Source organism: Talpa europaea (assembly GCF_964194135.1).
Source record: "Talpa europaea genome assembly, chromosome: 1".
In the NCBI taxonomy this organism is placed as follows: Eukaryota; Metazoa; Chordata; class Mammalia; order Eulipotyphla; family Talpidae; genus Talpa; species Talpa europaea.
Window position 1 is genome coordinate 32783127 of NC_140073.1, and position 288358 is coordinate 33071484.

The 288358-nt window shown below is 42.5% G+C and overlaps 4 protein-coding genes and 1 pseudogene across 10 annotated transcripts; 2 read left to right on the forward strand and 3 right to left on the reverse strand.

Moving 5' to 3' along the window:
- Nucleotides 1-77931: 77931 nt before the first annotated feature.
- On the reverse strand, nucleotides 77932-125071 carry TRIM66 (tripartite motif containing 66; the record flags this gene model as incomplete). The annotated part of the gene is made up of 20 exons (XM_084231526.1): nucleotides 77932-77991; nucleotides 78705-78923; nucleotides 79335-79487; nucleotides 79872-79946; nucleotides 80249-80375; nucleotides 80851-81140; nucleotides 81455-81629; nucleotides 82058-82118; nucleotides 83207-83396; nucleotides 83555-84076; nucleotides 94167-94328; nucleotides 95948-96852; nucleotides 98706-98823; nucleotides 103566-103712; nucleotides 104262-104376; nucleotides 104488-104604; nucleotides 104890-105022; nucleotides 105884-106031; nucleotides 107423-107526; nucleotides 124849-125071. 20 exons carry the CDS (start codon nucleotides 125069-125071, stop codon nucleotides 77932-77934), a joined length of 4044 nt encoding a protein of 1347 aa, XP_084087652.1.
- An 8617-nt stretch (nucleotides 125072-133688) lies between these two features.
- On the forward strand, nucleotides 133689-137294 carry RPL27A (ribosomal protein L27a; the record flags this gene model as incomplete). The annotated part of the gene is given in 7 exon segments (XM_084238348.1): nucleotides 133689-133727; nucleotides 134254-134418; nucleotides 134753-134839; nucleotides 135203-135278; nucleotides 135810-135823; nucleotides 135826-135984; nucleotides 137131-137294. Coding segments are annotated over 7 exon segments (669 nt in total). The 3' UTR covers nucleotides 137260-137294.
- A 7526-nt stretch (nucleotides 137295-144820) lies between these two features.
- On the reverse strand, nucleotides 144821-192689 carry DENND2B (DENN domain containing 2B; the record flags this gene model as incomplete). 6 transcript variants are annotated; one of them, XM_084240649.1, is made up of 19 exons in its annotated part: nucleotides 144821-144855; nucleotides 145445-145531; nucleotides 146657-146896; nucleotides 147584-147695; nucleotides 149162-149203; nucleotides 149508-149685; nucleotides 153398-153546; nucleotides 157567-157707; nucleotides 158275-158352; nucleotides 161006-161075; nucleotides 161287-161396; nucleotides 161977-162161; nucleotides 163080-163124; nucleotides 163762-163858; nucleotides 164755-164970; nucleotides 166461-166612; nucleotides 174477-174613; nucleotides 177900-179159; nucleotides 192610-192689. In XM_084240649.1, 19 exons carry the CDS (start codon nucleotides 192687-192689, stop codon nucleotides 144821-144823), a joined length of 3414 nt encoding a protein of 1137 aa, XP_084096775.1. The 6 variants fall into 6 exon arrangements, with proteins under 6 accessions (XP_084096775.1, XP_084096774.1, XP_084096777.1 ...); XM_084240648.1 differs by having other exon boundaries at nucleotides 166461-166628; nucleotides 174412-174613; XM_084240651.1 differs by lacking the exon at nucleotides 177900-179159.
- Nucleotides 192690-205212: 12523 nt separating this feature from the next.
- LOC311174239 (large ribosomal subunit protein uL23-like) lies at nucleotides 205213-205645 on the reverse strand (annotated as a pseudogene). The gene has a single exon. The product of its transcript is annotated as a large ribosomal subunit protein uL23-like (transcript).
- A 71653-nt stretch (nucleotides 205646-277298) lies between these two features.
- On the forward strand, nucleotides 277299-278151 carry LOC311169208 (large ribosomal subunit protein eL24-like; the record flags this gene model as incomplete). Its single annotated transcript, XM_084230983.1, has 1 exon — nucleotides 277299-278151. One exon carries the CDS (start codon nucleotides 277299-277301, stop codon nucleotides 277770-277772), a length of 474 nt encoding a protein of 157 aa, XP_084087109.1. The 3' UTR covers nucleotides 277773-278151.
- Nucleotides 278152-288358: the final 10207 nt, after the last annotated feature.

Sequence of the window (288358 nt, forward strand, 5' to 3'; positions counted from 1 at the left end):
GAGCTTCCATATGATCCAGCAATTCCACTCCTAGGTATTTACCCAAAGGACACAGAAACATTAATTCCAAAGAGCACCTGTACCCCTATGCTTATAGCAGCACTATTTACAATAGCTAAGCTTTGGAAACAACCCAAATGCCCGAAAACAGATGACTGGATCAAGAAGATGTGGTACATATACACAATGGAATATTATTCAGCAATCAAAAAAGATAAACACATGCAATTTGCAGCAACATGGATAGAGCTGAAAGGGATCATGCTCAGCAAAATAAGCCAGAAAGAAATAGAAAAATACCGGATGGTCTCACTCATAGCAGGAATCTAGAAAACCTAAATAAGGGACCAGGATAAAGAATAACTATACGAAAGAAAAAATCAAAATCAACAAACAACTATGAACCGGGGAAGGGGGGGGAGTGGGGAAAGAAGGGATTGGGGTCAAAATAAGGGGGTTGCAATTGTATGGGGAATATAAAAATATAAATAAATAAAATAAAATCCTCCATTCCCCAGCTTTTCCTATAGCATATGGCCATGTCACTCACAGAATGCAAGAAAAGCTGTACTTAAAAGAAAACTTATATTCTTAAACTTTCATCATATATAGATTTTGAATCATAAAACTTAACGTAAATCATCTATAATGTTATAAACCAATGTTTCCTCAATAAAATTTATTTTAAAATAGCAGAAAATGAATAAAAATATACTACACGAGCTGTCAGAACAAAAAGACAGAAAAACATGATAAAGAAACAAAATTTAAGATAAAAATAACAAAGAAATGGAAGTTTTGTTGAATTTTCCCTTAAGGTTTCAAATAAACTGTCCTCCTCTACATCTTAGATTTCATCTTACCTTACTCCCATGCTCTAGACACACCTGCCTAGTTGCTGCTTCTCTAATATGTCAAGCATATTCCCTTTCTCATGGCTTTGCCCATCTGCTTCCTGTGTCTAGGACAGACATTTGGTGGTTTCTGCTCTCTCACTCCTTGGTGGTTTCTGCTCCTTTGAGAGACCTTTTCTAATAACATCATGTGAAACAGCAGGCACAGTCATTCTGCCCCTCGCCTTGTTTTATCTGTATTCATAGCACTTAATTTACTCAGAAAGTTCTACAGCAGAGTTCTTTCCTACTTTTAGGGAACAGGCTTTTTCACATAAACTGTTTCAGAGCAATGAAAAGCCATTTAGTTTATTGTACTCCATTAGAATAGCCAAACAGTGTTCTCAAAAGGAAGTTCCACAAGCCAATCTCATTTGTGAATATATGCAAAATATCCTAAATGTTGTACTTGCATTTGCTTCAGATAATGTGTACAGCATATTCTAAGATTATTAGATTGAAATAATACACAAATCAGTCCAATAACTATGACCTTTCATTAAAGTGGTAGGAAAAGAATTACCCCGCTGTGATTAACATCCATAATAGTGAGCATTGGAAAAGGAATATAGAAAGTACCCTCCAGATAGGCAGAAGAAAAAGAGATTTCAACTGATGCAGCTAAACATCACACACACATACTCTCATACCCAAGTTTGACCTTGTATTCACAGCATATGTAGCAAGACAAAAAAAATTCAGAATGTACCTGCATATACTTTGTAAAATGATTTCACTTCAGCCCTTGAAAGAAAAATGCTTTGCATTTCAGGTTAAATATAAAACCTGTAACCATCAATGACTCAGAGCACTGGAGTAGATCTTCAAATAATAGCTTTTTGTTTAGTAAAAACAATGCTTTCTCTCTGCAGGTATAGAAAAGTCTCGTGTCAGATGTGTAAGAAATTTTATGCATGCATTAAGAATGTAGATTTTATATTACTTTTTATAAGAAACCAAAAGAAGTGGTCATAACATAAAGGTTTATATAAACTGCAGCCAAGTTCCTTTGTCATAAACATACTTCTAAAAGCATACTTATCACATTCTCCAACCTTTACTACATATACATAGATCCACAAATTTTCAACAAAATCTTTAAATATTAAATTTCCTATTATTAAGATGGATATTTTGATGGATCTAAAAACAGTTCTTTTTCTTAGCTCTGTTCAGAAAGCATTTCCTTTAATTTTTGTATCAATTTCTCAGGAAATCATGTTATCATAAAATCACTGACACTGACATACACTTCTCGGTATTTTCTTGCTCCAGATTCTGATTTATCAGTCGCCCTGGAATTATTTGGGAGCTATATTCAGAAAGCATAGGAGTTCCTATTACTCACCGAGGAGTTTCATTTCTGCTCTCCAATCTACCAACCACTACATTTGCCAAAGTAATGTTCCACTTTCTTACCACAGCAATTCTAAAACAATAAGTCGAATAGCTGCATGCAAAAATTTCTTGATAAGAATTAGATTTCAAATTTAATTTCTTTTTGGCTGGCTGAATTCTAATTATTTTAGCTTAAAAAGCAAAATAGAACAAACGTTTACTCACAATTCTTTCTCCTTTATGAATTGATCTGAAAGATCTCTTACTAAAATAAATCTACCATCTAGCAGGCTAAGTGATATCATTCATATTTTAGAGGCATGAAGTTAATCAAGTATTACAAACCTAACCTATCTTTACAAAAATGTACTTCTTCATCTATAGTATCATGGTATTATGTTTAAACAGGACTTTACATATTTAAAAAAATGTATTAGAAAACCAAAAATCCAACAAGCTCCTGCATATTACCATAGTATCTCTTTGTGCCTCCGAAGACTGGCTTTACATAAGTATTTGATATAATGCAAATAAGTTCAAATCATATCAGCATTTAACTAATGTGTGAGCTTTTCTTTGGATAAGGGTTTTTTGTTATACTTTTAGAACTAAGACATGTCAATGAAACAACTCTGAAAAAACTCTGATACAGAAAATATCTGAGCTTTATTTAAGCATAAAAAGGTCTCTTACATATTGGCCCTACCAGATGTACTTACAGCAATTTCCTCAAGAAAATGAACACAAGAATGGTTTTATGAGATATAACCAGCTACAATTTGCTTCCCCAAAAGTAAGTTTTCAGTTTTCTTTGCCAAGACTGTGTCTATATGGAATCTAAACAGTCAATTCAGTCAAAAATGTGTTCTATTCAAGTGAAGAAAAAATCTTATGGGTTGTCAGACATTAATGCAGACCAAGCTGGATGACTGGATATTCACTTTCAACTTGTGTTCATAACATGCTTACAGAACCTAAAGAAGGGCCAAATGAGCTCTCTAAATCATAGTGGTGTATTTTACCGGAGCACAGCACTTGTTTACTGTTCCCATTAAGGGCATGATTAATAAATATGTCTGTGTTATGTTACCAGAGGACTTAGAGCATCTTTAAAAATTGACATTGTTTCAGAGATCTGAACAAATGTTTAATGGCTAATGTGCTATTATTCCTTTTTTTTCTATTTTAATTTGCATACTATTCCTTACCGATTAAATCATAATCTGGAGAAATAGTCTTAAATGTGGTCCCCCTGCTGACAGTTTAAAGGTAAGAAGAGATTTTACTCAGAAAATTTTTCTTAATGAGACTGTAAAAAACCAAGAGACCATCTCCCTGCTTCTTTCCTGTTATTAGGAAAGAAGCAACCTGAAGTCAGTAATTTCAATGCCAGCACAAGTTCATCCTTATACACAATAGACACTCAATGAAAATTTCTGAGTGTTGATTTTGAGGGAAAGAGCCTGGAATCACAAATCACTGAGGCAGAAACATAGGCAGATAAAGAGGAAAATTCATCAAAGAAAAAATGGGGTTCTATGAAGGAGGAATATCACAAAGGTAATGTGAGGGCTCTCTTCATCAATATGAAAAGAATTAGGCATAAGGAGTTAGATTTCTGTGATTCAAAGACAGAGTGCATACCAATTTCAATCTATTATAAAGGACTTCCTAACATTTAGAATTATCAAAGGTAAAAGGAAAGAAGACAATCTCAGATATTATAAGTATTCAAGTAGAAGTTGGAAGGTCAGTTGGAAGAAAATCATAGAAGGTACTTAAGCATAAACTAGAAAGTCTTGAGGTTCCTTTTAGTCCTAAAATTCTATGAAGATAAATCACTCCTTCTAATTATAAACTGAGGCATAAGACATTTAAAGGAACTGAAGAGCAGTTGGAACCTCACCTCCACATAGTGGTTTCAGTATTATAATGGAGATCATATTGTCCTACCACACACCACGTCATTCCCCAAATTCACCTCAGTGAATCTGAATTTCCCTTATAGTCAAGCAGCACTATTAGAATTTACCTTGAGGGATGGGACAGTAGTGACAAAGAGGAAGGGATGAGATAGAAATTTGGATGAGGATGAGGCATGGTGATCCTGGTTAGAAAAAGTGAAATAAAGATCAGAAGAAAACACATGGTCCATTTGTCAGTTATCTCAGAAGTTTTCTTGCTGGTGGCAAGCTGTCATCACAGAAGAGCTGAGTGAGATCATTTCTGATGTTGCAGCTCTGGATTAACAAAAAACAAGTTTCATAGTCAGACAAGAGATAAAGAAGGAAAACAGAATGAGCTGGTTTGGGCTTCAGCTTATGGTTGTCCTTGCCAGAAGAAATTACTGGTCCATTTTCTAAATTACTAAACACAGCAAAGTATTTGTAAATTATCTTACAATAAATAATTTTTAAGTTATCTTATTATAATAAGAAAAAAAGAGATATTATTTAAAAAAGAAATAAGACTTTCTTCCCACTCATAAAATCAGAGAATAATAGTTGAAGAGTGAGCAAATGGGCACATGTGCTAAAACAGCCAAAGCATACAACTTTGCCAACACACTCAGAAGACTAGAACTACTTTGTGGGTTGGGGCACAAATGCTCAGCTGTGCTCCATGTGAGAAGCTTAAAACAAAAGACTGCTCTTGCACTCAGGAATTGTTTTTCCCCCAGCTTTACCTAGGTATAATTGAAAAATAAAATTGTAAGATATTTAGAGTGTATAACATGACAATTTAACATGGTATACAATGTGAAAGAAATCTCTCCATCAGGTTAATGAAACCATCATCACCTCACATATAGGATATAAGCTTTCAGTTATAAGATGAATATTGTCTGAGGATATAATGTAAAACATGATGATTACAGATGATAACACTGTAGTATAATTGAAATTTTCTAAGACAGTAGAACATAAATGTTCTCATCACAAAATAAAAACATAAATGTATACTCAGAAATATTAATTCAATAAAGGTGAATTTGATGGCAAATTTGAGAGGTTTGATGGCTTTACTAAGTATCAATTAATCATTTTGCATTAACAAAATATAATAATAAAAAGTTGTTTGGTCAGAGTACCTCTACTGGGAGCCAAATATTCCTAGGAGTACTAAATGAGAGGAATTTTTCAAAGCCATCAACTTTTCATGAAATCAGTTAGCTAAGGAAATATGAGATACAATGCTCCAGTCCAGGTGTTTCATACAACATGAACATTGAGAACATGTTCAAATATTGGATGCATAAATTAGATGTCCAGACAAATTCCTCTTGTGGTCAGATCTCGGCAAACTTGACAACTCCAAATAGTCTATAATAAGACACCAACAACAGATTCCATGGTCTCTGTTTTCAAGTTTCTATAGAAGTAATATTATTTTAATAAAATAGAAAACTACAGAAACTACTTCTCTAAACTGTGAACTCCTCTAGCACAGGAACTATGTTCTGATGACCTCAAAATCTTGCATCCAGTAAAAGGCCTCAATTAAACAAGGATTATTGTTTGAAAGTCATTCATTGATTCACAAAAATAGTGTTTATAAATATAAAATGCATTTATAAATATAAAATGTTGCCTAGTGTAAGAGAACCAGTAAATCTGTCTTACAAACAAAATCATGAAGTCTCCTAGCTAAGAAAAACTACACTCCAATCCAATCCTCACTGAATCTTGAAGCTCTCATTCTAGAGCCAAATACCAATCCCTACACCAAGCCTGACCCAAGACAAACATTCAGAATTTCCTCCTGCATCCAGAAGTTTCCCTGTCAGACAAGATGTTATAGCTGCATTCCCATATTTATGTTCTACTCAAGAATTCAGGAGTCTAGAAGGATATAAACACATAAACTATTTATCTAGGTGCTAGACTATACTGTAAAACCCAAAGGATTCTTACTGGTGGAAACTAGTCCTCAATATACAGGTCTTGATAGTAATAAACATCATTACTAAGATGTTCATGTTCAACAAAAGATCACTATTTTTTTTAAAGATTTATTTATTTATATATAGAAGATCCAGGGTACAGACCAGATGCGCGGGAAGGTGAGAGGGATTCACCAGAGACAGAGCGGGGAACAGAACAGGCAGACTGATGAAACACACTGCTGAGGGGAGCAGCGGGCGAGACAGGAGAGGTCTGCAGCGCCATGTGGGACCCTCACCGGCCGGCCGGGATAGAACCCGCGCTGCAGAGGCTGTGGACAGTTTCACAGCATGGCGCTCAACCACCTGCATCACCAGGGGAGGCCCAAAAGATCACTATTTTTGCCAGATGACAACTAGCACAAGCTTGTTTGTTTTACTTGCTAATAAAATACATGTCATAGTCAAGAACAAAAAAAAAATGTATGAGACATACATTAACCTTCTCAGGTTCCCTAGCCAAACCACCCCAAGTAAGGACAAGCTGTTTTCTTTACTTCTAGTGATGAGCATTATCTGCAGCACACAAATCCCAGACTTATATCCAGAATAAAAAACATTCAGGATGTCATATCTCAGGAACCAGTATGGTATGACTTAATTTCAAACAGAAAAGATGATAGGGGAAATAAGACCTAAGAGGCACTTAATGGCAAGGGTTCTTGTAAGCCTGGTCAAGAAGTATATTCAGAGAGCAACAGTGAGTAAAGCAAAGAGCACAAAAGGTCCAAGTAGAAGAGGCCAATTGAAAATCTAATCATCTAATAGTTTATGCAAGTACCCAGCAAACATTTTCTGACTCACATACCAAGGACTGCATTGAGATCTGGGGATAAAGACATTATCAAGATATGGATGTTACTAGTAATGATTATGCTACAGATAATGATAGGTATGTACAAAGTGCAAAATAGGAAGAAACTAGAGAAATAACACAATCTAGTGTAAAACAAAATTTTAGGAGAGACAGATTCAAATTTCACCTATTTTTAAATTTAATATATGTATTATTTTACATCATTGTTCATTTTGGTATAATGCTTGATTTTTCCCCTCAGGTAGAATCCTCACAAAATTCCCACCACCAAATCACCCATGAACCATCACCATAGTCTCGTGCACTCTTCCCTTCCTTATTAAGATCCATCTCTCTTGCCCTCCACTGCTGTATATCTTGGATTTATAGTATGCCTGCTAGTTTTGTCTTTTTTTTTCCCAAATTAAATCTTAATCACTTATAGCTCATTCCCCCATATCTAAAGTACTGATAATAGTAGTAACTATATAATATGATTAGGGTGAGGCCTAACTAGATGACCATTGTTAAATGTGTAATACTTTGCCTGCCTGGTAATGATTAAAAAACATTATTATTCACATGCTGAAGGAAAGGTCACAGAATATTTCATGGGACAGATGATACTCAAACTAAGATTTAAAGAAGAGTTGGAGTTCACCTGGTGTACATGTCAAGAAAAGGCTCTCCAAACAGACATGCAAGGACCCAGCACCTATGGCTCTAGAGGAGAAGAAAATGCTTCCAGTTGAAGGAAAGAACAATGGAAAGAAAAGCTCGGTCTGGGTTAAGAGAGGGAGGAAGCACTTCCAAAAAAGATCAGGGTGAAAAAAGAATACCTTCACTGAAGAAAAGTGGTTTCATCCAGCACAAGAGAAGGATGGGGTAGAGTGGACATGAGGTTCTTACTCTGAAAGTCTTGCCAGGAAGAAAGGGGAGCTGCCGTGAAATTATCTTAGGTGGGCACTTTCAATCCCTGACACTAATGAGACATGGATTTGGAGTAAACAGAAAGCAGGCAGCAAACTTCTACTTAACTCACTCTTCCAACAAGCACTGGAAGCGCAAGGCAGGGGTGGGGCAGGACAGGGCATGCATGCATGCTGAAAATACAAACTGTAAAGTTCAAAGGTATGAAGAACAGGCTCCAGCCTGGACAATCAATTCTAATCTACTGCTGCATGAACAAATTATAATTTAGTGACAAATTTCCTAGAGTCAATGTTTCAGTGTGGCAGAATATATGACATATTTCTAATTAGTTCCAACAACAACAACAAGTGAAAAGAAGCTTTTCACTTCACTTTCACAATAAAATAGTAAGGTGTTTATTTTATGCACAAACACAATCAGTCTCTCACATGCATAGTGCTCTCTCTCTCTCTCTCTCTCTCTCACACACACACACACACACACACACACACACACACCCCTCCCTAATTCAAATTCTGCACTACTGCCAATAAAACTGCACCAGTTCCATGAAACAAACCACAAGGGGTATAAAGACACCAAACTTCTAAATAATTATGAGCATTAAAATCTCAAAAAGTATCCTTAGATGATGATTTCCTTTTACAATGGGTTTAATATCCACATAGAGAAAATTTTAAGTGAAATATGACTGTCTTTGGTAAGCAGAAAAAATCCGCGCTTTACTGTTAGACCAAAGTTCAAATTCCTCATGAGTGACCTAACCTAATAGGTCTCAGCTTCCTCATATACAAATATATATCGATGATGTCTATGTACCTACATGGAAGAATTTTTTTTAAGGCATATCCACATGGAAGAATTTTTTAAGAGTAGTATATAATGTATGTAAAGGCCGGATACCCTGTAAGCTCTTTATAAATTGAGATTTTTATTATTCTTATTATGAAACCCTTGGGTTCCAAGATACAAATTGCCATCTAATTAGATCATAGCTAGCTTAGAATACAATGTTATAGGAGTTTGCTTGAAACATTCAACTGAGTTGTAGAGGGAATGGCTTGCTGGACTAGACAACAAGCAACTTATATGTTAAATTCAGAAGGCAATAGGTACTCAAATATCACATTTATTAGAATTTTATTGTTAAAGCATGCAATGCTGAGTATAAAGGAGAACATTTTTGCCTGCCCAAGAAACCATAGTCTCTTAAAATATTACTAGTCAATATTACAACTTAACAACTGATCAAGACGAATAATATGTAAGTTGTTAGATTTTCAGAGAAAGGAGGCATCTGTTTCCACAGATTTATTTACTTGGTGAGTTTCTGAAACCTTGCAATGGAACTGTAAAAACAATGTGATTAAAATCGATAGAGCACATCATTTGCTGATACTGCCGTCCAAGAAAAGGCAATAAGAGCCTTAGGCATGTTATTACTAGATTACACAATTTCACTGACAGGGGCAAGATTTTTAAAGGCAGCAAAGAATCTTAAGAATCAAGAGGATTTCTTTTTGGGAGTCAGGGATTTTTCTCTTCAATTAAAATAAAAATATCATGTCCCTTTTTATGATGAAGATTAAAAATGTTCTCTGTAACATTTAAAAAAATATTAATATTAAATTTTCCTGTTTCCTAAAATAAATATAGATTAATATGCCTGACTAAAATTATACTGAAAGCTACTTTTTAATACTCTATCCAACCATTATTCATTTAACAAATACTAGAACAGTTCAGGGAATAGTGATTGTAAGATTGTTATTTCTCTAAAGTCTGCGCAGAAAACATGAAAAGGTAAAAAAATATGAGTTTTCAAGCCTCTTTGGCAAAAATGATCAATGGCTCTCTTTTCATATCTTCGTGGTGAAATGACAAACTTTTAAAAAGACCTCTAAATTCCAAGAATGTGATATAGCAAAGTATGCCTTTTAATCAAATAGCAAAAGTTAGTCATGTAGATAAACTCATTTGATAAAAACTGATAATAAAACTGAACCTAAAATCAGCAAGACTTTTACCCTACTTGGATGTTCCACTACACCACAGACAGAAAATTGTAAAAGTTTTTAATTGTTCTATAGTGAAAATTCCAGATTAGAAACATATTTATGTAACCTGGGAAAGCTGATTGAATCAACTATGAGGTTTTATGCTTATGATGGAAAAAAACATGTTGACTAGAAAAAAATGAGATGATTTTAATAATGAATCCCAATAAGAAATACCAAGCTAGATTCATAGAAATAAAAAAATTGATCCAAGATTAGGCTTACATTCACTAGCTTTTACCAAGTGAAAAGGAATGTCTATGAAGGAATACCCAGGTCTTCAGACTTATGTCAGGCAAAGATAATTTTAAAAAGAAAATCTATAAAATATCTATTTTCTTATCACTGATATATATATATTTATTTACATACAAATATAATAGTTTTATATTCTAAATGGATAATTATTGAAATAGCCTAATTAACTGAGTAACATAATTTTCTTTAGTTTTTCCCTCTAAGTTTTCATACTGGAGAATGAGAAGTAATATCTACAGAGCAGCAATGAGGGTATTTAATAAAGGAAAGACAAGTCAAATTCTCAAAATTTCAATGAGGAAGACAACTGCAAGGTTGTGCTTAAAAATTAAGCTGTGTGGGATATAAGGTGCTGCCCTCTGAATTAGAATGGAAAACAGCTCCAGTTATTTAGGCACTACCAACCTGAAGTGTGAGATAGCGATACAGAGCCCCTCAACTACCTGCTATTTACTCCTTCCTTTATAGTGTTACTTCAGGGTGGAGAGAAGTGGATAAAGCAACTCCATAAAATTCATGAAGACTTTCAACAAGTATACATAGATATTCTACAGTGAAAGAACTACAGCAGAAGTGTTTCTTCTAGTTCACTTCAATTTAAGTCTCCGGACTCTTTGAGAAGTCAGTGTGCTATATCCATTTAAGAACATCTGTCAAGCAAAGACATTCAAGTATTGCAAATTAATAAGGGTCATAAGGACAAACAAAGCAGTCTTTAAACTCATATTACACCATAAACAGAAAGGAGAGTTAATACCACAACATACAGCACCACCTGTTGGAAAAGTGAAAGTTCTGAAACCTTAGGACACTTGAAAAACAGCAACCTAGAAAGCTTGAAAATAACGAGAGGGAAAAATATAACACATAGTGTCTTGAGTCTGCAAGGAAGTATTTCACCACAGAGGGAGAACAAATCTCTAGGAGCCAACTACAGAAGAAAGTTCTTTACTTTATATGAGACACAGAGTTCAAATTTTAATGATAAAGAAATTCAAAGAAATGGAAGAAAACACAGCTAAACTGACTGAATATAAACAAGAAAACTCAGGAGGAAAAAACAATGAATGCCCTGAGAAATAAAACTAATTAACAGAAGATAGAAATGAAGCTTCAAATAAAATAATGGAGATGCAGGTTATAGAAAGATCAATAGAAAACAAAAAATTCTGGAGAAAGTTATGGAAGTAGAATAGATCAAATGGAAGATTGAATCAGTGACCTCAACGATGGCAATGCACAAAGAACCTAGGTAAAAGAAGATAAATAAGAAGAAAAATTGAGAACTTTTAGAATTATCCAATTCCATTAGGAAAGGCAACATAAGAATAACGGGTATCCCAAAGGGGAAGAGAGAGAGAGAAATAAAGAGAGAACTTAGTTAAAGAAATAATAGAGGAAAACTCTTCTATAAATAGTAAACGGTGGTATAAGTTGACTAGACATTTGATGGTGGGCATGGTGTTATATACATAGTTGCTGAGGTGAGAAAGTACACAAGTCCATGAAGCTTAAAGAGCACCTGGTCATCTAACTGTAATGAAGACAAAGGAAGGTCCTGGGACAAAAATAGGACAGGCCTCAAGAACAAAAATTTACAGAATTTTGCTGAATCCAGGAGATGGTAAACAAGAGATTAAAAACCTGAAGATTCTAGACCCGGACATCTGCTGCCATAAATTTACCATCTCGTTATTTTATTTTACCACTTCTAAGCTATCTTTCCACAGTTTATCAAGTTAACTACTGTGGGAAGATAAAGGAGCTGCAGACCAAGAAAAAAAGAGTAACAAAGCTTGACACCAGACAAGTTCGGACTGGACCTATGGTCACAAAACCTCCATAAAATATTTGCCTTGGAGAGAGCCACAGCCCTGAAATCACCAAGCTGCAGTTGACTGGTGCTCACAACGAGCAACAGTAAATAGACTCTGTCCAAGTTCACTCTGCTTAGATCCAAGGATAATGAACATAAATCCATGTCCTGATAGGATGTCAATTTTTCAGAAATGAAAACCACAGTGACATTTCACCCCACCATGGTTAAAATGACTGTCATGAAAAAGTCAAGAAAGAGTGAATGTGTTGGTAAGGATAAGAAGAAAAAGGAACCCTCAGCACTGTTGGTTTAGCCATTATGGGAAACATAATGGAGGTTCCTTAAAAAATTAAAAATAGAAATACTATATAATCCAGTAATCCCACTTCTGTGTATTTACCACAATAATATAAAAACACCACTTTAAAAAAACATACGTACCCCATGTTTATTGCAGAACTATTCACTATAGCCATGATACGGAAATAGCCCATGCTTCTAGTGACAGATGGATGGATTAAGATTTACTGTATACATACAAAGGAATACTGTTCAACCATAAAAAAGGATAAAATCTTACCATTTGCTACTGGATGGTCTCACTCATAGCAGGAATCTAGAAAACTTAAATAAGGGACCAGGAAAAAGAATAACTATAAGAAAGAAAATATCAAAATCAACAAACAACTATGAACCAGAGACACTCTATGGGGGTGGGGGGCAGGGAAAGGAGGGTTTCGCGTCAAAATAAGGGGGTTGTAATTGTATGGGGAATATAAAAATAAAATTTAAATTAAAAAAAAAGAAATCCTACCATTTGCAACAACATGGGTGGATTTTGAGGGGACTTTGCTAAGTCAAATAAGTAAGAAGGAGAAAAACAAATACCACATAATTCCACTCATTTATGTAATATAAACAAAAAGAAAGCAATAGAACAATAAAACAAAACAAATCCTTAGATCTGACCATACAATGGTGGTTACCAGCAGGGATACCAGGAGGCGGGTATTAGGTAGGAGACAATTGGTTGGTGGTAGATGCTGACTAAACATCTGATGGTGGATATGGCATTGTATATACACTTGCTGAGGTGTGAAAGTATACACCTGAAACCTGTAAAGTATTGTAAAGTAAGGTTACCTCAATAAAAAGAAAAAAATTGCAGAAATGTTTTAAAAGTTCCACAGCAAAAAAAAATTGAAGTCTTGAGAAAATAGTTAATTTTCTAGCAAAACCATAAATTCCCAAACATGACCCAAGAAGAAGTAAAAAGTTTGAATAGATCAAATACACAGAAGAAATGGGAGAAATAACTAAAAATCAGCCATTAAATAAATGCATAGGGTAGTTTCACAGCCCAGTTCTATATAAATGCCATGTTATTTAAACTATTGACTCTCAAGATTTGGTGAGCATAAGAATCACCTTGCCAGGTAGTAAACAAGAATTCTGGACCCCATTCCCAGAGATTTTTATTTTGCAGGTCTAGATTGTAGAATGAGGCTTTGCATTTCTAGTAAGCATATAGGTGATACTGGTACCATTTGTTCACAAAATACAGAGTAGCAGTGATTTATTTTTATTAAAAGTTTTTTCTTACATTGTTGTAGTCCCCATAGGTCTCCCACCACCATATTACCTGTGAACCATTACCATATCCCCTTGTGTTCTTCCCTCCCGTTTTGATCCTTCCTCCTTTGCTATATGCCTCAGATTTATGAACAGATTGCTAGTTTTGACTTGTTTTTGACCTATTGTTTGGTTTCTCTATTCATGTAAGTGATACCATCTAATATTTGTCTTTTTTTCCTTCTGACTTACTTAGGCTAGCATAATCCTTCCCAGCTTGATCCACGTTGCCACAAATGTCATGAGTTTGTCTTTTTGGTTGGATCACTGAGTAATATACCACTGTGTAAACATACCACAGCTTTTTGATCCATTTGTCTATTTTGGGACATTTGGTTTATTTCCATATCTTGGCTATTGTAAATAGTGCTGCAATAAATGTAGGAGTGTTATGAATTAGTATTTTTGTGTCCTTTGGGTAGATTCCTAGGAGTGGAATTGCTATATCATATGATAGATCTATTTTCAGTGTTCTGAGGGACCTCCACACAGCTTTCCATAGTGGTTAAGTTTACATTCCCACCAGCAATGTGAAAGGGTTCCCCTATCTCCATATTCTTTCCAGAATTTGTTTCCATTTTTTTAATGTGGGCCATTTTCCCTGGAGTGAGGTGGTATCTCATTGCAGTTTTAATTTGCATTTCCCTGATAATTAGTGATGCTGAACATTTTTTCATAAGCCCATTGGCCATTTGCATTTCCTCTTTGGAGAAGTGTCTTTTTAGTTCTTTTACCCATTGTTTGGTTGGGTTGTTTGCTTTGTTTTTGTTGAGTCGTATAAGTTCTCTGTAGATCTTTGGTATTAGTTCCTTATCTGTCATATGGTATGCAAATATTTTCTCCCACTCAATAGGATGTCTATTTGTTTTGATTATTGTCTCTTTTGTAAATAGCAGTGATTTAAACCAGAGATTAGCAAATCTGGCTTGGGCAAATTTGACCTGCTACCTATTATAAAAGTTTTATTGTAATACAGTCATACACATTCTTTTATATATTACCTATATCTGCCTTGCCTTCAAAAAACAATGGCAGATGGGCCTTCCCAGGTGGCACAGGCAGTTGAGCGCCACACTGTGAAGCTGTCTACAGTCTCTGCAGCGCCGGTTTGATCCCTGCCGGCCGGAGAGGGTCCCACATGGCGCGGCAGACCTCTCCTGTCGTGCCTGTTGCTCCCCTCAAAGTGTATTTCATCAGTCTGCCTGTTCTGCTCCCCGCTCTATCTCTGGTGGATCCTCTCATCCTCCCATGCATCTGGCCTGTACCCTAGTTCTTGTATAAATGAATCAATAAATCTTTTTAAAAAAATGGCAGAAATGAGTAAGTATAACAGAGACAGTATGACCCACAAAGCCTAAAACACATACCATCTGGCCCTTACCAAAAATGTTTGCCAACCCTTGCCTAAACCAATGTGTTATTCTGCTTCACACATTTCCCCTTTCCCAAACTTTAGCAGACTTTTGGTATATTCTGCTAATTTGAATGGGTAAAATACAAATAAATGACAATTAGCTATCATTTCACATGCTATCTGCACTCAGTTAGCAATGACCTGGATGACTTTGTTGAAGAGAATGTGAAACTGTGAGAAAGGGGTATGATCAATTAGAGATGTGTATCATGGGCACTGAAATAGTGCATCATGTATGGTGTCTATTTGCTAAGTCTGACTATAAAACACACAAAATATAAGGATCTTCTCCAAAAACTGCCAGATAACTACAACAAAATATGGATGTGATGCACACATTTTTAACTATGCCATTAACAATGTATCAGATTTTATTCCAACTGCTGTGGAAGTTATTATAATAACATGCAAATATTTCACCTTCATAAAAAACTGAAGAAAATAAAATCATTTTGTGGTTTTATCAGAGTGTAATACAGACCAATTTTGTCACATCTGTATATAAAATTTCTGAGATTGATGTCTGTTCTTGAAAGAATACTAACAATGTTTCAAATGCTATGAATCCATATTTTATCTGTTGAAAACATACCCATTATAATGACATCTTTCAAAAATCATAACTCTCAACTTTTGGGATAATCTTTACATATTAACACCATTTTCCCATGATGTTACTTCCAAAGTAATGACCCAGAACATACCAACAACAAAAATGATCCTTGCAGATTTGCATATTTACCTTATTATTTAAAAGGAAAAAAATATATCTGCTGTTCTAAGCAAAAGAAAAACTGCATAAGAAAATATATGAATATTTTCTGTTTGAGGCAAAAGAAAAATTGCATATGAAAATTTCCACTGTGGGCAAGAAACAGTTAAACACCAAACCCCAGTGAAGCAGGAAATAAGGAACAGGGCTGCCTCAAAGCCCAAGGATGACAGTATAGACCTAAGTAGAGAGTAAAGGTCCTGAAAGAGTGAGGCAAGAGTCAGTGAGGCAACCCAGACATGGAATTGTTCTCATCATTGTACTGTTCCTCACGTTACCAAAGCCTGGCACATGGGAAGATCTCAGTAAGTATTTGTGGAAGGCAGAATAGAAAGCATGCAAGAAGAAAGGGCGGGAAGGCAGAAGTTTCCACAACAAAGCTGGGGCTGTGTTCTAATTACCGGCTGGGGAAGGTGACATGATACTTCTCCACTGGAAAGGAAGAGGGCTGCGGACTCAGCCAGCTGTTGCTAAGGGAGTGGTGTGCTAAGGTCCTTGCACAGGAGCAGCTCAGCAAAGGATACAACACTCCTGACATATCAGAAGCAAGTTGTCTCCCCCAGTTCTTTGGGCACTGACTCTAAAGGCAACTATATGCCCAGGAAAAATAAAGATCCTCTAGACTTTTAACCTTGATGTGTAAGGTGAAGTTTTATTTATTATACGGTTTCTCTGGTCTACTTAACCTGTATTAACAGTACTTAGCGAGAGGAAGGGCAGAATATCTGTGGTGCAGTTGATAATATCTGTCCAGGCCTGCTGGGTGAAATGTATCAGCAAAGCAAGATAATTCCAAATTTATCTAGCAGTCAAGGTTTTAGGAACTAGGGCGTCCATGTTTATGCCTTAAAACTATAAACCCCCTGAAAATGCATACCAAAATATATGTATGAGTTTTTTTCTTTTTTTTTTAATAATAAATTTTATTTTTATATTCCCCATACAATTGCAACCCCCCCCATTCTTAAAAGAAATTTCAATACTTTCATCATAGTGCCAGAAAGGGCCACAATCTACCATATGTCCCCCAGGAATATGAAGAACCATAAATGTAGTGATTTATCAGCTCTAGATCATTTGTGGGCCACCACATTCTGTAACTAAATAGACTATAACACTTATTATAAAGGTATTGTTACTTCAAATTAGATGTATGTGTGGATCAGCAAGGGTGGTGTGTGGAGAGAAGGCTGGAGGGAGGAAGGGGAAAGATGAGGAGAGACACAGAGAGGGATAAATTTGTTCATACCAAGGTCATGGTCAAAATGTTTGAAAGGCACTGATCTGAGCCCTGCAAATGATTATATACAACTTCACACCATAGCAAATCATCATCCATCGAAAACAATTAGGTGATATGTGGTTCCAGTTCTGAACCATTCTGAACCATCCAGTGCTGATACATTTCACCCAGCAGGCCCGGACAGATAATCAACTGCTCTGCAGATATTCTACCCTTCCTCTTGCTAAGTACTGTTAATACAGGGTAAGCAGACCAGAGAAACCATGTAACAAATGAAACTCTATCTTACACATCAAGGTTAAAACAATTAGGTGATATGTGGTTCTACTGTTTTGTGTAACACATGATCCATCCAAAATGAAACTGCTACTATTTAAAGAACTGCAGTCTGCAATAGTCAGAAATAAAAGTCTATCTCTGCAAAGTCCTATTGATATTAAGGAGACCAGGAACTAGGAAGAGGTTGTTTTAAAAGGCCCCTGCACACTGTTGGGTGTCTCTAAGAACATGTAAAGGGCCGAATACATAAAAGCTAAAAGCTAAGATGAATGTTTCTAAATATACTAATGATATAACTAGTGGCATAAAAGTTTAAGAGTTGTCCAGAATACGTTCTCCCTTTGATGTTCAGCCATAACAACATCAGATCTATCCAGGATTTTACTACTGATTGATAAGGAACATGAGGATACAGAAAATGTAACCTTATATTGCTATCAAGTCCAGTCCTCCAGGGGCTTCATGGTAATCCCTGGACACTGTTGGATCTCAAAAATTATTCTCTCTGCAGAATTAATGGATATCTCTTGTACTGGTCTGATTGGGCCATGAATAATCATTTGGGAGACAGTATGTCAGTGAATAAGGTGAAAGACTAAGCCAGCTAACTAACATGGAAATGAAAAACTGAAATGGAGACTTACCACAACCAAACTCTAGCAAAACCAGGTTACATCTTGCAAATAGGCAGGAATCTTTTCACCATTAGCCTAAAGCAATGAAGAACTTATAAAACATCAATATCAACAAGGATAAACTACCCTGCATTGGGAGTGCAATAGAGAGCAAAAGATTTGGAAGATCTAACTGCAATTTCTTGCTCATGTTAAAAAATGCCCCCTAGAAACTCATGAAATAATTATTTGGCATTAACATACTCTTATGATTTATTTGGCATTTTACTAACATGAATATGTGCAAAGAAATTCAGTGAGGTTACGCTATCCCCTTAATAGCTAACTCATAACTAAAGTAATACACAGAGGCTAATATAAATTTAAAGCTTCTATAGATTAATAAGGAACATTTGACATATCATTCTTCAGTGAGCCACAAACAACAGAAAAGATTATATGATCAATTTACGTTCTAAACATTTTACAATGGAAAATAGACAAAGCAATTAAGGGCCCCAAAAGAGCTCAATTTCATTATTATACCTTTAAGATATAAATTGGATTAAATTATAACTATTATTTGACAAATATGTACATTTTTCAATGAGCACATTATTCTAAAACTGACCTAATTTACTAATGAAAGAACAAGAAGCTTTTCATCTCTCCTTTTCCATAGAGGATTTTTTAAAATAGTTTTTGGCTTCTTGACTCCGTAATATAATACAGTTTTACATTTCCTGCTTTATCTGCTGAAGTAAGATAACTCTAGCTATTGTCCAGGTAGATTTTCATTCCACCCAGACCATACAGTTTCATACAAAGTAAATTTCCTAACCTCAGAGAACTTAACAACTATTCCTAATGTGACCTTATTTAGACAATGCCAAGAAAGAATCCTATGAAAGAAATTCTGCTTATGTACATTATGAACAACAACTTGCTAAATAACTTTTTTAAAGCAACTCCAGTGCACTAAGTATGATCCATGCATATCTTCATTTGATTGTATATTTTTAAATAATATATAACTATATGGTCTCAAAGCAATTGCTATTTTAGTTTTCATTTGTTTCAAATGTTTCACAACTTAAGTTTGTGATATTGTAAACCTCTCCAGGAGACTTAAATAGTATTAAAATGCTGCTTTCAATTTAAAGGGCAAAATATCTGGAAAATTAAGGTCACAAAGTTAGAGAATCTAATGGAGTATGGATTTCTGCTTGAAGTACTTCAACCAGAAACCTCAGCAATCTTAAATCTGTCTCTCCTGGATATAATAAGTTTTAAAGCTTTGAATGAATTTTCAGAATGTTTCACATCACTTATAACTTCAGAAAAGGATGCGGCACAGAAACAAAGAGAATATTTGAAATTTTTATACAGTACCAATATGTTACAGAACCTTTAAAACAAAAGAGAAATAGGGTTATTCTTGAAAGAGGAAAAATAACAAGCATTAGAAGCTTTCTTTGTAAGAATTTGTTCTTAAGTACAAAGTAACTTTTCAGAAGATCAAGAAATAGTAGATTCTTTGATCCAAGAGACCATAAATGCTATAGAGTTGCGACAAATCAACTATTAATTTGTAAATGTAAGGTGCTTTTAAAATGTTCATCTAAAATACTGTTTCTCAAAAAAAAAAATCAAATACTTGGGAATAAACCTAACAAAAGAGGTAAAGGACCTATACAAAGAAAACTATAAAACACTGTTAAAAGAAATAGAAGACACAAAGAAATGGAAAGACATCCCCTGCTCAGGGGTTGAAAGAATTAACATTATAAAAATGGCCATCCTACCAAAAGCAATTTACAGATTCAATGCTATTCCAATAAAAATTTGAATGACATTCTTCAAAGAAATAGAACAATTATTGATGAAATTCATATGGAATCACCAAAAACCCCGAATAGCCAAAGCTCTACTGAAAAAAAAAAGGAAATGGAGGCATCACACTCCCAGACTTCAAACTATACTACAAAGCCATAATCATCAAAACTGCATGGTATTGGAACAAGAACATACATACAGACCAATGGAATCGAATAGAAAATCCAGAAATAAACCCACAGATTTATGGTCAACTAATCTTTGACAAAGGAGCAAAGACTATGCATTGGAGCAAAGAAAGTTTGTTCAATAAATGGTGCTGGGAAAACTGGGTCGCTACATGCAAAAGAATGAAGCTTGACCACTACCTCACACCATACACAAAAATCAACTCAAAATGGATTAAAGAACTAGACATAAGACCTGAAACCATAAAATACATAGAAGGAAATATAGGCGAAACACTACGGGATTTGCACATCAAAGACATCTTTACAGACACATCACCCAAAGCAGTGATAGTGAAGGCAAAGATAAACAGCTGGGACTACATCAAATTAAAGAGCTCTGCACAGCAAAAGAGACAATAACAAAAACAAAGAGAAACCCCACCAACTGGGAGAACATTTTTGCACCCAACACTAATGATAAAGGACTGATCACAAAAATCTGCAAAGAGCTGATGAGACTCAGCAACAACAAAGAAAATAATCCAGTCAAAAACTGGGCAGAAGAACTAAAAAGAAACTTCTCTGAAGAGGAAATGCAAATGGCCAACAGACATATGAAAAAATGTTCAACATCACTTGTAATCAGGGAAATGCAAATCAAAACTACCATGAGATACCATCTCACACTAGTGAGAATGGCACATATTAAAAAAACTAGCAACAACAAATGTTGGTGAGGGTGTGGAGAAAAAGGAACTCTTCTGCACTGTTGGTGGGAGTGCAAACTGGTCCAACCACTATGGAGAGCTGTGTGGAGATTTCTGGACCTACTAAACATAGAGCTTCCATATGATCCAGCAATTCCACTCCTAGGTATTTACCCAAAGGACACAGAAACATCAACTCCAAAGAACACCTGCACCCCTATGTTTATAGCAGCACTATTTACAATAGCTAAGCTTTGGAAACAGCCCAAATGCCCAAAAATAGATGACTGGATCAAGAAGATGTGGTACATATACACCATGGAATATTACTCAGCATTCAAAAAAGATAAACACATGCAATTTGCAGCAACATGGATGGCGTTGGAAGGGATCATGCTCAGCGAAATAAGCCAAAAAGAAAAATACCGGATGGTCTCACTCATAGCAGGAATCTAGAAAACTTAAATAAGGGACCAGGAAAATGAATATAAGAAAGTGAAAATCAAAATCAACAAAAAACTATGAACCAGAGATACTTTTTGGGGGGTGGGGGGCGGGAGGGGAGGGATTGGGGTCAGAATGGGGCATTTGCAATTGTATGGGGGAATATAAAAATAAAATTTATTATTTAAAAAAAATAAAAAATAAAAAAAAATAAAATGTTCATCTAAAATACTGTTTCTCAAAAAAAAATCAAATACTTGGGAATAAACCTAACAAAAGAGGTAAAGGACCTATACAAAGAAAACTATAAAACACTGTTAAAAGAAATAGAAGACACAAAGAAATGGAAAGACATCCCCTGCTCATGGGTTAAAAGAATTAACATTATTAAAATGGCCATCCTACCAAAAGCAATTTACAGATTCAATGCTATTCCAATAAAAATTTGAATGACATTCTTCAAAGAAATAGAACAATTATTGATGAAATTCATATGGAATCACCAAAAATCCCAAATAGCCAAAGCTCTCCTGAAAAAAAAATAAAAAAGAAGGGAATGGAGGCATCACATTCCCAGATTTCAAACTATACTAAAAAGCCATAATAATCAAAACTGCATGGTATTGGAACAAGAACAGACACACGGACCAATGGGACCGAAAAGAAAATCCAGAAATAAACCCACAGATTTATGGTCAACTAATCTTTGACAAAGGAGCAAAGAAAGTTTGTTCAATAAATGGTGCTGGGAAAACTGGGTTGCTACATGCAAAAGAATGAAGCTTGACTACTACCTCACACCATGCACAAAAACCAACTCAAAATGGATTAAAGAACTAGACATAAGGCCTGAAACCATAAAATATATAGAAGGAAATACAGGTGAAACATTACATGACATGCACCTCAAAGACATCTTTACAGACACATCACCCAAAGCAGTGATAGTGAAGGCAAAGATAAACAGCTGGGACTACATCAAATTAAAGGGCTTCTGCACAGCAAAAGAGACAATAACCAAAACAAAGAGAAACCCCACCGACTGGGAGAACATTTTTGCACACAACACTAATGATAAAGGACTGATCGCAACAATCTACAAAGAGCAGATGAGACTCAAAAAAAAAGAAAAAAGAAAGAAAAGAATCCAGTCAAAAAATGGGCAGAAGAGCTAAAAAGAAACTTCTCCAAAGAGGAAATGCAAATGGCCAACAGACATATGAAAAAATGTTCAACATCGCTTGTAATCAGGGAAATGCAAATCAAAATTACAATGAGATACCATCTTACACCAGTGAGAATGGCACATATTAAAAAAACTAGCAACAACAAATGTTGGCAAGGATGTGGAGAAAAAGGAACTCTCCTGCACTGCTGGTGGGAGTGCAAAATGGTCCAACCACTATGGAAAGCTGTGCAGAGATTCCTCAACCTACTAAAGATAGAGCTTCCATATGATCCAGCAACTCCACTCCTAGGTATTTACCCAAAGGACAGAGAAACATTAATTCAAAAGGACACCTGCACCCCTATGTTTATAGCAGTACTATTTACAATAGCTAAGCTATGGCAACAACCCAAATGCCAAAAAATAGAGGACTGGATCAAGGAGATGTGGTACATATGCACAATGGAATTTTACTCCACAATCAAAAAAGATAAACTCATGCAATTTGCAGCAACATGGATGGAGCTGGAAGGGATCATGCTCAGCAAAATAAGCCAGAAAGAAAAAAATATATACCGGATGGTCTCATTCATAGCAGGAATTTAGAAAACCTAAATAAGAGACCAGGAAAAAGACTAATTGCAATAAAGTAAAAATCAAAATCAACAAGCGACTAATGACCAGAGACACTACACTGGGAGGCGCAGGGAGGAGAAGAGGGATTAGGGGTGGGAATTGTATGGGGAATATAACCAAAATGAAAATGCATACATTATGCAAAAATGAAAAATGATGTAAGAATTACATAAAATAATTTATTAAAAAATAAATAAAAATAAAATACTGTTTCTCAACTACAGATAATTTTGCCTGTAATATCACACTTGGCAATGTCTTAAGACATTTCTAGTTGGACAACTGGGAAAATGCCATTGGCAACTAGAGGGTAGCAGCCAAGGATGCTGCACAATTCATAGGATAGCATCACAACAAAGATATATCCAGCTCCAAATGTCAATAGTGCCAAGGCTGAAAAACCCTGATCTAAAGCAATAGCAAGTACATGATCAAATGTACTCAAAAAATGAATATTTGCTGAATGAATAAATATTAATAAGAAAAATTATTTAGTTTCTACTTTGTGTGGCTTCTATTACCTTCATCAATATGATGCTGCCTCATACAGATTCTATTTCTATTTTCCAAGATTGTGATGTAATCACTTACCATATCCCCAAATATGACCAAATGAAAATCATATACTCATCAAGGACCTTGCCCTGTGATAGGGTTGCCAGGAATCCAAAAGAGGAACACTTCATTGACCATTTAATTGTTGATCAAGTTAGCAGAGCAATAAATTTTCAAATGCCTTTAGCAATGAGAAGCTCAAAAATGTATTCTTAACTATACTAAATAAAACATTATTGTTATTGAGATATAATTGATAGCATATTAGTTTCAGGTATACAACATAATGATTTAATATTTGTATATATAACAAAATGACCACCACAATCTATCTCCACACATATTACCAAAAAAAATATTTTATCTTGCAATGAAGACTTTTAAGATCTATTAGTAATTTTCGAATATGCAACACAGTACTATTAATGATAGTCCCTATGCTGTACACTACATCCCCAGGACTAACTCATTACTGGAAAAATAACTATTATTTTATTTTGCTAAATTTGTTGATAAAACAAGATATTTCAAATTTATAAATCAATATTAAATACTGAAACAGTCTTTAGAAAGCACTCATCATGTGAACACTATAACTAGAAAAGGTTGCAAGGACTACATGAGTGTCCTACATAGTAACTTACAACTTCCAGTTTAAAACAATCTTACAGAAGTTTTTATAACTTTAATGTTCCCAATTTAATCTAATAAGAAAACTGCCACCAGAGTTGAAGTCAGATTTAAATGTTTTTTTAATTCAGATATATATGTATTTCTGTTTCCTAGCTAGAGATTAATTTTATTAACAAGAATGATTATTGACTCGAAAAGAAAGAATTAAAGATAACTTTTGTTTTTTCCTTATACCTTTCTAAATTAAAATTTTTACTATATACATCATAGTTTTGCAAGAAAAGTAAATGATATGTTCTAAGGAAAAGTATCTCTGATAATTCACATATACATATTGCTTTATTTTGAATAATATGTTATTCCAGGGTTAAAATTTTAAAGCAAAAAAGCTGATTATAAAGATATGGAACCTCTAAATAATCTCTCTTTAAAGAGTCTACTACTTATATTAAGGGGAAAAGTGAATATAACTGAAAGAGACTTGTAAAGAAATACTTGTAGCCAAAACAATAAAGCTAAATGAATTACAAATACTAAATCAATCATAAATATTTACACACTACTCTGCAACTCTACAGTGCTTTAGTTGTCCTAGGAGACAAATGTTCCTATGAGAAATATATCACTGTCCTGTATATTTAAATGTTGCCTGAGATGTTATTTCAATTAAAAAAACACTAAGAATTACAGCAACTAAACCTTTGACATGGTTCTATAGTATTAAACTGAAGAGCAATCTAAGAGCTGTTCAAATGTTTACTCAGACAAAAGTGAAGGGCACAACTTCTCAAAGGGAAATGGGTCTTAACAAAAACTTAGAAAGAGTAAGTTGCCTACCAGAGGTAGAGATCCCAATAGACCAATGAATATGGAATCCTAAGTGGGATTATCCCAAACTTATCTAAAGTCACATGCACTTGGAAAACTAAAAACAACCACAATAAGTATATGACCTAGACATGCTTTCATATCTATTTGTCCCCACTGGTAGAAACCACCAGAGAGAGTGTTCATTTGTTCTTTTCATTCTTTTTTACAGCTAAATGAGAATGCATATTTTCAAAAGAGGAATAAATGGAAACGACAGCACCACTTATGAATCCAAAATAATCTCTGTGAATAAGTGTCACTGAAACGCACAAAAGGAGATATAAATGCCCCAAGAAAGTAGAAACCCTTTGTAAAATAACCTAAATTTAGGATTACTAATATTACAATGGATTTTTGTTTATGCAGTCCCTTAGTGCATTTGTGTAGAGATCACTAACTACATTTTAAGGGTAATCTAGCAACCAAGATTTAATTTATATATTCTTTCCCCAATTTCTATTTAGACCCTACCACATGCTGGGGACTGTGTAGCATAGTGAGAGAAGCAAAGACCTACCCAGGATAGGAATTGGCCTCAAGATGCTTATGTCTTATTGGTGAAATAAGACATACCTAGAAATAACTTCAAAAAAAAAAAAAATGAATGGTGAAGTGCCTAAAGAACAATAAGAAAGTATCAGAAGATGTCAGAACAAGAAGTGACTTCTAGCTGGGAAGATCAGAGAAGTCATTAAAATTAGATAACATTTGAGACAGGCCTGGGACTATACATGGAATTCAGACAATCTTAGGAGGAAGTAAACTGATTATAAGGGAAGAAAAACAATGTAAGTGAGAAAGCATCCACGCTCATCCACAAACTCTGTTGCCTAACAGAGAGTACTGTAAAAAGAGAAGTAATTAAAGATGAAGTAGAATATTGAAACTACCTCCAGTTTGGAAGGGCATGACCACAAGGCTGAGAAGTCTAGATTTTATTGGGTAATTGGGGAGCTGGTAAAGATTTCTGAGCAGGAAAAAGCATCATCAAAGTTGTGCTTTAGAAAGATCAATCTAGCAGTAATTGAAGTAACTGAACATCAATCAAATGCAGATGATATAGCACAGTGAGTATAATGTAAGCCTGCAGGAATTCAGGAATTCATTTATAAAAATGTAATTTATATGCATCTTTTCAGTAACACAGCTCTATAAACTGTCTTGCTCATAGACTAGTACCTAATTATATAAGCATCTAAAAAGGTCATAAGTACTATAAAATGATATCACAAAACCTCTTGCCTCTGCCTGGAAATCCTTCTACCCCTTTCTCTTCCGGTAAACTCCTTATCCAGTAGGTCTCAGCTTAAATGTCACTTCCTCAGAAAGGCCTTTTTTTAATCACTTATCCAAATTAGGTCTCCCTGTTTCTTCTCTTTCAGAGGAACTTGTACTTTTTCTTCATAGCACTTGTCATAATTTATAGTTATATCTTTGGATCACTAATTGATTAAAGTCTATCTCTTTCACCATACTGTGAGAAGAAGGACTACTTTATTTTTGCTATCATTACAGTCTCCAGTGCTTAAAATAGCACGGCACACAGTAGGCACTTAATAAGCATTTGTTTTATGAAGAATGAATGAATGAAGGGCCTCCCCGTTGGCGCAGCGGTTGAGCGCTGGGTTGCGAAGCTGCCCGCAGCCTCTGCAGCGCCGGTTCGATCCCCGGCTGCTCCCCGGCCACTGGAGGAGGGTCCCACATGGCGCGCAGACCTCTCCTGCCGCCCGCTGCTCCCCTCAGCAGTGTACTTCGGTCCTTCTGCCTGCTCTGCTCCCTGCTCTGGCTCTGGTGAATTCTCTCACCCTCCCGCGCTTCTGACTGTACCCAGTGCTTGTATAAATAAATAAATAAACGAATAAATAAATAAATAAATAAATCTTTAAAAAAAAAAAAAGAATGAATGAATGAAGAAGAGATTTTAAGGTCACCACTGTAATGCACCTCCTTCCTAAATGTACTACTGACAAATATTTTCAAGGAGAAAATTAAAAGAAAATATTAAAGTTCAACTTAGAGCTAAACTATCTCCTAAAATCAGAAAAGTCTATGTTTCCACAAATAAAGCCTTAGAGCCAATATTCAAGCCAAAATATCCCTCCTTCTCACATTTTTACAGAAATAATTTACAATGCAACTGCTATGTAAACTGAAATAAAGAACAGAAGCTGAGAACAGGGTAAGCATTATAAGTTAAATATAAAAAGGCGATTATGCATTTGTTCTAACTTCTTATTTCATGCATATCACATTAGAACCTCAAAAAGAACTTCAATATTCAACATGGAAGACTTTACATAACCTAAACCATCACTGAAGTAGACAAAACCTCAAAGAGAGATTGCTAAGCCAGACAAAGAAACACACTGCATGATTTCATATGTGATATACCGAGAAAACAAACAGGTAAACTACATAAAACAAAAATAAACTTTTGGACCATAAGACCAATTAGTGGCATGAAGAGGGGGAAGGGAGGTGGGTAAATTGGGACAAAGGGGACAATTGTATGGTGAAGAACAGAATTGAGCTTGAAGAGGTGAACTTAATATAGTATATAGACTTGTTGATTTTTAATGATGCACATCTGAGCTTATATAATGTTATAATGCAATATTTCTTTTTTTTTTAAATAGAGGCATGTTTTATTTATTTATTTATTTGCTTGTTCGTTTGTTTTTGTTTATACATGCACTGGGTACAGTCAGAAGCGCGGGAGGGTGAGAGAATTCACCAGAGCCAGAGCAGGGAGCAGAACAGGCAGAAGGACCGAAGTACACTGCTGAGGGGAGCAGCGGGCAGCAGGGAGGTCTGCGTGCCATGTGGGACCCTCCTCCGGTGGCCGGGGAGCAGCCGGGAATCGAACCGGCACTGCAGAGGCTGCGGGCAGTTTCGCAACCCAGCCCTCAACCGCTGCGCCACCATGGAGGCCCGCAATATTTCTTTAATAAAATATTAAAGGTAAAAAAATTCAAAAGATAAAAATTATATCTATCACAGACATACAGTAATTTTACCCAAAAATCATATGAAAACATATTTTACTAAACTTATGCTATGGAGGAATTAATACTCATTAAACCAATATGTTACTTCAGTTTAAAAAGAAAAACATGGTTAAGCTTCTTCACAAATTCATTTCCAAATAATAAATTCATGCCTCTCAATCACATGCTACTTGAAGGCATACTTCATGCAATGGACTTGGTGCAATGTTTTCTTTGGTTAATAACAGACATATAGAAGATCAGCAATGCAATGACCCTTCAGTCATAAAGGACTGGAGGAGTCCAAACGAGTTCAACATGTGGCATTTGGAACCTTATTATAAGATGCGACCCTTTGCAAAAATTAATTTAGAAAAATCACCTAATTTATGAAGTTGGAAGACCTAAACTACTACTTGTAAGGAACTAGAGAAGAGGGCATAGCCCTAGAAATGTTGCGCTGAGTTGGTACAATGGAGTACCTACAACAAAGAAAATACGATTTCCATCATTCATTTATGTTTGGCAACTAAATTTTGATGTTTGGCAACTAAATTTTGAAAATCAGATACATTACATAAGTATAAAATGAAATGAAAAAAAGGTCAGCATAGATTTGTTCAAGAAGGTAGTCAATTTTGTAATAAGGTGATACCTCCACTACTAAAATTTATTATATCTGGTTAAAAAAAAAAGTGCAATAGAAAATGTAAGTCCTATGGGGAAAATGGAGTTAGAGGCACAATACTCAAAAACCTTGTCAGTCAGTCAGTCAGTCAGCCACACACACACACACACACACACACACACACACCCGATACCACAGTTTTACTTATCTGAAATGGCTAGGAAACACTTTCAGCATAAATGAATTTCTCATTTGCTGATATACAATTTTGTCATCAAGAAACACCAGGTAAACAAAACAACTACACAGTTGAACCATATAGGAGTGCATACGACACATACACATACTGGGACATCTACCAGCTACTTCTCTTTACTGCATGTTATGAGCTACATGCACACCCACAGCTGGTGTTACATCTTTCCCTGTGACTTCAGATCACCTTCTTTTCACTACTTAACAATTGACTACAGGCTACAGCCTTTCAGCTGCTCAGTGCACAAGTACAATTCAGGTCTTTTTCAGGGTTAAGTTCCCAAATTTACATACTTTCTAGCCAATTTCTTTAACATTGCAACAGCCAATGCTAATAGATACTGAAATCATCTTTGGTCTCATGTCTTGAACTCAATGGAATCACATAATTGTGAAGGATCACAGACTTTCTAATATAAAAAAATCAGAATTTCTAAATGAATTTGTAGTCCAGAGCATCTCCATACTCTACCTCAGAGTCAACCAACTTTAATGGTTGTAACATTCTAGACATTTTCAATGGATATATGTAAGAAAATCATTACATATTATTTTGTAGTAAAGTATATTTTATTTTATTTTATTTATTTATTTATTTGTTTGTTTGTTTTGTTTTGTTTATACATGCACTGGGTATAGTCAGAAGCGCGGGATGGTGAGAGAATTCACCAGAGCCAGAGCGGGGAGCAGAGCAGGCAGAAGGACCGAAGTACACTGCTGAGGGGAGCAGCAGGCGGCAGGAGAGGTCTGTGCGCCATGTGGGACCCTCCTCTGGTGGCCGGGGAGCAGCCGGGGATCGAACCGGCACCGCAGAGGCCACGGGCAGCTTCGCAACCCAGCGCTCAACCGCTGCGCCACCGGGGAGGCCCAGTAAAGTATATTTTATATATAACTTAATTTTTCTCCTAAATATTTAAAGCCTAAGCATTTTACATTGTCAGTACATACATTTATGACTTTTTTGTTATAATGGCTATCTGATAGTCCAAGATATATAAACACCTTAAATTATTTAACAAACTCACATCAATAATCAAGTAAATTCTTTCCAAATTGTTATTCTAAGTGATACCGTAGACAACATTCTTTTATATATATTTTCGTATCCTATGATAAATACATTTGTAGGATATAGTCTTAAAAGCAGCACTGCAGAGATAAAATGTATAAGCATTGATAAATTTGATAAATGTCAAATTACCTTCCAGAAAGGATATGAAAATGCCTATTATGCCACACCCTTTCCATCATTTGATATTTTAAAACTTTTTAATCTTTGTCACTTTGGTAAATAAAAATGGCATTTCACTTTAATTTCTACCTCTTTAATTATATGTGAGACTAAGTGTTTTCTCAAATTTTTATTGTTTTTATTTTTCTGTAAAATGTTTATATTGATTTACCCATTTTCATAGTGGGTTACTCATCTTTTCTTGTTGACTTATCAGTGATCCCTGAATATTAACAATATCAATCCTTCTTCTGTCAAATATATTGCAATTATTCTTCCCCACTTGGGTATTTGTTCATTGATTATTATCATGGTGATTTTGCCACACAAAGCATTTACTTTTCATGAAGTCAGATTATTAATCTTTTCCTTTGTTGCCTGTGGGTCTACGGTTTTGCTTAGAAAGACCGTCTCTGTCCTGAAATTATAAAATTATCTTCCTATGTTTCTCCTTAAAATAATAATAATAAATAATAACAGGTATTTTTTTTTTTTAGTGCTTACTCTTTACCAGGCATTGTTTTAAGCACTTTACCTACATTATTGCATTTAATCCTCCTAACAACCTTCATGGGTAGGTAACATTATTGCCTCATGATACAAAGATTCTCTGACTTCAGATGAGATTTAAACTGATCTGAGATTACAAAACGGCATGTAGCAGAGGCACAATTTCAACTCAGACAAATAAATTCATCAATTTCTGATTCTCCATTAGAAAAAAAATGAGAAGTTCACATACTTGTACCTACTTCTCCCACATCTATCTTTCCCATCTTATATTGGTTATATAATTACTTTTTCCATTGTTAGCCTTACAGCTTTTTACATTTTCTTCTATTAAATGCATAGATGTTAAGTGTAATAAATGCATAATTATTCAGAATTGACTTAGTTCTATATTCAAATAGATTTCATACGCTCTGCCAAACCTTTCATATATCTTCTTCTCCATTCTCAAGTTCTTCTTCCTTATTCATTACCTAGATAACTATTTTATTCATAAGGCTTTTTTTTTCAATAACTAGGTACATTCTTGAATGTCTGAGAATATTGTGGGTTACCTTTATACATAAACTATAGTTTGAATAGGTATCAAATTTGCCCATATATACCCCACAAATGTTCTAGAATATTACTCCACTGTCCCCTGGTTTTGACCACATCACCATGATGTCCAAGCCAGTCTGATTTTCCATCTTTGAGGTGACTTGTTTTTTGGCCTCAATGCCTATAAAATTCCTTTTTTAATTTTGAAGCACACTAGCTTTACTATTTTATACTTAGTTGGTACTGTTCATTTTGTTTCAGTTTTACCTAGAATTGTATGACATTTTATATGATGTTTTGATCTACGGGTTACAAAATTCCTTAATATGAAGACTGTTTCACCATATATATTTGAATTGTTTCTATTTGTCATTATCAGGTACACCAATAATGTATATGTTGTATCTTCTCTACCTATCTTTATTACCTATAGTACATCAGATAGAACATTTAGTTGCAAGACTATGGCAAAAGCCCAACTTGAACAAGCTTAAATAAAATGAATTTACTGGAAGAACTCTAGAAAATAACTCTAGAAAATGCATAAAGATCAGCTGGGCCTCAGAGATAATTAGAACCATAGACTTGATCTCCACCACCAATACCAGTGTTTATCTTAACCTGGATAAACCTTTCCTTTTTTACTGTTTTATTTCTACTTCTAGAGGATGATTTTGTTCTTACCATCATAGAAAGACCAACTTCTCCACAAGGCAGGGAATATGGTTACCAACAGTGCCAAAGCTTCACATCCCATGATTCTCATCACTAATTCCTATTTTTTTATTTTTTGTTGAGGTAACATTGATTTACATCTTTGATTGTGTTTTGGAGGTATGGGATCTCTCCCTTCACACCACACCACATCTATCACTAAAGCACCCAAAAGTCCTCCACCATAGTCCACAAAGCCCACTTCCTACTTTGTTCTCCTTCCACCTCTTCCCGCTCTGATTGCCCCAGTTCTATAGTCATATTTATAGGGTTTCTTATAGGTTTGACTTTATCTCACCCTTTGCTTTGTTTCTCATACTCCACATACAAATGACACCATCTGATATGTCTTTTTCTTTCTGACTTATTTCATTTAGCATAATCCCCTTCAGTTCCATCCGTGCTATCACAAATGGCTAGAGTTTATCTTTACTAATAGCTGAGTAGTATTCCAATTTTTTTTAAATCCTATTTTCCTTTCAATTTATTTGTGTGGATATTAATGTATTTTTCTAGAATTTACTTCCCAAAATAATCTGAAATGTACTTCATTTATATGCTTAGACTAAAACAGTTTAGCCAAATATGATTTGCAAATTTATTTCTTATTATTTCCTGCTCATTTGATTTTGGTCAATTTCTGCAAAGCTCATTTTTTCCACTCTCCCCCCTTACTTTGCTGTAAGTTAGAAGTGAAGTATAAGAAGATATTGTTCCCTTAGATGGTCCTCTCCCTCTATTCTGAGATATGGAACTGGCTTACTTGGGAATTTTCCAGTTTTTCATATGGCCTAACCAAACTACTAAACTGAAAAGAATGGGGCACTCAGGTACCTCCACTTTCAGTGAAATTCACACTTCATTTACAATTTAGAGAAGTTTGTAGCAGCTGTTAGTATTCTCTCTTGATTTAATTTATATTTCAACCTATATCCTAGATACCAGTCCATAACTTGGAACTAAGCCATTTCAGTTTCATGGACTTTTGTTTGTTTTTCATTCTATTAATATTTCTTGAGTTTTAGTTCCATGACAGGGAATATATATATAGTTAACATGCCTTTACCTTTCTAAATAGCTTCCGAATGTTTAGAAGTAACAGTTGCTATTAAAATTCTACCTTGGAAAACTGAGAATCCACTCACTCAAATATGCATGAAATGTAAACTACATGCAAGGCACTTTGAGAAGCACTAAAGATACATAATGAAGAAGACAAAAAATATTTCTACCCATTTGGAGCTTATGTCATAATAGGGAAGACAGACTTTTAACAAATAATTGCAAGGATAACAGATCAATCAGTGAGTAAAAGGGTAGTTGTTAAAGCAGAGATTAGAGTGCCCAAGAGATATGGATTAAATTATTTCAGCTAGAAAATCTCTGAGTTGATTTACAATATGGGGAGAGGCAAAAGTCTCCTTGAAACTAATTTCCTTTATTTTATAAAGTATCACTTAAATTCCTTCCCCTAGTGACAATTTGAAAATGAATAAGTAGCCTCTATATGGATATAACAAAGTGTTCTGTGGGTATGCAATCAAAAAATTACTGTCCTTTTTCTAGGAATACAAAGTCCTTAGGCTTTCTGGGAGTATTCTTTGGAACTCAAAGCTAGGGAAACATTTTGGAATAAACCTGATATGGCTCTGCCAAAATCTTCCAGCAAGAAGGGATACAAATGTTATCAAAAGAGTGCTTGGTAGTTAGAAGCTGTCTGAATTGGTGAACCAAGCTCAAATCAGTCCAGTAATTTATGGAGGAAGGGAAACTCTAGCCTAGCCATAACCACCATAAAACAAGAGGAACATATAAATATAAACTGAAGATACATCTGTGCCTTGTACAAGTCATCATTATACAATAGATAATTTACCCTCCTTGAACTGTACAGGACCAGTCTTCAATGGCAGCAGTCTTTTTTGGCAACAGCAATATTCTAATAACCAGATTTCCAGTTTGCTCTCGACCTACTGCATGAAACTGACAATCCTTTGGACCACCTCCCCGCCCCGCAAGTTCTTAAACACCAAAGTAAAAGGAAAACCTCAAAGGGCTATTCTGAACTCTGGCAATAAAAGAATATAGAAAATAATGTAGTTGATTTGATAATTAAAAAAGATATAACAACCTTTGGATTTATCTGAAAGAACGGCACTTAGAAATCTGAAGGACAATAAGTAGTTAGCTAGGGAAAGCAAAGAATGTATTCCAAAGTGATCCAGGAAGAAACTTGGAAGATTAGAGGAAATCATGAGGGCCCAGAAAGCTGGACTGTAAAGAGTTCTAGGCTTTTGTCAGTCAAAACTGGTGTCGCAGGCAAGGGGCCATTTGCTATAGTGTCCTGTAATCTATGCTAAAGATTTGAGGTTTATCCTAAGAGTAAAAATGCAAAGTAATAAATAAATTTTAAGAATCACATGATCATACTTGTATTTGTAAAATAAGACTTTAGTTGTAGGATGTAAAAGGTGTGAAAATGAGTAGGAAAGCCACTTTGGAAGCTACCTGAGGAAGAATGGATGGGTGCAGGTACAAGCAGGTTTATAGATTTGGTTATAGGGAATTCCCTTCCCTATGTCTTCCTTCCCTACGAAGTAGCAAGTAGGAGAGAACTGACAATGGGCATTCATGGATTAAAAACAAAGATGAATATATTCAATCCCAAAATCTCAGAAGGAAGTGGGCACTATGGCCTTACAGAATTCTTCTAAGATTTAAAAGGGAATTCTGACACCTGTAGATTCACAGTCACATTTTACTGCTAGGGTAAGAATGATATATTATTTTACCAAAAATAAATAAAAGTTTTACCCAGGAGATTAAAAGTTATATAAAGAGAAGACTTTTCCATTTGTTTGCCCTTGTACAGCATGTGGATGTACTCCCCCTAAGTATCATCTTCAAGCAACTTCAGATGAAAAAAGTGAGAGAACTTGGAAAATACTTTTTTGCAGTTGACCATAGGTAGACCCTGACTAGACCACAAAAAAAGAGGGCCTTATTAAAAGTATTCTTAGCTGATGGCCCTTGCACCATTAACCAGTCACTTAGGTCAAAAAACAAAAGATAAATGCTATTCCCCAGGTCTAGTGCCACCATCAACATGGAGGAAATGATGAAAGCCTGAGATTATAGGGGAAATTCAGCAATGGGTGCCTTTGGGAGAAGAAAGCTGACATTCTGTCCTCATCCCTTCAAAAACATATCCCAAGCAGAAAGAGATCCAGGATCAAAGCTATCTTTAAAGGACTAAAAGGTCTTAGAAGCACTGCTGCCTGCAGGTGTAAAAATAAAGTGACAAAAGTATACTGACAGACCAAATTAGTGATCCCTAAACTTCCTTTTAGATGGGCCCACTACTCTTCCTATTAAGACTCTCGAAAGTCCTTGAGAGGGCACCTCCAGGAGTGTCATTTATGAAAACCCAAACCAACAGAGAGAACACCTACTAAGATAATTAGTGGATTTTAGGAGAGGAGAAAAAAAAAAACAACAAAGTAGTAAGAAGTTCAAGAGATAGATTCACCATCATCAGATCACTGCCACATAGAGAATATAAGTCTTCACTATGATTTATAGGCAAAGGTTAAGAAACTTCACATTTTTAACAAATACATCACCACCCCCACCTCCACAGAAGTGATAACCCTCCACTTTTGTTGTAATTGGGGCTTACCTGTGGGGTTAATTTCCCATAGGATATAAGCGCATACAATACTTACACTGCAGGCAGCATAAAACTGGGGCAGAAAAGAAATATTTTCTACATCAGGAAGCAGAGTTTTATATCTGCAGTCACAAAACTCTGGGTTCAAATCTCAGTTCTGTATTTACAAGCTATATAATCTCAGGCAAGTTATTGTAACTCTTTAAACCTCAGTCATCTTGCCAGGAAAAGAGGATTAGAATCTGTCTCACAAGATTATTATAAGGAAAAAAATCAGGTTATATATAATATTTTTGTATTTTTTTCTGTGTGTGTGTGTGTACAAAGATCTTGCACATTATCAGGCATGTAATAGGAACATAATAAGAGAAAGATACTATTAGAATTAGAAATCATAAACTTTCATGTTCATTTGCTTTTCTCCTCTGCTCTGAATTATTCTCAGGGTCATAGTGCAACTTAAATATCCAGAATCCCAATAGGTTATCTGTTTCTGCCTACCTGTCTATATCTACAGAACTCTCTTATTCCACATTCTACCAACAATCCCCTGGATTTAACTTATTACCCATCCAGACCTACAAACTCTGCTGACTCACCCCTCCTGTATGACTTGCCTCCCTGGTCTGGCCTCTTCTGCATGTTGACATTCATTTCCAGTGTGACAAATCTGAAGTCAAGTCAGATTGTTTCCATTAGTGTGAAGGCTGCCTAAAAGGCTTTATTCAACCTACAATAGCCAGAACCATTACTTACATATAACTAACACCCTTGGTCAACTAATAAACTACTCTGTACTTAGGATCATGCTAGACTATCCCAAAAATAATATTTGATCCTTCCAAAATATTACTTCTTTTGCAACCACAGAAGTTTCCTTAAAATATTGCTCCTAAATGAAGACTCATGATTTCTGCATCTTATTTCAATGCCTTGTTATTTCTAAAACTTGAAAGCTAAGAAATAAAACTTTTAGGATGCTTTTTAAAAAATATTAGATTTATATCACCTTAAAGTTTCCAGAGTATCTATTAGTGAACACTAAATAATTATACTTTTTTTTCATTATTCTAAGAGTACAGTCTAATTCCTTGATTGAATTAAATGAATCACAAAGAGAACTTTGGAGTACTAGTACCCCAAAATTGGCTTAATGTTTAATATGTGCTCAGATTAGAGATAATAAAGTAAGGTCAAGGTCAACTAGCCTTTTCTGTGCCAGATATCATTTCACAGTAATCTTTGATTAAATTTTGCAAATACAACTTATTGAACCAATACTGGGTCTTCTAAAAGTCATATGTGCTTTTACTACATAAAGATTGATTATGTCTTTGATTATGTTTCTAATTCAAAAATTATTCTGCTACCCAAGTCTCTTCCGTGGCATAGTTCTTTAACATAGTACACTCAAAAATTTGAATTTCCAAGAACAGAAAGCATATAATACTTACATTGCAAGGTGATAGACTGACCTCTAGTGAAAATTAAAGAAATTACTGAATGAGCTTCTTGGAGAGGTCTTTAACATAGAGTAAGAACTTTCTAACTTATGGCATTGCTAAAATAATGTTTAAAACACTGATGATAATATTTACTTGGAATTTCTTATTCAAGTTAGGCAGAATAGAATGGGATTAAGCACAAACACTCTGGTTCACAGTTCCGCTCTGTCACTTTCAAGCTGTGTGGTATTAGTCTCAGTTTCCCCACCTGTAAGATGGGGAAAATATCACCTATCTCAAAGGGTTCACAGGAAGACCAAATGAGTCACGGAATGAAAAGTATCTAAAACACTGTGTTACATAGTTCAAGACTATCCAATTATTGGTCATTATTTGTAGCTGGAAGACATTATGGTTGGAGGCAAATCATAATTTAGAGAACCGGAAGAAAAGCAAAAGAGCCCTGGCAGGAATACATTTCTGTAGGGATTCAACTATAATAAAACAATATAACAACAATTCAGTTAGCCCTCCCATTTCCACAAATATATGAGTTATGCCTGTATACAACAGCACAATGGGGGAAATCAGAAGCAAGTGAAATATACCTGGGTAACATGTTGTGGGAAATATCAGGACATCTTTTTGTATCCCAATATGAACAGATAAGAACACCAGATACTATCTTTTAAACCAAAATCAAACTCATAGCTCCAGGCCCCCTGGATCTATCAAGCTTTAAAACTATAGATGGCCACAGCACATACAATGAGCATCTTGCTATGCACTGTATCATCATCAGTCTCAGACTGTGAATCACTTTGAATCACACATGGAACAATTTTTTACAGTTGAGTTATTCTTTGATTGGACTTATATTAGAGAATTCTAAACTTTTAAGAATAATATTACACTGCTTCTAGAGCAATATATCTGATCAATGACGAAAAGATGCTTCCCTACAAAGCTGATAATATAATCTCCTCTTTTCCTAAGGAAAGCTCATATCAGCAATTATTTTCAGCTGCCAGAAATGCACATAAAATTGAAAAATGATCTATAATTCCAAGGTACTTCTTTACTACAAAATAATTGTCATCTAGTGCAAAATGGCTTGTTTTTCTCATAAAAATAATATGATCACTAATAAAATGAATTTAGTTCTCAGTTCTTTCCATCACTATCCTTAGCAGCCCTAATTCAGTTCAGTTAATTCACATTTTTTATTCTATGAACACTCCAAGTTGAAATTAAAAGTTGCAATTCAGTTATTTAATTCAAACATGAACCTATTAAAATGTCATAAAAGTTACTTTAAGATCTTATTCATAGCATTTACATGCATTTACTACAAGCGATTAAAAAGGACCAATTTATATAACTAGAATCATAAATTACAGATAATGTTTTATACATGTGAGACTACAACTCAGAAATAATTACAAAATGAATACTGAAATATGGTTAGGTAAATTTTAGAAAACATCAAATGTAATGTAATGTAATTCTCTTTGTAATTTAAAGTCACTAAGAAATGTAACCATTAAAACATATATTTCAAGATAATAGCAAAAACATACACTGATATAAATTTTTGGAAAACTTTAATTTATTTGAAAATATAAAAGCATTCACTTCTCAGCCTTTTGGCTAAGATCAAGTGTGGAAATATAAAAGCAATAAAGCTACTTTATTACAGTATCTGATACTTCATTCAGTACAGTGCCATAAAAACAGTTCCTGATTATTTCCCTAAAACCTGTTTAGAAAATCAATGTAACAGAAGGAAGATCAATTCTGATACTACAGCGGAAAAAGCTCATTCTTTTACATATCCTTTGTAGACAGATATTGTCAACCTGCTGTTGCCTTCTTGTACTAAATCAACCCTTAATTTCTTAAGAGTGAAGCAATAACAACTCAGTTCTATTACAAAACACTAAAATGGATAAGGCAACTATGTTTCCAGGAAAAACCTGGAAAATTATTTTATTAGTATAGGCTTTCATGTTAGAAATTAATAATATGGAAATTCAAAAAGAAATAACCCCATTCTCCTAGGGAATATTTTTTTCAAGAAGGAGCACACAATGACTTCTAAGAAACACCACAAGTTTTGAATTTACCAAGATCTGTGCTATGAATCTTAGCTTTGTTGTATATTTTATAGAAATTGGCAAACTGATTCTACGATGTATTTGTAAAAGCAAATGTTTCAGAAAACAAAAATAATCTTGAAAAAGAAAAAAGTTGGAGACTCACAGTACCTGGTTCCAAGACTTCCTATAAAGCTACAGCAATCAAGACACTATACTATTGCAGTAAGGATAAACAAATCGATGGAAGGGAGCGGAGATCAACTGAATTTCAACCAAGGTGGGGAAGTAATTCAACAAATTCAAAAAGTCTTTACAACAGGTGGTACTGAAACAACAGCATATCCATACAAAAAAAAAAAAAAAAGAAATTAAATGTCAGCTCCTATCTTTCACACGTACAAACATTAACGTGAAATAAATCATAAATATAAATATAAAAGCTGAATCTAAAAAGGATTTAGAAGGAAATATAGAATATCTTCATGACTTTCAGATAAGTTAAAAGATTTCTTAAAAAGAATACAGAAAGCATTAACCATAAAAGAAAATTTGATATGCTAGACTTCATCAAATTTAAAACTTTAGTTCCTCAAAAAGCACTATTAAAAAACTGAATATGCAAGCCATTGGCTGAAGAAAATATTCATATTACACATACTTAACAAATGACTTGTACCTTGATGTAAGGATCTCCTACAGCTCAAGAATAAAAAGACAATCTGTCACAAAAATGGGGAACAGAGTTAGCACCTTATAAAGGATATGAGTGGTCAGTAAGTAAGTGGTTGCCAGAGTTATGTGTTGGGGGATCATAGCAATCCCTTCCTTCAAGCCTGCCCCTTGGCCTCAGAGTTTCTTACAGTCTCATGCCCACTTCTAATCTAGGTTATTTTTAAACACTAGATGCAGTGCTGTGCATAAACTGCAACTGATATGGAGTCACAGGGTGGAAATTTCTCTCCTTTGGTCCTCAGCACAAAGTCCTATTCTGGGTTGTGAGCACCACTGCTGGCAGATGCTCAAGCTCTAGTTTGCTCAAACATGTCTTTGGGGACAGGTGTGGCAGATGTTTTAGATATCTCAGTCTGATAGAGGGAATGGTAGGTATTCTAGATGTCTCAGCCTGGGCTTCAAATAGTAGCCTCTTTTCTAAGGAGGTCCAGGTGCTCAACTCACAGTGCGGTTGGTCTGTGTTAAGAGTATCAGACTCAAGCCAGTAGTTCTTGGCCTCTGGTCTCACCTCTGCAGCCCTCCAGAAATATACCCTCCATCCTAGTTACTCATGCATGGATCCCTATGCAGTGCTGAGTCTTAGGTGCTCCAGTGGTATGTAAATTTGAGTCAATAGATATAGAGGGTTCTGAACACCAGCTGCCCATTTCTGGACACCAGCAACCCCCTCTTGTGGGTTGTGCTGCCCTGTTACCATTCCTAAAGGTTTTCCTACCCCTTTCCATCAAACTGATGCTCCTGTTACGTGCTATGGTAGTCAGTTTTTCCCTCGTGGTTTTTTTGTTTTTGTTTTTACAGCAGTTTTGTTGTGGTATCTGGAGAAGGTGAGCCTTGGCAGCTTCAGTCTGCTCCACCTTGCCAGACTCTGTCCTCTCTGTGTTATTTCTTTCAATTGCCTATAAGACTACAGCTATTTTAAAATAAAAATGTTGATACAAGATAAATTTCAGATACTTATTTATAAAGCATCAGAATGTTGCAAAGAAATAACTTTCAACAAATATCAACTTAGGCAGTCCTCATCAAAAAGAGAAAAATAGACTTTGAGGTTCATAGATTGAAAAATTTTAAAACATGTATTCTTTCATGTAAAAGGCATCCGTAATTTCAAACTATGACCTAATTGTTAATGTTTCAATGTTCAAACTTGGACTCAGGAAACAAACATACTTTTAAAGGAAGCAAGCCAAATACACTAAGTATATAGAGGCAAAAAGAATTTCCATATGTAGTTTGTAATTAAACCATATTAATAATATGTTCTTTGGAAAGAAATACATTTTTGAAACTAGAAATCAAAGATGGTAGTTTAATTTTAAAGTAGACCTGTTTTCCAAGTTTCACACTATAAAAACTATTTACATTCTTTTTAAAGTAAAAAGAAAATTACAATGGAAAACTCAAATACTCCTAGAATCTCATTTTTCGAAAAGAATTCTCATGCCATTTTGACAAATTTATGAGAAACAACCCAAATAGAATGTATTATGCATTAAAATTTAAATAAGCAACATTTTTTTTACAAACCACTGTGATCCATTCCCACTCCTTGATTAACAATAAGTGACCATGAACAAAGGGCAAACTGATGTAGCATTACCTGAAACTGTTTAATCAGAGAAGTATGATTCCATGAGTGGACTGATAATAGCTCCTACTGCACTGCTGAGCATGCAGTGTTTCTGAGCAAGCTATCTAACATTTGCACCTCAGTCTTCTGAGCTGTAAAACGAGAATCGTTATCTGCCAACCAGTATGCAGGGATGCTGAAGCTTAATATAAGACATCACATCTAAGCTTCTACAACCCAAAGATTCCAGCAGTGCTTGCTCAAGCAAAACTTGTAAAAGTACTAAAGGAAACCCCAAACTCTTGCTTTCCATTTTGTATCCAAATTCTTGAAGGAACATCATTCTATTACCACTAGAACATTAAAAAGCTAATGCCTGACTCAGTAACAGTAACTTTGTAAAAATAGTTGGCTTAATAGTGTTTTATAAGTGATATCAGATTAAATGTAAATGTAAGCATTTCATAAGAATGTTGCAATTCATTAAAAAAACAGTAATAAGTTATATGTATAAATCAGATCCTAAAAATGTATTAATTCCTAATTTGTGTTTTCCTTCTTCAACAAAGGGAATGTACAGAACATACAAAATGAGAAGGAAAGATGCAAACAGACAATGCAAGGGAAAGAGGACATAGCTGTTTCAAGCTAGCTAAAAAACTGATGCTAGAAAGTTGCAAATTTAATAACCTGTGAGGTTAACTTTGAAAATTTGTGGCAAAAAGTTTCAGTAATGTTCAAAACTTGGACAGTGATGGGTAAGTATTATACAATGAGACTACTTGATCATTCCACCTTTATAAGCTAAGCAACACAGGTCATAAACTGTGGAAAGCCTACGTGTCAATTAGCAAATCCCAATCTAATCAACTATAGAAAATCAGATGTGAATGGATAGGAAGACTCAGAATAAAATATGGGGATACAGAAGCCCTGAAATATATCAGTACAGTTAGTAGATAGCACTGTAATATGACTACCAAAATATGGTAATATCACTCTTTTACAATTATGTTCCAAAGAAATACAAATAAACTAAGAATTACATTTAAAAAGATTTAAATTTTAATTATTTTTTATTTAGGTATGTTGGTTTACAACACTATATAGGGGTACAGGTTCACACCTCTTTAGATGTATGTTACCACACCACGTCAACCACCAAAGTACCAATAAACCTCTACCATAGTACACTGGGCCCTCTTCCAGGCTTGTTCCCCTCTGACAGCCTCAATTCTGCAGTCAGATTTCTAGGGTTTACTTTGTTTTAGTTTTGTCTGTTTCTTTATAGTCCATATATAAGTGAAATCATCTGGTATTTGTCTACCTCCTCCTGATTTATTTCACTTAGCATAATCCCCTCTAGTTCCATCCATGTTGTCACAATGGAAGATTTTGTCTTTTTTTTACAGCTGAGTAGTATTCCATCATGTATATATAACTTTTTTCATTAATTAAAGTCACTTTAGTCAGCATTCTATATAGATTCTCGAGCTATTAACCAAGAAATAGAAAATAGTCAAAAGAAAAATCAAACAAAGATATTCCAAGAATTGTATAAAATACTAGAACAAATTAAACTCAGTTTTGACTCAAATTTCAAAAACTTAGATGACTTTTCACAAACTAAATTTATTATTTACTATCTATGCAAAGTACTACAGAGTTACTGGGAGAATTAAATCAAAGAAAATATATAAATAATTTAGCACAGGGACTAGAAATTATTACTTAACGTTCTCTTTTGAAGGTACTGTAGATCTGGAAATCACAAAGTTATAGTAATCACCTATCTCTTTCTTCTTATTCTCAATGAATGAATTTTGCTAATTCCTCTCTTTCCATCCAACCAAATCTGTCCATTTTATAGTCACTAGATTGGCCCAGCAACAGTGTTTGAATTTCATGAGGAGGCAATTAGGAACCACTGCACATTTGCTATAGGGTCTTACATCAAATTAAGTCTTTTAGTTCAACCCTCATTGCTACTCTACATAGACACATCTACATAGTCTCAACTAAATACCAAATGCCACTAATCTCTATTTGTATTCCTACTTCACCATTTACAAAGTATTTTCAAACACTTTAGCTGAGTTCCTGGAATAAGAATCTCAGAAATAGAAAGTCCATTAAAGGACATTTTAATTTTTCAGTAACTATGAGGCAAGCAGAGAAGATATTTTTATTCCTCTTTTAAAGATGAACATTTTTAACTGATGGGCTAACTAGAAATATGAATTTAAATTGTTTAAAAGTACTGAAATAAATAAATGAAATGAAAGCCAAAAAGAGGAGTAAGTTGACAAAGGCAATGTTCTTTATAAGAAAAAAAAGTGCCCATATTTTATTTCTTATTTCACTGCTCATTTTGCCCACATTCTTACCAGCAAGTGTCCATTCTTGCCAGGAAATCAACAAGCACATTGTTCTCCCTTACCTAGAAAAGTCTTACCTATGTAAACAAAATTCACAAAAGCAATCCTGGATCTGGTCGGCCTGGATCTACAGTCACTACCATAGTCGTTAGCACTTTATCATAGGTTCTCAGCTATCATCTGCTATTCTTTCATATTGGAATTATCTCCCCAAACTGTAAGTAACCTGGGAACAAGTTGGTCTAGTCAAAGATGCACAGTAATCACCACCTCCCACCCCTGTGCTCCAGGTAACTTGATAACTCAGATACCCAGGCTCCAGCAACCAAAGAGATCTGTTGCATCCTGCATCTCTCATGGATGTCTCATCTGCATCTCTCATCTCATAGAGATGAGCCATATGTCTCATCTCCAACCAATCCTTAATCTAGGTCCCCTCTCACAGAAAGCCTCAAATTTGGCCAATTTCCTCAGCAACCTTTCTGCAACTGATGTGTACAATGCCATACAACTTTCTTCTTCACATCTCATCATATTTATGTATGCATGTTCATGTGTCTTTTGACATCGGTCATACTGTCTTTCTATCAGCTTGAACATGAAGTGATAAGAACAGTGCTCTACTTCTGAACTGTTCCACAGAAATAACAAAATAAAAGTATACTATTGCATACAGTAAATCTTACTAATTTATTGCCTGAAAAGGATTTATGTCTTTTCAAAACACCATCAACATTTTTTCTATTTTCATTTTTCTCTTTTTCAAAGAACTATTCATTCATCTCTGAAATGACTATCTTCTTTTCATGTTTGTGAACATGCACATGCCTACAATTTTAACTGCAAAAGATACAGTAATATCCCATGAAGCAAATTATTCCTAAATTAGCATTTACTTCCTAAATGTAAATAGATTGTGGAAGCTTCTGGTTTTACAAATGAATAGTTCTACAAACAATTTTGTTATTCCATATACTAATAAAAATGCCTGGTCTGTGTAAGTTATACAATAAGGGCTCTCAGCTCTGTATATTCAATCTGGATTCTCTCCTAAGCCTTCAGACCCATATACCAACTGCATACTGAGCATTATCTACAAAGATGAAGCACAAGCACCTCAGAGTCAACATGTTTACTACAATATTAACTATCTTGCCTTGCTCTTTCACCCTCAATCCTTGCCTGAACTTGCTCATTCAGATAATATGTCAAATTTCTCTAAGTTAATATGAATTAATAATAGAAATAACGACTACTCAGCTCATCCTATTGGCATTCTACAAATAAGCTTATAAGGTAAGCTCTATATATTCTGTTTGACATGCAGAGGCAATAAAAGACAGGGTAGGCAGGCAAAAATGAGAAGAGAAGGGGGGGGAAAGCTGTTTCAATTCCTAGCTAGGTATCTTAAGAAACTACCACCATGATTGAAATATTTCAGAAATGGTTGGCCATGGCCATTATTATTAACAAGTAATATTTTGAAAAAGATACATGAGGATGTTTTACTATTAAGGAAGGGAAGAAAAGCACTAGATATTCTCATAAAAATTGTGTATTTCACTTAGACATGTGACCCTAAAATGTACAGGCATAAAGTGATAAATTCATTTATTTACAATGAATTTGAGTATCAGATACCCAAATATTTTTTAAATCATTATTTCAACTTTATATATCATTATTTATATTGCACAGTATTCACGGTGAAGTCAGAAGAAAAGTTATCCTATGGAAGGTTTGTTTTTAGCAGAATCTGTTTATTCTCTAAAACTGTCAAGCATTCACCTCACTCCCCAATAAACTTAAGAACGTTTCTAATAACAGTGATCTAAGCTGCATTAACAGTTCAGGGAAGAGTGATGTAATCTGCTATGACCACATATAAAAGTTTAATTACTTTTTTAAAAGTATAATACTTTTAAATAAAAATTATTAAAAATTCTAAAATTCCTATAAAACTTGCATCTTTCTCACCAGGTAAATTTTCCCAACATCATGGCTTTCTATTTCACAATACCAAATCAAGGCTTTAATAACACCCATATTGGGCTTAGGGTCATCCTAGAAAATTGACTTCTCTGATGATTTAGGAAAAGAAGCCCAACACTTAGAGCATTACCACGTCAGAAGAAGTCTATTCTGAGAGAAAACACTCTGTCTCTGGAGTATGAGCCCATTCCAGAGAGAAGATATGTAACTTTCCCCATTTTATTAATTTATTGGCATGATAACTACATCAATATAAAAGCATTTCATCCACAATGAGCAAAGTGTTTAAAAGCTAAATGCACTAAATCTTGCATGGGATCTGTAAGTATTTTTTGAACTCTTTGTGGTTTGCACTTAATGCTTTATTTCAAAATCAGATTTAATCATTTCATAAAACTAGTAGTTCTTCAGGAAGATGGATTTCATTTTACTTCTATATCTATTATCCCAGGTTAGAATTGCAATCAATTGCGATGCTATTTGAAACCACTAATACTGTTCTCAACAATTCAATTAGTAAAATGAGTCTGCAAACACAATTTCCCAAAATGACTATAGTGCTATTCTTAAATATGTAATTGAATGTTCATACTATTTTATTTATAGATCTTTCTCAAATGTTCTAACAATAAAAAATCACCAGTTTTTAATTCCTACTTACATAAAGGCTCTTTGTTGACTTTCTCTTAAAGACAACAAAATACAAAGGTATATTTTGTTTTAAAATCAATTTGATAAATAAATGTTCAAAGTAATAAACATTTTCTAATGAATTTCAGATGCCTCTATATTATAGTTTGATATCATTTTATAAAAAAAGTACAGAAAATGAAACTATGAAAGTATAACTCAATTATATAAAACATGCTAAATTACAGAAAACACAGCAGAGTGTTCTTTGGTTTGACTCTATCACAAGTATGTTTCCTAGTGAATAAATGTTGGCATATGTATGGTATATGTATATGTCTGTCTGTGTGTGTATTTATAGTATGAGTATGTCTGTATGTATTTATATATAAGTACAAACGGAATATATCCACTGTGAATTAGGTACAAAAAATTCATATCAGGCAGTTTTTACCCAGTACATCACAGTCTTCTGGACTATGATAGTTCAGGAATATAAAATCAATCCTACATCACTAAAGCAAAACCTAGAACGGAGAAGTAGACACATCATGATACCAGGTGTGGAGAGGCAATTACAAAATCCAGGAGTCGGAAAGAACATCAAGTGATACTTAGTACAGCATGGAATTCTGTCATAGAAGACCTGATAGAGGCTGACAAGGAAACTACTAGAAGTTTTCCAATGACAGGGATCCCATTCTTCACTTTCCCTATGAAGCTCATTTCATTTGACACCAATGGCAGAATGTTCCTCCTCATAGTGAGCCAAAATTAGCTCCCTACAAATTTCTACCCTTACAGATATGCCTGGCCCTTCTTTAATTAGCATCTCTCTTCTAGATATGAAGAAAACGGGTCATATTCCTTAGAGGTTAGCCATCCTTTCTACATGCCAATACCCTCAGTTGTCCTTCTTCCCATTTGAAGAGGCTTCATTCTCCCAGGTCTTTCACCCTCCTCCAGATGCAATTCAGGTTGCCATTATCATTACTTAAAAATGACACTTAGAACTAAAAGTCATACTCCACAAGTTATTGCCAACATTTGTTCCATAGGAAACATACTTGTGAGTCAAACCAAAGAACACTCTGCTTCTTAGGAAGCAAGTCTTGACATGTACTATGAGAATGACTAGATAAACAGAAATATAAATTTATGCGATCCAAAGAGGATGATGAGAAAAATGGGTGTAAGGTAAAGAAAAATGTCAGGCTTTTCTGCCCTCCCCCATCAGGATAGATGACGGAATCCTGCGGTCCTGAACGCATGCCTGATGGCGGGCACCTGGAATAGGGTGTGGGCCTAGGTAGATGGGATTCACCTGGGCTGAGACTGTGCTTTTTTAAGGGCGGCATCACAGGGACGCCAGCAGAAGCCAAAGAGAAGCCGAGAGAGAAGCAAAGAAGCAGAAGCAGAAGCAGAGAACGCTAGAGAGCCCAGAGAGAGTGTGGATTTGCTGAGGGCTGGGAGGACTGCCAGCCTCCTGACCCCCCAGCACTCCTGCCTGAGTGTACCTGGTGATCCCAATAAAAGCCTGCAAAACCACTGAGGACTCTGACTCCTCCTTTACCCGGTCTGCTGGATCAGAAAACCTGCACCGTGGCCATTCCTGCCCCTACAATGGGGTAAAGTTGTTCATTCTGAAATTAACCACACTATATGCTAGTTTACAACCTAAATTATCAGAGATATCAGTAGTGCTAATATTGTATGACCAAATCTTTCTGAGTTTGCAATAAGCATAGGTATATAAAAAGTATTCAGAGCCTTTAAAATAAATTACTTTTAATCTCATCTAAAGAATCAAATAAAATCAAAATACTAGCTGTAATTAAGACTGTTTAGTTTCCCTGGAGATTATACCAGACATGTTAAGGATTCTTGGAAACATTTGATACAATTAAGGAAATCCTATTGAAAAAAATTAGTCTGTAAAACAGATAATATGGAGCTAAGGAATAGCTTATTAATAACGCATTCAATTCTGGGTATAATAAATATAGCTATTACAATTTCAATTCACTAATGGCTGAGCTCAAAAAGCTAAAATTCTGCCACTCAATCTGCTTCACGAATCCAGATCTAATCGGTATAGTACTGCCTGCCACATTTACTGAGTCACAGAATTATTTTAGGCTAAGGGGAATTTATATGGAAAACACACACACACAAAGCTAGTAAGAAGCAGGGCCAGAATTCGAGACCAAAATCTGGCCTCTTGTCCACTAGAACCCTTCAATCCCTTCCCACCTCTAGCTAATCTTATTCTCAAGATCAGTTTCTTAAATAATTTATAATATAGGGACAATCTCAGGACAAAGTCCTACATACATGACCCACGGAAATTCAGACATGTTCTTTCATGTCTCAAGGGCCACCATACTGAGTGTTGAGGATAAGATAAATGACCAAATACTTGGAAGATGGCTACCCCAACTGTAGGGTAAGGTAAAAAAGTATCAGACTTTTCTGCCCTCCCGCCATTAGGATTGATGATGGATCTGTGGTCCTGAATGCATGCCTGATGGTGGGCACCTGGAATAGGGTGTGGGCATATGTAAGTGGGTACACCTGGGCTGAGAGACTGGGCCGATAAGGGCGGTGTCATGGGGATGCCAGCAAAACAGCAGAACGAAAAAGCAAAAGACACCAGAACAAGAGAGAGCGCAAAGGACACGAGAGAAGGCCGGAGAGCCCAGAAAGAGTGAAGACTTGCTGGGGGCTGGGAGGCCTGCCTAGCCCCCTGCTTGCCATGTACCTGGTAAATCCCAATAAAAGCCTGCAAAAGCCACTGAGGGCTCTAGAACTCTTCTCCTTCACCTGTCTGCTTGAATCCTAGAGATCCCGCTCTATGCCATCCTGCCACTCCACCAACCAAAACTCAGACTAATGAACTGCTAAACTACCCCTCAACCCTGAACAATCTCAATCCTGAAACTGAACAGCTAATTCAGTATTCTGATCAAGGCAAATCAAGAGAAACCAAGAGGCACATCCCTGGAGCAAAGTCAGTCAGTGATGATGGGCACTCAGAAGAAAGGTTATGATTATGCTAGTATCAGAAGCACCTGTGGACAGCTGTCCCTTCTGCAACAGCTATCTCCACTGCATCTCCACTGGTCAACCTGATGGGTTTTTCCTGTTACTGTTACAGGAGACAACCTTCCAGAGAAAATATACAGCCACAGATCAAGCTCTCCATGAGTTATGGGGTCATAGCCCAAAACAAAGTAAACAGGCAGGTAACCTAGGATCAAATTAGAGTGGCAGGATGCCAAATGAAGAGAATCAGGAAGGCACAAGCCCCAATTAGCAGATGTCTGGGGAAAATGTTAAGACAAAAGAAAAAGAACAAGAACATTATTTTTTAAAGCTAGTCTTAGAATAATCAAATCAATGTAAATGTTAATTTTTAACCACATTGTACGTTGTCTTCTCCATCAAAACTGACCTTACATCTCAGTCCATCTAAACAGGCTCTTGTGAGTGGGGCACTGCTAGTTTTCTACTGTCTCCAATTATTCCCCAGATACCAATTTTCTTAAAGGCCTACACCTTTTCCCAACTCCTTTAGGCTGGCTGTTCATTCTGCTTCATCTTCCCGTCCCCCTTTGCTCATCCTTCCCTGACTTGCCCAAGCTGATTTGACATATTCTCCCTCCAGCTCCCATACTATCGATCTGTAATGACTCTTAAATCCTTTCCTCCCATAAGATATTAAAATTTCTTGGTTTGCTTCCCTTCACAACAGACTGTGAGCTCACAAAGATTGTATCTTTGTATTCCAGGAACCTATCATAGTAATTTGATAAGTGGCTCGTAATTTCGTAAGTGAATGAGTCAAGTGAGATGAGGATGAATGACGTGAAAACCATACATCATGTATGTGGATCATGTCCTCCACTGATTTTTATGACATATACAGAAAATAGTGGCTGAAACACAGTAAGTGATCAGTAAAATGTACTGTGTAACTCAAGCATGCAAACATGGAAGGAACTTTGAAAGATTCACCTAAATATTATGTTCATGAGTATAAAGGTCCCTTGCAACAGAATTTTTTGAAGATGCTTTTGTACTAATTTCCCAGAAAATGTGACTGGGAGTAAAGGGAAACTAACATTTATCAAGAGGCTACAAATTTGTAAGACACTTTACATATGATATTTGACTTGACTTTCATCATAATCCTGGGAAACTGGGATTATAAACCCTGTTTTATGGAGAAAGAAACTGAAGGTAAGTATATAAAACTGAAATCTGACACCCCCTACCCCAAGTACTAGACTTTTCCCGCATTTACACATTTGAAATGTAGGGGGAGGACAAGGCTCCCTTCCCTATCATTTCACCCCCATGAAGAGGAATTCTGAAGCCAGCTGAGGATGAACTGGTAATGACTAATTACTCCAGAGGGAGAATCCCTGGAACTTTCAATGGCAGATCCAAGGAGACAAAGCTCTGTCTTCCTTCGATGATGACCCCCGGGGTACCTCTTTGTGGAAAGGATCGCAATGTTTTTCCTGGAAAGAAAATTTTAGAGCCTCCCCAGGTCTGAAAGAAGTAACTTTTCTTCCACTTTTCCCTTTCTGCAAATGGTGAAGTGGGAATGAGGTTAGGATGCAGAGAAAACATGGCAAGGAAGCCACCTCATGGGTCCACTTAGAGGCCTTAAGTCTGAGGATGAAGCAGCCCTAAAGCTTACATCCACTACACTATAGTAGACCAAGCTGGGAGCCTACATGGAAATTGGGAGCCCGCATCCTTAGGAGTAATACAGATGTTGTTTGCCTTCCCCTGTGTAAGATGGTGGCATCTAATGGAGGTGACAAGGAATAAGCCAAATTTTATTTTTCCAAAATATGGTTCATAAGTTGACTCAAACAATACTTTGAAAACAATAATGGTGCTGGACAACTGGATACCCACATGTAAAAGAATAAATTTGATAACTATCTCACAACATTTACAAAAATTAACACAAAATACATCAAAGGCCTCAATGTAAGAACTACAAAACTTTTAGAAAATGTAAAGGTCAATCTTCATGAACTTAATTAGACATTAGCTTTTAAGATCTGACATCCAAAGCCAAGTAACCAAAGAAAAAATAGATATAATAGACTTCAAAAATTAAAAGTCTTTGTTTCTCCGAGGACAAGAAAGCAAAAAGACAGCCTACAGAATGGGAGAAATATTTGCAAATCAGGTATCTGATAAGAGTCTAGTGTCCGGAATATATAAAGAACTCGTACAACATTGAAAAGACAACCCAAATAAATATTAAAAAATATTTAAATAGATATTTCTCCAAAGATGATATGAAAATAGCCAGTAATCACATGAAAAGATGCTCAACATTATAAGTCACCAGAAAAATGCAAATCAAAACTATAATGAGGTACCACTTCACACATACTAGGATGTGTACAGTCAATAAAAGTGTTGATGACACTGGGGAGAAATGGAGTCCTCATGCATTGATAGTGGGAATGTCAAATGCAGTTACTTTGGAAAACAATTTGGCAGTTCTTCAAAAAGTTAAACATAGAGTTACTATATGACCAGAAATTCCACTCCTACTTAAAAATTCAAGAGAAATGAGAACATATGTTCACACAAAAAAAAAAACTGTATGCAAATATTCATAGCAGCATTATTCATAATAGCCCCCCAAAATGGAAACAACCCAAACAGCCACTCACAGATGAATGAATAAACAAAATATGGTAGATTAATCCCACAATGTTTATTTAGTGATAAAAAGGAATGAAGTACTGATACATAGTACAATAGAAATGATCCCTGAAAATAGCATAAGTGAAAAGAACTCAAATGCAAATGGTCTCATGCTGTATAATTCCATTTATATAAAATGTTCATAATAAGCAAATCTATACAGAGATAAAACAAGACTAGTGGGGCCTCCCTGGTGGCACAAAAGGTTAAGACACAGGGCATCCCCGGTGGCACAGCAGGTTGAGCGCTGCGCTGTGAAGCTGTCTGCAGCCTCTGCAGCAAGTGTTCGATTCTCGGCCAGCCAGGAAGATTCCCATATGGCGTGGCAGACCTCTCCTGTCTTGCCCACTGCTCCCCTCAGCAGTGTCTTCAGTCCATCTGCCAGTTCTGCTCCCCACTCTCTCTGGTGAATTTTATCACCCTCCCATGCCTCTGACCTGTACCCCAGTTCTTCTATAAATAAATAAATCTTAAAAAAAAAAAAAAGGTTAAGACACAGCACTGTGATGCTGTCCACAGCCACTGCAGCACAAGTTCAATCCCTGGCTGGGAGGTGACCTACATGGTGCAGCAGACCTCTCCTGTCTTGCCCACTGCTTCCCTCAGCAGTGTATTTCAATAGATCAACCTGTTCTGCTCCCCACTCTCTTTCTGGTGAATCTTCACACCCTCCACACCTCTGGTGTGTACCCCAGTTCTTGTATGCATAAAAAAATAAAACTTAAAAAAAAAAAAACACAGCACTAGTATTTGCCAGTGGCTGGGGTGGGGAGAACAGGTAATGACTATAAATGGATATGGGGTTTCTTTCTGGGATGATGAGACATTCTAGAATTAGTGGTAATGGTTGCAAAACTTTGAGATATACTAAAAACTTAAACCATACACTTTAAAAGGGTAAATTTTATGTTATGTTAATTATACCTCAATTTAAAAAAAAGTGAGATGCAAGTATAAAAGGGACCTATGTATTCACATTATAACATATGTGTACCATCAAGGAGATACAACAGAAAAGCAATTAACTTGAAAATCACTGCTGGACATTGGTGTTGATTTTCACAATAACAAATATGAAAAGTATTGAATTCTATTGCCAAAAACTGAACACCACCATAAAAAAAAAAAAGATTGAGGAAAAATTAATTTGATTTCCATGAAAAACATCCAAAGATAAATATTTGCTTTCTTCCTGATACCTCAGCTACTTGGAATCTGAGCTCCCTAGAGCAGATATAAGAGCCTCTATGTTAGATATGCTAACAGCAAACAGACTTGAAAGAATTCAAGTATAAGAACCTGAGCCTCAGACGCTGCTGCCTCTGGTAAATAGTAAATGGATTCTCTCCCAGCCAGCTCTGTGGGCAGGTGATCATTCTACCGTGATAACAACAAAGTAACAGAGTAGAACTTTCAATTACCAGCATCTCAACCTTAGAGAGGAGATGAACATTTTCTATAAGGCTTTTATTAGATTCCCTGAATGAATATGTGTGAGTCCAAATGACCAGTTTTCCAAATAAGCACAGCTCATGTTAAGAATATGTAATCACAGGCAAATTCTTTATATAGACAATGTAAAAATGAAAAAGTAACACAATGTCTGTGCCTGGCACATCCTATATACCCAATAAATAGTTAATAATGTTTACTAAATAATTTTGATTAAAAAATAAGGCACATGGTAATAACTATTTCTGATTCAACTTATCTTCATCAATAGAAAGCAGTTTTTTTTCCTTGCTTTATTCCTATTCTAATACCACATCCTCATTGATATTCAAACTGGCAAATAAATTATTATTAATAAAGATAATTAGTCCATTATAAGTAGAAAGAACATTGTGACTAATTATAAAACTGCCCTTCACCTTATAAACCTTTCTGAAATAACACACCTTCTGGCCAATAAAATTTGAAAGAATTTGTTTGGTGACTAATTTCTCATGAACCCTATGATTTTAGTTAATAAACTAAGAAAGAATTTATTAGCACAGTTTAACAATAAGTTGTCCACTTTTCACACGTTGGATCCCAAGGACAGATCCAATCAAAACACAATCTTCTCAGTGATCTCTATTAAGGTTCAGCAGCAAGGGAGATTTCCTTCTAAATCATACTATTTTCAATGCCCAGAAGGTTAGCAATTAACTTTACATTTTCCTTTTTTAAAGCTTTTTTTAAAAACAAAGAAATAAATTCTCAAACAAATGGGGGTGCCTGAAATACTATAGAGTCATCAGATGGATGAAACAAGTAGGAAGTATCATCAGAGATGCCATCTTCTCTTTCAGGAGACTCATAAAAGCCTCCAGGGAGAAGACTCTACAAGTGCTCAATGTGGATAGAAACCATCAGGACAAATTTTCCTCAACCTCCCTTATAGGAGCATAAGTTCTTTTCCTATCTTCAAGGAGACATGAAGTTGACTTGAGTATCACCTTTTGTACCATCATCTTCTAAGCTTTTTATTAGAAATCACAAAACTCTCTTTTACTTACTTTCCTTAACACTTTATTTGCTGACATCACAAAAGATTTTTATAGATTATGTAGATCGTTAGCTGGTCTCTGCATGGAAAGCATTTTCTAAATATAAAAGCAATGAATCAAAAAGAAAAGATTAAAGGTAGACAACATAAAACTGACCTGATTGCTATAAATCAAAAGGCATCTTAAATTAAATTAAAAAACAGTTGTGGGGGGCCTCCCTGATGGCACAAGAGGTTAAGCACAGCACTGTGACGCTATCTGCAACCTCTGCAGCAAGAGTTCGATCCCAGGCCAGCCAGGGAGCTACCCACATGGTGCAGCAGTCCTCTCCTGTCTCGCCCGCTGCTCCCCTCTGCCTCTGGTGAATCCTCTCACCCCACACACCTCTGGCCTGTACCCCCGTTCTTGCATGCATAAATAAAACTTTTAAAAAAAGCAGTTGTGGGGGAAATGCCCCCATATGACAAGTAAGGTTTAATAGAGAATACAAATCAGTATCAGGCCAAGAGCCCCCAGTATTTCCCTCCTCATCCATACAAGAAATTGCAAATTCCCTACAAAATAGAGGGTACAGTTTCATGTTTGAGAATCTCTCTACCTCTCATAATCTGCTTTGATCCTTTGCCTCCTACCTGAATGCCCTCTTTCTTCTAAGCCCTGTAAGACTGAAGACTCAGATAAACAGCAAAATCAGCCTAGGCCTGATTCCAGATTTTCCCCAAGTCCCAGTCTCTGAAACATTGCTTTCTCTTTCCCCGGAGGCTTGCAGGCAAGTAACAACTCGCCCCAGGCTCCAGGGATACCTTAGCCAACCAACCAACCAAAGCCCAGTATACTGGCTCCTACCTGGGCTGGGGGAGACAGAAATCCAACAATTAAACTATTAATAAAAAAAACAAACCTGAGACTCCAATATAAAAATAAGTAAAGAATGTGTATAAGTAATTTGCAAAAAAAAAAAAACCTAATATCAAACAAGAATGCTTTTTTAATTCAAGTAACACTGGTTTACAACATTACATACAATTTAGAGGTACGGGATCACACTTCAGGTGTATGTTACCACACTACACCCACCACCAACGCGCCCGGAGTTCTCTGCCAAAGTCCATTGTGCCCTGTTCCCAGCTTGCACCTCCCCCTCCCATGGTAGCCTCAAAGTCAGATTTCTAGGGTTTGTTATTGGTTTGGTTTTATCTCACCTTTTTTTTTATATTCCACATGTGATACCATTAGGTATTTGTCTTTCTCTTTCTTACTGCTCTTAGCATAATCCCTTCCAGTCCCAACCATGTTGTTGCAAATGATGAAACTGCGTCTTTTTTTAGAACTGAGTAGTACTGCTGTGTGTGTATGAGAGTGTATCTGTGTGTGTGTATGAACCTTAGCCTCCTACCAAAATCATACTCAGTAATGTAAATGAATATTACCTTAATAAAAAAAATAAGGAAAAACATTCTCTAAATATGATTTTTAAAAAGTCTTGGTATGGATGTAAAGGTATATAATCATCCAATTTATAGGACTACACTGAAGAGTTGTATCTTTACCTATGAGCAATGAGAAATAATTAGGGATTTGGGGGTTAAGGGAGGGGAAGATGGCTCTAATCATAATCAAAAGATTACCCTAGCTGCGGTAGAAATAATAATAAAGGATGGGGGAATATCTTTAGACCAGCTAGGAGGCTACTACAGAAGACCAGGCAGGAGATAATGGTAACTTGGTCTAGGGAGATAGTGGTGGGGACAGAAAGATTTGAGAGTAGTTTGAAGATAAAATAAATAAAACTTGATGACTTAAATAGTGCCAGGGAGTGCCAGGTGTCAAGTTTGAATCCAAGATTTCTTGCTTGGAAACCAGATGGATGGATCATGGTATGACTCCTTGAGATAGAAACACTAGAGATTTACATGGTGTTGAAATTTAAGTGTGAGACATCTGCATAATTTGAAAAAATGGCACAGAGGAATGCATAAAGCAAGGAGAGAAAGACAAGGGCCAAATCTTGGTGTGTGGTTTTTTTTTTTTCCATTCACAGAACCTTCCTCCAGTGTGTGACTATACTATTTCTGGCTGGCTATTGGAGTTATATGGTGGTCAGACAAAACAAAACAAAAAAATACCCCACACCTCCTTAGCTACAGCATGCAAATATCCCTTAACATCAACTCTCAAGTGCTTTACATTGTTCAACAAGCAGTTTCACATACAGGCTCCTTCAAGCCTACAACATTGTCGGTAATTATAACCTGCATTTACAGATGAGGAAACTGCGGTAGGGTGCGAAAATGACCTGTCCACGTACCCAGGAAGTCACACTGTCGCCTGTGTGCATCTGTAGCCCGACTCCCTTCATTTTGTAGCTTAAAAATCTCTTAGAATGGAAAAGTTCTCCCTTCTCTCTCACCACCTGATTTACTCTTCCAACAGCATTCATCTCTAACAACTCTGTGCCTCTCCCTGGTTGACAACACCAGGCCAAGCACCTGCCGACCCCGGGCTGTTAACACAAAAGGAACAGCGCCGAAGAGGATGAACACTAACTCGGGAGCCTATACTGCCCTACAGATGAAGCCCCTCACATCCCCACCTGTTGTAGAGCAACCCCGATACAAAATGGGGTGCCTGACTGTGGGTCCTCACCCGCACTTAAAAGGACTTATCAATGCTCTACTGCAGGCACACGCGAAAGGTTAATAAAAGGTTTATTTACAAGGGAAGGGGAAATGAGGAAATGTACAGCTCTGGGAGAAAAGTGGGAGACAAAGTTTTAAATGAGTCCTACCCGATCCACCGATCAGGAATCCCAAATGGCGCTCTGAGAGCTGGCCGCCAGCCAGGAGCCCTGAAGCCAGGAGGCCGCGACAGCCAGCCCCCCCCACCAAGGCCCACGTGTTTGGTTTTTATATCCAACCTGGCTGCTTAACTCCACCCTCAGGTCCCAGCCACCTTCCCTTTGGTGGTGATGGGATTTGTCTTTCCCAATGTCTTGATGGCTTTGGTCTGGGGTGGGGGTGGGGTCCACAAAGCCTGCATGGGATTAGCTGAGGACATCATTTCTCCCTAACACACCCACCCCCAAATAATTCCGAGACCACCACCATGCCCCATCCAAAGACTCAGCTGCTTTTAGAGTATCAACTCCGCCCTCTCCCTCGGCAGCCGCTGCCAACAATAAACTCTGTGCAAACAGTCCCCTGGGTGGGAGCTTGGCTTTCTGGGCAGTGAGCAAAGACCCCCGTTGGGTCCGTTAGGCGATCGCTGTGTGCAAGGGACTGTATGACATTCTGTAAGAAAGAGCTACCCTACAATGAGGTCCGACTAAGTGCCAGTGGCTAGGACAAGAGAGGGGCAGGGGGTGCGGAGAATAATTACGACTTCAAAACCTTTAAGAATGTTACTTTTCCTAAATCACACTTACCCTATGTTCGCTTTAAATTTTCAAACAGCTTCACTTCTCAAGATGGGGTGGAAGTGAGCAGGTGTAGGAGAACCGGCGGCGCAGCCAGGGAAGGGGGTCACCCCGCACTGCGGACCCGGGGAAAATGGGGGTCACGACCGCTCGGCCCGGGGAGACGCCAGGAGCGGGGGGGGCAGGCCTCGGCCCGGTCCCTCCGCGGCTCGGGGCCGCCAGCTGACCCGGCAGCGGGAGCCCCGGAGGCCCGTTTGCCCTCGCGCTGCCATAGCAACGCGCTGCCTCCCGCGGGGCCCGCCCTGCGCCGCGACGCCCGCGGCTACTCACCCCGGCTGCCGGCCCGCCCGCCCCCCACGGGCGCGCACCTTCGCGGGGGCCGCCGCCCGGCGCGGGTTCCCGCACCTGGAGAAACTTTGCGCTGGCGGAGCCGCCGCGGCCTGGAGAACGGGGGCCGCGCGGGGACAAACGCGCCGACCCGCGCCCCGGGCGTCCGGGCTGGGAGGAGGCGTCCGCCGGCCTCGGGCGCGCGCAGAGGCTTCTGTCTGAGCAGCTGGTCTTCAGGGCCCACCTGAGAAGCCTGTTTCGGGGACAGAGAAGTAGTCACATGTTACACGAAATTAGAAGTTTAAAACAGTATTTTCGTGGGACTGAGATGAGAGCCGGGCCAATATTCTCACTCAGGGCCGAGGCCTCATTGCCCAGCCCGCTGAAGCTGGGGCTGCAAGCCTTGCACTGGAGTGAGTGCCAAGCTAGCCAAAAAAAGGCTGGGAAATGAATTTATATCCGTGATGGGAGGAGGCCCGGGGTGGAGGGTGTGTGTCCCCACAGAGAGGCCAAGAAATCATCTGACAGGTCAAATGACAACTCTCAGGAATATGTTTTAGCCACAAACCTCTGCGGAGCCATCCAATGCATAACCCCTGCAACAGAGGCTGGAATACAGACTCCAGCTGTATGCTAATTTATTTCTTGACCTGAACAAGGAATGGCACATGGGTCTTGCTCTGTAGCAGCTGTAGGGAAGAATTTCCACTCTCCTAATACTAACCTAATTTCAGGCAGATGTACTCTAAAATGTACTTGATTGGTAGCTGATAACTTGATAAAGCAGTTTCATTGATTTTATTGCTTAAAAGTAGAGCTACATTTGGCTACTCATTCATCTTGTTCATCAGAAAATTCACAATGGCCATCATGAGCAACTGGTGACTTCAGTTTTGCAAATTTTCCAGGCTCAAATAATCCATACCACGTCGTGTCCTGTAAAACTTTGGAATCACAACCAGATTTTGTTCTGGAGAAGTACAGAATTATTGTTTAAATGGGGTCTGGAATAACGTGCAAGGCTTTTCTCTCTTCCTCTTTCCCCTGACTCTGCTCCTATCCAAGCATGAATTTAATGTCACAATGTCCAACAAAAGGAGATAAACTCTACCATCTGCTTCATTGGACTGTGACATATGGATCTGCCTTTAATCGGAAACTATGAAGGCTTAAGTTCCAGGTCCTTATGAACAAATAACTTTGAACTGTTCTCTTCTTAGTGTCTAAGAAAAGCCTGGTTGAAAATCATTGTAGTTATGGAGAATTGTTTGAACAGCATGCAGATGACCCCATCCTCTGTCTATCCTCTGGGTCAGTGAGTCTGAATCTTGACTACATATCACAGACTTCTCAGGGGAGCTCTGCTTCTTTTGCTTTATTTTGTGTTAAATATAGATTCACAGGTTACATTTCCAGAAATTCTGATTGAGTCCATGAAACCATGTTCAAAAGGTCTTCAAGTAGATTTGATACAAAGTCAGGCTGGGGAACCACTGGATTATATCGTATCCTAAATTTAACCAGACTCAAAAAGCAGTGTGTTTGTACCACTTCACCCTTGCAAAATTGCCTGAACCATAAGGTTTTGTCCTATGCCATCTGTTTATCTTAAGAGACACTGTTAAAGAAAAAAACACATACTCACGCCACCTCTGCATTTACTAGAGGGATTAGTATTTAAATGATGTTTATTACCTCCCTATAAGCAGAATCATACCAGATTACCCAGCCCATACGTTTTTCAAACTTTTGGGACCATGATCACCAAAAAGAATATATTTTACATTATGACCTAGTATATGTGTATTTACACATTTAAGAACTAAAACAAATTCTATAAACTATTACTCATAAACTTACTCCATAAACTATTACATGCTATGCATGCTGATATTTTTAAATATCTTTTTAATGGTGGTTTCCACCCATAAAATGATTTCTTGATCCCTATATGAGTTGTAAGTTGCACTTGAAAAACAGCAATATAACTAGCTGTCCCTTTCTGGAAACTAATCCACGATCTTTAGACAATGTAACTAGGCTACCCAGTCACAGTCAGTTGCTCCAATATAGATACCAGACTCAATCTGAGCCAATCACATCCCTTTCCCAGAAATTTGAAATTAAGACTGCGAGACTTGAGTTTTTCTCTAGGTAGCTAATGTGGAGACATAGAAAACTGTAAGAGAAAATCAGGAGCTGTCCACTGATGCTTCGCCAACATGTGACCTGGAGAAATGCAAAACACCAGACTGCAGGAAAAATGAAAATAGGAAGAATGAAAGACTCAGAGAGCAGAAACAAAAAGAATTCTGACAGTTTTCCATTCCCTTACCAAAGCATTTCCTGAAATGAGCTGAATCCTCAGCTTTGAAGTCCATGGGCTATTTTCAAATCTATCAAAAAGATCCTTTTTCACTTAAGTTAGTTCGAATGACTGAATTTCTGTTACTGCACATAAAATGATCTAATTATATTGGTTTTATAAGGATGTTGCAACAAATTACTACAAACTTGATGGCTTAAACAATACAAATACATTATCCTGCAGTTCTGTGTCAGAAGTCTGACACAGGACTCACTGGACTTAAATCATTGTCTACAGGGGTGGTTTCTTTCTTCAGGTTCTAGGGGAGAATCTGTTTCCTAGCCTTTCCCAGCTTCTGCAGGCTATTTACATTCCTTGGCTCATAGCTCTTTTCCTCTAACTTTAGAGGCAGCGACATTGCATCTTTCTGTACTTCTGAGATCCCATCTCTCTCTTATTGTAACTAAAAAGGTTCTCAACTTTTAAGGACCCATTTGATTAGATTAGACCCATCCAGAAAACCTGGGATATATTCCCCATCTTAAAGTTCTTTACTTAATCACATCTGCAACGTGCTTTTTGCATATAAGTTGACATATTCATGGGTACCCAAGATTAGGAGGTAGACATCTATGGCGGGGAGGGGCTACCCCACTGAATAAAGTCACTCTATGCCCCTTATAGGAAGGTCCATGCAAAATGTAACCTGAGTGCCAGGGGGAAAAAAAAAAAATTCCCCTTGAAAAACTGAGATCCCTTTTCCTTGTGACAAAAGTATACCATGAGGGCCTCCCCTGGTGGCGCAGTGGTTGAGCGCTGGGCTGCGAAGCTGTCAGCAGCCTCTGCAGTGCAGGTCCGATCCCTGGCCACCACCGGGCAAGGGTGCCACATGGCGCGACAGACCTCTCCTGCCGCCCGCTGCTCCCCTCAGCAGTGTACTTTGTCAGTCTGCCTGCTCTGCTCTCCCCTCTGGCTCTGGTGAATTCTCTCACCCTCCCATGCTTCTGACCGTACCCAGTGCTTGTATAAATAAATAAATAAATCTTTAAAAAAAAAAAAAAAGTATACCATGAACTAGTCACATTTTCCTCTTCACATTGCTTCCATGAAGAACAGAACCAAATTTGCAGCTTCTTCAGTAATGTGTTGAACTCTGGCTTGCATAGTATCATTACAACTTTCACTAGTTCTCTCATTTTTCTCTCACTTCTACTTTAATCTTTTTGTATTAATTTCATTGTTTTAACTGTATTGTTTTGAGCTGCTTGTTATTTCCTCTTCCTATATGGCTCTGCCACCAACCTCCACAAGTCTGGCTCCTTTTCAACATTCAGCTCTCAGCTGGCTTGCCACCTCCTCAGAGAAGCCTTCCATGATTTGCCTATCTAAACCATCTGTCTAAAATAGTTCTATCCCACAGTCTATCACATTACTCTCCTTTGCTATATTACAGCATTTAAGAGCATCTAAAGCAATCTCATTTATTTTATTTCTTCCCTCACCAGGGATTAACTTCCAAGACAGTAGGAACCCAGACTCTTTTTTTATTGCTTGTTACCCAAACCTGGGACAGTTCTTGGCACCTAGCAGCTATTTAATAACAGTTGTAGCATTAGTTAATTAAGGAAAGACTGGGAGAAAGGAAGAGAGACAGGAAAGATAGAAGAAAGAAGAAAGGGACTTTACAGAACATGATAACATAGAGATGGATAGACAGTAGGTAAATAGACTGACAAATAGACAATACTCATTTCTAGCATGTAAATGTCACTAACAGTCATAGAGATGTTCAGAGAAATCACACAAGGAAGTAAAACACAATTCTCTAAAATATGTACATAAAGGCACTGGATTTTCCTGAGGAACCCTGGATGTAAATATCTTAGACAAAATATTTTTAAAGTTTTCAAGTGGCTCAAAGCAGTTACATTAAATATTATAGCTAGTTACCACAGCTGAAGTCACCAGTTGTCACTGAGATAGTGTTTGCAACACCATGGCCACTAACATGACAAACTCTGGACACTGCCAAGGGAATTCAATCTATTCCAGGGGCTGCTCTTGTTCTATTCCTACAATTATTAATGTCACCATTGGCAACAAGTGTTATATGTTATTTACTTAAACACTCTATGGTAACTTCTTTGTTACAATGCGGTATCAAATTGCTTGACATTGAAGATCAGAAATGAAGTTTGTCCATATAACAAAATATAGTAGCAATTATTACAGTTTGTTCCAGGCTTTGTTGATCCTGTGAGTAAAAATACCATGTTTGGGGCCTCCCTGGTGGTGCAGGGGTTAAAGCCTCAGCGCTACCAAGCTATGGCCACTGCTGCATGAGTTTGATCCTCAGGCCAGGGAGCTAACCCACATGGTGTAGCAGACCTCTCCTGTCTCACCTGTTCCCCTCAGCAGTGCATTTCAGTAAATCCTCCTGTTCTGCTCCCCACTCTGTCTCTAGTGATTCCTCTCACACACACCCCACCTCTGGCCTACACCCTAGTTCTTGTATGCATAAATAAATAAAATAAATCTTTTTTTAAAAAAATAGCATGTTTAGTGGGGATAGGATAGACTTCAGTTTTCTTAAGCAGTTAATTTTTACATTAGTTATAATTTATCCCTGTTATTTAAAAGACTCTACATCACTAAGAACAAAAACACATAAATATGCTATTCAACAAAGTAAATTTAGAGGTGTTTGAATCATGTGCTACATTAAGATCTCTTACATAAAGGGAATGTCTTTGAAAATTATATACTGCAAAATGTAATGTATTCCTAATGAGGACTTTTGGTTATTGGTAGACTCTACCAATTTATACAAGTTTTTCTACTTTTCTCTTCTTCTACCTTGACAAAAGTAAAACTATCTTATCCTAACAGTTCAAAAGGAAATAAACATTTGACAATTAACTCAGTTTGTCTGATCAACTATGGACGTCTGACTCAGCCTCCTAATAGGCTAAGACTAATTACAGTTGAGGTTAGTGCACATGAAAACAAAAATCAACAGTTTCATGTATCTGAACACTTGACATCTTAAAATGGCATACTTTCCAAATTGATATATGAATCAATGCAAGCCTCACCAAAATTTTAGCTGCCTTTTTTTAGAAATTGACCATCTGTTCTTAAAGTTCATATGCAAATGCAAGAAACTCAGAAAAGACAAAACAATCTTAAGAAAAACATCTTAAACAAAAGTTAAATCAAAATCGATCAAAAATCTAAATGTAAGAACTAAAACTATAAAACTCTTAGAAAAAATATATATAAATTGAATTTCATAAAAATTAAAACTTTTGTGTTTCAAAGGGCACTATCAAGAAAATGAAAAGACAACTCACAAAATGGAAGAAAATATTTGCAAGCCTTATACCTGATAAGAATCTAGTATCTAAAATAAAATATATTTTAAAATCCTACAACTCAAAAGTTAAAACTGGTCAGAATATAAAATAGTACAATCACTTTGGAAAACAGTCTAGTAGTTCAAGAAACAGAGTTATACCATTACAGGGTGCATACTCAGGAGAACTAAAATCACATATCCACAAAGAACTTATACATGAATGTTCACAGAAGCATTATTCATAATAGTCAAAAAATGATGGAGAGAGAGAAAGAGAAAGAAAGAGAGTAAGAGACAGAGAGAGACAGAGAGAAAGAGATTGTATACCCATACAATGGAATTGTATTTGGCTACAAAAAGAAATGAATACTGATAAATTCTACATCATGGATGATACTTGAAAACCTTATGTTAAATAAAAAAAGCCAGATTCAAAACACCATATATTGAATAAATCCATTTATATGAAATGTCCAGAATATATAAAGTACATTAGTAGTTGCCAGGGACTGGAAGGAGCAGGGGATAGAGTTATACTGCTTAGAGATATGGAATTTCAAATTACACGATGGTTATGATTGTACCACCTTGTGACTATACTAAAAAACACTGAATTGCATGCTTTAAAAGGGTGAATTTTATGGCATATGGATGCCATAAATCTCAATTTAAAAAAAAAACAAAAACTAAATAATGCTTTGTATTTCATGGATTCTTAAAACCACATTTTTTCACTTTTTAGAACATTTTTGAAGCTGAGGTGTCTTATAATTGACTACATATTACTATTGTTTCAGCCAAGGTCCTGACATATGGTATAAAAACATTGTTGACACCTTCCTGAAGGACCTAGAAAGTACCAGCATCTTTGTGTCTTAGATATCATAAAATACAAGTAATACTAAGTCACTGTCCCATATGCTTTATGTATTTTAACTTATTCAGTCCTCACAACAGTAGATAGTGTTACTATCCCACTTTCTGAAACAGAAGTACAGTGTGCTGGGGCTACCTGTCCAAGACCACAAACCTGGCACATGTGAGACCCATCATGATTATTTGGGCCCAGAGTCTGCTCCTAACCATTAAGCATCACTGCTTCTCTTACCTGGGACATGCTGTGCATGTGAGTCAGTCATTAATCTCAGTCACCAAGGTTCCCAGATGCAAAGTTGACCAAGAGAATAACTGAAACCAATAGTTTCTCTTGCAATGGTTTAGTGATAAAAAAAAAATTCATTTGAAAGTTTGATGGGCTCATGCACACACTTTTTGGCTATATCTAAGGAATTTCACAACCCAGAACTTCACCTGTCAAGGCAGGTAAGAGTAATTTCATTGTTTGACTTACAGGAAGTAAAAGGAACTAAGCCTTAGGTCAGTTTCCCCAGTTCCCCCCAGAAAATCACTGCAGAAATTGGCCTCCTTTTCCTATGAGGAGGACTAGATGACAGGCAGCTCCCAGCATGGGGATGGGAGGATGGAGTCCCTTTTATTTATGTGTGAAGGTATGGAGTCAGGGGAAACACCACCAGAAGTCATCCCAGGAAGAAATGCAGACACACAGTAGTGCCATATGTCCATCTCCCTATGACCTGACATCCAATTTTACTGATTTAATGCAAAGTAAATCATTGGAAGATTGAAAGGACTCCTAAGAATTCAGGGGTATCTACACCCCAGAGATTGTGTCACTTCCAAGAAATGGAAAGGATAGCTAAGCCCTTCCAATCCCTCATACCACCAAGGCTCTTGCCACACCCAACTCAGTAGAACCCCTCAGTCACCAAATGCCTCTCCAGTATGGCTGGGGAAACCTAAACTGAGTCTGACTGCTTCCAACAAGCTGACTCTAGAGATATCCCCAGCTATTGGAGGCCACAATGGGTGGAGCCTAGGCTCAGAGCTCTCCACACCCTCTCTATAGACCCTAACACAGGCTTCAGCAGCATTTTTTAGTCATGGACAACAGCAGGTCCACTCCCTCCAGCCTGGGTCTTAGCCTCAGAGGCCAGAGCCAAACACAATTCTTTCAAAAGAGAAATGACTGAAGCAAACAGGACAGCAGAAGATAAGCATAAATAAGGCAGGACACCAGCTCTGAAGAGAAGTGGCAGAGAAAGTACCTGAAATGATCATCATTTCATTTACATTTTTCCCTAAATTTCTATTTGGAAATAATTTCAAACTCACAGAAAAGTTGCAAAAAAAAAAAATGGTGAAAAGAATGTCCATATATTCTTAGTACATTCATCTATTAACATTTTACCCCATTTGCTTTATTTATGTCTCTCAATGGATACATATACATGTATATATATATATTTATAAATATAAATACATATACCTGTGTACATATACTTATAAATATAAATATATACATAATTTAAATATAGATAACAAATATTTTTAATATTTAAATGAGAAAAAATATAGTTTTTTTCTGTACCATTTGAGGATCAGTCACACACACTATATGGCCCCTTACTCTGACATGCTCCAGTGCAAATTCCCCCCAAATGAGGATATTCTAGTTTATAATCTCAGTACAAATTATCAACTATAGAATATTTAACTTTGTTACAGTAATGTAATCTTTATCCACATCCCAACTTTGTCTGTTGACCCAATAATGATTTTTATAGCATCTCCCCTGACACCTACCCATAGGTATTACATTTAGATGCCATGTCTCTTTAACCTCTTTTAATCTGAAACATTTCATAACTTTTGTCTTTGGTGACATGAACTTTAAAAAAAAAAAAATCCACTCACTCTTTCCCCTGACCTTAACATTTCCCATTTTTGTTTTGCATAGTGTTTCTCCATGATTATAGATTACCTAGTTAGGCTGTAATATTATATAGGTGATGTGTTTGTTCTTTATATGTCATATAAAGTCATATAAAGGAAATTTATCACCCATCCCACGTTGGTAAGCTATTTTGAGTGTTGTCTGATTTCTCCATGGTACAATTACTGTCTATTTTTCCTACCTCACAACCACAGGTCAGTAAAGAGACAATTTAAGACTGTGCAAAGATCCCTCTCCTTATCCAAATGTCTCCCTAGAGTTAGCCCTTACTACTCTTTTCTGACTTTTCCCCGAGAACTAAATGAGTGCTGCTGGTGCCATCTGTGGGGCTGACTGCACACTGCAACAAGGAGAATGAACTGTGGACTGGTTCTCACTCCTGTCACTTTTCTGGTGCCCACAAGCTATTTCAGTCTTAGACATTTGAAAGAAGAGCCTCTAGTGACCTGAGTAACAAGCCTGAGTTCCATTTATGATGTCTCCACTAACTCTATGAGGATCCTGGGACAAATTCCTCCCATTCTCAAGACTTCAGAGAGCCAATAACAGGGATGTCAGATGACAAAGACCTGACTTTTCATTCTACAAATATTTGTTGAACAATTGTAGACACTGTTCTGGGATCTGAGCATGGTTTCTGTTCTCAGGGAGCTTACACAAAATGGGGGGTGGCCCAGAAAATAAGCAAGAAGGCAAGTGAAAGTAGTAAGTGTTCTAATGACAAGAAGGCAAGATAGTGAGTGGGAATATCTAGGGTCCACATTAGACTAGGTAGTTAGGAAAAGCTCTCTGTAGAGGGGGTTGAGCTAAGGCATAAAGATGGTATCTGAAATACACTCTGATGAAAGTTTATATGTGTGTGTGTGTACTTACAGGTATTTGTACACATAAAAAAGTAGTGACTTTTAACACAAAGTTTGGAGAAATGACAAGTTACCCATAATGCTACCACTCTAATATATATAACCACTTGTACCATTTTAAGATATTTTTATTTTATATGTAATTGTTTTTTTTTTAATTTAGCATCATATCATAGGTATTTTCCATGTTATTCTAGATGTAAACATTGCATACCTCATATTCCATTTGTGAAAATTATTTGCCCCATCCCCCCCATCTACCCTTCATCTAGATCTATCAACTGTTAACTTTTTGCTACATTTGACTTACCTCTTTTTAAGAGGTTGAGTTAGTTGCAGGCATCATGACTCTTCATACCTGAATACTTTATCAAGTATTACCCGAGAACAAGGCTGTTCTCCCTCTAAATACAACTCAAATTATCATGCTCAAGAAATTCAATATTAATACAAGCCATCAGCCCATATTATAATTTTCCACCATCCCGCCCTCCACCAGTCTCAATGTCTTTCACAACTGGGCTTATTCTTTGATCTAGTATACAAACACCGTCAAGGGCCAGATATGTTATTCAGTTGTTCTTTTCTGAAAGCTTCTTAAACAGGAAGTTTTGTCTTAAAATTAACTGATAGAATTCCAGTGCTCAGACTTGAAACTTTAGGCTATTCTAATTGCTAGTGAAAATCAGCCCAGTTTAACTACCACTAAAACTAAACAATCTTATCCTCCCATTCAGTGTAAGGATTGCATGATATTTTATAAAAACAGAAAACAGGATTGTTCGACTTGTCTTAGAAATGTTATTCATGCAAAACATCATTTAAGGGGCCTGTGCTTCAGAGTGCTATGTGCTATAAAATGCAATCTAATCTGCAAATCTGCTTGGTTGTCTTAATCATTATTCCTTTTTTTGATTATTATTTAAACTGACGCCTCAAATACTTGAGAGGTTTCTCACGTAAGAACAACTTTGACATTTCCTTTCTGCATCTCATACTCTTTGGTTCCTAATTCAAACACTGAGAGTCCTTGCCTCATTTAAGATATGCTCTATGGAGTCCTTAAAGGACATTTAAAATTGCATCCTACTAATTACTTTGCCATCTTCTCTAGACTTGTCATTGTTTCTAATATACCATCTTTACTCATCTTGGTCACACCTTAAAAAATAACAAAATTAAAATTAAAAGAATAATAAATTCTTAATCAAATATAGTCAGTATTTAACTTTTCCCTATTGTCTCAGGATATTTTGTTTGCTTAAACCAGGATACAAATAAAGTTCCATACTTTGCAGTTGGTTTATATGCTTTTGAAATCACTAATCTATAGGTTTTCCTTCATCAAATTTCTCTTCCACTGTAATCTATTTGTTGAAAAAACAAATTTGCCCTATGGATTCTCACACACTGGATTTTGCCGATTGTATCCTGTGATGTCATTTAAGCTGGTCCTCTGGCTCTGCATTTCCTGTCAGTTGGGAGCTACATCTGCAAATTGGTAATTAGATCTAGACACGTGATTAGATTCAGATTCAATTTGTTTTGAAATACCTCACAGGCAATGTTATGTTCTTCAATTAGGAGACATGTAATTTTGCATGTCTCCCTTATTGTGATATGGGTGGCCATGAATGGTCATTGCTGAGATTCATTTATTCGTTCGTGGTTCAAAAATGGTGATGTTTAAAATTTATTAATCCTTTTTCAATTATTCGTTCAATACTTTTGAAAGAGACACTGCCCTCCATCAAATATTTAATACTTTTTCCGATATGAAAAAGTTTTAATAAATTTTAAAATCACAGAGGCACTGCCCTGGAACAGCATTTGCCATGAAGTGACTTTGTCAGTGGGCCAAACCGCACCAGGGACTCACTGAAGCAAATAAGGGCCGGAGCCTTAGATAAGGACAACTCTTTGCATCTGCACCAGGCCTTTGCCCTCAGGCTGGAGCAGGGCTGAGGTTGTGGTATTCATGTCTTCAAGCAGGAAAAATCCTTACTTTCCCCATGAAAACTGAACATGCAGAGCTGGAAGCGAGGGGTACAGAAACTTCCAGGAAACTTAAGAACATCCTCTCAGTGCAGTGGGCTACTAAAGCTCTGTTTTTGGTAGAGTATAGGCTCAGCTGCTATAACCAAACAAACCAAAAAACAGAAAACAAAATCACAAAATAAAGGGGTTAAAAAGAATAAAAATACATTTCTCCTTTGTAATAGCCCAAGAGGTAAGCAGGCAGTTCAAGTGACTCTGCCCCATGAGGTTGTCAAAGAACCTAGGTTCTTTCTAACTTCCTGTTTCATGATTCTCAAAGACATGACCTTCATATGTATGATTAAAATAGCTTATCTGCATTCCTATCTGGAGGAAGGGTATAAACAAAAGAGTAGAAGACAAGAAATTTCATTTAAAACCCATATCCAGACAGATAAAACCACACTAAAACCTTTGAAATCTGCCCTTAGAACTGAGCCTTTGGTAGTGGTGTAGAAACATATATTTGAAGAAGTGTGGGCCTATATCCCTAAAACATATAGTGTTATAAACCATTACCTCAATAAAAATAATTTAAGTTAAAAATATAAAAAGTAAATTAACATTTGTATCCTAGAAATTGTACACATCATTGCTTCTCAAAATAGACTGACTAGAATTTATTCCTAAGACAATCGCCAGCTGCTGAGGAGGCTGGTGAAGGTAAGGAAGGGGGTTATTACCAACAGTGAGAAAGTGGATACTGGCAACCATTAACAGTCTCTGCTACCACTAGAAAGTAGCCTCTGGGGGCTGCACCCTCTCAATTCCCCAACCAAATCCAGTGAAGCCTCTAGGGGTGGGGTGTTTCTATAGGACGAGATCCTCACCCCCAAAGCACCAGCCAGGGTCCGTGGATAAGGAATCTTCCCAGAATGCAGACATTCTTATTCTAGGAAGCCATATAATACACATCAAACATTATCCTGTACTTTATAGTGTGTAATACAGGTTTTATTGCAAAATTTTGAAATTTTTTAAATACTTTTATAATATTTTGCTAGGAGTAACTCATTCAATTTACAATTGACTCAAGTTTCTTAGTAATATATGTAGAATTTCTTGTGAAATAAAAAAACTACAAATTTTCAAGTGTAATAAAATTTTTATGAAATTGCTATAAAATTAATAATGAGTCTAACATAATAGCATAGTTTTGGGACTTTTAGTTAAATACTTATTTATTTACATTTTGCCAATTTTTTTCTTCTCAAATTTTATTGTATTGCTAATCATTTACATAACTATTATTTTGGGAATACCACTTCTAACTTTATTTTTTTTTCAGGACTTATTTTTATAGGTCCTTGGATACTCTGCCTAAATCTAGTGAATAAAACAGTCCTTAGGCCACATGTACATGAATATGAGACTTGCTACAGACCTGCCTGCCAGGCCAGTGGGCTTGCTCTAGCAAGTTGCCATGGAATCGGAGGATTGGGCAGTAGGAAGGCCGTATGTTCATTAGACCTAGAGAAGGATAGCACTAATAAAGTTAGTGAGGATAAAATACAACAGAAAGCACAGAGTAGGCATGGGGAAAGTTTCAGATACTTCAGTCTGGAAAGGGGTACAGAGGTCAGAAGATTTCCAGGTTTAATCACAAGCATGAAAAGTGATGATCATCTTCCCCTGAAACACAAACTTCTTGACTTGCCTGATACCACTTTCCCCTGGTTTCCTTCCCTCCTCCCTAGCTGCTAAGATAAGGAATATTTGAAGAACTGGGACATTGGGACAGTCAGGGAATGACTATCATGTCCGGTGACATTAAGACACTCAAGTGGAGGTGTCCCACAGTCCATAGGATATGTGGCTCTGGAGCTCTGAGAGTGGGTCCAAATCTTTATTAGTTTTGCCAATATTTCTTATCGGTTCAGGGGCTTAGTTAAAAGTAAACCAATTATGGCCATTGTAAGCAGAAAATGAGTTTATTAACGCTTTCTTAGGCAGTTCACAGAATTGATAGGAAGACCAGAGAATTAAACTAAGAGCTAATCATTGTGTTAAAGAAAATACTGCTGCCTTCACACACTAAGTGCTTCAGCTTGTTTTGCTGCCATGGCACCATGGAAACCTTTGCAACCAACACTGTCACCAGAGAGAAGTCTCTATGGTTCCTCCTCCTCCTTTCCTTTCTCCCTCCCTCCCTCCCTCCCTTTCTTCCTTCCACCACTGGACCTGAATCCAGACCACAAAGGATAGTAGGAAGTCAAGATTTTAATATTTTTAGTTTCTCTAATGAGGAGTGAACTGTGCTGCCTGAGGTAGGGCATTCTCCTCAAATAGGAAAGAGATTCAAATTTTATGTAGTCAAAATGAAGAACAAATGGTCATTATGCTGTCTTTGCCTGACTAGAAACCACTGGGCAAAGAGGAGAGTTAAGGCTAGGTAACTGGGGAGTAGCACTACAAAAAGGACATTCCTGCTGTGTTTAGGGCCTGGAAGTAGGCATTTTCCCTAAACCTGCCTTCATACTTGTTGCCTGAATATACTGTGTTCATGCAGTAATAAATAGAGAGCTGAGTTCTTCCCTAGAGAGAAAGTTTCCCAAGACAATTCTACCCCACCTTGTCTTCTAATGATGTTGTAGTTCCAGGGCAAGAAGACCATGAAGTAGTTCAATCATCTTCACTGAAAAAAATGCAAGGACACAATTATTGGTAAAGAAAAGTGCTATTTTTAATTTGTTCTTGAATGTGTAGGTCCTTTTAAAATCAATGACACCTCCCCTTACAACATTCCTCCCTCATGACCCTAACTGCATTGGATCCAATGGCACTCCTAGAAAAGGCCTGGGAGGAACTCACCCCAGATATCCAAGAAGGGGTACAACTTGAGGAATGGGCACATGGCTCACAAAGCAGCACCAGCCACTGCAGAATTTCCTCAAAGCAGCTCAGTTTGGCCTGTGAGTCCCTTTGCCCTGTGTTGGCCAAGATGCCCCCTGCTGTGTCTTACCCCCAGAATTCCCTTGTTCCCTGTGTGGCCTGAGCTTTACAGTTAGAATCACTGTTTTCAACCCCCATCCCCAACTTTATATATGGGAAAACTGTATCCAAGGTCACACAGCTCATAATGAGTAAAGCCAAAATGTAGGTGCTCAGCATCTCAAGTCACATATTGTTCTACTATACCTTCCTACTTCCAAGAAAAACAGCGACATCTGCCCTAGGAACAATTGGAGCAAACAGGCTGTGACAATCAGTATAGATGGGAAAGGCCTGGCTAAAGGGGGCCAGGCTGATCCTAGCTGAGCCCTAAAAAAAGTGATGAATCACAGCACTTCCCAGTTTTCCCTCCATCAGAATGTTATCAGCAGCAGACATCCAGTCCTGCCAAGAGTCTCCTGGCTAGCAGCACTAAACTATGCATAGAAACGTTTTACCAGGATTCCAAGCTCCTACTGACTGTGGCAGGTCTAACAGGTATGAGGATCATGATGATGCGCTGCCCACCAGCCTAGTAATCCTTCTTGCCAAACCACTACTTCATAAGACCCAACCCAATCTCTTGGCCTGGTTTAAATGGGTTCTCTTATCAAACATGGCTAAAATCTTTCTTGGTGCTGCACTGAAAGGGGAAAGACAGAGGGGAATGGGCCCCAGAGACTGTCCCCCAAGCAGAGCTCATAAACATGCTTGGCATGAGAACTCAGTCCAGGAGAGAAACAGACTCAAGCAAGCAGGCAGACACAGGGAGTGGAGAGCAGGAGCAGCCATGCTCCTCCCTGCCTATCAACTCTGAAGAGGAGGGACTGTAGAAAGCATCAGGTATCTCCTCCCATCAAGGTTTTAAGGAGGGCTCAGGCATGTGGCTGAAAGGTAAGAGGCTAATCCAGAGACTATAGCATCATAAACACCAAGTGAGGCAGGTGTTTCAGAGAGGAAGTGGCAGATGGTATGTGAGATACTATGGAGAGTTCAAGAGAGTTGAGGGCTGAAAGGTATCCATTTGTTTTGGCAACTGGGTGAGCACTAGTATCTTTTTTAAAAACAAACTATGGAGAGTTGAGTGGTCACTGAAAAGACTCCATGAAAAAGATTTTAAAAGAAACTTGGCTGACAAGGAAAAAGTGAAAGGGGTAACTGATTCTAAGAAGTTTTGCTTAATCTTGGGGAGAATTTTGCTTGTTTGTAGGCTATGTAGAGGTAACCAATGGAAAGAGATGTTGAAGACCCTGGAAAGTGGGAGCAGCAGGGTAAATGATGGAGTAAACTCTTGGAAGACATATATTAGGATTCAAGACAAAGAGCACCAAATAGAAGCAAGGAGGAGGAAGAAGAGGATATACACAGAGAGAGATGGGAAGGGGAGAGGAGTGAGCAGACAGGAAGCTCTTGCTTCACGGACTCTCTTCTTTGAAGTAGACAATGAGGACTGTCATTTACTAAGAGCAATGGTAAAGGACATGGATGGAAAGCAGAGGAACAAGCCAAAGATACAAAAATCAATACTGAGTGCCCAACTGAGACTGTAAACTATCAATTTGTGAGGCTTAGCAGCTCAGGTAGAAGGAGGACAAAATAGGTTGATATAGAATATGGAGAAAGATGGACAGTTTCAGCAAAAGTTGGGGGGCACGAAAAAGTTCAGATTGCTGAAGAAAAGGTACGATGAGCCTTAGGTTCAGACTGGGGAGAGGCAGGGGTCCAGAAGGCTATAAGACTGGCAGAAGAGAAATAACTTAAGTCATGGAAATGGACTAAAGGAACAGGGCAATTTAGGTAAATAGTGAAGGAAGAGGAAGAGAAAGCACAGGGGATGATGCAGAAGAAGCAAAGTCTCAGTCCAGGAGTTCTCAACATGGAATGAAAGGGGGAGCAGAACAGAGGCCAAAAACAAAAAAGGAGGGGCCTGTGTCTGAAGGGTAAGGCAAAGACATGTCACCAGAAATGAATACCGGGAGCCAGAGTCTTCTGGGGTTGCTGGCAGGGCCTGTGACAGAGCAGGGCCTATAGTTGTCTGGCGGTTGCCACTCAAGGAGGGGGTGCCTGCTGAGCCAGGTAGGATGTGTAGTTGGCATTGCTAGAGTTACAGAAGGGCAAGTCTTCCTATGTTCTGGAAGAGTGCTCTGCAAGTCCACCCACACCAGTTTTTGTACTAAATTCCTTTTGCATCAGCTGAAGCCACTCCACTCTTGTGCTTCTCAGCACAACCTTGAAAAGCCCAACTTCTCCTCTAGATGGCATTTGTACCACAAGAATCCAGAACTCATTGCATTTCCATTTCCTGACTTTGTCAAGGGCCAGAGGTCTTAATTTCAAAATGGGGTCATTATGGGAATAAGTTAAAAGCAGATTCAGCTCAAATATTAGCAAACAGCCACTGAAGTCAGTCATTCAGCTAATAGCCTTTTTGTGTTCATTTCTAAAAAGACATGTTGTATTTTCTGCATGCAAAGACAAAACAAAATCACCTAAAACATTGGTGCTAAGTACACAGGAAAAACCAGGGAGAGAGTGGTGCTGTGGAGTAACCAGAAAAGGAATGGTGTGGTGGGCCAGGGCCTCACACCGGTATAGACAAGACACTCGACCTCCCGGCCCTCCCTGGTCAGGTGCCTGAAAGGAGCCTTTCAGCATGCATGGGCTGTGTTGGGAAGGGAATATGTGACCTCCCACCACATTACTAGGGTCTCCTAGTCCAGCAGGCTGATCCTTGAGCTCAGCAGGCTAAACCCACACTGGGAGCTTCAGGGACAGAAGGGAAGCCAAGCATTTAATCAGGTTTTTCTGCTTCATATTTGTGGTCTCCAGCTAGTTCTAGGGAAGGATCTCAATCAAACTTGAGGCTGTCATAGCTCTCAATTGGCGTCCCAAAACAAAGCACCATGAAGCACACTCAGAGAGGTGGGAATGTGGGCCACATGAAGGAAAGATGACTAAGAGCAGTAATTTAAGCAAAGTAATTGCAGAGAGAATGCTGCTAAGTCAACTAAAATATGAAAAAGATTCAAATATCAAAAGGGAGGTGGCCAGCACCCAAATCAGAAAGTCATGTGAGCCCCAAAGAGCAGAGGGCTAAACCAAAAATTGCTTGGCTACTGGAGTATTAAAGGCTTAGTTACCCCAAACTAGAAGACAGAATTATGGAAGCCCATCTCTTTGATGGTAGCTTGAAGTGTACTCATGAAAGGATGGCCAGTAAATAGACACTTCCAAACAATTTGTTTTGAAGTAAAGAACATCTCACAGCCCTGGTGGAGAAGGAAATGAACAGGGTCATTGTTTGCAAGGAGAGAAGAAATGTTTTCTGTTCAATATTTTCCCATTAACAAAGGTCCTACAAATAAGAATTTCCTCAAACCGCATCTCTTAGCAAAATAAAGCCATGATCTAAGACTCCCCTGAAATCAGCCAAGCCATGACAGGGCCAGGGCAAGCTGTGTCTCTGGGCCAGGCCACTGAGTACCAGATCCACAGCTCCACCATATCAACAACAGGTTCCTTCATAACTAAGCCCTTGCTGGGGAGGTGGCCTGCCCTGCCCAGCATCTGCCTGTGCCTCTTCCTCACAGACACTCTGTATGGACCAAAAAGATCTGAGATGTAGCCTCGGGCTCCCATGCCCATGGCTTCCAGAACACTTTATCTGTGCTCAAGAAGTCAAGTCCTGAGGTTGCTTTAGGGTCACCAAAGGACACTGGCTTCTCGCTTCTCAGCCTTCCCCTTCTTCCCCTAAACAGAAATTCTCCAATGAATGCTTAGGTGTGGCTCCTTCTGGTCCCTCTGACCTTCTCCAACCTCCAACAAAAAAAAGGGCTGCTGGGCCTCCCCGGTGGCGCAGCGGTTGAGCGCTGGGTTGCGAAGCTGCCCGCAGCCTCTGCGGCGCCGGTTCAATCCCCGGTTGCTCCCCGGCCTCCCGAAGAGGGTCCCACATGGCACGCAGACCTCTCCAGCCGCCCGCTGCTCCCCTCAGCAGTGTACTTCGGTCCTTCTGCCTGCTCTGCTCCCTGCTCTGGCTCTGGTGAATTCTCTCACCCTCCCACGCTTCTGACTATACCCAGTGCATGTATAAACAAAACAAACAAACAAACAAACAAATAAATAAATAAAAAACATGCCTCTATAAAAAAAAAAAAAAAAGGGCTGCCAGTAGAGCTTTTTCTAGGCTGAAGACAGTCTAGGAGCAGGTGAATCAGAAAACTTACTTCTGATCTTTGGCTCTGTGAATGAGGAAAGGTTGAGAACTAGGATCTGTAAGCAAGAGGAGAGGCCCACAGAGGGAGCTGGTTGTAGGTCAGTCTCCTTGCCCAGAGAACTCTGTACCTAAAGCAGATAGCAGCTGCCTCAGTTTTCCCAAGGAGAACTCAGGATCTAAATATCTGAATGAAGATAATGAAGGGGTAGCCACCAACAGTCACTTTTAGGAAGGCGGGTTCTGACATCAAAGAAGAGCTATTAGTCCAAAATAAGTGGCACAAATGACAGGTTCCAAAGTCGACATCTTCTTAAGCCTGTCAGTGAAATCTGAGTCTGCAGATGTAAGTAGTCTCTGCACAGCCACCCTACCCAGTCAAGAACGCCATAGCATTCCCAGCAGCCCTTTCCCAGCAGCCATCTGGTCAACATCAGGAAAGGGGGCATGAAAAACAAATACCCTGAAAACCGTTAGAACCCGAATAGGCACCAATGAGACCTATGGCCTCTAGAAGCCTCCAATACCCTGCCCAGGGCAGATGCCTCTATCACGGCAGGCCAAGCAAAGGCAAATAGTGACAATCTTTGGCTGTGCTGGGCTAGGGATTACAGGCCTGCCATATGTCAGAACCTCTCTCCCTTCTTTTACCCTCTTCTGGGCCCTGAAAGAATTCAGATATATACATTGCTCCTGTGCACACTGAAAGGTGAGAAAAATCTGCTTTCCTCAGCAGAACAAATTCACCAAGGTCCCCCCAAGTCTGACCAGGCTTGGTCTTGTCAAGTGGACCCTACACATTAGATGATTCTGAAAGAGGGATACCTCCCTCTTTGCTGTTTATTACTGATATCTTCTCTGTAGTGGATGCACTCTGGCTCCTGAAAAAATGCTGTAAGATGCAAATGGCAAAGAAGAGCACTACACAGCTCGACAAGACTTGTCTGACATCCACGATCTGAGGAGAATGAGCTGAAAAGTGGGGAGGAGTGGTCAACAGGTTGGGGTACAGCTGCCAGAGCATTCCATCTCCTTCCATCCTTCAGACCTGGGAGATGCTGTTGGCTAGGCGGAATGACATTCTTTTTGCTTTTTCATTCTCCTGAAAAAAAAAAAGAAATCGGAATTTGAATGGCCACATATAGGATTTATTCATGTGCAAAGGCTAAGTGTCCCTGGAGATTGGGATTCCCTGGAGTCAAAGTGTTATTCTACCCCAGGAATGCAATAGCAAAATTCACTGACACCACCAAACAGTGTCATAAACAACTGTGGGTGGCTGGTCATGTCCCAGTACACAGTAGGCAGGCAATACAGTTTGGTGGAATTAAATAGTATTGAATGACATCTCAGGTTTGCACTGAGGGGACCAACCAAAAGGTCAGAGGATCTTGCGAACAATACCTCTCCTTCCTACACAAATACCAAGGGGCTGAAAAGATCTCTTCCTTCCCTCCAAACCCAGGTTGAGATCAGACACTGAGGCCTGGAAATTCTCTACCTATGGACATCACAATGTAGAACAATCAGCACTGAGCTGGGAGTCGGGATACCTGGTTTCTCACCCTGGTTCTGCTAATTTGCTTGGTGACCCTGGGCTGGGAGATCCATGTCTCTGAGTTTCCAGCCTCCATGGTAAATGGAGTTGATGAGTCCCATGCTGCCTGCCTTCCTCTTAGGCTAAAGAGTTGGAAGTGAGGGTTCAATGTCACCACTCTCTTGTGCCACCTGACCAGCTTCACATTAGGTGCCCCCTGCCTGCCCAATCACCCACCCACCCTCCTGCTTGCCTGCCATCTGGCAGCAACTCTTTACCATATGTCGCCGCCTCCTCTTGGGTTGAATGCCTTCCTGCACGTAAGTGGGCCACGGGAAGCCCTGGGGAGTGGAACACCCACTCTCACTAGACACTTCCTCGGAGTCTGAGTCCTCCTGCCTTGGCTGAGCAAACAGTTTTTCCGGGTAGATCTCTTTCAACCAGCCCTCAAAGAATACTTCCAGGCAGCGGCCAGCCTCTGCAACCTCTGAGTCGGGCTGAAGGGGAGGAGAGCAGTGATGATCCGGCCCGTTTCTACTAGCCCATCTCCTCTATGTCCCTGAAGAGCTATACAGACAGCATGAAGTCTGGCTGGGTCTCCAGCTTGCCTGGAACCAGACATTTTCTCAAGACTTGGGATAACCAGTTTGGTATCAGCTCTTCTTATCAGAAATAACCTGACAAGTACCCACAGATAACCAGTTTCTAGCCCCGCCCCCCCAACCATCTTCCTCCTGAGTCCATACTAAGGTTCCAGTATGGAGGACACTTTTAACTACTGCAGTAGGACCTAAGAGATCAGCTCCAGATCCTCATGGTAGCCAAGGACCAAACCTGACACCCCATCCAACCATGAAAATCTTGGGGTCACTGGGAAATAGGGGAGAGGGAAAACAGGCAAGACATACATAATTGAACTTAGCACAGTTCCAAAACATGAGGCGCACATCTGACACCACCTCCTCTGGTGTGGTATAGTGAGCTGGGTCCTTCTTCTGCAGCTTCCTCCGGATTATAGACAGGTCCATAGGCCTCTTAATAATCTGGTAGTAATGCCGGGCCTGGGGGGAGCAGAAAAGGAGGCGGCGGCAAAGCAGGAATAGAGAAGTGAAGATAGAGATAAGAAGGAAGAAGAGGTGGAGGATGAGTTAGAATAGAAGTGAAAGAATAGAAGAGAAAGGCAGCAAGAATGAAAGTGTGGCAAAGTAAAGAGAAAAGGAAAGGAGTAATGTTTTACTTGTCAAGTCAGGTCTAAGCAGCAGCAGTTGGCCAAGGCACTGAAAGGGAGATGACCCCCAAGGAATGGGGCCATCCACAGATTAGTCACATTTCTCTAGTAGTCATGTTCTGAGCCCACCCTGGGTACAACCATGACCTGCTGAGTGACCTTGAGCCCTCTGAGCAGAAAGCGCCATAGCAGGCAGAAACAGTGAAGCCATGCTTACCAGAGGGCTGACAGGTTCATGGAAGGGCAGGCTGAGGCTATTGCAGCACAAGGACAGGACCAGCTTCTCACACTTCTATAGAAATCAGAATTGGCAGCAGTTACTCTATTCCAGCTCTACTTCAACAAGAATAAAGATAGTGACCCTGAAAACTCTGAGAGGTTTGCTCTGTCCCACAGGGTAAGAGCCACCAAGCCAGAGGAAAAGAGCTCACAGTAGAAAAAAATCATAACAAACCCCACAAAGGCCAAAGTCCCAGGCATAGCTCAAGAGAGGTACTAGAAGAGGTACCTCATCCCCTCAGAAAGGCTTTAGCCCCTATAAGCACAGGGTGGCTACCCAGGCAGGGATCCTTGTTTCCAGAGACCCATCCCTACCTTCTGGTCATATATGCTCAGGCCAGGAGGGGCCCGCACCCCAGGCTGGTTATAGCGGGCATTCTCGCAGTCATACTCCATCTCGGGCTGTGTCAGGCTGCGGCACAAGGTACACACCCAATCTCCCCTGCAGGGGCAAGTGAGGCCACGTAAGACCACAATGCATTTCCCAGAGCCCCTTCCATAGTCCCTCTGCCCAAGACAGGTGTGGAAGGTGGTGGTATAGAAAGCTGAGTCCTAGCTTGGCCCCATAGGGAATGACTTCCTAGCCATAAGCTTCAAGGAAATTCAGTAACTCACAATTTAGTGAATCCAGGAAAACAGGAGTTGGGAAGAGGTTGGAATGGGAGTACAGGGAGAAATCTTTGTGGGAGAGGAAACTGGGAAAAGAAGGGAAGGGAAGTCATCCAAATTTCAAAAATCTACCTGTTCATGTACAAAAGGCACACAGATGTAGGACCACTAACGTCACACACCTGCAGTTCAGGCAGCCCAACAAAGGGAGGAAGCCCATCCAAGGGACCTCTGTGGGCCTGGCCCAGAATAGCTTCCCTGGAAGAACATCCTGCTAGCCACGTGATGCCCCGCTTGGAAGGACTTACCCTGGGAAGCTGAGCAATGCTGGCAAGTGGCAGGAAAGGTGGTACACTTTGGGGCAACGATCACAGCACAGCAACTCTCCCCCATTGAGGCACACAGCACAGAAATCCTCATTTTCTATTGGTACCGGGGGTCCCTTCTTGGGTCCAGGGGTTCGAGGAATGAGTCTGTGTTCCTCAGGGCCTGTTCCCTCCACCTCTGGGAGCCGCTGTCCAGCCAGAGAAGTGACAGTGACCTTTCTTCCCCCTAGACTTGGGGTCTGGGAGGCATCTGTGATGTTGTCCTGGCTGACCTTGAAGAAAAAAGTGAGTCTGAGCCAGAGCATAGCACCAACAAGTTTTCAAGGGGAGTGGGGTAGGGACTGACAAGCCCAGAGCATCAACTTACTCCAGGACCCCAAGTCAGTCAAGCCCCATGAATTCTGGGAGAGCCCATGCCTATGGTGCATCTCACAGGTCCCTTGCAACAGGGGACAAAGTCCTACCAATTGGCAGCCCCACTCTGAGACTCAAGATAAGGCAGAGTCAGACTCGTGCTGGTAGCAGAGACAAAGGAGAGCTCTGAGGCTGGGCCTAGGTTCACAGGCAAGGAACAGCAAAGTGGTACCTTAATGGACATGCTGGAGGACTCAGTGCCACATTCGATGATCAACAGGAAGCTCCCATCCTGATCATTCTTCTGTGGCTTCAACTTGAACACAGGCATCTCTCCCGAAGAGGCAGCACAGATCTTGAGTCTCTCCAGTCGCACATAGGGAATCTTGGGCTCACTGTTGATGGGTCTGCAGTAAGACAACACCTCTGGGTCTTGGTAGAACCTTCTGTGGCCCCAACCTCTGAGTCAAGCTCAATCATGACCCCACAACTGAATTGCAGCCCAAGATCTCAGTCCAACCCACTACAGACTCATGTTCTGTCCTTCCACCCAGTTCTGCTGGGCCCTTCAGGCCTTGCTCCAAGAAGGGAATCCTTGCAGAGGGTGGGACTCAAACAGAGCATGTGCCTTGTGGTACAGGAGCCTGGATATCCTCCCACAACCAGTTCAGATACCTAACCACATAGACCCTACTTGAGGTTCTGGGGTTGAAGAAGACAGTTGCAGGAAAACTTGCTCCTCACTAAGTCATCAAGGATGCTTACTTCCTGTGCCAACCTCTCAGGTCATGAAGTTGGGGGTTAGTAGAGGGAGGGTGGACCAAGAATCTGTTACCTGATACGCTGGTTCTCCTTTGTATCTATCTCTAGGGCTCCATGTTCAAATTTGTCATACTCTAAGGCAAAAGACAAATAAATACTGTGACACATTTATAACAATACATATCCATTCATATCTACTGTTGTTGTTCACACCGTCCATTCATATCTACTGCTCACACCTCTGTCTACACACCTGTCACACCATTGTTACCCACATTGTAATCATTCACAGTGATGACAATCCTGCATGGCCCTTCTACCTGAGAGGAGAAAAAGGCCACCCTCTGTTAAAAAGATAAACACAGATAACCACACAGAATCTCACATAAGTGCTGGGTTAGACACAGAGAAGCCAGATTCTCACTTTTGAAATAAGCTCAGAAATCACCTATTCCCCATACATCCATGTTACCTGCTCTCAGAAGTCATTCCATTCAGCCTCTGCCTTTTTAGCCAAGTACTGGAATTCTAACACTGCCTGAGAAACACTGCCAGCTCATACTCTATAGGTAAGAGGCTCCCAGCAAGGCCTGCCCTGAGTAGTGCAGTCTGCATGGATGGGCAGGATGCAGCAGTGGGGTGAAAGGAGGAAACTAGCAGATTGCCCATTCAGCATCAGGCACTGTCCGAGGTACTTTTCAAGGGCAAACAAGGCCCCAAAATTTCAACAGCCTAAAATGCAGGATTAATTAGTATTAATTAATCTTTGTATTAATTAGCCTTTGTCCTGGTCCCTTATTTAGGTTTTCTAAATTCCTGCTATGAGTGAGACCATCCGGTATTTTTCTTTTTCTTTCTGACTTATTTTGCTGAGCATGATTCCTTCTAGCTCCATCTATGTTGTTGCAAACTGCATGTGTTTATCTTTTTTTGAGCAATAAAGTATTTTTATTTAAGATGTTACATTGTTTTTTTAGACATGTGCTCTTGTTTACTGAAAAGACTATGGTATGCTATAAACCTAAATTTTATATGCACTGGGAACCAAAAATTTGTATGAATTGCTTTAATGCAATATTAGCTTTGCTGCAGTGGTCTGGAACACAACCTCATTATCTCAGTAAGAGGCCTGTCAGCTGGCCTCCATCTCACCTGCAAGTGCTGAGTCCCTTGCTCCATTTTGTGGACAGTATGAAAGGCCAGCTGCTTACTGGAGTCTCACCTTTTGGGTTCCGGTACTGCTGTAGAGCCATGGATGTGTTGACTGCTGGGACCAGTGTAGGTTTTTTCACAGAGAGGTTAATTGGCTCTTCTAGTTCTGAGGGAATAGCTAAGTCCTTGGAAGCATTCAGTCCAGTTGTAGGAACTTGTCCCAAAGAGTCACTGAAGTGGGTGGAATCCTCACTTTCCATCTTTTAAAAGTGAAAGACAAACAAGAATAAAAGAAATCAGGCATGTTTGCCACTACAGGTTAGAGAGCTTAGATAAGCTAAGACCAGGATAACTTTAGGGGCCATCCTTCTGCCTAGTGATGAGCAGAGGAAGTGTAATGCATTTGCCTGGGACTTACCTTACACAGAGTATTCCCCAGGGAGGGGTCAGCACCATCCCTGGGGCATAGACTCCCTGAAGCTCGGCCAGACCCAGGACTGCTGCTGGATCCAGTTTCCGGCTGTGTATCAGAAGTTGGAGGCAAGCTCTTCAGAGGACAGAGTGCCAGAGTTGGCACAGTCTGGGTGGGACCAGACATTAGGTTGGGTCCAGCCTGAGAGTGATCACTTGCCAGGCTTGTGATGGACTGCGCAGAATCACTCAGTAGGTTGGGCATGGACTGGGGTATACTACGCACAAGGCTAGGTATGGTCTGCAGGTGACTGGCTGTCAGGCTAGGCAAGGCCTGGTTTTGACCACTTGTCAAGCTGGACACAGCTGGGGGAGGCCCACTCAGCAGGCTTGGTACCACCTGTGGGGGGCTAGGTGTCAGGCTGCTCACGCTCTGGATCTGTGGTTCCAGTGTTCTTGCCAGCCTGGTAGATGACAGCTCCATCTCCAGTGTGTTGGAAAAGCCCATGATGCTCACCGAAGTAGAGTGCTGTGGGAACAAAGACAAGAGCAGAGTCAGGCTGCAACTGGGAACAGTGGGAAGGGAAGGAGAGATGCTGCCATAAGACTCTTATGCTAGATTTCACTCTGGCCTCAAAATCTAGTAGCCTCAGGGAACTCTGGCAGCACAGGAGGTATGATTTCCATTCCCCATACAAGGAGGTCAGTAGCCTATGACAGAGACACAGGCTAAGGACACTGGGGTGTGTGTGAGTGTAGAGAGAGAGCAAGAGACACAACCTACCACTCAACCTGAGATGTGCATGTATGTGCACTAGCATGTACACACACACACACACAGAGGCATAGCTCTCACTCCCAGTCCCTTATTTAAGGATCAGACTGTGGGACTGCCCTCCAACTTCACATTTCCGTCTGATTAAATCACTAGTAGCTTCTTTTCCCTTAAGGGGATCCTATGGATAACTGCTGTTGCTGATATATTTAAAATGGGAGAAAGTGTGGAAGGCTCAAACTCTTGACATTTCTTCAGTTCCTAAAACGGGACAAGCTCTCACTCCAATTCTTACCCCTTCAGAGAGACTGCTTGTTCTGCATGGAATATTCTCCTACTTCTGTACCTATTCCTCTTATCCTTCTGAATTCAGTTCACTTGTGAATTTTTTGCTCTAGGCTAGATCAGGCACCCCATTATGCCCCCATAACTCCTTGCACTTTATTCTCACAGCACAATCTTTGATACTATAAGATTAACATCTATTTCCACTACTAAATTATAAGCGCCATTAGAGTTATGATTTTGCCTGTTTTGTTTACATTGTATTCCTAGACCCATGAGTCTGGCTGAATAAATGAATTAATGAGCTATTTTTAAAATTTAAAAACAGTAATGTGTTACTGTTCATTTTACAAATCTTAAGCCAAATGAATAGCAGTTTAGTTCTACTAACAGCTGAGTTTGAGTCTCTTTCAAAAATAATGAGTATCAAATAGCTAAAATTTACTGAGAATTTACAAATCAACCTGCTAAGTGTTTTAGTATGCACTTCCTCATTTAATCCTCATAACAAACATTAAAGGGTTGCAATGGTTAAAAGGAATCTATGTAAACATTTGTGGTTACATGGCTGCTGCTGTTGCTATAATTGTTATTATTGTTGTTATGACCCTAGGAAGACATCTGAAGTTATTTTATGTTACTGAAAAGATAACTTTGTGGATTTCCATTTCCTTTTATTTGTGCTCCCATATGGAAATTAGTTGATTTTTGTATGTTGACTTTGTTTATCCAGAGTCCTTGTTAGTCATGTTGGCATTTTCTGTGCACACAGATCATGTCATCTATGAATAGTAAGTTTTATTCCTTACTTTCCTTATATTTTTCTTATCTTACTCCATCAGCTAAGACCTCCAGTATGAGATTGAATAGGAGTAGTGATAGCCATCCTAGTCCCATTCCTAAACTCATGGGGATCCTGCCAATATTTCACCACTAAATATGATATCACTAAATATGGTATTTGATGAAGAACTGTTGTAGACTTAGAATTCAGAGCTCTGGCAGGAAAGCCATACTCATAATTCTGGCCTGTCTGCCTCTGTCTTTCTCTGCTCACCCCTTCCCCTAGCTTGCCTATACTCTGTTCTTCAACCTCTGTATCCTTTCCATGCCTGCTTTCTCTCTCTAAATCTCTCCTCTACTTAGTATTTTCATTTTTTCTTGCCCAATCTTTTTATTATTTAACTACTTTAGTAAAGCTTATATTTTCTATTCTCAATCCTAAATTTTAGAAGCAGATGGACTAAATATCCTTTTTTCTCCCCACAGAAAAGTTAACATTTGTATTGTTCCTTGTTAGTTCAATGGTTGTCAATGAAAAGGCTTCAGTTTGCTTTCTAGCCTAAGTCCCAAGATAAAAAAGGTTGAAGTGGGCCTCCCCTGGTGGGGCAGGCGGTTGAGCGCAGTGCTGTGAAGCTGTCCGCAGCCTCTGCAGTGCTGGTTCGATCCCGGCTGGCCGGTGAGGGTCCCACATGGCATGGCAGACCTCTCCTGTCTCGCCCACTGCTCCCCTCGGCAGTGCATTTCGTCAGTCTGCCGGTTCTGTTCCCTGCTCTGTCTCTGGTGAATCCTCTCACCCTCCCATGCATCTGGCCTGTACCTCGGTTCTTGTATAAATAAAAATAAATAAATAAAAAGTCATTAAAAAAAAAAAAGGTTGAAGAGAAGAGAGAATGGAAGGAAATGCTCAAACCAGATTGGGTAAACTAGGCATGTTATCCAGCTCAAGGCAAGAAAACACAGGTAACCTCAAACATACCCTGGTCTGCAACCTCTGTGTCCCCTTGTTATGCTGGTTATGTACTATATGGTAGCCTTCTAGTATTTTGTATTTCCTTATGTATGGATAAGAATATCCAAAGATTATCGTATTCCTTTTTGTAATAATATATGATCACCTAATTCTGGATTCTTTCACCTTTTCTCCATTTGACATTCAGAGCTAATGCAATTCTGGTATTCATCTCTATTGATGACATAGATGGATCCCAATGAACTCCCTGTGCTAAGTATTAAGAGTTCCAAAATCCATCTGGCACTGGTCCAATGGTTAGGTGCTATACATTACAAGATAGGCCCAAGATTAAAGTCCCACAGACAAAACTTTCCAGGTTTGGTGTAGAGCTCACACTTGTAGGACATCAACTCCCCTGCCCTGATTACTTACTAATATCATGAAATGTGAGTTAATATAATGACAGAGGAAAGGAGGGCATGCAGACTGAGCAATGCAAGAGATACATAAGTTCTGCCATAGTATATGTTGCCCTGGGCCTCCTAGGCCTGCTCCTATAACACCCAAGAGACAGTCCAAGGTCAGTAACATGCCTTAGGATACTATAGACTAAACTGATTTCTTTCATGCCTTTATCTTCAGCCAACCTCAAGGAGACCAAAGCTATTAGAAGTGGGATGAAGCTCTGGTAGTAGCCAAAACTATTAGAAGTGGGATGAAGCTCTGGTAGTGCAAACTTCATGGGGGAGATCTGAGAAGGGACTCAGAGAAAGTGCTATGAGGAAGCCAGCCCAAGCTGATTTCTACAGGATATATAAACACAATGGCATTTCTGGAATTTATGTGTGCTGGGTGTTAGTTATTTATGATACTTCATATTCATTTCTAGAGTGAAGAACTATAAAATGTCAAAAATAAAGTACTTATTTCATGTACATGAAGAAAGAGTGGAATGGAAAACCTCCATTCTACTCTGTGGCCACCGCCACAAGGTGAGTAGGAGCAAGAAGGCCAATTTTCAGGGCCAGGAAGGCAGGCTAACTTTCTTGGGCCAGGAAAGAAGTAAAGGACTTCTCAAGTGATATCTAGGGTTGCAAAAGGTTTGGATATGTGGTCACATCTTGACATAGGATGCCTCACATACTGGAGGAGCTCATCCATTGGTAGAGGTGATGCCACCAACCTGCTCTAGCATTCAGGATTGTTCTGAGGCCAAATGAGAAAAGGTGAGAGTTTATGGCCATCTATAAAGTCTGAATGCAGCAATCACTCACACTTTCACACTCTACACTGTCAGCTATAGAATGGACATCATGACTATCTTCACGTACAAAATCTTCAGGTTTCATGAGGGAAAAGATGTATATTTTGAGGTGTGCAAGTGGAAAACTATTTTCTATTTCAGGGTACATAAGAAGTCAAAATGCCAAAAACATTCACTCTAATAATCAGTTGAAGTCATCCTTCGGTTATGAGGAGAGACTGCCCTAGGTCCCTCATTAGCCTCGCCTAACTTGCCCATCATTCAAACTTACCTTCTTTCAAACTGTGTTTTCCTTTTCCTGTCCCTTTCCTCTTTTTTGCTTCTTGCTTCTTTTAGTCTCCTAATTTGTTTGCCACTTATCTGAATTATCTTAGCTAGAACCTATAAACTCTACTTATCTGAATCTGCCTCAACAACTTGTCTGACCTGTTGCCTCCCCAATTGTCTATAAAACCTCTTCTACTAGTCACCTATGCAATCTTTCTCAAATCCAACCTGTCTCCTGCTTGACCTGTGTTCTGTTTCCTGCTGCCCTCTCTCTCCCCAGCCTCACTGGCTATATCTTTTTCCAGAGTTCAATGTGCTTACATTATTATTCTAATGATTGCCATGTGATGTTATCCAAACTTAAAGAAAACATTGTTCATTTTAACAGGAAGGGAAATTGAGACACAGAGTGATTATCCAGATTTCCCAAACTCATCTAGACCCAAGACTAGGAATCTGAGCCCAGAATTTGCTGGATGCTCTTGATTTTGTGCCAATAGCTAGAAAACTAGTGTCCTAGTAAGATGTGATTGAGAAGTCAATAAACAGACACTTAGTGCACATGCCCTGAGTTTAATATAAATTTCAGGTTCTTACATAAGCATAATGTTGCTGGGGATAAAGTAGCACAGATATTCCACAGAAATTAATTTTCAAGATATCTGAAACATACCTCTTTCAATAACAAAGTGTAATTGCCTTAAAAGTATAATTTGAATGGGAGTACTCTAAAACACTTTACACACTACCCTATCTTATTAACAGAGTATGTGGAGCCATTTCTTAGAGATGAAGAAATGAATTGCTGGAGTGGGTTGTTATCCAGTGATGTTTTAGAAAACTTCTCAGAATGCAGAGCTTACTTGCCCTTTCACTGAACAACCTCATACGGTGGCACTTTTCCAGATGTTTCTTGCCTTCTTCCTTCTTGTTTGTAGCTGCGAGTACAGGAATTGCAACTCCCTGCTTCTAATCTTCTTTCCCAGGTTCCATAATGCAGAAAAATTAAAAATTTCCAAAGAAATCTAAACTTGTTAGAGCAAGAACTCTGACTAGATACCTGTGTGTGGACTTATAGTTTCATATAGAGTATAATGTGTGAGGTTTGTGACATCTGTTTTTGTTGTTGCTCTGATGTTCTACCTACTCGCTTCTGATTTCAGGGTTTGTTTGTTTTTTTCCCAGTAGTTAAAATTGGAAAGACTGACCATCAAGTAAATTTGCAGGATGATAAAGGAACAATGACTTGCAAAAACAGTAAAGTCATGTGAAGGAAGCAGATAAGGAAACAAGGATAAATATAAACAGACTTGTGAATTAAATCTTGGAATATTTGAGTGCTTCAACTTCAGATTAGGTAGACTGGCTTAATAGTAGTAGATCTTGAAACAATTGAACCAGATCGTTGAGGAAGGAACTAAATTTACTAGCAAGTGATTTCACAAGTTGATTTTTAATAGTGAAGTTATTACTCTTATTAAGAAATGAGTGCTTCTTCAACTCAGTGAAAAACTTTTAGAAATTAATGTTACTCCTGTGGATACAATGATGCTGATATATGCTAACTCACCAGAGTCAAATGGGGAAATACTATTGATGATAAAGAGAGGACTGATGAATGTTCCATAGCTTGATGATCCAGAGAAGATAGAAAAACAAAAGGCAGATCCCCAGAGTCTAAGGTAGAAGGAAAGAAGTGGATTCCTATAAGTCTAAAATAAAGTCAAATATGTGGAACCCTCAAGACTCAGGACTTAAAGACTTGGGAGATTTAGGCCAAGGGCATTTTGGCCAGGCCAGAGTAAGCAGTTAAGCCTAGGAGCAAGGACCCATTTTCTCTTGGACCAGGAGACCTGAACAAAGATCTTGGGTGCTGGTATGTGAATGAAATCAAGCTAAAACTAAGGAGACAGGTTTTCTAAAGGGTGTGAATTCAAGAAGTCAGAACTGGGAGTGTTTGACTTGATTCCTGAGAAGGAATTCCTGGCTCTCTGTACCGTTCTGCATGTGCTGACCAAGATACAGACTGTGCCCTAAGAAAGTGTCACCAGGCCCTGGATCCATTCCAAGCAAAAGCTACTGTCAGGCCAGGCTATGAGGAAGAGATTGCTTCCATGTTAGAATCCATGTGCCGATCCATAGCAGTGGATTTGGAGACTATGAAAGCGAGATGCCTAGTGTTTCCTCATTTATGCCAAGGTGTAGAGTTGAAGCAAGTCACTTCCTATCTCTGGAATTTAGTTTCTTCCTCCACAGGTTACTATAAATCTCACTGTGTTGTAAGAATCAACCTAAGAGCTCTGGCATCAAAATGTCTTGATAATGGCATAAATGATATTCATCTGAGTCATTTCCCTTTATTCTTCTGTTTTGCTCTTAATAATCTGGACCACAGGAATGCCCACTGTGCATTAGGTTATACTGAAACACATTCCAGTTCTTCTCAAGCCATGAGCAGCCTACTGGTGGCCTCAAAGACTTCTGTTGAAGATCTGGGGCCACATTACAAGTGAAAGACAGGTGCATTTTTTCAGGTTAATTGAGAATCAGATAAGGGTCTCTGATGCCTATAGCCTTGATTCCATGAGAGCTTTGAGGGAAGGAGTGCATCTGGTTTTCAGCAGTTGTCTAGTTCAGAGGTATAAAACAAAGCCATCAAACTGTCTTCCAGTTTCACTTAGGATTTAAAGGGGCTCTCTGTTATAGAGGTGTAGCCACCGTCTTTCTTCAGAGTGACTGAATCCAGATTAGGAAGCTTAAGCAATAGCTAGAGCCAGGCAAATGTCAAAATTCATACAAAAACATCCTGCTGGATGCAGGGAAGGTGGTGGGATGAATTGCTCCAGAGATTCAGAGCTCATGCCACAATAAAACCCATTCTAGAGGTTTACATCTATTTTCAGCACAATCTGTTTTAATCATCTCTGCATTTAGTATCAACTCCCAGGTCCTGTGCACAGCTGCTCTGCTGTGACAAAAGTCCTCTTTGTGGCGATATAAAGTCTGTGAGCAGCTCAGAGCATGAATAAGTCCCTGTGGAACACAGAGAGGTGCCTGGTGCCACAGGTTCCTTGGTCTGTAGACTTCAGGTAGACTTCTGACCTTCCTGGCACTCAAAGGACAGTATAGGCTGAGAAGGGGGTTGGAGGCTAAAACACCTTTACCAGATGAAGGTAACCAAGATCAAGCTAGGCTAAGTTCTAAGACCTCTCCCCAGCAAGACCTCAGCTCACTTCAAAGATTTAAACACAGGAAATCCATCAGGTAAGAGGCCAAATAGAGTCCTGCATCTCCCACTGCAGTGCACAAAGTGGCAATTTAACCTAGTCATTGGATACAGGGTTGAGTTAGGAGCCTGTGCTCCGGTTCTAACATTGCCAGTAGTCGGCTGTATAACTCACTCAGGTGGGTCACTTAACCTTTCTGTGTCTCAGTTTCCACATCTTTCAAAGGGGAATAAGAAAGTAGCTTCCTCAAAGTATTGCTAGGATAAACAAAGAGATAAAATGGAATAATCCATGTAAAAAACAATGGGAAAAAAGCAGAAAATGCTATACAAAGTATTATCATTCAATGACAAGATGCTCAAAATGTTGTCTGGTATCCTTTGGCCATACACCCTGCCCAATCACAGCTTCAAGACAACAAATTCTATCAAAAAGAAAGTACTTTTTGATAGTACTCTTATTTCAGTATCTTTGTGTATAACTAGTATCTCTTCAGTCAAGTAGATGCAGTTTCCTTTGGGCCACAATGGCAACCTTGGGACTCCTTTTTCTGGGAGTCCAAGTCATGAAGAAACCTATAAAACATCTGAAAAATATCAAGGCAGCACCAGCCAAACCCCTGCATAAACCAGGTTAGTAAGAGCCAGGGACAGCTCAAAATGTGCAGTTATAGTTGCCAGGACTTTTACTAGTCCCACTGCTCACCTACAGCCACACAGGAAGACAGCATCCCCTTGCTGCTCAGAGAGCCTTGTGGGCCCCCACAGACAGACTCCACATATTTACAAGCAGCTTGCCTACTTTCCTCTGCTCTGTGTAAGGAAGCAGAGCTGAGACTCGAAACATACTGCAGATTTTCTGCACAGTTTCTGCTCCCACTTGGGCACTGGCAATTCCAGAGCTTCCTTCTGAACAACCAACATATAGAGCTAGCTGCCCTCTGGTCATCTAATGTAGCTTTCACAGGAGAATATTAACAGTTCAAAACCTAACTTTTTCCTCCCCTACAAATAAGCTCTTCTTCCCATGCTCTCATGAATGACAAGACAGTGAGCCTGTGTCAAGCTCCTTACTTCCCACCCCATTATCTGAGTCCAAAAGCTACATTATTTGATCATCGAAGTTCTTGCTTCTTCTTTATTCCCACTGTTAATTCCATTCATCTGTTCCTATTATTCCTTTGTATTATTTTCATCTCCCTTACTGTAGTTAAAGTCACCTTTCTAAAATTTAACTCAAACCATGTCCCTTCTAACAAGAATTCCTTCATTTACTCCTCATAACTCCCAAGACTCAATCCTAACTCCACAGCATAATTTAAAAGGCCGTCCAGCCTCTCTGGTTTCAATAACTCTTACTCCCCTGTTCATCTTAAGTACAAAATCAAATTATCTAATACTTTCTCAGTGTCCCAGGCTTTCCTCTCACTTCTGGATCTTCCTCCTTGCCATTTCCTCTGACTATTCATAATAGCCTTTTCCCCAACTAGCCTAACTGCTCCTCCTTCAAAATTCAGCTGAAAATCCTGTCCTCTAGGAAGTTTTCTTCCAGGTAAGGTGCATCTAACTACCCCCAATGACCATCATGTGGCACTTTATTATACTTTATTGTTATTGTTTGTTTAAATGACTACCTCTCCCACTAGACTATAGCTGCAATGTGAGAATACCTTATTCACCAATGTGGGTCTGGCACCTGGCAGAATTTGGCACATACTAGGAAATTAATATATATATTTTGAACATTGATGGCTGCATGGCTAGATGGCTAGGTGGATGGGTGGTTGGATGGATGGATGGATGGATGGATGGATGGATGGGTGGATGGATGGATGACTAGTTCAACTATAAGATGTTAAACCCCTAAGCTCCACAAAAGGCCTCTTCACAGCACCTCTGGCCTCTAGACCAAACCATTTTCATCAGAGTAGGATAGACTGGGCACAGACAAAAAGCCACTAATATCAAAGGCCTGCCCAGACTTCAGGAGTCACCAGAAATTTCCAAGGTAACATTAATTTTTTGACATCCATTATTCTTCTAAACTCTCAATTATAGATGAGAAAGACTGATCCAAGACATATACGGCAAAGGTGCTGTGGAGGGAAATGTGGTCAGGGGAAGGAACACAGAACAATTAAAGAAGCAGTGTTTTTAGGACCAGAGGCATGCTTCAGGCTAGGAGGATACAGAATAGCTAAAAGGATTTAGAGTACAGGGGTGAGTGGATGCACCAAGAAGACTGAGGCCACCAGGCCAGAAAAGGCAATACACAAAGTAGAACAAGGCTGAGGGACACAGGGAGGGCTGGCACAGTACTGAGGTTCCCGTTAGGAGGATGACAGGGGTGGGGCAGTTGATGAGTTGTGGGTCTCTAGGTTATTGCCAGAGTAAGTCCACACTTTCAGCTAGCAGGTAAATGGGTGGACAGGAAGGCCTCCAATAGTTTCTCTTCAAAAGATCCCTAGATGCTCAGCTACCTCTGCAAGACATCCCTGTGACCACTCACCCAACAAATTCCACTGATGCAAATTCTAAGGTCAACTAACTTTGGGTGGGGGGGGGCACATAAATTATTTCCCCCATTTTCATAGCATAGAAGAAAAAGTTCAGGCTTAGACTTTGACAGACTTCATTTCAAATAAACCTCAGTCCATCTATCTACTAGTCACAGAGGCCTGGAGGTCAATTTCCCTAGCTATGAAGTAGGGATGACCACCTCACAGATGTGTTGAGAGGGTTAAAGTAGATAATGCTTATAAAGTACCATGCACAGGATCAGGCACAGAGTAAGTGCTCAATAAACGGACTTTTCTCTCCCTCTCTCCTTCTACCAAAATGAAGGCCACTTAGTTACATTTTAAGTGAGTATGTGGGAATGGAAGTGGGAGTGGAGGACGCCTATATTGCTGACTCATTAGGACAGAAGGCACGAATCAGGGCTATGTAACATCCAGGGATGGAACAGGGACACTCCTCCCCCCGCCCAGTCATCCTCATCCAGGTCCCTGGGGTCTTGGCTGGAAGCGGGTCCTGTGTGGTCAGGGAAAGCAGGTTCCGTTAATACCTTTCTCACCACATTTGGAGAGGAGTGCTGGATGGTGCTGTCCAGTGGGGGGACACTGTGAGGGGTTTCTTCCCCAGAGGCCTGAGGTAAGATAGCAGCGGTATTCTTATCAAGAGGGAGAGCTGGCTTTGGGCCTTCAGGTGCTGGAGGTTCATCTGTAACCTGGAGAAAAAAATAAGAATTTGCGTGGAGTTCACCGCAGAGAGTAGCAGCAGCAGTAGTAAGAGCTAATGCCCCCCTGTACTGCCCATTATCACCACCCTCACATGGGGAACTGCTTAAAAAGTTTTCAGTAAGAAAGGTAAATCTTATGTTAAACTCTTCTTACAAATACATGCTAATATGACAGTGTGAGAACAGAAACCAAACTGAGAATTCTGAGTTGTGTCATTTTCAGTTTAGCAACATAACAGTTTTCACTTAATGCAGTGTGTGATCTCCATGAACCCTAGACCCTCTGTCAACATGGGGATTATTCCATAGCCCTCAAAGGAACTGAGTCTCAAAGGAAGACATCTGAAGAATCATCTGATCAGTGCTAAAGCATTAATGTGAGGCCTTCCATTTTGTAATGAAGTAAAAGTCCATACAGCAGTTTTGAAAATAAAAATGTGATTATAGATTTAAAGGAGACACCACTGTGGGAAGGGGAAGGGGCTAGAACAAGCAGCTCTGATTAAAAAAGAAAAATAAGAGTTAAGAACGAAAGTGTGGAATGAAACAAAGGCCCTAGAGGTACAAAGTGCACCTCTTCTATTGGTTTTTCACTGAGAAAAGAGGAGCAGCATTCATTATTCCCTAGGGATGGAACAAGACCTCTTCTGTGGCATTAGAGTCAGCAGATCTGATCCAAGACTTGACTCTACCGTTCCATGATTTATGATCTCTAGGCAAACTGCTTGCCCTCTCTGACCCTTCACCTATAAAATATGGGTGGTGATGCCTACCTAACAATTCTGTACATAGAGGAAGTGATACAATGTATATAAAACATTCCTAGTTTAGTAGGTTTCAAATAAATTTTAAGCCTGTATCTGTATGGTATTATAAACCTCCTGATCACTAGCATTTAGTGCTCCCCTTCTTAAATTTCCCCCACCACACACATGCCCCCTGCCTGGGATTCTTTTTTTTTTAAAGATTTATTTATTTATGCATACAAGAGCTGGTGTACAGACCAGAGGTGCAGGGGTGAGAGGATTCACCAGAGACAGAGCAGGGAACAGAACAGGCAGACTGACTGAAATACACTGCTGAGGGGAGCAGCGGGTGAGTCAGGAGAGGTCTGCTTCGCCATGTGGGTTGCTCCCTGGCTGGGCAGGGATGGAACTCATGCTGCAGAGGCTGCGGATTGCTTCATAGTGTGGTGCTTAACCTCTTGCACCACCAGGGAGGTTGCCTGGGATTCTTAAGTTCATCAGGGGAAGGAGAGAGGTTACAAAGATAAAAGACAGACCCCCTTCTGACTTGGCATCTGTAGGAGCACAGCACAGCTCAGAAGGTTCCATTCATGCATAAGGGCCGTTGTCACCCAGGAGGAAAGTGCTAAGCCAGGACACTGGAGATGATTAAGCTCAGATCTATGTTGAGAGCAGGTACTATGTTTTCTAAAGCTTTCCTGAGATGATTAGTGGCACACAGGGAATTCTTGAAATATAAGGGCTGAGCTCAAGGTCACCCTGCGGTAAAGAGACTTTCCTGTGCCTCCCTGTGACTGGGGAGGTTTGTTTCCTGAGCAACCCTAGGACAGGATGCATGCCCCAAGCCACCCTGAGGCTCACCTGCACAGTGTCCTCCTGGCTCTGGGACTGGACAGGTGCTGGCTGCCTTACAATGTAGTTGATCTGCCCCACGATGGTTTGCTGAAGATGCTGAGGAGATTTGGTCTGACTCAGTTGTAGGCTGGGCTGTTGAGCCTGGAGGAGAAGCTCCAGGTCCTTCTGCATTTCCTCCAGTTCAAACTTGTGATGCATTATGTCCACATTCTGGGAACAGGCCGGCCCGGGAGGGCTCTCATGCTGACCAGAAGCCAGATGTTGGGATGGAGGTAGAGGTGGTGGTGGCTGCTGCTGGGGTGGAGGGGGTGGAGGTGGTGGAGGTGGCAGCTGCTGCTGTGGGTGCTGCTGAAAGTGACCGAGTTTCAGCTTCTGGTGGTGGCCAAACTGGACTTGGATTGAGGGTGTCTGTAAGGTGGGCTGGGCATGGGTTCCTTGTTGAACATCCTGTGGGGGGACGATGCATACTGGCTGGGAAGTCAGTGGCTGCCCCAGCCTTTGGGATGTGCTCTCCGGCTCCACAGGGGGCTGGGTTTCCAGCCACGGCTGCAGCAGCTTTGGTGGATGAGGATTGCAGGCCAGCTCTTTCTCCCTAGGCAGCAGGGCAGAGCATTGCAGTGGCCCCAGCTGTTGGGGCACAATCTCAGAGGGCTGCCTAAAGCTGTGGGCTGGGTGCATGCCTGGCGTGGGGACCTGGCCTTTGAGGGAGGGTGAGACTGGGGAACAGTGGGAGCAACACACAGAAGAGGAACACAGTGCTGAAGGCTGGAACTTATGTGAGGGGTGGGTAAGAGTCTCCTGCTGAGCCACTGGGGACTGGTGGCTTTGATAAAAGGATGACGGTCCCTGTAAGCTTCCATAAGCAGGTGTATCTGCCCGGGACTGTTGTCCACCTTCAGTAGTTATGCAGCCTGGAAATTCAGAATAGAGAGTGTTTCCACAGGGAATCTACAGTTGTGCCCCACCTTCCTACCTCTTGTTGCTGGGACCATTATTCAACAAATCTGTCCCAGGCACAGTGATTAAGAAATTCAACTCATGATCTACAAGGTTCAGTCTAGAATGGTGCTAGAAATGATCTGTATGCACCTGTTTGGGGAGCCTGAGCATCTGAGAAATCAACCAGTTTTTCCCAGATCTCTTGATCCATTAGAGAAATCATGGACTCCCTCCAAGAGTACCCACTCTTTCAACAGAATAGTTCAAAAGAGACTTGTACCCAAAAAATCAACATTGGGGAGGAGGAGGGAGTATGCTGGAAAGCAGCAAAGGAGGGACAGTCATCAGGGGCAAATGAGCAAGTCTCCAAACAAAGATCTGGGGAACTGTGTGTTGGGCAAGTAGGACGGAAGAGAGTGGGTAATACCAGGACAGCGCTAGGCAACAGCACCACCCTCAGAGGCCTCTAGACCCTCCTGCATGATCACCACCCTCAGTGCATGATCACTGTTGCTAGGTTAACAGCTCCTGCAGCTCATTGTTTTTGATGAAGCTTCCTTAGGGAAAGAGTGAGTTGCTTAAAGGGGATAGGTATGTTTTATTTACCTTTGGTCCCTTAAGAGCCCAGTGCGGGGACTGACCCAGAAAGGTACCCACCCAAGGCCTGCTAAATTAAGTCAAAGGTGAGAGAAAAGAAAAAAAAGCCTAGATGTCATCCACTACTCTTTCAAATTCAAAAAACTTCCATTGAGATGAAGTGAAAGGCAGCAGCTGGCCATTAGTTTAACAAACCTATCATTAGATTGTCAACACAGGCACAACTTCAAGTCACCTACATTCTGCTTAAAGACTGAATGCCAGCAAATTATCTCAACAGGGAAGAAAAATGCACAAGGTCATGAATTATCTGCTTACATCTCACCTTCAAAGGTGTGTGTGTGTGTAGGGTAAATGAGATGGTCAGGTTTGTTTAACGCCACTGGCCTTTGTGGCTATAACCTGTGGCCCTAAATGCAGGAGGCACTTGGGAGAGTAGGCACAGGGCACGGGTGCTTCATTGTGAACACCTGGAGTATGGTGTGCACATGCATGAGTAAGCACACCTGGGCATGGAGCCTGAGGCAATAAGGGTGGCATCATTCAGAAACAGGGATGGCTATGGTGGAACAGCTACAAGAGGAAGAGACCAAGAGAGAACACCAGAGAGAGCCCAAAGAGAAAAGTGTACATATTTGCTGAGAGCTGGGAGGCCTACCAGCCTCTCAGTGCCCTGGCCTCTCTGCCTTGCCAATCTGTGGGTTTGCCCCACAACAATTGGCGTAGAAAGAGCATTAAACCCTGAAAAAGGCACTGAGGGCTCAGGGATTCTCTTTATCCATCTGCCCGAATTGATAATTTGCCCAGTGCCTTTCTGGCACAACAGTGTGTCACATTCTCCTCCCTCCTCTCTCTCCCTACCTATTGCTGAGATACCTGTTTGTGTCCCTGGTGCCCACACAGGTATATCCTTGCATGATCTCAGACATAGCACCCTGGAGAACAGGGCTGCTATCTTGTCTCTTCTCCAGCAGTCCTTGTATTGACACTGCTATTTAAGCTTCTCTCTCTCTCTCTCTCTCTCTCTCTCTCTCTCTCTCTCTCTCTCTCTCTCTCTCTCTCTCTCTCTCTCTCACAGAGTTTGCTGAATGACTTGATGATCACTGGCAGTTTCAGGGAGTGCTTTCTCTTGGGCATATGCTGACCTAGCCATTAATTAAGGCAGATGCTCTGTATTTGTTCTTTGCAACTAGGTAAAAGCCCACAGGGTAGGTAGGCCCTCACTCACCAAGAGAAGCCAGCTGCTTGGTCCAGAAGTTAGGCTCCCACGTGAACCTGATACTCCAAGGGGAGCCAGGATCTGTATTACAATTTGTCTCCAGCAATCGCTGCATCTGAAACACAATCTGACAAGACCAGAGATCACTTGGGGGAGGGGCAAACCTTGCACCCGAATGACAATGCCCTCTCCCTCACTCTTTGGACAGGTTGGAGGGGTCACAGCCATGGCTCTTCAGGCTCTGATCTTCCCTCATATTCTCATTTCCTTGTGCCTTTCTATCTGCATTTCCCCTTAATGATTGTCCCACTGCAGATCCCCCTTCCTTTTATTGAGGTTTTAGAACCCTTTTCTCTTGCAGGTGTCAAATGATTTGTAATTGTCCCTTAGGATATTATTTGACTGGCAACCCACTCAAGAGTACTCCATTCATTCTACCATGGCTTTGATTTATGAGCCTAATGGGGCAGGCATTCTCTGAGCTTCTCATTGATGACTTCCACCCACATGTAAAAACTCTTCCATCATAACCAACTGTCTTCTCCTTCTCTCATTCCTTTCATCTATTTCCTATCAGCAATTTTCCCATTTACCTAGCTAGGACTTCGGCAAGTTTCCAATTTACTCTGCCATCATTTAGTTTACTAATGTCCCAAACAACACATTGGTCTCTTACTTCCTTGATCTCTGTCAGGTCAATCACCACCTCTTTTCTCAGTTCAGTCACCACATGCAGACCCTTTTAATCATCTGGAACTGTTCTACCTATGAGACTTTAAACTACAATGACCTACCCCCTGATCAGAACTAGCTCTTGCTCTTTCTGAGTGGTTCTGTGCTGAACTGTCCAAATCCTGCTCCATCAGTCCATTGGGTTGTCCTAGTTCCCATCATTTTTAGTAACAATATCACTAGTTCCTAATTCCCTTTCCATCACTGTAGGGTAAGGAAAAATGCCAGGCTTTTCTGCCCTCCCGCCATCAGGATAGATGATGGATCCTTGCGGTCCTGAATGCATGCCTGATGGCGGGCACCTGGAATAGGGTGTGGGCATAGGTAGATGGAATTCACCTGGGCTAAGACTGTTTTTAAGGGCGGCGTCACAGGGACGCCAGCAGCAGCAGAAGCTGAAAGAGAAGACAAGAGAGAAGCAAAGAAGCAGAAGCAGAGAACGCCAGTGAGCCCAGATAGAATGAAGACTTGCTGGGGGCTGGGAGGCCTGCCAGCCTCCCGGCCCCCCAGCACCCCTGCCTGCCATGTACCTGGTAATCACAATAAAAGCCTGCAAAACCACTGAGGACTCTGACTCCTCCTTTACCCGGACTGCAAGGGATCAGAAAACCTGCACTGTGTCCATTCCTGATCCTTACAATCACCAATGCCAGACCTTAGGTCAATCCAGCCCAGGACAGTTGTCCTCCCAAAGTCACATTATCTGGGGTCACTTCAGTGATCATTAAATTCAGTGGCACCCTGTAAGGGGCGGACTGGCCACAGTGCAGGTTTTCTGATCCCATGCAGACCGGGTAAAGGAGGAGTCAGAGTCCTCAGTAGTTTTGCAGGTCTTTTATTGGGGTTCAGCGGGTATATGGCAGGCAGGGGTGCTGGCTGGGGGGCTGGGAGGCTGGCAGGCCTCCCAGCCCCCAGCAAGTCTTCACTCTATCTGGGCTCTCTAGCGTTCTCTGCTTCTGCTTCGGCTTCTCCTTCAGGTTCTGCTACTGGTGCTGCTGCTGCTGCTACTGGCGTCCCCCCATGACGCCGCCCTTAAAAGCACAGTCTTAGCTCAGCTGAATCCCATCTACCTATGCCCACACCCTATTCCAGGTGCCCGCCATCAGGCATGCATTCAGGCAAGGATCCATCATCTATCCTGATGGCGGAAGGGCAGAAAAGCCTGATATTTTCTTTACCCTACAGTCCACCCCCTCAGGGTTTTCTGCCATATAATCCATGTATATACAATTTTTTAAGCAAACATAAACAGTGCAGCCATGGCCCACAAAAGCAAATACATCACAACAAAATACAACAGAACACAAATAAGTCCAGGCAGGGCACCAACCTAGTGCAAAAGACAATTATTGGTACCAGCAGATAAGCCACCAAATCTGCTGCCGAAGGCACTGCTCATACAAGGGAGGGGAATCACTCACGGCATCTACTATATCACACCAGGAGCCGTCAGGCTTCCTGGCCTTCTCTGGCTGTAGTCTCAGCTACAAGGCACACACAGCATCCACCCCCAGGATGCACTAGCTCTGGGATTGGCAATTTTATTCTGTTGGGGGTAATCGCCAACCCTCAGGGTTTCTGTCTGCAGTCGCTCCAACACTCGGCCTTCACAGCCACCCATGCTACTCACAGACCCCTGCACTCAAGCCAACCCACTGCACAAGCACATGGGTTGGGGATCAAAACTCTACATTTGGCTTGGGCTCCACCCAAGCCACGTTCCCCACCCGTCCCCCAAGGACAGGTTCCTCAGCTCCTCACCCTCACTCAAGAATGAGCAGGGCATCACCCACAGGTGATTTTACGAGACTCACAGTTCTTCAGCATACCCAGGCTGGTTAGCAGCCGCTTAGGGCTTCTCAACTTAGCATCAGTACCAGCTTTTGCCTTCTTAGTTGGCTTTTCTCCTCCACCTGGCTGCTGGGCATACACAGGCTGCTTTTGGCCATCTAGGCCCACTGGCCAACCCCAGATTCTCAAAAAAAAACATAACCTGCCAAGGTCCTCGCCTTCTGGCGGGATTGTCAGTCCAAGTTCATCAGTTCATCAGTCCATCAGTCCAAGTCCATTGGCCTCTCCCTGCTTCAGCAACGGCCTGCTGCCTCAGGGGTCATTGACTGGTCCTTTCCGGTGTCGTTGCCTGGTCCTCTTGGGCGTCTCCTCCATGCGAGGTCTCGTCCCACAGCTCCGGACCATATCCACCTTCTGTGCCGCCATGGCGCCTCCAGCGTCATCACAGGCAAACAGTCTGTTCTCCTTAGTCCCTCCAGGTCTTCGGAGGGCTCCAATACCCGTCTGCATGGATCTTGCCGACTTACGCCAATTGTAGAGCAGGACTGGCCACAGTGCAGGTTTTCTGATCCCATGCAGACCGGGTAAAGGAGGAGTCAGAGTCCTCAGTAGTTTTGCAGGTCTTTTATTGGGGTTCAGCGGGTATATGGCAGGCAGGGGTGCTGACTGGAGGGCTGGGAGGCTGGCAGGCCTCCCAGCCCCCAGCAAGTCTTCACTCTATCTGGGCTCTCTAGAGTTCTCTGCTTCTGCTTCGGCTTCTCCTTCAGGTTCTGCTGCTGCTGCTGCTGCTGCTGCTAGTGGCGTCCCCCCATGACGCCGCCCTTAAAAGCACAGTCTTAGCTCAGCTGAATCCCATCTACCTATGCCCACACCCTATTCCAGGTGCCCGCCATCAGGCATGCATTCAGGCAAGGATCCATCATCTATCCTGATGGCGGAAGGGCAGAAAAGCCTGATATTTTCTTTACCCTACACACCCCCAGTCCTTTCTTGTCACTTCTTTTGACTTTCCTCTTTCACTGTATTCAATGACTATGAATAAAAGCTTCACTTCTCCCCTCAGTGCCACTTACCCAAAGTCTAACCCTCTTACTATCAGCTCCTACTTCACATAGGCCAAAAAGAGACCATAAAGGGCAAACTCTCAGGGATTTGCATCCCTCCTACCTCTGAACTTAACTACATTATAATAATAACTTCCCTCTTCTCCCATCTCAGAGAAAGGGAGTGCCTCTTACATTTAAGATGAACTGGTTTACTCTAGATCTCACTCTTCCTGACTTCTCAGTATTCTCACTCCTCCACCCATTTCTTCCATCTCCAACCTCTTCTCTCAAATAAGCATGTGCTAGTGTTTTCCAAATTTTTAAAAATCAGTGTCACTCCAGCTCTGTCTCCTTCTCAAATTAACTTATTTCTCTTCATGTCTGTCTCTATTTCCTCACCTCCCAGCCTCGGTGTCCCCATTCTAACTTTCGAACCTTCTACTTTACTGGAATTTCTTTCAAAATATCACCAGTGATGTCCTGCTTCCCAGATCTTAAGACCTCCCTCCACCACTCACATTCTTTTACTTATGCAGCAATGCTAAGACTGGCCACTTGTAATCTCAAACTCTTTGTTAGCTTCCGTGCAACACATGGTCCTATTTCTGACTTCTAGCTTTTGGTTCTCACTCTCCTTCACTCATCCTCTTCCTCTTTCTATACTGAAAATGGCAGTATTTCCCTGGGTTCCAGGCTTGTTCTTCCTTCATACACTCTTCTAAGGCGATACCACTGATATCCCAGTGACTACCACACCTCTATCTCCAACCCTGGACTTTTTTTCTGAATTGCAGAGCCACCTATCAAAACAGATTTTGGATATCTCCCAGTGGACTTTGTGTGCCTTGGTGGTGACACACACCTGAGGAGGTGTGAATCCATGTGTATATAGTGTTGTAAACCAATGTTACCTCAATAAAAGAAAAAAAAATTAAACAAGTAGATGCCCTGCAGTCACCTTAGATTGAACCTATCCAAAAAATTCCACCAACTTCTTTCAAAATCCTTGCCCCTTCTCCAGGGCATCAGCATCCTCAACATCATCCCCAACTCCAGCTTTTCCTTAGTCCCCACTTAAACCCAGAAAGCTTTCTATGTGATGATGAGCACACAGCTAGTATCCAGGATCATGTCTGAATCCATTACTTATGACAAAAAGCTACAAAATTTCCCAGCTGAGTTGCCTGGAGGAAGCAGGGCAATTTTAGCACCTGGGTCCTTTGCACTGTGGGACTTGCTAAAAGATGGTATCCACTTACTAATGCAAAAGCAGTGATTGAGGATTAGGAGTTGTTCTTACCAGCTCTTTGCTGAAAAGGAAAGGGATGCTAGTTTTGCTGCACACAGCCCAGTTGATGAAATTCTGCACATGCTCAAACTGACGATTGAGAACCATGATACTCTGTAACTGCTGCTCCAGTTTCCGCTTTCTCTCATTTGTAATGCCCTGGGTAGGGAGACAAGGTAGAGTCCAAGGTCCTATCTGTGGACTTTAACCCATCTGCTTGGCAAGGATAGTGACCTGGTCTGTATCAAAGTGAACACTGATGGAATGAAATGAGACTGTAACCTTGAGAGGACAGCAGGACTGCTACCATAGGCTGCTGACAGACAGAGAAGGGAGGGACAGAAAGTGAGGTAGATTTCTGTAGGAATGGATGATGAATGAATGTCTACATCTCTTTGAAATAACTGGATGAAAGCTGTCTCAAGAATCTCTACCAAGGCTATAAGACTGTGTAGTCCAGGAAGGCAGCTGCCTTAGAGTCGGAACATTGATGGGGGTTTTTAACCGATTTTCCAGCCCTTAATTAGCCACCCTCCCAAATTTAGACTGGATATTTTGAGATGTAGGGAGCAACAGAGAGTTATGGAAACTGCACATCTGAATTCCGGTCCAGGCAGCTCTGAACCATAGGGCTAGTGTAGTAGGTGCCTGGTTTCTGACCAAGGAGAGCAGTAAACCCATTCATCTGGTCCACTTGCCCAAGCATACCTCTAACTCCTCTATGAGTCCATTCGCCTGTTTGTTCAGCTCATTCATCAGAACCATCTTGGCCATTTTGATCTGATTTTCCACCTTTCTGTGCTGATGCTTCACTTCAAAGATCCTGGAAGAAGATGGGACAGCGGCTAGTGAACCCTTCCCTACAGGCCTAGAAGGGCCAGGCTGGAAGAGAGCAAAGCATTTCCAGCGCTGGCAAGGGGCTAGCCTGTGCTACCTGTCCTCAATTTGCTTTGCAGATGTCTGCAGACTGGATTTCTTATGTGCCACCTGGGTAGTCACACTTTCCAGAAGCATCCTCTGGTTTTGCAAAACTTCTTCAAGATGTCTGCACCTAGAGGGAGTGACAGAGAAAAGGCTGAGAAGGACTGAGTCTCTTTCTAAGCACTTCAGGCCCATGTAGACTGGGACTGTAGAGAAGGAAAGTCAAAGGTACCACAGGCTCTTGGCCTATCAGGATTTCTCTAGAAAAGCTTCACAACAGGAGTAGAGAAAAACTTCAGCCCAGAAGCTGCAGGTTGGCTTTGGCAAGCAGATGATTTGGGTCTACTGGGAGGCCAGAGCTCTCATGGGTAGGGAGTCCAGAGCCCTCCCAAGGCCCTCCTGAGTGTCACCCTACCTGTGTTCTTTGTGTTCCACCATGAGGCAGCTATGGCAGGTGAGCACATCACAGGTCTCACAGAACAGCTTGAGCACTTCCTGTGTGTGTAGAGGACAGTACAAGGCGAAGTCCCCAGAGCCACCATTCACTCCTGCTAGAGAAGATGAAGAAGTGGCTGCTCTTGCTCACGAAGACCTCTCAGTTAAGCTTTGTTGAGCATCCCTGAGCTTTCAATGAACACAGGGGAGGTAACAGAGCTTAGAGGAAAGGTAGGGCAAAATGGGAGTGGCCTCTCTGAGCCACTGAGGTTCCAGGAGCACAGGGAGGATCACAGGCTTGGCCTGGATAGATCTGCCCAGATGCCCAGGAATATTGGACCATCAAGCCCCAGGCATCCCATCACCTGCCAGAGGCTGACAAAGGCACTTCCTACTGTTGCATATGGATCTCCTGTAGAATAGTAAATCCTCTAAAATTCAATCTACACCTCTACATTAATCAGGATTCTGTTATGATGGGACTGAAACCAGCTACCCAGCCTTGCCAGACTCTACACTAAATCACACAGATCATGCACTCTCATTCCTATGGCCATAACAAAGGTAAAAGGGCTCCCAGTTCAAGGGCTTTGGGAAAAGATTTTCAAGAAGACTGCCATTTAAAACTGGTGACAATGGATGACAAATATGCATGCCCTAATCCAGGATTTTCAGTTAACCAAGTAAATAGGAGCAAAGCATCACAACTTTAAATATATGTGAAAGGTAGGGAACTCAGCTAGATTCCATGGTAATTAAAAACTCTTCCTCCATGTACCATCTCACATACACTCTTCCACTTCCACCCCCAATGGGGAGAGCCTAGAGTGAACTTAACTGTGACTGTGACTCTAGCACAGGGTCTGAGACCACCCCCAGCAGGAAAAAAAGTTCAGAAAACTATTCTCCAATGATTTTAGGATTCTGCACTCCTTAAAGGCATGTGAGCTGCTGTAGAGAGGGGGCAGTGATACCTGGAGATCCCTTCTGGGTCCGGGGAAAGAGCGGGCCCCCGGGGGCAGGGCCATGCCGGTGCTCCTCTGTGCAGGAACTGCACAACCAGCGGTTGCAGTAGGTACAGAGGATGTGTGCTGCCCTCTTCTCCTTGCACTCAGAGCAGTTCTGGAAGCAGAGAGTTCTGGAGTTATTGACAATATCCTCATTTGGGTCTGTCTGAATGAGCAGGAGACACTATAGGACATGAGTCCTGTAGGGCTGTCCCTCTACTATTCTGGAGTCAATTCTGGAGAGCTGCCTAGGAGTGACGGGGTGGGGGGGAGGTTTGGAAGGGAAGCACTCTTTATGACTAAAAGGCCTCAGGGGTTATTCAGATAAGTCCACTGATAAAGCTGAGGATACTCACATGAATAAGGCAAAGATATGCATGGAAGAATATACTTGGAAGAACTGGAGGGAGGCAGACAGTCAATGGATAATGCTGTGACAAAGGAAGTATACTAAGTGCCAAGGAAGGAGCAGGAGGTTTCCAGGTCCTTCCAGGGCATTTGAGTTGGATGGTGAATGACAAGTAGAAGTTCATCAGGCGGACAAAGGAGGAAAATGGGAAAGCACAAGCAAGAGCAGAATGTTGAATGTGCCTATAGAGAGGAGGGAGCTGCGGCTTCAGGAGTTCACAGAAAGTGATGACATGCAGCCTGGAAAGAGCAAGCACAGGTCAACTCTCAGAGTTGTTTCTACTACTGGGGCTTAAGGGTCTAAGGGTTCCTAGTCCTCTCCCAGTTCAAAATGTTCATTCATTTGAATAGCAAATACCTTGCAGGATTGATACTGAAACATCTGGAGGAGATACAGAAAACATTAGCCTATCTATGTCCGAATAATATAATCCACCAAAGTGATGTGGATTTTGATGGCTTTGTCCTCAGACTGTCTTCTGATAAATCCATGGTGGGAAAAAAAAATGATGAGAAAAACAAGTTTTACTAATTAAACTATGAATTCCTTGAGGGTAAAGGAGATGGGTGTCTATCTCCATAGCAACCAACATAGACTCTGGCACATGTCAGACATTTAATAAAAATTAAATACAGGTAAAGAAACTGCAAATGAAATAACAGTATGAATACTTTTGTCAGGAGAGGAACCGAAGGGGTAACAGTAAGTGATGGGAAAGTTCAAAAAACCAGGAAAAAAGTAATAGTTGTTAAATATAGGCAAGATCGATGAACCTGGTTTAATCTACCTGGTGTATGAGTTACAGCTCAGTAGGCCAAAAAAAAGGAAATAAAAGCTCAGTACTTACCTTTTTTAAGTAAGAGCTGTAAAGAGGGGAAAAGCACCACATTTTGTTTTCCCCAATTCAAACACTTTGATTCTCTTCTTGATAGAAAAATGAATGGGTGGGAGGGTGGGTGGATGGGTGGGTGGATAGACAAACTGACAGAGGAGTAACAAGTCAGGGGGAGTGATGGGTGGATAGAAAGATTTATGGACAGGGGCGGGGGCATCAATTTCTTAAAGGATCAGCTGTTTCTTTATTTGTCCTGACTTACCCTGGCCATCTTGGATTGAGCAGTAGACAAACACTTTAGAAAAACATGTTCAGTTACATCCCTGGTAAGGTATACTCGGTTACACCCAGGACAGATGATGAGCGCTGGGGGATGGAAAGAAAGCAGAGTCAGAGAAACATGGCCAATTACAAGAAACACAAGGCCTAGACACTAGGTATTCCAACACATAGTACCAAGGTACGTGCCAATACCACTTTATGCCCAAATGAGCGCTATGTGATGCCACAGTGTGCACTTACCATCTATAGTCTCTGGACATGACCATCCCCTTCTGTCTTCACCTGGCCCTATCATCCTCCCCTCCCCACAAGCCATGCTACTACAGGCCCAACCCTGTGCAGGTTCTGATAATTAAGGACCTTTCTGTTGCTCCTATTCTTGATTTTACAGCCCTGAAGGGTCAGCTTCCATTACTGGCTGAGTTCCAGAGGGTCAGTTTAGCCTGTGGCACAGTGCCAGACATTATGATTACCACATAGCAGAATTACTTTTAAGATCTCAAAGCTAAAGCTTCAAGAAGGCTCTATCCAGAGAAAGGCAAGACTCTGCCTGCTCATCTAGAAGGTATTTTTCTCTTTATATAGCCATTATCTCTCAATCTACTCCTGGGGCTCAAAGATCTTTTATCGAACCTTCTCTACCTGGTCCACGTTGGGTACACTACATACACGTATGTTTCACTTGAAAATATCTTCTCTTATCCTCATTCCCAGAGGAGATATATGAGACTGCCACCTGGAAATTACAGTTCTTTTCAAGCCACCCCAAGAACAGCTAGCCTGGGATGGGTGCTGGAGCCCAGGGATGAGGAGCAACGGAAGAGAGGCTGGCAATGACAGTGAATGAAGCAGGACCACCACAGTCTCCTCTGCTTCACCTCATCAAAATGATACAATGATAGTTGCTCTGGATTTGCAGTCAAACACCAATGGACACGCACGGGCAGTTGACCGGACGCTGAATTCGCAACCACAGGTCCGTCTCCTTCGGGAGAGGACAATCCTTGGCGTCTAGGCTGAAGCCACGTGCCTGTGGCCAAGGGGCTGGCCCTTCTCACTGCTGCTTCCCTGGAAAGGAGACGCTTCCAGGAGGGACTGGTACAGTCCTCTCCAAGGCCCCTCGGATACATCAATCTCACTTACCTCCTCTGTGACCCATTTTTTGGTATGTAAAACAAAGTGAAAGTAAGTGTTGCTGTGAGGATTCACTGAGGTAATACTTCAGAAAGCACATGACTATTGATTCTCAAGTCAAAAGATTCCTCAAATCCCAGTTATGATAAAGCAGCCTCAATTATCAACCCTCCTTGGTGATGAAAGTCAGATAATCTAAGTGTTACATTGAAAAATGATCACACATTCTTCCCTTCCATGTATCCATGCCCTTTCAATGCTAACCATTGAAAGGTGGAGTCTATTCTTCACACGTGGAAGTCAGGTTGGCCTTATCTATCACCTGCTTTGGCCAACAGAACAACAAAAGTGACAATGAACAAGTCCTGAGCCCAGACCTCAAGTGACTTTGTATGATTCTGCTCTGACTATCAGAACTCAAAGGCTGGCGTGTGAACAACTCCAAGTTAGCTTGCTGAAAAATGAGACCATGTAGAGAGAGAAGCTTCTTTTGTCTCAGGTGTCCCACCATAAACCAGTGAGCCCCACTGACCCACCAGCTGCACAGACACAGGCATGAGCATAGCCAAGATTAGCCCAGCCTGGCTAGCCCAGAGCAGCACCCAGAGTGAATCCCAAGCCAAACTGCAGACCTGTAGACTCATACACTAGAGTTAAGTTGTTGTTTTAACCATTAAGTGTGGAGTAGTTTATTATGCCATAAAAGCTAACTCATATATGCTTGAAAAATCAAAATCATACAAAATAATAGTTCAATACTCTTCCTTCTCTGACCTCCTCTGAAAAAAAACTTCCCTCTGCCTTTGTGAGCAATGTTCTTTAATGACAGAGCTAGATCTAGAATCTCCTAGATGTACCCCTGCCTGTTAAGAATAATGGCCAGAGGTGGAGAAGGATGCTCTCTTCTCTACAGGTAAAGCCATCCAGGAAAATCAGGTGACTGTCCCTCCTTTCCACTTGGCTTCATTATCTACTCCTAGGACTGAAATGCTGCTCTAATTATTGAAAATAATTTCCATAAGGCTTTTGACTCCCTGGTACCAGATGTCCAAACATTAGTCATAATAACATGGTCTTATTAGCATAATAAATAATTAAAGAGATCAGACAAGGTCTCATCACACACCCTCTACTCCTTCAAGGCCATAAAGGTCAAAAATTCTCAGCTTGGTATTCAAGATCCTCCCCAAGTTGGCCTTATCTCTCCGGTCTCATCTCTAGCTTCATATATCATACATCCTATATGTCCTTTGTCATGCCAAATAACTCTGCTATCTCCTAAATACATCGAACTTTTGCATAACTCTGTGCTTATAAAAATGCCATCCCCTCTCCCCAAAATATTTTTTTGTTCTCCTTTTAAAATAAACTCCCATTTCGTACTTTCAAGCCTATTCAAATGTTCCACATTTGAGAAGCAGGGTTAATTTCCCTCAGAATGGCTTAATTATTCCCTCTTCTGGGTTCCCACAGCACCCTCAATGTCCTTCTAATAGAATACATATTACACTGCATTTTAACTATACAGTCATATGTTGCACACAAAAACAATCCACATTTGCTGCTAAAGAAAATCGCACTAGAGGATTTTTTGAAGATTGGACAAGTTTGGGGATGGGATATTTCTTGTGCATTTTTTGCACTCACAGCCATGGAAAGAAGTAAGAAGACATCTGGGGGTTTTCAGAGTGATGGGGAAGCCAGCCCAGGATGTTAAAGGAATTATGAGTAATCTGCAGCAGAGGTATGGTGCTTCAAAAAGGCTATGAACTAGGAGAAGTGGGTTCCAGAACCAGGACTGGAACTATGTGTGTAACCTTAGGTAAGTCACCCTCTTTCTCTGAATCTCACTTCCTATATCCTTTAAATGAAGGAACTAGGAAGAGCAGGGGAATAGGGAAGAGCACTTTTCCTCTACCCACTGCAGTCAGTCTTAGAGATAATCCCTGGGCAAGATGGAAGGGACCGACAGTCAAACAGCAACCTGAATACTCCCTTGTGAGGAAGTCAGGGAACAGGTGGCTGAGGGGAGGCCTGGATTTAACAGCTCATCTCATCTGAAGAGGGGCTGCTGCAACAGGCAACAGAGATGGAGAGCTTTGGCACGTCCCAGGGAGGCTGTGGGGCCCAGAGTGGACACAGAGGACAGGTGCTCTCTTTTAGTCATAATACTTTTTTTTTTTTTAAGATTTATTCATTTATGCATACAAGAGCTGGGGCACAGGCCAGAGATGGGGGCAGGGGGGTGGTGGTGAGAGGATCAACCAGAGACAGAGTGGGGAACAGAACAGAGAGACTGACTGAAATACACTGCTGAGGGGAGCAGTGGGCGAGAGAGGAGAGGTCTGCCTCGCCATGTGGGTTTCTCCCTGGCCAGCCGGGGATCGAACTCGTGCTGCAGAGGCTGCAGACTGCCTCACAGTGCAGTGCTCAACTCCCTGCGCCACCAGGGAGGCCCTCATAATACTTTTGTCCAGAAATTTGTGTCTTACCTTCAAAAGGTCCCTAGCCACCGTCAGGCTTGAACTTTTTTTAAGAGGTGTCCCCTTTTTCAGTGTGGATACAAAACAAAGTCTTAATTTAGACAATTGGAATACACAAACTCTTAGGGCTACAGATGTATGTAAAACCACTGACCATCTACTTATAATATTTAACATTAACTTGGTTATGAACACATAATTAAATCACATATTACACAAAATTATTGAAATACATTTTTTCCCTATTTGAATTAATCAAGCTTTCATTTCAGCTTTTATTTCAGATACCAAGACATCAATTCTGAGAAATAGTTAGCCAAGACCCAAAGCCACACAACCATTCCCTGAAGAAGCGAGGCTTCTATTTCCAGAACGAAGAAGTCACAGGCACCAGAGGTGCTCCTGGAGACCTGAGGGCCCAGAAGAGGAGCTCTGAAAGCTGAGCATGTTCAGTCCATCTGTCACAAGAGTGAGTACTTTTGGTCCCCAGGAGGTGTGGGACAAATTATTCTTTTACCACCAGTCCCTGAACCAGACACCTTACATGTGCTATCTCATTTAATCATCAAGCCACCTCTGAAAGGTACCATCCCCATTTCACAGGTGCAGAAACTGAAGTTCAAAGATTGTACAAAGCAACGGCAGAACTATTATTGGAACACAAGTCTGTCTGCCTCTAAAATCCAGTCCTTTCTACTATGCTATGCTTCTAATTCAAGTGTCTATAACAAAGTAATTTTCCTCTAATTAACTAGATAATTTGATTATAAGAAAATATTCTATGATAATGATCAGACTCTAATGGTGGCCTGCTCTGGAATCCAGTAGGAGTTGGAAGCCAATCCTACCTGTGCTTAAAGTTTTAAGAAATGAGATCTTTGAGAAAGGGAAGTGAAATGGAGCTTTTTGGCCTGAAGGAAAAAAATCTGGGGGCAGTGGTTCTCATATTTTTTAACATTTTAATCATATGGGATGCTTCTAAATATTCTGATGTTTAGTCCATATCCCATTATCAATTAAATCAGAATTTCAGGAAGAGGAATCTAGGCACCAGTGTTTTTTTTTTTTTTTAATTCCCCAGGTGATTACAACGTACAACCAAGTTTGAGGACCACCCTTAGAGGGGAACCCCTTACCCCCGTGGCCAAGCTTCATAGCTCTGTTCCCTGTATCAGGCTGCTGAGGTTTGCCCAGTCTGCTGGGCCCCACAGCTTCCCCGAGATCTGCTTGCAACATGCCATGATTCTCCATCTCTGCTTTTTTCAGACAAGATGAGCTGTTAAATCCAGGCCTCCCCTCAGCCACCTGTCCCCTGACTTGCTGACAAGAGTGATAGTGAGGTTGTCTTTGATACTGCAGGCTCACCCAGTTTTAAAGATGCTAAGAAGTTAAGATACTATGAAGTTAAGCATATCACTGTGATGTATTTTCCCTCTAATACAACAAAGGACAACTACCCAACAGACAGAATAGTATCCTGATCCCTAGGTACAGTGGGGAATGGTGGTGAGCTGGAGATACATTTTTCCTCCCCTAACTCCCCACTCTACAGAAGAACCCATGAACAGGCTTAGGGTGCAGCCTGAGCTTTGGTACCATGATGACTGCTTCTGGGGCCTAGAAAGTGTGTGAGGCCATGACTCAGTAAGGTAGCAAGAAAGGGGGTCAAGACTAGGTAGTCCACCCTTTAGTCCACATAAATAGCAGCACCCACACAACCTGATTACTAGGAGGCTGGTGTGGGAGAGAAATCCGAAGACCACCCTCTGAAAGCTGGAAGTGGGTCAGGTTGCCCCCATAAAGGGACACATACACTCAGGCACATAAGCAACCCTCTGAGGGTTAAAAAGCCCTTCTTTCTAGCTCCTGTTTGTGAAACTCTATAGCTGACACCCAAGCTCTAACTCCAAGAGAGCAGAGGCATCCTCCGAAGCAGCCTGATGCTCCTCTACCAGTTCTCACCTGTAAACCAAAGCTGGACAGACCTGGCTCACACATTAGCTTTTCAACTGTTCATCTAGCCAATTTTCTCACCATACAAATGGTTACATGGCAACCCAGAGAGACAGAGAGAGACAGAGAGACAGAGAGGGACTTAGGTCAAAACCTCAGAGCCCTGTGGTACTTTGAACCACTCAGCAATCCCAATTACCTCTGCAGTCAAAGTAAGACAGTCTATCTCCTTATGTTTCTGTCAGTCACTAAGCAAGAAGAAATCCTTTTGGCAGGCTGGCCATCCTCACTAACCATTCCTGCCCTCCCACCCAAGAGCAGCCACCATGAGCATGGGGCATCAGCTAAGAATCCCACCACACAGTCCCTAAAGCCTTACTCTAGTTCAGACCCCACAGCAGCACCTCCTTCAAGAAACATGTTGCACCATCTCCCCCAGATGCCCAGCTCCTGCTAGAAAGAGATTTCCATCCTAAAGTGACTGTGGCTCCTGCCCCTGGCTGCCAGCAGGCTTACCTGTGGCCCCTGCTGCCCTGTGATTAGAGCAACACCTGGGAGAGAAGTCAGAAGAGCGACAGGTGAGACCACCACAGGTCCCAGAGGATGGTGCTTATCAAGCACCCAGGAACACCCACCCTGCACACTGCAGCTGCAGGGCCTCTGCCTTGGGGAGCTGGGTACTGGGTGGGGTTGGGGGAGCAGCCTAGATCCTCTCCTCCTCTCTCTGATGCATCCTCAGCCAGGGATGCATTTCTCCAGCTCACCTGAGATGCTCCTGTAAGAAAGGGCTTGGTTGACTCCTCCTGTTCCTGTTTATCTCGAAGCTCTGCAGCAATTTTCCCAAACTGAACAGCAAGAGGGAGACCTCAAAGAGGCGACTCTCTTCCTAGCTGCATCTCCTTCCTAATCCTCTGGGTGCCTCGGAATAGAAGCTCAGAAGGAAGAAAACGAGATTTTCAACTTTCAGGAACTAGCTCTGTCGCCCTCTGCACAGCTCAGGAGGCCATCACTCTCAGCTTTTTAGGACTCGATCCAAAAATCCTTCAGCCCTCCATGTTCCCCAAAATGACAGTGCTCATGTGTGGCTGGAACCTGCCCCGATCCGGCAGCTCATTTAAATAGAGCTCATCACAACAACAGTGTTGGTGGAGAAGTGAGTAGCTGCAGGGCCCTGGGGACCCCCTGTTTATACGTAGGAAGAATGATGCAATCTGGGTATCAAAATAGCAATCCAGAATGGAATAACAGGCTCACGCAGCAGCGGTGCCTGCACAGCCAGAGCTCAAGTTGACACACTCTGTCAGCCCCACACTGCTGCAGCACGCAGATGCCAGGCACACACTCTCACCGCATCATTTTAAAAATCAGCAGGAGCCCAAGACATCCCTCTATGCCCCCAGCACTGACGGAAGGTGTGGGGGTGGGGTGGGGGAGGGCTTTCAACAGACATTAAAATCTCTCTCCTACACACTCACCTGCTCCTGCCACTTCACCTGAAGTCCTTATCCTGTGACGTCATAGTCAGTTGCCATAGTGACCAATTGTCCGTCACAAGCAGAGGATTAAGACTTCAGATGGAGAAGACACACATTTACGATGCACAAAGGTCCTGGGAGGTGTCCCTTGGCAGCTAACTCTGTTCCTCAGGGAGATACAGTCGCAGACAAGAGGGGAGAAAAAAGGAAAAGAAAAACAGGGTCGTGATGGAGGAAAAACATTAGGATGGGGCATGACTACAAGTACCAGATAAATGCAGGAGCACAGAGCACGGCATAAAGGGGGAGTGGCAGGGAACAAGCTTGGAAAGATTGGCAGGAGAGTAAGCTCCCAAAGGGCCCTGAGTGCTAAGCAAAGGAGCTTGACCTTTATGCTAAATGCAAAGGCAGCCCCCACAAAACTCTGGAGAATGACAGAGCTGGACTTATCTTGATGGACTAGAGGTAGGGGGATCAGGGTGGAGGTTTGTCTAGTTGAGCATTAATGGAATCCTGAATGAAGGTAGAAATGGAAAAGGGACAGGAGAGATGTTTCAAAAAGAACCAGTGGGATATGACCAAAATGATGTTGGGGGTAGTGGTAGTATGTGAAGAAAAAGAAGCAAATAGGGGTCTCCCTGGTGGCACAGGGGTTAAAGGCTCAGCACTATCAAGCTATCACCAACCACTGTGGCATGAGTTTGATCCCCGGTCACAGAACTAACCCACATGGTGCAACAGACCTCTTCTGTCTCACCTGTTGATCCCCTCAGCAGTGTATTTCAGTACATCTACCTATTCTGCTCCCACTCTGTCTCTGATGAATCCTCTCACCCCTCTCACCCTTCCCAAACACATACCTTTGGCCTAACCCAGTTCTTGTATGCATAAATAAATAAAAATAAATCTAAAAAAAAGGCAAATAAGATCAAGCCTCAACCTGCCTTGCCTGGACCACTTCCCCAAATTTGGAGGGTTTGTTACAGGTCCTAAGTCTACCAAATCCAAACCTCTGGAGTATGGGTGTGGGATCAGGAATCAGTATTTTTAGCAGGTTTCCCAGAACGACTTTTTAAAAATACAAAATTGATCATATTCCACTGGCCAAAATCTTCAATGATTCTCACTGTCCTATGGAATAGTCTAAATTGATCGAGACCATTCAGTTTGGTACTAAATTTCTCTTCCAGGTCTCATCTCCCAATTCTCTCATTCAAGCAATCCTTTATCCCAGTCTCCTGTTCCCACTGCCTTTTTTTATCCATGTACCTCGTCCTAACACTATTCCCTACCTGTGATTCCTTTCCATATTTTTCTGGCTTCTGCATAGTTATTTCTAATTGGTAATCCCTACCCATCCTGCCGTCCCAATCAAATCTACCCAATTTCTCCAGACAGAGTCTAAACTATAGCCCACCTGCTTTTGGAAATAAAGTTTTACTGGAACACAGTCATGCCCCTTCATTTCCATAGTATCTATAGTGGCTTTCATGCTGCAATGATAGAACAGTTATGACAGAATCTATATGACAGGCAAAGTCCAAAATATTTACTGTCTCTCTCATTACAAGAAACATTTGCTGATTCCAAGTCTAAAGCAATAGCTACTTAAATTGTCCTAGCTTCGCCCTTTGAAGTTCAGTTCTGGTAATGGGTGTCCTGCTTGTTCCCAAGTCAACCCCGATCTGAATACTGTAGTTTTCACAACTGGATCACATTTGAGCAGTTTGAGTAGGATATTGCTAACAAGAAAAGGTCATTTCAGGAAGAAGGAAAATCATAAACAGAGAACTACTGAAGTCAAAATGTGAGGTTTCTTGGGGGAACACTGGTAAGGCCAGCACATGTAGAGGAATAGGAGATGTGGCTCTAAAATTAGTTTGGGGCCAGACTGGGAAGAACCTTGAAGACCAGGCTACTTCTTTTCTGAACTGCAACTAATTGGGAGTCTTTAGTTGGCAAAAATGCAGGCCCAGAATAAAGAAGTGATTAGGGTTGATGCTAGACGTTTTGGGAAGATAACTCACAGAGGCAATAGGTGAAGTAAGGTATGGCAGGAGTACCCAGGGACTATAGGGCAAGGCCAGGCAGCACCTAAGCCAGGAATCAGAATCTGGTCATGAGAGCCAGGTGATCAGCTGAGGCTGGGGATGGACAGTCCATGATCTTCAGAACCCATGCTCAGGAGTCAGCCCATTATGAAACAAACTTACTGTGGCAAGAAATTACCCACAGTGGTACGAGGAAGGTATAGGTAGGATGAGAACAGGCTCACATCATCTGATAGAATGGCACCTCTATCCCTCTTCACTTCAAACCTCAAGAGTCAATTTATGGACTGATGTACTGACACTCTCCATGCAAAACCAGTGTCCTCATTTCCAATGGTGGGGGAACCAAAGACAGCACACTGTGGGAGGTTTGCAGTTCCTACTGGCCCTCAAGTTCAGGCAAGTCCTGGATTGGCAGGGAAGGAAGCTAGATTTCTTTCTTTTTTTTTCTTCTTTGGCTCTGTAAGTAGCCGCTTATAAGACATTCAGCAGGATTCTAGACTTTTCTGGACTTCTAATGCCCTATTTATGCAATGAGGGCTTAGAGATAAGGGTCTTTCCTACTGCTGGTCTCCACAACAGTCAACTATCGCTGGCCTCATGTGAATGAGAGAGTTCCAGCAGACAAGAGGCCCAGACCAGGGCCATCAATAACAACTACCTCTAACTCCCTCTCAGCAAATTTGTTCTAGCTATAACCTTCCAAGTAACACTGGCAGCAGCAAGCACATCCCCCCAAACACAAGCTGCCTCCCTCCCATTCCCAGGGGAATTGCTCTCCCAGTAACAGGTACTGTTCTGAGGTGCCAGCGCTACTCCCAGGGCCCTAGAGAGCCAATTAAGGTGAGGAAACTGTTCATGAACCAAAAAGCCATCCTGATGATAGGGCTCCGAAGCTCTAGCTTCTGCACCTGCTGCACACCCAGCTCATCCCAGCTCAGCAGGTCCACCCTCCACCTGGGAGACTTGGCCCACTGCCCACCACAGACCCCACAAGGCTGGACACACTCACTGTTCAGCACCTGAAACGAGCAAACAGCAGTCACCTCACCTGCCAGACTCCTGAAGCTGAGATCCCACCCACTGCCTCCCACTCTCACCCCAGGCTATTAGAGCCCCTCCAGCTGAGGTGCTCATTAAGATAGGAGTCATTTCCCTCTCTGACTCTGAGGTTGTAGCATCTTGCATCAGTGCCCTCTCTTTGGATCTTCCCAAAGCCCCAAGGCCTGCCCACTGAGGGACAGAGATTACTCCCCCTTTCAGCATTTGTAGTTTATAGGGAATAATCTGTCACCTGTCACTAGTTTCAAAAAGCATGAGGTTTCGTGTATACTTGGTGTTCTTAGAGCTCTTCAAGTCCAGCCCTGAAAGCCAAAGAAGACCCAGTATCGCCCAATTAGTCAGGGTAAGACCTAGTTCCAGGCGTTATGACTTCTAGACCACGGTTCTACCCACATTTCTACTGCATCATCCACACTGATGATGAGAAAAGCAAGATGCTAAACACGTAGATTCTGGAATTTAAATCTTAGGATCAAGGTCTTCCAGCCAGAATTTGTTTCCTAGTAGATTTGAAGAAAAATAATAATGTTCCTCTTATTTACATGGGAAAGGATATATCCTACTAATTGCCTTTCTCCCCTAAAACAACAAATAGAACCATAAGAGACCTAAGAATTTGGAAGACAAATCCAGCACATGGTAAATGTCACTTTCAGGCATGCCAGCTTCCTTCAAAGCTTGCTACATTTATTTATTTATAAATGTTGGGACTCAATGCCCAACTTTCCAGATAGAATTTGCCCTGAGACCATTTTAATTAGGCTTAAAATCAAATAGTCCCAAGCAGATATTCTCATTAGTTGAAAATAAGAATTGGCTGCTTGACATTTCCAATACCCACCTTTTCTGTACAAAGCCTGCAGCTCCAGTCATCCTACTGCCTGGCTACACCATGGAGTATGCAGTACACCACTGTCTTTGTTCTGGTCCCCATCATAAGCTTTTGAACTCCTTGCCCAGCTGGCATCCGCAGAGTCTGAGACCTGATGCACACCCATTTCCCAGTGTGCTAGATTTGCAAGAGTCTCATCTTGCCTGAGACTGCATTAATTAAGAATTGCACCTGATGGCCCTGGCTGCAGGATTGGTTCTTTTCTCAGAAATTCTTTATGGAGTTTCCCCACCAGTTCAGTAATTCCAGGTGCGCATGGAAACGGTCCTTGAGCAAAGTGCCGTAATGCAAGTCCATAAGCTTTGATGACATGAGAACTTGAATTTAACTTAACCTGACACTTAGTAGTTGCTAAGTCTTAGATATTACAAAATTACAACCCCCAGATTTCTCATCTGTAAAATGGGAATAAAACCTACTTTACAGGGTTATTGTGAAGTTTAGAGACGATACAGGCCTAGCACAGTGTATGCCAACCAGTAGGTGCTTGATAAATGTGTTTGTACCTCTGACCTGAGGAATGGAAATGGGAAGCATCACAAGTGAAAAAAGCCTTCCTTCCAAGCAAGAGTTATGGGAGATCTTTGTGGATTTACTGATTTAATCTTTTTCTCACTAAATATTCACAAAGGCCACCCCTCACCCCATCCTTTATCTGGCTATGTGCTAGGCTGTGAGGTTATAGAAAATAAAGGCACAGCCCAGTTGAGTGGGATGTCCATCTCAGCTGCTCCCCTCAGTTCTGAGTCCCAGTGCTAGAATTCAGGCCTAGGGAGGCTCAATGGAGGGGTTAAAGTCAGCTGGACAGAACCTGAGCCCAGGCACAGCCTCTCTTCCTTTCAACACAACTGCTCATCTCTTCCCCAGCCATGAAGAGAAATAGATTTTTTTCATGGGCTTACCCCCATGCAATGTGGTCCCATCTGGTTGGAGGCATTGAAGCTAGGGACCCATATATCCTTCAACCTTTACCCATCTCACCTGCCAACTCTCTACCTGCTCCCACATTTCACTTTCAGAAAACCCAGACTGGCAGAAAGAGAATAAGCCTTTTAGTAAATCTGTGTTCCTACTCTGTCGGATAAAGTAGCAGTGCAAAAAGCTCATCCTGAAGAACCATACTCCCAAAGCATCACTTCTCAAAGTATAGACCAGAAATCTAAGTTCAGGTATTGGGAAACTCACTAGATACTTCAGAGATAAGTGACAGCTCTACTTTTCAGCAGACAACTCATTTTGGGGCCCTTCTTATAGTCCTTCATAAAACCTTCCGTGAGCAGGTAATATCCACCAGTCTGGGTACATGGAGAAACTTTCCAGAGCTATTGATCCTTCATCCAAATTTTAAACCATCTTCTCTTTGTCTCCTTACTATTCTGTATTTTTATGATATATTTATTGACCAGTCCTTCAATCAAATATGAGTTCCTCAAAGGCAAGGGCCCTGTCTTTCCATCCCTGCACCCTAAATACCACAAGGCCTGACATATAGTCAGTAAATACCTGTGAAGGCTCAGTCACACAAACCAACAAGTACCACACACCATCACTGAGTAGTAGAGGAAATTTATTGCACTCTTCATCCATAAACGCAAAAGTGGAAGATAACAATGGCCTAGCCAAATCTTCAGACACACCTAAAGAATACGATGCCACCTTTTCAAGAAATTGCCTCCTAGGTTCCAAATCAAAAATATTTGAGAGGTGTTGGTGGTATAGTGATGAGCACAGCTGCCTTCCAAATCAAACACGTTTTGCCTTCAGGAAAAAAAACAGATTTTTGTTTGATTTAGAACTCAATTTGATGAGTTCTAAAATAATATTTTTCCACATTTCTTAATCTCTTGGCTATAATACAAAATGCTTCTTTGTGTATGCTTTCATCTAATTTTCATAACAATCCTGTAAGTTAATCACTACTATCATCATTTCCATTTTACAGGCAAGAAATGTCTGTAAACTTCGCAAGCTATATCTAAACAATATTGTCTCTCTGTGTGTGTGTGTGCATGTGCATGTACATGTGTGTGTGAGTGTGTGTGTGTGTTTGAAATGCTTACTTTTTCAAATGTGGGCTCAGATAAGTAAAGTCAAAATAAAACTGAGTTTTAATATGAAACTCATTGTTAACTCCAAGTTAAAATCAGAAATATTCAAGAAATTCAGCATCAAGGAGAATAGCTTTAATCCTCTTTTTAGTGATCAAAGTCACCACTGTTAACCCGTTTTTGACTTGAATGAGTTATACTTATAAGTGGCCCCTCTAAAATAAATTAGGTCCTGGTGGTTACTGGGAATATGCTTACACGATTGTGTTCCACCTGATCCACTTTCTCTGTGTGTGCATGCTTTCATGTAATTTTTATAACAATTCTATGAATTAATCACTATTATCATCATGCCCATTTTATAGGCAAAAAATATCTGTAAATTTGCCCAAGCTACACAATTATTGTCTCTGTGTGTGTTTGAGTTTTGGTAAACAAAACCAAATCCTTATTCAATTTCTCATACTTAGCAATTGCCTCTCAGTTTTATAATATTTTAATTAGAGGTTCAAGTGTAAATAACATTATTTGAGTACAGGTATTCAATTTTTGCTTTTTTATTCTGCTTCTCTTCTGCTAAATGTATACCATTAGTAAGAGGCAGGCAGATGAGGACACATACTTAGATGCCCAGGTATATTTATACCAAAGCGCACGCTTTCATCCTTACTTATACTCAGAATAACTTGGCAACAAACACTGATTCTAATTGTCATTAGCATGAATTTTGTTTTCTGACTCTAGAGTCAAGCAAGTCTTGAGGCATGGTTAAATTAATTCATGTTTAAAATCTTAAGTGAGATAAAGACCTAACTATAAAACTCTTAGAAGAAAGCTTAAGGGGAAAGCTTCATGACAATGGATTTTCCAAAGATGCTAATATTGGAATCCTTGTGCACTGTTGGTGGGAATATAAAATAGTGTAGCCACTGGGACCTCCCCAGTGGCGGAGCAGGTTGAGCGCAGCGCTGTGAAGCTGTCTGCAGCCTCTGCAGCACCAATTCAATTCCCAGCTGGTCAGGGAGATGCCCATAAGGCACGGCAGACCTCTCCTGTCTTGCCTGTTACTACCCTCAGCAGTGTATTTCAGTTGGTCTACCTATTCTGTTCCCCGCTCTGTCCTGGTGAATTATCTCACCCTCCCGCACCTCTGACCTGTACCCCAGCTCTTGTATAAATAAAATAAATCTTTAAGAAACAAAATAGGGCCTCCGTGGTGGCACAAGGGGTTAAGACGCAATCTATAAAGCTGTCCACAACCTCTGCAGCACAAGTTTGACCCCTGACAGGCCAGGGAGCACCCACATGGCGCAGCAGACCTCTCCTGACTCTCCCGCTGCTCCCCTCAGCAGTGTACTTCTGTCAATCTGCCTGTTCTGTTCCCCACTGTCTCTGGTGAATCCTCTCACCCCCCAACACACACTTCTGGCCTGTACCCCAGCTCTTGTATGCATAAATAAATAAATCTTTAAAAAAAAAAAAGTGTAACCACTGTGGAAATCAGGATAGCAGTTTCTCAAGAAATTAAGAATACAATTGCCATATGATCGAGCAATACCACTTCTAACTATACACCCAAAAGAATTGAAATCAAGGACTCAAACAGATATTTGTACACCCAGCAGCATATGTACATAGCAGCACTATTTGTGATAACCAAAAGGTAGAAGCAAAGATACCAAATGTTATATCAAAAGAAAAAAAAAGTTGGACTTATCAAAATTTTAAATTCTTTTGCATAAAAGAAGCCTCCCAACAGAATGAAAATGCAATTTAAGGATTAGGAGAAAATATTTCCAAATTATATATCTGATATGCATCTAGTATCCAAAATATATAAAGCACTTCTACCAAAAAAACCCAAAAATAACCTGACTAAAAATGTGCAAAACTGACACTCTATAACATTAAACACAAATCCCCAGTCCTCCTTCCCTTCAACTCCTTAACAATAACCATTCTACTTTTTTTTAAAATATGTATTTATTTATGCATACAAGAGCTGGGGTACAGGGCAGAGGCACTGTTGGGGTGGGGGGTGAGAGGATTCACCAGAGACAGAGTGAGGAACAGAACAGGCAGACTAACTGAAACACACTGCTGAGGGGAGCAGCGGGTGAGACAGGAGAGGTCTGCTTCGCCATGTGGGTTGCTCCCTGGCTGGGCGGGGATGGAACTCATGCTGCAGAGGCTGCGGATTGCTTCATAGTGCTGTTCTTAACCCCTTGCGCCACCAGGGAGGTCCCCCATTCTACTTTCTATCTCTATGAATTTGACCACTCCGGGTAATTCACGTAAGTGGAATCATAGAATATTTGTCCTTTTGTGACTGGCTTATTTCATTTAGTATTATATTCTCAAGATTTATTCATATTGTAGCAGATGCCAGAATTTCCTTATTAAGGCTAAGTAACACTCAATTGTATGTATATACTGCATTTTGTTTATCCATTCACTTGTTGAGGGACACTTGTGTTGCTTCCACCTTTAGGTTATTGAAAATAATGCTACTAACTCCCAGAAGTGGAATTGTTGGATGATAAAGCAATTGAATTTTCAAGAGCTACCACACTGATTTCCACAGTGACTACACCATTTTATAGTTCTACCAACAGTGTACAAGGACAATGATTTCTTCACCACATCCTTACCAACAGTTGATACTTTCTGTGTTGTTGATTTTTAATAGGTGTGTGATATGAGGTGATATCTCATTGTGGGTTTAATGTGTATTTCCTGATAGTTAATGATATTGAACATATTTTCATGTGCTTATTGTGCATTTTGTATCTTGTTTAGAGAAATGTGTATTCAAGTCCTTTGTCCACTTTTAATTGGGTTGTTTATTTTGTATTGTTTGCATTGTGGGAGTTCTTTATATATTCTGGATATTAATTCAATAGTGCTAGAACTTTCAAGACATGTTTTAAGATTCACAATACTTAAAAATTTAAGTTACTATATTTTCGAGAGTTCTTTAAGTTCTTTAAATTCTTATTTGCTAGGCAACTGACTACTCAAAAAAAATAAAATAGGGCCTCCCCGGTGGCGCAGCGGTTGAGCACTGGGTTGCGAAGCTGCCCGCAGCCTCTGCAGCGCCGGTTCGATCCCCGGCTGCTCCCCGGCCACCAGAGGAGGGTCCCACATGGCGCGCAGACCTCTCTTGTGGCCCGCTGCTCCCCTCAGCAGTGTACTTCAGTTCTTCTGCCTGCTCTGCTCCCTGCTCTGGCTCTGGTGAATTCTCTCACCCTCCCGCGCTTCTGACTGTACCCAGTGCTTGTATAAATAAATAAAATAAATCTTTAAAAATAAATAAATAAAATACATTTAATTTATAAAAGTGAATATTAACTAAGTTTATAAATATGTTCAAATATTAACAAAAGATCTTTTAATAGATGCTGGATTTATAAATAGAATAAGATTTGTAAATTCCAATGAAAAGCTTAAGGAAGAATCAAGTTTAAGCTACATTTAAAATTCAGATATTAATTTTAAAAATCAAACTAGACCATCTCTTTTCTGTGCTCCAAACTCTCAAAAGAGACTCAGAGGGCCTAGGTAACTTGCCCAAGTGTTAGCTCAAAATGCAGTTCTAAAGCCCACTCTTAGCCACAGTGCCTCAAAGAGAGCCTAGACCTGCACTACAAATCACTTTGAAAATACTGCAAAGAACAAAACAAAAGCAATATTTCTAAACGCTGCCAATTTATTTGACTTTCTCATGCTACAAGTTCATTTGATAGATACTCACTGCCCCTCTGTTACAAGCCCTTTGCTAGACCACTGAAATGAAGGAACATGGTTCCTGTCTCCAAGGACTTCACAGTTCTCAATAAGATTGTTTCCTAGGAAACCTGACATTCAGGAGCAAGACACAGGCTCCTCTCTGCTGAGCACCACTTTAGATGTGTATGGTTGAATAATCAGTGTGATTCTGTTCATAATCTATCCATTCCTGACCAACCCTAGGAGCCCAGCTATTTTCTGCCCGCCTCGGAAGTTGTATGAACACCCTCTCCATCTGGGGAATCAGTCAAACCTTGAATCAAAACCTTCCCAAGTTTCCTAGCCTGCCACCAATTTACGGAAATCCCAACATGAAACATTCCAGTTTACAAAACAGATATATTAGGCATCAAGAGGATTTGCTTTGTCTCACAGATTCCCCAAAGAGTTGCTTTCAACAATGGAGTGTCCCTCAGGCATTTAAATTCTGATTCTTTCTACACCTGAAATTCAGTTACTAGGAAACGGGAAAAGACCTGTATGTAGGAGGAGGTGAACCTGTGGTGCTCTTCTACTCACCATTAGGGGCAGTCCCATGAGCCTTGGCACCCTGCCTGAGCTCCTGGCTCAAGCCCTGGAAACAGTTCTTACAGAGTAAATGCTGGCAGGGGAGGAGCCAAGCACCCAAATTTTGCAGGTCCTTTCGGCACAATGAGCAGGTCAGTACCACAGCTTTCATCTGTCCACTTCTAGGGCAGTGTTTCTGGCCAACTGGTGGCAGCCCCATCAAGCTCACGCCCATATTCATGCCTATACCCGGTGCTGGGGGCGGGCTCAGGACCAGGGCTTTTCCACAGATATCCTCAGGTGTGAAGCAGCGTGTAGAGCGAGCTAGCTCCATCCCCTGCAAATGAAGCATAAAGCAGAGTGATTCACTTCTTTGGTAGGGAGGGAAGTTCCTGGACAGGCCAGAGAAGACTCAGAGACCAAGGCCTCAAAACTCTAGACCATTTTTTCTCTCCAGAACTGATGGTTCACGTCCAGCAGCAGGACACAGCCTCACCCCTTTCACTGAGGCCCACGAGAGTCCAGTATCTCTGCTGTGAAAAATGAAGCCTGGAGGCATCAGTTAGGTTGTATGTTTCTTACTGGGTTTGTTTGCCTTCAGTAGTGTCCCCGACTATCTGGGTTTCTCTTTATTAGTGGAAAAGTTTGATCCAAGATTTTCTTTTAGCAAAGGACAGGGGTTTATTAAAAACACATATGCCAAGTGCTTCGTATTCTTTATTCAGTCATCACAAATCACCCTTGAAGACAGGGAATATGATACTTATGTAAATTAAACAAAACCTTGAGGAACAGGCCTAGTAACTGAGGCTCAGAGAGGCTGGGTAATTGTACAAAGACAGATGGTAATTGCAGAGCTTGAATTCAAATCCAGGTCAATCTGAGTTCAGATTCCATAGTCACTGAAATGTTTCTCAGTCTGTGGTCCACACACATATTTTCATGAGTCCTCTCCCAATAATTTTTTTTTAATTAGTGCGTCACTCTGATAAGAGTTTTTTTATAGTATTAATAGTCTGTATTATATTCACCATAATATTTTAGAGGCAGTTTAATAAGCATAGGATCTAGTTCAAATCAAGCTGTATCTCAGGCTCATGAGAAGAAAAAGGGACAGACTTAGCATGTAAGTGATACATTCTCACCACATGATGTCTAAAGGACATTTTGGCACATGATTGTGAGTGTTTCACAACACTTGTAGTAAATGGAGGAGGTGGAGAAATTGGTCCATCATCATTGTGGCTTAAATTTGTCAAATTCAGCCACAACAAAGAGCGCCACATTTAAGCCATCATGCAAATAGTTTAACAACATGTCATCTGCACATGAAATATTATTAATTTGCTGATTTTGATTTTGTAGTTCTGTTTTAATTTATAAATTGCATTTGATTTTGTACCCATAAGAGCAAAAGGACTATACCTAAGCGTTATATTTTTACTTATTTAAGAAACAAAATGAAAATCTCAATTCAAATCTGGTGTCTTGTAATTATGCAAATTTGAAAGAACTTTTATATCAATTCAAAGTCTTTGGGAACCAACCCCACTGAAAAGGAATGGTGATGGGGCTAGGAAAAGCTGGGCTTAGGGGTCCAGCAAATAACACTAAACAAAATAACAGATGAACTTTTTACCTCTATCTCATCCTGGGGCTCTATGGGCAGTTATTTCCTGGAGAACAGATATCATAACAACCTCCATAAAAGTGAAGATAGTCTCTATTACAAGATTTAAGTGTGGCTGACTTTATTTCATCAGACTTCAAGAACATCTAACTTTTTGGTCTTGGAACCTCATTATATTTTTTAATCACTGAGCACTCCAAAGAAATTTTGTTTGTATGTGTGATATGTACTGCTATGTACCATCTTACAAATTAAAACAGATAATTTTAAAATATTAATTCATTTTAAAAAATGATAAAGCTAATACATGTCAACATAAATAACATACTTCTCTAGGAAGAAATTAACTCCATTAATGTCTGGCTTAATTGAAGATACCTGAGCTCCCATACCTACTTATGCAAATAATTTGCTATCTGTTGTCTGTTTCAAAGTATCAAAGAAAATCCAGCCTCACATAGCTATACACTTGGAAAAGACAGGAATATTTTAATCACCTTATCAGATAATTATGGAAATTTTTCTTTGATAATTTCAAAATTATAGTTTCTTAAAGAGTAGTTGTAATGTGGAATCTGAAATTATCTCAATGAACTTTCCCTACCCTGATACATTATAACCCACTGCTCTGTTTTTTACTTTGAACTGCTCTTTTATCTAGGCATAATTTTATAACACCAACCATTGGTCATTTGGAAAATACTGGTTCAATGACTTTTGTAATATTTTAAATAGTGATGGATGCATTTCATTACATAATAAAAAAAAATCATATTTTTTAAAGTCACCCCTAATCTCATCAGAAAAGTCTTTTAACTATTAGTAAGTTGTCAAACTCAGGGAGGCAGCCATAATTTTACCAGAATTCTAATTTTTAATTAAGCTAAAAAGTTACCATTGGCAACAAATCATCAGTTTTTCCCTTGAAGTGACAGGCTCATTTCATTTTTGAGAAAATATCTGCCAAATTCTGAACTCTGGCTAACCACAGTTTGTCTGTCAGTTATCCTTTCAAGTAAAAATGGAGTTTTACCAAAAAAAAAAAAAAAAAAAAAACTAGTTCAGTTTGCAACTTAAATAATAGCACAAATGAAGTTCCCCACTTTGATATGCAAGCAGGAGTGCCTTTTGCTTCCTGCCAATATCTTCACTTCAAATATTAAGAAATGTATATTCAGGGCCTCCCCGGTGGCGCAGCGGTTGAGCACTGGGTTGCAAAGCTGCCCGCAGGCTCTACGGCGCCGGTTCAATCCCCGGCTGCTCCCCGGCCACCAGAGGAGGGTCCCACATGGCGCGCAGACCTCTCCTGCTGCCCACTGCTCCCCGCAGCAGTGTACTTCGGTCCTTCTGCCTGCTCTGCTCCCCGCTCTGGCTCTGGTGAATTCTCTCACCCTCCCGCGCTTCTGACTGTACCCAGTGCATGCATAAACAAAACAAACAAACAAACAAATAAATAAATAACATGCCTCTATAAAAAAAATTAAAAAAAAAAGAAATGTATATTCAAAGTTTGAAATTTAATAAAATTTTTACCGCTTTTCATCATGAACATTCTTAAGTGAAACTGACTTTTTTTTCCTTCTTTTTTCTTTCCATGTCTTTTCTTTCTACAGCTAATGTCTAGCATTGAAAAATACAATAACTTGCACCCTCAGTGTTACACACCATTGCTTTGGCATCATCGGTGCAAATGACAAGCTAGTGGAAAGGGTGAAGAACATCTTTTTATTATGAAAATTATTTTGACCTTGTAGACCCCCTAAAAGGACCTCACACTTCACACAATCCTGGGAATTCAGATTGGCTTCCTAATACTAGTGGGAGAGAATTCACTACACAGTGTAAGAATATAAATAAATATTTCATTTCTCACTTAGAAAACAACTGAAATAGGGCCTCCCTGGTGGTGCAGTCAATTGAGCGCAGTGCTGTGAAGCTGTCCGCAGCCTCTGCAGTGCGGGTTAGATCCCGCCCAGCCGGAGAGATACCCACATGGCATGGCAGACCTCTCCTGCCTTGCCCACTATTCCCCTCAGCAATGTATTTCAGTTAGTCTGTCTGTTCTGTTCCTGGCTCTGTCTCTGGTGAATCCTCTTACCCTCCTGCACATCTGGCCTGTACCGGGTTCTTGTACACATGAATAAATAAATCTTTAAAAAAAAAACAAAAACCTGACATATCTCTACAAGGGTCAAAGGTTAAATCAAAGGCACAGCTAAGCAATGAGTCTCTGATCTGAGGATACAGGGGGAAAGTCAAATACCCCTATTCTATTCCCTCCCTCCTGTTGCTTGTCATGATAACTTAGCTCTTGCCTCGCCATATGATCTCCCTTTCCTGGGAAAGTGGAGAGGGCTGAATTTAGCAGGATGTTCTTTAGCCAAAGGTAGCAAGCTCAAATACTTACGGTAGCCTAGCAATCTATATAATAGTGAACCTTTCCACCTAGAAAATGTAGATCTACTGTTGCCAAATCTTAGTTTTCAAAACACCAGAAATCCAAATTTTTATTTAAATTTTTAAATGTTGGCAACTAATTAAATTTCAAAACAACAGAAGACATCCTGAGTCCAACAAAATGTACCAGCAGCCACCACTTTGTGAGAAACCAGAATCAAATGAAGCATCAAGTGAAAATTTGAAAAGAAGGGAAACTTCCTCAGAAATGACCACTTTTTGACATTTCACATCGAAGTCTCAAAGAAAGAAAATACAGGGACTTTTTAGCCTTGCCAAGTAATGACAGAACAAGTCATTCCATGCCACATGGGGAGCAAAACTTTCAAAGACTCTCCCCACAGACAACACATAACAAGTTATCATCGAAATAGTACTCAGTTTAGAGAGAAAATGAACAGATTAATTTAGGGAGCTAATGAGAGATCACCCAATCTCTGCTAGACTCTGTTAAAGGGGATAAATTATTTTTTTAGTTGTTTACTCTCTGTTTTAGACACAGTCCTAGGACAGGACTTTGTCTTTATAAAGATTTGTAAAATGAACGAATGAATCTTATTTCTTCATTACACAGACCAAAGAAGGAAGATTCAAAGAACCTGGGTTATTTTTTCAATATCATTCAGCCAGTAAAAAAAAATTGAAGTAGCACATGAACCCAAGGGTGTGTTGTTCTCTTCACTAATTTTATCATCTGAAGTTAAATTAAAACATAAGGATTTTTTTTTTTTTTTGAGGTGCAAGTATCTTCTGCCGAGGGACTCAACAGGTCTTTATTTATTCATTTTTAGCAAGCAGAGAAATTACATCGTCATGTGCAAAGCAGAAACAATCAGTGTATTCTTTTCCTATGGATTACTGGCTCCTACAGGACTCAGCTAGATGGTAGCCTTCAAGGTTAATGGATAAAAAACTAAACCTTATACTAAAACTTATTATTTCTGTCTAGACAAATACCTAAGACAGTCACCTCTCATTTTTGCTCTATAGGGTAAACTGCCCTCAAAGATCCTAGAATTCCTCTTTTTACATTTTGCTGTTCTGAGTTTAACGACATCAGGTTTTCCATCCAAACTTCCAACTGAGTCTCTAGGAATATACCTGCTAGGCAGTACAATGAGATTTTTAAAAATCTTTTCAACAGAGAAAGGAAAGACTGCTAGAAATTCCTAAACCTCAAGTTATATTGCTTTTGCTGAAGAAAACTCTGTGGTCCTAGGGATCTTATCTCCAGATGACTTATGGCCACAAAAAACAAACAAGAACAAAAAAAAACCCAGTGCCTAGTGAAGCTGAAATATAGTTGGAAACTATACATGCTGCTGGTGCATAGAGTAGTGCAATGCATTTGAAAAAATATATAGCAATATAAAATGAATTATAAAAATGTTCATACCCTATACTCCAGCAATTTCACTCCTGGGAATTGATCCTAGACAAATTATACAACAGAAGAAGAAAAAAAACTACATACCCATACACAATTCTTCACTGCATCACTATGTCTAATAGCAAAGAACCTAGTAAGAATAAAAAGATGAAAACAAAATATACAAGAAAATGACTTAGTAAATTACAGTAGAAGCGGAAGATAAATTTCTCTTCAACTGTTAAAAATAACAATCATGAAGACTGGGTATAGAAAAATGTCATGGTATCAAATGAAAAGCAGAATACAAAAGGATTTGCATACTAAGATCAGTTTTGCAGACAGCTATGTCTCCATGTAGACAAGGACTGAAAGGTGATATTCAGAAATGAAATTAGTATTGTAGGGTGTTATGATTTGAGATGTTTGTTCTTATAGTTTTTCAAAAGTTCTTTACTATTGTACTATCTTTTCTATTACCTATATATTTTTTAATTCTTTCTGAAATAAACTTGAATTTCTGAGTTTTCTTTTAATTTTCACTTAGGAAAAAACAGAAACGCCAGCTCTTTCCATCTTAAATTAACTATCCTCTACTTGAAAAAGGAAAGCAGCATATTTCCAAACGTCCAAAGTTAAAGATGCTCAGCAAGAAAACAAAGCTGGGTCAGCCATACTGTGTGGCTGTCTCAAGGACTGCAGAGGGACTCAGGAACCCAGAGAGGAAAGGAAGAAAGCGAGGCAATGAGGGCCCTCTTCAGGGTGGCCCCGTGGAGCAAGGTTTGGGGTAGCAAAAAAAGTCAGCATCATATTTACCTGCCTCACCAGGCTACTGCTTGGCATCACCCTACTTCTGCTCATTTCACAGGTATCTCTGAGGACCTGACTCTCCAGGAAACCCAGCTCCTGAGATGTCACAAGGCTATGCTTTACTTCAGAAGGGATGTCACAGAGAAGGTGGTCTCTTAGGGATCATGCCCAAGGCCATGTCCTGTGTGCCTGGCAGGAATTCATTTAATGTCTGGCTGTTATTTAACTCTGCTGATATAGAACTCAGCTTTGTGTGCTCTCTCTGAGCTGGTTGACCTAGGGTAACTGACCCACCCTGATCAACCTGACATGACCCTTATGCTGAAGTCATACAACTGCCTTAGGGAGGAGAAGCATCTGAATAAAAGAAAACTAGAACCAGACAACTGCCTAGAGCACTCCCTCCACCCTGGAGATCAGACCACCAATGAGAAGAATGTTAGATAATCACAGAACCCAATACAGAGTACTGGTCCACTCAGGGAGACCTCCCATTCAGCCATGTGGCCTGAGGGGCAGGAAGTAGAACCCCTCTTACCAAGGAAAGTGGCAAAATGATCCAGAACAATGTCCCATCACCCAGAACCATACCTTACCCTCTGGACAGTCTTGGTCCTTGCTACAGGCCATATTTAGAGGACACCTGAGGGTTAGCTTCCATTCCCAAAACTCTGCTCAGCTTACCTTCATTATAGAACATCTTCCCAAGGGTTGTTTCCAGGTAGTTCAGCTCATCCCTTTACACATGCTGGCCAGTTTTGATGTCAAATAGATGAGTACTTCTTCTTAGACCTTGTTCCCTACTCACAAGGCCCTGTTTCTGCTGATGACAGGCAGTAGGTGGTTAAGGACTGAAGAAGTGATGAAGACCATAATGCTGTGAGGTCAGAGAGGGAGTAGTCACTGAGGTAAAAGAAGGGATGTGGAGACAGAAGACTCAAGACTAGGCCCAGGCTCTGTATCTTAGCAGTTCTGTAGCCAATGTCAAGTCAGTCAACTTTCTGTGCCTCAATTTTCTCATTCATAAAGCAGGGTTGGTAGTGTTGACTTCTCAAGCAGATACATTTTGTAAACTTCAAGGTGTATTTGGCTATAATCATGTGGACTGTGGTGTTCTAGGAAGCAGACTATAAAGTGGATCTTTAAAGATCAAGAAAGATTCAGGATCTGGGCAGAAAGAGGTTGGGCCTTACAGGCAAGTGAAATGGCACAAGTCCAGGCAAAAAGGCAAAAGGGCTGTACTAAATTTGGCTGCCGTAGAAAGCTTTTGTAGGCGACAAGTTGAGGTAAGGATGGAGAGGTAAGTGTACTGTATTCTGTTGGCAATATGGAGCTACTGAGCTTTTTGGATGGTGGAAGAATGAAAGTCAAATTTTGGGAAGGTTAACCTGGCAAAGCTATAAAGGATGGAGGAAATGGAAGAGTGTTAGAATGCAAACAGGGTGTTGAATTTCGCAGGCGAAGGACTAAAGGAAAGCAACAACACTAGGGCTTAAAAATAGGAAGCAGTTCTGAAAGACAGATATAGAACAAAAGGATAAAGTGATAGTGTACTAGAGAAAAAGAAGATTTAGCGTTGATTTTCAGATCTTCCTGACATCACTATCCAGATAGATAATGGTACCACTCTCTAAGATACAGAATAAAAGAGAAAGCACCAGTAAGCAGGGAAGCTTGAGGTCTTAGGATATGTTTATCCATTTTGTCTGTAGAAAGTCTGAGATAGTAAATGGAAATTAAGTGATTGTGTGTAGAGCTCAGTAGAGATGTGAACTGAAGCCAATCAAGAGAATTTCACCCAAGAAGATAATATACCATGAAAAATTAAGAGGAGCAGGGACAGGAGACTGAAGAACACTTTTAAATGGTGGACAAAATCAGAAGAACCTGAAAAGAACTAGAAGTGGCCAAAAAGGTAGGAGGAAACCAAGAGTTCTCTGGGGGAAAAAAAATTCAAAGGGTGTAAAATACAACAAAGAGAACAAGCACTAAGAGGAATGGGAAGTTCAAAGTTGCTATCTGCTTCACTGATGACCGCGGTTAAGAGCAATTACATTGAAGTGGCAGGGCTGAAAGCTAGATTGCAGAAGATTCAGCAAAGAATGAGAAGGGAGCAAATGGACAGGATTTGTAGACCAGTCCTTTGGGAAGCTAGACTACTAAGGAAAGAGCCAGGATAGTAGAAAGAGACAGAGAGAATTGAAGATTTTCTAGCCAAAAGATATTTTAGCGGAAGGGAGTAAGGCAGAGAAAATAAAACATACACGGAGTAAATGAAGGCCTGGGGGCTGGAACAATGGTGGCGACTTAACAGGAAGATGCCTCACACTATTATGATTAGAGTGAGCTGAGTAGGTGCCTTCAAACAGTCATTTGTGAATATATAGTACATGCCAGGAACTGGGACTGCGTGGATTAAATAAAAAAAAAAAAAAAAATCCTCGAGCCTGTCATTCGGTTTAGTGGGGAAGATCAGTGTGGATCAACAATTGTAATAGAGCTGTGCGCTGCATTCTGTGGCGGGCCAAATTAGGGGAGTGAGCAAAGAAGACTGAAGGGATCAGAAGTTTCCCAGGAGAAGCCTGCATGGGGCCCGGGCTGAGCAGGGGTTCTCCGGTGCAGGAGGTAAGGGATACCAGGTTCAGGCGAAAATTAAAATGTGGCGGTTCCAGAATTTACAGGATCTAGATACAAAAGAACCATAAAGTCGCCAGGTTTGTAGATCCCGACGATTAGCAGGTCAAACTGAGGACCCCTCGGAAGGCAGCAGGCGGGCAAAGAAGGGACAGTGGGTGAGCAGCTCCCCCTCAAAAGGAAACAGTGACCCCAGCGGGCACGGGGAGGGTGGCCGAGCGCCCCGCGGCCCCACACTGGCCACCCTGGCCGGCGCAGTCAGTGACGCCACCGCCAGGGCCAAGCGGACCACTGAGAACGCAGCGGGGCGCGCGGGGTCGCTCAGGCCGGGCGTCTGACTAGCTGAGAGCGACGGCGGCCTCGGGGGGGGCCCTGGGCCTCGGAGAGGAAAGGGACCCGGCCCACCTGGGCCTGCGGCGCGCACAACAGCGCTCCAAGCCTCGAGCTTGGCCACAAGACCGAACGCGCCGAGAAGAGCCCTCAGTCGCCACACGCGCCGGCAGGGCCCAACCCGCAGGCAGGGGAAGCGGTAGGCCGACCGCCGGCCCGACTGGCGGAACGAGAGAGGCTCCGCCCCAGGCCCGGCCTCCCGACCGGAAGTGAGGCCTTGGCTCCGCCTCCGCCCTCGGGATCTCGCGAGAGTCTCGCGAGTCCTCCCTCTTTCGTGTGCGCCGCCAACATGGTAGGTGATTCTTTGGGGGCCTCTACTCGCGTTGCAGCCCAGCTCTCTACCCCGACCGTGGCCGGGTCTCCAGATCGCGTGCGACTGGCCGCCAGGAGGAGGGGCGGCATGCACCCAGGGCGGGGAGGGGATCGCGTGTTCGGCCCGCGGTTCGGATCTTTTGGGCCACGCGGACCGGGGCGCCCGGGTCCCGCCCTGATGAGGCTGCTCGGCCCCAGCTTTGCGCCACCGGGCGGATCCTTGGCTCAGCCTTCAGGTCTCCCACCGGCTGGCAAGCTTCACCGCCTGCCCAACTGCCCTTGCGCTTTTTCACCAAGCACCCTTTTCCACGCAGCCATCCAGACTGAGGAAGACCCGGAAACTTCGGGGCCACGTGAGCCACGGCCACGGCCGCATCGGTAAGTGCAGGCTGCCCATCGTGGTCGGCCGCGTGCTTAGCTGGTCAGAAAGTATGTATTTTAGAAGAGGCTTAGGAAAGGCTTTGTGCGGTTCACTCGGATTCAATTTGACCGTCTACTTTTGACTGTTTATTGAGAGTCATCGAGGGCTCCAATTAGAATTTCACATCAGTTGGGCGGTGGGGGGCGGGCGAAGGCCGGCACAGTGCCTGGAGAGTGCATGATTGTACTGTAATGTGGAACACTGCAGAGAGCTGTTTAACCGATTCTTCGGGGACTAGCAATGCTAGAAAGAGGTATTGTTGACAGGGAACAGCTTAAGTAAATGCTTATGCAAGAAGTAGTATCGAGAAGGCTGTGTTAACCATGTAGCTCTGTTTCTGCAGGAAAGCACCGGAAGCACCCTGGAGGCCGAGGTAATGCTGGTGGCCTGCATCATCACAGGATCAACTTTGACAAATAGTGAGTGCTTTTTGGACTACTTTTTATTTACACTGATGGCTGAACAGGGACAGAGGGCCGACTCAGAACATCCTCTAAGAGATGCACATCTACCATTCACAAACCTTGCCTATTGCTGACTCACTAATGTAAACTGAGAAGTTGTCGAGGCTAGAGTCACGCTTGGGTATCACCTATTGCCTTAGTGTGCTAGAGCCCTCGAAAAATAACTGCTGACCTTATTCACTGACTGTAGCCCTTGTGGTATAGTCAGTCACCAGGTTGGTGACATGATTGTGATTGACCTATGCAAGTGTTAGGTTCACTGATGTTCACAAATTTAGGAGATGGTCTTTTAACTATTGTGTAGGACACTGTTATAGGACTGTGTAGAATTTGATAGTCATCAGTGGCTTTTTAAAAGATTTGTTTTACTCGACAAATGGAGTGCCTGTACCAATGAATATCTTGTGTTAATGCCAGCGATGGACTATAATCAGTGTAGGTTGATTGGAGTGAGATTATTATGAAAGTGGTGCCTTCTCTTCCCAGTCACCCAGGTTACTTTGGGAAAGTTGGTATGAGGCATTACCACTTAAAGAGGAATCAGAGCTTCTGCCCAACTGTCAACCTTGATAAACTGTGGACCTTGGTCACTGAGCAGACTCGGGTAAATGCTGCCAAAAATAAGACCGGAGCTGCTCCCATCATTGATGTGGTGCGAGCGGTGAGTAAATTTGAGTTTTTTATTTTATAGAGGTTCTCGCTTCTCAAAACTAAATTGCCAGATCTCCCACCTTACATCTATACCTATTTACCTAGTAGGCAGTTGCACCTTTTGGTAGAATTGGGGCGGGGGGAGGCACACGGGTTGCATGATTGGATTATGATTCAAGGAAAAATACTTGAAGAATAATACTGTACATGCCAGTAACCCCAAAAAAGAATCGTGTCTTACTTGAAATTGAGTTTCTTGCATCAGCCTTTACCTCCCATGAGTATGGATGTAGTCCGTTTTTAAATCCCCTTCCCCAGCCAGCTTAGCATTCCTTGAGCAATTTTGGGACATTGCTGGGAATCTGATTTTCTTTCTTTCCTTTCCTTCCTTTCCTCCCTTCCTTCCCTCCCTTCCTTCCTTTTCTTCCTTCCTTCCTTTTCTTCCTTCCTTCCTTTTCTTCCTTCCTTCCTTTTCTTCCTTTCCTTCCTTTCCTTCCCTCCCTTCCTTCCTTCCCTCCCTTCCTTCCTTTTCCTCCTCCCTTCCTTTTCTTCCTTCCTTCCTTTTCTTTCCTTCCTTTTCTTCCTTTCCTTCCCTTCCTTCCTTCCTTTCTTTGCTTGCTTTCTTTTCCTTTCTTTCCTTCCTTTTCTTCCTTTCCTCCCTTCCTTCCTTCCCTCCCTTCCTTTTCTTCCTTCCTTCCTTTTCTTCCTTCCGTCCTTTTCTTTCTTTCCTTTCCTTTCCTCCCCTCCCCTCCCCTCCCTTCCCTCCCTTTCTTCCTTCCTTCCCTTTCTTCCTTCCTTCCTTTTCTTCCTTCCTTCCTTTTCTTTCTTTCCTTCCTTTCCTCTCTCTCTCTCTCTCTCTCTCTCTCTTTTTCTCTCTTTCTTTCTTTCCTTTTCTTTGCTTATCAGAAGGTAACTAAGTAGGGGAAATGGGATTTGAGCTCTTGCCCGAGACTAGAGTCACATCCTGACATCTCTTGTCCTGGTGTGCTAGAGTTCTCGGAGAGAATCTGCTGGTCTTGATTCACTGGCAAGGGCAATCAATGCCCTTGTTAGTGCCCAGGTCAGAAACATGACCTTCCCCTGGATGGGGAAGGTTGATAGGCTTATCCACAGGAGGTTGATAACTGTTGTGACATAACCCTTTTCTCTGTTCTAGGGCTACTACAAAGTTCTGGGAAAGGGAAAGCTTCCAAAGCAGCCTGTGATCGTCAAGGCCAAATTCTTCAGTAGAAGAGCTGAGGAGAAGATTAAGGGTGTGGGAGGGGCCTGTGTCTTGGTAGCTTGAAGCCACTTGGAGGAAGGTTCATTAAATGCTATGAGTGCTTTTCTCTTTTGGTCTAAATGTAGGTTTATTGTCCGGGTTCCCCCCTCTCCCCCAACACACACACACACACACACACACACACACAAGAAATCTACCTGGTGAGTTACAAGGGCTTAGACTCTTGCTTGGTCTCAAAAAGTGTGGGAGAAATACTACTAACATTTAGAGGCCTTGGCCAACAACTACCTGACTGGGATCTTTTATTTATAAGTAAGAAATTATAACTAGTTTTTTTGTATCTTACAGTTGAAGGGCCTATTATGTATTGCATACTCTGAATTTATAGTGAGTAGGAGAATGTGCCTTTAACTGTTGTCCCATGGGCTTCTAGAGTTGACAGACTGATCCAAATTGAGGTGTCATGTCCCTGTCTCCCCACCTCCCTTAAGCCCTAAACCATTCAAGTCACAAACCAAAATTGTTGGATTTTATGGGTCTCTATGTGAATACATTGTAAAAACTTTTTCTTCTGGTTTGAAATGTATCTAGTGAAGAAATTTGGGAAATCCTAAAGACAACACTAGAATCGGGGTTCTCTGTAGTTTGTTTCTCCTGCAAAACGTTGATGATTAACACTTGTATACAACACAGATTTCAATAGTTTTCCCAAGATTTTGTAGGTTTGGTTTTTTTGGGGGGTTTTTTTGGTGCCAGAATAAAACAGTCTAGTACTCTTACCAAAGAAATAGTTAAGATGGTACTTAAAATTACTGCTAGGTTTAATTTGATGATGGAGGGTTGAGTTTCCTTGGTACTCTCAGATTATACATGGGCTGGGAACCATGACTTTCTACGGAACTAATCCAGACAACCTTCAGAAGTTCTTGGGGAGGCTATAAGGAAGCATAGGGGAGCAAACAATTGAACAGTAATGGGGGAGTTTGGTAGTGTTAGGAAGATTTTGGACAAACATGTCTAGATTGTTAGGATTTGCATCTTCCATAATGGTGATGGTTAAAATATTTTCACTTATGGGAATTAAAACACGAAATCTCGTAGGTCCACAACAGGTGGTCAGTGGGCTCAATTATATTCAGATTCCTATTAGACACTGAAGATACAGAACTGTATAAATACTAGTATCTTGAGATTCAGACTGGGTGTGAAATTTAGATCCTAATTGAACTCTTTAGACATAGTCCAATTTTTTCATCTTGCAAATTGTCCTCATTCATATTTAGGGAAAGGTACCTACTTGAAGGATGATGTATAGATTAAAAGTGAAATGAAAAACATTTATTAAACTCTTGTTCTAGACTCCTAGTAACTGTTAGTAAATGGCAAGTACTATGGCAGCAGACAGTCAACCTCCCCAGTGTGATTCAGTCCATGGAAATGTGGCCTGAGGAGAACAAAGGGCAAACATGGGTTTAGGATCAGTTTGGAAATGTAAACAACTGGGTAGGTATTACATGAAGTGGATCTGGGCAAGACTATTAGCCCCCTGGGAGGCTATAGTTTAAGGACTGGATTATGATGGAAGGGAGAAGACCACATCATGAAAATGGGAAAAGGTAGGGTTCAAAACATAATGGACAGGGCCTCCCCATTGCGCAGTGGGTTGAGCACAGTGCTGCGAAGCTGTCTGCAGCCTTGCAGTGCAGGTTTGATTCCTGGCAGGCCAGGGAGATTCCCACATGGTGGGGCAGACTTCTGTCTCACCCACTGCTCCCCTCAGCAGTGCTTTTGGTCAGTCTGCCTATTCTGTTTGTTCCCCACTCTGTCTCTGGTGAATCCTCTCACCCTCCTGCGCCTCTGGCCTGTACCCCAGCTATTGTATGAATAGAAAAAAAAAATCTTAAAAAAAACCAACATAATGGGCAGTATGTGGTGACTTATTTAGGGTGTTGATAGCAAAGTGGTTAATACTGAACTGATGGGGTAAGATAGATGAAAAATTCACTCTTGGTCCCCTGTTGTCACATGACTAACCAGAAAGATGATACAGGATTGGATGGGACAATGGTCCTCTAAATACTATATGGAGGCACAGAAAAAGGATATACTAAATGTGGAAGTCACTACTATGGCCATTCTAAACAGAGAATCCCGGCGCCCCTCCGGAGGCATGCGATCCTGCCTCCTGGGCTAGGAGAGGCAGCTACAGAACTGCTGAACTGCCTTACTCAGCCAGCTAACAGGCAGGTGCTCAGATTCCTCCGCTGGCAGTAGCACCGTTCAAAGCAGCTGGTGAGAAACAACATTCATGTCCCAAATGGAGGACACAGACCTAGAGTAACAACTTGGCTTGTTTTGTGTTAACAAACCACGTTTGGATTTTATATTTGAGAGAAAGGTGCCAATGCTGAGATAAAAGTTAATGCATAGAAAATGCCATTAAGGAGACTGCCAAGCTTAGACTCCTATTCCTTAGGACTATTCTGTCACTGTCTTTAGTGACTGCACAGAGTTGATGACGTTCTTCCATATAATTACTGGCCTAATTAAATGTGCTTTAAATATATTTCAATCCAGTACTTATAGAAAATATTTGCAAAAGTGATTTTCATTGTCAAAATCGGTTAAATGACATTAAATTTTTTTATTTAGAAATTAATCCTATTTGGTGGCTAATTACCCTAAGTGCAGTCAGTTCCTGGGATGGGAACAACCGAAAGGTGGGCACCGTCAGCGGGCGAAGAGCGGCGTCTACCTACCCTAGAAGACGGAGGGGCGCCGGGATCCCAGCGGAGCTCGCAGCGCCGCAGAGGCCACACAGCCAATCCTCGCTCCCTTTGCTCTGCATCTGAGAGCTGCTTCCGGACTGGGAGAGGTTTTGGTTCCGGGGTCACGTCACCGCCACTTCCCCACCCACACGACCCGGAAGCATGTCGGCGGGCCCCTCCCCTCGACCCGCAGTTTGCAGCGCAGGGCGGGACCAGCGGGCGTTGTTCCTTGCGAGGCGGGAGGTTTAAGGGGCCCCTTCGGAGCAGATGGCTCCACCGCTCCAGATCAGGCTTCGGCAGCGGTAAAAACTAGAGGAGTGGTCTGTGTGCACTTTTCTAGATGGAAATTTCCAAATCTCAGAATTAATTGACTTTGCTTCAGTTGCCTTGAAGATAATGAGCACAACTATGTTCCGGCTGTCTTGGGCTGAAAAACAATACTGGTGCACACATGTGAATGTTTCGGAAGAACATAAAACAGGAAGGGATTTCCTGATGAGTTCAGAGAGTTTTAAGTGCGGAGTACCTTCATATTAAAAGGTAAAAGGCAATATAACTGGACAAAACGACCACCTTTTTAAAAACGCCAAAAACCTGTCAGTACTGCAAAGTAATAATATTCTTTTGTTCTAGAGTTTTCACCATCTTTTAAATTACACCCACCAAATATAAGTAAATTTAAGATGTTTTGGAGTGCACAACCACAATTAGGCTCTAGAAACTAATTTTGTGTATCACCCCTTTTAAGAATAAAGGTTAAAGTGTTTGTGTCTCTACAGCCAAATTTACTTTCATTCCCACTTTTTTAAAATGCCCTTTTATGAATGCTTACAGTACGTCTTTTTGGGTACAAGCTAGGTTATAAGTACATTTTAAACAGAAATTTAAACTCAGTTGGGATTATAATTAGAACGGTTTTCTTGGGGTCCTACATTCCACAAACAATCCCAGTGTGAACCACAGTTGGAAATAAGGCTTTCCAAAGGCACACCTTCAGAATAGTCCCTAAATGAAGATGTTTATAAGGAAATTCCTCATATTAATGCAAGTTTATCATTATCAGGGTACAGTTACTTACTGAAAAGAACATTTAGCTATAATGGAGCATCTGCCCTGCTCTAAAAGTTATAGGAGAAACCCCAGGGCCTTTCTTAACTGGGAGCTGACACCATAGACACTGGAACTTCTGGTAGAGGACACAGCACTGGAGTCCACTGTGGCTGCCTCTGCCGCTGAACGCCAGTGAACTTACTGGGAAGAGGGAGGCTTTCACTCAGACACATAGTACATCCTTGTGAATAAGACCCCCTTACCCTGTGCGCTGGACTCGACAGTCAATGACGGGTAAGATCCGGGGCAGACTAAAGAAGGCACTGGCCAGCCTCATGTCTGTGACTCCTGACGACCTAAGACAGGTGCAGTCCCTGAGGGGCTTCATCATGAAAATCTTTGGCATTCAATTCAGGCAAATGTCTAAATGGCTGTAAGCCCAATCTAGGCAATAAGCCCGCAGTAAAAAAACCTCTCCTTTGCTTGTAAATAAGGCTGCTAAGAGCATTGCCTACAAACAAGCCTGATGGAATTACCTACAAAGCAGTTTTAACCATTAACCAGTTAGTCATTGTTCCTGAATAAGAAGCAACTTAGCAACCTGTCTGTAATTATACTATTTTCTTACCTACCTGACTTTTTCTATATATGTAAAAAATCAGTTTCAGGAAATGTGTTGTAACCACATATGCTTAGCAACTTCTAAATCATTAGCTAGAAAATTGTATTCTATGCCTAGGTAACAAGAAACATTGTTATGCTGGGAAAATAAATTTTGTGTGACCTAATGCCTTTTGAAAATGTATAAATATGCGTAATGATTTGAGCAAATTACATTCAGATTTCACTCTTGAAGTGTGTCTGTCTGTCATTTATGCATTGAATCCTTGACCATCTTGCACGAGTTTCACATCCCTGGGACGGCCTTGCCAGTCTACCGCTGCGCTGGTCTGCGGCAGTCCACAAAGCCTGTATGGAATTAGCTTTAGGACATCCTTTTCCCCCAAACACACTGAGCACTTGTCCCAGAATTGTCTACAAGGCACTTTTTGAGAACTTTAGTTCTCATTGGTGGCAATGCCATCCTCTAGGGGAGCGTTTTGGAAATGCATTGTGACATTTTTTGTCACAATCATGGAGAGAAAGTATGCAGGGGTGCTGGATGACCTGCAAAGTATCAGTTGATTCAAAGAAAAATCAAGTTTAGAACATAACTCAATTTTATGCATAATCAAGTTTGGGGTTTTTATTTGTTTTTGCAGGTTTCATGTACTTCTTAGTTTTCCAGGATTTCAACTACTATTTAAATCACAAGTTCATACTATGTTTTGTTCAGAATATTACCAAAGGCAATGCATGTCAGAAAACTTCGACCAAGTAAGTGATCTATTTAGTAGAATTGGAGTTGCTAATACAATGTACTTTTATCTGCATGTGTAGCTTTGCATTCATAGCAATTCTATGTATAGGTAAAAATATCATACTTCTTTGTATATCTTCTAGGACAGTCATACTCAAGCCTTGATATATTTATATACATGTTATTTCATAGCAAAATACTTTCCTTTTATTTCCTTTTATATTACAATCAAGATGTGTTTAGATAGGTTATATGATCTGAATTTCACTTCAGGATAGTGAAGGAGGAAGTCACTTTATTTGTTATGGAAATAATGTTGTATCTCCTGGGTTGAGAATTGTAGGTTTAGGGATCCAGAAATCATATGAAAAGAGAACTAGGAAAGATGCCTAAACACTTTTTGTCAACCCCAAACCAAGACCCCTGGACATACCCTTTTTACCTTACCCGTAGGACTTCTGTGCCTTGCCTATATGCAGTCACTGTATGGGCTCTATGTTTTAAAGATACTTAGAAGTTCCAAATTTTATCTAAAAAAAAAAAACAACAGCAACTATATAGCCTATGATCTGATCACATCTCAGGGTTCTTTGGAGCTACATTTAAAAAGGCAGTGGGAAAGGAAAGGAGAAAGAAATAGTATCTTATTATTTTATTATTTAGGAATCAGTCATGAAGCTCAGGCTAGGTTAACAGTGATGAACTCTGGAAGTAACTACACTCACCCTGAACTTTCTAGTTATAACCATTGTCTTCTCTACCTCGACTAAAAAATCTAGACTCATGAGGCCTCAATACCTGCTCTCCTATTACTGAAGTCTCCTATGTAGGAGACTTTTTCAGAAGAGAAGGTAACTTTGTCCTACCGTAAGACAAACTATCTACTTTGTTTTATGCTGATAGCAACCACAAACCATAGATAGTTTGGGACCTGCCTGGGCCTCAGTGGAGATGGAGAGAGGAGGAAAGAGAGCTCAGTATGGGACCATTGCCTATTTAAGTAGGCTTAGGTGGAAAGACAGAAAAACCTTACCCCATAGTTTAAATGCTGCCAGACCCAAAGTCAATACCAAGGAAAAGAGTTCCAATGTCCAGGCTCATCTTGAGAATTTTCAAGGTCTTTGCAAAGGCCTCAGGTGGTGAAAACACTAAGCCACCCATGTTCCCCACTCTGCTTCTCTGATTGCTCTTCCTTGGAACATAGAACTTTCTGTACGCATACCCAGGGCTCCAACCAAAAGCACTTCACAGAGTGACATGGACGAGCCACAGGCAATGGGCCAGGGCTGGGAGCAAGCCCCAGATTGGCTATAGCTGGAGTTCACTTCACCAATGTCAGCATACCCACTGATATCTAAAGGGCTTCATACTGAACAGGAAAATGTTACCTTTTATCCCAGTAAAGGAACCAAAGGGGAGAGAGATTTCTTTTCATCAGTGCAGTGCAAACACTTAGAGTCTCAACAGTTAGTCACTAGAAGGGGAATGTCCTCTCTATAGGTAGAAATATTTACTAACACCTAACTCACAGCACTCAGGCCAAAGAACTTAATTTCAGGGGAGGTCAGTGACCAACACTAAACCCTTAATCAAATATTCAAATCCTTGCAAGACAGCATTTCATTCCTGATTGGCCACTGTTTCAGACCACTGAAATGGAAGTCTCAGCCTACTAGATAATGAAACCAAGAAACACAAGGGGCTCTGGGCCCAAACAACTGTACACTGTTTATTGAGAACACCTGTAGATGGAAGGAAGGAGGGATGCCCTGTACCGCATCATGGCCACCACTGACTGGGAGCCAGGCCCGGAGAGCACTTAGAAAGCTGGGGGTGGGCTTCCCAGGATTCACTGACCATCTCAAAGGTGGGAGGGATAAGAGAAGACCAGGCCCAAGAGCCTGGCACCATGCTGCAAATGGGGACTGATTGACCTTTGCCTTTCAGAAGCAGAGGTTTAGGGGAAGGGGATAACTAGAAAAAAATAGAAACTCTAAGATTAAAAAAAAAAAATAGTCCTCCTGTACATAGCAAGACAACATTTGCTCTCCAGGGCCCAAGACTGGCAGCAGGGGCCTCAGGCAGGCAGGCCAGAAGCCTTCAGGGGAAGATCAGTGGTTTGGCTGAGACAGTCAGCTGCACATAATTGGCCAGTCACCAGCACCCAGCAAAACTTCATCCAAGCTCAGGCAGGGCAGGAAAGCCCCTTGGGAAGATACAAATATTTACCAGATTCTCTTTGCTTGTTACAAAAACAGATATGAAAGCTTACAGCAGGTTATTTACAAACAGTATCCCAGAATATCATGAAGGCAGAAGTGGGCTGGCTTGGAGGGTGGAGTCTGTGGGGGCAGAGAAGCCACAGCAGCCCAGTGGGTCCCAGGCTGGGCCCCTCCCCAGGATCCAGGCTCTGCAAGGCACTGAATTCTCTTACTGGGAAAGGGACTTAATTCTTCTTGTGGAGGAATTTCATTTTGTTGCCTGTGGGTCAGAGAAGGCAAAAGTGAGAATTTCTGCTTCAGTATCATCTCTTCCAACAAGTCTTAAACCTTTCAATGGAAAACAATGAATTCAAAAGACTGGATTTCAGCTGTGATAGATCGGATCCAAGGTGGTAACATTCTAATTAAGGCACTGCTATTAATCAGCTCTGGACAAGCCATCTAACTTTTCTGTCTCAATTTCCCTTTAAACTGAGATATGCTATGATCTATGATCTAGCTGCTGAGTTCCTTGGAGAGTGGAGGTTTGCACTGCTACTTTTGTAGACTCTATTTGGTCTAGAGAAAAGTTCATTGGGCCTAATGGCCCTCATATTGACCCAGGAAGGTGTGCACCCTGACTTATGTGAGAATCTGTGGGTTTTCTTAGTCCTGGAGTTTGCTAAATACTGTGTTAAATGCTCCTGGCACGCTGGCAGGGCACCTTCTCTTGACTAAGGGATTGTTTCCTATTCTGCCTACAGTCCCAATATAAATACCCTCTGGCACTGATTTTGAGTGGTTTGTGGTATAGATCCTTCAGACCCTTCTTGCTGAGCATCTGTCTCATCAGTCACAAGGCTACTTACCCAAACCCCGGAGAAACTTATTCATTCCACTCTGCTCAGTGTCTGGGAGTTCCTCTAAATACTGCTCTACTCGCTGCTCAAAGAGACCTGGTAAGAGGAGAAAAAGGAACAAGGAAGAGAACAGTTATTGGAGGAAGAGAAGGGGAGGCTGATTGGAGAAGCACCCCTGGACACAGATCCCAAAATGGGAGAAACCAAGGACCTGCAATTATAATTTATAGGAGCAGCTACTTGGAATTCAGACTTGCTTGCCAAAAATGTCATTAATGACATCACACTGGCATTCACTCCTATAGCAAGAAGGCCCTCATATCAACACTCACCTCCTAGTGCACGTTCTTGAACTACTTTATGGTGAAGGTGCCATTCCTTTCAGAGCTGTCCCCTGAATGGACACCTTCTCTAGTTCCTTTTAGACCACTCCACCATGTTCCAAAAATATTCATTAGACTAAAAGGACAGTATTAATATACAGAAGAAATAATAACTCTGAGCTTAGACTGAAAGATCTTGATAAGATAAAACAGAGTAAATTGAGCTGTTGCAAAAAAAAGAACTAAGGTGACCTGCTCTGACTGCCACAACCTAAGAACTAGCTCAATTCTCTTCAAATCATCCATGGGTTCTCAGAACCCCCTAAATTGCTCCTTCTCTTTTCCACAGAAGGTCATCTGAGGAGGGGAACAGCCACCAGTGTCAAACTGCTCTTTGATGGAGATGAGCCCCACTCTCCAGCTACATGGTTCGAGGCTGTGCACAGCCTTGAGAAGGCATTTACTGGGTGGAGAGGAGAAAAGAATTCCCTTGGAAGTTTCTACTAGGAGGCCTGGTTCTAGCTGACACCCAAGGGCTGCCATCACAGTGCCTAGCTACTTAGTCTTGATAGTAGTAGAGAGGTTCTAGAGAAGAGGACCTGGGGCCTCCCTGGTGGCACGGGGGGTTGAATGCAGCACTGTGAGGCTGTCCATGGCCTTTGCAGTGCGAGTTCAATTCTGGGCCAGCTGGGGAGCAACCCACCTGGAGCAGCAGACCTCTCCTGCCTCACCCACTGCTCCTCTCGGCAGTGTATTTCAGTAGATTTGCCTGTTCTGCTCCCCGCTCTCTGGTGAATCTTCTTACCTCCCGCAACTCTGGCCTGTACCCCACTTCTTAAAAAAAAAAGCTTAAAGGAGAGGACCCATTATCCTCAACCCCAAGCTCTTCTGGGCTTACCCTTTGCCCGACACTTTCTTAGCTCCCTGTCTTGGATGAAGCCAGCAAACATCTGAGATTCCATAAAAACCTCAAGAAAACGGCGGATGCTCTTGGAGGCCACAGACTTGCGGAAGGCCTCTCGCTGAAAGGCCCTCTCCCCTTTCTCACTCTGGGTCAGGAAGAGGGAGTAGTGTCCAACAGTCTCCACAAAGAACCGGATAAACACCTCCGACACCAGCCCATTGAGGGTATTACATTCTGGAACAGAAAAGAACATCTCTGAGGTTTGAGTCAAACCTGCAACCTGCAATCTCCAGATGATGTCATCTCTCTCTCCCCAACAAAGCTACCAGCCAGAACCACTTGTCTATTCTTGAGACTTTATATCTTGTGCTCATGGGCTAGTTACAAGCCCATGAGCAGGGAGGTCAGAAATTGTATTTTGAATATGGTAGTTTGCAAATACTTGCTGGATGAATGAGAGTGGCGAGCAGAGACCAGAGTGCCACACTCCCCCACACCCCTCACTCTGTGCTTCTTCTGGCTTCCCAGAAAAAGGAAATTTCCTCCTGTTCCTGCAATGGCTCCAGGCAAGGTCTGAGAGGGGTATAGTTTTCTGTCAGCTAGACATGAGTCTTTCTGTTTTCCTTCACAAATCTCCTGAGACAGAAGACTCAGAGGGAAGAGGGTAGTTTTACAGCTTGGGCCATGCTAGAAGCAGCCTGTGTTTGCATCTGGACTCCCTTTGACAGAATGCCATAATAGTTCTCTTCCCTCAGAGCCAATAAACCCCTAGCCCCCTAAATCCCACTGGACTGGAGTTCGAATTATCTAGAATAGTGATACCAAGGTCCAAGATATCAGCCAGCAAGGATCTGGGGAACAGACCCAGAGCAGAGGAAGTCTGGTACGAGAGCTGACTCAGCCCTGGAAAGCCTCACTCACCATCATCGGAGTCACTGTCAGAGTCCTGGGAGATCAGTTCATTCTTCCTCTCTAGAGCCTGCTCCAGAGCTGCCTGTAATTTCCTAGGTAATAATGTGTCTTCATCATCCATCTACAGAAGAAAAATACATGACAGTAATCCTAGCTGACACTCACTGAGCACTCACTCTGCCAGGCACTGCTCAAAGAACTTAAATCTAGGGCCTCCCCTGGTGGCGCAGCGGTTGAGCGCTGGGCTGCAAAGCTGCCCACAGCCTCTGCAGCTCTAGTTTGATCCCTGGCCACCGGCAAGGGTCCCACGTGGCTTGCAGACCTCTCCTGCCATGCCTGCTGCTCCCCTCAATAGTGTATTTTGTCAATCTGCCTGTTCTGTTCCCTGCTCTGGCTCTGGTGAATTCTCTCACCCTCCCGCACTTCTGACTATACCCAGTACTTTTATAAATAAATAAATAAATCTTAAAAAAAAAAACTTAAATCTATAAGCTCACTTAATTCTCCCAGATACTAGTTAACTGTGATTGCTATGATCAACTTCACTTTCAATGAGAAACTGAGGCACAGAGAAAGGTTAAGAAACAAGGGGCCTCCCTGTGGCACAAGGGGTTAAGATGCAACCTATGAAGCTATCTGCAGCCACTGCAGCACGAGTTCGATCCCTGGCTAGGGAGATACCCACATGGTACAGCAGACCTCTCCTGACTCGCCCATTGCTCCCCTCAGCAGTGTATTTAAGTAGATCTGCCTGCTCTGCTCCCCACTTTGTCTCTGGTGAATCCTCTCCCTCTACCACCGCACCTCTGGCCTGTGCCCCAGTTCTCATATGCATAAATAAATAAATCTTTTTTTAAAAAAGAAACTTGTTGAAGGTCACACAGATTAAAAGTGATAGAGCCAACGTACTCACTGTCCAGGAAAGGCTAAGGGTTGCTACCCAGCACCTGACGAAGTCTCCCCAAAGCCTCCATCTTCAACTCAAGGTGGGAAGCACCTCGATTCAGGGCAGGGAAACTGTGGCCCAGCCTGTCTCAGACTGAGGGTAGGCTATCATTTTGGCTTAGTGTCCCTACCTTGATTACTTATAACTGACTAGATTCCCGGAGGGCACAGCCTTGAATCATCCTTCTGGAGAGCCAAGAGGACTGCTCCTGACTAGCAAAGGCTTTTCCAAGCTGACAACAATTGCAAACCTTTATATTCCACAGCATTCTCTACATCATGTGTGACCCCTCAGCAACACTTCAAGGCAGGTGTTATTACCATGCCTGTTTTAGAGACGAGAACTCTGGCTCAGAGAAGCTTGAAGGCCTTTCCAAGATCATGTGGCTCAAAGGTAACAGAGCCCAGAGGTCAGGTCTTCAGACTTCCAGTCCCTCACACTCCCACACTGCCTTCCAGAAGCTGACAATGCCAATCAAAAAGGCAGATCCTGCTAAGATCAAGGTTTTCAGATTTTCTGTCCTCACTCAAGTTTATTCTGTATCTATGAAGCCCAGAGAGCTTAACCAATGGGCTGTGAAAGCTGAACACTGTAACAGTGTTGGGCGTCCTGGTAGACCATGTTCTGCATCCTGCTCTTACCTGTCGGATGAATCGGTCCGATCCCAGATTCACCATCAGTGCCTGAGAAAAGGAGTTGTTAGCAGCCATGATTCAGGATATGTGTCCCTGAAATGCCCTGGCCAGGCCTCCAGACCTCCCAGATTCCCAGGGTCAGTTAGCAGAAATAACTTCAGCCTGGGATAGGCCCCCCAAGGAGGTCTAGAGAGCTGGTTAGAGAGGTCCAGGGGCCACCTGGAAATCCCAGAGGCCGTTCTCCCTTTCCCCTCTTCCATCCCTCCCCCTTGGCCATTCCATTCTGGGGTTCCAGTCCCTCCTATCCCTTTCTACCTCCACCTCCCAGCAGCTGTCTCCCCAGGTGGCTTACCTCCTCCACAGGCAGCTCCTTCAGTTTGGGGAGGGAGCTGGAGAGCAGGCCAACCAGAAAAGGAGTAGGACAGCAGACAATGTCAATCATGGAGGCCGGGAGGACAGGAATGAAGGTATGCTGCCAGGAGAAGGGGTAGAGCAAGGCCACCACCGCATGGGAGCAGCTGGATAGGGTACTGGTGACAGACAGACAAAACACCTGAGCCCTGGCCCAGCACCTTCGGAGAATAGTCAGTAAAGCCTGCCTGGGAGCTCTGGACATCCTTCAATGTTAAAAAACCTCCCAGTCCAACAAAAATGCTAATGGAGCTCAGATCAGACCCTACAGATCTGAGGCTGGTAAAGCCCCCACGCTGCCATGGCTCAGAGACTCAAGACACTGAAATACCGTTTTTGGTGAGGCTACCTAGAAACAGCCATAAAGGTATGTAGCAACACTTGAACACACCAAGGACTCACAAACACATCCCCAAGGGCCACTCAAATACACAGGCAGTCCTGAATTGTGGGAGTATCCATTCAGGCCAGGAAGTACAAAAAGTTAGCTGAGCAAGAGTTCAGCATAATTTCAGTGCATGTAAGAGAGAGGTGGAAGGCCCTAGAGGCCATCTTATCGATTCCACACTTTACAGCTGGGGCGACTGCTACCCAAGGGTCTGTTTGGTTTTAAGTAGCAGACCTGGGGCAAGACCAGTTTTCCTGTTTCCCACCCTCTATCCATTCCCTCCTCTCCTGAACTAGAAAAGTGGTCTGACTGAGGAGGGGACAGAGAAGGGGAAGAGACTGATGGGATTCTTACCAGGCTAAAGAGGAGGCCCACCCTCTCCCATCTTTCCTCTTAGGCTCCCAAAAATTCAGTGGGCTCATCCCTCTCTTGGCCTGGAGGGGGCTCCAGGCCTCCAGACCCAGAAGCACTGCAGAGCTGGCTGTTCAAGCAGATGACCAATGAGGGGACAGGGAGGACAGTCCCCTGGGTGCTAGCGAGGAGATAAAGAAGTGGGCGCACCCTTCTCGTGCATGTTGAGGACCAGTGTGGGCACCAGTAAACACAGGGGACATGCCGGCCTGAATTATGCCCACCCATCAGAAGGAAGGTCCAAGGCTGTCCCTTAGGCACCACGTTAAGGATGAGGAAGATAGAGGCTCACAGTCAAGTTCATGTTCAAGGCTGACTTAACCACCCTGTACCTCTACATCTCTTGGAACTACCTATTAGCCATAAAAGAGCTTGACTTGATTGACTCCAAGGAAGATTCTCAACCTTTTAGGACTAACATGACAGAATCAAACCCTATCTGACCCCTTTTTCTAGAAGGACCTCTCTGCAGACTCACAACTGTTTTGTCAGTCAGTGCCTAGCTTGGCTATCTTCCTACCCTAAGGACACCTAAAACACTACTGGGTCTTGAGGCACAACAGGGGTCCTGATCCAGACAGCTCTTCCCTAGGGCAGCGGCTCCCTGAACCACCAGGCAACCCATCTGAAAAATATCTGGAAAAGGACTGTCTCAGGGTGGAGGGACACATTGATCTCCAATAAGTCTGGAGCTTGGGAGGCACAGGGCTGATGACTGCGAGCTAGTGTACCCCCTTTCCAATACACGGACCTCAGAAGTAGGTCAGGGGATGGGATAAAAAGGACCAATGGAAGACCTTCTGGCTAAACTGACTGCGCACTGTGCCTAGTCCAAGCCTGTTTGCCACCACTGGGCTGCTGTCCCGCCCTCCGCTAGTAGGAGAGACTCCAAGTAGGAAGGTATCTTGCCTACCACCCAGGACCATCAAAACTTGAGTGCTGACCCAGACCAGGAACGGGGCTCTGGGGTATTTGCCTCCCAGAAAGGTCCTGGTATGTGTTCAGGGGCAGCTGCAGTCACAGGAAACAATAGCTGTATTCAGAGCCCTAAAGGAAAGCTGGGCTAAGGGTGGGAGTGGCAAAGGGGGTGGGGTAGGTGGGTGGGAGTGAAACTGTCAGGGAAAGAAACCTCAAGGTCCAGGCTCTGTTAGGGACACCAAGGTTTGGCCAGACTAAAGCATCACAACTGCAGCCGGGGGCTTTGCTGGTGGACGCTGAAAATGGCTAGCAAGAGGCAGCAACAGGCAGGGCCTGGGGAGCTACCTCACTTGGCTAATTCTACCTGAGGGGCTCTGTCCCTTCATGAGGGCCTGAGGGGCCAATGACATACACAGAAGTGTGGGGTACAGAAACTATGATGGCAGGTAAAAGGCAGCTCTCATTTGTAAATCTGGCACTCTGGAAAAGTTAGCAGTGTTGGTTGGTTTTTCTTTCTTCTCCCTTCTCCTGGGCAAAGGATGAGCCTGGCTCCTCCCCGAGCACCTGGTGAGGGCATTTGGGAGTCTACTTCTCTTGTTCTCCTCCTGACTCCCTCAAACATACGAAAAGATCCTGGATTTATAGGGACACAAACCAGAGGGTTTTGAGCCCCTTGTGTCAGCTCCTGGCATATGATCTGGCACGCAGCAGGTACGTGTTTAAGGACTGAATTACTTCCACCACTCTGAAAAAAACACTGCTTTCCGTGAGGGAACTTCGACCAAAATAAAATATATAATGTGCTGCCAAGACCTCATCTTCTCCCAGCAGGTATATGCCCCCACATATACTGCTTGTTATGGTCTGAATGTTCGTGTTACCTGAAGTTCATGTTGAAACCTAACTCCCAAATACAATGGTATTAGGAAGTGAGCGTTTGGGGAGGTGCTTGAGTCATGAGGGTGGAGAGGCTTCATGAGTGGGATTAGTGTTTTTCTAGACTAGACCCCATGGAGAGCTCTCGCTTCCACCATGTGAGGAAAATCAAGAAGGCACTGGCTAAGAACCAGAAAGCCGGCTCTCACCAGAATGTAGCTCTGCTGGCACCTTAATCTTGGACCTCCAGCCTCTAGGGCTGTGAGAAATAAATTTCCATTGTTCATAAGCACCCCCCAGTCTGTGTTTTTTGTAATAGCAGTCCAAATGGATAAGACACTCCTTTTCTTAAACCTTGGTTGCCTACAACAGTCAGGCTTCTACCAGAATGCCTCAGATCTGGTGGCACTTCTGCCACACACCCCCTTCCCTCATGGCCACAACCAGATCTTGGCATCTGGCACTCCTCTACCTCTACAGTCATCACTGCAACATTTCAGATCAGGACTTGTGATCCATCAGGCCCAATTCTTATTCCTCCTAAATTTTCCTATCTCCTTGATACCTCCAGTCCCTTGAGCCTGTCTTGCCTTTGCTAGCTGACTAGCCAACCTTCACCCACACTCCTCGCCCTCCACAAATCCCCAAGCACCCAGCCCTGGACGCTTTTCCAGGTAATACCTTCAACTGGCCCCTAGCTGGCTGGCTTAGCGCTCCTTATGCTACCTCTACTTTGTATCCTTGCTTGGTATACCTCTACTGGGTATCCTTCACAGTGGCTCTTCCTAGAGTTCATCATGCTCCTCAAACTCAGCATCCTACAAAGATGGCCTTGCCTCCCCCTCGAAGAAATGCAGCCATCAGTCAGAAATCTCTTTCATGTCTTCTTACCTTTTTCCATTTAAATCTATCTGCACCGGCACAGTCTTGGCTGTTACAAAAGATGTGGCCATCTTGTACCCTCAGGCCAAGTCCTCCATTGGGTTTCAATTCTGCTCAATTGTGCATGCTCCCCAGCACTGATCCCTCAACCACCTACTCTCCCTGGGTTTGCTAACTCTTCCCCTATCCATTTGATCTTTATCTCACCACATACACCCACAATGCATGCACGCACCCATACACACACCCCACATATTAATACCAGAGCAGCTGGCACGTTTTCAGGCTCATGAATATGTGGAAAAATTAATGGCTATACCTCCCCCTCTTCTTCACTTTGCCCTACTGGGCCTTACCTGAGCTTATCTGCCACGAAAATGACCCGGCGCTCCAGGAGCAGTGAGGCAAAGATTCGGATGAGCTGACGCACACTGAGGCAGGTAAAAAGGCACTCAAAGTCCACATGCTCCAGCCGGGAATCCATGGGCCGCCGCAGCTCTAACACCTGCAGGACAGCAGTGGAGAAAGTGGGCAGAAGTAGGCCAGGTGGGTGCATGGGGCAGGTGCTGGTTTGTTCTCTCACCCTCTCTTTTCCAGGGTGATTCTAATCTACCCAACTCTGCAATAAGACCAGTTCCTTCCTCCCCTCAGGCCACAGTCTGTGGACCAGTGGGTTAGCTGCGATAGTGAGGAGGCACCAGAAGGAGGGATTGGAGGGGCCAGGCTTCAGGCATTTAGGAGGGAGAAGGAGAGCTGACTGCTCGTACAGATAAAGACAATACAGGAACCACACAGCTCTATCTGTAAGGTCCTCCCATCCCCTCTTGCCCATCTTCCCACATGAACGTCTTGGCTCTCACATTGACCAGACCCCACACTGATTCCTGCTTTCGAAGTCTTAGGAAGAGCGACGTCTCTGCATCTGGTCTCACCCATCTCTGAAAGGCAATGCCAGCATCCTTGTCGCCATATCCCCTCCCTTTCCTGCTAGAAAGAATTTCCTTCCAGAGGCTGTCCTGCCATCCTGGCCTCTATATCTGTCTAATCGCTATGCCAGGGACAAGGAAAACACAAGGGAGGTCTGGCTACCCACAGCTTTGCCAGGAAGCAGGACTCTCCTTATCAGGGTCTGGCCGAGCTCTCTTCCCTTTGAAAGGATTGCAAGGTCACTCCCAAGGCCAGTGTTATTGCCTGAGGACAGTCATGGGGGTAGAAGGAACAACTGACCTAGCAGTGAGTGCTGGAGGGATTGCTGATGCACAGGCCATGCCAAAGCAGCCGCCACTGGGCACTGCCTTGTCTTCCCCTTGGCCCCTCAGTGTCTCAGGGCAGCATGGATGTGCAGGTCTCCTGAGAGTGAGGGTGAAAAACTAATTCTCTGGTTACAGCCCTGACATCAGAACCCATTCTTTTCCAGGGGCTTTTACCCCATTATCTTATTTGCTCCTTAGGGTCTAAGCAAAGAAGTTCTAAATTCTGAACTCAGTATCCATCCCTTTGGGCCCCAGAGGGTGAATGGGTACACAATGGACACAAGCTGCCCTAAAGATCTGTTTATACTGTTTCTTCCACCAGATGGTGGTGGAAGATCCTTTTGGTGATCTCCCAAAAGGCCCAGTGATTAGCTCCATGCTAGGCACACCCAAAATGCTCAGGGAATGCAGCTGCAGGAATGCCACCAGCAATTACTCCAGAGGTCTCTGAACCACTGTCCTTGCCTCCAGTGTAGAAGTCACAGTGATGTGATGCTCCCCCCGCCCTCCCCTCCCTAGCCTGGGTGTTGTCCAACAGGCTCTGCTCCTTAAGTGCTCAGACGCAATCCTGCTACCCTGAGGGTCTGGGAGCTTTCCAGGGAGGGAGAACTCATATAGACAGCTCAAATGACCCAGGTCTCTTTTCATTCATGCCTGTCTTCAAGGACATCGGTCCAGTGGGGCTGAATGAGACTGAACAATCAGCCTGTGAGTGTGAGTCGGCTGTCCAGCACAGAGGAAAGGTGCGATTAACATCTACATAAGGGCTAAGAGACAAGGAGGGGTCAGGGCAGCAGCTCAGAGCACAAGATGCTTAACTAGGATTGCTCAAGGAGAGAAGAAGGAGGTGTCTCTTCTAGGCAAGAGGAAGCAGGGGTTGGGAGCAGTAAGCAATTCAAGTCAGAATAATAAAGAGTGGGGATGTGGCAGGGTCACATCCTGAAAAACTCCCAAGCATGCCTTGGGCTCTCAGGGCAGGATCAGCACAGCTGCCCCTAGACCTCGCACAAAGCCAAAAGTGCTCCCAAACATGCGCGGGGAAAAGACAGGCTGAGAGAAAGGCCTTAAATGCAAACCACTAACCAGCAAACCAAAGTGTTTCTCTAGTCGGTCCCTCTCCCAACCTCTGCAACAACTCATTTACGTCTTCTTCCTTCTCCTAGAACCCAATACCCACCCTCACTCTCAGAGGATGACCTTCTTTTCTAAACCGAAGCCCTAAGGTAAGAAGCTACAAGCTCCCACCCTCCCTGCCCAAGGAAGTTCCCTTCTCTCCTAACAAAAGCCAATCCCCCCACCCACCCTGTGATCCCACCGCTGGGCCCTGTCAGTAACAGTCTGCCTACCCCCTTCCTCTTCTGCTGTCCTCTCTCCTTCCACTGCTGGATCATTCCCACCACCAGCCAAAGAATCCTCTTCCAACAATCTCCCCGGGCCCAGCACTGCCTTTCCACTACTGCCCCCTTTCCTCTCTTTTCAGTCAAGACTCTTGGACAGATGTATATACAGGTTATTTTCACTTTCACTGCTCAGCTCACTCCACTCAGGCTTCTGAGCACCCCAGTTCCCACTCTTCAGAAACCCACCTCTTCCTGACCTGTTAGTTCTATCTGACTCACCCATCACTCCTTCCTTGCTCAAGACCTCCCTTTCCCAGCTTCCGCACCTGCCCACTCCGGGTGTTCCCCACGTCTTCTCAGTCTTTAGGGCTGCTGCTCCTCCACTGCAGCCTCTCAGTGTCAGAGCCCCTGAGACTGAGTAGGACCGAGTACTGGGCTCTCTCTTCTTCTCTAGCTACACTCCTTGCTATGAAATACCTTCCCTTGGGAATCTCCCAGGGATCTCAGATGGCCAAAATAGAACTCTTCCTTTTCTTCCTCACAATCTGCTCCTCCTTCAGGTGCTCCCCACTCAGTATATGGCTTCTGCTCGAGCCAGAAAGCTAGGAGTTAGCCTTAAAAATCCCCTACTCTAGGGCCTCCCCGGTGGCGCAGTGGTTGAGCGCTGGGTTGCGAAGCTGCCCGCAGCCTCTGCAGCGCCGGTTCGATTCCCGGCTGCTCCCCGGCCACCAGAGGAGGGTCCCACATGGTGCGCAGACCTCTCCTGCCGCCCGCTGCTCCCCTCAGCAGTGTACTTCGGTCCTTCTGCCTGCTCTGCTCCCTGCTCTGGCTCTGGTGAATTCTCTCACCCTCCCGCGCTTCTGACTGTACCCAGTGCATGTATAAAAACGAAACAAACAAACAAACAAATAAATAAATAAAACATGCCTCTATAAAAGAAAAAAAAAAAATTAAAAAAAAAAAAATCCCCTACTCTAAAATAAATCCATTCACTTCTGTCTTTTCTATCACACGTGAATCTAAGCCACTCTCATCTCTCACCTCTGTTACTGCAGCAGTACCCCAGTTTCACTACAATCCTTTATCTACATAGCAGCCACAGTGAGCTTTTAAAAATATCTGTGATATTATCAAAATTCTGCCTTTGATAAAATCCAAAACCCTTCCCTTGTCCTAGCCGGCAGCACTGTGATTTGGTTCTCACCTGCCTATCTGCCTCTGCTCACCACTCTTTCAACCATCTTGGTTTTTTTTTTCATTTCTGGACAAGTACACACATATCCCCAACTTCTCCCCTTGAACAGGCTGTTTGTTCTCCCCGGAATAACGTTTTCCCATCCACATCCTTCTCTTTCAGACTCCCTCGCCCACTTCCTTGAGTTGACTCTACACACCTTTGGACCCTAATAAATGTCATTTCCCCAGAAGAGGCCTTCCCTGCCCTGAATCTAAAGCAAATCCCCGCTACACATTCTCACAGGATCCTGTGCTTTCATTTGGCACTTAACACATTTAGGCATTATCTATTTATATGTAAAAATATTTCTCTAATATTAGTCTCTCCCACTAGGCTATGAACTCCACAAGGGCAGAGTCTTGCCTCCTTTCACTTAATGACTCTACCCCAGATCTGGCATGACCCCTGGCTGTGAGAGAGTACACATGCAGTCAATGTTTGATGAATGAATAAAAGGAGGCAGGCAGAGTGCAGTGTAGTCCAAACAGGTCGAAGAAGGCCCCTGGGAGTTACAGGGTTGGGCAACAATCACAGTTCTGTCACTCACTTTATCAGTCCCGATTGCTTATCTGTACAAACATGGTGAACAAAGAAGGGGTCATGTTCTGCACCCCCTGAGACTGCAAACTTGGCTAGGCAGGTGCTACTCCAGCCCCAGCCTGGAGTCTGAGAGAAGGGGCAGCAGAAATCCTTACCTCGTTGCCAGCACCTGGCAGGAATGTCTTCACTTTGATGGTCTTTCCCGGGGCAGGGAAGGGCGACTCCATGAGACTTCTCATGAAGGGATAGACCAGTGCAGCGGAGATCCCGCGCCGGCGCTCCACCTCATCTAGGACCTGTGCCAAGAGCCAGCAACCAAAAGAGGAAGGGTGTCAGGGAGCTGCCCCTCTGCCCCTCTGAGCAGAGAAGAGGGCAACCTGGCATCTGATCAGTCTGGGCTAAAAGTTGGAGGATGGGAGGACTTTCTCAGCAGTGTCTTTATTCCCTTCCACTTCCCTTGGCACTAGTCCTTGCCTCAGTCCCCAAGAGCAGAGGATATACCACTTCAGTGGGGTCCCTGGATAACTGGCTTTTGTAAGTGGTCTGCATCCCCAAGGACTCTTGCTCTGCCCACAGCCCAGGGTGGGTTGCATATTAACAGACAGTGCTGGCACAAGTGCTAGGGAGATGCCAGCTGGCTGGTGGGGAGCCAGGTTTGGGAGTAAGGAGGGAGTCAGAGAGCTGGCTTGCATTTGCACGTGCGCGCCCTCTCTCTCTCTCTCTCTCTCTCTCTCTCTCTCTCACACACACACACACACACATACACACACACAGGTGGTTTTCTCATCTAAGCTCACTGCAGATACTCCTATGGGAGCTGTCAGCTGGGGGAAGGGGGAGGAAGTAAGCCAGAGCCCTCTTACCTTGGAAAACAAGCCGAAGCAGCCAAGGCGGCTGATGACACAGTATACCTCTGGCAGCCGCGGCCCTTTCCCACTTGGCTGGGTCAGCATGACAGGGAAAGAGACAGACACAGAGAATGCACAATTACTCTATCTGGCTCCTTTTCTTGGGAACTGAGGACTAAAACTGCTCTTCTAATGGAAGAAGACTCCAAGACTCTTCCAAACCTCTATTCAGACACCAGTCCCCCCACCCCCCAAAGAATGGCTGCCACCCTGCCGGGCCTCTGCATGGCCTTCCAGCCCAAGGTACCAGGCTCCTGCCAGGCTGTACACAGGCGCCATCCTTCCTCCCAAGAGGACACTGATAGCAAAGGATGAGGCAGTTTGGCAGAGGGTATGGGGTGATTTGTGGGTTTACATCTCTAAGATGGGACACTGGGGGACACAATGGTAATGAGAAGACCTTGCAGCTTCTGGCCCCAACAGGCGACACACTACAAAATATTCCTTTTCTCAGCTGCTCTTTTCTCCTTCCCTTGATCTATCCCCATTCTAGGAAAGCAAACTGAAAATAGATAAGGGGAGCAAACTACTATTTATCAAATATTTACTCTACCTGAGTCTCAGCTTGGTACTGTACAAACTTGCAAAACAGGCCTTACCATCCCCATTTTATAGATGAGTAAACTATGTTGAAAAATAATAAGCCACTGTCCAAGGTCATGTATCTAGAGGTCATGGAGCCAGGAGCCAGGAGTCTGATTTGCTGTCTTACCTCTAAAGTATACTGCATTGAGACAGGAAGAAAAAGGGACACAAGGATGGGGAGAGAAGTATGCTAAACTAAAGGACAAAGGGGAAAAGGGATTTCAAAGGTAGACAACTGGAAGAGTTTCCCGGGCCTAAAACCCCAGAATTCAGGCAGGGAATTCACAGGAGCCTTCTAGGGCCTGAGGTTGGCAGGGATCTGGCTGTCTCTAGACTCAGTGGTCAAAGTGCCTGGCATGGCTGTGTGGGGAGGGAACACAGCAGCAGGTGTTGGCCCCTCATGCAGGCTGCTAAGCAAATACAGATGGGGCTATTTCAGTCTCCAAACCTGCTGGCCACACGTCACAGAACTAAAGGGAAGGCAGAATCTGTTTTTGTCCATATTAGGCCTGAAACTCACTCCTCTCTCTGTCCCTCTCCCCCGCCTTGCCTAAAGCCCCAAGTGATTAAATCAAGTATGTGGGCTTTGGGTTAGAATCATTGTGTCCAATCTGCAGGAATGCCGAGCGAGTGCCAGCCCCCTTGGCAGGGACCCAGCCCAGGCCCTCTCTGAGCAGGCCAGGACAAACACACTCTTCCCTGGGGGCAGCAGGCCCACTGCAAGGGAGCAGCTCTGCTCCACTATGCCCCTGCAAAGGCAGCCTTTGGAACACTCCCTCCAAGTTCAGATGAACTTGGGGCATGCTAGCTTCTGCCTAGTTCCCTACCTGGCATCTGCACTGCTCCACATTCCCTTATCCCCACTCACTGGGCATTCTCTGTCCCAATAGCTCTTCTCCTCAAACTACCCTTTGGGGTGATCCTAGAGTATCATCTTGGAGTACTTTAGTCTTGGTGCTAAAGGACTTGGAGTCATCCTGGCTTTGTCCCTCACTGGCTGTGTGACCTTGGGAAAGTCATTCCACCTCTGAGACTTAGTTTCCTAATTTATAGAACAGATATAATAATACTATAAGGGCTATTTTTGAGAATTACAGAAAATAACATACTTATAGCATCTAGCCTGGAACACAATACACCCTAATAAACAGTTTATTCATTTTGTCCTTCCCTCTGTTTAAAGTCTCACTTCCTCTAGTCAAAGTTCCTTGAGGATAGATGTCTAACTCATCGTTAGTTGTCTTTAGCATACTGTGTAATCCTCAGTAAGTGTAGGGTGTTCTTGAATGAATAAATGAAAGAATGAATGGTCCAGAATCCTTCAATTGGGGTCCCCACTATACCTTCTCCTAGGATCTCCTTCATCTGTCCCTAGTCTGGTATTTAGTGAGTCCTCCTCTCACTAAGGTCTGGAAACCCCCAAACATTGTCAATCATCCAAGCCAACAGCATACCTAGTGAGGTCCAGGAGAGGGTACAATTGGAACCAGGCTCTCTTTGCTTTTACTTCAATTCATTTCCCTCTCAGGACTAAAAGGCAAGGAGATGGGGAAGGAAGGGCTGGCTGCTTACTTTACAATGTTTCCTTTCCCCTGAGTTCATAGAAGTCTTTCCCACAAGCCCACAGACAGCACTTTACTGTCCCTCCTCATCCACCAGCCCTATCAGATGATGGACAGGGCTCTGCCCCATATCAGGCTGGCCAGGTATAGAGGTGAGGGGCATTATCCTCCACCCCAAGGTGAGGCACATCCACATACTGCTGGGTGGAATGATCCTGTAATGTGGGATCAGCAATCAAGAGTCCCAAGTCCGAGGAAAACTAATGAAAAGAAAAAGCACAGGAAAGCTAGAAATATGACAGCAAAGTAGAAGGTGTCTTTCCCCTTATTGCAGATAATTTTAGACTCTAGCGACCAGTCAGAGGGGACATTTGACTCCTGCTACCCCAGGGGTGCCTCATCTAAGAGTGAGTGAGTGAGTGAGTGTGTGTTCGTGACCTTAGGGACTATACAAGAGAGTAAAGATAGGATTTCATACAAGCTAAAGTTACAGAAGGACACAAACACCCAGCCCCTGAGGATGAAATGGCCCTACTCACCAATAAGCGCCTGCAGTAGCCAAAGCGTCTGCTGCCATCTTCCCCAGTCAGCATAAAAGAAAAAGTTTCACTAGAACAGGGAGAGGTCTAGTATCAGGGAATATCAGAGGACCCAGGAAACAGCCCCCAAGAAGGGGGACTGCCACCCCTGGGTGAGGGACCAGGATACTATAGGAGAAGAGGCTGGGACCAGGGTGGGCCCCCTTCAGTTGCCCCCTGCAGTAGGGATGAATGAGGCTATGCCCCCTTCCTCCCTCCAGGCAAATTAGGCCAAGCCTCACCTGCTATACTCTGATACAGGGAGCCAGTCCTTGGCATCAGGGAAGCAAAACTGGGGGATAGCCTTGAGTCTTTCCTCTGCTTCCCGCATCTGCTTGGTGGGTCGATCCAGCTGCAGGAAAGAAGAATATGGAGATAAAGATACACAGGAAAATTCAGGGAACCTAGGGGTGGTGAGGGGTGGCTAGAAGCATCTCTTCCCCTAAGAGTCCTAGATGGCATCCTACTAACTGGCATGGTTCTCAGCAACCCTATTCCCATTCCTAATCCTTACAGAGACGTCTGGGTCTGTGTTGAGTCATCACTTATTCACTATTACGCCAAGCAAGCACTTTTTATGTGGCACCTGACAATGTGCCACACTGGGCTACGAATGCAAAATAAAGTGGACAAGGTCCCTGTCCCTGCACATTCTGGTCAGCAGAATGATAATCAACAGCAAAATTTCATAGAAAATACACAGAGTGATGTGACAGAGAGAAGTAGGTAGGGAGAGGGGCTCTCTGAACCCTCATTGCCCTGATCCTCTGAATAAGCACTGGTCTGACCTCAAGCCCACTCTTCCCTCCTGGCTATAGGAGGCCATGTTCCAGCTGTTGCCGTCGGGCAAGTCGCTATTGCAGGAGCAGGATCACACCTCTGAGCCAGGCAGAGGAGAGGGTTAGTGCAGGTGGGGTAAGAAATGGCCTCACCTTGGGAAATTGGTAGGAGACTTCAGGGAGGTAGGTGTTTCGAGATGGCTTCTTCTTGAGGGACACCACCACAAAGTACTCAAACAGCTCCCGTTCCTGCCACTCGAGCAACTCCAACTCCAATGTCCGATAGCTGGGAGCACGCTTCAGCATGGACTGGATATGGACTAGGCGCTGCGTGTGGGCTGAAGGCAGGTTGCACATCAGGGGACAGGCAGACCTGGCCCTCACAAACCCTACCTTAGTCCCCTCCACCCCAGACTCAGGGTACATGGGCCCAGTGTGACACCTTGCCCAGCTGGGCTTGGGGAGAAGACGCAGGAGCAAGGTGTCTACAAAGACTCTTCCCAGACCCAGGAAACTACTGGTCTAGGCATTCTGGAACCTCTGGAGGCTGAGCTGGGGCCAGTAGGGATGCTTAAGCTAGGCCAGCCACCCACTCCCTATCCCTATGCCAACAGGACTAGAAGATACAAATATCCATAAAGCCTTCAATCCGGGTCCCTATTAGCATCCTTGGATTTGGACCCTTTGTCTCTGACCTCAGGCCCAAAGCACACTTGCCCACTTGCCTGGGGAACCAGGAAAGAAGAGACAGAGGGAGCTGGCTCCCACATACTTTAACAATCCAACAAGGTCTAAGCCTGGTTTCCCAATGTGAAACCAGAACCTTGGATCCTCCTCTCTGAGGCTAGGGGACATGAGTGGCCCCAGGGCCTCCAGAAGACCAGGTTCCTCAGACTATGACACATTTCTTGCAACCAGAAAAGGCACTTGTAATCTTCTAAACCCATGTCTGACACTCCAGATTCAAAACATCTACCAGGTAAATCTAATTCTCATGGATAATGGCTTGGGAGAGTATGGGCAGGGTCACCAGCCTTAAATTTGGGCAAAGCAGATGCCTAAATTTTACCTCTCAGGGCTCAGCTTCTATGATGGCAGGGAAGGATTTTCTATAGCTACTTGCCCCGATGGCCTGCCTGCTGCCTCCCCAAAGCAGGCCATCTGGATGCATTGGAATTATACATGCAGAGGAAGGAAAGGCTGATTCCCAAAAGCCAGGGCTGGGAAAGGGTTCCATGCAGGGAGCCATGTCTCACCTTTGAACCTGTCATCAGAGTCGCTCTCACTCTCACTGTTCTCATCTGGAAAAGCACAGGAGAGTATGCTTACTAAGCCACTGCCCCTCAGCAAATGTTTTCTACCCCAACCTCCCCCACTCCCCCCCCACATACACCTCTTCTCATGAGGAATGGATGTGCAGCTAGCGTAGCCTGGGCTCCTGTGGGTAACATGGCCAGGCGATGAGTGGCCTGAAGCCAGAGTCCCTCAGAGCTCAGACTAGGTGCTAATCAATACCCATACCCCTGTCCCTGCAGTCCTGATCTAAGAGAAGCAATGGCCCAAGTTCAAGGCTGAGCCAGTAGAGAGCCCTCCAGGTCTGGAACATAAGGGTCTTGCCCCCAGGAGGCCAAGGTTGAAATAGGACAAAGACCACAGAGCTCAGCGAGCCTGGCCATTCCTTCAGCCAGAAGCAGATTCCCACACCCACCTCCCTACTCAAGGCCTCTTAGGCCAAAGCCTGCAGTACCCCTCTCAGGGCTTTCTCTCTCGGCCCTACCCTCCTATGTGGCAACTTCTTGGCAAGGTTCCATTCTCCCAGAAGGCAGGAAGATCTACAATTGGCCCACAGAGGGTAAACTGAGGCCAATATGTGCTTCTCCTCATTCTTATTACCCAAGGGCTGTAGATACCTGAACCAGCTCAGGCATCAAGGCCTACCTCTCAGTGATGCTGTCTCAATGCTGGACATAGACAGCTTTTTTAACCTCTTCTTTCCCCTCTTGGCATTGTAGATGGAGTTAATTCTTTGGACAAGCTAGGTGAGAAAAGCAGGGAGGGTGAGAAAACCTGAACGCCAGCTGCCTCTTCTTCCAAGGAGGCTGATTAGAAGCCCACCCAACCCCTTGCAGATGTGAGCTGCATGCCCTCCCTGCACTGGGCCTAGTGCTGGTCTCCCTGCTGTACTGACCCTAAGTGCAGACTCGCTGGCCATGTCTGGTAGCTCGCAGAGTCCCCTAATTGGTCTGCCCCAAGACAAGGACATTAAACTTAGCTCCCAAGAGGAAGGAACAGTGATCAAACAAGACAGGATGGGAGCTCCTGAGTCCCAGGAGTCACTGAACCCACAGAGACAAAGAGCTTCTCATATGCAATAACAGGAACAAAGATTCTAGCCTTTCCCCTCTGGGCTACAGCTTGGGGCCCTGACAGGAAGAAGCTAAATTCCCAATATACCCAAGCATTGTTTGCAGGCTAAAAATACCTTTTGGCTAAATCCTGCTGCTTTGGGCTGGGGATTTGGGCCCAGCTGTCTACGTGTCCTAATCATTGCTGATAACTCTCAATTCTGAGAGTTATAGAAGGAAAGACCCAGATTTGAGCCTGAGATTCTGACAGCCTGGAAATGTTTACATGTGCAGCATGGAGACCACAAAATTCAGATACACTACACTAATTCAGAGCCCCCTAAGGACTGGTTTCCATCCACCTGGCCACATGGTATGTTCCCTAGGGTCAGAGGCTAGCCTGTCCTTCCCCTAACATCTGTGTACCATCAATCACATCCTGTATCTTTACTGATTTTAAAAAAAGGGGACTTAACCATATGGAAAAGGGAAGCCAGTGCATGGACCCAGAATTCGTTCAAGAATTGAGGGAGCAGCCCCATATCGGGGAAGGGAGGAAGGCTACAGAAGAGGCAGAAGAGGTTACCTTGGGAATGCGGCGGGCCCTGCGGCTGGACAGCAGTTCACTCGTGGTGCTGAGGCTGTCCTCGTTGAGGCTGGAGGGGGAAGACGGCAGGCTCAGCTGAGCCAGCAGCAGCATGTCGTCATGGCTGTGCCTCTTGGGTAAGCGTGGCAGCCGGTGGCTCTTCCTTTCTGACCAGTTACCACCGCGCAGGGACTGGCTGCTGGGTTTCAGGGAGAGCTGGCATGGGGAAGAGGATGTGGGAGAGGGCTCGCCACAGATGCCTGGCCAGTACCCGTGAGCCAGACCAGGACACAGAAGCTACAGACTGGCATCCCTGCCTCCCCCCAAGCCTCCCTGGAATTTCCATCCACCAGGGTTTTCTCTTTTTAAGACCTTAGCTGCTAATCTGCAGATCAGATACTTGCTTACCCAGAGGAAGCTAAACTACTTCTGCCAGGGAAAAAAAAGGAAGGAGAGGTTAAGAAAACTGCTCTCATCTGAGTGAAAAGGCAAAGCAGGAATTTGGGGGATACCTCCAGTAAACTGGGACAAGGCTTAGACTTTGTTCATTACTGACAGGGCTAATGAAGCCAGTCATCCCCCTCAGTCCCTGATCCTGTCCTAAAAGGTATCTCTAGCAGAAGCTGTAATCTACATTACAGTCTGTTCTGCTAGATGACCATGGCAGCCTGGCCCTACTCAGTTCTTCCAGGAGAACACTGGGCTCTGGGCTCTGAACACCATAGTCTGGGCAAGGCAGGCCTCACGGCCAGGTCCAGCCCACCCCCTCATTTAGAGTGATGTTCTTCAGCACAGGATATCTTACTCAGTGGATCCTGCTCTCTAATACAAAGCCAGGTACCCCAGCAAACTCAACATTACCTCTCATCACTCTTCAGCAAGCCCTCCTTCCTCCCCATTCCCCAGTTTCCCTCCCTGCTCAGTTTAGCAATACAGATCCAGTGGGTACTTGTTTGAACACAGCACATTCAAGAGAGAAACTATAAAAACAATCACATCATTCCAAAGCCAAATAAATAAATTTTATATTTTCTAGCCAATGTTATCAAATACCCAGGTCCCTCCAATTAGTGAGAATTAGAGTTGCCTGGGTAGGTCAAAGAAAGCATCTCCATTCACCTGTCTCTGTCCACCCTGGACAAGGCCAGAGTAAGTTTAAATCAAAGGGTCTCCTTTACCTTCTCATCTTTCTTCTCATTCTACCTTTTATCAGTTCATTCCTCAAAGATTCACTCTTATTCCCTGCAACAGGAGTGGCTCCAGGTCTTGAGACGCCTGTCTTGCTCTTCAAGTCTAGTTCGTGGGCCATACCTGGCCCCTCAAATGCTAGTACTAAGATCATTTCTGCCTGAGCTGCAGAATACCAAGACTCCAACCAGGGCCCTGTCTTCTTGTTTCTCACAAAAGGGGACAAAGAGTAAGTTAAGCCAGGAGACTACAGGGGCTCCTGGCTTAGTTTGGCTGCTCAGAGCTCAGACAGTGAAGGGAAGAAGGTAGGACAGGTAACCCTAAGAGCATGACTCAATTGTCCATAAGGGTTTGAAATGGCAGAAATCTCTGAGTGCAGAGCTCTTTCCCGAGGTCACCTCTGTGCCAAGCACTAGCGAGGGAAAAGGCCTGAATGGAAGCAGGCCAAGCCATGGTACAGCAGGTCCCACTGTGGCCTGAGGGCTGCCCCTGCAGGCCCAGGGCAGAGCTGCCGTTACCTGAGTGGGTGGGTTGTTGTACTTCCTATCCTGAGGACTCCACATTCTGTGCAAAGAGTCCAAGGAGTTCTCAGACAGTTGCTGGGATTTTCGAGCTGCTCTTCGGCTCTTTAAGTCCACATCCTCATATGGATTCTCCTTGGGCAGATCTCCTGCAGAGGAGGAAAAGTTAGAGAAGGGGGAGAAGAGAAAAAGGAAACACACGCACTCACACACACATACAAATAAACAGGCAGAATTCCTGTGAACCAAAGAGAATGGCTTCTGCCTGGCCCCTTCAGCTCATGAGTCATGCAGCTGCCCGTCTGCAGTGGGGAGGCTGCAAACAGATCCTGGCTCCAAGGCCAGAAGCTAAACCCCCCACCCCCAGTTCAGCTCAGCCTTGTCGGGCCTCTGCTTTATACATTCAGGGATTGCACAAGGCTGGCTCAGCCACCCCTGCCTGTGCCCAGACAGAGGACAAAGCCAACACCAGGCGTCTTTCCTTGGCTCCAATCCCTCTGCTGCTGAAGTCTTAGAGATATACAGTTTAAGGTAGAAAAGCTTTCAGAGGTCAGATGGCTGTCCTTTTACTGACTGCTTCCAGAGGGCCCACTTCTGGGGGAGGGGCATGGAGGAACTACAGACTCCAGGGAGTAGGGTTTTACCAGGCTACCCAGCAGCAGAACAGTGATGAGCAAGCAGCGAGTGCTCAGTAATTATTTGTTTAATGAACCTCTGTACTCTACTGTCAGTCTCTATTCCTCCCCCTTTGGAATAAACTCCTGTTGTGATACAGGAGGCGTGTGAAAGGCTTGAAAGGAGACTAAGCCAAAGGGCTAGGGTGGGGGTGGTTTGTGATCCTAATTTCTAAAATGCCTGGCAGAAGGCACTGTATTGGCACTAACAGAAAATCTCAGAAAGTCCAAACACGATCCCTGTCCTTGAAGCACAACACCTTTCTATAAGCCATATGTTCCTGCCCCTTCCTTCCCCTACAACTCATACCTAGACTTTTCTAAAAGACAGTAATATCTTGAGCCATGTCAGTCCTGGCTCAATGCTGCAGCAGAATCACAGTACTGACAAGGTATGTGGGGACAGTGAGTGAATACAGCCCTCTGCTTTTTCTCTGTCTTTCCATAGCCTCCCCTCCATTGCAATGCTGCTATGTAGGATGTGGGAGCGCAATACTCAAAAAACAAAACTTTGCTGGAGGTGAGAGCAGAGCTTGCTTCAGCTTCTCCCTGTTCAGCATCAGGAGTGAACCTGGTGACCCTTAAGGCCCCAACTGTCGCTCAGCTACCTCCTCACACCCCAGAGCAGTTCAGAGGCCACTTCCCAAAGAGCTAAAGGACTAGAAACAAAGGCCGCTGGGAGTGCAAGCTTTCCTAGGATGGGACACAGGAGAAAGTCAACCCTGATATGATTATTCATTTCTCCATTTCCAAAGCCAATACTGCCCCAAATTGTGGTATCTACTTACAACCATCCTGAAAGACCACAATGAATTTAGGAAGTGCCTTTATAGAGGTGTGGGAGGAGGGGGTGGGGAGAAGTGTGAAGGGAGGATTTCAGTGGCAGCTAATTAGCCTGCCCAGGGAGCAATACAATCTCTGGAAACTTATGAGTCAATGATGGGTCCAGAAAAGATTTGGGACTGGATTAAGTAATTCTCAACCCAAGCAGAATCCCCAGCAATTGAGCAGACCTTTTCCTGTAACACAGTCATGCTATGAAAAGGACTTGTCTCCATTCCAGAGGCCTGACTAAGCAGAGCTGGCCCAGCGGCCCTGCTTCCAGAAGCCAAGTATCCAACCTGCCATTCCTACATGTTTTCTCCCTCCTACCCCAGGGAGGGCACTTAGGGAGAAGTCAGAACAGACTCTGTACTTTTCTTGGCCTTACCACTAAAGATCCTGTAGGTTGTGGTGGGGAGATCGAGGACTGGAAAATGCCAGGACACCATCATCCTGATCCTGTGAAACAGGATCAGAGTCCCTGTGCAGATGGGGGCGAAGAACATTTATTCCAAGCTCATCAAATCCAAACTTCCTCGGACTAGATGATCTGCCAGAGTTCGTATCATCATCGCTCAGCCTACAGAATGACCTTGTCTCAACTCCTTTACATCAGATTCTCCAAACTACTGACATTTGGGGCTGGATAACCCTTGTGGTGGTAGACTGCCTTGTGAAGGATGTTTAGCAGAAACCTGAACTCAATCCACTAGATGATGATAGCACCCCTCGATTGTGACAACAAAAAATGTCTCCAGATACTGTCAAATGTCCCCTGAGCAGATGGATTGACAGATAGATAAAACTGCCACCCCCTAACCCCTCCACCCCCACCAATATAAAAAACACTGCTTCCCAATAACTTCCGAGAACCAGGACATGAGTCCCAAAGCAAACCCTCTTTTCTTCCATCCTTCCCAACTTCCTTCTCTTGTTTTTTTTTTAAGATTTATTTTATTTATTTATGCATACAAGAGCTGGGGTGTAGCCTAGAGGTACAGGGGCAGGGGGTGAGAGGATTCACCAGAGAGAGAGTGGGGAGCAGAACAGGCAGATCTACTGAAATACACTGCTGAGGGGAACAGTGGGTGATACAGGAAAAGTCTGCTGTGCCATGTGAGTAGCTCCCTGGCCAGGGATCGAACTCATTGCTGCAGTGGCTGCGGGTAGCTTCATAGTGCTGAAACTTAACTCCTTGCACCATCAAGAAGGCCCCCTTCTCTTCTCTTTGATACAAAATTCAAAGCTCCAACACTTGTTTATGTCCAAAGTAAAAATTACAGTTGAGGCAAGAAGGGAGAGGAATGAACTGATGAAAGAGAAAAAGCTAATAAGAAAGGAGGACAAGGAACTTAAAAACATAAAAGGAAAGGAAATTCTCCTTGGAAAATGACAGAACACTACACCCCGGGGGAGGACACAGGCCACTGTAAGTGGGAAGAGTGGGAAAGGAGAAGGCGCCGTCTCCCTGCCCATGTCTGAGCAGCTTCTAAGTCTTCTTAGGGTCTCAGGAATTACACTGAAATCAGAATCGTAAGAGAACACACCGAAAACCACTGGACTATAATTCTAACTGGGTGGACTTTTTGGTATGTGAATTATAATCTCAATAAAGATGTTTTTAGGGCCTCCCCTGGTGGCGCAGCGGTTGAGCGCTGGGCTGCGAGGCTGCCCGCAGCCTCTGCAGTGCCAGTTCGTTCCCCGGCCGCCGGCAAGGGTCCCACAAAAAAAAAAAAAAAAAAAAAAAAAAAAAAAGGTGTTTTTAAAGACTGCCAGAAAAAAACAAAAACAAAAAACCCAAAGCTCCAAGAAACAAAAGTAGGAAAGAGAGACTCAGGGAGCAGTGTCCTAGCTCCTCAGTGACAAACTGGGAGAAAAGAGCTGGGGCACCAGGCTCTCTTGATGACTATCACCCCCAGGAACCGCATTTCAGGAGCGCCACAAATGCCTGCTCCTTCTGCCCAGCTCTAACACCAGTCTCTTCCCCAGCAGTTTTTATCATTCTCTGATATAACCGGGCCACTAATTGTTTCTCCAGAAAATGACTGCTAGCCCTGGCCCTACCTCTGCGACCCCAACATTAGCTCTACTCCCTCACAGCTCTAGTTCACCTGCCACTCCCATCTTCCTAAACAGTTCCTGGCTACCCTTTCTGACCCATCTCACAGAGATACCTCCAATCATCTCTCCAGGTGGTAAGGGTGCCCAGGGGATGGGATGCGTGGAAGCTAAGCAGGCCCTGAGTCCCAGAACCACTAAACTGAACCAGTTGGAAGTAAATACGTACCAAGGCAATAGCTCAAATTTGAGCTGGCAAATAGGGCTCAGAACTTCCTCAGGGAGAGCAAAACTAAAGCAAAGTTAGAGAAACCAGGACTGAGTGGAGAAATGTGAAAATTTCACAGGGGCATGGATGGAGAGACAAGTAGCCAGCCAGACAGCCAGACTTTCACCTGCATTCCTCCAACACAGTGTCCTGAAAGGCAGGCCATGCTGCCCTTGGCGAGAAGAGGTGGGCCCTCCTCCCTGGAGGCCTGGCCTGAGCAGCCCATCTCATCAAGCCCAGCTGGGGAAGCCAGAGGTCTCAACCCTTCCCAGCTTTGCTGATGAGATAAGGGACAAGGGCATGGCCAAGAATTTTTGATTTGCACTCTTTTAAAGGGGTTTGCCAACTCCCAAACTTGTCACACTTCCTCTTGAAGGAAAAACCCCACCACACCCAGTCCTGCCCCCACTTGTCCCCCCCCTACCCGCCCATCTCCCCATGTCCCCAGCTCCCTGGGTCAATAACCACAAGTGCCAAACCCTCCTCCCCCAAATCCCCAGCACACACAACTGGAAGAACCAGTTGGGGAATGAGGAGTATGTGTATGTGCGCAGGCACTGAGAATTTCTCCTAACAGAATCCTAGGCATCCTGGACAACACCTAGGGCTAGGGTCCTGGGCCTGCAGCTTTCCTTTCTAATCTTCCCTGGCTCCAACCAGAGCTTTCTCCTAGTTCTCAGCCTTTTCCCTCACAGGATAAGGGGCTGACTCTCCCCACAATGCAGAGCACACCCACTTGATGGGAGGTGTAAGGCACCAGCTGTTCCCCACCTTCTCTGCCTGGACACCATTTCCCACTAGCCAGCACCAGTCCCTGGGCTGCACCCCTTGACTGCAGCCTCTGTGCTGTAGGTGCCCCCTGCTTATGAGGAAGCAGAGAGGGCAGAGGCTCAGAAAGCTCTGCAGTAAAGCTGACTGGCCCTGTCCCCAGCATCCCACTCAAGTTCCTGGAAACTCTCTCTCAGCTCGAGTTAGCTGATGGGAGTGGGAATTTCTGCAGGAATGCAGCCCAGGCTCCTTGGTCAGGCGCCGAGGACACTCCACATAACTCCCTAACAAGCTGCTTCCTTGGGTGCATTTTTAAGTGTCAGACTCAGAATGCAAATGATTGTAAGGCTATGTAGAATCACATCTTTCAGGGGCAGATGTCAAACTGAACAGACAAAACTTAACAGCCCCACGAAGCAGCAAGGTAGTCACTTTATGTTTGAACACTTCCATTGTGAATTAGCATGATACACCTCAGCCTGTTGTGAAGTATCCCACTCCAGTTCCCGGAGAGTCCTGACTGATATGGATGGGAGACCAGCAAACTCACCAAGGCCCCTCTTTCAAGTTTACGGCTTACAGAGAAGACATGTTAGTCTCTGGGTCAACTGGCCCTTAACCTCTAATAGACCAGAAACTCCATTCCAGCAGGCTGTGGCCAAAATGGAGATTCACCATGAATTCTCTCTGCCTCCAACCCTCCACCCCCACCCTAGCCCCATTTACCACACCCAAAACAAAGTCCCCTCTGTCCCTATGCAAGCGAGCCAGCATAAAAGCTGGATAATCTAAATGGAGCCAGAAGTAGTGACCTTAAGCTCATAGAGGACATGCTAAGAATAAGAGAAAGAAGACTCCTGGGAAGTCAGAGGCACCAGTCAATGCAATGCAAAAAAGCAAAATTGACATTTGAGTTCAGCAACAAGGGCCCCCATGAAGTTGGGGTGGGGCGAAGAAGGAGGTCCAAAATTCTTGGGCCTGTCTCAGGGAAGGAAAAAGGGATAAATCAGCCAGACTCTAAAAGAAAAGAGTATCTCCCTTGTATTTTCCTTATGTCTCCCTGGTCAGGTCTAGAAACTTAGACCCAGACTGCTATGGGGATACAGAAGAAGAAAATGTGCAATGAACCTACCAGATGCTGACACTGGCCCTCACCCCTAAGGCTGAAGTAAAACCCAGGTGCTGGGTCACATCCCTGGCCTCCCCTAACACCCTCCCCCATTTCTCTTCCTCCTATACAATGCTCCAAAGATTCAGAAACTAAGCCAGCAGGCTAAGGAACACACCGACACTCCAATCTTAGCTCCCACCAGCTCCCACCCTTAGCTTTGGCTCATCCAAATAAGAAACATCCAAACTGTTCCCATACTTTCCTGCCTCCTCACTCAACATCCCAAAGTGGCAGTAAGTTCCCTCTACTAAGAAGGCTGACATTCAGACACACTTATTCTCTCTTCCTCTTCTCTCTAACCTTAACTAAGGTTGAGGAGAGTGCTCTAAAATCCAACCTGCATCCAGAGGTTGCTTCTAAACAACCCCAAACAGAGTCCTGAAATCGTGGGCAGTGAAAATGGTTAAAGCTGTCCCTTTGTCTTTTTTCAGTTTAGCTGATACAAGAACATTCCCCTACCTGGAATCCTTGGGCAGCACAGAAGGGCTGCCAAAGCCTTCTCAGAGAAGACAGCAGAGTGGGGGAAGGAGAGCAGAAACCACAGCCTTCTCTGCCTACTGCAGCAGCCACAATGGGTGCCCCCAATGGCCCTGGGCCCAGTGACACATTACAATTTCTTCCAAATGACAGAAACAGGAATGTACTCTGCAACAGGGGTGAAGAGAGGCAGGGTTTGTGCCTCTGATCTCCATAGTTCTTGACCTCAACTCCAGATGACCGATTGATAAAAAGCTAACTTTTTTCCAGTGGAAAGGGAAAGGCCTTCCTCCCCAAACACTTTTGCTGGCCTAGGCATCTCATTCCACACCATTTTCCTGTTCTGACCTAATTCTGAATGGCTACATTCTAGACACTCCATCCCAGGGAAAAGCAGGGCCTGTGTGGACCCAAGCACTGCTGCTGCTGCCCCAGCCATTGTTTAAGGAGAAATTGATCAAACTGATGGTTCAGAGGGAACAGACGGCCTTTTCTTCCTAAGATTCCACTGTCTTAGGAGGACCTGGAGGACTCTCCACTAGGGCCACTTTCCTCTCTGATGTGCCAACTGTCTTCTAGACTCTGGCCTAAGACAGAGAGAGACAGAGGGAAGTCTGAGACAGCTGAGAGAGGAGCAAGCCCAAATACATGACTGCTCTCCTCTCTCCTCTTCAGCGACATACATTTTACTTTGGAAGAACTGAAGGCCCACTGATGTGAGGCCAGAATTACATGAAAGCCAAAAATAAACCCAACTTGGTTTAGAACACTGTTTTTTGTGTTGACGGTCAAACTCAATTTTGCCAACACCAAGTCCTCCCACTTGTTGGAAGAACATAATTCCCCGTGGTGTCTTACATTTCTGTCCTTCTGAGCAAGAGGAATGAACAATTCCAGACCATATTTTTGAAGATACTTATATAGCAAACATCCTGGGAAGACAGAGATCACATCTCCCTCTGAGTAGGGCAGACAGACGTTTCCTGACCAGTAACAAGATAATGTCTTCTCGTTGTGCAGAGTTTGGGCAGGTTTGCCCGCAGCCCCTTGAAATGATTGGGGTTTCCTAAACTTGGGGTTCCTAGCTGAGACACAGACCCATTCTGTGTGCAGCCTCCACCTAGGTCTTCTCTCCAGTGCCCTGTGGGACATGGCAGCAAGGGGAACCCCTGTGAACACGGAGCTCATGCTGCCTGCTGTGTTGTGAGTAAAGTCCTTTGTTTGTGATCCAAGAGTCTTGTGTCTTCTGCCAGCATCTGTGAAACTGGGGCAGGCTAAACTTGTTAGCTTGCAAGCAGAGAAAAAAAAATCTCAGCTGTGTTCATAGTTTTTGAAGGGGAGGGCAGGGGAAATATATATTAAAGACCAGGCACTGTTCCAGGAACCATAATATTTTGTCTCATTTAATCCTAAAAATCTTTAGAAATATTGTTATTATTGTTGTTACTATCAGCACATTATTATCATCATTTTATAAGAGAAAAAATGGAGGCCTTAGAAAAGTAACTGATTTGCCTAAGAACATAGCTTGGCACTCCCAAGCCTTATGAACAAAGAAGGGGACTAGTGATGCAGTTTTCCCCTTTTTGTGGCTTTAGTTCAGTCAAGGTTTTAGTCTCTTAGTTGCTCAGTCTTTGCGAAGGTGCTTCCTCTGATGCCCACTTCCTTGAGTTCTGCCCACGGTGAATGAGATGGAACCTGGGAGAGTACCTCCTGTTCCTGACCTTCTGCAGCCCCCAGAGATGAGGCAGTCTGCCACTCTTGCCAGTGCTTACCCACAATATCTTCATAGGCATTCTCTTCTAAAGTGCTTTTGGATCCAAACTTGGGCTGGTTCTCAGTACCATTCTCAGTGGGAGAAGAGGGGTACAGGGACTGGAGACTGGATGCATCCTCAAACTCAAAGGATTTTCTGTGGGTAACAAAAGTAACAGTCATTCCAGTGAACTAGAGTCCTGCTACCTTAGTGGGGAATGGCCACAGTAAAGACCAGAGATCCTCCTTACCTCGCCTACACAGCAAAGCACACTTACCACACTTACCATCCAAATGAAGAGCTAGCAGGTCTGAAAGGCCCAGCCTGGGTGTCCCAAATGCCACAGGGTGCTATGAGGCTATGGCAAATGGTTTACATGTGTTATCAGCATTATCTTTACGGTGCTGCTCTTGTATTCTGTGCTATTTTACAGATGAGGAGACAGAGGTGCAGAGAGATGAAGAGGCAGAGACAAGGACTTGCCCACGCTGTCTGACTTCCAGGTCTGAGCAACTGACTTGAGCCTCTAAGGCCTGGAGAATGTCCTCCTCAAGAAGAAGCTGCCATTGCCATAGGGACTGAGCACCTGACCTGCCTTCACATCTGCCTCCCAGTAAGGGCCCCTGCTACTGCACTGAGCAGGTTGTGAGTGCTCAACATTGGACAGGAGATGCCCAGGACTATTTAGGGAAGCATTAAGTGGTGGGCAGTTTGTTGAAAAAGGAAGGGTCTGAGCCCTCAAAACAAATCACACCACTTCTGAGGTAGGACTTGGATAATTGGCAGCAAGAGCTACTCCCAAGACTTCAGTTCCTTTCCATCTCTCAAATAACATTCCCTTCTACTACACAATATCAAAACTGCAGCTGGTTAGCAACTCAGACACCCTGAGCCCACAGTCCTCTCTGCTCCTCTCCTTCATTAGGGAGGTACTTTCTTCCTCTAAGATGTGACCTCAGCTAAGTCCTCTTCCTCTCCAAGGCAGGTCCCAGCAGGTGCCTGGAGTAGGAGAAAGGGACTGATGGAATCCCTCCTCTCACCCATCAAACCTCCAGCCACTCTTGGGTAACACTGGACCTTTCATCAAAGAAGTCTTTCCTCTCATTTAATGAACTGCTACAGAAAAACGTCAAGGACTAAAAGTGTCCTAAAGGCCACATTTTGTTCTCAGCTTCTCTATGGCACCTGACACAACTCAACACTCTACCCTGGCCAACTGCCTTCGCCTCAATGACATATCCAATCCTTGTTTTCAACTGCCTCCCTGGCATTTACTTCTCAGGTTGGTGTGAGGGATTTCCCTTTTCCCACATGCTTTTTAAATGCCAGAGTCTCTCAAAGTTGCCTTCAGGACTCTTTCTCACTCTGCACTTTCTGGGAGGCAAATATTGATGGGCCCTCACCATATCTACCATTTCTACCTGATGACTCCCAAATCTCTGTCTTTGGTGCAGACATCTGACATGGGTAAACAGTCAATGGCTGAGTGCAGTGGTTGCAGGATGTTGGTCTGAGACCTAATCTTCAAATGTACACAGTGCAGCCAACACATGACCCCAGGAGTTCCCAAGTCAGCAAATAAGACACAAAATATGTTCAGCCAAATTATCTATGAAAACCCTTAGGAAGGTGTCACATCAAGGACCAACACTGTCTTTCCATTAAAATTAATACAGTTTTTCCCTCAGATTTTTAAAACATTTCTTTCTGGGGGTTGAATACCAGAAGAAATATTTGCCTTAATTTTTAAAAGAAAAAAAAAAGGCATATTAAATATAAGAGTCACACCTGGCACAACAGATAGAAACTTACCCTTTGATCTTCTCCAGGTGAACATGCTCACTATGTGAAAAGGCAAATGAAACAGCCTGTACCTTCTGAACTGTTTATCTTTTTGGCGAACAGCACAGATTTGTACTTGCCAAGGCAATTCTTACATGAAGCAACTCCCCCACATATAGCAGGAATGTGGCTCCATACTGTATACAAGTGTAATGTGGGTGGGAGTATGTGCAACACCTTCAGATTCATGGGCTCTCCTCCAGCTCCTACTTTTCACCTACTGTCTCTGCTGTTCCAAATTTAGCTCTGCAACTCCCTCTTTCAGGAGGCTTCCCTCTTCCTCAGCCTAAAGTTTCCCCACAGACGTCTCTCCGTCTGGATCTTGGTGTACAACAAGGCATCTGTGATTTATTTGTGCCTCTTTCTCCTGCACTAGACCATGAGCTCCTTGAATGGAAGAACCATGTCTTATTTGCCTCTGTTTCCCCTGGAGCAGCACAAGGCTTGGTGCATAGCAGGCTCCAGATGGGTATTTACAAAAATGGATGAGTAAGGACAAAGCAAACACTCTTGGCAAGCTGCAACAGAACGAAAGTCAGTGAGCAAGTTGGGGTAGGCCCAAACATGGGACTACCCTTAGCAGCCAAGGGCTCTTCTGGCCCACGTGTGTGAACCTTTGTGATTCCACCCTCCCTGCACATGGCAGCAGTTTCTGAATGAGATGGGATCTGCTGGATGAAGCCCTAAGTATGGAGACTGATTAAAGAATCCCTGGAAGTAAAACCAACCTGAAAGCCCATCTGAATTTGAGATAGAATAGAAAGGCAGGGTGAGGTAGAAGGAAAGGCCTTCCAGAAGAGTGGCTCCCAGCCAGCCTCAATTCAGAAAACAAGATGCCTGTCAACTTTCACCAACTGCAGCAGTTCCAGCTCCAAAGACACCGGGATGGCCAGTGGGGTAACTGTGAGGGTGGCCCAGGTCTTCAGCATCAGGAATACTAAGCCTGACCAAGAAACCAATGTGATTCTCATAACAGGTCAGTGCTGGACATGGCCAAGAAGTAGGTGAAATATTCTTTCACCCCTTTCCCACCAGTCTCCTCTTTCCACACAAACCCAGGGTCTGTGGCCAAGTGATGGCCAGGTGGCCCTCAGGAAAAAGGAAATCATGTTAAATGTATTGGTACCACTGTGTTAATGATATTATGCAGAAACCTGATAATGCTTCTCTTGAAGAAATAAGTTTCTAATGCTGGCATTTCAGGTTGTCGTAAGGCCAAGATTCTACTGATCCTTAAGGGATTGTCTATTCTATCTAAAAGTAAAGTGGGTCTATCCTTCCCATGAAGGACTGATCAAGTTCCCACAGGGTGCTCAATGAAGCCTGCCTCTACCCATGAAGGTCCAACCCAGTCAACATGTTCAGTACACAGCATTTGGGACACAAATGCTCACCATCCCAGCCATGTTTAAGAATCCTAATCCTGTAATAGCACAATAACCTCACCTTCATCTAACTCATGTTACCACCTAGTAAGTGTTCAGTGCTTCAGAGCTGGGAAAGCAGTACGGTGTGAGCCACAACTACAACCTGCTGTTTCACCCTCCACTGAAGAAAGCCACTGTGCCTGGCTACAAAACACTGGTGGGACATGTGTTACCTGCTCTGAGACTTGCGGTGACCACGCATGTCCTTCTTGGGTCTCCGGGTGACTGGTGGGGCTGGGGTGGAGGGCAGAGGGGGTGGAGCAGCAGGTGTGGGTGAAGGAGGTAGACCATTGCTTGGCTTACTCTTGGGGTTCTTGTCAGCCTCATATTCAAAGGTGCGCTTGGGTTTGGGGACAGGGTTCACAGCGGGATCAGGGGAGCCCTTTGATGGCAGCAGCTGAGAGTTAGGGCTACTTCCAGGGGTCCCAGGCTTGGTAGAGCCACTGTTTTCCCTCTCTGGGGGTGGGCCTGCCTCCCCCCCAACTCCAGCCACTCCTATCGCCCGGCTGCCAGCGCTCACACCCGCAGCCCCTGTCAGTTCCTCCAAGGTGCCCAAGGTCCCAGGCTTCCTTCTCCCTCGGTCCACACTGTAGCAGCTACTGGGGAGTTGGGGGAGTCCCCGGCCTGGCTGCTCCTTCAGGGCCTGTTCGATTTTCTGGATCCGACTCAGCACGGCTGAGCTCTCTTTCCTGCTGCCATGCCCTCTGAGGAAGGCGCTGGGCTCACTCCGGCTTGGCCGTTTCTCCAGCCGGTACAAAGAGTCCCGGACAGGGAGTGCCTCTCCCTCTTCCTCGGTCTCAGGGTAGGAACACTCAGAGAAGGTCCTGCTCATCCTCCGGGGGCCCTTGAAATCAAAGGTTTTTTCTGAGCCGCAGGGGGACGGCACCACACTAGGACAGCCCACGCTGGGGCAGCCCTCACTGACTGCCCACTCGCCCCCGGAGCCCTCCCATTTCTCCCCACACATGCTCATCCTGGGTGGAGCCTCTCGGCGACCTTCCCATGCTGAAATCTTCTCCCGGATGCCCAGGCTATGGGCACGGGTACCAGCGCGGCTCAGAAAGACGCTCCGTGGGCCAGCTGCTGGTCCCAGGAATGGAGTGCTCTGGGCAAGGGGGAGGCAAGCAGCTACTCCCTCTACATTCTGGGCTGCCCCTTGGACGTTCTCCTTCTGGTCCTCTTTCTTGCACGCTGAAGGGCTTCCGTCCAAATAACTGAAGCCGGTGGACTTGAGGGGACAGATGGGTGGTGAAGTGCCTGGGGAGGCAGCTTGAGGATTTGGGGGTAAAGGCTCACAGGGGTGCCAGTCTTTGAGGAGCAGTCGGGAGCTGGAGCGGCTTGGGTACCTGCAGGCTGACGTTTCACTGTCACTGAGTGGGTAGATGGGACTCCTCGGTGGGGAGAGAACTGGAGGTGGAGAGACTGACTGAGACCTAGGAGAAAACAGAAAAAAAAAAGGAGGAGACGAGAAAATGGCAGTGAGTGCCCTGAAAAACAGAGACATCGTTTTTATTCTTAGAGAGCTCAGTATCACTTCTTGTAGGACCCTCCAGTTAAAAGTACTCTATTCAAGTGGTGCACCCCCAAAGCTGTCCTCAAGGAAAGAAACAACTCCTTATCCACAGCAGGTCAGATTCAGTGGACCTCGCTACCAGTCCACCCCAGAGACCCGGCTGCTCCTCAAGAACTGCTCTGTCTGGAACAGAAGTCAGTTCTGTGACAGGCTAGAGCATCCAAAGAGCTTACAACTGCCAACTAGAGAACATATGACCTGTGGTTTAACAAAAGGCTCTCGGGAGGTGGGAGGGAGCATATATTTGTAGCATTTGCCAAGTTCCATGGTATAAATATTCCCATTATGGCTGATTTCAAGCTACCAATGTGATGTCATTGAATATGGAGTTGGGAGGAAATACTACAATGATCAGCTCTCATGAGCTCAGACAAAAGCAGCTGCAGCAGGGCCTCCCTGGTAGCACAAGGGGTTAAGACACAACCTATGGGGCCTCCCCGGTGGCGCAGTGGTTGAGCGCTGGGTTGCGAAGCTGCCTGCAACCTCTGCCGCGCCAGTTCGATCCCCGGCTGCTCCCCGGCCACTGGAGGAGGGTCCCACATGGCGCGCAGACCTCTCCTGCTGCCCGCTGCTCCCCTCAGCAGTGTACCTCGGTCCTTCTGCCTGCTCTGCTCCCCGCTCTGACTCTGGTGAATTCTCTCACCCTCCCGTGCTTCTGACTGTACCCAGTGCTTGTATGTATAAATAAATAAATAAATCTAAAAAAAAAAAAAAAAAAAGACACAACCTATGAAGCTATCAGCAGCCACTGCAGTACGAATTTGATCCCCAGCCAGGGAAAAGATCCACACGGCGCAGCAGACTTCTCCCGACTCGTCCACTGCTCCCCTCAGCAGTGTTTCAGTCGGTCTGCCTATTTTGTTCCCCACTCTGGCTCTAGTGAATCCTCTCACTCTTCAGACCTCTGGCCTGTACCCCAGTTCTTGTATGCATTAATGGATAAAATCTTTAAAAAAAAAAAAAAAAAAGCAGCTACAGCAACCACCGCAACCAACTTCTGAAGTAGTCCCCAAAATACCCTTTAGCCCTCTTATCTATCTTAACAAGTCCCTATCTCCCCTAAGACTTACACTGCCAGGCACAAGATACTGCTCCTCAGATTGGGTCTCAATCAGAATTTGGATCTCTGAAGGTCTCACAAGGATCAGAATGATCCCTTCAAGAAAGAGTCCTTTCCACTCTCTCAATGCAGAGGCTAATGGGGAGGGGGAACAACTCCTTCAGCAGCTCTACCTCCAACAGTGGCCTCTCATCAAAGAAGTCCTAGCCAATTATGAGCCTTAGCAAATAACTGATTCCAGCATGCTTTGGGTTCTAAATATATATACATATACATATTGGGTTGTCGGAAAAGTCATGACACATTTTTTTGTTTGAAAAACACAAAAAATACATCATGACTTTTCCAACAACCCAATATATATATAGATATCTATATATCTATATCTATATATACTCATTTAATCTACAAAAACTCTTTAAGGTTATTATTGTTTGTTATTATCCTCATTTTACAAATGAAAAACACTGAGATATAGCAAAGTTACATATCTCATCCAAGGTCACTCTGCTATAAGTGGTGGAGCCAGGACATGCATTGACACTACACTGTGCTGCCTCTCTAAAGAGGAAGCAGTGATCTCCACCATCTTTGCAAACCACCTAGGTGTCCCAGACATAACTCTGCAGAACCCCCTTTTCACACACACAATACTGGACACAGCCCTGTCTCCAATGTTGCATTTGTAAGTACCAAGAGAGCTCCTGGTCTTCCCTACTAGACCATAACTCATCTCAGGTTGACAGATACACACTCAGTACCTGGAAAATGCTCAGGGAACACTGAACAAACAAAGGAGGGGAAAGGTCAAAGTGAGCTTATTGAAGAGAACCATAAGCATAATTCTTCTTAGTACACTTTTCTAGTGCCTACTATCACTCTCAGATTCTTAACAGTTTTAGTTCAGAAACAATTGGGTTTTGCCAACACTGCATGCTACAAAGGCCTCGCTGACCCTAATGCCATGGCCCTCAAAACTGGGCGGTCCAGCCTCACAGGTTCCAGAGTGCCATGCCATCCAAGGAAGGCAGCCAGCTGCCCCTGAGCCAGGCTTCTGTCACTGCTTGCTCACACACACAACATTGGAGCTCCAGTGACTCAGGGATTGGCTGACAATTCCCTGTTGGGTCATAGCCTCTGGCTGCCCCCGACCAACAGGAAACCTCTACATGCTTAAGTTGTTTTTAAAAGGGCAAGTCAAACAAGAACCATCCCACATGTACATGGGCACAGATGAGAGAAATCCGGTGCCCAGCCAAGCTGGTGACCAAAGAGTCTCTGCTCAGCGAGGAAGTATGAAGTGAATAAACCTCAGTGCTCCCTAGAGTAGACAGCAGCAAGGCAATGCACCAGGCTTGCGCCTGGGAGATCCCAGCTACTCACAAAAGCATTTATTTCACCAAATCATGGATGCAAAAGGTCATCTGTCCAGTTCAGTAAGCCAAAGAATGTCTAAGCTATACAAAGAATTCTATGTTTCATTTCTTCTTCGTTGGAGGTAGGGCAAGATGACCATATCTTTGTTTATTCATTCAACAAATACTTAGTGAGCACCTATTATGTGCTGACAGGTACTCTAGGTGCTAGATACAAGGATTAACAATAGAGACAAAAATCCATGTCCTCATGAAGCTTAAATTGTAGAAGATTGCAGGCACCCAATGAACAGGCACCTTGGAAATAAAGCTAGTGCTACCTAGTGCTATAGCCCCAACAGTCAGTTTCCATCAGTCTTTGCTCCCAAGCTGATCCCAGGAGGATCTATTACCTAGAGAACAGAGAGACTTAAGAAGGAACACAATGGGGGCTAGCAGTTAAGATACGTGGTTCTTTGTTACAGAGTTTATACAGTAGGTGGCAACTCCTTTGACTAGATAGGAGAGAGTACTCTTGGGCTTCAGTTTCATTCTCTAGGTGTTTTCCAGTTCCTCAAACTGAGATTGGGACTAAACATCCACCTGTTTGACAAGGAGGAAATATGGCCAAGAGAATGGCAGTGCCAGGACCCAGGCATTCTGAAGAAGCCAACCATCTGAGCAAAGCCTTATTTTGGGTCTGGCATCCCACTAGGCCACTGACAGGCTCCAACTTCCCAAGACAGCTCCTTGCCAACCTTCCCTGAATGCTGGACATGGAAACAAAGCAGCCACCTATTGCCCAAGCCACAGTGAGTTAGCTTGAGACATACCTTGGCTCTTCCACCAATATTTATTGAGCTCTAAATATTTTAGGTATTAATGATCAGCAGATAACTAAAAACAAAGTGTCTCTAGACAGGTAACATTCTGGTGGCAGGAGACAGTATGGCTTTATTTGTTTAGAGTTAACAAATAAATCAACTCTGAGAGGGCTCTGGGGCGAATGAAGAATAGAACAGGGTAAAGGGAGAGACATTAATAGTGAGGGCGATCAGTGAAGGCCTCTCAGCCAGGGGGATATGAGAACATAACCTTATAGAAGTAAGCTGTTTATTTTTTTTAAAAAGATTTATTTTTATTTATTTATGCATACAAGAACTGGGGTGTAGGCCAGAGGTGCAGCGGGTAAGAGGATTCACCAGAGACAGAGTAGGGAGCAGAACAGGCAGATCTACTGAAATACATTGCTAAGGGGAGCAGCAGGTGAGACAGGAGAGGTCTGCTGCACCATGTGGGTCACCTCCCTGGCTGGGGACAGAACTCAGGCCACAGTGGCTGGCGACAGCTTGATAGCACTGAGATGTTTTTAACCCTGCACCACCAGAGAGGCCAAGCAGTTGATTTTTTGAGGGGAGAAATATTCCAGGCAGAAGGGGCAGTTGGTCAAAGGCTTGAGATACAGACTTACTATATTCTGGGAGCAACAAGGAGGCCAGTGTGGCCAGAGCAGAGTATGTAGATGAGGCATAGACAGGAGATTAGTCAGAGAGGCACCAGAGGCCACATCACAGAGGACCCAGTGGACCAATAATAAGACTGACTCATGGAGAGAAAGGAAGCTCTCAAAGGGGTGTGAGCAACAAATGACAGGATTTGATTTCCTATCAAAAAAATGAAGCATGCAAGTACGGCAGCAGGGAGATCATTGAAAGGTCAACAATCCAGGCATAAGATTATGACCATTCAGATTAGCATGGTAGCAGCAGAGTTGGATCTGAGAGCTGTGCCAATTGGATTTGCAGTTGGACTGAATGAAAGGTATGAAAGACAAAGAGAAGTCAAGACTGTCATCAAGGGCTTTGGCTTTTGCCTGAGCACCTGGTAAAATGGATTTAGGCTAATAAATTTCAATTTTGGAATCATCATTGTTTTATGAATATTATTTAAAACTATCTGACTAAATGAGATCATCTAAGGAGTCAAATGTAGCTAGAGACTGAGGCCTGGGGCACTCCTGTGTTTCAAGGTCAGGTAGAGGAAGGAAAACTAGCAAAACAGGCAATGGCAACTGACTGAGAAGAGAGTAGAGTGAGGAAGGAAGAATACAGAGCAATGCCCTGAGACCTTAGAGAAACAGGGAGCAATCAACAGAGTCAAATCTGTTAACTATCGAGTAAGAGAAAGGCTTGAGAAATGATGGCTAAACTTGGCAACATAGAGGTCACTGTGACCTTGAGAACAGAGATTTCACTGGAGAGGTAGGAAGGGAAGCCTGACTGGGAGGAATTCAAGAAAATGGTAAGAGAGGATAGAGACAAGGAGTTCAGGCAAGTCTTTCAAAAGTTTTTCCTAAAAGGAAAACAAGGAAATGAGGTGGTAGTCAGAGGAGACTATGGGGTAATAGGAAGCTTTTGTTGGCTATTTTGAGCCAGGAAATCTTACAGCATGCTTGCATGATGACTGGAATGATCCAAGAGGGAAGAAGAAATTGTCCAGGTAGGATAAGTGGGGTTAAGTACAGGAGCGTTGTTCTCGAGTACGCAATCAAGGGGAAGAGGGTCAGTCCACTGCCTATCTAGAAGACTTGAGGAACCCCTTTTGCTCCCATTCAGCTGGGCTGAGTGTCTTCTCACACAGTCTCCCCCTATGATGTTCTGAGCTTCTTTCACCGCTGGCTTTTACTTCTACATGTATTTCCAACTCATCCCACAGAGAGAAAAGGCCCAGTTTTGTTCTTTTCTTTCCCCCTCCTTCAAGCATCTGGATCCAACTCTCTCTCCAAACACACTGTCATCAAGAACTACTTGATGACGAGGTCCTATCAATTCTACTTCCTTCGCATCTCTTAGATCTATCCCCCTCCCTGCAATGCCCACTGCTGCTGCTACTGCTACTTCCCTGGTTCAGACCTTATCTTTCTCCAGGACTATCAAAACAGTCTCTTAACTTGTCTTTCTGAGTGTAGTCTTTTTTTTTTTAATAATAAATTTTATTTTTATATTCCCCATACAATTGCAACCCCCCATTCTGACCCCAATCCCTCCCCTCCCACCCCCGCCCCCCTAAAAGTGTCTCTGGTTCATAGTTTTTTGTTGATTTTGATTTTCACTTTCTTATAGTTATTCATTTTCCTGGTCCCTTATTTAAGTTTTCTAGATTCCTGCTATGAGTGAGACCATCCGGTATTTTTCTTTTTCTTTTTGGCTTATTTCGCTGAGCATGATCCCTTCCAGCGCCATCCATGTTGCTGCAAATTGCATGTGTTTATCTTTTTTGAATGCTGAGTAATATTCCATGGTATATATGTACCACATCTTCTTGATCCAGTCATCTATTTTTGGGCATTTGGGTTGTTTCCAAAGCTTAGCTATTGTAAACAGTGCTGCTATAAACATAGGGGTGCAGGTGCTCTTTGGAATTGATGTTTCTGTGTCCTTTGGGTAAATACCTAGGAGTGGAATTGCTGGATCATATGGAAGCTCTATGTTTAGTAGGTCCAAAAATCACACACAGCTGTGTGTGAGTGTAGTCTTAATCTGGGTCCAGCCTACCCTCTCATCTTCTGACTTCTTTCTAAAATGCAAAATTAATCGTGCTTCATAGTGCAAATCCAGGGCCTCCCTAGTGGTGTAAGGGGTGAAGTCTCAGCACTTTGACGCTATCTGCAGTCTCTGCAGCATAAGTTCAATCCCTGGCCAGCCAGGGAGGTGACCCACATGGCAGAGCAGACCTCTCCTGTCTCGCCCGCAGCTCCCCTCAGCAGTGTATTTCAGTCAGACTGCCTGCTCTGCTCCCTTCTCTGTGTCTGGTGAATCCTCTCACCCTTGCACGTCTGGCCTGTCCCCCAGCTCTTGTATGCATAAATAAATCTTTTTTAATAATAAACTAAAAAAAAAAGAAAGTGCAAATTCGTTGACATGGTTGACAAGGTACCTCCCAAATCTGGTCCCTACCTATATCTTTTGTCATCTCATACTGTTTTTCTCTATGAAATCCTGTACCCTAACCTTGGCCACATCCAGCTCCCTGCTTTTCACACCTCTCAGCCTTCTCACATTATGTTTCCTTTCACCCCGCCTTCACCCATCTGAGGATGACCTATTTTTAGTGCCTGTACTTTCCCAGAAAATGTATGATGGTAGCATAATGCTTTATTGAAGCCATAGTCCCTTCTAGATTCTAAGTGGTCTACCTGAAGGTGGTGACAGTGTCTTGTTAATCTTGATATCCTTTGCTCTTTGCAGTGCCTCTAGAACACAGTAAGAATTAATGTATTTGTGTTGAATGACTAAATGAATGAATAAAACAGAAATGCTTAAAACCTAGGTCTCCTGTCCAGGGCATTGTCCATGGACTTTCTTGTCTCCCTCTTTGAGCCACATGACTTGAAGAACAAAAAGTGGTGCACAGGGCACTTTACATGACCCAACATGGTTGTCAGTCCCCACAACACTCTCCCACCAGGCAAAAATCACATATTAGACCAAAAGTCTAAGGACCTGGGTTCTTCTTAGTCCCAGTTCCATCATGTCCTAGGTGTGCTCATGGGAAGTCACCCAAATGCTCAGAGTTTTAGGTTCTTTATCTATAAAGCTGGGGGAAATACCTGCTGTGAGTATCCTCACATACTAGCTGTGTGAATAAGATGATGCCAGTTTGTAAAGGTGTTTGAACACCATCAACAGTTCCAAGAAGGTAGAGGAAATACAAGAGACGAGTAAACACAAAGCAGTCAAAAAACACCAAAAACTTTGTTCTTACCATCTCTCCCTCTATTCTAAAATCCCAGAGCTTGCCCCTGGGGAGGCAGATCACTGTGAAACTGGGCACTTGTGCCATTGCCCTGTCAGCAAGCAGCCAGCTCTGCTGCTCAGCACGGGTATGGATGCCAACACTGCAGCATCTGACCGGCCAAAACCAACATCTACAGGAGAGGGAGTAAGATAAACAGATTAAAAAGGAGAAACAGAAAAAGAAAGGGGGAGAGTGCAAAGGAATTTTAAAAGAAACAGGATCATAAACATTCAGACACAGGGACAAATATGTAAGACGAGTGAGTAGGACCAAAAGAGTACACACTAAGGTATGGAAAGAGAAAACAAAAAGAAAGAATATGCACACATGCTCGCACACACAGACATATAGAAAGTGAGTTAAAGTGCAAGATAACTGCTTTACCCTCTGGTATTGTTCAGAACATGACCCAATCCTTGAGTTACTGACCTGGTTCATTCTCCAGTAACACAGCAGGAAGCATTTGAGGCCAAAAGATTCCCTGTATATTGTCAAGTGTACCTAGGGACTTTGGGGGAGGGTATCTTTAGTTCCATGACGACAAGACAGTTTTGATCTCAGCATGTTCTCACTACAGGGCTTCTCACAGTATCATATCAGGAAGAAGAACAAGTTAGGGCCCATTGGAGAACATTCCTGGGAGTCCAGGAAATGACCCCAGATGTACCAAGATGGGCTATGGGTGTGTGAAGTGAGACTACCTGAAAGTTAAGGTTATACAAGCCCAGCTTCCAAAATGCTCCTGTCCCTGCTAAGCAGGTGTCCAGCCTGCTGTGAGACTGTGACTTGTAACAAGAAACATATTTGGGCTTCTTGCCATTACTGGCACATAGCTCCTAAAACCCTTGGAATTTTCTAAGAGATGAAAGTTATTAAGGTGTCTTCTTTTTTATACTAATTGGGTTGATTTTAGAAAGTCCCTAAGGAAAGGGGCTGGTAGCCTAAGAAATGAAAGCATGTGATTAGAGGATTAGAACTTTCAGTCCCACCCTCCCAACTATGAAAGGCTGGAGGCTGGACCAATCACCAAAGGCCAATGATTTAATCAATCCTGTCGATGTGATGAGGCCTCCATGAAAACCCAAAAGAAAGGAGTTGTCTGGGTTGGAGAATACTTGGAGATTTGGGGACATTGCGACACGTGCCTTATGGATCTCTTCCATCCGTTACATCTTAAAGTTATGTTCTTTCATCATAAGCTAGTAACTGGGAAGATGTTTCTTTGAATTCTGTGAGTTGTTTTAGAAAATTAACTGAATCCAAAGGGGACAGAAGTCACAGGAACTTGACTATAGCCAGTCGGTCAAAATTACAAGTAACAACCTAGACTTGTAACTGATGTCTGAGGCCCAAGGAGAGGGTTATTGGAGCCCTCAATCTGTAGCAATTTAGTCAGAAGTACAAGGAACAATAGGAATGGAGGAGCCATCATCTAAAACTGCCCTTAACCTTGGAATCTGATGCTATCTCCTGGTAGGTGATGTCACAGCTAAGTTAAATCGTAGATCACCCAGCTAGTTTCCAGAGAATTGCTTCGTGGTATAGGGGAACTCCCCTCTGCACTTTGGAAGTGAGTCCAAGAACCCAAAATACCTGCTTTCAAATGAAATTAACTGGGAGTTTAGGCATTCCTCATTCTAGAGTTGCTCAACTAAGGTGGACCCTTGTTGGCTCAGTGGGCATCAGCATCCCCTCCACCTCCCGACATTCACAGTGACTGCCCAAGCTCAGAAGATGCTTTCACTGTACTCCCTCAAGGCCATACTTGGAATACGCAAGAGGAGCAAAGAGAGGATGTTGCCTGAGTCCAGAAATTTGTTCCCAGTTACTTGGCTCAGTCCAGTAACTTCTGCTGACATCCCATTCTGGGGTAATCCTGATAAAAAGCCAAAGGACTCAAAACTTGGCCTTTCTGCTCCTAAAAAGCAGAAATGGTCTCAAATGGTTGGGATTCCCCCAGCAGAGTCCCAGGTAGCTTCAGCCTCCACATGAGGCTACACCTAGGCTGCCATCTACAGAGACTCTTGATGTCAATCATAGTTCGTCAGGGTAAGTAGAATGGTGGCCAGGGTAAGTAGAATGGCAGAGTAGAATGATCAAATCAGAAACTGAGTCACCTTCTCTCCTCCACAAAACACATCTATGAATCTCTGAAAGCCACCCCTGTCTGCCTTGCAGCTAATTTCTAGGGAAATACAAAGACTTTTAAGCAAATCCTTGGGGTTTGAGGGGCAACCCCAAATTCAATGGGTATAGTCAATGGGTATAGAAGATTTACAATATAGAAGTCCCCTCTGAGGCAGATAAAAAATGATACTTGATGGAAATATCCCCAATGCCCCAGTCCAGTAAAATGGAGCTGCAGAATAAACAGAAACAGGCACTATGCAAAGTCAAGAGAGAGAGAAATCTAGTTCCAAAAAATCAAGCCAAAATACTTGTAGTAGTCTTAAAATATGTTCCCCAAATTCTCTGACATAGTTTCCATCAAAATAATCCATTCTCTTGAATGTGGACATGGTGACTGGTTGACTAACAGAATACAAAGGAAATGAATCTAAGTCCTTTTCAGTCCCAGATCTCAAGAAACCAGCAGCTTCTACTTCCTGCCTCCCATGCTGTCGGTGTTCCCCAACTAAGGTCCCAGCTGACTGTCAGCTTCAGCTGTCAGACATACAAGTGAGCAAGCCTTCAGATGACTCCAGCCCCAACCACTGAGTCACCCCCAACTTTCGAGTAACCCCAACTGATGCTGCAAGGAACAGAGACAAGTTTTCCCTGCTGGATCCTACTCAAATTGCAATCTGTGAACAAAATAAATGACTGTTATTGTTTTAAGCCACAAGTTTAGAGTCATTTATTACACAGCAACAAATAAGCTGAGCAATACTGATGACATCATGTTTGGATTCTGGGAAGTATTTCAGGTGGTGGGACTAAGGCCATGGGTGAGACAGGCTCTGCAACACTATCTTTTACCCAAAGCACTACTCTCAGCAGATTTTTATTCTCTTCAAGTTCTTACTCTCTTCCTGAAATCTAAGCACAGGGTTTGTCTCTGTAACCACATTAGCAGTGGGACCCCAAGACCTCTCGAGAGTTTACCCTATCACAAACCAAGACCTTCCTTTGCACAGAACCTACAACTCAGAGTTGGAATTATAGTTCCATTATGAATTGCTACATGGGCTTTAGCTTCCTTACATATAACATCAAGTGACTCAGTCAAATGAATCCCAAGATGTCTTCCAACTCTAACTTTCCAATAGAATATGTGCTAGTCCTCTAGAGAATTTCAGATCCACCTAAACATCTACCTTATGCGGCTCTACAGAAGTCAATTTGGAGGTGCAAGTTGAAGGTTCTAAGAATGACTACAGAGGGGAGGGGAATCTTTTCTAGCTGAGTGGTCAAGAAAAGTACTGGGAGAGAAGAAGCATTTGCCAACTGGGGGTGGATAAAGGCCCAGTTTCTCAAAGTCTTAGCACCCCTGCCCTCCCGAACCAAAGTTCTGGTCATATCAGGGCATCTCCTCCCACTTGGACTCCTAGGCTAGCAATGATGAAAACTCTCAGGTGACTGCCAAATATCTACTGAAAAGTCAGAATAAGAAATGTAGGTGCCATGGTCATTAATCCCAGTTTTAAAATCCTTGGAGAAAGAGACTGGGTCATCCCTCTTTGTTCTCCACTGTCCTCCGCAGGACCAGGTACTTAGGAGGCCAGTATTCCGAGCTCACTGACAGCAACTTCCCAAATTAACTGGTGATTTACTACCCTACTCAGCCAAAGAATATTCTTAGATGTGGTTAGGGATGAAGGCAGTCAGAGTAAGCACCACATGACAATATCTAAATAGTACCTTCAGTCTGGTGGCACGCTCTGAGAGAACAGCATCTGCAGGCACATAGGAGCCCATGACTCCCTACCAAAAGCCAGGTTCCCAGGAGAGAAGAGAGTAAAGTGAGAATGTGGCAGGAAAGAGGCTGGATATGAGAGGCTGGAGAAATGACTTTTTTTTTCAGATTTATTTATTTATGTATACAAGAGCTGGGGTACAGGCCAGAGATGCGGGGGGTGAGAGGACTCATCAGAAATGCTTTTTTTTGAGGCACAGGAGAGGCTCAGATACTTACAAACACCCATCCTGTTATAGTGACATGCATGCTTGGAACCCAAGGGAAGAACAACCTCTGAAAATATTTAAAACTTGTAGGTAAGTGTTCCAAATAGAAATAGAGGTACCAGCCAGCAGTCCTAATTCTGCTTTGTTATTTGATGTTACTAATGCATCTCCCGCTGCATAGAGAAAGTGAGAAGAAAACAAAAATATTTAAAGGGATTGAGTACTGATGGGTATAGTGATTTTCAATTCAGGTTTAAGTAAGTTATTTCTTTGAAATTAAGGATGAAACTATGCAGTCACATATAATGCTTGTTTTACCATTACAGTGTCACATTTTTAAAAAAAGAAACCTAAATTGGTTCCCAGAAGCAGATAACAAGAAACAAAGACTCTAAGATCTAGACCAGTTTCTGCCTTGGCCACCAACATGCCCCCGAAGACTGAAGTTTTCCACCTGTTTTACCCAAGAGTTATTGCTTCCTACCATTCCCAATTTCACCCACTTCAGGGAAGCAGGTATGCAAGCAACTCTAGCCCAGGTTGGAAGAGATGTGTAGGCACAGGGCAGGGGAGTACTCTTATTGTTCTTGCTACCACAGAGAGGATATTTAACTTTTTGGTCTAAATTCCAAGCTCTTACATTAAAAAACATCAGATTCTACCAATCTCTGTTTAATTGGCAAAGTCCATTCAGACCATTTCTCCTAGGACTAACCCGTGGTGTACAGAACCCCTGCTTCATTTACTCCAGTCACTCCCAGAGACTATATCCTGCATCCATCCTTTCCACCATTATTGGACTCCAGCTGTCAATGAACCAAATGTCTACCATACCTCTAGCCAGAACTGAGGGTGGCACATTCCACTGGACACAGCTTGGCACTGCATGGCCCAGACAACCAGGAAGGAATGAGTCCTACCCCAAGCTAAGCTGAGCATCCTTCCCAAAGCTATTCACTCTAGTGGCTTATGTCCCAAAAGTAAAATTTGTCCACTAGGGATTCAGCAAATGGGGCCATGAAAGGCATGTGGCTTTAATAAAAGAGCTTGGAGGTTCTTCTAGGGCATCCAGCCTTTATCAAGGCATAAGAAGCTTTGGTGAGAGCACTGTACATCTATCTGCCAGTTCTAGAAGCTTTTATCTAGAGGGAGCTAACATTAGTTGAGTAGCTTCATGCCAGCCACTATGCTAAACATTGACATATTATCTCATTTAATCCTCACAGCAACTCTGTGAGATAAGTACTATTCTTATTTTATAGATGAGTAACCAAGAAAACGCCCTGATATCTCACTATTTGGTAAGTGGTTAGAGCTTAGATTTGAAGGTAGTTCAATTTGGGATTTGATTCCAAAATCCATGGCTTTCTATGATCTTAAATTCCCACATTTATAAAGAAGACAATGCCAGAAAAAGTAGATTATAGTTTACACTGACTAAAATTCCCCAAGCCGGGTTTTTTGTTTTTTTTTTTTCCTTTAGTCCAGCCTAAAACCTTAGAGTCTAGACTTCTGCTTGGAACTTGTGCTGTTAATATGTACAACTGCTTCCCCATCCCAAGCCCCAGTGTGATCAGCCTCTTTCTTACAGAACAGCTCAGGCAAGAGCTAGAGCTCAGGCAAGCTGCCCCCTTCTTGGAAAAAGAATACAGCCAGAAGAACATCAGCTGCTACATTCTGGCTCCATTCCTTGGCATCTAAGTAACTTCAACAGATAACATAAGGCAAAGCTTGTTTTAGGGTCTCTGTTTACTCACTTTCTGTGGAGATTTATATAGCTAGAAAATAGCATATGTGTTACAGATGATTTCTATTTTATAGTCAACATGAGCTGGAGCCAGACCAATCACCTTAATGATCAGTGATGATCACTTACAATTTGGCAGAGGTCCAGCCCATGACAGGTCATTTGACTGTCCCTTACTGCAACCCTCCAATGAGCCTCTCTCCCACAGCAGCGTGCCCCTACTCACCTGCTCAGGGTCTCCCGAGGGGCCTTAGTGCCTCCAGCCCCATGGTTGATGCTGGAATTCTTGTTGGCAGTCATGGTCATTTCGGCTCTCTGCAAATCCAGAGCCCTGCAAAGAAGACAAGACTATAATCCAAGTTTCCACAAGCATCCCAAAGCACCCCAAACATCTTCCAGATGACCTCCAAGACTGCCAAGAGGGTTTCTGTGGTGGGTGGTAGGAACCACTTTCCCACATATATTTAATTCCATGTGGTACAGCTTAAGAGTTTCAAAGGATTCCTGACCTGAAGAGTCTGTGAGTTAACAGATAGCTCATCACTTCACAGAGAATAACGTAAGAAAATCTGTTTCTATCCTACCTCTTCTCATTTCTCAAGTTAGTTTCCCAAACTTCTGCATGCCACGCAGCCTTTATGAATTTTTCCATATTTACATACCTTCTAAATTATTCAATGTTTTTCTTGAATCAACTTGAAATTGACTTGCTTTTCTAAAAGAAATCTAACCTTGTTCTAAACAATTAAGTATTCATTCAACAGATATTTAATGAACACCAAGGCCCTAGGTCATCCAGCAAAGAATGAAACAAAGTCTCTGCCCTTCTGGAGAAAGTGTGGACAAGCAGACAGTGAGCATGCACTCATCATCACGTGGTGGTTCACAAGTGTATGTTTAAATATAAAATGTATGGTGCAGAGAAGTCTTATGAATCAAAAAATGGAGACATAGAAGGAAAGTGAGGAAGGTCTGTTATTTTAAATAAAATGTTCAGGGAACAACAATCTGATAAAGTAACATCTGAGCCAATATCATGAAATTATAAGCTGTCATCATTTTCCTTAATACTCATTAAAATAAAATTAATATTCATTAAGATATTTAAGTACCTATAAGTGAAAAATGGTCATTTGTGTACCATATACAGTTAATTAATACAATACTATCCTTTAGGGAACATTGGTTTATGCTAAAATAATGAAAAGAAGAAAAAAGTTAAAGCTTAATGGTACATCCAGATTGGAAGGAAAGAAATAAAATTATTTCTTAATTGCAAATGGCATTATTTTGTATGTAGAAAACTCTAAGGATTCCACTAAAAAGATATTAAACTAATATATAAATTCAAGTAAGTTTGCAGGACAAGGGCAGTATTAAAAAATCAATTTTCTTTCTAGACCTCAACAAAGAATAATCCAAGAAGGAAATCAAGAAAAATAATTCCAGGGCCTCCCCTGGTGGCGCAGCGGTTGAGCGCTGGGCTGCAAGGCTGCCTGCAGGCTCTGCAGCACCGGTTCATTCCCCTGCAGCTGGCGAGGGACCCACCAAAAAAAAAAAAAAAAAAAAATTCCATTAAATAATAGAAGCCAAAAAGAATAAAACAATTAGAAATAAAATTAGTAAGTACAAGACTTGTACATGATAAACTACAAAACATTACTGAAAGAAATTAAAGAAGGCATAAGGTTAAAGGCATCCCATGCTCATAGATCAGAAAACTCAATATTGTCAAGATGGCAATATTCCCAAATTGATTCACAGATGGAACAAAATACCCATCAATAGCTAAGATTTTCAGAAATTGACAAAGGATGCTAATATGTCATGGCAATGTAAGGCATCCTGAGCAGCCAAAACAATCTTGAAAAAGAATAAACTTGGAGGACTCAGAGTTGCCAATTCAAAACATGCTACAAAGCTACAGTAATCAAAGGCAGTGCACACTGGCATAAGGATAAAAACAGAGATCAATGGTATAGAATGGAGAGTCTAAAAATAAACCCTCACACTTACAGTCAACTGATTTTCAACAAGGATGCCAAGACAATTCAATGGAGAAAGAAGAGTCTTCCAACAAAGGATGCTGATCAACTGGATATTCATATACAAAAGAGCAAAGAGGAGAAGCCCTACCTCACACCATACACAAAAATTAAGTAAAAATGAATCATAGGCTTAAATGTAAGAGTTAAAATTATAAAAACAAGCCTGGAAGAAAATATACAGGTAATCTTTGCAACACTGGGTTAGGCAATGCTTTCACAGCAGGACACCAAAAGCACAAGCAACAAAAGAAAAAAGACAAGCTTTGCTATATCAAAATAAGAGCCATCAAGAAAGTAAAACACAATCCACAGAAACGGAAGTTATTTGGCCTGAGAATTCAACAATAAAGAGGCAAATAGCCTAATTCAAAAGTTTACAAAGAGTTTGAACAGACATTCTCCAAAGATGTAAAACTGGTCAGTAAGCATATGAAACAATGTTCAACATCACTAATCATTAGGGGAATATGAACCAAAACCACAATGACATAGTACTTTGTACCCACTACAATGGCTATAATCAAAAAGACAGATCACAACAAGTGCTAGTGAGGCTGTGAAAAAACTGGAATTTTCACTCAGTACTGGTGGGGGTATAAAATAATAGTCACTTTGAAAGTTTTGGTGGTTCCTCAAAAAAGATTATTCACAGTTATCATATGACTCAGCATGACCTACTCCTAGGTAGGTAGCTGAAAGAAATGAAAATGTTATGTCCACACAAATAATTGTACATGTGTTCACAACAGCATTATTCATAATGGCCAAAAAACAGCAACGATCCAAATGCCCATTATAAGGGTGAATGAATTCTAAAATGTGGCATATCCACACATGGAATATTTATTATTAAGGCATAAAAAGAATGAAGATACATTCTATAACATGGATGAAACCATGATGCCACTTTTATGGAATGTCTAAAATAGGCAAATAGAAAAGGACAGGAATTTAGTAGTTGCTGAGTGCAAGGAGGTGGGTGGCAGAATGGTAAATAATGAGTAAGGGGTTTCTTTTTAGGGTGATCGAAATATTCTAAAATAAGTTAGTGGTTAATAGTTGCACAATTCTGTAACTATATTTAAAAACCATTGAATTATATGCTTTAAATGGGTGTATTTCATGAGATGAGAATATCATAATACCTTGGAGAGCAGATGTGAGAGATAACACAATTAACCTATCAAGTTTATTTCCAATGTGAATACATTGGAAAATGCATTCTGGCCTGAGCTCACACCAGTTTCAAGGAAGCTAGACAGTTCAGGAATATTAGTTCTCTCACTCTTACTAGTATTCTCATCACATTGAACAAAATGAAGTAAGTCTGGATATAAAAGTTAAATGTATTTACTGAGGGCCACTAATGATGTTACTCCTGGAGGTCATCTATTAATTACCTAGTTGCAAGTAAGTGATTGTTCTTGATGGCAAAAAAAAGCGCCAAACCTTATTTGATAACATTTATAGTTGTTTCCAAATTTCTACCTGATATCATGATAGTTTCTTTAACTTACATTAGCTCACTCAGTGTGGTTTGGCTGACAGTGGTCATGGTGGAGTGGGAGTTGAAAAGGAAGAAAGCCACCAGCAGGCATAAGGGGGACTGTTTGATGATGGCAGCAGAATCACTCCAAGGTGAACACTGCAGATGATTTTGGAAAAAGGAATGCAATACTAAAAGTCTCACTTTTCTCCACTTTCCCCGCTACCTGTTGGGAAAAAGTCTTTATGGACTGAAATATACCTTATAAGGTAAGATGGAGGAGGAGGAGTCAATCCTGCCCCTCGGGCACCTATGTGCACTGGCTCTGGTGGGACATTTACCTGCACCTAGTACCAAGAACTAGGGCTGGGCATAGGTTATGTGTGCAAAAGAAAAAAAGAGAAAAGGCAGCCTCTGGAAGCTTTCCCAGGGCCAGTTTTCAGGGTCCTCAGGCAGTAAAGTGCTACAAGGAAATTAACCTGCTAAGCTTCAGCTTTCAACTGTCCCCATGGTAACAAAGGTCACAACAACCATCATAGCCCATCCATACAACACTGGACCTGCAATATGCTCTAACAGCTCCAGAGAAGACTCTCAAGGAAAGGGCAGAGGATTTGTGGAAAAATAAAAAACTGAAATACATTAAAAGAACATGATGAAAAATATATTCTTTCTTTTCCTGATTTCTGATTTCCATCTAAAGAGGGTGAAACCCACTGCTCTAAAATGCTATTACGTGTTGTACATGAGATTACAGAGCCAACTTGATAAAGGGAAAATATAAATGACTCTGACACTTGGTTGGGTCCAGAAGAAAAATCTTGCTAAGATGTAACCAAGAAACCAGTGAATCAAAATCGCTAATAGGTCCAGGTCAGGGACCCATGGTTATACTTCTCAGATGCCATTCTTGGAAGTGGCCTAGGAGCTAAAGCAGGTTGGGCAGGCGAGAAATTCAGAAGGGTGCCTAGGTCAGGACAAAGACACCAAGTCACCATCCTCCTTACCACCTCTTCTCTCCAAGTCCAGTATATGAGGGTCAGAGAATAACCCAGGGGCTTGAGGAACTGAAGACCAGGCTAACAGATCTGGGCACTGTCTGCATGGCTGGTTTCCTGGGGGACACTGCTAAGACTAACCCGAAGCTCTCATCTACACTTTCAGCCAGTTACACCTTGGCAAGCCAGGCTGCAAGGAGGAAAGTCACTCCTTAGAGGAAATAACCACAGGAAATAACGGGTCTGAAGCAGAGAAGCTAGGGAGATGTGAGACTGTTTCACTAGATCCCACACCCACAATGGCAAACTGTAGGCAGAAATTGCATGTTTGGAAAATGAAATTGTTCAATTAGCATCTACTATCAATCACAAGTTACTCAAAAACTCAACTCTGACAAATTATAGGCAATTATACAAAGAGTTACAATCCAGAGAAAGGAGCATAATAAGGTACTTCTAGAACTTTTCTACAAACTGTGCATTTGAGATGAAGAGACCATAATTCCAAGTACGTGAGGCACAGCAGGAAGACCTGATTTTGAGTCAAACAACTCTGCCAACCCTGCCTCTGTCAACTTCTGGTTAAGGGACGGCATAAGCAAGTTCCAAAGACTGAACTATAACATGACCTACCTCATGTGGCTGGTAAGTCTGGCACACAGCTTAATGGTTTTTCTTTCACACAATGCTTCTGTAGGTATATGGAAAGCAACCTCTCTATTCCCAAGTTTGAGTCATTTTTCAGACTCCCTAACACTGCCATCCAGTCCATTCACTCTGAGCTAGGCACTGTGTACGCTACTAGGATAAAAAAATGACAGACACAGCCCCTAGCCTGGAGAAGTTAATCCGTAGGCAGAAAAGTTAAGTAATAAGGGGCTCCAGGAAGGCCTCATAGAAGGTGGCATTTGAAGTAATCCTTGATCTATACCTGAACTAAAATGGAAAGTCCTAAGGAAAAGAAAGGGACATTTATTAGAGAACATGCTGTTAGATTCTTTATATAATGACTAAAGCTATAAGCACATCACATATATTAAATCATTTAATCCTTTTAAATCATTTAATTATTTATAATTATAATAATAATTCTATTATTATTTACACATTACCAAGAAAGTAAGATAAAGAGCAATTAAATAGCTTGCTAAAAAGTGACAAGACAGGAATTTAGGGGGGTGGGGAGGCTGCACCAGTGCCCCAGCTCTGAGCCAAGACTCTGTTTCCCCCAGTAGTCTCCTAATTTAGTTCTCCCCATTCTTTGAGGCAGTGATAATGCCAATCCATTTGCCCACACACCTAGTGAAGGAGTAGAGCAGTTTTGTCTGACTCCACTGTCCTTAATATCAATGCAGTGCTTGTTAGTAAAAGCAGAGTCTCAGGCCCCACCTCTGCTTCCTGAATGGGCATCTGTGGAGACGAAGCCTGGGAATCTGCATTTTTAGTAAACACACACGCTCGTGTTCTACAGCAATACATATGAGAATCTGTGTCCTATATAATGTGTTCTCTAAGGACTTGGAAAGTCATGGGTCCTATCTTCCCTAGAGTTTACCCAGCTATAAGCAAATAAAAGATGGACACTGGGGTCCATCTCCTCCTCCCCTCTCATCCCTCTGCTTCCCAACCTCTCTCCAACCTCCCACTTCCCATCCCATCCTGCACAGAACCATTGACCGTCAACAACAAAGGAGCAGCTATATCACTGGGGTAAAATGTCACTGTTCCCTCAAAAGCAGTTTCATTAGCCTTTGTTGTGCTCTGTCTTCTTCTATCTGGAAACAACTCCACCACCTGCCTTGGGTGCTTTCCTCACTTTCTCCTTACTCCCAAGCTCCTGGGGGACAGAGCTTATATCCAAAGACATACTGGTGGTCTGCAAGAGCAAAAGTAAGTCTCATTTGGTCTTTTCTTTATTTCTAAATCATCTGAATTGGCTGTCAAGCATTTTAAGAATTGGGTGAGTACAAGTAAAACAGAAATTAAAATCCAGATTCTGGTTTCTCTTGAAAAATTAGAATATGCACAATTAAAGTCTGCATTCTATATGGCTACAGTGGTGCCACCGGAGTAGAAATGGCCCCTTCAGATGCAGTGAGTCCTCTCTAACTTACCACTGCCCTGCCCCGCTGCCTGGGTCCACTAAGGAATCCATGAGATGGAGTCTCTGAAGGGAGCTCTGAAGGTAAGAAATCAAGACACCTGACAGAAGAAACTGTAAATCATGGAGCAAACCCCTGACATATGCTTTCCAATGATGCACTAAGCACTCTGCTTGCGTGGAAGTAATAGCTTAGGAAGCAGCCCACAGGGAAGGAAAAGGCGGGAAAGGGAACCGAGCTCTTACATGCCCCAAGAACCTGGCACCAGTCAAGACTGAAACCAGTACCAGGCAGTTGTGGCCTAGGGCACAGATCCAGTCCAGCTTCCTACTCACCCTGCCAGAGCACGCCTCCTCAGACCCTAGTGACCTTCTTACTGACTCCCTCCTGAGACCTTTCCGCAGCCCTTGGCCCTGGCTCAGGAGAAATGGACTGAGTTTCCCCAGAATAGGGCCTCAACTTTAACTTCTTCCTCCCAGCATCTCAGTAGCCAATATTGGCACTGCAAGGGGCCTGACCAAGGTGACCAAATCAGAGTGCTCCTTCCCACCATAGGACTTTAACCTCACCCCAGCACCCATATATCCTATAGATCCCAACATCAGCGCTAGTTCTTCCTCTAGAGGGAAGGTCCCCTACTAGGTTCCCTATGGAAAAGCTCCCTGGCCCAGCCCCTCCATCTCTCCCTAACTAGCTGTCAAAAGGATAAATGCACTCCTAGAAATGGTTGAGGAATCTGAGACATAATTATGGCCCATTTCCACTTCTTGGGGCCACCTCCTTCCTTCTTTCTCAGCCACACTTGTCTCTCCTCCCTGCCTACACACACAGCCCAGAGACACTGCAAGCTCCAGGAGGGTCCTTATGAGTACCCAAACCAGGCTTCTATCCTTCCTTTCTCTTCTGCATCTAACTTGGATGGGGCTTAGTTTAACTTCTCATAGCTGTGCCAAGACAGCAGCTCCAGGCCTGGCTGTGGTAGTGCATCTGCACAGGCTTGGGGTCCCTGGCATTCCTAGGAAGTCCTGCCATCCCCCTGGTCTCCTGCCATCCTGGCCTCCTCCATTCCCTCAGGGCTGAGAAAGCTGTAGGATAGCATCAGCCAGCTCTTCTCCATTCTCTATTTTAAGAAACTTCTATGCTGAGCACAGAGAGTTCTGCACATAAAAGGTGCTCAAATAGATGTTAATTGACTTGCTAACTGATGACAAAAGAGGGCCCCCAAGGAGTCTAAAGCAAGGTCAACAAAGACCCTAGAAATTCTGGCACTGACCACATCCTTTAAGGTGTACTCCTCCTCTTCCTGAAGTAACAGCTGCTATAAAACCACAAAAACCCAGTTGGACTGTCAAGAGCAAACCTTTCCTCCCACCTCATTGTCAACCTTATCTACCTCAGGGCTTTCCAATATCCTCACAAAAGTCCGAATCTTCCAGGCCCCTCCTGGAGTTGTGGGTGCTCATCCAACACACCCATAAAGAAGGGCTGTTCCTGTGAAACCTGCCTCCCTCTCATTCATATTGGCTTCCTCCTTCCTCCCTTTGTCCTCCTCTCCTGATTCATTTCTCACGAGTTACCTGCACACATCTTGTCTTTGGCTCTGCTGTGCCTAAAAGCAAGAAATTATAAGGGAAAGGGGAGAAAGTAGGCTCTGAAGGTAGGGTGGACGGGCATCAAGAGCTTTAGAAAGGCAGTGAGGGAGGATTTTTTTCAAGACCCTCCTATCCTTCCCTCCAAAATGCCAGACCCTCTTTCTCCATTACTATGTCTACATACCTCGTACTTTGATTCTCTTCCATTCCAGCCCCAGGTTCTAGGATTCTAAATCCAGAAAGCCCTTCAAGCAAAGATGTTGAAGGAACTAAGATCTTGGTCAAGTAGAGAGGAACCAAGATTTGGTTTTGCTGGGAAGTCACAAAAATTGCTGGATGTTTTCACAAGGCCGTCTGAGGCTGAGGTCTTCCTTAGTCGGCCCGATGAAGATTATTTTTGTTTTTGTTGAATAATAATGAGAAAAATTTAAGATCTCTTTCCATCTCTTTGCTGTCTGCTTATCACTCCTCCACATGCTCTTTCCTAACCCTCCTCCCCAAAGAAAGCCTTTTAAAGTTTGGGACTTCAACCTCAACCATTTTCAGTCCCTTTTGCTACCAGATGGTCCTTCTCCAATTCAGTACAGATTCTGTTGAGGTTTGAAGCCGGGTTTAAACACTTCCTGAAAGTCTAAAATGGAGTGAGGGCTTGTTAAGCAATTCCAGGCCAACGGAAATCTGGTTGCTTCCAAGATCATTTTAAAAACCTAGACATGGATGTTTCTGCCAGTTTGGGAACTCAGCCGCTCAGCAAGTGTTTCACTAAGCTCCGTCAATACAATGGAGCCCACTTTGCCCCATGATTTGCCATCACTTAGAGGAAGAAAGTAGAACTGAGGCTTATTCCACAGAGTCTCGGGGCTAAAGAAGAATCTTTGGTCTGCCACAGAGATTGGGTGTTACATCCTGCACATCCCAGGAATGTTCATGCTGCCAAACTTTTGTTCACTCAATTCCTTCCATCTTGAACAACCTCCAGAGCCATTCTTTCTAAAATACCCAGTTCAAATGTCAATTTCTTTCTGAAGCCTTTCCTGATCCTAAATCTTGACCTCATTCTCATCCTTCCCATGCTCTCTTGTCTAGCTGAACTCAACCCAACAGATGGCAAGATGACACTCCTGCTGAAGAAAAAACACACCACCTACAAGCTGACTTTCTCAGAATAGTAAAGAGTAAGGACAAGCCACTGGACAAGTCTCCAGGCCACTATGTTCTGATCTGAAGCACTGGGTGAATTTACCCCACCACAGTAATGAAAACACGAAGATCAACAAGAAGCCATCTGTAAAAAAAAAAACAGAGGATACTCAACCAATAGGGAACACACTTCAAGACTCTGGGCAGAGAGTTTAGCTTTCTCCCCACTCTCAGCCTTAAGACCTCTTCTCTCAGCCTCACTCTTTTAGCTGACATTGCTTCTTATTTCACTGAGAAAACAGAAACAACTAGAACAGATCTTCCATAAGCTACCATATCACATCAACCCACCCCCAGCATGAGAGCAGATCTTGTCACCTCTGGTCAAAACCCTGACATGGTGCCCAAATCTTTACAAGTTACAAGCCCATGACATTCTTGACCTAATTTTAATTACTCTTTCCACATTGTCATTATTTCCTAAAACACATCAGAAGTATTCACATATTCCTACTTCAGGATCTTCACCCCTGATCCACATATACCCCCATGAGGGAGCCTGCACCCTCAGCTCCCAGGTCTTGGGTCAGCTGTCATCTAGGGAGGCCTTCCCTGACCACACTGTAAAAACTGGTATGAAAAAATTACTATTAGGAAATTTTTCCTCCCCCTTGTTATCCCTTAGTATTTCTATTCCCACCTTTATCTTTTATTTTTTTCCTCCATAGCTTTTATCACCACGTAACATACTACTTTTTTTTCCACTTATTTATTATGTTTTTTTAAGATTTATTTATTTATGCTTACAAAAACTAGGGTACAGGCCAGAGGTGCAGGGGGTGGAGGATTCACCAGAGACAGAGGACAGAGTGGGGAGCAGAATAGGCAGATTTACTGAAATACACTGCTGAAGGGAGCAGCTGGAGAGACAGCAGTTGGAGGTCTGCTGCGCCATGTGGGTAGCCTCCTGGCTGGTCAGGGATCGAACTTGCACCGCAGAGGCTTCAGATAACTTCATAGCGCTGTGCTTAGCTCCTTGCACCACCAAGGAGGCCATATTTATTATGTTTATATAAGTTCCTTGAAACTAGAGATACTTGTGTGGTGTGTTCACAGTTGTATCTTCAGTGTGCAGAGCAATCCCTGGCACATAGTAGGCCCTCAATAGATATTTTTGGGTAAAAAGATATTTGCCACCAGTCTAGAGAGGTCCTCCCGGGGCAGGATGGACAGCTTCAGGCTCCAATGGCCAGGCCCATCTTCCAAGGCCACCATGGCCACCTTCCCAGATCAGAACTGACCTACTTGAAGTGATCACGCCCACTCAGAAAATTCAAGAGGGCCACGTCCTCTGAGCACCAAAAGCTTCAGAGCAGGGGTGACTTTAGCTCAAGAACTCAACTGAAACTGTTCTTTGCCAAGTTTACAATGCTTTTTCCTGTTATAAAAGGCAAAGGTGCTTTCTCTGGGGATTAATGAATTAGAGATCTTCCTTTCCTGATTCCTACTGTTTGGACACCACTGCTCAGCCCCTTCTGAAGCACAGCACTTTGTTAATTCACAACCTGGGGCTTATTCCACAGGTTGTGCTACTCCACTCTCCTTTCACAATGTGCCTGGAGATCTTCAAGCTCACCAAAAGGCAGCTCAAGTTAAGAAAGTTTGGAAAATATTGTCAGAGAAGCAGGAGGGTGTCTCCCTTGGGTGTGGGTACTTAGGGCTCTCATTTGTTTACTTACTTGAACCCACTGAGGCCCCCATGTTACTGTGCTATATTCTGGTTTTGAGCAGCAACCCATTTTCTCTAGATAGGCAAGTAAAGGTAAGATTCTAGTACAATGTACAAGAGCTGGAAGAGAAGTATGAACAGAGAGCTCTGGGAGCAAGGAGAAAGGCACCTGATTAGGTGGACAGGATAGATGTTTGGGAGGACTTCTGGAAGAGACAGGAAGTCATACTGGGCTGTCTTGCAGGACATGTAGAAGATAAGGGGGGTAGAACATTGCAAGCAGAAGGAAAATCATGAGCAAAAGCCATGGAGACCTTGGAGCAAAGAGAGATTTCTTAAACAAGACACAAAAAGTTATAACCATAATGGAAAACACTGATAAATTAGACTACATTAAATAAGAACTTCATTCATTAAGAAAGGCCATTTTGAGAATGAAAAAGAAACCTACAGAGTAAGCGCACAGGTTACAGGGTTCAGCAATTCTGGGAACATTAGCAACACAGAGCAAAGTTATCAAGAAGTAGAGATCTTGGCCAGATCATTACGAATGAATTTTCCTTTGGGGGAAAAGTCCTTTGTTCCTCAATTTTGGAAGGTAACAGAAAACAGTGCACATCAGCAGCCATGCATTCATTTATCTTATTTAATCTAGTAATCATTATCTCTATTTTGTGGATGGAGAAATTGAGGCTCAGGTTAAGTAATTAGCCTAGAGCTTCACAGTAAGTGGCAGACCCCAGAGTCTGCAAAGATTGGCGCTGAGATTTATAAATGATACCACAGCACATTAGTCCTTTGCATTTTGTCTTTTCTGGGGTAGGAAATAATCCTTTAATCCAAGTACACCCCTGTAGTCCAGCTTTATCTGGGTAGTTAGAAAAGGAGGTCTTATGCCTGAACCCCAAATTCTTGATATTGAGCCCCATTTTTCTTTAAGCTAGCTCAGAGGGCCATGAATCAAGACAAAATAAATACTAGATATCCCTTTTTTTCCGTTGTTCTTCAGGTCTTTTCTCCTTATCATTCTTGCTCACTTGGGAGTAAAGGCAGTCACTGACATAGACATTGGTCAAAAAAAGGCTGAAGGTAGGACTGCACATAATGGGAGTCTGTTCAGACATCTATCCAACTTCTTTAAGGTTATGATGGGGACAGAATTCGCCTGTTTTCCCTTCTTTAAACAAAGCCAGTACTACTTGACAAGTGCGGGTCTGTGGTTCTCAAACTGTGCTGACATGCCCTGAGCAACATCGTGAACTCAAGGGGATGCTGCGAATTAGTTCAAATGTCTTAGGGAAACTGAGGAGTACTTAACATTTGTCAGACACTCCACGAGTTCAGTTTTAACATTAGATTGCATTACATTCTTTTTGATGGTGTCAGTTCTTTGTGAAGCTGGGTTTCCAGCAGCTTCTCTGAGAAAAAACAAGGGTGGTGTGAAAAGCAATGTGGAACAGGAAATGAGGATGGCAGGATTCAAACTGATTCCAAAATGTGAGACGTTATGCAGTACCCAGCACAACCCAACTAGTTAGTAACTGTGGTTAAGAATGAAATGAAAATACCTTCCCTCTTAATTTATGTGCATGATTTTTTTTAATGGTTTCTCAATTGTTAGGATAAAAGTACTTACTAAATTGTTTAAACCTAAAGACTTAGTAAATTAAACTCGGTATTTCTTTTTTTTATGGTGAAAAAAATTTTATTTAGAATTAGCCAGCTGGACTCAGTTTAAACAATCCCAATTTTGTTGGCAACATCCAAAGCATTATAGTCAAGAGGCATTTGAACATAAGACTTCTTTCCATCAGGTCTGACCAGGGTGTTGACCTTGGCCTTGGCAATGTCACAGAGCTCCTTCATAGCCTGTTTGATCTTGTTGGCCTTGACATCACAATGAACACAAGTGGCTGACTCAGTGGTCAGGGGAAACGTGATGATGGCATAGTGGTCAGGCTTGCTTCTCCAAGGGGCATTCTTCCGAGGATATCTGGGTTGCTTTCGGAAAACAGAGTCTTGGGCTGTTGAAGGCGAGTGACATGTGGCCCTTCATGTTTGTGTAGCTGTGGACACCTGTTAGCATTGCTTTCTTGGCCTTTAAAGCTTTCATTTTGGCTTCGACTTTGGGAGGGATGAGAGCTTCCTTTTTTACTTTCAGTGCCATGATGAAAAGCTAAACTTAGGTTTGTCTTTTGGTCTATGGGTATGGTGAAAAAAATTACTGCCATACTAAAGGCTCACAAACTGAAAACATATGGAAACCTCTGCAGCAGGTGTTTTTAAGTCTCTGTGTCAATGAGCCAACGACTCCCAGGGCAGATCCAACCCTGCCCCAGAAGTAGGCAGACAACAAGCACTTGGGTCTACAGAGGCACTGGGGCTTCCCAGGGCTGCTGCCAGAAAAGCTGCCCCTCTGCCTGAAGAGGAGTGGCTGCACACCAGGTCCGCTCAGCTCAGAGAGTGTGCACATCAGTGGCAACTTCGACACAGGCTTATAGGCTCTCAAGCTCTTCATGGAACTTAACGCTGAAAAGTTCTATTCAGTAATGACCACATGAATAAAAGCCAAAGTCCACCCCAAAGCCAGCAGACCAGCAGGGGACTTCCACACACCCTCAGACTTGGGCAAAGTCCACAAGCCAAACTATTAATCCACGGAGGGAGAGAGCGATGGGAATCTAGGAAGCGCTTCCAGAGACAGCCCATCAACTGAAAGGCCAACAGGGCTTTGGGGTGAAGATTTGCATGAAAATGACTTTTTTTGTTTCCAGGGGATTCCTAGCCTGATACCCTCCATTCTCCTCTGAATTATAATCATCTGTTGGTGACATCACAGCCGTTGATATAATGGCCAACTGTTGTGATGTCACAATGCCCAACTCTGGTCATTTTACATGGGGCTTGGGGTGAGAGAATGTGACAAAGGGCTAGAATACAAGAACTAGAATTTGCTTTTTTATGCTAATTCCTCGGTAATGAAGGGCAGTGACTCAGAAAAGGAAAGGCAACCACTGACAGCAAGGCTGTGTCTAGATTCTTCTATGGGGTGGAGGGGCGGCAGGAGGAGGCAGGGAGGGACAAGCAGGAGAGGGTGGGCCAGGCAGGAGACAAACAAGAAGAGTTTACAATTCCAGGGTTAGCCAAATAAGATGGTTTCGGTCTGGCCAAGTCCATAACCTTCATACATCACTTGGGCCCAGAAAAAAAAGAGAAAAGCTGAAAAAGAGGAATGGCTCCAGGCTGGAACTGTCCCTGGAAATTAATGCTTGGGATATTGCATTGAGGTCTGAACTCCACACTGTCAGAGGGACAAGCTCAGTTGGGATGGTATCCTGAGGACAGCGATCAGCATGGAGAGGGCGCAGAGAAGGACGTCACAGGAGACATGACTAAAGGAGCTGAGAATGTTTACCCTGGAGAGAAGGCTGTGGATGGGGAGGATGATAATTGCCTTGAGAATTCTGAAAAGCTCTCATGTGAAAAATAAAGATTAGATGTGTTTTCCTCCAAAGAGGCTTCAGACACTGAGAAGATCCAGAATGGCCAAAATGAGAATTTTTATTCTTAAATTCCAATAAGAGACTATAAATTCTTTTTAATTCTTCTCAATTACTGTCTAAGCTCTGGAGACTAGGACTATCTTGTTGGTTATAGTATGCCCCCAAACTTAGAGGAAGAGGCACAAACTAGGAGTTTATTAATATTTGTCAAATGAAGGGGTGACCGTGATCTGCTAAAGTTGTTTGATTTTACAGGGATGCACTCACATGCTAAGTATTTTTTTTTTTGAATATTCAGTTAAGATACTGTGGATTCAACTGTGAAGAGGCAGTTAGGTTTAGCCTACATTTATGCCAATGCATAAGGCACAAACCACTCCCCAACCACCACCACCAAACACACACACTTTGTGGGTGACCACAGGTGGCATATAAGGTCCCTGCCAAAATGGAGATTCCTTGATTCTTACAAGTTAACTATTTTTAAACTTGGAGGAAAGAGGCCACAGTCAAACCCTACTACCACAACTCACAAGTCTGGAAATCTAGACCAGGCGAACGCCGCCTCCTCAGCTGGTAAGATCATGCAGGATCAACCAGACTAGACCACAATCAGGCATGGCACTTATTTCAAAGCCCATCCCCCCCAAACCAGACAAAGCAGATTCCTTCAACCCAGCAATGAGTAAGTATGGTTCAGTTACAGTAGGTAGCAGGAGGCATTTCGGACACGTTCACTCTCCTCTCCAGCAATTATAGGGCTAGAGGCCATTTAAATGACAGCAAAGTTACTAAAGAACAATTTTCCAAAGAAGCAGTACCAAGATCTCCGCTTAGGCTGTGTTACACTTCTCAGCTGTTTCAAGCACTGAGGTGAAGGTGAATGTATAACTACAGGTAATAAAACAAACTATTTAATAATAACAGAGGCCTACACATGTATTCCAAAGCATTCTCAAACACTGCTGAAGTTCTCACCTGGAAATTGCCCTTGGGACATTATTTGAAATTTCTCTGAAGGAAAATCTCCATCTTCCAACTCATTCAGAGCCACATGACCAAAAAAAGTGCAAACAAGAGAAAGCCATCCCATGTCAGAAAAAGCAATGATTGTCAAATAAACGGTAGAGCCTCGAAATCAAAGGGGATGCATATTGAGACCGTCCCAAGTCACTTTTTAGAGTACAGCAGCAGTTATTCTCTTTGAGGTCACAGAGCCCTTTGAGTATCTAGTAAATCCCAAGAATCACCATAAAACACTTATATGTACAGGAATTTTTGTCTATCATTTTAGGAGGTTCAGCAGCTCCCAAAGTGCCTCCATAAACTCACTTTAGGAATCCTTGTCTAGGGCCTCCCTGTTGGTGTAGGGGTTAAAGTCTGAGTGCTATCAAGTTATCACCAGCCACTGCACCATGAGTTTGATCTCCAGCCAGGGAGCTCACCTACAATGGTGCAGCAGGCCTCTCCTATCTCGCCTGCTGCTCCCCTCAGCAGTGTATTTCAGTCAAGACTGCCTGTTCTTCTCCCCAATCTGTTTCTGGTGAATCCTCTGCCCTTTGCCTCCTGCACCTCTGGCCTACACCCCACTTCTTACATGCATAAATAAAAATAAATCTTAAAAAAAAGAACCCTTGTCTAAGCTGTTTTACCTTCCCCACTAATGCACAGAGATTTCTGAATGGAGATCGACAGAGCTCAGCAGATAGGCCAATACTGGGAACTGAAAGAAGCTGACATGCAGCAAGGCACCTTCGTCCTTCAGCCCTCGAAGCAGTGCCCCACACTTGAATGTCCCATACTTGAATGTCAGCAATTTACAAACCACCAATCATGGGCCTTCAGGTGTATTAGAAACAGTTAAATCCAAAAATAGTAAACTCACAAATGCCAAGTGACCTAAGACTCAAATGGGACATTTTCTAATGTGGCTTATAAACTGGTTCTGGTGACAATTCCCAAAAGGAGTCAAATCTCCCTTTCAGTGACCACATTATTGAGTTGGGTACATGTCAACATGACAAGCAAGCTCTGATCACAGCACGCATTTGCCCCCCTTCCCTCAGTCCCCAATCTCCCTGGGGAAACTTGGGAAAGATGCCTTCTTTGGGGCTAGCCAGCATGCTCCCCAAGCAGCTCCCAACACACCAAAAACCACCCAAGTCACATCTGACTCATGCCATTGCTCTTTGTAATGAGGGATGACATGTTTCTAAGCTCTTGTATATTTTCATATTTGCAGCCTACAATTAGGCATTTTTGAGGGATGTAACTGACTAGTGGTTCTGTTCAGTGACCTATAATTATTCACACAGGCAACATGGCCAATCCAGGCAACGATCAGGCAGGAGGCACTCGGAGCTCAGACCTCAGTGAGGAGGCACCTTGGCTCTAAGAAGGTCCAGAGAACACTAGTTAGCAGAGGCCCTCAGAAGGACAATGCTACTCTTCCTTTGCTGTACAAAGAGAAATTCCCCTTCTTGTCCCTTTCCCCCTTCTTTGTCATACACTGCCCCAGTCAGCAGAGCATACGCCTCAAGTCTAAGAGTTGCCACATTTGTGGGTGCAGTGCCCACAAAAGTGGACCACTTTGTTGGACATAGTTTCCATAACCAAGACAACAACAATGCAAAGCAACTTCTAAAACTCCCCACATATTTCTCACCTGAGGAAAAGCAGGTCACAGAATCCAGCCATCTGCTATGTGACTGGGTTATGGGTGCTGGGTTATGGGTGCTGATTCAAGATGTCTCTCTGAGCCAGGCCCTCTAGCTCCTTGCAGCTGTCAAGAATCTGATAGAGTAATTCTCCATACCGAAGCCCACCCACCACCCTGGCTCCCCACTGTTTCCTTAGCTCAGAAGGAAGAACTGGTTAGCCCAGAAGAGTTATCCTAGCCACATTCTACATATACATTTGCCTTGAAAGAAAACTGTTTCTTGATTCTTTAATTTCAGTTCAAATCCTGATTCTAAATATGATCAAAGATACTGCCACTAGCTGGACCAGTGTGCATTGAAGCACAATTAAGGCCCACACTCAGTGCAGCATGCACATTAAGCAGGAGCTCAGTATCTAAACCACACTTACAATGCAAGTGTCCCTTTTCCCCCAGTGTGGCTCCAAAAAAAAATTACTCTCCCCTAGTATTTCATTCGAGTACACCAAACAAACCCAGGAGGTTGCATGTAACCAGCATTTTCTCCTTTTTACAGAGAAAGAGAGTAGGGCTCCACTAGTAAGTGCAGAACCAGGTTTAGAACTGGTTTGTTGCCGTGTGAGCTCAGTTCTTCATATGTCAACAACAATAGCTACCTCGTACTGTCAGGTAAATGGGCTAACATACACACAGGGCTTTTCAGGTCCTTCACTAACTAGATCTCATGGAATGGTGTCTGGTCCACAGCAAGTGTCTGTGTTAGCTGTTGTTGTTAAGAGTACTATTACCGCCATCAACCAATTCCCCAATTCCAAGTTTGAGTGCGCTTTCCTAACCATCCTGCTGCAGCTTGATGATTCAGGAAGTAATTTCATCTAACACTGGGTGAGTCCAGACCCTATCCTATAATAACAGTTTGCCTATGGAACCAGACCTTACTGGGCTCTCTACCTTACCACTCTATAAACTTCTCTGTATTTTTATGCACGTGTGCATACACACAAGCACCACCTTTTCACAAGTCTCACTCTCTAGTCTCCTGGTCTCTGATGTCACTTATGTTATCTTAGTCACCATTCTGTGGCTTGCCCTGCCTGCTTCCACTCATATCCAACTCTTTGTACATTAACCTCCTTTCTTTAATAATCATCTCATGAGACCTACCATTTATCAAGAACTGTACTAGGTACTGGAAAAAATATCCCTTGTCCTCCCCATACACCAGCTGAGAAGTGGGGGAAGAGTAGGGTACATAAAGGGCCATAATAGGACAGAGGTACCAGAAATGACATTCTCTGAAGGCAGCACAATAGATTTCAGAAAGGATGAATTTTAGAGGGCTGGAGTTTTCTAGTAGACAGAGAAAAGGACATTCAAAGGCTAAGGGAACAGCATTTACACAAGGATACAAGGCAGAATCACATGCATATGGTAATACCATACTCAGCATGGAGAAAAGCCACAGGTGTGTGTGAGAGAGAAAAAGAGAGAGAGAGAGAGAGAGAGAGAGAGAGGGAGGGAGGGAGAGAGGGAGGGAGAGAGAAAGTGACAGAGTCAAAAAGCGAAAGAAAAAAGAAAAGTTAGATGTGGCAGGGTGAGCCCATACTGCCTGGGGATGGCAGACAACTGGGACAGTAAGCATCACGTTTGCCTTTCCATGGGCTGAGTGACAATCGGACTCCCTGGCTATGCTCACACTGTATCAATTTTAAATGTGAAATCCCTTAACAACTGTTTTCTCTCTCTTCTGTTTTACCCTCCTTCTAAAGAGCTGTTTATCCCTATTCTCATTTCTGCCCCACTCTCAGCCCTGAGATTTAGTGCCAATGCTTTTACACAAATCCAGCTTCACGTCCTGAGTGAAATATAATTTCATAGGAATGTAATTCTGGAGTGATCTCATTGAAAAAGCACATCCAGCAAAGGCCATGAGCAAACTTTGGGCCAGCCCATTCACACCCAGAGCCAAAGAGCTCATAGACCCCTTTCCCTTAAATGGAGAATGTGCCTGGGACCCAAAACAAAGCACACCAGCTGCCCACGAATATCATCCTGCCTAGTCAGCCTGCCTCCTTCAGATGGAGGCCTGGGCCCAGAGCATCGAACTCCACAAACCACCCTGCATGCACTAGCACAGGCTCCAGAGTGCATCCCAGCTGCAGGACTCACCGCAAAGACACTCTCTGTGTCCCTCAGGAGTGCTCTGGTTCCAGGCCATGAAACACCAACTGAAGCTATTAACACTTCCCGTCACAACCCCATCAGAGAGAATGTCCAGAAGCTGAGCTAGTAAGGATCCTCCTCGTAGCTCCCTCCCTACCCCAACTCTCTGAAACCCAGATACTATTCAACCCTATTCAGAGAGTCAGAAAATAGAGTATACAAGTCATCAAAGTCACATGAAGCCCAAACCAGCAGAGCTGAGACAGAGAAGAAATCACACCTCTAGAATAACACGCTCTGGTGAACTTTAAAAAATCCTAGCTGAAAACTCACCAAGCTGAAATCTTTGGGAAAGAGGTCCTCTCTCTAAATCTGAACCCCAGCCCCCATGAGTTCTCATAATAAAATGGACTAGAGAAGGAAGGAAAGGGGATGAATGTCTTGCAGAGTATATAGGAGTTCTTTGTGCCACCTTTGCAACTTTTCTGTAAATCAAAAACATTAAAACCAATGGCTGCAGTGGTATTCTCTACAAGGAATAATAGGAAAACAGTGGTGCTGGGTATAAATTCCAACTCTGCCTCTACTAGCACTGATGCTGTGGATGAGTTACCTAAGCTTTCTAAGTTCCAGCTTCTCATCTGTAAATAGAGATAACAGTTCCAACCACGACGTGCTATTGTGTGCATTAAATATAATACTCCATGCAAAGAAGCACTGGGCAGTAGCAGCTTCTCAGTTCAGTCAGCTTTCCCTTGGGTTGTTTGCAACTGCAGATGGAGGTCCTACCTGCACCTCACAGCCCTACACGTCTATGATTCACAGTCTCTTCCACATGCAGCAATGCACCTTAAGCCTACAGCAATCACCCAGTGGGATGAAAGGCACCTTACACCAAGTTCCAACTAGTGAAAGCACACCTTTGTTGACAGAAACCTGTTCTTTTCCTTCCTGCTCTCCCTTCCTCCAATAGGATTCAAGGTCACTACTACGAGCTGAATTACTTTCCTGAGGTTTGCAGGGGTCAACCAGAAGGAAAGCCAGTGGCTGGACTTCCACTATGATTAGCTATCTACAGCAGGGGGAGGGCAGTGGTGAGTATGCTTTTAAAAGTTGCCACAAAAGATTTTTCCCCATCAGCAGCACCACTACCACCCACCACCACTGTCCGTCACCACCACTACTCACACCCCTCCATACACCCTTCTCCCCAAATAATACTGGGGTGACTGATCAGCAAATTCACCAACTCAATGGGCACAGCAAGTTCCTCAAAGTCAAGAGTTAAACCTCAAGGCTGGGCATGATGTCGTCCCCAACCCCTGAAGTCAAACTCTCAGGCCTCAGTCACCTGATTCTTGGCTCTATGGTGTGTCATCCATTTCTCCTCTAGGAAGACAGGGGGGAAGAGTCCACAGGCCCCATCCTGGTCTTACATGTGGATGGACTGGAGCCCCAAAAAAAAGGATCAGGTGAAGAAAGGTATGGCTCTGATGTCACATTATCTCTTTGAAAATCACTCACCAGGGGATCAGATTCTTAAAAAATTCTCCTAAACCAAAGGAGAAGCCCAATCTCACCCTGAAAACTTAGTGTCCAAATAAGGGAGCAGTCAGTGCTAGAACAGTTAGCCTGCTCCAATTTTGCAAAGCCCTGCGAGAGCAGCAGTTCCCAGGCTTAGGATTCCACTGACAGGTTGTAACCCCTCGAAGCACTAAATGGATACATTCTAGTGGCTAATTTCTCTGACCTTCCAGATGGCTGGACTGGGGACACACCCCAGCAGAGGCCCAAGGACATTAGTTGCTGGCAAGGAGTATGTAAAAATTCAGCAGCTCAACCCAGCCAGATAAGAACCCCAGCTCTAGCAGCTTCAAGGGCAAGTTTTGGGAAGCAGAGACCATAAAGATAGACTTGGAGCCATTTCTTATTTAACTAAATGAAAGTCAAACATAGCCAGCACATACAAAGACTATTAACTATATCATCTGCTGTACAATTTTTCTCCTGCTTATTGCCTCATACCTTGATTCCTATTGTACAATGGTCTCTGGTCACATAGAGAGCAGCACTATTAAGTGCCAGCCCATCGGAGGCACTAAATGCAAGTTATGTTATTATTACAATTATCATTATTACTTCCCACTTATTCTCCTCTATGTCCAGTCCTCCTTGCTCATAAATGACAGACTAAGCATCCTGAATATCAATAGCATCATGTCATTCCTGTGTGCAGGGTTCCTTTACCACCAGTCACATCACAGCCATGTTCCTCCAGTTCCTCCAGAATCCTGTCAAATGGAACCAACTTACCTTCCATCCCTCTTCTTCCTTCCTTCTCTTTAAGAGTCTCATACCCTACCATCACACCCTCCTGTCCACTCCCAAACACACACACACACACACACACACACACACACACACCCTCTGCACTTCTCTCTTCAAGGCCAAACACCTCCTGCTCCAGACTTGTCCTTTTCTACTCCTGTGTTTCTGTGCCCAAACCATTACTGGTGGAAGCACTCTCCTTCTTTTCTGTTTCTCTAAATTTTGGCTGTGCTCTAAGGCCCAGTCTAAGATCCCTTTTAAGTATAGGTTGGGAAACTACTGGATCCACAATCAATAATCAAGCACTTTGCTGGGACAGATACTGAAGACGCAATAAAGAAAAACAACATGGTCCTACTTGCTCCAAACTGGCGGGGGAGGCTTCAACATGAACCTCTCCACTCACCTGAACCATGCAACTAGAAGACTCAACAACTAGACATCATGGGCAGATAGCTGTGAATTGATTAGCAGGGACTAAGGTGGGGTCACAAAGTCCAGTTGGACAAGGTCTTCTCACTTCAGTCTTTCCAAGAAGCTACCCAGGTCTAGTGGTTTAGAACATATCCTAAGAACCATCATTCTCTTAAATCATCTTGTGTAGCACTGCCTCCTGTCCAGCTTTGAGTTTTATCAGCTTCAGAGCTAGACTCTGGGTCCAACCCCATTTAATAATAGCCCTAGTCAACGACCCCTCCTATGGACCAGGAAACAGACAAGGAGAACAACCAACATTCCCCTTAGAAGTCCCTGCACTTTGTGTCACCAGGATTGCAGAGATGATAGAAGTCACATGGGAGGTGACTCCCTTAGGCCCCTCTGGGGAAATATATCATTCTCAGACTCTAAGAGTAATTCTACTTCTCTCCTATTCAAGAAAGGTTATCAGAATATGAGTCAGACTGCTAATCTTGCAAACCTTCTAAATTATAAAAATAGGTAACCCATTCACATGTACCTTGGTCCTTTAACTTTTGTAGTAACAAACTTCGTAACTCCATATAATACACTCTATCAGAGCAGTGCCTTTTCTCCCTGAATCAGAAATAGAAGAGGTCCTCTAGCTGTAATCTTAGAGCCCTTTTAGACCTAAGTAGGAAAGAAGAGAGAATATTTAACCCATCCCTGCTTACATTTCCAGCAAAGGAGACTCATCTCCCTTATCACTTATGCTCAGCACAATCTATTTGAAGCTCAAGTCTCTCAATAAGCTTATTATGTCACATAAAACACAACCATTACATTACTTCATGTAAGTGCCAACTAGTTAGCCTCCCACCCTTCCCAATGAGGCTGAATCGGTGTCACTTCATGCTAACGAAGTTCACACCTTTCAGGAGCCTTCCCAGAACACCAGTCACATATACAGGGGTGCATACCTCAGGGAGTACAGGTCAGCACCACCAGAAAAGCCACAGCTGCTACTGATCAATGTATACCACATGTGAGCAATACAAGGGGTCAGTGAGTAAAAGCTGTAAAGAAAGGGCAGGAGAGAAGGGAGGCAGCTGTCATCAGCCCCCACATACCTCCAAGGACTACCCACCTGGGCAATTTTGCATCTAACTGCTGCTAGGACCTAGTCTTTGCAACCTGTGGCATTCAGACAGAGTACCATCTCCTACTCACTGTCTACACTCACCCCTCTCTACGACCCCTACTAGCAGGCTCATCACCAAAGGCTGGAGAGAGGACCCATTGGCACACCAAGTATCTTCAAAGACTAAGTTACATATTTTTAATATACCCTTCCTTCTCAACCCCTCCCCTGGCCCCTGACAATTTAAATGTTCAGTCTCCACATGTGTCTATGTGCCTGTGTGTCTGTGTTTTATTTACACTACCCATGTCTGTTGTTAGCAACAGAAACCAAGTACTTTAAGGCAGAGAAGGCAAGTCTGCCAAATGGCTTGCTATTCCCCATGGTGATTCCAGCTCAGGGAAGGGTCTGGTAAAGGGCTCTTCAAGCTCTCATCTATCACATATGCCTTGGTGTGTAAGGGGAACTGGCAAGGTGCCAGTTTGCCCCAAGTTGGTGACTGCTGCATGGGGCCCCACCCCAGCCATCATCAGCCTTCCCTCTTCTGCCCAGGAGGTCACATCCTGAACAACTCAGCTTCTCACCTCCGTGCATGCTAACTACTGTTGGAAAGTAGAGCTGTAAACATGGGAATCCAGGAAACTCACCTGCCTCCCTTGTACACTAGCAGGTTATAAAAGAGGAACAGGCATCACCTCCCTAGACCCAGAGGCTGGAAAGTCAGCCCAGGCTCAGGTTTACTTTCACGTCCTTTCCCATCTTCAGTTTTTCTGCTGCTGATAATCTAAGTTCTAATATCAGAATCATCAATAAAATCAATAGGAACAACTGGTCACTGCTTTTCTTTAAGCAGAGAGGAGAAAAAAAAACAACATAAGATGTGATCCTAGCACTCAAGCAATTCACAGACTGAGAGGAAGTAATAAAACGTGTGCTGCAGACTAAAGGTACTCTAAAGTACAAAGAGTCGGAGAAGAGGGGTTAGAGTAGTTCAAGACAGGATTTCTGTGAGAGATGAAACGCTAGCCAGACCTCAAAGGACAAAGAATAGTTGGTCAGAATGAGACAGGAGGCTGTTTTTGATGAAGAGTTAGACTATGACTCAAGGTCCCAAGGCAGGAACAAGGGCAAATGTCATGCCCATAGTATTTGCTCATTTAACTGAGGCTCAGTCCTGGCAGGTAAGGAGGAAAGAGACTAGCCTGATGATGAAAATAAAATCCTCACCTCAGGGTCACCACGCTCTCCAGTCCCTGCTCCTACCTCTGCCGTGGCCATGCTCAAGGCATTTTTTTTCTGTACTACTACTTTGAATTCCTGTCCCCTACACGGAATATAGCTACCCTAACTTCCTCAATCAGAAAACATCCTGATAGAACTCTTGGTACTCAAGACCCTCTGGCTCCACAAAAGGACAAGCTTCCTGTTATAATATGGGTCAGGACTTTGGGGTATGAAATTTTAAATACAATCTCTGGTAAGCCAGGGCAAGACTCTCCTCCTTCCATTCACCCTTACCATGTACCCTTAGGATTCAACTAAGACACACTTAACACCAACCATATATAAACTCGTGCTTAGTGTTGGGAGAGACTCAAAAAAGCACCAGGCATGCCCGGATTCCTCTTAAAGACCTTACATTTTAGGGCCTCCCCTGGTGGCACCGCGCAGCGCTGTGAAGCTATCTAGAGCCTCTGCAGTGCCAGTTCACTACCGGCCAGCCAGCGAGGGTCCCACATGGCATGGCAGACCTCTCCTGTCTTGTCCGCTGATCCCCTCAGCAGTGTATTTGAGTTGGTCTGCCTTATTCTGTTCCCGGTTCTGTCTCTGGTAAGTCCTCTCACCCTCCCATGCATCTGGCCTGTGCAACAGTTCTTGTATAAATAAATAAATCCTTGAAAAAAAAAAAGACCTTATATTTTAAAAGATGAATACAATGATACAAAAATACAACAAATACCAGGAAACTATTTTAAATGCTATTAAGAGAGATGAAATTAAGTGCCACCAAGAGAGATGAGATGCAATAAAGTAGATTTCATTAGAGGGGTACTACTTCCAACTGAAGAAGCAGAGATTTCATAGAGAGGACTGCCTTGTATTGAGCCTAGTAGATCAAAGGCCAAAAGGATAAAGTGGAAATTCTGGCCAAATGGAACTACAAGACCAATGTCTTGGAGGCAGGAAAGCAGAAGACATGAAGAATAGTAAGATGCTCTGTCTGACAGGAATTTAATTGAAAGTAGACCTGGAAGAAGGAGAGTTGGAAAAATAGAGAAATGTGAGATCTTAGAGGCCTCTGAGAGTCAAATTAAGGATCTTTTCTCTGGGAAATTGTAGAAATTTTCGAAGAAATACAGATTGGGTCAGGAGCTATGCTTTTGAACGATGAAGCAGCGTACTCAGAAATCTAGGAGCTGTTACAGAAGAGCTGATGATGTAGAACACCAGGACTAAAGACATAGGAAGGATAAGGGAGGGAGGGATCAAATAATCAAGTTCATGTTTGGCATTCTTATCTATGAGGTTCAGAATGAACAGGAAAATTAGTGAGCAGTCCCCATGGCAGCTAAGTGACTGTATCTACAGGGAAAGGCTATAGACTGAGCTGCCAGGAGAGGGTAATGAAGGAGAGGGAGGTGTAAACATTCAGATTTGGGAGGGACAGGAATGTCAGGGTTTAAGATTCTGAATGTGGAAGAGCTCCAAGGGATGAGGCCATGCTACGAGTACTTGCAGAGGAATGGAAGGTTCAGGAAGATGAGTTCTCTACAGTTGAAAAGATTGAGAAACTGTGAGGCCAGAGCACTCAAGGATTCTTAGTGTGAAGTCCCAAGTCCTAATTATGCCAGAAAGGAAAGTTATGAAGAAGGTTGTAAGCATTTACCACAGAAGTCAAGAAAGTGGTAAGATCACTGAGAATGAGAAGAGGAGATGTATGAGAAAGGAGGGATTGACTTCAGGAAGGGACTTCAGCGAAAGTCATGGGGAGATGAAGTTCTTCACTAGATAAGGTTACAAGGGAAGAGATCTTCAGGGAAAACTAGGTTTATGCTACAATGAAAAGGCAGGAATCTGTATTTTCAAATCAGACAAGATAATAAAACAATTGCCAAGGTCAGGCAGGGCGTGGGAACAGGGCATTCACACACAGGTGCAGGTGCTCTAAACCAGTACAACTTTTCCAGAGAACAATTTAGACATGTATGTATTGATGTATAAACTTTTATCAAAAGTTCTGAAGAATGAGGGCCTCCCTGGTGGCGCAAGGGGTTAAGCACCACACTATGAAGCAGTCCACAGCCTCTGCAGCATGAGTTCAATCCCACGCAGGCCAGAGAGAAACACACATGGCGAGACAAACCTCTCCTATCTCGCCCGCTGCTCCCCTCAGCAGTGTATTTCAGTCAGTCTGCCTGCTCTGTTCCCCACTCTGTCTCTGGTGAATCCTCTCACCCCCTATATCTCTGGCCTGTACCCCAGCGCTTGTATGCATAAATAAATAAATCAAAAAAAAAAGTTCTGAAGAATGAATCAAACGATGATACCAGTCACAGGAAGAAAATAACTGCAAAGCACATAGTGACAAAAATTAAAAATCAGAATTTATAAAAAAAAACTTGCAAAAATCAAAAGGAAAAATATAAATAACTCAATTGAAAAATATGCAAAAGATAAGAACAGACAATTTTTTAAAAAGGAAACCCAAATAATATAAACCAATGCTAAATCTCTCTGGTAAATCAGGAAAATAAATGCAAATTTAAGCAATGAAGTATTATTTCATATTCATCAGATTGGAAAATACTGACAAGCATAGAATCTCCAAATGTTAGTCAATAATTGGGGAAGTGAAAATGCATAAACTTTGCTGGTACAATTTCCCCCCAACAAAACTACTACGGATAGCAACCTGGTATGATTAGCAAAGCTGAAGAATCAAGCACCCTACTATAGCAACTCCATTTCTAGGGAGTTAAGGTACATAAACTTTGAAACATTCCTCATACATGGGTGTTCATCTCAGCACTATTTGTAATACACACAATGTAGAAAGACTTTCACCATCTCTCAATATCATACAATGGTCCATCACAAACCAATTAAATAAATTATTTATATATGAGTCTGTTAGAGTGCAAACTAAGTTGGGCACCCCAGGACCCCCAAACCTGCTTGCTCTAAATGGGTTATGCCATCCTGTTAGCAGGCAGGCTGAAAGGCACCCTGGGAAGCCCAAACCTGCCTGCTATAAAAGGGTTCTGCCATCTGCCGCATAAAGACAAATATACTCTTTGTGTGTAGGATCTTCAATAGAAAATAGCTTTAATACAACTAGTGTGCAATAAAGAGACAAGGAGAGAAAGAATACAGTTAAAATAGTTTCCCCATGAAACACCCAAAGTTACCCATCCCCTCGTGGGTAAATGCCCAGCCAAACAGGGTTGGCACAAAGCAGGGCACTGCTTGCCACAAGTCTAAGGTACCTCCTGGTGGGGACACATAGAGAAGGGGCAGTAGGGCCCAGGCAAGTCTGTAAGGAAGAGTAAAATCAAAATACAAGTTAAGATATAGGCAGCCATTGTCAGCCTCCCACTGGGTCTCTCACCCATGTCTCTGTCTCTTTCAAGTATCTTCTTCCACATCCCCCAAGTCCCTGGTACAAGTCCAAGGCCGAGAAACAAGAGTGGTTTCTTCTCCTTGTGCCTCCTCCAGATTTCTTCTTTCTCCAACTCTCTCTGCTTCTTTCAAGTCTGTTCTTCCCAGTCTTTTCTAGCTTCTCCTCCCTGGCCAGCTCCACCCTTCCTTGGGGTGAATCTGGAAAGGTGGAACCTCCCCTTTTTATGGATATCACACTGTTCCAGCTACTTCTCAAAAACAACATTGTGAAAAAAATGAAGCTGCAAATGTTTACATACAGGAAAGGTACAGTGCGTGTAAAAATTTAAAACATACAATGCGATATAATACTGTGGACTTTTTTATCTATTTCATTCATGTTTCTATCTGAAATAAATAAAAATGCCTAATACATAATAGACAAAAATAATAATAATGTGTGAACACACATATATTCAATATACATATAAAAGGTAAGGTAGAAGATGGTATTGAAGTTCATCAATTTCACGTAGAAAAGGACTGGGGAAAACTTTAAGTCATATCTGTTATATTAAAAAATATTAAATAAGAGATCTAAAACAAACTTGATAAAATGTCAACATTTATTAAATTTGGGCATTAGGTACATAAGTTTCTATTATATCAATTTTCTCTTTTGCATATACTTAAAATTTAAATATGTCACATATCCTTTGATTCAGTAATTCCATTTCTAGAATTTTATTCTTAAATTATAATCACACAAGTAGAAACAAATACGTAAGTGTATAGATATTTACCAATGGATAGCTTTTAACAGTAAAATAGCAAAAACAACCCAAAAGTTCGTTAAGAGATTAAATAACGCTCCACCCATACAGTGGAATCCTATGCAGCACTGAGCATCACAAAGCAACTCTACATGCAATTGCCCATAGAAGATATAGATATCCATCTAACAGAGTTAGTAAAAAATGCAAGTTATGGACCTCCCTGGTGGTGAAAGGGGTTAAGATATAACCTATGAAGCTATCCACAGCCATTACAGCATGAGTTCGATCCCTGACTAGGGAGCTACCCACATGGTGCAGCAGACCTCTCCAGACTCGCCCGCTGCTCCCCTCAGCAGTATATTTCAGTCGATCTGCCTGTCCTGTTCCTCCTGTTCCCCACTCTGTCTCTGGTGATTCCTCTCACCCCCCACACCTCTGGCCTGTACTCCAGTTCTTGTATGCATAAATAAATGAATCTTTTTAAAAAATGCAAGTTATAAAAACAGTGCCATGTTTTTATTTTTAAAAAAGCATATCTATAACATAGATGAAAAAGACAAAAAAGTATATATACCAAAAAATAAACAATAAACTATCTGCTATCTCTGATAGTTTATATGTGATTTTTGCTTTCTAATATTTTTGTTACATACAAATATGCAATGAATATGGATTTCTTTTGCTATTTAAAAATCAATAAATTTTGTACAGAAGAAAAGAAAAGGGAAAAAGAGAAAAGCGAAGTGGTCTGCCAATAGCAGCAAGGTTTTCCCTAGAATAATGCAGGATGTTAGAAGACAAAGAAGGAGATGCTGTAGAGAGAAATGCAACCAAAGCTCTGCAAAAATGAGAGTTGGAGAGGGGGCTTAGAAGTTTCCTCTTGTAGTATGAATTCCTAGTAACAAGATGGAGATGAGAGGTAAAAAGTCAGCTGGGAACAGTTATTCCTGATTGAAGGGCTGAGACTATGTGTCAAACTACACAGCTCCAAATCTGCCATGAAGACCAGCATCTTTTGGTATAGTCAGCAATGAAAGGAAGACTCCTGGTTGAGCTTCTCGGGTAGAAAATTTAGAAGAACAGCTGCCAGAGGAGTAGCCTTGCCAGCCCAAACTCTCCTTCCTCTATTCAACTCTCCCCTCAACCCTTCATACAGATGTAGAAGTCCTGAGGAAAGGTCAGTCATGACTGCATTACCTGTGATGAGGAGGGTATCTGAGGGAGCCAAACCAGTGGCCTCATAGTGACCTTGATCTACACAATCAAGATTCTGTTTCTCCAGAACTAGTAAGATGAAGGCTAAGGAAGCTTAAGGAACAGAGAGAAAAGTGGGTAGCTGAACAAGGTGGTAATCACGAGTTTACTTTCACTTAGGCAAATGTAAAACATCTAAACTACCCAAGAAAGTATTTGCTGTGACAGCACAGACATTCTCTTGGCATGAAAATCACAGGCTTGCCCTACTGTTGTGTACCTTCTAGAAAAGTCACCCACTTTCAACTAGGCGCTCTCTCTCGTCACCATAATCCCATGACTTGTTTGTATGAGCTTCATTCAGTAATTGCCCAGGACTGGGGTTACCTAGAAGTAGACAGTCATCTCCAGATCAGAAATAGTTGCACAGATAAAGCAAAGGACAATCTCTGCCCAGCATTTATGACCCAAGAGATGGAGACTTGGTCACCTGATCTCTCAACACCATGAGACTCCTAATTGCAAATAGAGGAGAAGCATGTAGTTAATAGGAAATAAAACATTTGGTCAGTCCGCTTTCCCAGCAAGACTACAAAGATTAAACAAAATATTTCAATACAGGTTTTTTATGGCTCTAACATTCTTATAGGAAATCAACCCCTCCCACTGATTTCCCCAAAGTCTATGGATCTGCTTTCAGTTGGAAATACAGAATGCAGAGTAAAGAATATAGAAACTCCAGGTCTTGGAGTAACTGCTGTCCAACTCCTACATAAACCCAACTACAAAGGTGATATTAAGAAAGATATCTATCAGGGTCTCCCTGGTGGCACAGGAGGTTGAGCGCTGCACTGTGAAGCTGTCCACAGCCTCTGCAGTGCAGGTTCGATCCCAGCCAGCCAGTAAGAATTCCACATGGCGAAGCAGACCTCTTCTGTCTCACCTGCTGCTCCCCTCAGCAGTGTATTTCATCAGTCTGCCTGTTCTGTTCCCCGCTCTGGTGAATCCCCTCACCCTCTCGCGCATTTGGCCTGTACCCCGGTTCTTGTATAAAAATAAATAAATCTTTAAAAAGAAAAAGAAAAAAAGAAAGATATCTATCAACATCGCTTATCATCAGGGAAATGCAAATCAAAATCACAATGAGATAACACCTTACACCAGTGAGAATGGCACATATCAAAAAAAAAAAAAAAAAAGAACTAGCAACAACAAATGTTGGCGAGGATGTGGAGAAAAAGGAATTCTCCTACACTGCTGGTGGGAATACAAATTAGTACCACGATGGAAAGCTGTGTGGAGTAGGTTCATCAAACCACTATAAGTGGAGCTACCATATGACCCAGCAATTCCACTCCTAGGAATCTACCCAAAGGACACAAAAACATTAATTCAAAAGGATACCTGCACCCTATGTTTACTACAGCACTATTTACAATAGGTAAGCTATGGAAACAACCTAAATGCCCCAAAATAGATGACTGGATCAAGAAGATGTGGCATATATACACAATGGAATACTATTCAGCAATCAAAAGATATAAACTCATGCCATTTGCAGCAACATGGATGGAGCTGGAAGGGTATGCTCAGTGAAATTATGCTCAGAGAAATCAGCCAGAAGGAAAAAGAAAAATATCAGATGGTTTCACTTATAGGAGGAATATGGAGGAACCAAATAAGGGATCAGGAAAAAAAATAATAATAAATAAACAGAAAAAATTAACAGGCAACTATAAATCAGACATTCTGCAGGAGAGGGGAAAAGAGAGGGTTCAAAACAGGGAAGGGAAGAGCACAAGGAACTATGGTGATGGTGCACAGGTGAAATGGTGGTGGAATGTGGAATTTTACAGGGACTACACCTGAGAGGAGAAAGCAAACATTGTACAAAAATGAAAAATGATGTAAAACATATATAAATAAATTATAAAAAAAGACTGAGGGATATGATGTATATATCCATGCTCCTATGTATTTTAAGCTCCATTTTCTATCACTGGAAAGCTACATAGTATACCAATAGCTCAGTCACTACAGTTCAGTCCTTACATTCATTATATATGGTTTTCACCAAGTGGCAACTTTATGTAATAAGTTTATTTTATCAGCAGTCAATGTAAGAAAGCAATAGGAAATTGAAATTGTATAAGCATTTCTTGTAAAAAAGGGGAAGGAAATGTCCTGTGGTTATAAAAACAAGGAAAAAAATAATTAAACATACTCTCAGTTTTAAAAATCGGTAATGATTACTGCCCCATGGAACATTCAACACTTCCTACAAATATATTTACATAAGAAATCTCATCAAAATATAAAACTAAAAAACAAACTTTGCCTTGAGAAACTGGTGTGTTTCCTCCTCCCTAGTAGAGTCAGAAGCTTATGGGCCTCTCAGACTGCACAGGGGCTCCGTCACCGAGCTCAGAGAGCCTTTCACAGCGACCAAGTTAATTAATTAGATGAGAACGTTGGCAAGCCCTTCTTTTCTCTGGTGTTGATAATCTGTTTCTAGGTTATTAACATGATTAAGGCCTCCTTTCAGTGATCTTCTGTGTGCCAAACAGTGTTCCCATCCATTAATTATGTTAATTTATTTAATACTCTAAAACAATCCTATGAGGTAAATGTTATCAATTGTATTTTTTACCAAGTAAGAAAACTAAAGCCCAAGATCATGCAGAGAGTAAAGGGAGAGGCCAGAAGTCAGACCATGTCTGTCTTTAAAATTCTGGCTCCTTCCACTATCCCATGGGAAACTTATGGAAAAACAGTAAGGTACTGTTTTTGTTATGTCTTTTTGTAGACAACGACTTTGATTCCTCTTCCCAACAGAAAGCAAAACCAACAAAATATGTAAAAATATTTCATATGCTGTAGGTACTGGTCATGTACATAACAATTATTATCCTCCAGGAAATGATGCATAAAGCAGAGCTGACATTTCTGTTTATGTGCACATGCACGCATACCAGCATTGTTAGCAGGAAATTAACTCCAAGTCCAGCCTAACAGAAAAACTTTTCTCTCAACATTAAAACTCACAAAGCCATGTCAGAATGTGCGTCAGTCATTATCTTAAACATAGGTGTTTGGCAAGACAGTGAGAAATCACCACACTTCTAGACTACTTGGTTCAGAGTCAAGGTGATGCTGGTGGTGAGCCAGGTAAACTCTTTCTCTCCACTTCCCCGTAATCGCGTCTCCTTCAGTGATGGTCATCCTAAAAGCAATTTTTCAAGAGATCCTATCTATGAGAAGAGGTTTTATCATTTCAAGTTTTCTTTTCCAGTGTACCCACAAATCTGTGGTTTTTAAAGTTTTCCAAAACTTTGAAATCTATAATATGCTTCTTTCCTAAATATGGCTATGTCCCAGAAGAGATATGTATGCCTTTCCTAGTATTTTAGAGACCAAGTTTCAAATGAAGTCAGAAAACAGGACACCCCACCTCCAGTCCTGAGAATCAATGGCTTTCCAGAGACTTAAGAGCCAAGAGGCAAGAAAATGCTGGGCATTCTCTGGACCAGTGCTTCATCAGAGACAGGCATCCCTTCTTTCTACCTCCCCTGTACAAAGCCTTGAAGCAAAGTGTAAAGAATGCAACACAAATCCTCACAAGGATTGGCTCACAAAACAAGTGTCAATCAAAAAAGCATCAGGGGCTACTACTATATAAAGGGAACCAGTAAGGAAAGAGGAGAACAGGGGCCCCTAGCCAGCTCCCCTAATACTGGCACTGCTTTAGGAGAGCAAGTGTGTCTCCAAGAGTTCTCCTGTTTCAACTCCTATGCACACAGCACAATTCTTTTTTAGCATCAATTCCCTACCCTATTAGTTTCCTCCCACCTCAGTCAGTGGACAACACTATCTATTAGAGCACAATAGGCTTAAAAGTTTTTTTAAATGATCTGCAATTTTTTCACCTTTCCTTCTCCCATCGCTGATTACACTTCCAACCTATCACACAGTGTCACTGCTCTACTGCAAAGCCACAACGCCACATCTTCAAACTCTTAACAGTGCCTACAGATCTGTTCTTAACATACACCAGGCTCCCCCTTTACCTGGCAACTTTCATACCTATGGGAATGGATGCACTCAGAACCCTTGTCTCGCAAGTGATTCCCTGACTTCAAGTCCACTTTAGTCAGCCATACCTACGGACAGACCTTGGGCCATGCCTTTGCCTGAGACTAAATATCTCAATCCAGTGCTCCAAACCCCTACTCTTTGACCACATTGCCCTTCCTGCCTTTCTCTTTACCTTTTTATTACCCAATAGTTGCTCTTTGACCTTGGTAAGGTTCTCCTTTTCCTTGGGCTCTCCTCGTTTTTTTCCTAATTTACATCAGCCACCACCTTTTTGTCCATCCAAGTAAGAATACACCACCCACCACTCTCAAGCTCTAGCCCCTTTGACCTGCCACTGTAAAGCCCACACCCGTGGACAAACTGATTTTCAGTAGCCTCTGTTCCTTCATGAGTGACTAAAATTGCTGGTCAGGATTCAACACATCTAAGACATGTCTGAAAGGTCTTTTAGTGATACATTATGAAGTGTTTATGGATAAAATGGTAAAAATCCAGTGAAGGAGGAATAGAATGGAGATGAAACAAGCTAGTCCACCACATGTTGATAATAGCTGAAGCTGAATAATAGATATGGGTGTTCATCTTCTCTTTTCTCTACTTTTGCATGTTTTACATTTTCCATAATAAAAAGTTTTTAAAAAGGAAACCTAACCACGTTATGTGAGAGATTAATGGTAACCAACACAAAGGTCACCCACAGATTATCCAGCAGTCATGAAATGGAAACAATAACTTTACAAAGGAGGAATTTGGCTAGTCTTACCTTAAGAAGTGACCAAAAATTTAGCATCAATAATTGTGGGAAAACCAAACATTATGTGCTTCTGATCTCCTGCATCATTTATAAAGATTTTCCCCCAAAGAAATGTTTAACCTAAATCTAATCAAGCCTTTGCATCCAATTTACATTTCACAGGAAATACAGGTGGCCAAAAAGAACCTAAACTACCCCAAAGAAACAATCAGATAAATCTATAAAGTGGCAATTGAATTCATGTTAAATAATTTTTTAGAAGAAAATCTAAAACTGAACTCATCATGCCCACTCCACCTCTTATAAAATAATCTTCCCTCTTGTACAAGTTTCTGCAAGCCATCCCTGACTTTTCTTATTCTAGTTCAATTTATGAGCAGGTCCTGCAAATCCTACATCCTTAATGTGTTATATTCCCCTCCTCCAACCCTTGCCACTCTTTAACTCAGATTTTATCATCAATTGTTTGACTTACTGCAATAATCTCCTAGAAACCATCTCCTTGTTCCAGTTTTATTTTCTTCAAATTTACTCTCTACAATTCAGCTAAAGTGCACTTGCTAAAATGCAAGTTTAACTATATTACTCCAGTGCTCAAATTCTTTCAGTAGCTCCACTGCCCACAGCAGTACTTCCCAAAATGTGGTGAGGAACTGCAGGCATCCATATCATATCACATGCTGCTAGGTTCTGGACACAACATCACAAGGCGGGAAATCACAAGGTAATAAAGTTATTCACTTTTTAACCTTTCAAAGCTTCTCATTAGATTAAGAAGAGGGTCTCCACTTGCTACTGTCTCTAACACTGGATAATCTTTTAAGGTGAGAGGTTTTCATAAGCAGCAAATTCTGGCTAAAATTTGAAAACATTTTTTTTTCTTTTTATTGTATTTACTTTAAACGTTGTCTTCTGTATACAGCAAGTAATATTGATTTTTCCACTTTAAAAGGAACAATAACATTCCTTTTAAAATAAATCTTAAGTTCAAAAGTCAAAGCAAAAACAGACAATTATAAATCAGAGACATACTGCAGGGGAGGAGGAGGGAGAGGGATCAGAGGGAGGGAGGGATACAGGGCACTGTGGTGATGGTGCCTTGGGGAAGGAAATTCTATGGGGACTCAACCTGAGGGGGTGGTGGGAAACAAATATTGTTTTAAAAAATAAAAAATAAATAAATAATAAATAAAATAAAATAAATCTTAAGTTCAAAACTGAGCTGATTTAAACATGCAAATAACAGCTTAGGTATTAAAAGATTATGGTAATACTGTGTAGACAGCAGGAAACAGAGTCTGGGCAGAAAACTGCCCTATGTCATAAAATTCAAGATTCTTTGTATAATTGTAGTGATTAAAAAGAGATTTGCAAATTGTTTGTTAGTCCTTTCCCTATACAATATGGGCCCTGTAACTGACTCAAGGAACAGAATGTGTGGTGCCTAACTTCCAGGGCTAGGTTAGATAAAGGCCACACAACCTCTGCTAGTCTTTCTAAGGTTAATAATGGCTTTCAGGTCCCGATCCTAATTACCCTAAGAGCTGGCTAGAGGGACCACAGAGAGTAATAATGAGTGAGAGTGATGGCACCCACAAGCTCCAGGTGCTCGAGAGCTCTAGCTCGGATGTCTCTCCCTGTTCAATCAGTCTACTGATGATCCCAACCCCTGCCACTGTATGACTAAAACTGCCCAAGAAGACTCCAAGCAAGACCCCCCAGAACCACAAGAGATACAGTAATAGTAAAATTACCATTGTTTAAAGCCACCATACTTTGGGGCACATCGGTATGTAGAACAATGGTAGATCCAGCCTTTCAAGAGCTAGTCCCCAAGACCATCTCTGTTGTCTCATCTTGCCACTGCTCACTCTGTCCTCCCTCCTATGCACAAATGACCAATTGGTCCTAATGTGCTCATTACTCTACACAGATTGCTTCATTTCTCTCTTTGTGCATTCTCTCTCTTTGTGCTTCCTTCTACCTGGAAGCCCCTCCATCTTGTCCGTTGAAAAATAACCATGGTGGGCCTCCCTGGTGGTGCAAGGGTTTAAACACCGCACTATGAAGCAATCCACACCCTCTGCAGCACCAGAGTTCAATCCCCGGCCGGCCAGGGAGCAACCCACATGGTGCAGCAGACCTCTCCTCACTCACACGCTGCTCCTCTCAGCAGTGTACTTAGGTCAATCTGTCTGTTCTGTTCCCCACTCTGTCTCTGGTGAATCCTCTCGCCACCCCCGCATCTCTGGCCTGTACCGCAGTTCTTGTATGCATAAATAAATAAATCTAAAAAAAAAAAGAAAGAAAAATAACCATGGTGGTCAAAACAGACAAAATTAAAAACAAACTATTCATCCTTCAAAATCTGAAACAGCACCATTTCCTCTGTGAAATCCTACCCTCATCTGCCTCACTCTCCTCCTGCCAGGGATCGATTTAATCCTTTCCCTCCAGTGCCACTTGTCCAGTGGTATGAATCACTTAGAGTGTGTGACTCTCATGTGTTTTATCCACTAAACTATTAAGTTCCCTCAGGGAAGGGATTGTCTATATGCAGCTGGTCCATTGAGGCTTAATGAACACTGATCATCTGAAGTAGTTTCTCTGTGGGCTTCTTATACAATCTATTTCCTCTAACAACATTACATCTAAATTGACCAGGGCAGAAATGATGCCTAACTCTAGTTTCCGCATCCAGGATTTTACTTTGATCCTTAATTAAGATTTTCTTTTCTGGGTTCACAGCCTCTAGGACTAGCAATCCCAGGTTGGCCCAGCACTAAAGGATGATTTTTAACATAAAATCTTGTGGAAGCTATGAGTTTAGTAAGTGGGACATAAGGAGATCTCAATACACATTCTTCTTTCTTTCACTTCAAAATCTTCCTTCATCTGAATTCTAAGTCCCCAATTTTCTTCATATTTCTTCCTGCTGTTCCCCTCAGCCTTCCCTTCTTTGATCCTGAATATCCTCATTACCAAACTGTGCATCTTTAACCAAAAACTGCCCTCCCTGCTTCCACTTCACCAGGCTGAGTTTATCCAACCAGGCATAACTCCCCAGGCTTATGTCACATATCCAGGTCTAGAGTGTCAATACAATAATTGTATACAGCTTTTCAGGAGAGTGATACAACTATCCTCAAACACTAGGAAAAAGAATCTGGCTGTATCACATAGGCAATAATAGAAACAATAAAGCGGTGGGCCTCCCTGGTGGTGCAAGGGGTTAAGCACCACATTATGAAGCAATCCACAGCCTCTGCAGCATGAGTTCGACCCCCGGCTGGCCAGCGAGAAACCCACATGGCGCGGCAGACCTCTCCTGTCTCACCCGCTGCTCCGCTCAGCAGTGTATCTCAGTCAGTCTGCTTGTTCTGTTCCTCGCTCTGTCTCTGGTGAATCCTCTCATCCTCTGCATCTCTGACCTGTACCCCAGCTCTTGTATGCATAAACAAATAAACCTTAAAAATATATATATACATATATATATATAAAAGAAACAATAAAGCGGGTTTGGGGTCAGAAGACTGGACTGGGTACAATTTCTTGATCTGCCTCTCTCACAAAAGGCCTTCCTTCCTTCCTTCCTTCCTTCCTTCCTTCCTTCCTTCCTTCCTTCCTTCCTTCCTTCCTTCCTTCCTTCCTCCCTCTCTCCCTCCCTCCCTCCTTCCCTTCTTCCCTCTCTCTCTCTCTCTCTCTCTCTTTCTTTCTTTCTTTCTTTTTGTAAACTGAATCAGATATGTTCCCCTACAGATGTTCAGAAAATGGTGCTAATGGTTATGGTACATAATAACTGAAAAATATTATTAGAACTTGAATACAGGCAGTCTCACTAAGAACACTAAAACGAACAAAAGTATACAAATTTTATATAAAGAATGAATTTAGTAAGAAGAAGGTTACTTTAGGTTTTTTATCAATAAAATTTAATCCCTACTTCACTCCTTACTACTAAATTAATTACAGTTTAAGTGTAAAGATTGGAACCATAAAACACTAGCAGAAAACGTAAATGAATTATTTTTATAATTCTGATGAGTGAAAAAGTTTTCACAGGATGAACAAAATTCAACTCAAAAGTCATGAAGAAAAACATATCATACATATGCCTTCATAAAAATTTAGAACACGTAAAAAGCAAGTAATTATATAAACCAAAGTCGAAAATTAAAAGGAAATAAATTGGGGAGGGGAAATATCAGCAACCCATATGGCAAAGAGTTCCAATGTAATATGTATTACATGTATAAAATGTATGTAAAAGTTCCTAAAAGTCTGCAACAACAACAAAAAAAATGAACAAAGTATTTGAACAGAAAATTCACGTAAGAAGAAGCACAACTGCCAGTGAGCCTTTAAGGCGTTCAATTCCACTAATAATAGATGAAGTCCTAAATAAAGTAACAGTAAAATCTTTTTTGCCTATCTGATTGGCAAAGATTAAAAAATGTATAACAAGTTGGCAAGGATGTGGTAGAAATAGGCACCTTTAATGCTGCTGAATTGATGCAACTTCTTCAGAAAACAGTTTGACAATATTTATTAACACTTTTTTAAAAAAGATTTATTTATACAAGAACCAGGGTACAGGCCAGATGCGCGGGAGCTTGAGAGGATTCACCAGAGACAGAATGGGGAACAGAACAGGCAGACTGATGAAACACACTGCCAAGGGGAGCAGTGGGCGAGACAGGAGAGGTCTGCCATGCCATGTGGGACCCTCACCTGCCAGCCGGGATCAAACCAACGCTGCAGAGGCTGTGGACAGCTTCACAGCCACAGTGCTGAGCTCAACCGCCTGCGCCCAACCTCTTGCGCCCAACCTCCAGTGCCACCAGGGGAGGCCCTATTTATTAACATTTTAAATGTGCATACCCTTACATCAACAAATCTTCCCTTCTAGGAATTTTGCCTATGGTAACACAAGTCCAAGAACACTTGGGTAAAGACAGTGGTTTATTATATGAGGAAAAACTGGAAATAACTAAAATGTCCATCAACAGGAGCTTGGTTAAATAAAATATTATATACCCACCTGAAGAAACACAATGCTGGTGGTACAGTAATGGGCTGAGATGGGGGAAAAAGCTTTGGTAAGTTACCAAGTGAGAAATTTTTCAGTAGAATATAATCCTTTTATTATTCCTTTTCTTTATTGGGGTAAAAAATATATCATTTACTACTGTAAGCAACTTCTTTTTAAGTTACAATTCAGTGGCATCAATTACATTCACAATGTTACACAACCACCATGACCATCTATTTACAAAATTTTCCATCACCCCAAACAGAGCTCTATAACTATTAAGCAATAATTCCCCATTCTTCCCTCTTCCCAAGTTCCTGGGAATCACTAATCTATTTTTTATCTCTATGAATTTACCTATTATAAATATTTCATATAAACAAAACATAAATGATTGTTTTATTTGTCCTCAAATGTCTGGCTTATTTTACCCAGCATAGAATTTTTAAGGTTTATCCCTTTGGTAGCAGATCTAAGTACTTCATTCCTTTTTATAGCTGAATAATATTCCATCGTATGCATATACTTTTGCTTATTCATTCATCCGTGGATGAATACTTGCATAGTGTCCACCTTTTTGGCTACTCTGAATAATCAAAACTGGCATGCAATGTCAGCTCCTATTATTGTTTTTTGGAGTTTATATCTTGGAGTGGAATCCCAGGTCATATGGCAAGTTTTAACTTTATGAGGAATCAACAAACTGCTTTCTATAACAGTTGCAACATATACATAACCACCAGCAATGTATGAGAGTTCTGGCATCTCCATATCCTCACCCAACATGTTTCCCCATGTTTTTGACTAGCGTGACATGTAATACAAAAATAAATGTACCTACAAATATAGGAGAAAGTGCACTGTTCCCCAATGACTATGTTTCTGGGATACGGGTTAGTTTACAGAGGAGGCTCATATTCTGACATATGTTTTCTTTATTTTGTAAACCACTGTGTAATAAACAGATTGCTTCTGTTAGTTAAAAAACAAAAACAAAAACAAAAAACAAAAACCCAAAGGAATCTTGGGCCTCCCTGGCAGCACAAGGGGTTAAGCACCGCACTATGAAGCAATCCACAGCATCTGCAGCATGAGTTCGATCCCTGGCCAGCCAACGAGAAACCCACATGGCATAGCAGCAGACCTCTCCTGTCTCGCCCGCTGCTTCCCTCAGCAGTGTATTTCAAGCAGTCTGTCTGTTCTGTTCCCCAATCTGTCTCTAGTGAATCCTCTCACCCCCTGCATCTCTGGCCTGTACCCCAGTATGCATAAATAAATAAATCTTTAAAAAAATTCTTAAAAATTAGCCCTAGACAATATCATCCATGCTTTCTAACCTGAAATTGTAACACATCACAGCTCTTGCATTTTGTATAGAACAAGCCCTGAACCAGCAGAAGTGAAAAGATGTGAGTCCCAGTCCTAGTTCTGCCACCTCTGGGGCTCAGTTTTCTCATCTCTAAACTGAGGTACCTGGGACTGGATCAGAGTTCCCAGCCAGTTGGCTAAGATCAGGCACCTTCAATCCCTGGAGCAGCAATGAGGTTAAGGAATCCCAAGTTGGTTGTCTAGGGCTACTGGCAGTCTTTTACTCTTACCCCACGATGATTTAGAAATTATTGTTTTCTGTGTGTGCAGGGCAGAGCTAAGTCAGGTAATCTTTAATAGCCCTCCCCACCACAATTCCCACAGAAACAATTCTACGAGTGTGCTGAAAAAATGAGGGAATAGGTGAAAAGGAAAGCCTTTGGAAAATCTGAGTCACTGACCACTGGGGAGAAATGAAGATCTTCCCTGAAGTAGAGAACACAGGAATGGCTGGAGCCATGCTGCTCCAGGAGATGCATCACAAAGTAAGCTGCCCAGGCAGCAGACAACCAGAAAACTTGACCTATGTGGGAAGAGGTGCTGAGGCCTGGCTAAGTAAAATACTCTTCAGGTGTTCTCAGCCTATCAACTGCCAACTATGGACTTTGCCCTTGAAATTCAACTCCTGGGTTAAGGAGATAATCTCCCAGGCATGTCCTGTGTAAACCTGGCTAATCAACAGTACTCAATGCCAAACCTGCCCACAGTCCCTGAATCAGTCCTGCCAGCCAGGAGGCCGTGTTCTAAGTGGGAGCTTATAAATGTCAGCTGTTCTAATGAGTCAAAAAGCCAGGATGGGCATTTTCCAAAAATGAAACACCTGTTTAGAGACAAGCACACAGCTGGCAACTTGTCCAGAAGGGAGATGCAGACTATGCCAAGGGTCACCGTGACTGAGGGCAACAGCCTTCACCAGGTTTTGTTGATGTTGTAAAGTGTGTTACAAGATTCCGAAGTATAGACTTATAAACATGAAATCCCAGGGCAGTGAAAGAAGGCATATGCCAATTAATATCTGACCCTGACACTCTTATTTCTATCTCAATTGCTAAAAGCCTTTTAGGCGGTGGTTTCTAACACCAGAAGCACCGCAGCAGCACTTGGGAACATGTTAAAAATGCAAATTCTCAAATTCCACTTTAGATCAGCTGAATTGGAAATAGTGAGTTTGGTGAACAATCAGCTCTGAAAACCACTGCTCTAAGGCTCCAGAAAGCTCTGCGCTCTGGAGTTCAGACCCTCCCAGATTGCCCTTCTATTCTGCTCTCAATGATTTTGAGAATACCACCTCTTTAGTTACAGTCACAAGGTTCCTTCCACTCTGGTTTTATCTTCCACATGGTCTCACAGGCTTCTTTTCTAGAAACTAAATCCAGTTGTATTCCTTTCCTACTTTCAGGGGATCCAAGGGGCTCAAGACCTTCAAGATCTGACCTCAATCTTTTCAGTCCCTCCCTTAATTTATCAACGTGCCCCTGCTCCCTGGTATGTCACCATCTAACATTCACTTAGTTACTTAGCGCTGGAGACACAACACCCTCTAGAGAAATCTCTTGCTAAAGAAATTCCACTGTATGTCAGGAATCTAAGCTAAATCTGAAATCCAATCTCACCCTGCTCTGCCCTTCATAAACCGTTCCATCTAAGTCCACTGACGAGGCTGACCAGAGATCTCCCGAACCCTGAGGAATGAGAGTTTATAAACACACTGCACATTTTTATTTCAGAATCCTGACCCTTGATTTTAGAATCCAAACAGGATCTGTCCCTAAAAAAGGAAATATCCACCAGTAGAAATTAGTCAGTATTCAATTTTCAGCAAGTTAAGTTGTGGCTTGATAAATTTCTTTCATCAAACATTTCCAACAAAATTGGAAACTCTGAAAGACACCTGTAAATGAGGAAATCAGAGTTTATTTACAGATGCTAGCTACTGACAAATTACTTAAATTTTTCCAGAAACAAATTCCATCTTCTTACTGCAAAACAGAAGTAATCATATTCTTACACACCTACTATTTGTGGCTATTAATGAGAAAGACCATCACTCTTCCAATAGGGATAACGAGAGGTGATTCAGGTTATCCATTCCCAAGTCTTGCCACATAGTCCCCAGGTTTTGATAATGACTGGCATTCTCAATATGGAATCAGGTACTCATTTCAGAAAAATCTAAAAAATTCATTCAACTTCACAAATATTTAAAATTCATCATAGCTTCCATGGATAGAAAGGAAAACATGACAGTAAATAACACAGTAATTCAGGGGAAATGCTCATTAAGTGCGTCAGATAAATAAGAGGAGGTACACAGAGTAAGACTATAGAAAAAGCACATATTTTTGGAATCATACAGACTTGGATTTTAAGCAAGTTAGTCACTCTTGAGTTCCTTGTCTGCAGATACAGAACATCAAAAAATTCATTCACAGACAGTCTGACAGGCCAGTGGCAATAGACTATAGGATCTCAGAAAAAGCACGTATCAATAAATTAAAAAGAAAAAGCCCTGAGGAGAAATGAACTCTTGTGGAACATAGAGAATTTACTAAATTGGTGTGATTGAAAACACCTAGTATAACACAAAGTCTGGGATAGAATAAGCATTGTACTAATGATATACCATAAATCTGAAATCTACAGAAATTTTTAAGTAAATTACATTTATTCAACTACCTTTAGCTAATTGTCTATGTGCTTTTTCCCATTCCAGGGGTGAGAGGATTCACCAGAGACAGAGTGGGGAGCAAAACAGGCAGATTGACTGATACACTGCTGAGGGGAGCAGCAGGTGAGATAGGCGAGATCTTTTTTTTTTTTTTTTTTTTTTTTTTTTTAATAGAGGCATGCTTTATTTATTTGTTTGCTGGTTGGTTTGTTTGTTTTGTTTATACAAGCACTGGGTACAGTCAGAAGTGCGGGAGGGTGAGAGAATTCACCAGAGCCAGAGCGGGGAGCAGAGCAGGCAGAAGGACCGAAGGACACTGCTGAGGGGAGCAGCGGGCGGCAGGAGAGGTCTGTGCGCCATGTGGGACCCTCCTCTGGTGGCCGGGGAGCAGCCGGGGATCGAACCGGCGCTGCAGAGGCCGCGGGCAGTTTCGCAACCCAGCGCTCAACCGCTGCGCCACCGGGGAGGCCCAAGATCTGCTGCACCATGTGGGTCACCTCCCTGGCTGGGGATTGAATCCATGCTGCAGTGGCTGCGGATAGCCTCATACTGCTGACGCTCAACCCCTTGCACCACCAGGGAGGCCCCTCAATGTTCTTTTTAGCTAGTTACCCCTCTCAACTGTTGACATATTATCCCTAGTCATGACACAGACCTAGAATATAAGCCTTTCCTCCTCATACTGGTTCTCCTCACTCACCAAAAGAGTCTACCGGAACTAGTCTCTACCAACATCCTACATCCTGCATCCACTGGCTCCCTTTATTCTAACAATAACTTTCTTCATGTCCTTTCAGCATGCCAGGCTCTTGTCTACATCAGGAGCTTTGCCTTTGCTGTTCCCTATATGAAGAATGTACTTTCGTGAAAACTGCACATGCACCATTTCTTTTCATCCTTGAACTTGGTAGCTCAACTGTTTTATTCTCAGAGAGATCTTCCCTAATCAATCTTTTAAAAACAGTCTTCAATCCCATGTTACTTTCTTTTTTACATCACCATTATTTCCTACATAGCTCATATAACTATCTTTATCTTGCTTATTTATCTACTGAACAAGCAAGTGACATTCAGTAAATATGGATTGAATTAATAAATCAATTCAAACTGATTCTAAATGAGAGAGGCAGAATTGGATCACCCTACTTCTTTCTCTGACTGACCAGTGGTAATAGAATATGGAATTTCAGGAATAGAATGTATGAATAAATTAAAAATAGAAAGCCCTGAGAAAAAAATGAACTCTTGTGAAACACAAACAGATAAAATCATCTCAATTCGTTCACTGAGAAAACTAACTGCTATCAGGGGCCAAGAGGATGCACAAGTGTCATTTTCTGGTTTTTGACCTTCCCCACTCCCAGTGTTTCTTATTGTGGTAAAACATGTAACTCCATGTTCTCTCCTTGAGTTTCTACAGAGGTCCAGGGCTCAAATTCTTCCTGCAAAACCTTGCAGCTATCTGACCTTGAGTGTTTTTCAGGTGAAAAGAAATCTAGATAGTATTTTTTTTTTTAAACCTACCTGGATTTACCAAACAGATTATGTTCTGAGGTTTAAAAAAAGCTTTTCTATTCCCATTTAATGAGCTGTAAATAAAATAAAAATTTCCAGTTGTTGTTTTCTAACTGGATCCCTACCACTTCCCTTTGGACACTTACTCAGAGTTTACAAAACCCACTGCCCTCATTACCCCCAGAATCTTCACAGCTGGCTCTCCCAGCACAGCTGAGCAATAACTCAATCCTGAGCAGCAGTGGTGACTCAAAGCCAGAGAGATGAGGCTGAGTGGGCAGCACTGCCCCTACCAGTGCAAGGACAGCAATTTATCTGCTAATCTTTCCATTTATGTCTCAGCCCAAAGGGGTTAGAGGGAGGCAGAAAAAATAAAGAACTTCAGTGCTCACCTTCCTTTCTAGATTCCAAAGTCCCCATTCTCCAACCACAACAGATGTGTTAATCAAATCATAGACTGCAAAGCAAGGTCACTGCCATCGCCAAGTTCATCTCATCTGTCTCAGGTATTTCCTTTCATACTCAAGTACCACACTTCTTCACAGCGGCAGGGGTCAGTCAACTTTAATTTTCTTTCCTATTTGCATCTATTTTGCCAAGTGACAGAGTATGCACATAGCTGGGGCTCTGACCTTCTTGTCCTCAGATCTCTACAAACAAGTGCAAAGCTGACTGTAGTCCTCGCCCCTATTGATCAGTCCTGAAGAACACATGATAGATAAAAACTGCTAGTAACTTGAATGGGGTGAAGAATTCTGGTACAACTTTGTGCCAAGAGAACTTACCTCCAATAAGGAGAATGAATGGGGCAGAGTTTTGGTAGCTGTAAGTAACACCAAGGCTGAACTTGTCTCCTGGTTGTAAGAGGGAGCTACTGTAACATCTGGGCTCCTGCCTCTGGGAGCCTACAGAAATAAAACTTCTGTTTGACCCTAATCTGCAGAGGTTGGTCTTCTAAAGCAGAAAAACCCTTAAATTATAAACAGCCTCACTCAAAAAGGAAAATTTGTGAAGCACCTACTCCCAAGAACTCCCTAGGCTGCATGGGTTCAGCAGGCCCATAAATTGGCACTGTTGATATGACCTTTCCAGACCATGTTTCAACAAGAGATAACAACAAAGCTGAGAGCTTTGGTAGCACTCAGAGGAGATTTGAGGGACTTAAAACATGCTGCTAAGTTTGGCAGCAAAAGTTCCTGTTTCTTGCATTTGGAAAAGGAAACCTCGTCATAATTACATTAGTAGATAAGATGCACTAAGCTGCTCCTGCTACTCATTCTTGTTAGGAACTCATTAGAAGCTCCTCATCCAACCTACCACTCCTCTTCCAGGGCTCCTAGTGAGCACTTTCAGGCAAGTCTCACCTGGGGCTGCGGTGTTCACTTGTCTCTTGGGAAGAGAAAGTGCCAGAAACTTCTGGATGCCATGTACTATCTTAGCCACAACCATTCACTCAGAGCTATTCTCCCCTCTTCAGACTTACCTCTCAATATTTCTGAACAGACGATCTCCCTCAGCCTCCCTTTTGACCCTCCCACTTTCCATCTTGTTCTTTTACACAGGATTCTTCCATGCCTCTACCCCAGGACCATACAACATATCTTATTCATCAGAGAGGATCCCTTCAACCTAGATGCCTCTGTTGTTCACCAGAGCCCCCTCTGGTCTATGTATTTCTTAACAAAAGCAAGGTACAAAAGCTACGATCTGTATACTGATTAGGGCACATCTTACAGCTCTGCTGATACCAGATATCTTCCCAAGACACAGAGGAAAGGGACATGGCCTCACATTTCTCGGCAGAACAAATGCAACACGAGTCACCAGGAAATAAACAATGCTTGGTTTACAGGGAATAAGAAATACAATAATGATTGCTCACGTCTCATTCAGCACTAGATACGAGGTACTGATCTAGTCTAAGCACTTGGCATTTAGGCCTCATCACAATCATAAGAAATGGTGACATTCCCACCTCCTCTTTACAGAAGAGGAACTGAGACACAGCCAGGCTAAGTACCTTATCCAAGTTTGCAAAGCTGGCAAGTGGCAGAGCCAGTCTGTCATCAAGCTCTGATTATTACTCTTTCTTTAGATGGCTCTTCTCCTAATGCACAGGTTTGTCTTTGGGCACACTGGTTCACTTTCAAACTCTAAGGAGAGATAGTCAGTCAGAAAACACCGCCATTTTTCTGCACTGAGAGAAAAAAACAGCAACAGTAGTATTTATTCAGAGAGCTGGTCAAAGTCTATACAGCAGAACAAACAAGTAACCCAACATCTGTTGACCAAAACTTGCTTTCTTACCAACCTGGTAGGCGTTTTAGTTTACAGAGGTCTGGCTCCTCTTTGCAAGTTATTGTAAGCAAGCCCCACACACCTGAAAACAAGTTCCTTCCTATGAGAACAAAGTCGAAATACTTCCTAGAATCCAGCTGATGGGGTTAAGAAAAAGTTACTCAAATATTTTTTTTAGCATAAGCTATATGTGTGGGCCATTTGGGGAATTAAAAAGCATAAAATATTACACTTCATTTCATAGAACTTCAGAGACTCTGTTTGGAAAGACAAGACATACACAACTGAACAATCAAGTCAGACTGTTGATAAAAGCAATTAGTCCAAACCACACACTTTCTAGAAGAGGAACTGAAGTCTAGAAAAGTCAAGTCATTTCCCCCAGGTCACCCAGCAAGTCACAGAACTAAAGCACAGGTGTGCTAACTACCTGGCCAGGGGACTGCATACTGTCTGCAGGCAGAGAAATTCAAAGAATGGAGAGCTCACAGCAACATGAGCAGCTAACATTTATTTAGAGTGTATTTGTGCCAGAAACTAAGGTCAGTGCTTTACACAACTTAACTCATTTAACAATGACAACAAGCCTCTGAGATGGCATTATTCCTGATTTACAGATAAAAGAAAACACTAAGGTTTACAGAGGTTAACTAGCCTGAGGTCCGCAGATAAAAAGAGAAAGAGCCAGGCTAAAACCCTCCAGAGGGGGCTGCAAATCCTATGCACTAGTCTGGGTCCTGAAGGATACCCCAAAGCTAAGTATTCCTGGGGGAAGGGTGAGGAAAGCTGGAGTGGCCTGTGTCCAGCTTGTGAAGGGCCTCCGATGCCAGGCGTGGAGGACCTCCAGGAACCTACCTGGGAGGGAAGCAAGAGGCAGTGGTATCCTCCCCTGACTGTGCAGGGCAAGCATCCTACAGGATAAAGCTCAGCCTGTGAAGCTGGGTTGAGGAGGACCACCTCAGAGACTCTCCTGGGATCTTGACAGAATCATGAATAAAATGCAAAGTGTAAACTCCTTATAAAACAAGATTCTGGTTTGACTTTGTGAGCACAGAAATTCCAAATCGATTAAGAGATGGCAACCTTACTCTCTTCTAAATGCTGCTGTACGTTGATAATAATAATGGACAGTACTGAGCATTTATTATGTTCCATGTATACTGGACCAAGAGCTTTACATGTATCATTTCATTTAAACCCCATCACAACTCTAACAGTGTAAATACTATCATTATATCCATTTTACAGATGCCTCATAGAAATCTGAGGCACAGAGAGATTAAGTAACTTGTCCAAGATCCTACAGATAGTAAAAAGGCAATGTTAGCTCAAAAAGCAAGCTTATGACACCCCTGAGGTCCAGCTCCTTACCATTGCACTACATTGAATATAAGATACTCATTTAAGTACAAATGGTAAGGGCTGCTTTAAGACAATACCACACACTCCTTGAACAACACATTACAGGTCGACTGATTTCAAAGCAATCTATAAAATTCAGCTGCCAGAACTCCTGAAGGGAGCCTGTGTTCCAAGAGAGAAACGAGAAGACCAAAATCCAATTCCTTGAATAAAGCTAAAGAGTTTTAAAACCTAGTTGACTTTTTAATTTTCTTGCCAATGTTCCTGTCTCCCTTCTCCTACCCCTCCCACCACCTCTCACATACACCCATTCCTTTGACATTGTCATGGAAGCTTTGACACAGACCTAGAACTCTCACCCTCCTCATATTTCCAGTCCTGTAGTTGGCTCTCTTCCATCATTCAAATAGTGCTTCAAATCAGAGTCCAAGAGTTAGACCCTCCTCCTTTATTGCAGCTGAAAGCATGAGATGGTCATTAACCCTACAAATAAAAAAGCTAAAACTTCAGCAGGTCTTTGTTTCTTCTCTCTTAATCACACAGACAGAGGCTCACAGTGAGCAGGAAATAACTAGCACACATCTAATACAATATATGGGGTAAGTCCCACACTTGATACCTCAGATCCTCCCAGCTCTTGGCCCAGAGTCCCTGCATCCACTGACTAAATGGACAATCAGGCAACCATGCAAACCCAGGGGATGTCAGAACCAAAGGGCATATGGACACCAGAGATGCCTCCAAGCCCAAGAAAAAATGAACATGGGTGTCAGCCCCAGTGCCAGCCACCCCCACAATCCCCACCTTCCCAATGCCTGTTAGCACCTACAGGAAAAGGACACTGCTTCCTAGAGTCCCCCTGGAGCAGGTCAGTCTTCTGCTAAATTATGAAGGCCTTAGAGGACAGCCCAGGTACCCCCTGCTGCCCCTGAGAAATAACTTTTCCCCAGTTCCACTGCCTCGGGCCTGTCTCCTTTTTCCTTCTAGTAGTTTTCCTGCTGCTTCACATCTGTCTCCCACAGCTGTCATTTTTCCCAAGTTCAAATAGTCCTTCATTCACTGTGTTGCTTCCTGTTACAAATCTCCAGCTCACATCAAACCCCTTCAGTGACAAGTCACACAGAAGCAGATTTTGGATCTTTCAGAAACTGGGGTAGTTTCATGACAAACCCTTACGAGCAGGTCAGCTTGGGTTAATGAGACTTCACACCCTAATTGCCTGTAATTCATTCTTTATCAAGACAGTACAATCTAACAATCAGACAGATGATAAGTCTGTTTTCCATCTATGAACGCTTTAGTTCATAGATGAGAAGAGTACTGTGATCATTTCTACAGTGCCTCAAAAACAGCATATCAAAAAAATAATAATGATAATAAAAGGGATCTAAGGAGAAATCCTACAATAAGGTAGTTTAAACTCATTTAACATCCTCTTCTCCCCTCAATACACTCACAAACACACATACACACACACACACACACACACACACACAGGTTTTCCAGGGCCTGGGCTAGAAACAGAGACTTTTTCCTCCAATGCAATATTATGTGGCATGTTCCCCTAAGACAGATGCACCCAGCATTTCACCCACCCCACCTACTGAGACAGATGCACACAGTGCCTCTCTTCCCCAGCATAAAATAAATGCACAGTCTCCCTCCTCACCCCAGAAGGCAGCACTCATTAATGCAAGTTTTCCCACAGGCTTTAAAGAGAAATCTCTGCAGACTATGCCAGATGGTCATTTTTTTTTTTTCTTTCATGCCCTCCTGGGCCCCTACTCCACTTTCCATGGTTTTCTGACTCAAAGAACTCAATTATCTTCCTGAAGATTTCCTTTTCCCCTCCCCTAGTCTGTGCTAAATATCCTCTCCCTCCAAGTCAATATAGAGGATCAGAGGAGAGGCCAGGCCAGAGTCTGGCGGGACTGCTGCCTGGCCTCCTCCAGGCTCCAGCATGACTTCTCTGGAACTGGCTGCCCCAGCAAAATCTCTTGGGCTAACGAGTGATATCAGGAGTCTACAAGGCAGTGACAGGTGGAGTCTACAAGGCAGTGACAGGTGACGGCTAAGAGAAGAAATGCCTGCAGGAAGGTGCTTTGGAAGGCCCAGGATTCAAATCCCACCCCCCACCCCCACTTGCCTCAGGTGCCAGGCAGACCTCAACACAAAGTAGTCCTTAGAATCATTTTAGGTGGAAAATGGAGTACAGCCTCTCTTTGTTCCAGGTCAGCAATGTGGCTATGATATTTGGAATCTGGGATGCCCCTGTAAACTGTACACCCAAACCCTTCATTCCAGGGACAGGAGCAGCACCAACAGAATTGAGGATGCCCTTGGTCTGTCCTCCAAGTTATTTCAAAATTTCCACTTCCTTGGGTAAGGGATTATTCTCCTTTTAGAGAGAAGCCCAGGAAGAGAGTGTGCAGGAAGGGGAGTAAAGGAAAGGGGAGAGAGGGAAAACAGGAATGTTACTTTTTAATCCTTAAGGAACAGAGGGATCCAATTTGTGACTCAGTTCTGGGAAGCTGCACTAACACTGAAAGGAGAAGAGCTGCAGCCCCAATCTAAACTGTGGACAATTCCTTCGGGTCTCAGAGGTTTGAAGGTGATTCCCCTGAAAAGGGGCTCTGTTGCTGAAAAAAAAAAAAAAAATCTGCCTATTCTGTGCCTTCTTATGGAGTGCTTCCCAGACCCCAGGGTATGGCTAGCAGGGCTTTCGCCACCCTGCAACAAAAGCTAAAGCTGTGAGTGGGGGGCCCAGCCCCTCCCCTGTATTTTCACCTAGCCTGCCATGGCCTTGCAGCTCCCCTGAGGACAAAGCTTGGATGTCCTACCCAAAGCCCCCCTAAACCCCCCCATTATGTTCCCTGGCACAGTCATCGCTCTTCCACCCCTCCCAACACCCCCTACCATATCAAGTCTCTCTGCCCTTGGAATGCCCACTTCCTTGTTTTCCTCTAAGCTGTACTCACACAGGTTCCTGAAAGGGCTGTCTAGCCCCAAGGAGCTTTTCAGAGCAGTAACTCTTCTCACCACTGAAAGTCCAGTCTCTCAAACCCAGAACAGAGAGAAAGGCCTCTCCCCACTCAAAACAGTAGCAGCAGACATCTTCCCCAGCAGACCACAGCAGAATAAAGGAACCAGCCCCCGGTAGCCAGTAGCCTCCCTTCCAGCTACTAAATGTGTGCCTCCCTTACTGGCAGGGAACTGTGGGTCACTGGAAAAGCAAAGGGTCTCTTGGAATCTCTATCCTCACACTAAAGCGCCTGAGCTAGGTGGCCTAGGGCAAGCTTCATCTCTGAAGGATCATTTATGAGGCTTCAAGTCAACAGTGAACATCACTCTTACTAAATGTCCTAACCCAAAGAAAGCACTACTTGTTTCCTTTAACATCTTGAAAAAAATCTTTTAAGGTATTTCTCATTTTTATTTATAAATGCTGGAGAGGGTTTTATAAATGGGGAAACCAGAACAGTAAGACAAAACGACTTTCCAGAAGAAAGTGGGCCATTCTTCAAGCTTCAACTTGTAACGTTTGAAACAACTTTCATGAAAATTAGCTCATTTTCTTTCTTTGACAGTCCTGTGAAGTTATTATCTCCATCTCACTGCTAATAAATCTTAAGGTCATAGAGGTTAAAGGAACTTGCCTACAGCCACTAGAACCTAGGCCATGGACTCAAATATTCTAACCCTAAATCCATTATTTGTTCAAAAGAAAATCACCTGCTAACCCTTTCTACACATGTAAGGTGACAAAACTGCAGGAGCTCCAACCACATCCACCTGAGCAGAAGGGCCCTGAGATCCTGGATTACTAACCAAAAGGTCCACTGACTACAAGAGGCCTCCTTCTCACATCCCCCAACTTTAATCCTGTACAAGCACGCTATCCCCCCCCAGCCCTGCACCCCCTAGTAAAACATAGGCTTCACCCTTGCAGAGGATCTCTGAACTGAAGTAAAAAGGAATCATCACTTCAGACACGGCCCATCTACATCCAGGGCCACTGAGTTCACCCCTGTGTACCCTCAGGCCACAATACTGGTACATACATGTACACATTCGGGGAGCCAGAATTGGGGACATGGCCAGTGCTTTCATTGGCAAGCTGACCCGAAGTTAATCAGAAGGCCCCTCATTGTTTGCCAGAATACAAAAGACATTCTGTTCAGAAAAGTTCAAGAAGAAAAACCAAAAAGCCAGGACAGCAGCTGTGCCCTCATCCCACAGAGAAACCAGAGGCATCCACAAAGTTCCCTGAAGCCCGGGAGTAACTTTAAGATGGGACATGGCTGAAGCAGAAGCAATTCCCCTCACGGGTCTCCACGGCTAGAAGCATCCACTACACTAATCCCCTAATAAGATCACTGACAACCTAGTTATCCCATCATTTGTAAAAGTGCCTTTCTAAAAGAGTCTTCTCACAGAGTCCACACTGAGCTCACCACACACCGTGGACCTGGGTCAGAAACCATTTTATAAAAACCTAAGACAAACATAGGAGTGTCCAGTATGGACACTGCATGCTCTGACACTTAGTTAAAATATTAACCCAAAGAACCCATCTGGCATAGCTACAGTACCTCATATCTTCTTTTAGCAGCTTTTAGTAGTTGAGAGGTATTTGAATCCCAAAACATTCCCATCACCACCCTATGCGTCTTTTGGGTAAACCTGTGATGGCCCTTATTAATGAGGGAAGACAGTTTGCTTCTTACTAAGCTATCTGGACATGGGAGGGGGAGAGAAAGACAGATATGCATAGACAGACCCCAGTTCAGATATCTCTATGTCAGTCTTTCTGTCCTAGCAATTGCTGCAGAGGGACTTGAAACTCTCCACAGGGTCCTTGCTGAGTTAATTAGCTTTTCTTTTTTAAAATTACAGGTCAAACATAGGAGCAGCAAGAGACAAAAAACAGCATTCACTAGAACAAACCAAGCCTCTCAAAAAGACACTAGCGTTTCCTCATAAGACTGCAAACACAAAGCTAGAGTGATGATTACATTTTTCTCCATGAAAGACACTTCTTGTAAAATATCCTAAGTCTCTGTGCTAACTATAAGATGACTTCTGTATTGAAGTCTAAACACATCAGGTTCAGCAAGAGTGAGATCAGCTAGATTTACATAGTCAAGAAAATTGGCTGTTTCCCTCCTCCTTAAGCTAATAGAATCCAACTGTTGGAGCATGACATCATTCCAGAGCCCCAAACCCTGAGCAGAGAGTACAGACACTTGCCTGCCTCCCAGAAAACAGCCAAAGAAGAAGGCCAGGAAAGTAGAAAAAGCTATCCAAGCCTGGAGCTGACCTTACCTGAAAGTCTCGGTGCTTTCCAGCCCACTCCATTCTCGGCAAAGTTTGGCTCACACCACCGTCTGTTAGGGAGCCCAGAGCCCCCAAATCCACTGCTTGAGCTCCGATACCTGCTGTGAGCTTCCCACAGCTCCTTCCTCTGACCTTTTGTGGCGTTCCTTCAAGCCAAATGAGCAGAGCACTGCTAGCCTGCCCGGCCAGTTGTCATGGAGACCCTGCTCTCACAGCCAGCGCGTGTGCGCGAGCAAGAGCGCTCCCTCCCTCCCTCCCTCTGTCCCGCCCTCCTGCCCTCCTGCCCTGCCTGGTCTCCCTCTCTCCTGTGTGTGTGTGTGTGTTTGTGTGTGTGTCTCTCTCTCCCTCCCTCCCTCTCTCTCTCTCTCTCTCTCTCTCTCTCTCTCTCTCTCTCTCTCTCTCTCTCTCAGTTCTGGGAGGCTTCCATAAAACAGCACTGTCTTTTGATCAGCTTGGGTTTTGCATGCATTCCACTCCTCCTACCTCCCTTCCAGTCAAACAAGCACTCTGGGCTGCTCCTGGGAACTTGCTTGAACAGCTCAGAGGAGAGAAGGGAGAAGACAGTGAGTGGACTTGTTTTCCTCCCCTCCAGTGTCTCATTTTTTATAACTTGGAAGAATCCCCGCCAGGGGGGAGGGAACTAGCTGGAGCACTTGGAGGGGAAGCAAGCCCTTCCTCTGGATTTTGAAGCACAGGGAGGAGGACCCAGATGCATTGCCTTGACTTGTTTGTGCATTTGGGATTTTCCGGGCAGCAGTTGAGGCGGAAATGCATTCACTCCCAGCTCGCTTGAACTGGCCTCTCTGCTTACCTTGCTGCAGGCCCAGGTGGTGGCGATGGCTTTAACCGGTGCAAGGACTCATGGTACTAGTGCTGGTGCCTAAGCAATCTCTCATCTTCCTGTAACAAAGAGGAAAGACACTAGGTCAGGACCAGGAATAGTCCAGGGCATGTCCAGAGTCACAGCCCAAGCAACAGGCTCAATATAAATACAGCCTCATCTCTCTGCCCTGTCAGGCCTGTAGCTGAAACCCAGGCTTTGTGTGAGTGACTGTCACAGTCAGTAATAATATCACTCCTGTCCAAGAGCCAACACTGTGCCTGGACCCAGCAAGGCCCCTAAATTTAATATTCCATGTAAAATTTCCCGTTGTAACAATCTTTTATATGTTTTATTTTGCTTGATCCTCATAATTTGTTGGAATACACAAACAGGTATCATTACCACCATTTTAATAATGGGAAAACTGAGGCTCAGAGATATCAAATGTTTAGTCAACAGTTACACAGCTGGTTGGGTAACTGAAGATGAGGAATAAAGACCAGTCAGTCCTGTACACTTTCCATTAAAGTACACTGTCATTTGATGTTGAAAACTGACATCTTTTTTGATAACCCATTAGAAGTACACAGCTGACTCCCAGGGAAAGGTGGAGAATCCTTCTGAGTCATGGTAAGGTAGACCCAACTACCAATTCTTTCAGTCTGAAGATTCCATGATAGCATCGATGAGACGTGAATGTGCTGGTGCACAGAATAGGGAAAGAAATCCTACCCTATAGTTATAATTTTTTCAAAAATACTCTCCTAAATCTTGGTTCATCTATTCAGCACAATAGGCCTGAAAGTTTGGAATGAAGTTATCATACTAATGTAACAGATTTTCTTTTAATCTAAGTAAGAAGTAAAATGACTTGCCCCAAATCATAGAATCAAAAATGAATAGATCTAGAAATAGTACCTGATCCTCGAAATGTACATTCTTTTTGTCCAGTCCCCACACTGAGAAAGAAGAGGTTTAATATAAATTCATCTCTACTATAACATTCACACTGGATATTACTGCCAACTAATATGCACAGAGCACCAATCACATGTCACTCATTCTTCCAAAAAGTATGAGGGTCCAGAAACCAGGGCTGTGTATTGAAACTGAGACAACACTCTCAAAAGTAATCCAGAATTCAAAAAGCCCTCCAAACCAGAAACAGAATGCAGGCCATGCTCCCCCTAGTGGCAGACTGCAGTTACAGTGTTCCTTAAGGTCTTGTCCTGCCAGGAAGGAACAGGGTAAGGGGTCCATTAACAGAACTGGAATCCCTCCTTGAGTGCTGCTATTATATATGAGCTCCTTGAACTGGGCAGAGGACTGCTGAATCTCTCTGCTGCATGTGCAAAGCTGGATTCAGATCAATCCTACCTGCAGGATAAGGGTTTTTACCACCCTATGTGGTCTATTATCTATTGAGAGGCCCTCAGGCAAACTCGTGCCAAAAACCTGGCAGACCTCCTTGTATCTTCCTACCTCTCTCTCTCCATGCAATCCACTTACCACTTCAAAAAATTCTAATTCCAAATATATCTTTTTTATTTGTCCTTTCTGTACCTCCATTGCCCTCAGGCGCTCACATTAATTATGGCAAAAAACCTCCTAATTGCTACAGTTCCACTCCTGCCCTCACAAATCCAATCTCCACTGAAATTGTCTGAATCACCTTTTTATACCAGATCATGTCATTTCCTGCTCAACACATTCCACTGGCTTTCCAGTGCACTTAGGATAAAATTTAAACACTTAACAGAACTTCCAAGACCCAGCGTGTTCTCTGGCCTCCACTCCCCAAGTCTCCTACCCTCCCCACACTGTACACTAGCTACACAGGCTGCTTTTTAGCTCCCCAAGTGCCAGACTTTCCCAGGCTGCTCTCCTTTCTCTGAGACACACTAGTCTTTGACTGGCTGACTCTTACCTTGCCCCTCACCTCCTCAGAGAAGTCTTCCAAGAGCCTCTAATCTAAAGAAGGATATATTCTTTACAGCATCCACCACAATTTATAGCAAAGCATTTGTGCGACTGTCAGTGGTTCCCCAGAAGGTCATGAGGAGCAGGACTCTTGATTGCTTTGCTGATCACCATATTCCTGGCATTTATTACAGGCCCAGTTCACAGCTGGCACTCAATAAATATCTGCTAAATGAATGCACAAAAACCCATTTCTTCCTGTCCAACAGGAAGAAGAAATTTAAAACAGTTATTTCATGTCACTCATTGTATCTTTTCATAGACTTACAAACTATAATTACATCTCTTTTCCTCATGTGCCTTGCCTGTGGGCTCAACCAAAAATTCCTGTCAAGTCTCCTTGTGGTTTGTTTCCCAGAACTTTCCTCGTAAGGTCATTCTTCTGGGGACGTGCTCCAGGATTTTGCAGCCTCTCCAGCAGCCTGAATGCCCACTCACAGGCCCTCCACCACTAGCACCCCTACCAAACAAGCAGGATGCAGGACTGGTTCAACAGAGAAAGTTCTCTTTGGCCAGCCCCCATCAGGGATAAAAATGAGCTCTCTCACCTCTGATGTGTTGGTCACTATACTTGCACAAAGTACATTTTGACTTTAAAAAGTCATTTTATGTTTTACAATTTGGAGATGGGTGTTGCTTGGGGGAAAAAAAATGGTTTTCTATTACAAGAACAAAATTGAATACTTTCTGAGGGGGAAATAATGGAAACCTAATTAATACCAATAGCAGTATTACTAACCAACTCCCTCTCATGACATATATTACCACCCAAACTGAAATCTTTCTGGCTTCATCTCCAGTAGACGCCCTCCCTCCCAACCCACCTCAGTATAGACATAACCACAATACTCCACTTGGTGCGCTGAAATCTGCAGCATTTTTCCTCTTCTTGCCCTTCCTGCTCATACTGTTACCTTATCTGAGTGTCTCTTTCTCCCTCAGCTCACAGTGTTTTCTTTATCTGAGTGTGACGCCTTCCCCCACTAGCAAAATGTATTGCCTTCGATGCCTAGCTCAGCTATCACCTCCTCTGTAAAATATTTCTTGTGCTCCTGACAGAACCTGTTGTCGACTCTGCAAGCCCACAAAGGCTCAAAGAGGCCCGTATTATGAGTACTATATCTCGTTCTCAGGGCTATGCAACCCTGTGTCCCCCATGGTCTTGAGCCTCTTGAGGCCTGCCCACTTTAGTATTTCATTCCAAGTGGGCAATATATACAGGCTAAATCAATCACTGGAAAAGACTCTAAAAAAACCAAACAGCTTCCCCTCCATAAGATGAAAGAATTGTAGTGGAAAGACATATTGTACCAAGAGAGTATTTATATATACAATAAGCAGATCCACCAAAAGAATTTATAGTATTTTCTTGTCCCTTTGAAAACCACTGAAATTCCACATTTGAAAATACATGAGCAGAGTAAATCTTTTTAAACCCACTCCTTGCTTTGGGATCAAAGGAATTTAGGAAAAGTCAGCTTTTGTTTAACTATTACTGGTAGATCCTAAACAGTGGTATAATTAAGAGAGATGAGTGATATAACTTGGATGCCTCTGGGGAGCCTAGGCATAATGCCCACCAGACTGGGCACCAGCACCAGCTCACTGAAGACATCCAGCTTTTCCCAAGTAATGAGGAACCAGGCAGGTGTCCTATCCCATTCTCCTACATTGAGCTCTCACTGTCATGTGAGCAGGCAGGCTTACACAAGAGCCCCGCCGGGCTTTACAGTTTTCCTTTCTGCCTCTGAATGCAATGTGGTAAGAAGGGAAAACTTGAAAGGCCAGGAGTAGAAGTCAACAGACTAGAGCCCAAGTCCTGGCTTCCAGGGTGGTAAGACCTTGGACAAGTCCCTGTGTCCCTTCCCACCCGCCTATACAGAATGAGAGCTGTGTGGGAGGAGCTGTTCTCCATGGGTCCTTCTAGCTTGAGAGTTCTATTGCACTGTTCTATTGCAGGCACCCGAGTCCTACTGTTCTGTCCTAGTGACCTAGTCCCCCTGTTCTCTGAATGAGCCCAAATCAGCAGAATGATTTCTTGTTTACAAGGGGTAGAGTCTATATCTAACTCTTTCAGCAGAGGTCCTAGCCTTGGCTCTGGAGTCATCTGCCTGGGATCAGAAAGAAGACTATCACCAACAAAATGCAGCCTTTTCTGGAGGAAAAGATGGGGGGATTTAGGTTTCCTGCCTAAGGAAGGCTGGAGAGAGAAGAAAGGTGCCAAGCATAGGAAGGGAAAACTAAGGAAAATGGCCTGGGAAGTGTTTGGAAGAAAGCTGAGGTTCAGGGGCCTCCCTGGTGGCACAAGGAGTTAAGACACAACCTATGAAGCTGTCTGCATTTGATGCCCCGGCCGGCCAGGGAGCTACCCACATGGCACAGCAGACCTCTCCTGACTCGCTCACAGCTCCCCTCAGCAGAGTACTTTGGTCAATCTGCCTGTTCTGTTCCCCACTCTGTCTCTGGTGAATACTCTCACCCCCACACCTCTGGCCTGTACCCCAGTTCTTGTATGCATAAATAAATAAATCTTTAAAAAAAAAAAAAGCTGAGGCTCAGCCAGGGACTCACTCCTAGTCATCAGTCTGAGACAAACCACCCTTTCAGAGCAGAAGGATTGGCAACATTTATATCCCCTGGGAAGACAAACTACCCACTGCAAGTATTCAGTCTCTTCATGGCCTCTATTATGGCCATCGAGTTAACAAAAAAAAAAATCTCCCTGAAGATGGCAATCTCAGTCCTCTGCCTGGAAGCCACATCTGGCAGTACGTCCAGAGGGCTGGCCACTGCTGTACGTACTTTGCTTGCACAGTCTTCCTGGGAAAACAAAAATACCCGTTCTATGCTCAGGTTCGACATTTTATGGTAGAAAATTCTTCTAGGCCCTTACTTCTGCCCTAATTCTCCCGGTCTCCCACCTATCTCCCACCTCCCCACCCCTTCCTAAGTTTAAGGCTCTGCACTAGAAAAGTGTGGAATTCAGCCTATAATATTCTAGATCTCACAGCCCTATGGTGGAAACAGCTACTACTAGACATCTTCAGGCTGGGTTAAGTACACTCTTAACCGTGGGGTTCCGGGAGCTTTTCCCAGTAATTTTGTTGGTTCCTCTGTCCCATCCCACACAGTGCTTAAAGGCTGCTTCAGATGCAAGTCCCACAGCCCACTGCAGCAGCCCACCCAGCCATGTAGCAAGTGACACCTTCCAACTCTGGAGCAAATTTTTCAGAACATAAAATAAGAATATAGTGGTTATCAGAGGTGGAGACATTTAGAAGTTCTTCTTAATCAGAGTGAGGCTTGTACTTTGGTACATGCTAAATGACCATGAAGATAAAATTCAGGATGAGGACAGGCAAATCCTCAACACCAAACTAGCAGAACAACATGCATCTTTTGTGAAATTCAAACGTGATCACATTATGCAGAGATAAAGGCCGACTAACTATGGGTCCTGACACTTTATTGTGTATGTTGGGAACCAGGTTTCATCTCAAGAAATGGTTGCTAAACACTCTGCAACTGGTTTAATGCTTTATTTCAGCTCCAACTTTGCATCCTAAAAACACTGAAACATTCCTTCAGGTTCATTTTACACAACTTGACTTTGAAATTTTCTGGTTGCCACAAGTATAACTCTTTTCTCCTTATCCAATAAACAGCTGTGCTTTATTGGGATAGTTTCCAAACAAAAACACCTAGAGCAGCAGTTTAGCAAAATATGCCCTCAATGGCACTCAACAATGGCGTTTTCCCAAGCACAGTTCTGTTAGAAGTGTGAGAGTGTGTTTATATGGGTATATGTACATTTTAAGTTATTATTTGTACTATGCAAAATTTTTGATCTAGTGGAGTCTACGAATTTGTTGCATGACAATTATAGTTAAAAATATCGGATTGGTCTACAAATCATTAATGCTTTGTTACCATACAAGTTTAACAGTGGATTATTTTATGTGTAGGTATTATTGTTAAATACAGGGACTGTTTCCAGCCACAGAATGGGAATTGTAAGTTAGGATGGACATTAGATGTGATTATGAACATAGTAAAGGCCTGTGGTGCTGAATCTACAAATCCGCAGTGAAGATTTAAGCTGGAGACGCGCCCTTTGTCACTTGGACTCTGCCTTGTCCTATTAGAAAAAACACCTCACCTCCAAGCCTTAAAATACCCTTCTGTGGTCACCTCATTCACACTAAGAGCTCCTGGGACATCGAGCCCCTAAAAAGAAATCGTTTTCCCTGGAGCAGGAACATCAGGGTTTGCTTGTGAGCAGAATAAAGAGGAGCTCCAGGTTGGGCCAGGCCCCAGTGGCCTTGCTGTTTGGAAGTACTTCACTTCTGCATCTGTTATTCATAGATTTTAGGTGCTTTGGTCAAGTTCCCCTATGTCCATGCTCAACTGCTTGAGCCTTGTTTTGGCAACACCCTGTCCAAAGCTGCTTACAGACTGTTCTTCACTTCTTTCCAAGGCAGAGGAACAGAAAGCAGCCTCTGTTTTGAGGAGGTGGAAGAGTATATACTTTTTATTATGACATGCTCAGGATATTTTACAAAATTCCTTTTGTTCTTTATTAATGTTTCTGGAAAGGAAAGTTCACTGAAATTTCATTGTTTTAGTTTGAGTATAGAATATTTTTTTAATTAAGGCTTATTTTGAAAAATTATGAGTTTAAATGTATGTTCGAAAGTAACGTAATATTCAGAGACAACTGCTGTGATCAGATGGCTTACCAAAATTGCTGGAATGTTCACATTTGAAGAATGCTTACTAATGACTGTCTAACCAAAAACTGCAACATCATTCTTTGTATAATTTCATTAGCTGTGTTTCCTAAACTGTGTTAACAAGCTTAGTTGCAAACAAATACTTTAATTACATATATATCATATATAATGCATAGAAAGGGATGTCTGTGTAAAAATAAAAATAATCAATGCTGAAAAAATTATAGGTGGCATTTATTAAATAATAAAGGAGACGCAGCTTTTGGAAAATAACTGGATCAATTAAAATACTCATACCCTTTGACTAGTATATTCACTTCTGGGAAGTTATCCTCAGAAAAAATTCCAAAGCATGCTCCCAGCATTACTTACAATAAGGAAAAATTAGAAACAACCTCCATGTCAATCATTACTAGTTGGACAGTTTTCAAGTGTTTTTTGATTGTGACCAGTAATAAAAAAAATACATTTGATATTGTCATATGACTCCATGCTTGCATGAAAGGCATGTGTGTATGTGTAAAATGCAACCTAAGTTTAGAAAAGATCCAAGACAACAGGATGAAGATGGTATAGTGAAAGAAACTTATGGAATGGCTCAATATGAGTCAACTGATGAACCAATGTGATTTTTGAGATTTATTGCCTAGATCAAATAAAGTCCCAGATCAAATAAAGAGAGCCTAGATCAAATAAAGTCCATGTCTTGCTCTATTCTGTTCTGATTAGAACACACATTTTATTTGCAGGCCTGGGGGAAATGGAATCTTAATAAGATTTTAGGCAAGTATACTGAAGGAAAAAAAAAAAAAAGCACCTCTGTGGAGCCTCTTATACTGAGAACTATTCATGAGGCTGTTACCTCTGCTTGCAGAGGGGAAAAACAAAAAATTACCCCATGGAGTAGTTTTAGCCCAATGGCATCATCTCTGGGGACCTGCATCTAGGTGAGATGAAGAAAGCTTACAAGAATAAGAGACAGCTGAGCTCAGCCTGATCTGTCCTTGTCCATACGTCATTCCATTTGGTGTTCTGACCACCAGAGCTTTAGCAAGGACACAGAGCAACTCAGGAATTCGAACAATTCTTACCCATTATCTCCCAAAGTCATGGTTTAGAAAATCAGAATTACAAAGTGATATTTTTATCAGAATGAATTCTTGTAGATCTTTAACCTTCCATACTAAGCTGCCATCTGATAGTTGTTTGTGAGCAAGAACTCGGTTTGGACTTCTATAGCTGAAACATTAGACAGCAGGAATGCAGCATTTCAGCTCCATCAGGCATTGCTGGGATGTATGTATACCAGCTTATCCCTCATAATGGGAAACTACAGTGCTTCTTCTAAGGATTTAGAATCAGGAAGAGAAAGTAACAGGGGCCCCTCAAAACCCAGTTCTTATCCAGGAAACATGAAATGTGGTCCTGGTCTACAGACAAGTGTCATACAAAATTAAGTGCAATGTCCTACAGCAGGAGATGTCATTAACCTTTCTCTCTTTCTTCTCCAAGGATAGGGACCTTGAAATTTCTAATTTATGTAATGACTAGTGCCTTCATTAACAATGCCCCACTTTTATGTAGAATAGAGCTAGTTTGCCTTTTGCATGAAAGAGGTACCTATAAATATTCGTTCACTTTGAGATCAATATAGAGGAACCAGTGCAATAAGAGGAAAAAATTAGATGCCAGGATGCAAGGAAGGGAAGGTGAGTGAAATAATGAGAAGAAAAAAAGGAATGAATGTAGAGGGACAGGGCAAGCCATAATCTTGAAGGACAGAAATGAGAGGAAGCTGTTTGGAAGTCTGAGAATAGCAGATTTGAGGGGATTCCTGAGGCATCCCTCCAGGGATGTCAAAGAACATAATTGAGTACACTTAGCTTTCAGAAAGAAAGAATTCAGGAAGGGCCTCCCCAGTGGCGCAGCGGTTGAGCACTGGGTTGCGAAGCTGCCCGCAGCCTCTGCAGTGCGGGTTCGATCGGCCCGCTGGTGAGGGTCCCACATGGCGCGCAGACCTCTCCTGCCGCGCCCGCTGCTCTCCTCAGCAGTGTATTTCGTCTATCTGTCTGTTCTGTTCCTCACTCTGGCTCTGGTGAATTCTCTCACCCTCCCATGCTTCTGACTATACCCAGTGCTTGTATAAATAAATAAATCTTTAAAAAAAAAAAAAAAGAAAAGAAAGAATTCAGGAAGCCCTTCCTAATTCCATGTCAAAGCCCTCCTTGTATGTCAAGATTCCCTACCCTCAGGTAACATGTTTGCCTATACCCATGCTACTGGTTCGCTAATGACCGGGAGGAGAACAGGGTGAAAAGAGCACAGGGTCAGGAGCTACTGACCCTGACAGCACTGCAGATGCCAGCAGAAGACTTCTTTCTCACAAGCTGTGGGTGCACTGGCAGACACTGGCTCTCCTCAAACCTGAGCAAACAAAGGAAGTCAACAACCATTTGAGAGTCCTCATGGTGATGACAGCATGCAGTTACTCATCACCAATTCAGTTAACATCTGCAATCAGTAACGCATGGAAGCATCTCTTCTAAGGAAAGGCCCACAGGAGCTTAGGAGGGGAAGCGATTTAGGGAAAATTCAGCAAGAAGGTGAAGTTTGAAGCTCTGTGTGTGTACTTCTACCACAGTTAGCCTCTATTGAACTATTGTTCCTTTTCAGACTAGGGATTCCTCCATAGTCAACAGAAATATCTCATAGTCAATCACTGTTTAAGAGTTATAAGAAGCAAAGATGGAGACTCTAAATTGGGATTTGGAAGTTCACAAAATGCTCCTGAGAACAGTGAAGGGGATCCTCATCTCTGTTTCTTTCTTGAACCATGATCCCTTTGCTTTCTCTTCTGCTATATGGGGCAGTGAGAATGGACACAAGGAAGGAAGACCAAGAGCTATCTTGACAAGAACATGAAGGATGATTGACTACGGAGATGAGGAAGAGTCCAGAATGAATCCCAGATTCTGGCTCAGATCACTGTGTGCCCATTAACATGTCAGGGAATACAGACAAAGCAGAATATTCCAGGGTGCTCTGCTGTCGTCATGTCTGAGTTTAACCAAGAGAGGAAGCTGTTTCAACACAGGAATTATTTAGACAAGAATGGAGAAGACAAGGATGAAGGGGAATGAAAGAACAACAGTAAGGGAGAAAGAATAAAAGAGAAAAGGAAGGAGAGAGAGAGAGGTACTAAAGGAAAGTGTTTGTGTATGTGTACATGTTTTAAGAAGGGGGTAGTTACAGGAGGAAGTGGACAACACAGAACCATAAATGTAACTGCAAATACTGAGTTCTTGGCTGTTGATTATCACTGGCCATAACCTACTAGTAGTAGGGTTGTGATCTCCTCAGTAGCTGGGTTCTGAGGTCAGTGCATAGCATTCCCCTAGAAAGACACCACACCAGAAACCAGCCAATGTCTCAAAAAACCCAATTCAGTACTTTCCATTTACACTATTTTGTGCACTCTTAAGAATCTCAGAATCAGAGGGACTCTTAAGAGTCCATCTTTTCTATCTAGTGGTTTTCAAAAAATAGTCTTAGTAATGGAATCACTAATCTGGTCTGAATGCTCAAGCTTCATTTTGCTCACACTAGTAATCCCCTAATGTCACCCAACAAGACAGCACTTTCTCCCACTCCACATTCCTTCCATGCTTCTCTTGTCTTAAAATCCCCCCCTGGGAACAGAAAGCCTAAATTGAAGGCCACACTATATCACTATGTGAGTGCTGTGAGTTGGGAATAGTATCTCCCCTTTCTTGGCTCCATTTTCCCCATATGGAAAACAGAGCCTAGCTAAATGAACTCTAAAAGTCCAGAAACTCTGGGATATTTACTGACTAGAAAAGTATAAAGCACTCCGTAAATATTAGATACTGGTAATGGTCAATCCTCGCAGGGCAGAGCTGTTAGTGTCTTCTGTCTCTCACCTCAACATCATCTTTAATATCCCATGTGCTGGGTCTTACCTATTCTCCTTTTGAATATTCTCTTAGGATATTCACCCTTTTCTTCTCTATTCCTGTTTGTGGACATCCACCATTCATTATCAGGTCTCCTTACTGTCAGTCTCTGTTCTCTCCAAAATTACCCCACTTTCTTCTATAAGAATGATTTCCAGGCCTCCCCGGCGGTGCAGCGGTTGAGCACTGGGTTGCGAAGCTGCCCGAGGCCACCGTGGTGCCGGTTCGATCCCCGGCTGCTCCCCGGTCTCCGGAGGAGGGTCCCACATGGCGTGCAGACCTCTCCCACCACCCGCTGCTCCCCTCAGCAGTGTACTTCAGTCCATCTGCCTGCTCTGCTCCCCGCTCTGGCTCTGGTGAATTCTCTCACCCTCCTGCGCTTCTGACTGTACCCAGTGCTTGCATAAATAAATAAATAAATCTTAAAAAAAAAAAAAGAATGATTTCCACAAAATTCCTCATTCACAGCATCACTTCCCATCTTCTCTGCACAAAAGCAAAAATCCCAGAGTTCAAATTTCCCACTCTGCTCTGCCAGGCCCCTCCCCACCCCCCAAGGCAGATCATCGCAGGGACCCTGGAGTTTCGTGTTCTTTCTGCAAACTTTTCTCCACATCCAGAACCCTTCCCTCCTCTCCTCTTCTTATAGAAAGTGGAGCTAACGTTCAAAGACCAAAAAATATCCTGCCTCCTCTTTCCTACCATTTTAAAATACAACTTTCTTTTTCTGAACTATAAATATCTTCACAACTAGTAGTCAAGCATAGTTCAGATCTTCGACATTCTGTAATTATTTAATATATTTTATCTCTCCCAACAGATAGTATGTTTCCATAGGTTAGAAAACAAGCTTTATAAATTATTTGAATCACTATGATGGCTAAATGGAAAAATTTAGCATGTACTTGCTGACTGTCTGGATTGATGACTGAGAAACAAGATTGTGGTTTTCTCTCCTGCCCTTGACTCCCTGCTAGGGGTTCAAGAGGGAAGAAGGGAAGGGTAGAATTAATACCTTCCTAATTCCTAAAATACATTGCCACCTTTCCTTCTTGCTGTCACCCCCTCTGCTGGGGTGGGAAGGCCTCCTCTAGCACAAGCTCAAATCCACCTCTTCTCCAAGCATGATCCTGAGCATATCAGAGCAGCAGGCAGACAGTTAGATTTAGCTCCATTCTTAGTGTCCTGATCAGCCCGCGTGATAGCAGCAGCTGAGCAATCCCTCACGGTGACGGGAGGATAACGGGGAGAGAGAGACACAGAGGAAAGATGAGCCAAAACTAGCAATACTGTTTTAATATACATTTCATATTTGGGCCCTTGAGGTAGGTCTGCTTCGAATTAAGCCCCATCTGTTCTCAAACCCCAAAGAGACAGGGCGTGCATGAGAAGACTCTGTAACCTGCCAGGGCCCAGACACCTCTACAGGCTATGCCAGAGAGCACTGGTAGCTTTAAAGAAGCTCTCATGCCAGGGGGAGCCAGCAAACTGAGAGGTGGAGACTTGGGCCGGCCAGCCCAATCTCAAACCCAGCACCTCTGCCCCAGAACACTCTAGGTCAGGACCTTGACAGGCTAGACTCACAAAGCATATTAAAGATGTAGGGTAGGGAGGGCTGCCAGGGTCATACCCAAGATACTCAGCAACGCAAACACAACCTACACATGGCCAGCCACCATACCACCAATTCCAGTCTCTAGCCCCACCAGACCTCACCTCTGCAAAAATTTTCCAGCTTCCACACTGTGCACAGTCAACCTCCTGCATTACCGCTCCAGATTTATTACCCTTTTCTGATCATTACAAGCGTTTGCTCCCATCTTCCATTACCAGCCCTCTAACTTTCCCCTGGCCCCCTACACACACACCATGTGGGGCAGATCTAGAGCAGGAGACCACCACCCCCTCCCAGGCTTCTCTCTGCCCAGCATGTTCATGCTTTAAATTGCTCTCTTGGGCCTTTCTACTTCACTAGAGCTGATGGTGCTGCCCTCTGAAAGATTTTAAATCAGGTAAATGTGGGGCTCACCTCCAAGGGCCTGGAGGTATCTATGCAAACAATTCAGAGTGTCAGCATCTCCAAACTGGGAAGACACCCAGTTAGATGATGAGCAGAAGACAGGTTCTCTCACCTGCCTTCAATCTCCTTCCTCACAGAAGGTATCTGCTAAACCTATCTCCAGGGCCAAAGAGGATTCCAGGAAACCGAGCACTCATCTTCCTCCTCACCCCCACCCCTTCCAGAGAGGCAAGGAGACAGGGACATAATTTGGAGAAAATTTTAAGAAAAATCATTACCACACCATACCTTCATGAAAAGCCAGCTCCTGGTTTCAGGGTTGCAAGAAAAGGCAATTCCACCTTCAAACTCCTGGTTATTTGCGGTGGCTAGTCTCAGTGGGGCTGCCTTAGTAGTCCACGTCAGGGAAGCATGAAGCAATCGCACCCCACAGAGCCCCAGAGGCACAGTTGGGCAGAATGGAATGCAGACCGCTTCCCAGAAGTGCCAGGCTGAGAAAGAAACCAAGAGCTTACCACAGTTTCCTGGGCCCAGAAAAAGAGGCACTAGACTCCCAGAAAGATTTTTGGCAGCTTGAAGGTCCTCCTATCTGAAAAACCTCTTGTCTGAGGAAAGGTTCAGTGATGGGAAGACACCCAGATAAAACAAGCCTGAGCTGGCCCCAAATGGCTTCAGGTTAGCAGTACTTGAAGGTAAGCAAGACTCTTAGAGAAGCCCTGAGGGATCAATGGCTCCAAAGAAATCCAAGGCAGGCCTGGGATGGGGACGTCTGGACTTCTTAATAGAAGCTTTTGCCAGTGGCTCTATCACCTGCTTTCCATCTAGAAGCTTCATTTCTTTCCACAAATGAAGGGGGAGGATGGAACCAGCGTGGGGGTCCTACATCTGACAGGAAAACAAGCTGGTAAGCAGATGGGCTTCTCAGCTCCATGCGTCCCAGCTTCATTCTCTGTCATGCTTTGTAAGTCATAAAGCTTTTTCCATTCCAATGATGAGTTGTAGGCTTCCCAAGAAGCCCCACCACAGTTTCCAGAAGCCTGTCATAAGGCAATGCTAAGCAAAGAGGAATCTTCCCTGCACAAGTGCTTTCTACAGTTTGTCACATGGATTATGTCCTTGGAAGGCTCTGACTTAAGATAAGCATGGGGGAGGACAGAATGCAGATAGGAAATTATTTGAAATGCCTTCCTATTACATACTAAGTGCCCACATTAAGAGTATCAGAAGAAAACAATCAAATAATTCCAATAAAAAAATAAGCTAAATCACAAACTTTTTCTCTGCTAAGAAAAAGACAATTCCTAATCCTCCCAAAACCAGACACTTCCCCTTCTCATTTCATATCCAGCCACCAGTTTAGAAACCCTCAACACTTGTTAGCATTAGCACAAAAGGCATACACAGACACACATGTCTGTTCATTCCTCACAGCTTTGTTCCCACAGCCAAGGTTGCAAGACCCTTTCGAATTTTAGGTCCCTGTGGGGACAGCAGGAGGCACAGAATGAGAAGCCTTTCCCCAAGCAAAGGCCTTGGCTGCTAGTAGGACTGGGGGTGGCTTTAGACACCCCCACAAGCAGGAAGGAGACTGAGCACCTGGAATCTCCCCTTCCTCCACAGCACCAGTAAACTAGCTGATGTCATCTCTCTGGTAGCCACATGTCTGCCTTCCAGCCCCTGGGATTTTTCCCATCCTCACCTCAAAATTGCATAATAAGCATCTGTAGCTGCTTAGCTGGTTTACCAAAGAAGCAAAGGTGAAAGGTTTGCTACATATAAGAATCATTAGCTTCACCCTGCCCATGGCCACAGATCTTACTCTCAAACCTTGATCACAAAGCATGCTGCTTTTTTTCTAAAAGAAAAGACCAAAGATAAACTCAAATCATCTCTGGGCACAGAAAGGACAAAGAAAGAGCTCGTCAGCGACCGGCACGCTTCTTTGGAACTGTGATGCACACTGTCCTTAGGCAAAAAACACACAGACAAGCTTTCCCACTCTAACAGGAAAGTCTCAGTCACTTGGAACCACCTCGTGGAATCTGAAATTTATTCAAGACAACGTTCTGTTTTCCTGAATGGTTCATTCCATGAGGCGATGCCGCAGTTTACACACAGAGCACAAGGACATCTTCAGAGACTGGAAGCAGGCTGATCCCACTGGAAATGTACACAGCTTCAAATTCGAAGCTTTCCATTTGAGACCTGACACAGCATCACAAGAATGTATTATTTCCTACTCTAAAATAGGAGGGCATAATTCAATTATCTCCACTAAACATGTTTAAAGAATGTGGTCATGTCATAATTACATCATGATTTTCAGAGCGGGGGATTTCTTCAGGCTTTAAACTAAAGTATTTCCTGAAGTGACATGCAGTGGCGGAGAGGGGGAAGAGCTCAGGCAAAATCAGGCATGGCATACACCAGCCCCTCTAGCTACGGCCTCATGACTTGGATAGGAGGAAGGACCAAGAGTGCCTGACCTCGTGCTAGGTGCCCCTTGGATCCACTACCCTCCTGGTAGGAGTGGAGCCAGCCCCTTCCACAGTAACATCACTAGCAGAGGCAGAGTGAAGTCCATGTCTTCACTGAACACTCCTTTACAGTCAAGTCACTTGAATAAGATAAAGACATTTTCTTTATGTCTTTTTTTTAAGATTTATTTATTTATTTATTCATATAAGAATGGGGGTACAGGCGAGAGGTGTGGGGGGTGAGAAGATTCACCAGAGACAGAGTGGGAAACAGAACAGGCAGACTGACTGAAATACACTGCTGAGGGGACCAGCGGGCGAGGCAGGAGAGGTCTGCTGCGCCATGTGGGCAGCTCCCTGGCCAGGGATTGAACTCATGCTGCAGTGGCTGTGGATAGCTTCATAGGTTGTGTCTTAACCCCTTGTGCCACCAGGGAGGCCTCTCCTTATGTCTTTATAAAGATATTTTCTTTATCTTATTGAGTAAGATAAAGAAACAGTACTAGACATGGTAATTAGATGCCCAGAGCAGCTCATTCTTAAAGAACGTGGCTAAAATGCCATTTAGATATAATAAAGATGGAACAAATGTAATAACCTCTGTGAAGATTAGCAATAAAGGGAAATGTAAGAGGAGCAAAATTTAATAATTTTTTACATATCCCAAACTGTAGTGCTGGAAAGACAGATTAGATAAAAGATGGCTGTTTTCAGGGATTTTAAATGGTATTCACAAGGACAAGATTGATAGCATGGATTCTTCATACATTGTAATTTCATTCCCAAATATTCTATCTGAAGCATTTTTGGCATCATGCTTATCAGCTACCAGGTTAGGGCAAAGACGAGGACAAGGAGGGTACTTCCTGAGGTACCTAAGCAAATTAAGTCGTGAGAAAGAGAATGGAAGAAAAGGGTTAAAGAAGATGTGAGTGGCATTTGAAAAACTTCCACCTGCGGAGGAAGGGTATGAGCTATGTCTGATGAGAGAAGAGCAGCCAGACGGTTCCAGAGTGCCTGGAACTGGAATGGCAGGGAGGACCCACCAGGCACTAGTGACAGCTATCAGTTGGGTCATCTGTTCAGGGCAACTTACGACCAAATGCAATGAGGGAAAGTGCCAAATAGCCAGACACAGGACTCAGTTTTTCTCAAGATCCATGTCAAACCATTACTTCATCCAGATGATGCTGGCCTTCAAAATGAACATGTCTACAGAGCCTGCAGGAAATATTCACTGCCTGTTCTCCTGGAGCAGGATGAATTGGGGTACCTCACTACCTAAAGAAAAGGAACCATCCCAGAGTTCTATGGACCTGGCTCTAACAGCCCCAATAAAGTAGAAGGCGCCCTTGCTGGTGATGTATGGTCAAAACAGAGCCCTGGATTATGGAGCATAAAAATGTATGGGATGAGTAATGGGGTGTGTATCACCAGAGAGGAACTCAGAGATAAATTTAAAAACTGTAGAATAGCAAAGGAGGATCAATGGAAAGTATAGTCCAATTATGCAATTATCCTCCCCAAAACCATTCTACCCTGTTCCATGACTTTCTCAAGTTTCAGCAGCCCAAGAGCCTCTGAGAACTGGTGTAGCAATAGTGAGTAGGTCCTTATCACTAACCCCACAGAAAAAGGTATCCCTCTGCATTCAGGGAAGTTTCTGCTGACTATGCCTGACAAAGGAAAACAGGGCAGCAATGGAATTTGGAGACTGTCTTCATCCCACCTGTTCTGCAAGAAAGCAAATCTTTAACTGGAAAGAGAGTGTAAAGTAGGCAAGATTTGATTAAATCCCAGAACCATTTCAGAAGAGGACAGAGATAAAGAAGAAAAGTGGTCCTGCCTATCTGAGTCTGAGTATGTTGGAAGGAAGCCTGTGGTCTCCATAGGCAATTGTTAAACCATTTTGATTCTGCTCCAAAGAACTGCCTGTCAGGAACACTGAGGGGGCACTGTCTACTTTTATTTCCTGGTGCCTGGTTATAGGATTCCCCCAAATATTCTCCCATTGCTTGCTGGAACCAAATCATCCCACCTTCAGGGTACAAGAACTGGAACACAGCCATGCACAGGAGGAGTGATCAACAAATGCAGAAGCTGGACATGTTAGCAAACATTTAAGGTTTCTGGAAACTACAACTTCCAAGGACCAATCTCCACATGATGGGGAAATCAAAGCCAGGTGAAGATCTGGGCTGAGTTTCAAATATTCTTGGGTTTATGAAGGAAGTGGAAGGTGGGAGGAAGAATTCTAGAACTGAACCCGCAGAAGGCTAAGTCTCCCACATCTCAAGAGTGACAGCAACCAGGTGTGGGCCCAGTGCAAATCCAGGGGTAGACAAGACAGTTATCTTCCGAAGTCATCCTTGTCAGAGAATCTGTACCCTCTCGTCATCCACATTTTATATTTTTCAGAGTCACTCTATATATTATCATCTACATTTGGATTTGAGTTTCCTTCTGGTTCCACCAAGGATGCTCATGGTAATGGTCCACTGCCTCTAGCCTATCTACTCTCCCCTTGACCCCCCAAGCTTACTCTCTGGTTCTCATTTCATATCCATTGATTCTTGTCTTCTCGTATTCTTTAACATGAGGTCCCTTTTGACAAAAGGAAATTGAGACATAGAAATGTGCCTTGCGTAAGATCGCACCACAAATTAGTAGTGCAGCAGGGATAGAATCCAACTCCCCAGATTCTGGCCCAGCAGTCTTTCCAACTGACCACAATACCTCCATTAGGGAAGAAACATCTGCCCGAGAGCACCAAGACCAAGAATCAAAACAGTTTATCTGCAAGTCTTCTTAAGCAAAACAACACAGTCAGAATGTTTGGCAGAGACTAACTAAATATTTCCTCTGTGATCTATGCTGGAGGGGAAGTCTGTGGGAGTGAGGTAGGCACAGCACACAGGGAAATTGAAGACCACTGCGGGGGCCAGCAGACAGTCCATGAAAGGGGGAAGTGCAGACTTCAACTGGGGACGAGCTCAGGGCCAAGGAATTGGGATATATATATATATATTTTTTTTTATTTGTTGACTGACGTTTAAAAATAAGATTCTAGATCTAAATTGTGAGTGTAAATAGACTGTCATCTCAGAACTGATCAAACATAAGCCAGAAAAAAATTACAATATCGAGCATGTGGACAGGAATCTCTGGGTGTGAGGTGGGAACAGCTGGCAAATGGAGGAGAGGGCAGATGGGCTGGAAGAAGAGAGACACGAGCATCACTGGCAGAACCAGAGGGGAATACAAGGAATTCAAACAAGGATCTTCCAAAAGGAGGAAAAGGACCGAGATCAATCAGTGGAGGAAGGCTGTTAAGGACAGAAAAAATCACTATACAGAACTAGGTCCACTTTAAAAAAAAAAAAATACACTCTGAATTGAGGATTCAAGAGAGAAACTCTCCAAAGCATGCGAAAGCTGTGAAAAGAGAGAAAGTTTTAACACCAAGTAAAATTTACCTGAGCTTTCTAGGGATCTTTAAGAAAGAAAAGGTTTCAAAGGGCAGACAATATCCTTCAACTCTGTCAGAGGCACATCACAAGTGTTCAAATGAACAAAAAGAAAATATGGGCTTCCCCAAAATCCAAAGGTCTGAAGCAGGTCCTCTAGCCATTCCAGGGCAAAAGGATTTCCTCTGGTAGTTACTGGAAGCCACAGTCTCAGGGTACAGGGAAGACAGACTTCCAGGTGGGCAGGCTGACCTGGGGAGCAAGGATGAGGTAACCTCACCAGCAAATAGACCACTGGTGGTCACCCTCCCCACAGGCTCCACCTCTCCTCTCACATAACTTACACTGACTAGGAGAAGGGGAAAGAAAGAACCTGGAACTCTTTTTTTTTTTTTTTTTAAATTTTTTTTTTTAAAGATTTATCTTTATTTATTTATTTTATTTATTTATACAAGCACTGGGTACAGTCAGAAGCGCGGGAGGGTGAGAGAATCCACCAGAGCCAGAGCGGGGAGCAGAGCAGGCAGAAGGACCGAAGTACACTGCTGAGGGGAGCAGCGGGCGGCAGGAGAGGTCTGCGCGCCGTGTGGGACCCTCCTCCGGTGGCCGGGGAGCAGCCGGGGATCGAACCGGTGCTACAGAGGCTGCGAGCAGCTTCGCAACCCAGCGCTCAACCGCTGCGCCACCGGGGAGGCCCAGAACCTGGAACTCTTAACCTCAAAGAGTTACATTCTACTTGAGCAGCCAAGACACACTACGAACAGGAAATATTGCATCAACACTTTGGCCTAAGAAGTGTTAATAAGCAGACCAGTCTCTGGGCTTGTAGGACAATTCCCTTTCTTAGGGGAGAATACTGACAACTAAGATAGTGCCAAGCAAATGAGAAAAGGTCTAATGGTCACCAAATGCAGCACTAGACAATTTTAGGAGACAATGAATTGCTTCCTGATTGTGAACTAATCTACTTACTAGCAAAGTCTATGAGATAAGAGTTAAGCCAAGGAAGTTTTTCTTTTTTTAAGGGAGCTCTTTCCCAGGTGGAAAAATTGAGAAAACAGACAAAAGGAAGGAGTGACTTCCATGAAGCAGGGAAATCCCCCACCCAAAGCCTCATTTATAATCAAAGGCAGAAAGGACCAAACTAATGTAAACAGGCCAGGGAAGCTAATGTGCCCTTCTCCAGAGAGGCCAAAACACACACTTCCCCCAGCATGGACCTGGAAATGCAGAAGGTAGGTGTTCCCTTGGACGAGAGAGGCAGGTTAGAAGAGTTGGGGAATTCCCAAGCTGCTTTTAGGCTTTTTATACTATTTCCACGCACTCACAGCATTCCCCAAAACTCCAGGGCATCAAGGCCAAGTAGAAGGTGAAGCCAAAATTTTGCTGGAAGAAAATATAATTTGCCCAAAGTTCCCACAAAAGAGACTCAGAAAGAAATTAACCAAGTAAAGCAGCAGGACCACCCCCATATCTGAGTACCTAGGCAGAGTCCTATGGGCTTCTCATCCCCCCTCCTTAGCATCAATGCAATAAACAGCTGCCCTGGAGAAAACAATGGGCCTTTGTCTATGGTTTTGCTTTAGATTATCTTGGAGAATCAAACAGGATAATTCCTTTAGAGGAGTGGTTCTCTTATGTACTGGTGCAGTACATGATAAAGGTTTTTAACCATCCACAGCATCCCTCTCAAATAAATTTCTACCTGTTCCATATTTGGCAATGAGGGACCTGGGCAGGCCTCACCCCACTCCGATAGGAATCAGCGGCAGACAGGTCCCTGAGGCCCTCTTCCAAAAGTCTACAAAAGTCAGACACCAGAGTTGCTACTTCTGCTTTCTCCTTGGTCTGGCCACAGAACTAACTCAAAGTCTGAGAACTGTTCTTACTCCCTCTTTCTCTCCATTCACCAGAATATCCCATGAGTGAATTACATTGATTGCTGATACTATGTTCAAAAACATATCTGTTGATTTTGTCAGCAATAATTGTGATTTTAAAAAATGATAAAAGTATGAAACAAGCTAGATAGTCAAGTGTCTCCTAATGTTGCACTATTAAATAAAAATTTTTAAACTGACATCACATCAATAAATTTTTTTGTATTATTTTTCTTCATTCAAAATACTTTAAATCTAACCTAATTTTGTAAGAGATGAATATAAAATGGTTTCTTGGAAAAGGCTATTACCCTATTTTACTTATTTGTTTTTAATTTATTTTTCTGGCTTTCAAATGTCCTTTCTTATACAATGTGAAGATGATAATAGGTTTGGGGGTTTTGACTCTTTCCCTAGGAGGAATGGAAAAATCTGGAATCCTATGTTGGCCTCAAAAAACAAATAAACAAAAACTGTCTTGTGAAATCCCACATGCCTCTAGTGTGCTAGTCTTCTCCCAGCTTCCCTTCCAGGCATAACTGGTAACAAATGAACTTAGGAGCCACTTCCCCCAAAATCATCATCAAGGACTAGATGTCACAGCACAAAATCATTTTGCATGAGACAGAGACAGTCTGAAGAACTCCTAGCAACTTCTCCCTCAATTCTGCTCTCCTAGCCAGCATTACTTCTCTCCCTCAATGCCTTCAAAGAAAGGATACTTGGAGCTTTTCAGAACAGTGAGCTACATATCATGAGTTCCTTAACTCAACTCAGAAAAATCACTCATTTCCCATGATTTCAGCCCAAAGAAGCGTCACAGCGTAGTGGAAAGGCTTTGGACTCAAATGAAACTGGATTCAAATTCTGGATCTTGGGCAAGTTACTTGATTTCTCTAAGTCATGATTTCCTCCTCTTTGAGACAATTAGGAGATTCATGAAAGTAACAAGTAGTGAGTCCTAGGTCTCCTGTACAACCCAGAAACTCCTTGATAGCATTCTCGGTTATTGCCCCAAGAATTGGTTGGCTTTTCAGATTCTTTTTTGAAGACAAAGAGCTACAAATAATGACACAAAAACAACACTTTCCCTATAGGAAATCGAAGTCATGGGGTTTTCCTTACCTTGCCTTGCTGGTCATCACATTCCCATGGCCAAACTGGATTCCTTCCCAGGCTCTCCCAGGAAAGGGCTACAGGATCTGTTTAATAGTATAGATCGCCCATGTACCCTCTCAGGAGCCTGGAAAGATGAATTATTCAGTGGCTCAGTTCTTTAAGGGCAAGGCTTTCAGTGTCATACTGGAAAATATTAAAATGTGGAAAAACCACTCATGCCACCACCTCGTGTTTCTGTGTAGTATCAAATCACTGCTCTAATTGGTTTTTTTTTTTTTTGGAGTTTGCTCAATCTGCTGTATGCAAACACTGAATTGGATTTCTATTACTTTGCTGAACAAGTGTTCCAAAGAGACACCCAAAAAGTGTAATCACTGTTTTCAGAACTACAGTCTCATATGAGGGCACTCCTATTTGGATCATTTTCCTCTCTTTTTTTTTTTTTTTTTTGGCCAGGTCCCTGTGGTTCCCTCCTAGATCCTTAATGAAAGACTTTCCATCACAAAAGCAAAAGAACTCCCAGTACCAGATGGACCAAAAGAGAGACCTTACAAGCTACTTTTCCTGGGACCATGGACATTTTATACAGTTGAATTCTGATAACAAGCGTGGATGTAGTAAATGTATATATTGTCTGATTTAATTTGCAGAATTTTGTAAAAGTTTGTCATATAAACAAATTCACAAATGGGGAAAAAAATCCTTTTTCAGTCTAAGGATCTCAAATTTTGATTCCAAAAGTGTTGTCATCCCTTTTCATGACAAGCTGAGGGCTTCAGCCAGCATAAGGGCAATGTGTGGAAAGAACACTTGACTCTGGCACTAATTCCAGTCTGCCCATTGTACCACCGCACAAATCCTGTAAGAGGGATAAGTCCCTTGCTGGGCCTCATTTTTCTCCCGTAGTGGAAAATAAATAAGAATCTCTACATCTGGAGAAATATCCAAAGGATTATTAATACGGAAAACAGTCACTAGGACTCACCTCTCTTTTCCAGGTTATCAAAATGCACTGTCCAGCTGTCTGTAAATCAACATCCTGCACATGCCACTCCTGCCAACTCCCACAAAGTTTTTGTATTCTTTTGTACCTCCAGGCCTTTGCACATACTATTCCCTCCTCCCAGAATGCCTTTCCATCTCTATTTTGCTTAGTCAACTCCCAATAGTCCTTTAAGATTCAGGTCCCACAGCACCTGCTCTGGGTGCTTTCCCTAAACCTAAGGTTTCTTTTACATTGTTTCCTTATTATTCTTCCCTTTCCTCTTTTGCCTATATCATACTCTTTTGTAATTATCTATCTATTATATGAAAACCCACCTAAGTGAGTTCTACAAAGTGAGAACTCTACTCCTCTCCCCCACATTTTAATTAACATTTAAATTTTTGCATTATAAATAGTAGAGATAGGGCCTCCTGGTGGCGCAGCGGGTTGAGCGCAGCACTGTGAAGCTGTCCGCAGGCTCCACAGCGCGGGTTCGATTCCTGGCCGACCAAGGTGATACCCACATGGCATGGCAGACTTCTCCTGTCTCGCCCGCTGCTCCCCTGAGCACTGCTTTTGGTTTGTCTGCCTGTTCTACTCCCTGCTCTGTCTCTGGTGAATCCTCTCACCCTCCTGCACCTCTGGCCTGTACCCCAGCTCTTGTATAAGTAAAATAAATCTTTAAAAATAAATAAATAAAAAATAAATAAATAAATGGTAGAGATATACTTTCTGACATATTGTTTACAAAATGCCAAAATTTATTATACAGGGCCTCCCTGGTGGCTCAGGGGGTTGAGCGCCATGCTGTGAAGCTGTCCGCAGACTCTGCAGTGCTGGGTTCGATCCCCGTCGGGAGGCGAAGGTCCCACATGGCACAGCAGACCTCTCCTGTCCTGCCCACTGCTTCCCTCAGCAGTGTATTTCATCAGTCTGCCTATTCTGTTCCCCGCTCTGTCTCTGGCAAATCCTCTCACCCTCCCACAAATTTGGCCTGTACCCCGGCTCTTGTATAAATAAATAAATCTTTTTAAAAAAATTTTATAATACATTACTCTTTTAAATGTATCTGATGAATCCATGAAATCTAAATGTGGCAGTGATTTAAAATGTACCATCACCCATTTAAAAAACATGAAATTTTATGGTATTCCTTTTATTTTATAGAATTTTATCCTAACATTTATGCTTGAAATCCTTTGTTGATCAACCTATGATACTTCTCTGCAATATAACTATTATACACAAATATATATACACATAAATGTTTTAATTCTATTACAATAAGTTCTAAATGTTAATTTGTTCTTTTCTGGATCTGATTTTCTTTATATAAATGTCAATTATCTTTATGTTAATATGCAACTGATCAAAACATAACTCTATTACAAATTTGTGTTAATAAATATAAAAGGTACATTTTTATTACAAATGCATTAATTTTCCATTTTTATAGCTGCAAGTGCCAAGAAACTTTGTACAATAATAACTAAATAAAAATGAAAGAAATTTTGTGTGAGGTGAACGTGATAACCACTATACTATGGAAACTAAAGAAATTTTGTAACAACAGTATCAGTCAATCTTCCCAAGTTATATGCCAGAATTACACGGTAGTCTATCACCAAAAATTATTCTTTTTTTTTTAAAGATTTATTTATTTATTTATACAAGCACTGGGTACAGTCAGAAGCGCGTGAGGGTGAGAGAATTCACCAGAGTCAGAGCAGAGAGCAGAGCAGGCAGACTGATGAAACACACTGCTGAGGGGAGCAGCCAGTGCAACAGGAGAGGTCTGCGCGCCATGTGGGACCCTCACCCAGTGGCCGGGGATAGAACCAGCGTTGCAGAGGATGCGGGCAGCTCTGCAACCCAGCGCTCAACCGCTGCGCCACCAGGGAGGCCCCAAAAATTATCTTAATTATCCACCAGCTGACAACTCCTTCTCTTCTGCTGAAAGCAAGAATTGGAAAATATTTGATTTAGAAAAAGATTTATTGGGCCTCCCTGGTGGCGCAGGCAGTTGGGCACAGCTCTGTGAAGCTGTCTGCAGCCTCTGCAGTGCTGGTTCAATCCCCCGAGCAACACACATGGCGCAGCAGACCTCTCCTGTCTCACCTGCTGTTCCCCTCAGCAGTGTATTTCGGTCATTCTACCTGTTCTGTTCCCCACTCTGTCCTTGGTGAATCCTCTCACCCTCCTGCACATCTGGCCTGTACGCCGGATCTTGTATAAATAAAATAAATCTTAAAAAAAAAAAAAAGATTTGTTACTCAGAGTCATTCACTTTCTTAAAAAATATTTTTAATTGTTCCTTTCCTTGCTAACCTAGAAGTTTTCACAAACTAGGCACACAAATGGTAAGATTCAGAATGAGTAATGGCTGAAACTTTTTGCCAAGTGGGAGAAGAATAATGGAGAAAGGGGACACACTGTTTATTACTATATTCTCAGACAGATCACCTTTTGGAAAGATGACATACAGAAATCAAGAATCTAGACAGTTTTCCCAGTTTAAATACTATTATCTGCATTACAGAGGCTTATCTATCTGCCTCCTCCTGCACCAAATTAGTGGAATTATCGAAATTTTAAATAGAGTTAAAAGAGAGAAAACTGAGGGCAATATATGACTTAATGTCCTTCATATTAAAAGTTGGTCAAATCAGGGCCTCCCTGGTGGCGCAGGGGTTAAGACGTAACCTATGAATCTGCCCAAAGCCATTGAAGCACGAGTTCAATCCCCTGACCAAGGAGCTACCCACATGGTGCAGCAGACCTCTCCTGACTCACCCGCCACTCCCCTCAGCAGTGTACTTCAGTCAATCTGCTGGTTCTGTTCTCCACTCTGTCTCTGGTGAATACTCTCACCTCACCCCCCACACACACCTCTGGCCTGTACCCCAGTTCTTGTATGCATAAATAAATAAATCTTTAAAAAACTAAAAGGTGGTCAAATCAGTAAAAAATAAGTATAAAAATACGTAAGCATGTTAAGTCTAAAAAGAAATGCTAAATGGTATTAATTATGAGAAAATAGTGAACCTCTGTAACAATCAAAGAAATTCAAATTAAAACAGCAATGTAATATCATTTATTTCTTATCAGATTTGCAAATATTATTTTCCATTCTTTTTAGTTTGGCAAGGATGGCTAAAAACAGGCACTCTCACTCATCTCAGCGGAAGTGTACAAAGGTCACAGACTTTCTGGAAGGCAATTTGGCTAAGCACATCAAAAGCCCTGAAAATGTTCATCTCTTTGATCTTTTCATTTTGCTTCTCTGACTGTATCCTCCAAAAACAATGTGGAAAATGCTCTGAAATATAGGCATAAGGATGTCCAATACATTGTTTTTATAATAACCAAAAGTAGGGGGAAAACTAAATGTAAATAATAGATTGAAATAGATAAATAGCTAGTATTTTACAAATATGTGTTTATTGGTTTTACAGTGTAGGTATATATGTAAACAATGGTCATCTATACAGTGGGATTATAGGTGAGTTTATTTGTGTCTCTGCTTTCTAATTTTTCTAGAAAGAATATGAATTACCTGTATAAAATTCAACTAATTACAAGGGAAAAATGCCCCTCCATGGGCTGTTGAAAGTGATGAGTAGAGGAGACAGACATGTAAGTAATTACCCACATTAATCATGCTTCCAGAGAGCAGAGAAGAGCTTGATTCGACCTGGAACTGAGTTTTAAAGGATGACATTGCAAGGGAACGAAGTCAGAAAGCTAAGAGACTATCAGATTTAAAAAAAAAAAAGGAAAAAGAACTTACTGTGCTGGTAAACTACATGCAATTTGGGCATGGCAGGAAGGGCAAGCTATGTGGAAGGACTTAAAGTAAAAGCAAGATAACTTTTACTCCACCACTGAGCTATACCCCCAAGATGGCAAAGATTTTTGAAGGTCATGTTAAATCATCTTGTCAGAGAAGAGTCAAAATATGAACATCCAGAAAAGGCAAAACAAATGGTAACAGAAGAGTGGTGAAGGTTCTGGAAGGGGAGATAAGGCACCTTTCTGTGGGTGCTGAAGATTTCCTACATAGTGATCTGAATAGCAGTTACATGGCAAACACAGACGCTGGAACCTACTTAGCTTACTGTGTGTTACTCCTCATGAAAAGGAAAGGTTTTTTTTAGCAAGAAAGTATGATAACTAAGCTGTGTTTTGGAAAGCTCACTCTTGGGAGCAGCCCAGGAGACTGACTGAAGGATGCTGGGGCAGGCATTCTGGCACATCAAAGGCACATTCCAGGACAAAAGACAGTCAAGTCTTTAACAGGGTTGGAGGCAGCAAAACAGTAAGGCAGACTTTTGAGAAAAGGACCTGACAAGACTTTATGAGTGTGACTGTTAAGAGGGAAGGAGAAATTGGAAATGTTTCTATATTGGTGAAGGAGCTGGTTGAAATAGGAAAAGAAAACACAGCTTTACAGAGAAAAGTATGGTAAGTTTGAGGTGCCTGTGGATCCCCCAACTGCCGAACAGGAACAATCATCTACACTGATTAGATGCCAGGTCCTCTTCTGAGTACTTTACATATATTAAAATTCATTTAACTATGCAAAGACCTCATGAAGTAGGCACTCACTCTTATCACCCCATTTTACAGATGAAGGAACAGAGGCACGGAGAGGTTAAGTGACTTGTCCAGGATCACTTTAGAGTTCATACTCTTAAGTGATCGCTGAGATACAGCCGATATATTACTGGACTCTGGCTGTTGGGAAAGTGAAGCTTTTTAGTGCTTTATAATATACTACAATGCCTATATTTTTTAAAGAGCCTATTTAAAGGTGAAGTTGAAGATAAAAATAACTTTATATCCTACCGTTTTCTATTAAAAGAGCTCATAGATACAAAGAAAGTAAGCAAACTCCATGCACAAGCTGTCTCCAGGTTCCAAGCAAAGGAGAAAGCAAGTGATCCAAGGGTTCAATGATCGCTCCAGCAGGCGATCCAAGGGTTCAATGAAACACTCCTCTTTTGTAGTCATCTTCTTTTGCCTCTCTTTGTTCTGAACTGTTGCCTTTCCAAATGATGGGGAAATTTAGTATGATTGCCTCCCTCTCTTTTGTGTCATTCCTTCTAAGAAAACTAAACACTGTGGCCCTCCCAGCACCCCACAAGAGAGCCAAAGAAAAGGGCAGGAGCAACGAGCCTGAGAAATACTGACACTGCATTCATTCCATGCATCCATGCTGAAGCGGAGCAACTTTCAGAGGAAGAAGGGAAGATCCCATGTAAAAGGCTCTTCTTTGAGATCACGCAAGCAAGAGACATCTCCTGGAAAGATTTTGAACTTAGAGAAGCCCTGCCCTTAATGCAACTTCCCAAACTTAAGGCAAAAGAGCACATCTTGATCTCTCTCAAATTTAAACATGGGTTTAGGAGGCAAGGATAAGAGGGAGAAGGATAGGCCCAGTGTGGGTAGAATAAGTCCAAGGGAATATATTACTGCTGACCTCTTATCTAGGAATTCTCCTCTTGTCTAGGAATCCCAGCAAAATGGAAAAAGCCAGATATAACAGGTAAATTCCAGTCAACCAGTTGAGAACCCTCACCAATTCTTATCCATCTTCAAAAGAACCCTGGCATTCAGCATCTTGCCTGTTACAAGGTAAACATTCAACAAGTGAATGCAAAAGTAAGTGCATAGTCTGAGGCGACAGTTTATGGATGGAGTGATATAAACTTTGAGACTGAAAGACCTTAATGTGAAATGGAACCAAATGTTAACTTTCTATTAACAACATCTGATGCTACATGATCAAAAGATTAAAGCTTCAGTACTCAACACTGAATCTGGTATTCAGCAGGTCCTGCTTAGTAAGTATTTGTTGAATGTTAAATGATCCAGGATTTTTTCTGCAACTCAAACTTTCTGATCTAGTATGAGATATTATTTAAAGGTCTATGTTCTTACTTTCATACTGACTTTTAAAGTTTTTCCCTTAGAGATAGAAAAAAGATTCCTGGGGATGGAAAAAAACTTTTAAAATACCATACCCTATACCAAATCACTGCCCTGATGTAGGCTATATCAACTTAGTCTCATCAGCTCTGGTTGAAAACTTATGTGAAGGACATGGGCTTTAGCACAATCCAGCCAGCCAGAGCAATTGTGGGCCAAGGAGGCAGATTTTCCTTCATTGGCCTCTTGAGGCCTGGAAGAACAGAGCCAGGTTGGGGTCTCTGGGGCCTAAGTCTCTAGCCACCAGGCAGCTCTTCTGAAAGAGGTGCAGGCCCTGTCTTGGAAAACGCACCCACGGCTCCATCTACCTCTCCCGCCCATTTCCATCACTACCAATATAGTCCTGTCTTCTATCCCTTGTGTCCTAACCTGACCCAGGTTTTTCAGAGGAATTGTGAAAATGTCATTAACAGTCATATGCAGAAGTAAGACAAAATACCAAGTCTTTGGGTTTCTTATTCCCAAACTCTCTTGGAAATCTAGGTATGCACAATTGACCAGAGAATTATGTGTCATCTTCAAAAACTACCACAAACTTCCAAAAACAAAATCAACACAAACTGAAGTGTTTCCAGGCCCCCATCTATGCTAATATTTGGATTTTTCCAAGGGTCTCTAACTCCTCCAAGACTCCTCAATTCCAATCTGTTTTTTAAACTACTGATTATAATATATGTCGCCTGCATTGGGGGAAAAAAAAAATGACATAACAATATGTAAAACATTTCACATTCCTCCCTGTCATTCTAAATTTAAAGTCTTGATGATGACATTCAAGATACTACAGGATCTGGTCCTCACTTCACACAGTATACTATGTCTCCCATGGACCCCTTTTATAAACCTGCTGACTCAATCAGGACAGTGAGAATTCCATTCCAATTTCTAAACCACAAAAGCCAGCATTTTTTCTTCTTCTGGGTCTTTGCTCATGCTATTTCTAGTCACTTCTCTTGTAGAGAAGGAAAGAGCACTGATGTAGGAATCAAAATACTTGGATTCCAGACATGATTCTGACATAAATTAGTTCTATACCCCTGGACAAGTCCTCTGCCTCTCTGAGCTCAGTTTCCCCATCTATAAGCAGATAGATTGATCTGGATCATCATAATAGTTTCTCCAATTAAGAAAAAATTACTCTTCTCTTCACCATCTTTCATCCTCCCTGGCAGCCGCAGCCATGAAGGCTGAGCTGTGCAGTTTCAGTGGGTACAAGAGCTACCCCGGACAAGAGAGGCACTACGCCAGGACCGATGGGAAGGTTTTCCAGTTTCTTAATGCAAAATGTGAATCAGCATTCCTTTCCCAGAGGAATCCTCGGCAAATAAAATGGACTGGCCTCTACAGAAGAAAGCACAAAAAGGGACAGTCAGAAGAAATTCAAAAGAAAAGAACCTGCCGTGCAGTCAAATTCCAGAGGGCCATCACTGGTGCATCACTTGCTGATATCATGGCCAAGAGGAATCAGAAGCCTAAAGTTAGAAAGGCTCAACGAGAACAAGCTATCAGGGCTGCCAAGAAAGCAAAGAAGGCTAAGCAAGCATCTAAAAAGACAGCAATGGCTGCTGCTAAGGCTCCCACAAAGGCAGCACCTAAGCAAAAGATTGTGAAGCCTGTGAAAGTTTCTGCACCCCAAGTTGGTGGAAAACGCTAAGTTGACAAGATTGGAATTTTAAAATAAACAGATATCTCTCTATAACTTAAAAAAAAAAAGAAAAGAAAAAAAAAGAAATTTACTCTATTTTTGCTACATGCCCAGACAAATCCATTCTCTCTTTCTAAGGAGAGAATGATTCCATGGAGATTACTTTTCTCTAAGCCATCCAGCCCATACTCTTCTCTCCCTTCTCCGAATTCCTATGTCTGGAATCCAAAACAGATTACACAGTGCATTCATTCAAAATTTTCTGAGCTTCTCCTTGGCCAGATATGACAAAGTCTTGGTAATAAAGCTGAGAACCAAACCTGTATATATCACAGGCATATCCCTTTGCTGTCCCATACTTTGTCTCTGGTGAATCCTCTCACCTTCCCACACCTCTGGCCTGTACCCCAGTTCTTGTATGCACAAATAAATCTTTAAAAAAAAAACATTAAAATCAAATGCAAATGACACCATTTATTCATTTAACAAATATTTAAAGAAAACTTTCCAAGCACTGTTCTAAAAAGTAAAGATACCAGTAAACAGACGGACCAACTCCCTAACCTCATAGAGTTTATTTACTTGGGAAGGCAGACAGGAAAAACACACAAATATGCAATATAACTTTAGGAAGAAAAACAAAGCAGGGATTAAAGATTGACTGAGAGCAGTTTCACTCAGGATGGCCAGAGAAAGCCTGCTTGACAAGGTGTATTTTAGCCAAAAACTGAATGAAATAAGGACACAAACTAGCAATATTCAGAGAAAGCAGCCTCCCAGGTGCAAGGCCAAGAGACAGAAGAGCTGTGGTGGAAGGCAAAGAGCAGATGGGAGGGCTATGGGTGCAAGCACATAGGACTTGGTAGTAAATTTGGGTTCTATTTCTGCATGTGATAGGAGGGTTTCATATAAGGGTTAAAGTAGGGGAAGAACAAAACACTGGTTACTATTTGGAGAAGAGACTGGGAAGGGACATGAGTAGAGGAATGAGGACCAGCTAGAAGGCTATAGAGAAACAGTTAAGGCCTTGGCATCCGCTTCCAACTATCTGGTCCACATCCTGGCTTTTTAGTTTATGATCTTGTGACCTCAAGAAAGTTTGCGTCTCTGCACCTCAGATTCCATGTCTTTAACATTACCCGCATCATAAAGTTATCTGGGAGACTAAACAAGTGTGGGTGAAGCCCTTAGGACAGAGTCTGCCAAGAGTAAGCACTCCCTGAATGCTAATACTTCAAAGTCATGGCATCACCTAAGAAGAGCGCAGACAGTGAAGACAGGCTGAAGCTGAGCCCTGGGGCACTCCATCATCTCCAAAGGCCTCCATTCAACCCAAGATTTGCCAAAAGCTTGCATCCCCTAACCTTTATCTGGGCACCCAGGCCCCTGAATATATGTCACAATTTAAAGCTTGTAACTTAATACTTATTATAGGTCTTTCAGCAACTATATATGTTCAAAGTTCAGGTTATTTCATTTTTACATAACTGTCTTGTATACCCAGTACTATCCTTAGTTAGCATAAAGTTAGACACATGGTTGGGTGTTCACACTCACTCGCTAGTGGGGCTGTATCATGCAAATGTAAAAAATAAAAAGTTAATGTAATGCACTATGCTTTCTCTTAAGGAAAAAAATCATCATCTTGTTCTTCATGGAATGACATGGATTATAAGATATCCTCAGTACCGTCTCATCAGCCAACCATCAGAGACAACTAGCAGAGAGAGTCACATTGACCAAGGAGACAACACCTACCATGCTATTTTCCCCTCTTATTTTCCAATCTTTATGCTTGTGTATAAATTTTTCTCTTTGTTCCTGAAGATTTGTCTAAGTGTAAAAGTGTCTCATATCTGGCAACATGTCACAGTCAACCTCCACTCCAGTCCTGTGGTCCTAAAAGAATCTAGATCCTGAGACCAGAGCATCCCTAAGAAAACAACAGCATTAAAACTTAGGAGTTATAACTTAGGTTATAAAACTTATAACCCCAATACATATCCAGATGGTCCTCTAGGAAGGTTCTTCCACCAATGCACAGGCATCACACGCGCTCACTTTAGTTACTATGAGTATTTATAAAATGACCTCCAGCAGTAAGAGTTTCCAACAGAACAAAGGTCCAAGTCAACCTGGGGGGGATGGGTGAGGGGGGGATGTGTTCAATTTTTTCATGTCTTTACTCAGTTTCCTTCTGTTTTTCTTCCCTGCCTCACCCACCTACCTCCACACACTTCTAGCCCTGATGATAAGCCACCAAAAAAAATAATGTTGAACTTTCAGGATTGGCTCTTGCTGTGGCTTCAACCAAGAATGAGACTCATATCTGAGATCTACCCCTGGGCCTCCAGGGACCAGTTCCCAGTACATGGGAACTATATAGGTGGCTTGAATATGGGCAGAGCTTGAGTACATGAGACTGCTCACAAAATGACGTTCTTGCCCATAGCTAACCTGAAACAAGCAAAGGTTGCTGGATGTTATTTTATCAATACCTTTCAACCAAGCTATTTCTAATTAATTCTAACCACTGAGCTACTTATGAGAGTTTTTAAATGCTCCATCAGAAATAAGACAGAAAGTGGACTCTGCCTCTGTCCATCTCCCCTGACTCTGTTATCACTTTCAGTATAAGCACATGGGCCCTAAATACTATTCTAATTGGAGACAGTGACAGTCAATATACAGATATGGAAAAAATTAGCAAAACAAAGTCCTCACAACTGACATCTCTGATTGATTAGACATTAAGGGTTCAAGTGAACATTCTCACCTTAAATCCTTTTTCCATGTTCTTCCTAACCTGATAGCACTAAATATTCATTTGTAAGCTTCTCTTCTTTTCCAGGTCTCTACATACAGACTCGAGTATCCACCAAGAAGTAAAAGAAGCTTTGATTGCCCTCCCACACTAGAACACAACTTTTTTTTTTAAGATTTTTTATTTATTTATGCATATAAGAACTGGGATAAAGGACAGAGGTATGGGAGGTGAGAAGATTCACCAGAGATCGAGTAGGGAACAGAACAGGCAGATAGACCGAAGTACACTGCTGAGGGGAGCAGCGAGCCAGTCAGGAGAGGTCTGCTGCACCATGTGGGTAGCTCCCTGGCCGGGGATCGAACTAGCGCTGCAGAAGCTGTGGACAGTTTCACAGTGCTATGCTCAACCCCTTGAGCCACCAGGGAGGCCCGAACACAACTTTTGAGAATCCTTCCAGTTCCTTTGAGTCCCAGTGTCAGGATCACTCTGGTTTGTGTAGAAACCTTCTGTATCTACAAACCTAGAATGCACCCCTGGTTCAAATGGCAAGGCCAGGCTTTCAGGAAGAACTTCTCTAGGTAGTCCTTACTAGGAACCACTGGACACTCTAATGCAGGGGATATCATACTAAGTGGGGTTACAGGCAATAGCAAATATAATCTAACAACTAAGCAAAACTAACATCCCCACATGTTGAGCCTCCTTATCAGGGGCCATCTCAGTGTTGAGAGCAGAAGCCAGAGTAATGTATAAACAGTCACTTCCCAACAGCAGTAAGTGAATCAAAAAGTATGTGGCACCCACATCCAAAAATAATTCCCATCTAATTTCTTATCTTTATATGCTCACTGATTCATCAAACACCTAATATCAAATATGTTCACTAAAGAAAAGTAATGAGAACAAACAGATGCTTGAAAGCACTGTGCAGTGCTTTCTCCACAATGAATATTTAAGAAATGTTGAACACAAGAAAACATGTGAATGGTAGTAAAGTGGAACGCTTCTTTGGAGAGCAGTGTCTGAAAAAAACATCCCAAGACACCAACTCCTTGATCAGAGGTATTTTCTACTCACTCCAGTTTGGCTCCAGGAAAAGCAGGAGGAGGAGGAAAATCCATAAATATATTCAAACTTATCCTTAGCTAAATTAACATTGTGATCTCGATATCACATTAAAGAAAGACAAAAAATTACAAACACTGGTACTTTCCCACTCAAAGTATTTTCCCGACATACTCTAGTCACTGTGGCCCTTTACTTTTTTTTTTTTTTAAAGATTTATTTATTTATTTATTTATACACGCACTGGGTACAGTCAGAAGCGCAGGAGGGTGAGAGAATTCACCAGAGCCAGAACAGGGAGCAGAACAGGCAGAAGGACCGAAGTACACTGCCGAGGGAAGCAGCGGGCGGCAGGAGAGGTCTGCACACCATGTGGGACCCTCCTCCAGTGGTCGGGGATTGAACTGGCGCTGCAGAGGCTGCGGGCAGCTTTGCAGCCTAGTGCTCAACAGCTGTACCACCGAGGAGGCCCCACTGTGGCTCTTTAAAAAGAGTTTTCTTTCTTATACTTTTAACAAAGAGTGAATATTTGCTTGTGGTTCCTAATTTTCAACTTAAGCGAATGATTCCAACACTTCTGGATAGGTCTTAATGGAGCTACTAGTCTGTTACCTTTTGTGCAGTCTTGCAAAGGATGGATTCTTGGGAAAAATTTTTTGATGATAATTTTTTTAAAGATCATCTCCAGAGTTTATACTCATACTGATGGGAAGGGGATAACACAATTTATCTCCCTTCCATCTGACAGCTCTTATTGCCAACATATCTAATATTGACTTCCTGCATAAACACAAAGCAACAAGTATAATCATAGGTCTAAAAAGAAGACTTATAAAGAAAAATAGAGAAAGCTCAGCTTGTTAGCCAGAGAAAGGGAAGAAATGGGTACAAATGGAAAAATCCACGCATTTGGTAACTGCCATCAGGGTCCAGGAAACATTTTTTCATTCTGTGAACATCTGTGTGTTGAAGAAGGACAAGAAAACAGTAAAAATAAGAAACACCAAAAAAAAATTTAGACTAAACACAAGAAGGTAATCTGTGATCATTAGTCTAGAAAGCTCAGAAAATGCTTCTTAGAAAGGCTGTGAAATCTCTTGAGACAGAGAGCAAATCTCTTGAGAAAGATTTAAGAATATCTGGCAGTGGAATGAGTTAAAACAAATGGTGCAACTATACTAGGAGATTATAACTGAGTATCAAAAGGATTATTCCAGTACTATTTTTCTACATTTTTAGCTATCTTAGAAAACCTAAATCACTCTTTTAATAAATTATAAAAGTGACAGATGCTTACTAAATATAAAAACATTAGCAACTGTGTAAGTAAGCAATGAGCCAAAAATGAAACCAAACATCTCTGACATTTAAATACAAGCATTGCCAAAGTCTCTTTTTGAGACCCCAACTCTCAAAGCTACCCTCAAGAGCATTCTCACAGGAACTCATTCCAAAAGATAACCTGTCAACTAACAAAGAGCTTTGCCATTCTCTGAAAGAAACCCTAGATGGTTTTCCTTTATGATTTATAAACAGACTACAGATAAATCAAAATGGCTTTTAAGCAATAAAAGATACAAAACAGTAGAATCAGAAATCAGGACGTCTTCTGATCCTAGGGAATTACCATGATCTTAGAAGAATCAGAAAAACTGAGCTAATACATCCCTCTGACAACAAATTCCAGAAACTTCTAAAAAAAAAAAAATAGCAAGGCTGCTACTTTAACCTCTATCTCTGGACTCTAAATTCCCTATACTGTGAGGTCACATTTTTCAGAGGTTCAAAACTCTGAACTGAGTCAGTCCTGACACATTTAGAGGTGTGGGTGGGAATTTCACATATCAAAAACCTATTCAATAGGGTAAGCTGTCTAGTTAAGGGTTCTTAAAGGTAAAAAATGGGTAGGGAAAACTGAGATTATATTTTGGTTTGGCTTTTTTTTTTTTTTTATTTTACAAAAAACACAGCTGGCTCTAGCATTAATTAAAATAAAGCTTTTCTAGTTAACAAACTGAATTTTTCTGCCTGCAGCTGCTCTTTTATGTGCAATCTCCTGCTACCTGGTATTCCTTGGCCTAAGAACCATGTCTTCAGAGCATTAATGAATTCAGAGGAAAAGATCTAGAGGGTGCAGAAGGAAGAGCAAGAAATCTAGATTGTTTTCAGAGTGGGAGACAATTCCACTAAAGTGGCTCCACCCATTGCTGCCCTTCCTGAGCCCATTATCAGCACAGAATCAAGGGCCTGGCTATAAACTTGGGTATTCAATGGCTCTGTTAGCTCTCTAGCTGTATTTATGAACAACACAATTAACCCACAAGACAAGACGAGGTAGGAAGAGCTTTGTCTGTCTCTAAATCCTGGTTTGCATATTCCTTCTAAATTCCCACAGTAACTCCAAAGGCATCCTCTTGCTCCATTAAAAAAAGAAAGAAAGAAAGAAATGTATATTTTTATCTCACTTGGTCCTATTACGTTATGAAAATAGAGTTTTAAAATTTATCATTTTTAAGAAACAAGGAAATGGCAGGGGGAGATGATGATATATCATTTGAAATAAGATCTTTAGGACAGAGGACTGGTTTGGAAGCTCAATGTTGCCACTTAGTAGAGGTGCTTTTTTCTTTTTTTTTTCCAAAGATTTATTTATTTATGCATACAAGGACTGGGATGTAGGCCATAGGTGCTGGGGGGTGGAGAAGATTCACCAGAGACATAGTGGAGAACAGAACAGGCAGATCTACTGAAATACACTGCTGAGGGGAGCAGCCAGCAAGACAGCTGCAGTGGCTGGCAATAGCTTGATAGCACTGTGTCTTTAACCCCTGGGCCATGAGGGAGGCCCCATTAGTAGAGGTCCTTAAGCAAATTAAAATTTTTGGAAAATTTAAACTTTCCCAAAAGCAGTACAAAAAGATGTGGGGAACATAAAAGATAACACAGTCCTATAACTCCAAATACCTACTCCATCTGAGGGTCACCTATCTGGTCACACTGCTCTTTTCTATGGTGAGTGCAACTAGTTTTAACCCAGTGAACCAAGTTATTGAAGGGTGGGTAAATGAGCAGTAATTTAAATGCCCAGATATATTGACCATATTCGCTTTTTTTTTATTTTATCTTCCTGATTAGGAACTGCACCTTCCACATTACCTATGATGAGCACATCACATTCTAAAACACTTTCGCTCATCATTGCTTTCCGAAAAAATCTTTAAAAGCTAGACAATGCCTATAGGATAAAGTTTCAGCTCTGGAGAGCCAGAATTCTGATCAAGGCCAACTTCAACTAAAGCTACCTTTGCCCACTGTGGAAGGCAGCTGGGGCAGCACAAGCTTTAGAGTCAAACAACCCACAGTTGGAATGCCAGCTCTACCACTTACTACTCATGTCATCTTGAGGACATTACTTATCTTTCTGATCTTTTGTCTTTAAAACAGGAATTCCCTCATCCTTAAAACTAGAATACTTCACAATACTAGAGGATGAAAGAGCAAGCAAGACACAGGCATAAGATGCCCAGTAAATATTACTCTTCTCCCTAGTTCCAATTCAAACAGTCTGCTCTCTTCTCTTGAAAAAAACTCTCCCTAGCAATTCCCCACTAGTTTCTCAACCACACTTTGCTTCAAGGCTCAACAGAAGTCTCTTCTCTTTCAAAAACCTAGACTAGCTCATAATCGTTTCCTTCTCTGAACTTCTATAATTTTTATATTCTAAGTCAATCAATCTGAAGTTTTTACTTTTATGTGTCAGTCATCTTTTCTCCAATGAGCCCACAAATTCAAGAGCAATGTTTTTTCACTAAATATCAAGCCAATCACAACCTAAGCATTCAATAAAAAATGCTTTGACAATAAAGTTACCTTGGAGTTGGCTACCAAAAAATGGGTGCCTCTCTGGCCCAGTTAGAGTTAGTTACAACTTCCCATACACACTTGAACAAACCTCCCCTATATCTAGGGGAGTTTCTCCAAGGGTAATATTTACCAGGTAAATGAAAAGGAAGCCTAAATCTATGTAGTCACAGGGAAACTTCCTGCCAAGCCAACAGAGTTCATGAAGCTTTTACTTCATGCATTCAACATTTCTCCTTGAGTTCCTGCTTCCTTCTGTCCTTAAGTCATCAGGGAAGACAAACCTAAGCAATCTGGTCTCCACCTTTTATTAGTTTTATGGAACCTAGAATATTTCTGCTCCTTTAGAAACCTCTGTTTTTGAAAAAACCCATCAATGAAGGGATTTACCTTCCAAAGATATTGGTTAAAGAAAAAAAGAAAGAATGCAGTCACTTGGGTTTTCACCTGTGGCCCTATCCTAAGATGACTAGTTGAAGCCTGTGCATATAAGAGATAGCTCAAATAATCTTGCGACTAGATATTGACCTCTTCACCATTCCCAAGATCTTACTATCCAAACAGCAGAAACACCTGCAGGGGGATAAAAGCAAAAGCTGGACTAAGGCAGCATAAAAGGAAATTCTCTCCCTTAGTAAAGAAGTTGTTTTATTAATAGTCAAGTAATTATAAACCATTTCATATAAAGTTCTCAGGAAAATGCATAATCTCTCTTTAGAAACATTTGAAAACGTTCAGTCTTGAACGCTATTAAATTCTTGGATAAGGCAGCATAAAGTTTGGCAAAGGAGTATTGCTTAAGTCTTGGGTCACTTAAATTTATCTTTAATACTTAGTGCACTTCGGAATAAGGGCAAAAAAGACAAAGGTAATCATTCACCAATAAACCGCTTAACTTGTAGAAGTGATAGAATGCAAAGTTAATTTTCCTTTGTTTGAGGGGTGTGTGTGTGTATGTGTGTGTGTGTGTGTGTGTGTGTGTGTGAGAGAGAGAGAGAGAGAGAGAGAGAGAGACACGAGCGACTGGCTGGCTTTAAGGAGCCTGCATGTAAACTACAACAGCTCCAGGTAAGAGCTCAACAGCTTCTGCAGAGCAGCTTGGGCGCGTCTAACCCACCAGGCATCTGCCCATTCTGCGGGCCGCGGGACTGCGGTCCCCTCCTGATAGACCGCGGCTTTCACTTCCCAGACCCTAGGATGTTCCCCACCCCCAACCGCACGGCCCCAGCCAAGCCGGAAAGCCGAGTCTGCAACGACCGCCCGGAGAGCAGTCCCCACGAGTCCTCAGGAGCCGCCCCTGGCCGCCCTGCTCCCCCGCGCCCTCAGAGGACCCCACGGTCGGGCGCGGGGGATGCAAACACTCACCCCGCTAGCGCACCACCGGGTCCAGGGAGTGGTGAATAGCGGGAAAAGGCTAGGGCTGCAACGCGGGGCAGGGCGCGGCAGAGCCCAGCCGGAACCCGCGCCCCTCCTGCTCGCCACCGTGCCGGGAGCAAGGACCCTGGGGCATCAGGCCACCTCCGGGTGGGCAGGGAAGCCCGGGCAGTGGCCCAGCCGCACTTACCTCTGCACTCGCCAGCCAGGCTGGGTGCTCGCACTGATGGGGGCTTGCCTGGAGCCTCACAGCCCGAAGGAGGAGCTGTTCCCACAGAGAGGGCGGGCGTCGGGAAGGCATCCGCACCCGGGGCTGCTGCCGGGCTGGGGGAAGAGAAGGGAGGGAGAGCAGATTTGAGTGGAGGGGGGCGTGGAGGAGGTGTGCCTCCACCCGAGACGGAGAGGGTGGGCTGTTGGAGCCTGCGGAGGGGTGTGCTGGGAAACACAGGAGGGAACAAGAAACCCGCGCAGAGATTGCGCATGGGGGTGGGGGGCGGAGAGGGTTAGGGAAGGGGGGGGGAGGCAGGATGCGGAGTTGGCGCTCAAACTGGATGGTCCTCACCTCGGCACCATACGACCAAGAATTGTCTGGTCTGGAGCAAAGGACGAGGGGGTCTGAAACTTTATGTCATTTTCTCATAAACACGTGACCCCCCTGCAGTCCAGATGGTTTTAATCACTGGAGGAAAAAAGCGGCTCTGCTGGTATCCATGAAAAGCCGGAGCTGGGAGAGTCTGGGAAAAGCTGCCTGTACAGTCTGCCTGGCTTCAAACAAACCCAAGAACTCTTCCCATCCTCCTAGTCCTAGACCTGGCCAGGGGAAGCCCTGCAAAGACATTAAAGAAGCTACATTTGGAACTGCAGCAGTAGCAGAGGATCTCTGTCCTTTTAAAGGAGTCCCGTGTGCACCCAAAATACCAAGGGCATTCCAAGAATGTGTTTTAAATACCCCATTAGCTTGCAAAACCAAAAACTAGGAAAGGGTGTCATTAAATAATAAGCACTGGAATACTAGCAGTGAGAATCTGTGATTCATTAGTGGAATTGTGAAAGAAATTGTTAACCCACTACGACAATGCACTTGGAAAAAAATAATGCAAAATAACTTAAAACGCAAACCCATACACACTTGGTGGGAGGTTAGGAAGTTTTGGAACCCCATTTCTCCTCCCATAAGTCACTATAAATAGGCCTTGATACTTAAGTGCACAAATTGACTTTCACAGACCTAGTTACATTTTGAAGGAACAAATGTGTATGAATGAACACAAACAGGCTCTAAGGCATGCTCCAAGACATGTTTCAAAACCCAAGCCAAGTCAATTGTCACATGCCCCAAAGAGGTATTTACTCAGCTGCAGGGCAAGCAAAAATAATGGGGAGTTTAAGATACATCCTAGAAATAATTTAACTTGTTCATTACTGAATAAAGTTCCCTGGCTGAAAAAATATATTAACATGAATTTTAGTATTAACTCTTTATCTCTATAATATTGATGCCAGAGAATTTACCTTTCAAGCAGAAGGC